At 40.0% G+C, this 215,713-nt stretch overlaps 27 protein-coding genes and 2 long non-coding RNA genes across 35 annotated transcripts; 15 read left to right on the plus strand and 14 right to left on the minus strand.

Annotated features, from left to right (window-relative positions):
- Positions 1–3,744: 3,744 nt before the first annotated feature.
- On the minus strand, positions 3,745–11,200 carry LOC108116190. The gene is given in 15 exon segments (XM_041819416.1): positions 3,745–4,368; positions 4,482–4,894; positions 5,097–5,412; positions 5,414–5,450; positions 6,679–6,809; positions 6,883–6,994; positions 7,048–7,165; positions 7,224–7,317; positions 8,189–8,374; positions 8,426–8,838; positions 8,950–9,284; positions 9,475–9,605; positions 9,669–9,780; positions 9,870–9,987; positions 10,047–11,200. Coding segments are annotated over 15 exon segments (2,766 nt in total). The 5' UTR covers positions 10,099–11,200; the 3' UTR covers positions 3,745–4,170.
- A 4,162-nt stretch (positions 11,201–15,362) lies between these two features.
- LOC108116238 (mucin-5AC) lies at positions 15,363–32,524 on the plus strand. The gene is given in 6 exon segments (XM_017228030.2): positions 15,363–16,243; positions 26,760–26,807; positions 28,668–28,714; positions 28,783–29,049; positions 29,107–30,624; positions 30,626–32,524. Coding segments are annotated over 6 exon segments (3,417 nt in total). The 5' UTR covers positions 15,363–16,221; the 3' UTR covers positions 32,141–32,524.
- A 745-nt stretch (positions 32,525–33,269) lies between these two features.
- On the plus strand, positions 33,270–35,775 carry LOC108116234. Its single transcript, XM_017228025.2, has 3 exons — positions 33,270–33,382; positions 34,164–34,210; positions 34,273–35,775. Exons 1-3 carry the CDS (start codon positions 33,340–33,342, stop codon positions 35,404–35,406), a joined length of 1,224 nt encoding a protein of 407 aa, XP_017083514.2. The 5' UTR covers positions 33,270–33,339; the 3' UTR covers positions 35,407–35,775.
- A 3-nt stretch (positions 35,776–35,778) lies between these two features.
- LOC108116233 (nucleolar complex protein 3 homolog) lies at positions 35,779–38,525 on the minus strand. Its single transcript, XM_017228023.2, has 4 exons — positions 38,430–38,525; positions 36,756–38,377; positions 36,078–36,701; positions 35,779–36,023 (listed from the first exon to the last, which is right to left on the minus strand). Exons 1-4 carry the CDS (start codon positions 38,436–38,438, stop codon positions 35,798–35,800), a joined length of 2,481 nt encoding a protein of 826 aa, XP_017083512.2. The 5' UTR covers positions 38,439–38,525; the 3' UTR covers positions 35,779–35,797.
- A 280-nt stretch (positions 38,526–38,805) lies between these two features.
- LOC108116208 (G patch domain-containing protein 11) lies at positions 38,806–39,826 on the plus strand. The gene is made up of 2 exons (XM_017227992.2): positions 38,806–38,911; positions 38,978–39,826. The coding sequence occupies exons 1-2, from the start codon at positions 38,865–38,867 to the stop codon at positions 39,726–39,728; spliced, it is 798 nt and encodes a 265-aa protein (XP_017083481.2). The 5' UTR covers positions 38,806–38,864; the 3' UTR covers positions 39,729–39,826.
- Positions 39,751–41,133, minus strand: LOC108116207 (serine/threonine-protein kinase 16). The gene is made up of 4 exons (XM_017227991.2): positions 40,912–41,133; positions 40,255–40,849; positions 40,058–40,192; positions 39,751–40,005 (listed from the first exon to the last, which is right to left on the minus strand). The coding sequence occupies exons 1-4, from the start codon at positions 41,019–41,021 to the stop codon at positions 39,889–39,891; spliced, it is 957 nt and encodes a 318-aa protein (XP_017083480.2). The 5' UTR covers positions 41,022–41,133; the 3' UTR covers positions 39,751–39,888.
- Positions 41,134–41,406: 273 nt separating this feature from the next.
- LOC108116209 (tRNA-uridine aminocarboxypropyltransferase 2) lies at positions 41,407–42,437 on the plus strand. The gene is given in 3 exon segments (XM_017227993.2): positions 41,407–41,576; positions 41,640–41,877; positions 41,879–42,437. Coding segments are annotated over 3 exon segments (753 nt in total). The 5' UTR covers positions 41,407–41,496; the 3' UTR covers positions 42,314–42,437.
- Positions 42,348–43,675, minus strand: LOC108116210 (general odorant-binding protein 84a). Of its 2 annotated transcripts, XM_017227995.2 has the most exons (5): positions 43,442–43,675; positions 42,934–43,174; positions 42,799–42,863; positions 42,619–42,745; positions 42,348–42,557 (listed from the first exon to the last, which is right to left on the minus strand). In XM_017227995.2, exons 1-5 carry the CDS (start codon positions 43,604–43,606, stop codon positions 42,463–42,465), a joined length of 693 nt encoding a protein of 230 aa, XP_017083484.2. In that variant the 5' UTR covers positions 43,607–43,675; the 3' UTR covers positions 42,348–42,462. The 2 variants fall into 2 exon arrangements, with proteins under 2 accessions (XP_017083484.2, XP_017083483.1); XM_017227994.1 differs by lacking the exon at positions 42,934–43,174 and having other exon boundaries at positions 43,453–43,675.
- A 33-nt stretch (positions 43,676–43,708) lies between these two features.
- LOC108116206 (glucose dehydrogenase [FAD, quinone]) lies at positions 43,709–57,700 on the minus strand. Of its 4 annotated transcripts, none has more exons than XM_017227988.2 (4): positions 57,360–57,700; positions 49,007–49,183; positions 48,820–48,940; positions 43,709–45,969 (listed from the first exon to the last, which is right to left on the minus strand). In XM_017227988.2, the coding sequence occupies exons 2-4, from the start codon at positions 49,172–49,174 to the stop codon at positions 44,381–44,383; spliced, it is 1,878 nt and encodes a 625-aa protein (XP_017083477.1). In that variant the 5' UTR covers positions 49,175–49,183; positions 57,360–57,700; the 3' UTR covers positions 43,709–44,380. The 4 variants fall into 4 exon arrangements, with proteins under 4 accessions (XP_017083477.1, XP_017083475.1, XP_017083476.1 ...); XM_017227986.2 differs by lacking the exon at positions 57,360–57,700 and adding an exon at positions 53,565–53,800; XM_017227987.2 differs by lacking the exon at positions 57,360–57,700 and adding an exon at positions 53,692–53,762.
- Positions 57,701–58,053: 353 nt separating this feature from the next.
- On the plus strand, positions 58,054–63,199 carry LOC108116232 (synaptotagmin-4). The gene is made up of 5 exons (XM_017228022.2): positions 58,054–58,199; positions 58,807–58,908; positions 59,742–60,931; positions 61,383–61,457; positions 61,524–63,199. The coding sequence occupies exons 2-5, from the start codon at positions 58,866–58,868 to the stop codon at positions 61,641–61,643; spliced, it is 1,428 nt and encodes a 475-aa protein (XP_017083511.1). The 5' UTR covers positions 58,054–58,199; positions 58,807–58,865; the 3' UTR covers positions 61,644–63,199.
- Positions 62,812–66,133, plus strand: LOC108116220 (modular serine protease). Its single transcript, XM_041819417.1, is given in 6 exon segments — positions 62,812–62,848; positions 63,848–64,157; positions 64,558–65,217; positions 65,323–65,389; positions 65,391–65,545; positions 65,579–66,133. Coding segments are annotated over 6 exon segments (1,569 nt in total). The 3' UTR covers positions 65,919–66,133.
- Positions 66,134–66,342: 209 nt separating this feature from the next.
- On the minus strand, positions 66,343–106,966 carry LOC108115046 (zinc finger protein rotund). The gene is given in 11 exon segments (XM_041819425.1): positions 66,343–67,431; positions 67,434–67,694; positions 68,396–69,416; positions 87,335–87,615; positions 88,175–88,225; positions 90,038–90,077; positions 91,211–91,312; positions 97,115–97,240; positions 97,242–97,670; positions 105,299–105,914; positions 106,568–106,966. Coding segments are annotated over 10 exon segments (2,832 nt in total). The 5' UTR covers positions 105,767–105,914; positions 106,568–106,966; the 3' UTR covers positions 66,343–67,378.
- On the plus strand, positions 80,616–82,739 carry LOC108116222 (GTPase-activating protein RacGAP84C). Its single transcript, XM_017228011.2, is given in 4 exon segments — positions 80,616–81,051; positions 81,654–82,350; positions 82,352–82,465; positions 82,651–82,739. Coding segments are annotated over 4 exon segments (1,101 nt in total). The 5' UTR covers positions 80,616–80,788; the 3' UTR covers positions 82,678–82,739.
- LOC108115078 lies at positions 101,663–102,051 on the plus strand. The gene is given in 4 exon segments (XM_017226327.2): positions 101,663–101,767; positions 101,770–101,942; positions 101,944–102,010; positions 102,013–102,051. Coding segments are annotated over 4 exon segments (384 nt in total).
- Positions 106,967–114,481: 7,515 nt separating the features above from the next.
- On the minus strand, positions 114,482–115,791 carry LOC108115121 (endoplasmic reticulum resident protein 44). Its single transcript, XM_017226373.2, has 2 exons — positions 115,232–115,791; positions 114,482–115,151 (listed from the first exon to the last, which is right to left on the minus strand). Exons 1-2 carry the CDS (start codon positions 115,789–115,791, stop codon positions 114,482–114,484), a joined length of 1,230 nt encoding a protein of 409 aa, XP_017081862.1.
- Positions 115,792–116,690: 899 nt separating this feature from the next.
- On the plus strand, positions 116,691–116,938 carry LOC108115122. Its single transcript, XR_001772781.1, has 3 exons — positions 116,691–116,718; positions 116,772–116,798; positions 116,864–116,938. It is a non-coding gene; the product is annotated as an uncharacterized LOC108115122 (long non-coding RNA).
- Positions 116,939–123,530: 6,592 nt separating this feature from the next.
- On the plus strand, positions 123,531–123,886 carry LOC108115123. The gene is given in 3 exon segments (XM_017226374.1): positions 123,531–123,638; positions 123,640–123,798; positions 123,800–123,886. Coding segments are annotated over 3 exon segments (354 nt in total).
- Positions 123,887–143,166: 19,280 nt separating this feature from the next.
- On the plus strand, positions 143,167–144,559 carry LOC108115097 (transcription initiation factor TFIID subunit 4). The gene is made up of 2 exons (XM_017226345.2): positions 143,167–143,323; positions 143,748–144,559. Exons 1-2 carry the CDS (start codon positions 143,215–143,217, stop codon positions 144,452–144,454), a joined length of 816 nt encoding a protein of 271 aa, XP_017081834.2. The 5' UTR covers positions 143,167–143,214; the 3' UTR covers positions 144,455–144,559.
- Positions 144,560–145,294: 735 nt separating this feature from the next.
- On the minus strand, positions 145,295–145,924 carry LOC108115105. The gene is made up of 2 exons (XM_017226352.1): positions 145,700–145,924; positions 145,295–145,618 (listed from the first exon to the last, which is right to left on the minus strand). Exons 1-2 carry the CDS (start codon positions 145,880–145,882, stop codon positions 145,394–145,396), a joined length of 408 nt encoding a protein of 135 aa, XP_017081841.1. The 5' UTR covers positions 145,883–145,924; the 3' UTR covers positions 145,295–145,393.
- Positions 145,925–146,443: 519 nt separating this feature from the next.
- Positions 146,444–147,192, minus strand: LOC108115102. Its single transcript, XR_001772780.2, has 2 exons — positions 146,796–147,192; positions 146,444–146,737 (listed from the first exon to the last, which is right to left on the minus strand). It is a non-coding gene; the product is annotated as an uncharacterized LOC108115102 (long non-coding RNA).
- Positions 147,193–147,419: 227 nt separating this feature from the next.
- LOC108115047 (nuclear RNA export factor 1) lies at positions 147,420–148,485 on the plus strand. The gene has a single exon (XM_017226295.2). It carries the CDS (start codon positions 147,420–147,422, stop codon positions 148,398–148,400), a length of 981 nt encoding a protein of 326 aa, XP_017081784.1. The 3' UTR covers positions 148,401–148,485.
- A 726-nt stretch (positions 148,486–149,211) lies between these two features.
- LOC108115093 lies at positions 149,212–150,452 on the minus strand. Of its 2 annotated transcripts, XR_001772779.2 has the most exons (3): positions 150,224–150,452; positions 149,684–150,128; positions 149,212–149,626 (listed from the first exon to the last, which is right to left on the minus strand). XR_001772779.2 is itself a non-coding variant. In XM_017226342.2 (2 exons), exons 1-2 carry the CDS (start codon positions 150,386–150,388, stop codon positions 149,922–149,924), a joined length of 372 nt encoding a protein of 123 aa, XP_017081831.2. In that variant the 5' UTR covers positions 150,389–150,452; the 3' UTR covers positions 149,212–149,921. The 2 variants fall into 2 exon arrangements, 1 of the variants encoding a protein (XP_017081831.2); XM_017226342.2 differs by having other exon boundaries at positions 149,212–150,128.
- Positions 150,453–157,893: 7,441 nt separating this feature from the next.
- On the minus strand, positions 157,894–158,643 carry LOC108115101. The gene has a single exon (XM_017226348.1). It carries the CDS (start codon positions 158,586–158,588, stop codon positions 157,941–157,943), a length of 648 nt encoding a protein of 215 aa, XP_017081837.1. The 5' UTR covers positions 158,589–158,643; the 3' UTR covers positions 157,894–157,940.
- A 1,431-nt stretch (positions 158,644–160,074) lies between these two features.
- On the minus strand, positions 160,075–160,539 carry LOC108115106 (male-specific sperm protein Mst84Dd-like). 2 transcript variants are annotated; one of them, XM_017226354.2, is made up of 2 exons: positions 160,452–160,539; positions 160,075–160,384 (listed from the first exon to the last, which is right to left on the minus strand). In XM_017226354.2, the coding sequence occupies exon 2, from the start codon at positions 160,368–160,370 to the stop codon at positions 160,164–160,166; it is 207 nt and encodes a 68-aa protein (XP_017081843.2). In that variant the 5' UTR covers positions 160,371–160,384; positions 160,452–160,539; the 3' UTR covers positions 160,075–160,163. The 2 variants fall into 2 exon arrangements, with proteins under 2 accessions (XP_017081843.2, XP_017081842.2); XM_017226353.2 differs by having other exon boundaries at positions 160,075–160,387; positions 160,452–160,523.
- Positions 160,540–163,678: 3,139 nt separating this feature from the next.
- On the minus strand, positions 163,679–164,198 carry LOC108115048 (the record flags this gene model as incomplete). Its single annotated transcript, XM_017226296.2, has 2 exons — positions 163,679–164,055; positions 164,115–164,198. Coding segments are annotated over 2 exons (390 nt in total), but the record flags the coding sequence as incomplete, so codon positions are not given.
- A 161-nt stretch (positions 164,199–164,359) lies between these two features.
- Positions 164,360–164,824, plus strand: LOC108115082 (male-specific sperm protein Mst84Da). The gene is made up of 2 exons (XM_017226331.2): positions 164,360–164,523; positions 164,592–164,824. The coding sequence occupies exons 1-2, from the start codon at positions 164,485–164,487 to the stop codon at positions 164,742–164,744; spliced, it is 192 nt and encodes a 63-aa protein (XP_017081820.1). The 5' UTR covers positions 164,360–164,484; the 3' UTR covers positions 164,745–164,824.
- A 106-nt stretch (positions 164,825–164,930) lies between these two features.
- LOC108115049 (toll-like receptor 4) lies at positions 164,931–167,924 on the minus strand. The gene is given in 3 exon segments (XM_017226297.2): positions 164,931–165,086; positions 165,088–167,182; positions 167,239–167,924. Coding segments are annotated over 3 exon segments (2,937 nt in total).
- Positions 167,925–188,159: 20,235 nt separating this feature from the next.
- On the plus strand, positions 188,160–191,950 carry LOC108115050. Its single transcript, XM_041819418.1, is given in 4 exon segments — positions 188,160–188,389; positions 191,323–191,557; positions 191,635–191,759; positions 191,812–191,950. Coding segments are annotated over 4 exon segments (729 nt in total).
- Positions 191,951–206,953: 15,003 nt separating this feature from the next.
- On the plus strand, positions 206,954–209,364 carry LOC108115103 (glutamate [NMDA] receptor subunit 1). Its single transcript, XM_017226349.2, is given in 6 exon segments — positions 206,954–207,462; positions 207,594–207,774; positions 207,839–207,969; positions 208,190–208,360; positions 208,423–208,892; positions 208,895–209,364. Coding segments are annotated over 6 exon segments (1,932 nt in total).
- The last annotated feature ends 6,349 nt before the right edge of the window (positions 209,365–215,713 follow it).

The raw sequence follows: 215,713 nt of genomic DNA on the forward strand, positions 1-215,713 counted from the left end.
GCTCGGCAAACTTGCCCGTCCTGCCTTCGTGCGAATAATGTCATTTGTGTTTGTTTTATAACCAAATTTACAACAACTTGCCACTGTCAACGACAGCAGCATTCACAACGTCATTGGGCCACTCAACATAATTGCCGCAATCCATGTCAGCGTTGTCAATGGGCAATCTACAAGAACCTTTCTTGTGACTTTCAAGGATTATCACGACTTTTCAGTCTGTAACTACTTTCAGGCAAATGAGTATTAAAGTGGGAGTAAGCTAAAATTAGCTGTTTTTCAGGCAAAAGTTGAACAATTTCTTACCCCAAATACTTTTCAGTTAGTTACTACTTCATTTTTGCTATTAAATTTAACAACTGTGGGGATTCCTTGAAGATTTATCATTATTTTTCAGTCTTTAGTGGACTAACTATAAGCAAATTGTGTGTAGGTTTGCCTTTAACAGGGTGTTGCTGAAGGCGTCTTGCTTTTATGGCTATTATCAGTTATATCAGTTTTAACGTTATTTTTGGTATTTAGCTTCGATTTTATGCCACTATTACTTACTTTTATGACGTTTCCTGAAAAAATAAATATGTGTTACTTTAACTAAAAATACACTTTTGAACACCCAATATTACTTTGCTAAGCTCGCCAACCTGTCTTAAATCCAACCATTTACATAATCAATTTAAATTTAGGTTTCATTCTTACTTAATCTCACTTTCTTTTAACTCTTCCCTCATACTTTCACCATAGACTTTCCAAATATGTTCTAATCAATCATCTAAAGTAAAGAATACTTTTACTTAACTTTTACCTTACCAACAAGAATAACCGAAAATCCAAGTCCACAGCTTCAGGGTCAGATGTTATGTAATCTCTTCGAGAAAAGAGACCCAACATTGCGTCATTTTGCGATCTTTTTTTAGTTAATTCCTAATTAATAGGTTTTCTTCTTTTGCTACGTAGATGGTGGCTGCACGATCTAACATAATAATTATAGAAATAAAGCTGTCGTGGATAACATAAATTAGCATTATAGAAAATAGAAAGGTTTCGCCTTCTTTGTCGGGCCCAAATGGTGGCCAAATGGTGTTTTTGCCCTCGCATCCGATCCTCACACTTGACCATTCTTTTAGATGCTGATGATGATCGTGGCTAATTTTATGCCCAGGTCTCGTTGGATTTCATAAATCTTTGATGTGGCGAAATTTCGTCCAAGTGGCGGAGGCATTAAATTAATGTTCTAACATAAATTTATAATTCATGTTTAAAGGCCAGGCCAAAAAGCAGTGGTGTAAAAAATGATGGCTTTGTCTCGGCAATCAGCCAGTTGAGGTTGATTTAATGACCTTTTTAAGATGCTCAAGCCGATGCTGGCTCAGACACAGGTACTCTTATTAATTATTTTATTGGCAGACGTTTTATAAATGCTTCACTGACAGGAAGCGCTAATTAAAGTTGTTTTTTTCCTAAGAAACTTCTGAGGCGGTTAATTAATTTTGTCAAGTGGAAACAAATTGTTGTTTTCAATTCTAGATCCTTTTGGCAATTACTTTTGCCCTACAAGGTCACTTTAATTTTTGGTTATATTCTTAAGACATTAACTACCACACTTCGAATGCAGCTGCCTAGCATTGATGTCTTGATATCTGAATATATTTATCTCTACTTGGCTTCACGCACTTCACTCGCCACTTGACCTTTCAATTAATCATGGCTGAAATATGAGTGTGAGTTTTTCAGCCATTTTCAGGTAGCTTCTGCTGTCAGCCACCCTATCAGACATGTTTTTCATCTGCCGCCTTATTTACCATAAAGTTTTCACACCAAGAGTCAGGTTTTTTCTTGTTTTTATTTGGAAGTAAGCCAATGTGTATGAATATTTAAGTAATTTTGTTGAAGTCAAGTCTCAGAAATGCAAATGCTGTTTGTGCATATATTAAGGTTTTATTTTGGCCAAAGTTCAATCAACTTTAGGCCAAACTATTTTAGTTTGCATAAAGGCAAAGAGCAGCAGAAGAAGCTATTATGCAAACGGATGGAAAAAGAACCAAATCATTCAATACTGATATCATACCCTTCACCCATCCGATTGTATAATATTCGTGACCAAAGGAAATGCGGAATTCGGTAAGCCCGACTTCCCACCATTCACAAAATTAGAGCATATAAACATTTAAACCAATTTTTCACAATTACTGAAATCGACTGCCAACGAGCACAATAGGAACTCAACAACCAAACAATAATGAATTCAATATTTGCAATGACACAATCAAATAAATCGCGGAATAATTTCTCTCGCAATTGCGCCGTTGTCATCCCAAAAAAAGTATACCTATGGTTATCAATGGAGATCAGTGGGTGAGTGGCACACTCGGCGGCGCTAATTGTGAATTATGGAAGTTGAATTCGGAGTTGCTACCGTGGGGCAACAACAAGGAATGACATATCGGTCAAATGGAAAATTGCGTGTTAATAGTCATGCAGGCCAGACAATGGCTTTCTTTCTTTTTGGCCGATCAAAACCAAACAATTGGCAGCCGTGTAGCCACAAATCAAATGCTCGTAAGAGCAACAATAAGCAATTGCTGGCATTAGCCGCGATTGTTTGCCCAACTTTTCGGCCTCTTTTCTTTATATACATTTTTTTGTTGATCTGAATTTGGGAGTGGTTGCAACAGTGGCAGGGCCCACACACCGACTTCCGACAAGTCATCCACGGGCTGACCCATCAGCCCGGTTGATTATCAACTTAATCAGCAGCGGCTAATTGCAGGCTGCCGACACATTTGCACTTAGCTTAAATGTACAATAAGTGCAGCTAAGTCGGAGGAGGAGTTGTTACAAATTTCCGCCTGTCAGCTGGGCGACTAGATCCCATTTCCAGTGAGTGACAGAAAAACGTGTGAAAATTATGAAACTGCATTTTGATGCAATGTCTGGCGATGGGTAAGTGGATGTGGATGAGGATGGACTCCCGAAATAAGTAACTCCCCCACTCAAAATGTGAGCATTTGACTGTGCCTCTGTGGGTTTTGCCACTCCAACTTCAGCTCCATCTACATCTACGTTTCGACTTGGCTTTGTTTGGGCTGGCATCGTCTCTGGAGATCTGAGCGAGATTTGTGTGTCCTGTCATAGAGATCAAATTTTCTTTTCTCCTCGCTCACATTGCGCCGCTTAATTTGCCCAGAAACTGCATTTGCCAGAGCTCAAAAAGTGCCCGTCGTAGCAGCTAAATAAATAATTTTTATTGTGTTGAATTTATGAGTCATTGTTTGGCTCTTTGGATCTTCTGCTGCTGCCTGCCGCTGGCTTTATCTTTCCGATTTTGCGAGTTCATTAATTCTGCATCGCAACGTAATCACAGGGAAAACGGCTGGGCAAAAGAGTTTTCTTGTTGCATCGCCGGCTTATCACGGTGAAAAATAATCTACTTAGGTGTCTAAGAAAACTCAAAGGAGGTAGAAACGTAGGTGGCGTAAAAAGATAAGGGGGAAGAAACTTAGGTGAAAAATAACTTATAGGGGTAGAAAGAAAGTTTGACAAATATAAAGAAATGGATACAAGCTTATCTTTGACAACGATTTTATTCAAGAAAAAATGAAATGAAATTAAATAAACTTAAGCTTAAAATAAAAATGAAATGATCTGAAAAATAAGGCCTAACGCTAACGTCACTTTATGTTAATTTTAAACCCCTGAAAACAATCATTACGTCTTCATTCTCCAAATAAAAATTGTAGAAAATTATCATAAAATTCAAGTTATTATATTTTCTTCAATCATTTTTTCTTATTCGCAGACTTATATATTTAAGTAAATAATGGCTATTTGGCATTATACCATTAATAATAGCTATAAGTAACTTAAACCTATTCATTTACAATTTTCGCGCTTATCAATCACAAGATCACAGCCCCAAGACTTTCTCCCAGCGAAATTAATTTAAATTTCTATGTATAGAAATCCGCAAGGAAAACCGCAATGCTCGAAAATTGAATTAGGTTCAAGAGTTCAGGATGAGCCGTTGCCGCTATTGTGCCACAAATTATTAAGTGAGTACTCTTGACATGGAAGCATTTTGGATCCCGCGTCTTATGCAATGGGCTCTCATCGCATCGCCAAACACAACAAAAGCAACCAACTTTGGCGTGGCCGCTGGGCCCGAGGTTGATGTCATCAGTGCGTCATCAGCTTTCCTTTGGTCTCCGGCAGAAAGAGTCCCAAGACAATGAATCCAAAGAGGCACATGCCCGCTGACATGAACATAGTGGCAGCCAGGCCCTGATCGTAGATCATGGTGGGGTAGATCTTCAGAGCCACAAAGATAAAACCACTGAATGTGGCCATGCTCAAGGAGGTGCCAATGGAGCGAATCTGTAATTATTAAGAAAGGGTTACATGCTATTTTATCTGGCGAAACATATGGCTAACTTTATGGTCTGTTCTTTCGGTTTTTAATTCATCACTGATCTTCTCTTCCAACTCACCTTAGCTGGCAACAGTTCAATGATAATAATGAAGATCAGGGCTATCACTCCCAAAGATGCAATGCAGGCCACAAAGCACATGATGAGCAATGGCAGCCAACCATTCTGGTCCAGAAACTCTGCCGAGGCAAAGCTCTTTAGCAAAGCAATGGTCAGCTCACCCAAGCCCATGCCACCCATTGAGGTGAGCAGGAGGACACGTCGTCCCAGTCGATCCACCAAAGCCACAGCACTGAAGATGCCCACCAGCTGCGCAGCTCCCACAACAATGGTACTGGTATTTGGATCCATTTTGTTGCCCAGCTCCGCGAAAATGTGCGAGGTGTAGTTAAAGATGGCAAAGCTTCCTGACAGCTGATTGCAGACGATCAGCACAAAGATCAGACCGAATATTTTCAGAGTAGGTAAGTTGACTGAAAAGGTAAATAATGAATTTTATAAATTATAAATATGTTTATAAATTAAACAAACATGCAGCAACGTGGCAGCAATAAGAAAAGTAGTACGGGAGTTACACGCTACACTTCTGTGATCAGTTTGATCTTTGATATAACTTTTTTGTTTGCCCTCTTAATCACTAGTTATAATCTTAATATAACATCTTATCTCACTCACAGAAATCTCGCCAAGAAATACTCTCGGTGACGCCACCGCTAAGAACCTGAAGACGAAATGTGTCAAACTCGATTTTCGCTGCGTCATGCTTAGGAGCCTCCTTGTCGTAGGAACTGGGTGCCTTTAGATTCTTGTAGAAGTAGAAAGACTTCTCGGCCTGCTCATCGTGACCACGCCTAAGCAGATATTGCGGTGTCTCCGATAGTCCAATGATTGCCAGTAAAAACACCACAGGTAGAGCCACGATGATACAGGGCATCAGATAATACGAGAGATACGAGGCCAGTGTAAAGCCCACCATCATGCCGATGCTTAACGTACATCATAGCCATGGACGATAAGGCTCCTCGAATGCTGAAATCATTTAGTTTATTTCTTATTAATTGAGGAAACAAATGGTTTTATATCCTAAAAATTATTTTATAATTATTTTTTAAAAAAAAAAGCATCTTTTCTATAAGAAATTTGTGGTGCTGGGGGAGGAACGCCCTAAAAAAAAAAAAAAAAAAAAAAAAAAAAAAAAAAAAAATTAAAAAAAAAAAAAGCAATGAGTTACATCCAAATATGTGGAATTTGTATTAGTTATTTTTTTTTTTTTAATAAAAAATAAAAAAAAAAGGGCTGCTTCCTGCTCCTGTGTTTTTTTTTCTGTAGGAATTTTTTATAAATATAATTTTTTTAATCTCCTGGCAGTTTGCGTAACCACGCCTTGAACTCACTACTTTGGAGCCAAGCATCGCGAAAAATTTGTTTATATTGGACTTTCGGCATTTTACCATTTCGGCACTATCGATTAGAAATATATGTATTCTCGATCATATGAAACGCACATAACCATCGGCAAAAAAGAACAGCTCCGATATTTTCATGCCATAAAGCATATTTTTCTTACGTAGCAACGCGTTAATGACGTTAATACATTTAAAGCTAGAATATGCTAGATGAATTTAAAAATAAGCTATATTTCAAGCTAAAAGCTAGATCGATATTTTTCAAGCTTTTCCAGTTCAAAATATGCTAGAACTAGCTTATAATAAGCTAAACTGGAAACACTGAACATAAAGTGGTCCAAAGTCAGTCCAATGATCAGTCAGCATGACTTTTCAAATATAATCTTTGTTTATAAAAATAATTTATGTACTAACCCTTACGTACTTAACTTTTACTTAACCTGGATTACCAAGAATAAGTTGTGACTAAAAGAAAGATTTTAAAAGAAAGAAAGAAGTGTGAATGTGACTAAAAGTAAGATTTTAAAAGAAAGCATGAAGAAAGTAAGACAGTCCACCTTTAGCAGACCTTCCTCAATAACACTTTAGTAATATTTAAAAACCAAATTAGCATTTCATTGATAAGGAACCTAGTCCTAACCAAACAAATAATCAAATTTTAGACACTGTCTAATTCCAGTTAATTCTAATTATACAATATTTCCACGACCTCTATCTAATCGTTCCAAGGCAGACAAACGCGGGCCGATATCGTTGACTATCAGCTGCACGTAAAACTTGAAATAATCAATAGCCAATAGATTACATTTAATCCGAAAGGTTATTCCTCTAACGAAAATGACGCCACTTACCTATTATCGGCTATTTCCGCTATAAATATGGGCAAGACGACATAGCAGCCGCCTCCGGACATCCCCGCTAGGAATCGTCCAGCATAAAGATACGTGACGTCTTGCGCGGAATAGATAAGGATCCAATACATCTGTCGAATTCGAAACAACAATATGGTGAGGTGACTCAGGCACTCGGGAAACCCCTTCAAAATCTTTATCTACCATATTGGGTATGGCCAGGAAATACATGCACAGTTTGCGGCCCAAACGATCGAGTAGCAGTCCGAAGATTATATTCCCAGTCAGTGAACCAAGGCCGATAAGTGATCCAACCCTGATGACATTGAATTTAGTTCCCTCCTTCTCAATCCTTGGAGATCAACTTACCAGGATGCCTGTGTGATGGTCAGTGGATCTCCGAGAGGGCTATCACCGGAACCAAGAAGTCTCAGCGAGGGTGACAACCAGCCCACGGCAATTCCATGGGTCAGAGTCATTATGTGCACTGGGATTAGTTTATTTAGATTAAATTTGATTCTTTAACCCACTGAATTCTCACCCACCCGTCATGGTGGCAATAAATTGCCATCGGTAGCGCGCATTGAAAACACTCAACTTTTTTGGTGGACTTGAATCGAAAGTCATATTGGCTAATTCCTTTTCTTAACGCTACCAAAAATATTCCGCTTTTTGGATAGGAACTAACCGCTGGGCGGTCGTGTGCCTACTGAAAGTTCTCAGTTTTGGTGGCAAATGCTTTTGTAGTGGAAATCACGTCGAGATACGCTCACTTCACTAACTTCTTGGGATTGTAAACAATTATGACGACTATAAAATTGTTGCAGATTAGATAAGTGTTAAGTAGTCGCTGATTAATGCACTACGTTACCCTTTAAAGAGGTCTGGCCAAAGAAGTCTATAAATTTTGTTGCACCAAAAAAATGCCCATCAAAAACAAAGCCTTTGACAGTCAGGTTAATCCCAATCTTGAACTTGACAATATAATTATGTAAATTTGAAGAACTTTGCGTGAGTAAGGTGATAATATTTGACATAGATTAGCAAAGTCATTGTACACAAAACAATTGTAAACAATAAAACATTTTTATTGAAATAATCTTTATTTACCCATTTTATGACATTTTTATTTTCACTTTTCACGTAGTTTGTGGGCTGATCACGAAAATTATGGAAATATGTTTTTGTTCAGGGGCACACAGTAAAGAACATAAAAGTTATTTTTATCCAAAAAAACTGGCAACCGGAGGAAAATAAATATGACATCCATTAAGCTAAAGGCAGATTTCACCAGGCCTTGAAGTTCACACCCCTTTTAATTCGCTATCTTGGATAAAAGTAATTTCTCGTTATCACAACAACTTGTCACTAAGGACCGATTTAAACAAAAATAACCAGTTTATCACGTAAATAAACCTTGTGAAATCGATGTATTATTGTTTAAAGTAAACGCTTAGCTGAAATTTTATTATTAAAATTAAACTTTTAACCATAACCATTAGTGCGTTAAACTCTTTCCTCTGGTCTCAGGTAGAAATAAGCCCAGTACTATTACGCCCAAAAAGCAAAAACATGCCGACATGTACATTGTAACATCCACTCCGTAGTTGTGGAGCATGACGGGATAGATCAAGAGTGCCATAAATACTGTGGAACTGAGAGCGCACATGCTGATGGAGGTTCCGGGTGCTCGGATCTGCAGGATAAAGTTATCTTACTCAGGTTCTTGGATAGTCAAAGAACATACCTTGAATGGCAGTAGTTCAACGATGATGACGAAGGTTAGGGCCACTACTCCAGCTGATGAACTAAAAGCCACAATGCACATTAGGGTTAGACCAACCCAGCCATGGTGTTCCAGATAGTATTGCGAGCCAAAGGACCTTAACAGACCGACACTAAGCTCAGCCAGACCCATCCCAGCCAGCGAGGGAATCAACAGCCACCGACGACCCACTCGATCCACCAGAAGAACAGCGCTGGTTAAGCCACAAAGCTGTGCAGCGCCCAGCACAATGGCACACATATTCGGCTCGAGATGGCTGCCCAGTTCCGAGAAGATCGCTGAGGCATAGTTGAAGATGGCAAAGGTTCCTGACATCTGGTTACACAGCAGTAGTATTCCGATTAGACCAAAAGCCTTCGCCGTATCGCGATTAACTAAGTAAAGTATGATATAAAATAATTTAAAATTTTTAAAAGCAATCGCCATTCGGAAAATGTTATCAAAAGTCAATTATATCAGAATAAATTATAACTAATCAAACTTACAGAAGTCATCAGAGTTAAGCTTTTCTTTAAGTCCGCCGCCGAGTACTTTATCTCGAAAAATGTCGACCTCAGCTTTTACTTCGTTGATCTTGGCCGGATCCTTCGACAAATTCTTGTAGAAGCAAAAAGACTTTTCCGCCTTTTCATCATGCCCTCGTTTCAGTAAATCTTGAGGAGGCTCGGGGTAAGGAAGTATGAGAATGAAGAAGAGGATTGGCAGGACAATGACGACGCAAGGTAGCACATGGTAGGATAGGTAAAAAGCAAGAATAAAGCCCACTGTGATGCCGCCACAGAGGGTCAACATAAAAAATGATGTTAGAGTTCCACGAATGCTTGAGGAAAAAAAGGGTAAAAACTTTTAAAATATCCAAAATTTACTGCGAAAAAAGGTTCTAAGTATTCTAAGCTTGCAGTATAAATTTCTATATTATATTTACTCATCATTGAGCATATAAAGTATTTTTCCTATTTCTATTCAATCGATTAAAAGCATCACCTATTGAATTATTTATATTGACAAACCTGTTATCGGATATTTCTGCGATAAATATCGGAAAGCAAACCGTCATAGTGCCGCCAGATATTCCCAGCAGAAAACGGGCTATATAAAGGTAAACTGGGTTGTTAGCGAAGTAGATTAAAATCCAGTTTACCTGTAAGGAAAACGGCCTTTGGGGTTTATATTTGTGGACATTAGAATTTAAAATTTTAGTTACCATATTGGGAACGGGCACGAAATACATGCACTTCTTAATTCCAAAAAATGAAATCGGAATGCAGATAAGAGAATTACAGAGAAAGGACCCACAGCCAAACGTAGCTCCGATCCTGTTATTGTATCATTAAAATCATTAAATCATTAATCGTTAAATCATTAAATGTATAATAATAAAAGTTTATAATATTAGTTTACTTACCACATCACCTCGTGCAAGTCAATTGGTCTGCCAAGTGGACTTTCATCGGACAGGAGCAACGGCAGAGTAGGAGAGAACCAGCCCAGAGATATTCCATGGGCTAACGACATAATGCACACTAAAATCAAATGCCATATATCAGCTGTTGAATGAATGGTCCTCAAGATTCTCACCTACATGTCAACGTGAAAAGCACTTGCCAACGGGTGCGCTTGCTGCAAATTCCCATGTTCTTCGATTGACTGAGCCCAAAAGTCACATAATTCTACATATTCTGTAGAATTCATTCCCAGTTTGCCAGTCAACCAAGAGTCTGTGGAATAGAAATAATCCTGAACATGATTTCATTAACTAGATGATCTTTGAATTACCAATAAAAGTTTATTTAGCTTGAGTGTTGTAGCAAAGTAAATGTGATGATGATTCTCATGAGAATTCATGTAATGGTATTAGAATTTTTAAAAAGACGTTTGATGTAAGAAAGCCTTTGAATTTGTTTGACATTCTTTTGAGTTATGACAAAGTACTTCAAGACATTTAATTTAAGCCACTTTTTTAACTGTTTTTGGTCCGTCAGGGTGGTGAAACCCCTTCACAGATGTATTTTGTTACGAATACAAATGAAAAGCACTTTTATCTTATGTTTACTCATAACACAAATGGCAACAAAGTGGATGAGGAAATGCTCTACTCATGGAGATTATGATGTCCAAGTGCTTGTGGATACACAAATAAAAAAATCATGAAATTCGCGGAACAGTGAGTTTTTATCCTCAAACAATTAGGTCTCACAAAGATATTATCAAAAAAAAACAAAAGGGGGAAAAGCAATCAAACAGCATGACAACAAGTTAATGTCGAGTGGGGGAGAATCTCTTCCCGAGACAAGTATCGGTTTATCGGATCGAAATCGACGATCGTGTCACAATAAATGATTTTCCTGTGATCAAGTTATTATCTGCAGTTCCTGGCCCCACTCAGGCAGTCAGACCGACTTGGTCTCTCATCGACTGTCTGCTCTGGCCGCTTATATCGATCGATAATGAGGGGTTCCTGTGCTACTAGCTAGCCAAGTTTTTGGCCGCGGATTACATAAATCTCAGTTGCATTTTAATGCTCAAAAAAAAAAAAACAAAAAACGGCCCCATCGTGATTCCTTTTGGAAGACTCCGTCGTCGGGTTTCGTGGCTGGAGCTCTGCACGGTCGGAGGTCATGCCCTGCGGTTTGTTGTGCCGTTTGTAAAATGCTCAATAAAAAAATATCAAATTTTTTCTGTGTCATTTGCATCTGCCTAATGCTGCAATCCACGGCAAGCCGTGACCATATTATAACCCACTCCGGCACTTTGACACAGCCAAGGCGATCAGTACCAGTGCCCAGGCTCCGGCTTCTTTGGTGGCCCACCCGCTTGTCTTTCATCATTAGCACACAATTGTTCACCAACTTCGAATGCTAAGATATCACTTTCGTTTGTTCAACTGTCACTGAGGATAAATTGCTAACAAAAAGCGGAGACAAGCTCGGGATTTTAGATTTCAGACATTACTTTTCACTTGCTCATCTGGTTTAACTATCATTCCCAATGGATGATGCACTTTATCCGGGTATACTAAGTAGAGTTCTATTCTCTCATCAACAGGTTGGTTAACTAACCTTATTGTATCCGCCGATTCACCTTTAATTTATTTGTGGTTCAAGCAACAGATTACGTCTTTAAAGTGGTTTGAGAGTAACATAAATTGATGTCATGCATTGCTTTCGAATTTGGTGATCTCGCGGCTGCTGTCGATTATTTTGATGTCACATCATTTATGTCACAGAAAATCATTTATTTAATTAAGAATATTTATCAAGATTTTTTGGGTTTTTATTGAGTTAATTAAATTAAATAACAAGCGACGAAAATGTATATTCGTTCTTGTCGATCAAGAAGCTGTTGTACGCTGTTAATATTTTTTAGTAAAGATTCTTTCTTGAAAGGTACTTGTATTTGCTTGATACATTCAATAAAAATATTATATATGTATGTAAAATTATATTCATATTACTTTCCGATCTCTCAGAGGCCGAGGGTAAATCTTAAACATTAACAAACTAAGAAAGTCTGAGAACCTTTCAAGGACTTCGATCCGAGGAAATTATGTTCAAAAAATGTTAAATAAATTCTGCTAAAAAATAGAAACATTTATCAAAGCTAACCGAAAGTATAACCTGCGAGCATTAATCATGGGGTTATCTCCACCATTGATCTTGACAAATGTGGGTCGTGTCCGAGAAACTTAAAAGCTCTGCCTCGGCAAAAAGCAAATTTAGGCACCTGAATACTCGCATGGAAAAGTGCCAAGAATGTGAGCAAATTAAACAAAGAAAAAAAAATAGATGCCGCGCCTAGAAATTAAACCAGAGATTCCCAAAAACTGAAAAAAAGTTAACAATTAAATCAACAAATTGTGGCTGCTGCTGCTTAGGTGCAAGAACGAAAAAAAGGCTTTGGCCAAATGCTGAATGAATGACGGCATGAATGGATGAGTAATTGAAGGCAGCGAGTATTGTTCTCAGGGTACAGACGAGCACACAGTTGACACTGTGCCATGTGTGGGTGTATCACCCGAAGTATCTGGCAGATACCTTTGGTGGCCCAGCTTGACTGAGACCGAGACGAAGATGGGAGCCCCTAGTCATGGCGAAAATCGCACGTTTCTATGCAAATCTTCTTCGCTTTTCAATCATCTACACGACTAGGCCACGGTGGCTTCTGTTTTTTCTATTTAATTTTTTTGGTAGTTTGTCCGGAGACGTTTTTGGGGGCCTGTAGGCAATAATTATCGCTTGCATTACGTATTTCGGCTGCTTCTCGCTTTTGTTTTCGGCTCGGCGACTGTCTGTGTGACAATCTAACTGGGTTGGCATAGAAAACGGGCGTTAAAATTAAAGGGAGTTAAATGGTTTTTCAATTCACAAAAGGCAAAGGCAACGCCGCTGCGATTGCATGAGGGCCCACCACCAGCTAACCAACACTATCCAACACCATCCATGCTTCTGTGATGGATAGTTTGGGGTTAAATATAGGCTAGATGGCTTCTTAGATGCTTCTACAATGATTTGACACTTTGCCTGGTCTCTTTTTCGGCTTTACCCACCGAATTTACTGAATTACTTTTCAACAAAATGGAAAAACGACCTTTTAAGGTTGTTGCCCAATGCCCACAGCGGCAGTTAAGGGAGTGTTAGGACTTGTAAAAGTTATCATGGTGACTGTTTATTTGGCAAGTGTAGTTGCTTGGCTTAAAATGTTATTAAAATTAATTGGTTGTGGCAATGAGTTTGTTTTAAGTATTTTCTTTTAAAGATTAGGTCCCATACTTATTGCAAGATGTCTTTAATAATAATTAACTTTTTTATGTTTAGAAAATATATCTATTTTAGTGGTTTTTAGATTTTCATGTACTATTTTTTAAAGAAAATTAGGATTTACGGTCCCTAACTTAAACATCAATAAACATTTTCATTTAAATAAATTAAGTTAAAAGATTATCTTCTATTTTTATTCACTATTTGTCCTTCAAAGAAGCTTCATTAGGTACCTCAAATAATGTTTTTAGTGCCTAAAGATCGCTTGTAAGTTATCAGTTGGGCAATTCATTATGATTGCATGCAGAACGCTCCACCATTCTTAATGAGAAAAGCCGCAAGTCTCAATGTCATTTCTGCTCGAGGGAAACAACAAAAACATTGTCAATATCTTTTAATGAAAGGAACTAATACACCAAGCCAGCTAAGAGCCAGAACCAACTCGCTATTAAAGTCACGTTAAGCAGGCAGAAGCGCCAACTGGCTGGTGATTACGACCATCACTTCTGATTTTGAATAGAATCCAATGTTAATTTTACATGAACCGCCGACAATTGGAGGTGATCCAATGCTGGATAGCCAGAGCTACTGGCTGGCCTGGCCTGGCTGGGCTGCGATGCCCCATGGCTGGAGATTCGTGGGAATCTTTGCGGCTGCCATTATTTGAGCATTTTCGCTACACCGAATCCATAATCGCAGGCGCAATGAATCGGCATCTGCATCTGGCTTCGTGTGCAGAAGGAAGAAGTTGCTGGCACTGCTGCTGCCGCGACGCCATAGAGACGCAGATAGAGCTAGCGAAAATCAAACAACGGTATTATGCAACCAGGAGTTGCTGGGCCCCCAAAGAAACGCTGCCCCAAAATCATAATAAAAACTGTCCACTGTCAACTCTTCAGCTGTCTTCCCTTTTTGCTCCATAGAAGCCGAGAAACAAGCCAAGAAACAAGAAACGCCTCAAGTCAAAAAGTCGTCACTGCGAGCATTTCGAATCTTTAATTTGCGATTTTGTTTGTTATGCCTTCCACGAGCGATCGACCCATCGACCAGCTCATCGCCGATCACCAAGCCACCGACCCACTCTGGATCTCTGCTGTTGGTCCAAAGACCCTACAAGTGCTTCCCCTTCCTCATTAAAGGCTGATGGATTTCCAAACTGTCATCTTGCTGATTGATTGAAATCAATTTCAATTCCATGTGCTCGGCATTTAATGCAATTTACGGTACATAATGCAAAGGAGGTTAATCCCTTTAGCTGTCAACCGATTAGAGGGCGTGCGAACATTGCGTATACGTAATAATTATGAAGACATCAGCGTGGAAAGAGAAAATAATAATTAATAAAACGGATATGTGCTTCGTAGAGAAGTGGTCTTTTATACTAAGAACTATGTTTTCTCTGGGTATGAAAATATAGAAAATAAATGAAAATCTTTGAAAAATAAATACATAACTTTGACTTTAAATCACATATGAAAAAAACTGAACTTATTCTTTTACATTCAAGGAATTTGTAAAAATAATCAAACACAATATTTTACTTGATAAGTTGGTGAATTTTCTATATTTAAATAAGAAATCGACCTAATTTAAATTTTATAATCATAATATAAAATTAAAATAAACATTAAAATGTTTAAATATTTATTTAAAGCCAAAAATGAAATACCAACGTTAAAGTCTCACACCAAAAATTCCCTGATTAAATTCCAAAGATGGTTATTACGAGCATAACAGCAACACTAACATAACAGCAATGTTACGCTTTTCTCCGGCGATGTGGCTCTGTTAAGATCTTCGTAGCCCGAAGATTTGTGCTCTTGTCTTCGGTTTTTGCCGCCCCTCTCTGGATGGCTGTGATCAGCTGATCGCTGGACCGGTTGCAAAGACACTCTGCCTTTGTTTGGCTTTGCCGCTGCTTTTGGATTTTGGCCAGACTTCGGGCTTCTTTGGGAATTGAGGAAGATGTGGCAGCGATCTTCGGTTGGCGGTAAGCTCGTCCAGATCGACGACGAAGACTGGCTTTGATTTTCGCTGCGTTTGCGGTGGCTTTGCGAGCGTTTTCGCTAAACAGAGTTTCGAGTCTGCGGCCCGCTCAACTACTAAAGTTGGACGCCGCATTTGCCAATTGAAACATTCAAATGTGAATATCGTACGGGTGAAGACGTCTTCTGTTCGTCTGGCTCTGGCTCTTACTGTATTTTCATACCAATCTCAAGTGATACATTTAAGAATAACAAAGTGCTCTTAGTGATACTTCAAACTCTTGTGATTTGATATAAAAAATATTTTTGATTTTCTAAGGATCAAAACTGTTTTTCAAAGGATGTTTGTGAACACTAAACAAAATATCAATTTTATAGGAACAATTGTGAATCAAGGATTTAAAACAATACTATAAGATCACTTCAAGTTTCAGTCTTCAGAGATATATATTTTTTTAGTTTTGATGAATTTACTTTTTGTTTCCTCCCATTCATATGAACTTGGCCTGAATCTTTGGTCAAAACTGTTACTAATTAACTTATTTCCTTTGAGATTACCAAACTTTAGTTTTGCCTTAATGACGTCTTCATAATGCAGACATGAAAAACTTGAAGTGATTTTGAGCCACTACCGAAAACATCAACTAAATCGTGATATCTGTGCATTACAACCTGATCCCTCTCTAGCCCATAACAAATAATAAACCAAATAATCGAGCATAGTGAGACAACATAAATAACAATAACGAATAATATGCAACAATCTAAGTAATATTTACAAGAAACAAAAACAAAAAACAAAAATAACGAAAATCAACAAAACGCTACGAATAACCCAGTCGGAGAGCGGAAAACTTTGTCATAAATAAAGTTACGGCGAAAACCTCCATATTACTTCAATCACGAAACTGAAAGCAAGAAAAGGAAGCTGTGGAAGATTGAGTTGCTGCCACAGTTACTTAGCTGACTTGCCTGAGTGTTGCTGCTCCACAAACTGACATTCAGAGTAGTGCCAATGATGTTGATGCCGCTTAAAGGTGAGTGAGCTGAGAAGATCGCAAAATACTTAGCCAAGAATTTCGACAACTTGGCAGATCGACAGCTGAATGGCTTCGAGGCTTCTAATAAAATGCCAAACGCATTTCGTACGCATCAATGGATAAAAAATATGGTTTTGAGTGTGCTCAAATTGTTGCCTTTCACAAAGCATCATCTTAGTTAGATTTATTGCATGTATTTCCTACATAATTTTTTATTACTTCGTTTGGCCAGCTAACTGAAGATGCTGGCAAAATGTCAATGCGTTGGCTGCATAATGGAGAGGCCATTTTATGGTGGCTTTTGTAAGTTATGCAATATATAAATGAGTAAGATAAATGAATAAAAAAATACTTGTCAAGGACTTAAAAAATAACTAAACTGTCAAGTTCGTTATTATTTTTAATGACAACTAGAAAATATTTTCGAATAAAAGGCAGGATAAAGTACCTCCTGAAATTGTTCATATTCATAATAGAAATGTTTAAGCAGAATTTTTTAAAGAGTTCTTTGCCATTAATAAATCAATAAATTTAAGTTGTATCCTTGGAAGTCTGTTCTTCATTTAGTATTTGTTAGCCTCTAACTACCTAGACTAATGAACAGCCTCCATATGCATCCGATTATTAATCCATTAAATATAATAACATAATCAAGATGGCTCACTGGTAGATTCAAAGTCATGAGTAGTAGCTTGGCTTCTTGTATTTTTAGTGATCAATGTAAAATCTAATTGGTTCTAGCCAATTTCCATAAATCTTCAATATGCCTGAGGTGACTTTTCGCTGATGATTAATTTGCAAATTGTTGGCTTGCTTTAGGTGAATAGATACAGCAATTAAAAGCCTCAAAACTGCCGGCGTGCATTTCAAATTTAAGTTTTTTTTTCAGATTTTCTAATTTTTACTGCATAAATTTAGTGTTGCAAAATTTGCAACCGCAATTGTTGCCTCGACTTGGCATTGTTATTAACGAATCTAAGATAATGCTGGCGGCTCTCTGAGCACACAGTTCAAGGATAAACATCGACGGTAGCTGCTTAACTTAGAACAAACCCTTGGGAGGGGGCTGGGCCAAAATTCAGAAAAAAAAAAACGCAAAACCAAAGCCATTTGCAGCTGCAACATTTTTGTGTTAGATAATTTGAATTGGTGCTCAGCCCGTGATTACTGGGTGAGCAACTCGGCCAGAGGGCCGCAGAAAGTAGTGCAGAAATTGGGAAATGCGCCTTAAATGTCAAGAGGTGCCACAGTTTTGTTTTCTTCTACAGTACAGCCTCGTGGCGCAAATGAACAAAGGAAAGAGCTGGCTGGCTAAGAGAAAAGACAAATTTAGGCCAAATGTGTGACTTAACGTCTTTCACATCGCACACACACCCACACCGAGGAGGAGAAAGGGGGGTGCCTGCTTTTGTTTTATGTGGCAGGAGGTTAAAGTTGACTAGGGAGACGAGCCGAAGGCAGGCAGGCGGCCGAAGAAGAAAAAAAAATAAAAGAAAACCAAGCCGGGCTGCCTCAAATGTAACAAAATGCTACAATATAATTTTGCCCGTTGTTGTCTGCAGATGGCCAGATAAAAGTTCAAAATGCGAGTCTTAACCGGGGTCTAGTCTGGCCAAGTTGGTCTGGTCTGGCCTGGGCCGGTCTGCTCTGCTCTCTGGTCTGGTCTGCTCATTAACGTTTCCAGCTAAAGAAATGGCAAATAAATTAAAAAGTCATTCAAGCAACAATACCCAAATGGAGGATTCCCCTCCAGCAACTAAGGTAGTGTTGTGTCTCAAATCGCCGCAGTCGTGTAGCCTGTAACCCATTCAAGTGTTGATGCGTTAACTGGCGCTGCGTGCGCATCGCTGAAAAGCCAATGAGCCGCATCTGAAAGATACGAGTAAAAGTATCTAACAACGATTCCTTGTAGACAAAACAAACAACCTTACAATTGCTGTTTTTGTGGCCCGTCTTTAGTGATTAATGAAGTGTAAATAATGTAAATGTTTTCTATTTTTTCTCCATTTTATTTTTTTTACAAGATTTCAACATATTCTAGGCGGATTCAGTGGCGTTTTTTCATCGAGTTATCATCACGATTCATCATTTTGTTTTCGCTTTTTACTGCGTTTATCAGAGGGCTTATTTTGGCAGACGCTGAAAAGAAAAAAAAAACGAAAGACTTTGACAACGAACTTGCAACGAGCCAAAACTCCAAGCAAAAAAGTCCACTTTTTTTAGTGGTTATTGTCAGCTGGCAAAATGTCAGTAGAGTGCACTTGAGCCATAAATAAGCCATTTGTCAATTTTTTTTTTGGTTTGGTGAACAAATAGAAGACAAAAACCAACGAACTTGAACTTTTCAAAGGAACTGTGTGAATTTGGCAACGGTACTTGGCCGAGAGTGCTGAAGTGTTGAAATCAAATGATGTCTTTAACTCAGTCACTTAACTATAATTTATCAAATTCATGCTGCATCAAGCTTTTCCATAATAATAGTTATTTAGTCGCATGCGTAAAACGTTCAATTACATCACGATTTCAAAAATATGATCATTATATCAACTCAGCAACTAAATGCCAGCATTCTGCTCGTTCATCAAGACACACGTGCGTTGCGAATTGCGTAGCGTTTGCCAGTGTTTTTATGGATCCCTCGCCATCCACATCTATGTGTGTATCCCCTTCAGATATAGCCATAGCCGTTTCTAGCTTAAAATATATGGCCATTCAATCGGCAGGCTAAATGTCAGGCCAAGATGCTGACCTCCATGGCCTGACATGCTACGTTTAGGCCATTTTAGGGCTGCCACCTAAATGGCATTTTGATCTGCATGGTCTAAGGTGAACTTCATGGAGAAGAAGTTACCAACTTGGCCAGTAGTTGCACATAAACATTTTATAGCATTGGCTTAATTTTGGAAGCTTAACAAATCAGATCGTATAGCAACTTTTTTCGTTACGAGTTTTTGGACACAAAAGCGGTCAAAATAAAATTTGGCTTTAATACCTAATAGTCTTAATTATCAGTCTTCCCCCATTCATTGAGTAAACAATGAAAAATGAGCAAATCATAAAGCCAAAGAACAAGTTTCGCTAAGCGCTTTCTTTCTACGCATATTTGTTTTTATCTTAGTTTTGATATCTAGATAATTAATTCGCTGTTTTACAGTTGCTGGAGAACCTGATTCCAGATTATTTGAATCATTTCTGTGTTTGTTTACTTCTCAGACTCTAAGACAGGATCTAATTCGGGAGAGTGACATCATTTGGCTTGCGCTAAGGATGCGCATTTGTTGGCTAAAACGATCAAAGAACAGGTCTCTGGGTGGCTTCATGAATCATAAAAATAGCATATAAAATATGAAGACACTAATGGGTTTTCTTATAAAAGGTGTCGGCCAAGGCTAGAATCTAAAAGTGCCGTTCTCACTGCGAGTCATTAAAAGTGTCGGGCGATAAATTCAAAACCGAAAATAGTTCCCACTGACATTTTGCCATTAGAAGCACTACGGCGGTGCCTTTAAGCCATCATTATGAACACAAATAAACAAGAATAAAGCGTCAATAATCGTCTATTAGGTACTACTTAAGTAGGCAGCACTCACAAATTGGTATCAATATCAGACACCGGTTCAATTCCAAGAGCTGACAGCCAATTAGAGACGCCTACCTCACATGTTTACCATTTAAAAATCAAATCAATAAATCATAGAAGTCAGTATTAAATTCCGCATTTAATTCGACGATATTGTTGGATATTTTCAAGCACAATCAAGCGCGCGAAGGCAACCAAATGACAAGAGCTTTCAACAGTCATAATCATGTTTGCTACACAAAACACTTTGATATTTCGGTAACTTGTTGTCGCTTACAGACGCGCGCGCTTCAAAAAATGGCAAACAAAAAAAAAAAACAAAAACATTTTCTTGTCGTGCCAAAGTCAAGTTCGTTACTTAAGTCTTTTGTTTGGTGTTCGAAGTGGGGACTCTAGAATCGTGTTTTGAGCTTTGAACTTATCCTAATTCATCTGCGGATTACGTTTTCTAACTGAAAAGCAAACAAAAATGTAATTTTCGCTATCATTTCCGCTTACATTTTTTTCGTTTTCCGTCACTGACACGCTAAACGAACAGCGAAATCATAACAAAATCCGAAATCCAAATCAAAAGTGACTTTCATTTACGCGGCAACTGGCAAACAAGAAACAATTACTACGAACAATAAGCAACTAATTCGCATCTCTCAGTGGCTGTACGGGTATGTGGCCATATGTACATATCTCTATAAGATGTGAGTGCACGAAGATGGGTGCAAGTTGAAGCAATCACAAAAAGGCCATCTCGACGAGGAAAAGCAGGCGGCAAAGAAAAGCCGCAAAGCCCCACTGACTTAGAGCCGATGTTGGCCATTGTTACTGGCTGTAATTAAGCCAAGAGTTGATTATTTAACCAGGTGACATAAATACACCGCGACCTGATAACAAACACTGACCCAAATATGCGTAATCTGGAATCGAGACAAACAAAAGAACGAATCCGAGGTGCAACAGTTTCTTTGGCAACTACCTCAATTACTTATTAATTGCCGCTCGACTCGACTTGACTTGGTTGGCTGTTGTTGTCGTTGTTATTGTTGGTAGTTAGCTGTTGGCAGTTGGCAGTTGGTGCTACTGGTTTTCTGCTGCAATTGTTACCGGCGTGTCTTGATGCCGCCCGGGCTGTCATAAATTGCGCTTGCCAGCTCGAATCTTGCAGATTGCCTCATATCAATTGAAACTGGCTGTGCGGCGTTTTCAATTGTTATCTTTTGATATTTTTTCGGCTATTAGTGAAAACTTGGCACATCCTACAGAAAGTTATATATCTTCTCGTTGACAACTCAATTGTTATGTGAGCACCATCGGGGGATTAATTTCCGCATGTGCGCCTTCGATGGGTGACACAGCGAGTTGGCGGATTCGAGGTGGCAATACAGGAATTGGGAGATTGGCAACATAGATGTACCGAACCGGATTGAGCCCAGTTCATCTTCAGTCGAACGTAATTTATATATTTTTCAGTAATACTTTCACAAAGTCAAAGCCAAATAGGTTTTTAATTGCAACCTGTTTGTTTTTTAATTTCAAGTATCAATTTAATTTTAAGGCAATCATTTAGCCAGGTTCTTATACATTTTGTTTGTTTTTCCTTTCAAGTAAAATATATTTTGTAATATTTTCTTAAATATTTCAAAAAACAATTTGACAACGTAATTTTAAACTGCTTAAGTACCTGTTTTGTTGCATTTATCATTTGACGTTTGAGTTTTGTTCAATAACCCACATTTATTTAACAGTTATTGTTGGTATATGAGTCAGTCCTGTTTACTCCACTTGAAATCAAGTTTTTTGCTTCAGTCTTTTGTTTAAATCAATGCCAAATCAAGTTGACATTTTTGCAATATTCTTTTTTAATGTCTAAGATTAAAGACATTAAACAGCTGACAATATAATATATTCCCGAGTTAGATTAAAGATTTTAATGGACCATTATTGCTCGATTTGCCCATTAAAACTAGAATAAATTGGCTAGAAGATATTTGATATGCATAAAAGACCCGAATCATAAATTCCATTTTCAATTCTCAGAGACCCAAATTCGGATTAAGTGGCTATAGCTTCCGGTTAAGGGCCCCAGCTCCTCGTTATGGCATTGTAACCCGAAGCTTTGCAATTACCTTGGCGGCTTTAATGGTATAATGCCAGTTAACTATAGTGTGAGCGGTACTCTCGTTATTACAACAGCACTTTATGATCTGGCAGGCTGTTGAACAAACAACCCAAAATATGTTTAACCCATAATTAAGTAGCATCAAATACTGCCCACTGGAAGTCTGGGGGCTGCTTCCAAGGCATGGGGCTACGAAATGGGCCAGGTTCCAACATCGGCGGGATGCCAATGGCAGATCCCGCCCTGCGGCAGCTCTTGCATGAAGAATTGCTGGGGCGCAACGCAAATAGCTAAAAAAACAACAACAAGAACTACAACAAAAAAATGGAAATCATCTTCACATTTGGCGCTAAATGTTTTTCGCTGCCTTACAAATCGCCAGCAATTTGCTTGGCCCAAACAAATTGAGTTCCCCTTAAAGCCTAGGCACATGAATGCGCTCGAAGCTCCGACTCGCTCTCGATGGGCCAAGTGTGAAGCAGTTGACAGGCGGCTGCCACGAAGCGTCAAAGTGACTTCAGCTATGCCTCCGACCGCCAGGTTATTTTGGTTTTTGCCATTCTCGCCCAACAGCCACACAAATTGCAAATGAGTGGCCGACACAAAAACGCTGCACGGAAATGAACAAGAATTCTTGAGCAAAAAGCGGCCGAAAATTGTATCAAAGGCGGAAAAAATAGCCAGAAGCAGCAGAAGCGGCAGTAGCAGCAGTGCCCAAAAACGATTGCATTTGACCTCAAAATCTATTAGCACGTCGAACTCTGGCGGCTATGAAATGCAATGCAATTGCTGCGGCGCCCCCTCGGGCGACTCGGGGCCCGAAAAACTGTGAAGTTGCCGCAAGAATAACAACAGCAGTGGCAGTAATTGCTACCACACTCATGTCTGGGTGCATCAGCGACACGTAGGTCAATGCATCAGCATCGGGCGGCCAGCACATCTCAGACATGTGCTGCTGGCATCTTTTATCTCCGGGGATTTTTCAAAAATGTTCAAAAGTCTCGTTGTTTGAATGATCTTTAATTCAGTTCTGAATATGTTTGAAGGATTTTAATCAGTAAAGGAAATAGTTGGTGATTAATTGTTGGCCAAACAAAATGTCACAAAGTACATGTTGAGTCATAAATTCATTTTAGCCTCTGTGATTGATGAATTGTTTACCCTAAAAAATGTCTCAAAATCCTCTTTCTTTTAAATCAAGTCGTAAAGTGTTCAGTTCAGCTGGCTGAGATCTGCTTGATATATGTTCAACTACTCGGGTCCCGACCCATTTCTCAGCTCTCAAAACATCTGTCATTCAAAGCGGAGATGCAGGTACCTGAACAGACAGCAGCAAATATTTGTTCAGTAATCCAATTATGAGTATTTGTACTGCCCCGAAACATTATGCAAATATGCAAAACGCACATCATTCGGATGATTTATGGGTCGGGAAGGTCCGAGAAAGGAGGGAAATAAATCACAATGGGCTGTCCCGGAAAGTGATCTTTATCGCTGGGATGTGCCAATATAAAATTCAGATTTAATTGCCCGCCTAGCAAGACTTTTAGGAACAACAAAGACTAGCAAATGGTGCTTGCCAAATCTGCTGTAAAATAAATAAACAAAATGCACAATGGAGCTGGAGCTAGAGTGGGCACTTTCAAAACATTCGCCTGGGAATCGCAGTCGGAGTCAAGTGATTTGCTCGGCTTAGACTTTTATGCATTTATAATGACATTTTTCACACAGTTTATTTCCAAAAGCTTAAGCAAAAACCACTGTGCGTTGCCATTTAAAATGTTTAACATTTTAATTTGGATTTTTGTTTTAGTTTGGCTTCGGGTTTCGGTAAAATACTTTGACAGTGTCTATTCAGATGTATAGCAGAATGTATAGGTAGCATTTCGGTGATTAATTATTAGGAATTTGCATAACATTTGCTCGAGTCAAAGATTAACACCAAAAAACAAATGAGTCAGGCAGGAAACTGGAATATTTGGCATGTAGATATTATCAAGAAAAAGTTAGTTTGGAATTACCAGAACATTAAAGTTCCTCCTCCAGATCGTGACGGTGACTAGTTAGTTATTATTCCCAAGGATGCCAATGGCCTTTTGCGTCGGCAGACAATTTCTCTCCCACCATTAGCCAAATGACCAGCATATCCATCCGCACCTGCATGGCACTCCCAATCGAGCTGAGCAAAAAAAAAAAAACGGCAATCAAGTCTCTGATTTTCCTTAGTCCGCTGTGTTAATCGTGGGGGCTTTCGATTGAAGATGCGCTGACTTTATGCAATTTTTCGCAACAGGAATGGCCGGCAAGGCGAGTCAGCCGTTTCATAATGAGTATCGGTAAAGGTGAAATTTTTCCTATTATTTCACTTGCACACGAGTTACAAATAAAATGAAATAAAAACTATTCGAGGAGGAGGAGAAGGCCACACAAGAGTTAGTGCAAGGCAGCGGAATAGATAAGCTGCCACAATCCAGCAACACGAACAGCCAAAACAAATAAATCAAATCTTCAAATAACACGTATACGACATGTGGTCGACGGAGAAGAAGGCAGCTGAAGCAGCAGCAATAGCAGAGCACCAGTCGCAGCGGCAAGCAGCAGCTTGGCGTTGCCTTAGTTTCTATGCTCTGTGTTTCAACACTTTGCCACAACACAATGCGGCAAAAAGCGCAAAAAACAACAAGAAAAGCTGCGGAAAAAAACAAATGCTTCCTTCATGTCAGCTCAGCAACCGTAAAGGTTAAGCGGCAACTTGACAAAAAGGTTAAAACGATTTAACAGACATTTGGCTGCAATGCGAGGAGTGTGCCCCGTCCAAAAACTCCTCACACTTGAGTCTGTAAAACCGACCCGGGCAATCGCTGGATGCATCGATCCTTGGCAGATCCATCTTGAAGTCCCAGTCACAGTCCCATTCCCCTTTCAAATCTCCCGAGCTCCTCGAAGCTCTGAGCATGTGTTGAAGGCGGAACCAAATTTTGATTGCAGAGACCCTCGGCATAGCGCGGAAAATGCAACCTCAGTCTTAAACAGTTAACTGGCGCTAGCTTATTATTTTTTTTTTCGACTTTTTTTCTTTTTGGTGTTGGCACAACACCTGCTCTTGCCATCGCGTTGACATTTTTTGTTGCCCCGATAATAATGATTCGGCGGCGGGGAAACTTCCTTATTTGTCATTGTTGTCGTTGAACACTTTTCAGCCACATTTTACCGTCTCTTGAATTTCTCGCCTCGCTTTCTTATGAATTATTGGGCAAATAATTTGATTAATTTACTGAGGAAGTGCCCAGCCACAGAATATAATTTATTGATGAAGCTAATTCATTAATAGCAATTTATAAATACGATCATTATATAAATTCTCGAATGAACCAATCCGATTTGACCTTCGCAAGACTAATAGCCATTTAAGGCAATTCGATTCGTTTTGGCAAAGCCTTGACAATGACAAACTCTTGATTCGTGTAATTGCAAATCGAGAATCGTGAATTGAAATTAAAATCTGCACAGACGAGAGAGCCCAGTGCAACTCTTGAACTTTAACAGATCGCTTGGCCAATCGACTTAATTTACAATTTTTTATTAAATTTTAATGTCAAGCCTTGTACATGCCTATTACCAAAGTGGCGGCAGTAATTTAATTTTGTCTACCTAAATTACGTTATTTTGACGAAATTAAATTTAGGTGTGAGAATATTTTTTATGCAAACAGCCACCGAGACGAGAACCCCGCCAAGGCAATCTACAAATTTAAATACAAAAAGTAATTTCGGCAACCGAAGAATCCAACAGACAATGCATAAAAGCAGAATCTTCGTCGTCTTCGTCTTAAAACAACTGCAGCTAATTTCAATTTAAATTTATGTTCGCATCGAATGAAATTTTTCGAGAATCTGTTCGATTTTGCATTGTTATTGAAAATAGCCGCGTTACGTAAAGACAATAAATCTATTGTCTTGTCGACGGTTTTGGTTAATTATCCAAACCATTGAAAATGATTTAATTGAAAGAGTGTCGCCGGGCAAGCCGGTTGGTGTTGATCTCTCTGGTTTTTTGCTCGTGTCTCCCCAAGTTTTGATATTGTTTGCTGTTGTGCAAATTAAAACAATTATTTGAAATTATGCAAAGTACGCAGAAACTACAGAAACTAAAGAAACTACAGAAACTACGGGAACAGCAGCAGCGACAACAGCTGCAAAAACGAGCTGACGGAAGCGAGCGATACGATACTTGTGGCAAAGTGAATGTCTTGGGGGATTGACTGACTGCCTCACTGACTGAATGACTGACTAACTCCTGGCCGGCGCCTGCCATCTGTTCCTGGGCAGACCATTCGCTTTTTGCTTGGGCCAGCCTAAAATGTAATAATTTATTGCGCATACACCCTGTGGTACATGGAACTAGCTTCCAAATACATACTGCCCATCTGCATATCTGACTATCTGCTCTTCTGAATATCTCTATATGGCAATCAGATATAAGCAAAGATCTGCCGTAAATTTCTGCATGCGTTTGTGGGCGTCTACCAGTTATGCAATCGCTGAGAGCCTTTGTCTTCTTCGGCACATTGACATCTCTTCTACGCTGATTTGTGCAAGCCCAGAGAGTACATTTATTTGTATTTCTGCCGTTGTTTTCTGTATAATTTCTATTACCCAATAAGGCGCCTTGTGGTGTGTACGTGTTTTCGACAATAATTATTTTTCCGTTTCTTTCTTTCAAACATATATCTCGGCTTCTCCCACGATCTTGTGCAATAAATATTCATAATTTTGTTAACTAGCTAAACATTTGTCTCTCTGCTTCCCTCTGTCTTCCAGGCAACTCCAAATACAAAATGCGGTCTACGCAGCTCAGCTTGTTGTGCGGTAAGTCTATAAGTTCAAAAGGTTATTAATAAAAATCAAGAAAATCCAAAATTAGATTCAATCGGAAGACCAAAGTGATTAGGTTTATTCCAAAGAAAGGTTTTGAATGGGTATTGAGTGTATTGATTGGTATTCAGAACTATTTCTATAATCATGTTTTAGTATTGAATAAAATATCTACTTAAATATCACAAAAGCTTAACTCTCCAAAATAATAATGCCATTACTCAGCTTGAAATAATAACCATGTAAAACCACTTCTTATACGCATTTTTAGGCACAATTATATTTAAATATCTGAAGAGGAATTTCAAAGAAATATTATTGCAAATAAAAAGCATTCTTCGACTTGGCAACATCCTTGACCTTGTCAACTCATAATTTTCCCATCATAGATCACCGGCTAACGGTTGATGGCTGTGCGTGTGCCGCAAAGCGTGGGCGGCAAGCTGGCCAAGATTGCGTTAATGCGCCTTTGTCTTAGCCGGTTGCGTGAGCCGTCTTCGTTTTTGTTTTAAGTCCGACTTGGCGTGCGACAAAAAATATAAAAAAAAAATGAGGGGCCAAGACGTAGTACAGATTCGGATTCAGATTAAATATGACTTTGATTTGAATTAATGGATTGGCCAGAGCGGACGAATGCCTGGGAAATGCAATTTTTAACGGCTCATTAGGACGGGCGTGTTGGTGCTGGCCGAGACCCAGATGCCAAGTGGGCATAAGTGACAGCTCATCTCGCGAGCGAATAAAACCAACAATGGCCGGCAATCTTCTTTGGGCCTTTGGCTCTTTGGGGCTTTTGGTGCTGCTTTTGGTCTTTGAGTAATTACGCGCCCATCGACAGCACCTCTCAATTAAGTTGGCGTGGCATCCCGCTGTGAGGGGCACGAACTCAATCGAAAAGGCAAACGTAATGAAACGACAGATCGGAAAGATCCGAAATTGATGCGAGTACAACGTGGCGTATGGTTGATGAAGCGGCCGTTCGAATTTGAGCTCGCTTGCCAATCAGCGGGCACAAATTATGGGCAATTGTTTAATTTGAATAAGGCAGCAAACAGCATCGGCAATATAGCAACACCCGCGACCAAATCATCAGCGGGTCTTCTTCGATGATTCACTTAATCGCAGTGATTATGCTGCAAGTGGGCCTTGAATCTTGTGGCTATTTTGGTTATTTTGGTTATTCAATAACCCTCTGCGGCTGACATCTTCCTCTGCCGGCGGACACTTAAGACGCAGCTCATCATGACTTTTTTATTTCTGTTTCTTTCTTTAATTGTTTTTATGCCTTTAAAATTTAATTATTGCATTTCGAGGGGGCCTGAGGTCACTCACTTCCAGCCAGTCCCAGTAGTCACTGGTCGGGTCTTGCGTAATTTGGCAATGTCTGCCATCCAAGTTGAATGTGGAAAAGTCAAGGTCCGTGGGCTCACCGTCAAGAAGACATTCTAAACGGCAAAGGAGAATCCAAACCTGAAAAGTTGATGAACCAGACTTTGCTAGAGAATGCCCAAAAAAATGGCTAAGCAAATCTATTCACAAAGGAAATAATTGCGGTGTAGCACGAGAAGATCCATTAAAAGAATTCCTTTTAAATTTTTAACAAGCGTTGAAATTTTAGCTTAAATTTCTACACAAAATAATTAAGAATAGGTATAGTTTTAAAGATGTTTTTTCTTTAATGAATTTGGGAGTTTTTTATAAATGGTCTTTCAATAATAATACCCATGAAAAAATGATTACTACTTAATTATATACATTTAAGTTAAGTTAGTATATAAAGATATTAAAACAGTTAAATGCCAAAAACTATAATTTAGTTTTAATATTTCTAAACCATTCCATTAATCACTGCAGCTTTGCTCGTACTGGTGTTCCTTGACTACACAAGCGCAGAATCAAAGGTATGTTTAAGATTATTCTCAACTTAATATATATTTAATGTATCTTATATTATATTTATACTATATAGTATCGCACTCCTGCCCGGATATTGGCTAAGCAAACTGGTGCCACCCAATTTGAGGAGGAGCGCTATGAGGCGCATACTAACTGCAACGAACATAAACATCATCTGAAGAAGCGCGCTTCTGATGAAGATGTAGACTACGAGGTGTACCAGGGTGTAGTTGGCCGTCCAGGCATAGACTTTCCCATCTACCCAAGAATTCCCAAGACCTCGTTTAGCTGTCGTTCCTATGGCAATGGCTACTTTGCGGATATGGAAACGGATTGCCAGGTAAATTGATTTCTTAATTCAAATAAAATCAAATTAATACTATATAATTTTTCATAGGTCTTTCACATTTGCGAGGAGGGCCGTAAGATCTCCTTCCTCTGTCCTAATGGCACGATCTTCCAGCAGAGCGAGCTCACCTGCGACTGGTGGTTCAAGGTTAACTGTCTGGGCTCCTCGGGTTACTACGCAGAGAGTGCAGAGATCCTCAACAAGCAGCGCGTCCATCGTGTGCGTCCTTCTGTTCCCGTTCAAGGCTTCAATATTGTGGGTGGTGGGCTAAACATCAAGCCAAAGGTCACTCCAGTTGTTGGTCAGGCAAGGTCTGGTCCTCGAGCTAATCCCGACAGGCGTATTGATTCCACGGAGGACGTTCCCTCTTCAGTGGAGAGTGTGGACTTTGATGATGTGTCTGGCGAGAAGCAGCGAAAGGTTCTTCCCAGCATTGATAGCAATAGCAATGACCACGAGACCCAGATTACTGCGGAGAGCTCCTCGTTTGTCAGCGGTTCCGGCAAAAGAAGAACCAATAAGGATAGCAACCCGAATCGCAACGAGGACATTACAGTCTTGAAACCAGCTCGTATTAGGGCACCAGTGGCATCCCAAGAACGAGGAGTCTCCACCGAAAGAGCACGTAATGGCCAGAGGGGACAGCATCGCTATAGTGGAAGTGAGGAACACAGCAAGGAAAAGGAGAAGTCAGCTCCTAGCCAATCAAAGGAAAAGCCTGAGTTCTTCGAGGCTCATTCCACACGAACTGTACCTCAGACCACGCCCCATTACTCTACCGGAAGCCACTCCACTGTGCGACGTCTCGAACCAAGCAAGACCACGCCTTTCTACACGCCCACTGTACCCAGTCTGGTCAAGACCAAGACCACCGAGACAAAGCTCAATTACATCAAGGGCGGTCATGTGGCCACAACACCCAATCCCCATAGGTTCGGAGGTGCTAGTTCCGGTATTTTCCTTGAATCCTCTGTGGCACCGAAGGTTAAACCCACCGCCAGTGCCAGTATTGAACTAGACAGCACTTTCAAGCCAGTGATTATTGGTATGAGGCATCACTACGATGTGGCTAGCTCCGGAGAATTCCGACCCCCAGCAAAGTCAACAGAAAGTCGGGATTACTTGCCAACTACTCCGTCACCATCGGCAACCAGCAGCGGACCAACTTATTTACCCAAGAATGGAAAGTCTCCAAGGGGACACGCAGCAGGCGCAGCTGGAGAGGATGTTCTACTGTTCGCTCCCAATCCTGTCAAGGATGAGTCTGTCTTCCGCAACGTTCAGGAAATGCTCAAGACAATGAACCTGTTGAAGGATCAGTTTGAGGACGTGGAGCTGAATGCAGCTGCTGCAGCTCCAGCAAGAGTTGGTCTAGAGATTCCACCTTCCTCTGGTCCAGATGCCCTTGTATCCTTTGCCAAGTACTTTGCACAGGAACATAATGAAACCACAAATGCTCTTGCTAAGCCAGATAAGACGGAAAAATCTGACAAAACTGGAGGAAAACCAAAATTATCTGTAAAGCCGCCACCATTGCCCACCATTAAGCCATCGGACACTACTGCCCTTACTGACCACTTCGGAGAATCCTCCAGCCATAAGCGAAAATGCGGACGACATCAAGAAGAGCCTGCTAAGTGACACCACGGTGAAGAAGTACAGTAATCTGTTTGGCTTGAAGGCTGCCCAGGGTCGCGGTGCTGGAGAGGCTGATATCAGCACGGGATTACTCTCTAACCAGCCCAACGGAACTCAATCTGAATCAGGTTCCAAGTACCAGCAGTTCCCACAGATTGGTAGCACCGGTTCCACTATTGGTGCTTTGGCCGAGAAACCGGAGACTCGTAAGATTGCCCAAATCTTCTCCAATGCTCTGTCCAGTTACCTTGATAACCCAGCCACTTTCCGTGCCGAACTCGCTGCCCGAGCCCGCCCTACGGAGCCACCAAGTACTCCCAACTTCAAGCCCGTGACAACCACGGATCCCTCGCTCTTTAGTGATGGAACAGCCAAATACTATCTGCCCACCAAGGGACTGCCTATTGCCACTACGCCCACTCCCAATAGCATTGCAGCGGAAATTAACCACAAATTCGATTCGACCCCAGCTCCGGAATACTCCACAACCACTGAGCTGTATGAAGGTAGTACCAGTCGCGCCCAGGAACTGGAGTTCTCAGGGGAGCTATCGCCTCCAAGTCAGGATTCCGGCGAAGAGTTCCTCCAGCAACAGCAAACGCAATCGTTTGTAAAGTCTCGCAACGATCTGCTTAAGGATGCTAGGCCCCAGAAACTTGTGACCACCCACAAACCCACTGAGCACCCGTGGGCGCTTAAATCGCAGACCGACTTCCTGGATCCCCTGACCATCAACGATGGTCTGATGAAGGAGCAAAGGACTTCTACTACCAGCAGTACGACCTCGCCGTCCACAACACCTTCTCCGTTTGCCTACAGGGTGACCACACCCACACCATCTCGTTACGAGTGGGACGACATTTTCCGAAGCTACGATATTCCCAGAGACGCACTGCCATCCAGTAGTGGTCTTCAGCGGATTGCAAACAAATTGTTCGGCGGTCTCAATGAACAAGAGGCACTGCACCTACGCAACGTAATGGCAAAGGCGGAGCACGACCGTCAGGTGCTTAGTCTGTTGCTGCTGCTCATCCAGACCTGCGATGACCACAACGGAAAGGCACTTGAGAGGAGCAGGAAGCATCTGCTGAACGCACTCATCGATATTGACAGCAAGACAGTCGGAGGTAAGACCTCAAGGCAGAGACTGACCACCACTACCAACCGCATCCCAGTAACCACATTCCGACGTGGTGGTTCTGCCGGAGGCGAGTACTTCACCAGTACCACGCCGGGCTATACGACAACCACGGATCTGCCCACCACAACAGGATTGGGTGCGGGCAGCTACGAGGAGACCACTAAGTTTGAGATACGCGTCGAGGACCTTGAGGAAACCACGACGACGACAGCACCGCTGCTGGAGGTCAACTCGGACCGGAGGGCCCTGGAGCTGCTCAAGTCATTATATTCGCTGGCGTCCAAGTTCAGCAGCAGGCGATAGAGCGAGGGCGGTGGCGGTTCCTAGACCTTGCGAGTTAATGCCTAACTTTAGTCAACTCAACTCTACCCCCCCCTCAGATCAGTTTTATTTTCTTTAATTTAAACCCGTCCTAAACTTATGATTTTGATTCTGAACCAGTTACTTGTTAACCGACTTCGTTTAGCCAATGCAATTGCGCAATTAGTTTGTAAATATGTAATCGAAATACTCGACGATGAGAGGCCCTGAAATACTCCCGCGCCCGAAACAGGCATAGACTTGGTTGTTCCTGATGCCCAGCCAAGCAGTTTCCGTTTAAGTTTAATCGAGAGTTGTATTAAATTAGTTTCTTACTGCTTAGTCTTAACGAACGAGAACACTTTCCATCCAGTATCCAGTAACCAGTACCAATAGGAGCTATCTATTTGAACAATCTTTACGTCTTGCTGTCTGTTTGTAAATATTTATTTAAACTTAATAAAGTACATATAAAAATAAATCAAAAGATTAATTGAAAAAATGCTTTTGGACGGGGAACTAATGGAAGATGAACGACTAGACAGCTGATTAAATCATTTATATCAGCATTAGATGGGCTCTCAAATAAGTCAACCGGGCTAGTCCCCAGCGCCCATCAAAGACTCCGCGAAAGCCTTGACACAAATCCAATGACTTTTGCGTTTTCCAGCTCTAATATATAAATCTTATGTGAGGTCAAATCGGCCATGTAATCAGGCGAAATTTAAATATTTTTGTCATTGCTACTGAATGCATTTGCAAGAAAATCTAATTTGCCGCTCTCAAGGACAAAGTCGAATCAGATTAAAATTACATTGCACTTGAAATGGCCATAATATTGAATTGATTGTTCGTATACGTAACTTATATTACGTGTACGTCATGTAGGGTCTCGCTGATATATGAATTCTGATAACTGGCCGCAGACCCCAAACAATGGATAATCCAGGGTCGTAAATCTCCTAAAGCGCAAGCTCAAACAAACTGACGAACTGTCGTCGGTCTTCGGGGCAGCTGCCACATAAATATGGCAAAGATGCCGCATCCAAGTTGAGTTTACAAATTGGTATAAATTTCTAACAGCGTTCTAGGTTGGCTTGCAGTTGCTTCTCAAGTTTACGACAGTTAACAGGTCTTCAATCGAAAAGGATTACCAGGATAAATAACTAGGATAACGTTACCAATTGGGAATTTTCTCCGGCATGATGCAAGTGCCTATGCAACGCTGCGCGTGCTTCTTGACAGGTGAGTTGGCCAACATCACATCGGCTGACCCAGACCCAACCCACTGCGGCGCGTAACTCAACAGTGACGACCGATCGGCTGTCCGCCCCATCATCCTCATCACTATTAGTACTTCCTTTGGAGGGGCGTCTGTCTGTCTAAGTTTTTGCTGCCTTGCATATTTACGAGGCATGCGTCTTGCCTTTGGCCCAGCGGCTGCCGCAATTCTTGGCAGCCAATTGATGTTGCGGTGCGTTATTTCAGCAATTGGCACAGTGGTTTCTTAGATATTTAATGGGTCCAACAAGGTAGGAAGGGTACAAAAGTTGATTTTCGGAAACACAAAAAATATAATTCCAAAACTTTAAATATAAAGGAAAAATACGCTTAGTAAAGTTTTTAAACACCATTCTTAGAATTGTTTATTATAATTATATTAATAAAATGTGCTTTAAAGTGCTAAATTCAAATAAATTTCGGATTAAAACAAAATTAAATATTTAATAATCAGATCGCCTTATATCAGACTTGCAACCACTGTGCACCTAGGGTAGGAGTAGGAAGCTGATAAATAAAGATCGCAGTGCAGAACCGTCTAAGTCGCGCTATCAGCGCCCAGAATCGCGGCGTACTTGGCCTTAATATGGACTGCGAAACTCTTTGCTGCCATCGCCATCGATGGCTGCCAGGGCGGCGTTCATTTCCATTTGGTGCGTCGGCGGTTCCACAGCTCGGAGAAGATCTTCGCCAGATTCCACAAACGATTAGAAAGCGTTAATGTTGGCCCGTCTATTTATTCCAGTTCTGGTGCTGCTCTGGAGCGGCGGCTTGGCACAGTTGCAGGTCCAGGTGAGCTCCAAGGATACTCCCGAAGTTATCCGTTCAGATATTTTAATAACAATCCTTGACAGGCCCAGAGTGGGTATAACTATGGTCGCCCCGAAGTGGCAAATGTTGGAGGTGCCACCGCTGGAGGTCGCCTGACTCCTGGTCCATATCCCACTGCTGCTGCCATTCCGCTGACCCCAGCTCCAGCCACCACTGCTTATGGCGCGGGTTTATTTCCTTCTCCCGCCGTTGGATTCACGCCCAGTGGACAGGCTACAACCGCTTTTGGGGCTCCTGCTGTTGTGGGAGCCAGTAACGCCGTTAGCCAGTCGCGAAGACCTTCATCTGGGGCATTACCCACTCCATCATCTCGCAGTGGACCGTATGGACCGCAAACTTCACAGTACGGCAATAATCCCAGTGGCTCTCCAATCCGAGTTCCCAGTGGAACTGGAGACAACGGGGACTACAACGAAGGCGACGGCGATTACTCGGCAATTCCGGGTGTGCCTGGAGTGGATTACCCCATTTACGCCCAAGTGCCACGAACCAACTTCGACTGCTCGCAACAGCCCCTGCCGGGATACTATGCCGACATCGAGGCCCAGTGTCAGGTGTTTCATATCTGTGCCCTCAATCGGACCTACTCATTCCTCTGTCCAAATGGCACAGTATTCAGCCAGGAGACGCTGGTCTGCGTGTGGTGGAATCAATACGATTGTGTCTCGGCTCCCAGCTTATATGCTAATAATGCTTATATCTACGATTATTCTGGAGCAAGTGGCTCTAATCTGGGAACGTCCAATGCTAATAATGCATATCGTCCGGCTGCTGCTAGCACAACTGCTTTCGGGGCACCAGTTGCCACAACCGGAACGCTTCGGGCTACCGGAGTACCCCAGGTGGCTGGATATAATTCCGGACGAGGGTCCTATCCTTCGGCCACGCCCACACCAGCTGCCCAGGCTCAGAGTCCGTACGGTTCAGGAGCCGTGCTTCGAACCGCCATCGTCCCAAGTGCCGGAGTCAATCGATTACCGCCCAGCGGAGCTGCTGTCGGTCTCCTGGCCACCGCCGCTGGAGCTCTTCCCGATAACTCGGTGGCTGGCTTCGGCCAACAGCCGCAGTCTCAGTTGGTAGCAAGCGGCAATCGGGAGTATCTGCCACCAGCCGGTGTTGGACAGCAACAACGGCAGCGCGGAGGCACCACTCCATAAGTATCAGAACACTGGTGAACCCCTGGCACTCGTACCCGGTTAAATGGCATTAGACTTAGCGACCCTAGACATAGCATCTTTTTAGAATGTTAGGAGCTCCAAACATAGAAATTAGTAGTTAGTTTTTAAAAATATTCATTCAAATACACTAAAAAGAAACTCTAAGCAAACAAAATTGTCCTTTAAACATATTCTAAGAATCGAAGCCTTTCGAGGAATACAAATTGTATCTGTATCTGATGGGAAAATAAATTCTACCATAAGGTAGTAATATTTAGAAAGTTTATATTTGAAAGTTATTTTTTATAAAAAATATATAACATTTTTGTAATTGCTACCAACCTAAAGCAGAATGAAAATTTCTATTAAAGATTTATCTCCAATATGTCCTTTATTGAAGTGCACTAAAGAAATCAATATTTAATGTACGCTTATCCTTGGATTTTGAAAGTTTTGACTCTCGAAGTAGTTTTCCGTACTCATCTTTGAAGTCCGAACGGATATACAAAAGTTTGCCCTTTTTCAGTTTCGGTTGACCAGCCTTTGGGAGTGGTGGTATCGTCGGATTAAAAGCCATCTGTGTGCTGTCGTATTGCGTGAATAGCTCGTGGGAGGTGCTAAAAGAAAACATGAATTAGATTCACATATGACGCGGTCATATGACCACTTACAGTTTGCCGATTTCCGTAGGCAACGCTCCTTCGCCCGAAGCTGGCACTCCGTGGGCAATGTGAGTAGCCATGCGTCGCACTGTGGGATGATAGTGCCGTGCCAAAAGGGAGAGCTCATACAACGACGTGCTGGCTGCATTACAGTATTCGGGGTCGTCCAATTCAGGATCATAACGGCCTGAACCTATAGTAGTATCCGTATCCAGTAGATTGTCGAGCACAGAAGTGAGCTGGAAGGTCTGTTTTATGGTTCCAAGCGTGGCCAGGGTGCCGTTATGGAGCAAATGCAGGCTACCCGTAAGCAACCGCTTTACGAAGGCCATTAGACGCTGTTGGCTCATATTTCGACGACGTTTCACCAGCACTTCATCAAGAGTACGCAGAATGATGGTAAAATCATCGTGATTTTTTCCCGCCTGTACGGCCAGCATATTTTTGTAAAAGTGCTGATAGAATCTGATTGGATCGATGTTGAGCACTTCACCCTGGCCAGAAAGAATAACAAATATAGTTTGGACGCAGTGCAAACGCTCTCGGTAGCCCAGCTCTTCTTGATCTTCCAAAATGCGGTTCAGCACATCAATCAGGTCGGAGAAAAACTCCAGATTAATGACATGCGCAAATCTAAAATTTAAACAATTACAATTTAGAAGAATAAGGTGTACAAATAAAGCTTACTCTGCCAAACCCTCTAGAATGGCGCTCAATACGCGCGATGTTGGATCGTTCTTTAGCACGCGAAAATATATGGTAAACACCATTTTGATGATCTCGGTGAGCTTCTGGTGCTTGGCCTGCTTGTTTTCCTCGGCACGGGTCTCCTCCAGTTCCCTGTTAACCTCTGTTAGCTTCTTCCGCCTCTTCCTTTCTTTTTTAGACAAACTTAGCAATCGCTGACGATGAGACTCCAGCTTCTTTTGCTTCAGCTCATTTTCTTTCTCTGCGTCTAGGTTCACGCCCTTAATATTTAGACCCATCAAACAGGTAATGCACTCGACATGAACATTATTCTGCTTCGTTTTAATCAGATGATTAATGCGTCGCACTATGAAAAGTGTCATTTCCAATCGCTTGTCGTTGGTGAATACTGTTCGGAAGCACTGATTAACCGCCGTTCGCATCTCCAAATAATTACAGTTTAGCATATAGACCAGCAACTGGGCAATGTTTTGCACGTAGTTGAAGTAGGGATGTGCAACCAGCAAATCACACATGCACTGCACGGCCACCGTAGCGAGCTTTACGGTCTGGGGCGTCCTAAGTCCTCCTCTCCTGTTTACCTGCGCCGTGATCTGTTCCAGCTTCTGCAGGAATTTCTTGAACTGCTGAAGCAGTGCGTTTTCATAGGTAACTCGATCCAGGGTGGCCTTGCGCAGCGTCTGCATCTTGGTGTCTACCTGACCCACACGATACTCCGGTAAGATATCTTTGAAAATTTCCGTTACAGAGATTATGGCCAGTTTTCTCACAGCCATAAGATTGGCCTGCCGACTTGCTGGATTGATTTCATCCATGAGTTCGTACAGTGCGTAAAAGTTGCGCATCTTGTCCTCTGGTTTTTCGAGCAGTCCGGAGCAAATAATTCCAATGCGATACTTTTGGCGCTCGATCTCTTGCTGGCGGGCAATCAGCAGATCCGTGGTTGATATGAGTTTTTGGACGGGAACAGCTGACGCTGCCTCGACATCGTTGACAACGTCGTCGTCGCTGTCTTCATACTCCGTTTCCCCATCTTCCTCGTCTTCTTCGGAATCTTCCTCCTGCTCCTCATCCTTCTTCTTTTTCTGCTTGGGCTTCGGCAGGTAATCAACCTCTGTGGTGCGTGTGATGATCTGACCATCTCTGGACTTGATGGGCAGTAGATCCAGCTTGATTTTCTTTGCCTCCTGTTCCTTTTTGGTGTCCGAAGCGTATGCCTTTTCCAAGCCAATGGATTGCCCCTGGTTAGGGTCCTCCTCACCGGACGCTTTGGCCTTGCGCTTGCGTTTGTTGGCCTGTAGTAGGGCAAGATCATCGCCATCCAGCATGTCTGCAACGTTATCGAGCATATCATCATCGCCATCCTCGTTGTCGTCTTCTAGTGGATCAAGTCCCAGGGAGGCCAGTTTATTGTGCTTCTTGCGCTGCGCCAAATTGTCGCGCTTCCTCGCCTTTTGGGAGAATATATTCTGGCCCTGTTCCCGCTTGGAGATCAGTTGATCGCGTTTCTGCTTCTGCTTTTGTTGTTGCTGCTTTGAGAGCGGTGTTTTCTTCGATCTCAAGTGAGCGGACCGCTTCACTGAGCTGATTTTCACCTTTTTCTAAAGTTAAGTGGATTAATTTATGTTTGACACAGTTATTTTGATTACTTACCGCTCCCATTGCTCTTGTTTTAACTTATTTTTTTATGTTTTAAAAATGTTGACTTCTGAATCTGCCGAGCACATGGGAAACTAAAAGAACTGTCCACTTGCCTTTGCAGAGAAACAGCTGGAAAAGTGCTGCCAGCTTTGTTTTTACTTACCAGTATTTTTCCGGTATTTAATAAATACTGCAGATATAGAAAAAAGTAAAATAAAATAAAATTTCAGAAATTAATTTGTCCGTAAAACAAATAACTAAGTTCAAATTAAATTTAATTTTAAAACAATTAAATTAAAAAAGCATAAAAAGGCCTTTATATATACATACTTAAATATGTAATGAGATGATAAACAAGACGATATTTAGAGTAAGAAGATATGTCTATTTTTGCCACATGCACAACGGTCAAACTAAAAATCGCTGTTGGAAAAAGTAAATAAACAAATGTCTGATGAAGAGGAGCATTATATGTCGGACAAGTTCCTGTCTGGGTGAGATTGCACAGAAAAATTAAGGCGTCTTTCCTATGTAACAAAGATCCTTGCTGTTCAAATTAGCCTGCAGGATGTGCGTCCCAGCTTGGTCCATAATCGCGGCAAGAAGCGACAGATTGAAATGGAAAGCAAAAAAGAGGAGCTGAAAAAGCGGCAACGGGAAGCGACCGCTTCTTTTGGAAATATGGACAATGTTCGCCTACAACAGTCGCTCAATAAACCGATATCTTCCGACAACAAGGGTTTTCAGCTGCTGGCCAAAATGGGCTATAAAGCTGGTTCTGGATTGGGAAAACAACAAGATGCCCGGACGGAACCTGTTGGTATTACTATCAAGAATGACCGAGGGGGCCTAGGACGAGAGGCAGCCGTGGCCGAGTTAACCCTTAAGCGGCAGGAACTGCGAAGGGCCCATCTCCTTAGCAAAGCCGGCATCGAATCCCACGAGGAAATCACCACCGAAGCTTATAGGAGGCGTGCCACACACAAGGCTGAAGAGCGCAAGCTACAGTTTGACATTAAAAGGTGTCAGCAGACCTGCGAGTCATTAGACCTTAAATCTGGTATCAGTGAACCCGATATGGAGTTCTTTTGGCCACCTAAACCCAAAGAGGATGATGAAATAGAAAGCGAAGATGAACCTGAAGTCGAGGAGCCACAAAAGGAGGAATCGTACACTCCATCGGAGCAACTAGAACTCCTCACTGGCTATCTGCGCACCGCCTATTCATTCTGTTACTGGTGTGGAACACATTACGAGGACGCTGAAGATCTGGCCACCAACTGCCCAGGACTCACACGCGACGATCACTAGCTCCAGTAAAAAAGGCATAAACTAGATTAATTACACATAATTTCACAAAATCTCTGCAGGTTAAAATTTGTTTTACAATAATACGTAGTCAAAAAACAGCTAGCGGTGTATCTGGTTCGGTGAAATGCGTATAAACGAGTTGGAATCCAGTGAGTCGGAGCTACAAGCGACCCTCTAGTTTCTGTATCAGATCGTGGGTCCTTTCAATGACACTAAAAATGAATGGTCGCTCCATTGGGTCGGTTCTAAGCATGTAGTTGATCAATTCGTGCATGTCCTGGAAGAGTATTTATTATTAAATTGCATTTAGATATATAGATTTCTTTTACCTCTGTGTAGATGGAATCCTCTGGAATGTTTAAGTTACCGCTGAGCACAGCTAAAGCTACGCTGTCGCCTCGCTCGTAGATGGGATCGTAGGGTGAGTTGAAGTAGCACATTGCATATAGCACACAACCAAGACTCTTAAAAAGGAAAAACAGCATTGCAAAACAATAAGACTAAAGTATGTGAAATTTTGTGTTACCCATATATCCGTCCGCTCGTCAATAGTGCAGTACGTTTTGACCGTAAATAGTTCCGGAGCCCGATAGACAATGGAGCTCCTTTCCTCGGCTTCGTCTTGCAATCGCTGAGCATCTGTCTGGCCTACAATCTGCAGCCGGGCTTCCGTCATGGAGCCGAGGTCCACAATTATGGGCTCAAACGAGTCCGATAAACAGATATTAGCTGTTTTTAGATCACGGTGAGCCAAAGGAACCGGTTTCGCCTCATGGATGGCCTTCAGTCCCTCGCAGACGCCCAGGAAGATCTGCAGAATCTGAGCCTCAGGCATGTGATCCTGTTTCCGTGATCGAAGCTGCAGGTGGTCAGCCAAAGAGCCGTGCTTGTAATAGGGCAGCACAATGTACAAGGTGCTCGTTGTATTAATGACGATATCCGCTTGGCCCTTTAGCTCGTAGTCCACTACCCTGATGACGTTTTCCGAGTTGATTTTTCGACAGTTTTCGATTTCCCGCAGCGCTATATTCTGGTCATCGATGCTGTGGCAGGTGATGCGCTTTATCGCGTAGCTACGTCTCGTGGAGGCGTTTTCCCCAAGGTCGATCAGACTGAAGCCCCTGCACAGAGACCAACAGATTAGATATTCCCGATGAGATAGTGGTGTCTTTGTTGTACAAACCCTGTCGCCAGCCTGTCGCGAATTGTGTACCGGGATCCGTTGATATTCAGAGTCTCCTTCCGGCAAAAGCAGCCGCGTTTCATTATCAGTGTCCAGCCTATACTCTGCATTTTGCTTAAATTATTCTACGGACTTTAAATCTTTAAGCCTAAAAACTAGTTTAATTCATGTACAAAATCTAAATAGAAAACTGAAAGCTGTAGTGCAATGTTTATGCGACAAAGATATTAAGATGTTCCGTGTTTGCAAATTAGCTGCGGAATGTCAATGCATTACCAAAGTTTAATTTTACGAATAATAAAATTATTTTACTCTCTTTTCTAGGATTTCTTTACATTTTTAATTGGAATACAAACTAACTATTCAAAGATTATATATTTTATTCAAAAATAAATCAATTCGCAAATGAGCCACCGTACAAACACAGATGTTCCTGCGCGCCAAACAGCTGAGCAAGAGACAGGTACGTTATGCCAGCCATGTGGCTTTTGGCGTTGCCACCTAGCTACAAATGGTTATTGTATTGCGAATTTCTTCATAGGAAGAAGAGATATTTGCATTTATTTATTATAATCAATTACAAAGATGGAGGAAGAAGCCTGGTTGGATCTCGTGGGCATAAGCGCCGATCCGCCGAACAGACGCGACAAGTGCGAGAAGTGCAAGTGAGTGGTAAAACAGGAAATCGCCCACTAAAATCTCAGGTCTTATTAAAAAATCTTTCACAGACGGCCAGTGGTTGTTTGCTGGTGTCCAGCTTTGCCGCATCCACCAGAGGCGGTGTCCTCGCAGATTGTGATCCTGCAACATCCCGCCGAAGAGAAACGATCGCTGCGCACAGCACTTATGCTTCAGTTGGGCCTAGAACCGGGAAAATGTGTGGTGTACAAAGGCAAGCGTTTCCCCAACAAAAACCACGGTGAACTGCAGGGCATTCTGGACTCCCCACAGACGCTACTCTTGTATCCCGAGCAGAGACTCAGTGCCGCTGGAGGAGGTGGACCACAGCGCGGGTCCCTACACTCTGGTGCTTATAGATGGCACCTGGCCGCAAGCCAAGGCAATCTACGCCAGCAGCCCAGCTCTGCACCGTCTGCGACAGGTTAAACTAATCGCCGTAGGCATCAGCGACTACATTATCCGAACTCAGCCCACCGAGGGCTGCCTCAGCACCTTAGAAACTGCTGCCCAGTGCCTGGCCGTGCTCGAAGCCCGACCAGAGCTGCGGAACACGCTAGTGCGACCTCTGCACACACTTTGCAAGTTCCAACTAGAAAACGGAGCCGTGGAGCACCAGTCCAAGGAATTCCTGCTAAAAAACAATCAATATCCAAAACCCATTGGCAAACGGTTGAGCCGCTTGCTTCGAAACACCACATGCGATGGCAATGAGGATACGTGATAATAGGATAAGGAGGACGAAAACACCGGAAAAGTTGCTTGTGCGTGTGGTTTATAGCCAAATAGGTGTTCTTCGTAGTAATATTTTGTTTTGTAATAGTAATATTATAATTTCCTATTAATTAGTCCTAATATGGATTTTGCTGATATTCAAACGGTGGGCTTGTTCCTTGCATCTGTCAGAGCTCTGATAAAGACGCACTTGACAATGGCATAGCCACGCATGCATGCATTCGTCTCATCCTCTGGGGATAACAAATGAAGGATTTCTTATGTACTTCAACATGTCCTGTTTAAAACACTTACTGCCTTCGGTCTCGCAAGCTTCGATGGAATCGCCGGTAGCTGGCCAAACATATTTGCGAATCAAATCCGTATTTAGCTTATAGTCCGTCATTAAGCCAGACTTTTCGAAAAAACAGTTGAAATAACACTGCAAGGAATCTGTGAGATTCAGGAAGTTAAGGATCTATAAACCCCACCTACCATGCTGGTTACTTTGTCCTTGTCCTCTGGCAAATCACCTGTGCTATTAAACTGCAATACATTGGCTGAAAGAGATGATCCACAAAGTATAAAATTAAGTTTTGTAATGCTTAATATTATTCCCTAAAAACTCACAGGTAGTCGTTATAAAACTAGAATTGCAGTTCCGATTAACCTCTTCAAAATCTACATAGTCAGCTTCTCTTGGAGCTGGAGTGGTCGTAGATATGTCATCGACATCACCATCAAAGCTATCATAGTTTATAATGAAAATATCGCCATTATCCTTGGCTTGATCCTGCAATGCCTTGGCAAAGATCGGGCTCATAAGCGCAAAGATAACACAAGTTTTAGCCAACACGGAAAACATTTTGATCTAACGGAATGATTAAAGGGCCTTACTTGCTCCCCTTTTATATTAAAACTTTGGTGATATTCTCCCATATTATATGGCACTGATCGTGCCATGCACAGTTAGAATAATTTGATGTAATATATCCGGAAATTGAGTACCAATAAATTGGGCTTTGAATAAACTTTACACAAAAGTAACTAATGAACTCAGTGATTGATCAATTAACTATAATTCTTTGGCAAATAGTTGTAGTATATATGGAGTTATATGTAGATGATATGATATTACAGTCAGCTCACCATATGGAATCATATTTTCCCCCGCACAGGCAACACGAGCCGTGTAGAACATGGAATGCATTTGCATCTGCACTTCCGGATCATCGGGAACGATATCCTGAGCAGCCACCCAAAGCACAGTCAGAAATCCGATTAGATATAAAGAACGTAACATTTTCGAGAAACTGTATGGCAAATGGTCATTGTATCCTCTATATATACTAATTTTTGATGATCGAGCGCTAAATGTTGTCAAATTCACGAGATCGTTTGATAGTTAAACTAAATTGTTGCACTTTAATCGAACAATAAATACATGCAATATACGCGTATACAGAAATATAGGACAACATTCATCCAATAAATTGCTAAATGAACGTTAATCGAAATTTACATTGTCAATGGGTCACAAGAGTTATATAGTTAAAATATAGTTGTTTAGAACGGACACGCAAAATTGACATCAATTACGTGGTATAAGTGTATTTTTTAATTGGCCAACTTAATGGTCAATATTACAAAGCGAACGTTAAACAAAATCTATATAGCCGAACTTCTCTAACTCGAAGTGTATTAACAATTTTGAAGCTTTCAATAAAATAGATAAAATGAAAAGTTTTAATTAAATTTAAAACGTAAAAAAATATCAAACCGAACATAAATTTTATTATTTTTTATTGGCTTTTAATTGATTTTGATGTAGTTAAAAGTTAAGTTAAAGAAGTTCGACTGCATATTCAGTGGGTCACAGTAGTTAACTTATAGAGAACATTAATGGAGCTCGCGCAACGCGGTGTGCCTAGAGTGAGAAACCTTCGGATGGGATTGGATCGGATTAAATTAGATTATACCAAGATAGTACATAGAATGGATTAGTTTTCGATTTAAGAGGCCTTAAGTGTAATTTCGCTTAAAATTTTAATCGCAGTAATTTTTGCTTGGATTCTGATTAAATTACTCTATGCAACGTCCACGTCGCATCCACGCGTCAGACCTTGGCGCCCCAGGCCCTCTTCAGCAGGTAGGCGCCCTTTTCGGCGATCATCACGGCAGGAGCGTGGGTATTACCAGAGGTGACCTGCGGCATTATACTGGTGTCCATGACGCGGAGTCCACGAATGCCATGGACCCTTAATTCGTGGTTGACGACGGCCATTGGATCGCTGCTGGGACCCATTTTGCAGGAGCCCGCCTGGTGATTTTCCGGACCCGTGTTCTGCCTAATAGCGCACTCCCAGTAGGCATCACTGCCAAAGGTGAGCTTCTCGCATCCTTTGACCACCGTCTTGTCCATTCGCATGCCATACTGTCTCATCGGCGATGTCTGGGATATGCGAATAGCGAACTTGACACCCTCCACTAAGGTCTTCACATCCCGTTCGTCGGTCAAGTAATTGGCCACAATACGCGGCGCCTCTAGAGGATCTGCGGAGCGTAGTCCAATGAATCCTCGAGATCGGGGATTCAAAACAGCCGGGAAGATCTGTATGGCCCGGGAGTTATTGGAGAGCAATTCGCCAACCTGTCCTGTACGAGCACAATTGGCCAGATATCCACCAAAGTAAATCTGGAGATCTGGAAGATCCGGACTATCGGCCCATCGTGTGGCTATTTTTCCTGTCACATCCGAGACGCCAGTGCCAGACATGAGACCATCTCGGAACAACAAGTACTCCATAGCTGTAGCCCAGTTCAATGGTGATGTATCCGCATCGTCAATGAAGAAGCTCGTAAAGAAGGCCACATGGTTGTGGAGGTTTTTGCCGACACCTGGAAGATGGTGCACGGTTCTCACATTCACCTGCGCCAGTTCATCCTTGGGACCCACACCACTCAACAGTAGGAGTTGAGGAGAGTTGACGGCTCCACCACTTACGACTACTTCCTTCTTCACCAGGATTTTTCGCGTGCTGCCAAATTGGTCGCTAACTTCCACACCCAAGACATTCTTGGTGTGGGGATGGATGAGGATCTTGGTTGCCGTGGTGTTCAGCAGAATATGCAGGTTGTTACGCATGCGAGCCGGTCGCAGGAAAGCCCTAGCTGAGCTATACCTGATGCCATTACGGGCAGTCATCTGAGCAATCATGAAACCGGTGGAGTTCTTTCCATTGAGATCGTGCACAGAGAAACCCATTTCCTCGGCGGCCTTGAGAATGGCATAAGATAGAGGTGGATTGTACGGGAACTTGCCCACTGGCAACAGACCTCCCTTGGCATGATATTCCGTGCCGACTTCATCTAGGTTCAGGTTATCCTCTGACTTCTTAAAGAACGGCAGGACGTCGTCGTAGGACCATCCAGGATTTCCCTGGGCTGCCCAGTTGTCGTAGTCCTCGCGATTGCCGCGAACATACATCATGCCGTTCAGTACCGAGGTTCCACCTAGGACCTTGCCACGTGGCCAATAGCAGCGCTGCTCCATCGAGGACAGACAGGCCATTCGCTCCGGTTCCGTGGAGTATCGATAGTCGATGTCGCTGCCAATAAAGTTGAGGAACATGGAGGGAATCTGGGCACCTACAGGTTCATCGCCACCTAAAAAAAAAGCGAGACAAAGGAAGCATATTTTAGTTATATTTTAAACCTTTTAATATTTAATTTAATTTATACTATGGTATGCTGATCTCTAACTAAAAATCTTAATTAAAAACTGAACTCCATGGGTTATGATTAGTTATCATAAAAACTTATTCATTAGATTTCGTTTCATAATAATAATTCAGATATTTTTTATAACTTTATATAATTATTACCCAGTCGGAAGCTTTAAAATTTGCAAATCTTAAATGCTAAATTCCTACCGGGTTTGGTAATAGATATGCACCTTTGCAACCCCCACAAACCGAAAGATACTTCGAATAACTGGTCGTGAGTCTTGATTAATAGACCCTAACTGCCCATTAAGAAGCAGTACAAACAAACTTCGATTCAACCTTCAGCTCTTGGGTGGGCAGAAACCCATTTGGGTTTTGGGACATTTGAGGCACGCTTTTGCTTAACCCATGGCAATCCATTATAATTAGTATATTGGCTCAATCAGCGTTCTAGAATTTCCGCTGAGCCCACGACTCCAGCTTAATTAAATCGATTGAAATGGAATCTTTGATTGCTAACCATAGCGTGGGAGCGAAAGAAAAAAGCATTTACCGCAAAATCCTGAAGTAATAATTTAACTTGGAATTTTAACAAAAGGAAAATTAAACAAAATAGCCAAAATTAAGAAAGAGCCACAAATACTGGCTGTGATTCATTGAGTACAAGCGTTATATATGTTCCCGAAATTCTTCTTAATAACTTGTTCTGCGGCAACACTTAACATATGTCGGTGTCGGGCAAATAAAAACAAATGCGTTTCTTGGTGTTTACGCTACGGGATTAAAGAAAACAATTAACACCGGGAATACGCATTCTAATTAGCTTCGAATAAAGGCAAAAGCAAATAAACAGGCTGCAGTCTGAACGAACTCGAACATCTTCTCATAAATACTAACCTCATAACTCTGCCAAGAGCTTGAATGCTAAAAGTATTCGTATATTTCAAATTTGAAAACTAAATTATATTTTCAAGAATGTGTTTAGGTAATGTGATTAAATTTATATTAATTTAAGAAATACATTTTGAAACCAATGTCTTTTAAGTTAATTTACAGCTTGAAATTTACTTAAATTATTATTTCACCAAATGTGACCAATGATTTGCAGCATCATTAAGTAAATAATTTGTATATAGTTTTAAGTAACCGGGTTGAATCTCCGATTTAAAACACGTGCTTGGCGAAATGTTAAGCCATTACCCTGCGGCGAGGTCATTCCAGAGGTCAGTGTGCCAGGCACCGGGCTGACTTCTTCAATCAAAGAAACCTTTTAAACTTTTTTCCGGCATGCTTTTGGCATTGACTTGAATCTGACAAGTTGCATGTCTAATGTCAGGCCAGTTAGAATTAAGCTTAGCCAACGAAACAAAAGCCACTTTAGCTAGTAGCTATCGCTGTTCATATTCTGATATAGTCGTATAATAAGCCAGGTTATAATGGCCACGGCTAATTGCACTTCGGGCCCAAGCATCAGGCATTGTTGTATAATTAACGCCGACGCATTGACGACAACTTCGAATGTGTTTCCCTTTCGCGTTTTTCGGCCCGTAATTAGTGTAATTAGTGACGAGGCGTAAAAAGTGTCGCTATAAACAATTACTTTGCGCAAAAAAAATGGGAAAACTTAGGGAAAACACACAAAGTAAGCCAAGCCGATCCGAGAATGCTGATGGGGCAGTTTTAATGAAGCCATTAGAACGCTTTCCCACGCCTGAAGATAGCTTAAGTGATTTTCCAGGCACTTTGCTGACTTATTAAGACATTAGCGATGGAGTTATGATTAATGACGGTTTTTAGGTCAAGAAAAAAATGGGAGATACTACTTAACATGCGGCTTATATTGGTCTTAAGAATAAATAAAATAATTTTTTTTTTTAAAAAAAAACAGCTGATGCAAAATTTGAAATAAGTAATTATAACTATAAGACACAGTTATCTTAAGTTATTTATTTCACTTGGCAATTTAAATATATTTGGTATGTGAACTCAGAGTTCCTAACTGATACTTGGCATTATATAAACTCATAAGAAAGTGAATGAACTGCGATGAATATTGACACAGATAAGCAGAATGAAGTCCCATTGTGCCAGATATTTTATTTTATATACTTTATATTGATCAATTTAAATATATTTAGTATGTGAACTCAGGTCTAATTCATATTTGCAATTACTTTAACTGGGCCGTAAACTTACAAGTTAACTCATAACTCGTGCCACACAGCGTATGTACGATAAAATAAAAATTATGCAGTGCTAAAAAGCCTCTTAAGCTGAGTTTGCCGCATGTTTGCGTTTAATTAAGGCAAAGTGAATGCACTGCATTGAATATCGACACCGATAAGTAGAATTCAATACCACCACACACACACACTCACAGAGATTCGCGATGATTCGTTATTCATTCATAAAATGGCCTGTGAGGAACAACAACAATTATTGAATGCAAAAAAACCAAGTCAAGCGAAACGAAATGGAACACCTTTTCAGCTCGAAGCGAAGCTAAATCCTCTGTAGAGAGAAGATATTTGCATGGCATGAGATTGCCTTCGGGCTGAGGTGGCAGCTCGTTTAGTTTACATAATGCTCGTGGCAGTTGTGGTTGCTTCTTTGCCGCAAAACTCTTGCCCAAGTGGCACGTTAGTGTTGCTGCCATTGTTGCAGTTGTTGCTGCTGTTAAGCTTCAATTACTTCTAAACAAATGCCACATAACGCGCCTTTAATTGCCCGTGAGCAACGTGATTTTATGTTGCTAGAAATGTATACATGTTGCTGGGGCAACTTCCCTTACCGGCTTCGATCAATAACACCTTCCATTGGGGCACCTCGGAGAGTCGAGAGGCCACCACAGAGCCCGCTGAGCCACCGCCAATGACAATGAAATCGTACTCATAGTCCGGCTCCGATCGAAACTGTAATAATATATAATAATATAGTTTTGAGCTTTGGTTAGCCACTTTTTGGGGCCATTAACTTACCCGTGAACTGGCCCGACCACAGGGATCCTCAAGATCACACTGAGAGCGGATAAATACCTCCAGGAGGCCCATGAAAAGCATGAAGGCACTGCCACCACATGTCGAGGCGAGGGTGGGTCCAGTGGGCACGCTCACCAAGCAATCGCAGGCAGAGTGGCTGGCGGACATGGTGATGGACTGCAATAAGAGGGATTAGTTTAAGAAGTTAGTAAAAAATTATTTTTTTGATGAACCATAAAAAAATATAACTACCAATAAACTTAACTTAACTTAAACTACAACATAAAAATATATTGGATAATAATTACACTTATTTGTTGGTAGCTTAAACATCTATTAAGTCAATAATATCCATTAAGTCAATCTACGTTTGTGTTCTAAGTCTTTTGTTTTCCTTACAACTTAACCCCCGTTTTTAGTCAGCAAACTATGAACTATCGATAAATGAGTTGGCTTACAAAAAGCTCTTTAATATATTTAATAATTTAATCTGAAAATAATTTTTCAATCTGTATATAATGGCTTAAATTGTTTATTTGCTTGTTTAATTTTTTAATTTCCAGTTGATTAAACGCCAAGCCATGGGGCAAAGTCATAAAATTTTGAAAACCACAACTTGAACTTCTGTTTAACCTTGCCGACTAAGACAAAGACTAAAAGTTATCAAAGTAATGCTCCAGCAGCAGTACTGTAATTAATAAGAGTACCCACCGAAACAATGGGCGTCGTCGTCTGTCCCAATGCACACCAAAAAGCGGCAAAGTAACAGAAAAAAAGTAAAACACAAAAGACCAAATGAAATTGAAATCAAAAAATACACTTTTTATATCTTGGCCATTTGGCAAACAAATGGAAACTGCCGCCAGCATTGGCAATTACCGAAAGGCCAAAACCAGACAGCCAGACGGACAGAAGTCATAGCTCATCATCCGAGCTTGGCTTTTGTTAAGTTGGCTGATACTTTGGCTGCTTCTGCTGCATAGTTTCACATGACCTTAGCCCCGAGCCCGGCCAAAAATGTCTGGTTGGCCACTCTTTTCTTTCCTATTTGAAATTTCGAAATTGCCGCTTGCTCTGTGCCTAAAACAGAAGCAATGAGCCTGCCTGGGATTACGGTAGCCAACGACGGTTGAGTAATGTGCAATATAATTATGTCATTTGTTCGTCTCGTTGGTGGTCGATTGCTCGATTATTGACCGCCGGCTGAACGGATTGACTCCAAAGCCAATCTGAATGTAGTGAAACGTGATCCGTTCTTAGCTCCTTTTATGTGTTGCAAATATCTTAACTGTTTGCCTCCAACACTGGTCTTCACACTCCCTTTTTGGGTGATTAATTAGCGTCCAAAAAAGAAATTAGCAACCGAATTCAAACCGATCCCTGAAATCAGTGCATTTTTGGAAGATGCTGACAACGCTTTTGACCTCAATTAACTCGAACAGCTTGAAGCAATCAAATTGCAATTTGTATCCATCCAAAAACAGAAAACCAAAAAAGCGAAAAAACAAAAAGAGAATCACCTAAGCGGAGATCGAGAAGATCATGCAATTGCTACAGTTCGTCTGTTTTTGGGTGCCACAATGGAGTTCGCATCTGACATTTGGAACACGATTTTTCATTCATTTCAATTGCATTTTGGTGTCTTTCGCTTTTAAAGTTGAAGGATGCCACGAAAGTGAATCGGAGCTGTGGCACAGCCGAAGCAGAAATAAAAACAAAAACATTCGGAGAACATACGCAACTCACGCGAGCGTGGAAAATCGAAAAGAGAGGCAGTTGACCTCGCAGCCAGTTTTCCAGCAGGCTCCGAAATAGCCAGGTAACCTGGCTAAGTTGCAACAGGCGAACTTCAAACGCCAAGAAAAACGCGTGCAAAAGTCGTGCAGCAGAAAATCAAAAAATCAAAAGTTGTTCGGATCAAGTTTTGCGTTGCGAATCGCTTTTTGGTCCACTTCTGCGTGGCGTTTAATGGTAATTTGTGGGAAAATCCTAGGGATACGAGTTTGGGACTACCACAATTTGTAAGATAATTTACTTATGTGAATTATTTATAACAAGAAAGTAAGCAGTTAGTTACAGAATTAAGTCAATAGTAAAATAAAAAATTTATAGTTTAATAAAATCTAGAAAATAGTAAAGCGTTTCTGCTACTCAAAATCTAACAACACTTTCTCTCTTCACAAAAAAGTTGCTTAATACTTGTAAGTACGATGACAAAGACTATAAAACTTTCATTCATAAAGTCAGAGATTACAGCCCCAATGACCTGATAAACCACAGTGACATAATTTTGTACAAAATCATTAGTTGGCTTGTTGTTTAATGGTGAGAATATGATGAAAATTACTTAATAAGACAACGACAATTTTTCTTGTTATCATCTGATTATTCACACTTCCTGCGTAAATAATCTGGCAAGATTATCAATAGAGCTGCCATAATTATGACTTGTTTTTTATTTACAACTTTATCGGATGTAAGGCATGCTGCACAATATCTTGGGCACTGAGGCGGACCGAGTGTCGATTAAAACCAACTCGAGTTGCAGTTGTCTTCTTGTGGTTTTTTGCTGTACTCGCACGATAGCTTCATTGATATTGCTTGGCATTGTCTTCATTGCTGCGTTTGAAGGTTTCTTTGAGCTGTCAGTCAGCCAGTCAATCAGTCACTTAGTCAGTCAGTCAGTCAGTCAGCCAGTCAATCAGGCAGCCCCAGTCAGTGTGAACAATACCGCAGATAGAGGCTTGGTTTTTGGGCCTTGTTATACAGTTATCTCGCTGCTGCTTCTGCCATTTGTTTAGGCTTGGTTTTTTCGGGTGCTTATTAATGTGGGAACTGTGCATTTATTAGAATAATAATCATAAAGTAATGCAATTTATGCGTGCCACTACAAAGACGCCAGATATAGCCATGTGAGTTCGGGTGAATTGTGTAAGGTCCACCTTTGGATGGGGTGGGATCTGATCTGGTCTTTGTCAGAAGCTTCGAGAATGGGCATTTAACTTAACTAATAGGCTATTTTATATTCTTTAAAAAAGATTTAAATTGTATGTCAAACAGTTTAGCAAAAATGTATATTTAGGAAACTTTTAAATAACATTTTTCGACTTTACGGTTTTTCGGAAGTGAAAACATATAAACATTTTTCCATATTTTTTTGCTAAATGATTTTTGTAATCTTTATGATCGCATATTAAATAAACTCAACTAAGTGACTAAAATGTCTCAAAGCTTTTAAAGAATGTCATTAGTCGTATTAACCACTTCATCAAATTACACCTTGAAAGCCAATAAGCCATTTGAGAAATTTTCAAAAATTTCACATCGATTTTAAGTTAATTTGAGTCGCCAATTTCCAACTTCCCTGGCTTGTAAAAAAAACCAGCATGATAAGCGACTAAAAACTATAACAAATTTAATGCTCAACACATTGCGGCAAATTGGAGTCATTAATTTGGCCAATGGACCTCCAACTTCGAATGGGAACGGGTTTGCTATGATTTCGCGGTTTCGGTTTAACTTCTTTGCTCGAAATAAAACAAAAATAACGGTAAACGCGCTAAAGAGATGGCAAACTAAAAACAAAATAAAAAAAAAACGGATAAAATAAAAACGAACCATAAAGTTTTTCACGTTCGGGCGTCAAATTGACAAGCGGCACCAAGCTGGCAAGGTGTATGAATAATTTAAAGAAAAGCCCGGTAAACGCAAAAATCAAACATACAGTTGAAATAGATTTGGTAAAAAAGTTAATAAATAAAACTGGCTAGGAACGGAATGGTGGAGAGGTGAAGGGAGGGGGGATCTGGCCAAGAGCGAGGCCATAAATTAACACTGAGGATAACGAGCCGGCAAAAGCAAACATTGGCCTCCCGGCATCCCCCATCGATATTACGCAGCCATCTCCGGGAGGTTTTGGCCATTAGAAATCGGCCAAGAAATCAACGAGTGTGGCAAAGTAAAGCAACTGGAACTGTAGCTAAAGCTGGAAACTGCTGCAACCTGCAACCTGCAACCTGCCACTGCAATGGCAACTGGCTGCTAGCAACTGGCGGCTTGCAACAGACAATCGCATTCGTATTCGCAGCGAAACTGGAGGAAACTGCCGCGCAATATCTGGCCAACTTGGCCAATGTCTGACACAAAGTTGCCGGTCTCATGGCTCTTTGGCCATCTCTTGACTTCCTATTTTCACTTTCATTCGTCATGCGCGTGGCACCACTTTGCTCTTTTCTTGCCACTTATTTCGATACCCTAGCTAGGGTCAATCTAAGTTAATCTACAGGATGATCAATGTTTTCGAAGACATTATCAGTTATCTAAACTATTTCTTACTTTTTCTTAAAATTTTTATAAGACTTTTGGCTTTTAGAATTTTCTTTCTTCTTAGCTTTTTTAATTAATGAAAAAAGTAAGAAATATGGGTTTTAAAACTAATGTTTTGTAATAAAAATATGTGTAAAGAAAGCAAAACAAATTAATGGTTTAGATTTTCAACTTAAATTTTTGCTTTAGTACCTGATAATTACAGTTTTGCTATTCGAACATTTTTATTTACCTTACTTAAGTATTTTTAAGAATTCCTATCATTAAGAAAGCCCAGTTAGGGTATCTTAAAAGTCGATTTTACTTATTTAAAATTGCAATTGTTTTTTATTCACTTGTTTCTTGTTACTTTTGCGTACTTCACGTTGGATTTCTTTGCCTTCGCCTCAGTCAGTTGTCAACGCGGCATCAACAATGTGCGAATGTTTTGTGTGAGAATTCGCTGCATTCGATGCTATTTTTGTTGGCAGCTTGTGATGCCCCATCACGTAATTGTTAAATGTTAGTAGGCAATATTTAGTTAATGCACTTCTGCTGAAGCCGGTCAAGGCTAACGGTTTGCCGTTCATTCGCTATGAATACAGATTCCAGGAACTTGTTGGATAACTAACTACTTAAAGATTCTTTTATGGCTAGCAGTTCCCTTTAGAGAATTAAGCAGCTTGTATATTGGTTGCTAAGCCTCTCGACAGAATTGATTACGATCGATAGGGACTTGGCGAAAAACAATAAAATCGCAACTCGTTTACATCTGCATGATGGATAATTGCACTTTTATTTGTTTGCTGTTGCTATTATTATTTCCAGAGAATTGCCCAGTATAATTTATTGAGATGGCATTGACCGGCACGACTGACAATGGATTTTTCCACCAGAAACCGAAACGGAAATACCAAACAAAAACCTATAAATTTCCCATTTTTCTTCAAAGTTTGGTGGAAAGTTGAACAAAAAAAAAAGCAGAAGAGATTTACATAATTTATTTAAATTTTGTGTTTTTTTTTGGCTTGGTCTGACTTTGGCTGTTGTTGCACGAACGAAACGTGATTGAATATTTACAACATTTTTTTTGCATTTCGCTGGGCAAAATGTTGCAGCAACTGCATGTAATACCCTTGGCGTTGCCAATTACGTGGCACTCGTACTGTACGTACTCGTACAATTAGGCTTCGAGTGAAATTCTGCAATTGCGCGGCGCATCATTCCGGCGCGATTGTCAAAGACCCCAGATGAGAGTTGGCCGGGCCAAGACTCTTGATTGATCGCTGGTTACGTGCTGGATAAGGCAAAAAGCAGCAGCCACATCAACATCTATTCGGTGGCCCCAGAGGCGGATGCAAAAAAAAAAAAAAAAACAGAAAAAATAAAAATATAAGGTGGCCAGCCAGCTTCGGTGGCTACGAACAACATCGTTTCAGGAGCTGCCTGTCAACTGGGTTGCCATTTCATGAGTTCGGCTCTGTGGCCCGCAGACAGTAACAACACTTTTAGTTTCATTGCTAAATGAGTGAATTTGTTAACAGGGTTGTGCTGTAATTGATGTTTTGCCGGGATTTCTCACGCTTGTCGCTAGGATAAGATTTTCTGATCCGCCCAGGGGCCTAGCGAATGTCGATAATGAGCTGATGACCGGGTTAAGTAATCCCCCAAAAAGAGATGAATCTGTATTATTACTTGGCCATTATAACAGATCACAAAGCTATGAAAGTGGAAAATTTCGCAAATTCATGAATGTCCCAAGGGATGCTACAAAGTTTTAAAAAGAAATACCTTGTTTCTTCCATAAAAAGATTGTTAGAAAATTAGATGAATAGATAATAAAAGTATATAGTGTATATAGTTTTAAAAAAGTATTAAGAGATATCAATTCAATAGATACATTTCTTCTAGTGTATATTCAATCATTTTACACAATATGCTAATATTCCGCTACTCAGGAAACTTCCCCGAAAAGCATTCAAAAATTTGTCCCATTTTGAGATTTATGTCGGCTCACGTTTGTGGCTGATCTGTCTTCTAAAGCCTGACCTGGCAATGTGCCATAACGAATTGTAAACAAATAAAGCCAAGCCCGAGCCCATTTAAATGGCAAAAGGCAGAGTCTTCAGAAAAGGGGGGCCACATGGTGCAGATACATTGAATGCCCGGAATGAATGGACGAATGCCAAAATGCCCGAAAAGGGAGCAGACCAAACAATCGCCTGGCGAACAACAAACAACAAAAGTCAATCGATGTCTTTGGAGAGGAGTAACAACAATGGCCAAGCAACAGGCTTTGGCCAACTTTAAAACTTTAAACTGTTTTTCGAATTTTCTCTCACTTTGCGTTTTTTTGTGGGCCCACCAAAATGTTGGCAGCAGATAAAGCTGCGCGACAGCACGCTCCCAAAACATGGAGACATACAAATTTTTATCTGCCGCTGACATTTGAACATGACTTTAAAAAATCTTCAAGACTTGTGTGTGTTTGCACTTTTTTTTTGTGTGTGTCTGCTGGGGTCTTTGAAGTTTTTTTTTTGGCCAACAACTACAGAAAAGAAAGCTAAGCGTGGGTGTCATTCGGTCAAAGCACCCTGCTCCCTGTTCACTTGCCCCCAACCTCCCTCCACCCCAGTCAGCGATACCTATTATTTTTTGAGACTCGCCGGCCACCGTTTGCCCTCAATAAAATTTGATGGATCATCGCGGTCTTCTTTAATTTGCTCTTGCAATAAAAAGAAGTGCTGAAGAAAACAAGCGAAATTAAAGGCCTTAAATCGAACATCGATTCCGATATGCAAATCAAGAAATTATCTTGCCAGGCATTCGGCGGCTCGAACTCTTTTTTAATGGGTTCAGGCTTAAGTGTGTGAGCACGCTTAATTTGGAAATATCAGTAATTTGTTGAATTGCTTGGGAGAAATGTTGATGATGTTCGGATTTCAAGCTTCAAGCTTTTGGCGAATATTTGTCATAACTTTGAAATTTTTTGGAAATCACTTTTGGATGCCATATTTTTGCGGCCTCAATAAGATTTAATAAGATTACTTTAGTGATTAGATTGCAGAAGGGGGAAGTTTTATTTTATTAACAGATTTCACGGAAATTTTGCTTTTTTTTTTTAATATTTCGTTTTTTGCCATGACTTAAAAGTTACTTATTTTTGGGGAATTTAGTCTTTGCTATGACTAATCCGTTGAAATGTTAATTTTTTCAATGATTGTTATAAAATGGGAAGTTCTGTGATTATTGGGAATCACTTTTATGTTAACTAATACAAAGAGTAAATTCACACAAAATTTAAAGGTATTATCTTTGATTTTAAGAATATGAAATCTAATGATTTCCTATTCTTTGTGATAAACCAATCTGGAGCATAGGTATTTCCTTTCAATTCAAATCAAAAGACGAAATGTGCTAACCATAAATAAGACCAAGTAGTTTGTCTTTTACAACACCAACCGTTTCCGTTAAAACGAGATGGCGGCTAATAAGCAACCGAATTGAGGGAGAAACCGGGTTAATTTCCTATTACTGTAATGGACGTTTAATGAACTGGCATCGTAGTATAACACCTTAATGTGAGTATTTTTTAAGACGAAAAATACACTATGTAATTGAGTCCAACATCGAACATATTAGTGGTCAAATGGCAGACAATGGGTGACCGTTTTGATGTGTGTGGAAAAAGAAATATAAACCAGTCAGTGTCAGTGGTAACTTAAATTAGAAACGTGTCTAGAGCAAAAATCGTGAGGCATACATTGTTGGTGGACCAGAAAAACAAACGAATCGAATCGAAACGGAGCTATTGCAAAAAAAGTGCAGTACACTTTATCGCCGTGAGCCATCAGAAGACCAAACAAAGTTCCGTTTCTTGGTCTTATGACAATGGCAAATTTTCCAGCTGTCTTCAGGCCCCAAAAGCTGGCCAAAATCTGTTGAGCTTCCTCAATGCCAGAAACGGACATAACGGATTTTTTGATTGTGAAAAACCGAAAAAAAAATCCACAAAATAATAGAAATAAAAGCGATTGCATCAACTTACGATCGTTGAGTCCAGTGGTTTGGTGTCTGGTTTCCTTTTATGCTTTAAATATTGAATTAATTGTTTATTCCTTTTCGAAAATGCCTCGAGGAAAATTGCTCAATGGTCCGAAGAAGATATAAAAAAACTTGTGGTGCTATTAACTTATCAGCTTTTATTGAACACAACACACTAACGGCGGCCAACAATGGGTTTTAGTCACTGCCTTCTAGGGCTTTTTTTTTTAATTTTATTTGCTAGTTACCCTCTTGAGCACTGCACTGAAATGGGGTTTCTTCTGGTGGGTCTCCTTAACTTGTTTCAACTGCGCGCAGACGCAGAGCGTTACCGACTCAGTTTCTGGCCAAGAGGCGCGAGTCTTTTTAAACTGGCTAAAAGCTTGGACTTAACGAAAGGCAGCTTTAAGCTGGCCGAAAAGCTGGCGCTCTCTGAAACGTGGCCTAAGCTTCCAGCTTTTGGGTGTTAGAAATGAGTAATTGGTCTAAATTTTAACGAAAGTTAATTTTACAGCAATTAGGATTCGTTTTATTTATTAATTTAAGGTTAACTATTCCTTTATTTTCCAGTGTTGTAAAATTTTTTAAAACCACCCTTGTTCTTGGCTAAGACGTCACAGGTTTCTTCAACCACCTCTACAAGCCAAACAGCCCACACAAAAAGCTGTTAACTTCGATCTGCGCCTGCGCAGGTTTAACGATTTCCAAGTCAAGCGAAGAAGCCACTGGCAAAATAAAGTCAATCGGCTGCTGAACTGCGTTGTTGAATTCATTTCCACAAATCGTGGTTATTGCAAGGTTTTTAATTAACGGAAATTAATTGTGAAGGTCTAGATACAAAAAAGTAAGAGCCTTAAACATTCAAAAACTGTAATCTAAGCTGGGAAATTGGCAAGTGAAAAATCTAAAGTACTAACAAGAAATATTACAAAGTAATAAAGCTCAGATGCTGCAAAAAAAAGAACAGTAAATAAAAAAATTGAAAGTGCTGTTTAAAGAGTTAATTTTAGATAAATTATACTAAGAAATTTGAGATAGTAAAAGAAAAACACTGTTGTTTTTCCATTGGACTTGGCCTCTGGAAGTGGAAAAACCTGCCAACTCCGTGTGCGTGTGTGCGGGGGCTGTGATGATTCATGCGACCCCAGACGAGCACCCTCAGCTCATGTGTATGTGTGACTCTCCCGCGCTCTTTCCCTAGAAAGTGTGCTTGTGTGTGTAAATGTGTCCTCAAGTAATGCAAATAACAACAAAAGCAAACCGTCAGCATAACCTGAGCAGAACACGGGCAGCAGCTGCCCACGGAAAAAAGCCTCTAGCATACATTTGTGCGCAAAATCGATGTACGAAATTTTTCACGTGCCACCGAAAGTTGCAAACAACAACTAAAGACACCCAGCAAAACTTTTCCTCCTCACTTACAAATTGTGACTAATTGTTATTCCACACAGCTACAAGGAACATCGCGAGTGGGAACGTGCTGAGAGCGGCGAAGCCAAATCCATTAAAAATGGCTGAAGAGTATATACCAGATGTCAGCGTCATGGACACCAGTAAGTAACATATTGCAGCGCCAAATGTGACTTTTGTGGCTGATCTGTCCAATTTGCTCATTACGAACTTGCCCCAAGTGTTGCCGAAAAGTTTTTTCCAAACTTTTTCCTTGCCAATGAATAATTAATTCGGGTCTTTGTGACGGGGTATATGATTCGTTTTGATTGGGGTTTCGTTTGACATTTTTATGGTTACTCAAACTTTATGTGGGCTTATTATGTGGGATGTACATAAGTCTTAACGTAATAAGCGATTTGTCAGGGTTCTAGTGGGTTACATTTAATAACAAGACAAGTTTACCAACAACTCACAGCTGTTGGCGGAGAGTCGTCACTCCTTCTTTATCCACTTTGATGACTAATCGCAGTTGAGTTTTTTGTTAGGTTTTACTCATGAATAGTGAAAACTGGCAGACGGCATCGTTCTCTTTTCTAATTTAGTATTTATTATATATTTTATGTATTATTAAAAGTTACCTTTTACCTTTGACCTTTTTTAAAGTCCCTCAAGTTTTAAAAACTATTACTAAGCATTTTAAAGATGAAAGTTGTAAAATACTCCTGTGAGTTAAAAAAGTTAGAGCTGTTAAAATACAATTTTTGTTGTAGACGATAAATTTGAATCAGTTTTTATTTATTTATATTCTGGCAACTTAATATTACCTCCGAACGGAAGTTTATTTAAAAGTTTAATATTAAATCAATTATTTTGGTAGAAATAAGATCACTTTATGGACTTACAAGGACTTAAAGAAACTATTTTAGTAAATAAGCAAAATCTATTAGTATACTAAAAATACATTCTCTAACCAAATTCCAATTGTCCCTTCCAGTTGTGCCCGCCATCCTGGGACTGACTGCTGCTGCTGTTCTCTCGTCGGTGGCCTGCATCTGCGCCCGGCAGATGCGCCTCCGTAACAAGAAGCAGAGCCAGCACGATGCCTCGTTCCCCTTCCAGCCGACCCGGCGACCGACCGCCGTTCGATCGCCCAGCGGCCAGCCGCCGCACTACTTGAAGAAGTCCCCCTCGCCGACGGGTGGCAAGCAGATGGGTCTTCTGTCGCCGATGCAGGATCAGTCCACCTCCCCGATCGCCCAGCCGAATGTGAAGTACAGCGATGAGGACGATGGCCCACCCCAGCATGCGGAACAGCAGAATGGCAATCAATTGACCGTAGTGGATGGCAACGGATTAAAGCACTCGCTTCACAACAGCCTCCATCATTCGCCGGTGGAGACAATCGCTAATGGAAGTGTGACCATTACCTTGGACGACCAGGTTCTGACCAACGGAGGAAAGGAGCTGACCGTGACTGATCAGTATGGAAAACTGGGTACCATCTACTTCAAGCTGCGCTATTTGGCCGAACGGAATGCCCTGATGGTCTCCATCATTCGGTGCCGCGGATTGCCCAGCAAGGGAGGCTCGGGAGGAACAGGAGACATCCCCACTGGCATGAACGGACGCACTCAGGCGGCCACGGATCCGTATGTGAAGCTCCAACTGCTGCCGGACAAGCAGCACAAGGTCAAGACCCGTGTGGTTAGGAACACCCGGAACCCGGTTTACGACGAGGACTTCACCTTCTACGGCCTGAACATGAACGACCTCCAGAACATGTCGTTGCACTTCGTCATCCTCAGCTTCGATCGGTATTCGCGCGACGATGTTATTGGCGAGGTGGTTTGCCCATTGACCTCCATCGAGATCGGTGATATTTCTAAGGAGGCTCTGTCTATTAGCAAGGAGATCCAGCCAAGGAGTTTGAAGATTCGTGCCCAGGGCCGGGGTGAACTGCTCATTTCTCTTTGCTGGCAACCAGCTGCCGGTCGTCTTACTGTCGTCCTGCTTAAGGCCCGAAATTTGCCTCGAATGGATGTCACTGGTCTGGCTGATCCGTATGTTAAGATCTATCTCCTTTATAATGGCCAACGCATCGCCAAGAAGAAAACGCACGTGAAGAAGCGCACTCTGAGTCCCGTTTTCAATGAGAGCTTCGCCTTCGATATTCCCGCCGCCGAGGTTAGTAATAATATTTTAACTTATGTAAGATGTTCTGAGTTGTATTTCTCAAAGTTTTTTCATACTACTTATTATCCAGGCACCAACTCTGCTGGAAAACTTAATTTAGTAAACAAAAACTAAAAATGCTTAAAGGCATTAATAAGTTATTTCTAAAATTGATTTCATAGAATTAGCTTTGGCTTTATATAAACGAGGGTTATACCTCTTTTGGAAACAGTTTTTGATCTATGAAAACTAAAAAGACAGCTTTCATTTAGGACAGAAATTTAAAGATTCTTCTGGTGTTTTTTATTATCTGCGAGTTACAAATTCTCTACACTGAAGTCAAATAATCACTTCACATTTATACATATAAAATTATTCAAGAAAACTAGAAATCATATCACTGCCACCTTCATAACTACAAACATGCAAATAACAAAGAAAACTTCTCTAATATAAATTGCAGGGCACTGGCGCCAGTCTTGAGGGTGTGTCTTTGGAGCTGATGCTGCTCGACTGGGATCGCGTGACCAAGAATGAGGTAAGTTAAATTGGATGACCTAATGCTAATAAGCTGATGATTGTACGTTTGACATTTTTTCCGCAGGTCATTGGTCGGTTGGAGCTGGGCGGACCGAACTCGAGCAGCACAGCCTTGAACCACTGGAACGAGGTGTGCAACTCGCCACGCCGCCAGATCGCCGAGTGGCACAAGCTGAATGAGTAGGGAAGGGGGAGGAACCACCTGGGCGCTGGCGCCCCTTAATGAGAAGGAAAGAAGCAGGAAAAGGCATCTAAAAGCGAGAGTCTTGCGGTTCATCAGCATGAGCTCGTTGCCACTTTGAATTTATGTCTTATTTAAGATATATTTTTATAATTTTTTTAATGATTCTTTTTTACTTTTTATTAAGTTATGAGTTCTTGAAGATCACTAACGATTTTTGCTTTAAGTTTAAAGCAACATTTGTGCGAGATATATGGCAGCTTAAGCCACAAGCAGAGAAAAATATTTAACAAACAACCACTAACTAAATTAAATGTATTAGAAAATGTTTAGGACCCTAAAAATGCATGTAACTGTAAGATAATTCAGAAAAATCTTAATATAAACAAGTTGGCGAATGTGAAAATGTAATGAAGCTGAAAAAAATCACAAATTTCTTATATAGACACCGATTTTGTTGCTGTATAGAACTTTTCTTCAACGCTTTATGTAACTTATATCTAAATATGATTTTCATATCAAACGATTATAGTCCCATTTAATATGCCCACCATGAAGTTGATTTCCGAAGAAAACGATGAACATTATTAACCTTGCATATGTATAAAAATATTTATGATGATACCTAACTCTTAAGCATAATGTCTGTGTAAAATTTGAGTTTTATTGTTTAGAAAGAGTTTTGTTTAATTGTAAAGTATTAAACTATACCATGGATTTAAATGGATACCAAAACACCAACGCTGCACACTCCGAAAGCTGTTGAAGTGTGTCCAGATGGAAGCGACGTAAACCAATGCTTACTGCTTAACACTTTATACGTACTCTTAAAAAATAACTAAAACTACAAATAAAACTAAACCAAATTGAATCTAGAGAGAACACGCAGCAGAATGCTTAGCACCAAGAAGCTACAAAACCACACACAAAAATCGATCGAAAAAGTCAGAAAAACATTGATTCGGAGAAGAAATCAAACACAATACAATAATGTAAGCAGCATAGTACATGTAGGAATCAAATACCAATACTCTAGAGTATAACCACTCACGAATAGCTCAAACCGAACGCAATAAGCACTCCAAGGTGGATCTAGCGGCACTACTTATAAATCGAACAGATAATGGATAATGGATAATAAAACCGATGAAAGCATAGCTTCAATATACCAATGACACCGAGTCATTATCCACTTACTGATACTGAGTGTACTGAATACAATTATAAACTATAACAGATCTATATGGACATCAGCCCGCTTCTACGTATATTTTGTAAACTGAATGTTAGAGCATTAAACTTCATTGATAATTACATACATACATAAAACCATACATAAGGATATATACAAGCATACAAATACAACTTCAATTCGTGTCCAATCAAAACTTCAATTCGTCTAATGGAAAAACAATAATTACCAATACAGCATATGCGATGAGTTTTTGCAAAGGAACCCAAATTATATGAGATGTGTATAATTCTACATTATATGTAATAGTAATTGTAAGCTACATCAAATGGTTAATTTCAGTAATAAAACGTATTATATAAAACAATATGATGTGTGCATTTTAATCTGAGTCTTATCTGGCTCTCTGCTACTTATATATGATATAGTATTTATTCGATTCTTTACTTGAGTTCAATATTTAATGCAGTGATAAGAGGTGTTTCCTTTCATTTGCTTTCAGTGCAAGAACAGCTCTCCTCGGGAAAAGTTAAACACATTCCGGTTCTGAAAACGATTTATTCCTACTTAAAGTTTCGATAAAGTAATCAGATCGTCTTAGTCATGAATCGTGATAGATCGGTATTTTAATTTTTCGTTTTTTTTGTTATTAACATGTATTCTAGGTAAGGAATCTTCTTTGTTTCTTCTTCTTAATACGGAGGTTATCTCTTAGTATAACTTTTCGCAATCGTTAAACCTTGTTAATTTTCTTAACAAAAAAGTATAATAATTATCAGTCAAACAAGGGGAATAGCCTTATATGTTGAGACCCGTAAATAAATATTATTCATAAATAAGTTATCAGAAAAAAACTTTTAAATATTTTTCATTACTTCTGAAGAACTTCCAGCTTGAACTTTACTTGATATACAAAATCAAACAACTGAAAAGTGACTTTCAGACCTTCAGATCTTATGTTCAATATCAAGTAATCTAAATCTTGTCTTCATATATTATGACACCGTAATTCTAGATTCGACTTTTGCCTTAAACTGTACCACTAAAAACAATAAGACTCTTCAGGATAGTCAGATATGTGACGGAGTGGTCGACTGCCAGGCTGAGAAAGATTCTAATCAGCTAGATGAGAAGTTTGAGTTGTGTTTTAAAAAAGTCTGTGAAGGCGAGAACTTCTTTCGCTGCACCTATGGAGGATGTCTGAATGGAACTTTGAAGTGCGATGGAAAGATCGATTGTTGGGATGGAAGTGATGAGAATAAGTTCTTGTGCTTGGAAGATGCAAATCTGCTGAATGAGTACGAAGACCTCAAAGGGGATTGCGTGTAAGTTGGCCGTTTTACAATCACCAATTTAATTAATTATAACTCAAACCGTTTTTAATTTATACATATTTATAGATAGATTTTCACATGTGTCAAAAATGTTTTCTTGTTTTCAAGACCTATTTTTCTTTTCTGATCCCTGAAGTCTATATATACTTTGTACCTTATATGAGGTAACTTGATGTTACTTTGTGATTTATATTAATATTTATTTCATGAAATCGGCTAGGGTCTTAAAACTCTTCTCGTGTTACTGTTGATTTTAAAAATACTTACTTAAAGTACTTACCAGAATTAGATTTACCCAATCTAAATTTTATTTTTATGAAAAAAATACATACATACATACAAACATACATTATACATGGGCATATTTAATGGTCATTCTAACCGTTTTCAGAGATGAGGAGCTGTTCGATTGCAAGGGATCGTGCCTTAACTGGAGTCAGGTGTGCGATGGACAGGCTGATTGCAAGGACGGCAGCGATGAGGATGGGACACTTTGTGCGGCCTTCGAGTGTCCGCCGCCGTCGTTCAGATGTCTCTATGGAGCCTGCGTTAGCCCGAATGCATTGTGTAATCATATTCCCGATTGCGTTGATGGATCCGATGAAATGGCCGAGATTTGCCTGACCGAAAAGCCAGGTCACTCAGTTGATAATCAAATCGCCACCTGGAAAGTGAGGCACTGCAAGCTAGACGACCCATCCAAATCTCTTGTGGTTGAGAACTATGTAGGTGGCACCACATTCCAGCGGAATGCCAATGTGCCTGACAAGACCGTAGTCCATCTAAGTTGCCTCAATGGACATGGTCTTATTGGCCAGGAAAAGAACATTTGCGATGGCGACAAGTGGCGATATCCGTTGGCCAAGTGTGTTCCCCAGTGCAAGCACACTGGCAGTATAATCCACACAAGCCAGTGCATCCTGGATGGTCACCTAATCGATTGTGATCAGCCGGAGCTGCCAATGGGCACTCAAATGGTGGTCAGATGCTCCTCAGACTATAAGCAAACAGGCGATGATGGCCTGCAGTTTTGCCACGGTAACGGAAGCTGGGTAATCCCAAAAGTGCTGCCATCTTGTGAGCCCATCTGTGGCGAGTGGCAATTAAAGGATGCCCAATCGAATTCTTCTCCTCCTTGGTTGGTAAACGTCTTCATGCGTGGTCACAAGCCAGAGTTTACGGTAGTCTGCAAGGCTACCATCTTGTCACCATACGTCGTGATTAACCAATAATCTCTGTTTCCAAAAAGTGTCTATTAAGAGTGTGGCGTCTACAGAACCGGTGCTCTATACAGTGGCCGAGGGTGGAAGGTACAATAATACCTTTCGGCCCCACGAGCCTCATCCCTACAAACTGCACAATGTTTCCTATATTCACATGTTGAGGTTCGGATTTGTTTTTTAAAAACTGTTACTCCAATTGAAGTCCAATTTTCAAACCAAATTTCCTTGCAGTGTATCGGATGGAATGCTCGAAGGTTCTTTGTCCCTGATCCATTTGATACAGCCCCTGGAGTTTGGTGTGAAGCTTAGGCCTGTCTGCCTGACCGAGGATGTGACCTCCGATTGGGTTACCAAAGGGGATTTCAATGGCACCTATATAGGGGATGCCACCATAGATGATTCAAGGATATCAGGACGATACGAGCTGAAGGAAGTAATTGGGAATGCCTATGAGAAGTACCACATCAGTGCCTTTATGAAGGCCATCCAAAATGACATTGCTGAGACACAGGCGAAGGGGAACATTTAATTCACTTTATTACGGGTTGAGTTTTGTGGTTAATCGGAAATCAATTTACATCAACTGAGAGGAACACACATCTACTATTGACAATTATATAAGTATGTATGTATATTCAGCTGGATATCCGATCGGGAACTATATCTTAGCCATTCAAATCGTACTGTAATCTGCTGTAATCGTTAGACGGTAAAACAAATAATCATTTAGCTCAGCTATCTGAATACCCAAATGTTTCTATTTAATATGTGTGTATTTGTGTGATGGTGTGTGGCTCAGAGTTCAGAGTTCAGAGTTCATTTTGCTATTCACTTAACGGTAGGTATTTTGTATTGTGTTCCATTTTCGGTTTTTGTCTTTACATTGAGATTGCATTCTGGAGTTAAACACTAGCTATGGGTTAGTTTAAATTTAATTTAAGTTTACTTTTAGATTTAGATTAAAATTAGAATTACTTTATTTAATAATACATTACATTTGATGTTGTCATACTCGTAATTACGTTTAGGTTTAGTTTCTGCCATTTAGTACGAAATTTTTATAGGACACATTCAGTTTTTGCTTAGTAACTGCGGTAAAAACGCTCTTTAAAATGTTTGATTTTTCACTTTTTTTTCGCCATCTGGTTCGTTAATTTTGATCACTTCAGTCTTTCCAAAAAGTAATACAACATCTCTCTATGGTTTTGTTTTTCGTTTTTGTTTTTTGTTTTTTTTTTGTTTTTGCAACTGCCAACATATACTTAGAAAAGGTTCTTTCAAAATAGTTTTCAATCTATCGCATAGTTTCATCTATAGTCGTAAACACGTTTGATTTCTTGAATTCTTGTAGCTTTTTGTGTTTTGTTTCTCGAGAAGATTCCCCCAGAAATGTCTGTATTGAATACGATACACCTAAACAAATATATATATATATATGAAGATTTGTATTTTAATGTAAATTACGTTTTGCCGGTTTTAGTTCCTTTAGGTTGATGTATATCTATGTACATGCATCGGCGTAGTTTGCAGCTTTCAACTTCTGCCCTTTCTGCGATTCAAGACTGCGAGATCCTTTTGTGCATCGAAAACAAATTCATTTTCATATTTACAGGCGTTAGATAGACGAGGTCTAGGAAATCAAAACACTTGATAGGGAAACTTTTGCTGGACAGAATATTAGTAGACTTGTAGAACGCAGGCTTACTCGCCAGTTAATCGCGATTCTGGTGTTCGTGTTCCAAGACATCGTATAAACATAGGTTCTGGACGGTGTTGGTCAAATTAGAGTACGTATCGTTGGCCATTTACAGTTTGCTTATCGAGTGCCCGAGGACACCCTTAACTTAACCGAAATAAGATCTACCAAAATTACAAACTGTCCGTTACGGGCTACGACTAACTACAAATTAATACTGTACAGGAATGCACGCCTCGTCTCTGCTTGGAGAAATAAATGGATGAACTAGCAACTTAGAAGTAGGCCCCTAGCTATCCCTTGTCTTTCCCAGGACCCACACTAACGCCCAGCAGATGTTCCCCGCCATCAGACCCGCCGGCTGGTGGGCATAGTTCCGGATCTGGTGCAGCGAGATCAGCTGGTTGGGGAACGCGTTGGCGTTGTTCTGGTTGACGTTCTTGTTCGGAAAGCTGATGGCATCATAGAGATAGGGCCGCTGGGCCATTGGGTGGTGGCTCAGAGAGTTCAAGTGCGGCGGCATCGAGTTTATCGGCGTGAAGGCCGAGTTGCTGGTGGTTTTCGTTATGGATGCGGCATCGTAGGGACCCACGGCACTGGGAGTCGAAACTGTTGAGGAAAATTAAAAGTAATCGGGAATAGAATTAAAACGTATTCTGTCTTTAACATTTCCTATAATTTTTCTTCATCGTTTGAACGGTAATATTTGGTGTAGTCCACTAGCTTATATATATTTTTTAATTTATAGCAAAATCCTTTTTTATTAATCCGTTTTCTAAGCCGATTTAGAAATACTTTTAATTTTCGCAGGTCAGTGTGTTCTTATGTTAATTATAAGATTTTATGGAAGCGATAGTAAAAGGTAGATTCGATATACGTGCATGGGACTTAGACCCAAGTTTTGCCTATTATTTCTCTTATTTTGCAATCTTTTAAATGCCAGATTTCATTTGCCAGATACAAATGTTCCTCGATTATTCCTTTCTAAGTCTTACAGTATATAAAATAAAAGGTTTTATTAAGGAGTTGATAGCTTTAACACTGATAAACAAGGTCATAGGGAAATGGACATGAGTCGGATCAATGCTGATCAAGAACGTATGTATTTTTTAGCTTCAGATAATATATTCTTTACTGCGTTTTAAAACTTTTTAATAAAATTATTATAACCCGAACAAAAACGGAAAATAGATTAAAAGCCCTAAAAAACATTTCATGCTAAGATCCTTTAAATTTTACTTAAAAATAGTTTTATTTTACTTTTTAAAAAATATTTCTTAAGATTTTTCTCCCAAAACAATTAGTCTTACCTATATCCTCCCTGACGGGATCGGGCATGCGATGATGGGGCTGCAGCTCCGGTCCGTGGCCGTTGCTCTGGGCCCCATTAGGCGCCGTCGGCTGTGCGTAGTGGGCCTCCATGCTGTGCTGCGGGGGAGGTTGCTGTTGCGGATGGTGGTGTTGCTGTTGTTGTTGTTGCTGCTGTTGCTGCTGGGGCGGGACATGTTGCTGCGGAGGGACTCCATGCTGCGGATGGTGGTGATGCGCTTGCTGCTGTTGCTGCTGCTGTTGTTGTTGCTGCTGCTGTTGTTGCTGCTGGTGCATCACCTCCATGGCATTGGCTGCAGCGGCTGAGTCCGGACTTACCTTCGGCCAATAGCCATTGTCGCTGGGGGCAATCGAGACAGGAGGCAGGCCGAGATTGTTGCGCTGATGCTGGGTGGGATTGGGCGGTGGCGGCGGACCATTGGCTGCGTTTCCCGATCCGCCAGCGGCAGCAGCGGCCGCCGCTGCAATTGCCGCCGCACTGCCCGGCGCAATCGGAGGCCTCTTGTCCGTCCGCTCTGCGTGCTTCTGCATGTGCTTGGTCAGGTATGTCTCCTGGGTGTACGACTTGCCGCAGTACTGGCAGATGTGCGTCTTCAGGTGCTTCGACTCCTTGTGCTTCGGGATGTGCTCCAGAAGCGAGGGCTCGTCCGAGAAACACTTGTAGCAGGAGTTGCACTTGAACGGCTTGTCCGTCTGGTGGCATCGCGAGTGCGACTGTAGATTGGAGAGCTGCGAGAAGGCCTTCTGGCAGCCGGGATGCCGGCACTTGTACGGCTTATCGCCCGTATGCGTCCGGATGTGCTGCTGCAGGTGCGAGAGCTGCGTGAATTTCCTCTGGCAGATCTCACAGCGATACGGCTTGATGCCCAGGTGGATCCTCGTGTGCTGCGACAGATACGAGGAGTTGGCGAACGCCTTCGAGCACTGGGTGCACTTGTAGGGCTTAGCCTCTCGCATATGGATCTGCGTGTGCAGCTGCAGATCTGCCTTTGAGCTGAAGATCTGAGAATGGAAAATTGGATATTGAGGAATGGCATAAACATATATATATATATATGGTGTGAATTGGCTTCTGGTGGGACTGTCTGCAAGGATTGCAGCTCGCTCTTTAAACTTCATTTAAAAAAACAGTATCTAGACATTTTTCGTATTTTTAAATTAATAATCTTCAATATTCTATATTGAGTTTACTAATAAATTTTGTTTGTTGGATTAATTTTTTTTATTATATTGAATGCTATTAGATTGAAGTAATCAAAAAGCCTTTGGAAAACAGCAAAGCGCATTTGATATTTTCTTTTCGGTTATCTTCTTTTTAGGGTCGTCCAAATGTTTTTACTAAAACACTCACCCACGATTTGACTTTTTGTAAAATTTTGAATGTTTGAATGTTTTTAAAGATTTTTAATTATATTTCGTGTTTAGTACCATCAAAAGTAAGGAGGTTAAGAGATAAAATTTGTACATAGTTTAGCCCTCTTGAAATATTTTTATCCACATTCCTATTAGCAATCAAAAGTCTCTACGATGTGGGTTGGAATTTAACTGATGATATTTACAATTAGTTAACTTTTGTTAATAAAAATGCAATTTTTCAATAAATATGACTAATACTTAAAAATGGCTCAAATGTGTGTCGAAAAAAAGCTAGACGACGAATAAAACTTAAAAATGTAACAAAATATTTCTATTTTCCTTACAGGCAGACATAAGTTTAAAAAATATATAAGAAATGTATTTCCATTCCTTCCTTTTATATATTTTTTTAAGGATTTTCTTAATTACGCCTTTCATTTTCGAATAAATATTTTTATTAACCCTATTTCCATCATAATTATTTATTATCTCCTATTTTAGCGCCTTATTATGTACAACTTTTACAATCGCAAACATCTTTTGACCCATAACTTAGCGAAAAAAGATTTAACTTGACCCCTTAAACCGAATTGTAAAATTTCATAAACATTGTTTAAAAGTCCCTTCGTCACCTTGGTGTCCTTTACGTCCAGCTGGGTCATGTGGTGCGGCGAGCTGGTGGAGGATGAGATGCCATTCCCCGATCCCGCAGCCGTGGTCACGCCACCCACAACAGTTGCTCCTGCGGAGGCATTCTGCGGATTCCTTTCGTTCAGCGTGGCATTCTGCATCCGGATGCCGCCGTTGTCCACGCTGTTGCTGGTCACTATGATGTGCTGGTTGGGGTTGGGATAGATGCGGGACTTGCGGCCCCGTGTTGATCCAGTGGGAGCTGTTCCCGCGGTGGTGCTGCTCCCACTGCTGCTGCTGACCACCGCATCATTTACGTGCTTCTGACTACTGGCCACCGATCCACTGACTGCCGAAGAGGCCACACTGCTCTCCAGATTAGTGATACTTGGCTTTGGTTCTGGAACCAGCTGATACTGATGTTGCTGCTGCTGCTGCTGAAGTTGCTGCTGCTGCTGTTGCTGCTGCTGCTGCTGCGGTGGCTGAGTTTGCTGATGGGGCTGCTGGCTGTAGCTGAGAACCGAGTTTCTGAGATCAGCGGTGTTGGAGAAAACACTCAGTGGACCCAGAGCCACCCGTTCGTTGAGGCTGTTCCGCAGGTGATCGATGGACCGATGGACGGCATGGGAGTAATCCCCTCCAGCTGGCGGAATCTCCCCGATTAGTGGTGAATTATGATGGTAATCGAGGCCACCGCCTATCGGCCGATACTCGATAAGCCGGCCTTCCATTTGGCTGCTTATTAAATCTATTTTGGTTTAATTTTAGTTCACTGGTCTAAGCACAATTCTTGATCCAACTTGGATTTGCAGGTATCTTAGGGATTTCACTTTCACTTCGTTTTGTTTTAGTTTTTATCTATTAAGTTGAGGAGATTTTTATAGACTGCTATTTAGTTGTTTATTAATTGTTTAATTTTCTATTGAGAAATACGAGCAGAAAGATATTCGTATTAACCGATATTTAAAAATTTCTACAATATATTTTTATTGACACCTATGGCTTGACGACTCCCCATTGGGGGAACCAGAAAACGAAAAATAAGAAATTGTGAAGTTGCGGGGATTTTAAATATGTGTTTTTTATGAACATGTGGATAGAAAAAAGATAAAAAATAAATAAAAATGAAAATCTATCCCGACTACTGCCTCTTCTGTTTCAAAACACTCCCTCTTAACATTCCATCATCTTAGCTTTCTCACAATTTAGCTTCTAATGAATGCGAATGCAACAATTTGCGGAATAGAATAAATTTGTTGGTGCTGTGTTAGCGCTTTGTTGACATTCTGCCACAACTGCCAAAGCCAATATTAAATAAAGGGGGAAAAAGAAAAGAAAAAGAAGCTCAGCCAAAAACCTGCGAGACGCGACCGCAAAAACGCTTTGGTCTCGACTGGGTGCACCGCGGAGCCGGAAAAGCGACTTTTTGTCTTTGCTTTTGTTGTCCTAAATCTAACGCCAGTTTTTCCACAGCTCACTTTTTATTTTGCATTTTCAATTGCTACGCCTGTTCACATTTTTTTCCCTTATCCCCCTATATCCCCCCTTAACGTTTTTACGCGACAGAAATATTTTTTCCACACGATTTTGGCTTTTTCGGCTTGTGTTCGACTTTTTGCGGCGCTTTTCCGCTTTTCCATTTTGTATGCATTTCTCTTTTTGGACTGCCTTCGATTAGATTTTTTCTATATATTTGTATAAATGCTTGGCTGTGCTTTTTTGTGCCACCTCCCCCAGGTTTTGGTGATTTCTTTTTTCTATGTGGAATAGCTAGTCATTCAGGCGCAGACATGCCGCAGACATCCTGTGGAATTTTCCAGGTGAAAGTCCTCGATGGTATTTTTTCTGGTTTTCTGCTCGGCTTTTTATTGAAATGCTCCAATTTGATACCTTCTAGTTCTAAACGCGACAAATTATTCATTCATGAGTTGAGCGTTTGTTTGCTTTGTTGTCCTGTCAATGCTGCCGGCTTTTCTATTTTTTCCATCTTTAGTTTTTTTATTAGTTTGTTTAGATATAAATGAAAGCAGGTTTTTTGTGTTCATACCATTGACCTTGACTAGTATTTTGTGGGTTAGAATTTTTTGAACAGGCAATCAAAAAAGAGAGAGTTGGAAATAGATTTGTCAACACTTTTGGCTGTTGACACGGGAATACAAACGAATTTTCTGCGGCTTTGGTTCAATTATTGCAAGTGTTAATGCATGATTAACAAATTATTTATGGAATTGAAATGTAAGAGTTGAGAGGTTCTCCGAGATTTAATTGACATGACAATGGGCTGTGGAATGCCTGGTGGCAAATATGAAATGCGAAATGAATTTAAATGACTTTTTGGCTTCAAACGGACACCACATCATATAACTTTTTTAGTTTTTCAGAATTGTTTTTAATTAAATTGATTTTAATCTTTCGAAACGATTCACTCTGTGTTAAGATGGCCGTAACTTCTAGCGAAATGATCCATGTTCATTATGAAATAGATTTTTCATTTCCTCACCACAAGGTATATAAATCTGTGCCCACACCTTGTGCCTTCGTCAGTCAGGTGGTGTGATTTCTTTTTTCTTTTATTGGTTAGCTAAATATTGACTTTTTTGACATAACCATTTAATTTTATATAGAAAGCCGAACAAACATTCAGCATAGGCATAGTACATAAGGGGACTGACTGACTGTACATAATGCAAAGGCAAAACAAAAAATGCAAAAATCGCATTTCAAACATAAAAAAAGGCGTAAAATTAAAAGTGGGGAAAATATGATGCTCTGTCTGTGTTTGCATTTACACTGAGTTTGGGTTTGTTTGGGCCAGGGTTTGGGGGCTGGAGCCTGAGGGGGCTTTCCGATTGTGTTAATGCGTAGTTTGGGCTTTTAACTAATTAACATTTAGCGGTTTGGCAATATTCTCGGCCGGCTCTCTGCTCGCATTCCCTCACAGATTGCGGGGGATGTTATTAATTGAAAAATGTGTAAAAAGTTTTGCGCGCTCTTTTATTATTCATAATTTGTTGCTGTGTTTTTTATTCTTATTTTTTTTTTTTTTTTGTTTAATTCTGATTAATGCATTTTTCACACCGCTCTTTAGGTTTTTGTATTAACTTGTTCAGAATCACAAAAATATTTCCGCTTTTTTCACAGTTTCTTTTTTTTTGTTAGTCAGTTGATGAAAAATGCATTGCCCGATGTTATGCGATACAGTTTTTTACTTTGTTTTCACCTTTTTTACATGGCTAGTTTCTTATGCATTTTAATGATATTTAATTTCACATTTTGCCATAGCAGTTTGTTTTGTCTGCCTGTTTGCACTAATCATTAATTAATTTCACATCACTTAAAATATGCAATTAATATTATGTGTGTTTCTCATAATTAAAAATAATGCGTTCATCTTATTAGAAGCCAACGCCCGAGGCTCTCTTGTAAACGATGTTAGCGCCGCGCTAGTCTTTGATTAACTGATCGCTCTGACCAGGATTCTGGTCAAATTTACCTCATAGCGGAACATCTGCCGACTAACGGCTGGCTATGCCTATAATGTCTCCTAAATCTCACTCTGGCGCTGGCCCAGCGATCTTCTCAGCCTATCGAATTTCCAGGACCCGAAAAACCATGATGGACCAGCTACGAATCAGGTGTTTTTCGGTGCCCAATTAGTTTCAGCTTGATTGGACCAGATCAACTCAAGGCTCGAGTCGGTGAAGTCGAGTAGAAAAATGTTCGCTCATCGAGCTTTTGAAATTGCGAGGAATTGAGCTGGGAACCCTCGAGAAAGCAGACTTGACAGGCCAGCGGGTCTCATGATTTCAATTAGGACCACATAATAAAACATATTTTGACAATCAAAAGACTTCGAAAGGCAACAAATATAATAAAATGTACAAGGGTTTCACGTGAACTTCGAAAATTATGCTATATTTTAGATATTTCTGATTATAATAACCAAATTTTTTAGAAATTTTGAATTATTATATGTACATTTTTTCACTAATTTTGGAGGTCAACTTATATCGTTGAACAAAATAACTGTATGAAACTCTAATTGTTTAAAGATCAAAGATTAGTTTCAGATGTTAAGAACATTTTGTAATTTGATTGACTTATTGAAAGGCCTTTAGAAACGGATTTTTTGTTTAATGATTATTATATTGAAAATTTATCAATTTTTTCAGAACTGTTTAGAAAATAATGAACAAACGAGGTCAGTTTTGAATTTTTAATACAATCTATTAAGAAAATTTAAGAATTTTGTTCATTTGCATAGGGTTCTAAAAAGAAAAATTATACTTGGGAAACTTAATTGTTAAAGAAATTAAAAACATTGGCTAGAACATTTATTAGACTCAGTTTAATTATTTTAAATAACGTTCTAGATTTAAACAAATTTTAAAATTTAGTATTCAAATCTCCATTAACTCAAAACTTTAAGAAACAGGGAGAGAATATGAATCTGCTTTGCCTAAAAATGTGCATTTTGAGGATTAGATAAATCTTAGTTAAAATGGTACATTTATTAAACTAAATGGTTCAAATCTGCTGCATCTGCATCTTTCTCAGTTTTCTATTAACCTTTTAACTAAACAACAAGCCGAGAAGTAATTGAAGTTTGCCAATAAGTAATTCACCAGCGATCGGAAATAACCCTTTGGAGATTCCTATTTCCTCTTTAGTACCTAAACTAAGTTTTGGCCATTATATTTGATTTGGAAATCAACTGCTCACACGCACGCCCAAGTTGCAAGTGTTTTGTTTTGACCTTGATATTGAACACAAGAAACAGCTGATACGCTGTGCAGGCACACCAACACATGCACGGCGACCGGCGAAGAACATTTATTATTTATATGTAAAGCCCGCCATACACACAAACACACACACTCTCACTCCAGGACATGCTCGCAAGCAAAACAAAGCCAGCTGTGGCTTGTGCTTGGCTGGCTTTCTTCTGGGTTTTCTCTGCACGTGACCAAGACAAGGACGCGTTGCGTTAGAAACTCGCGTATCCTTAAGATACCACCCACACACAAACACGGGCACACCTACACACGCCCGATATTTTTTCTTGGCCAACAATAAATAAAAACACACACTGGCGAGCGGGGAAGCCGGAAAACGTCTAAAAGCGCGCACACGTAGCACCGGAAACGGAAACGGCAACGGAGACCAAGTCAAGAAAAAACCAACTTCTCTGTGTGTGTGTGAGAGTTTTCCGCCTTTTTTTTCAATATTTTCTTTTTTTTTGTGGCCTTTTCCTTGCGGCTGAGATACTTTTTCTTAACGCTGCCGCGACGACGAGCAGGAGGCGAAGGAGTTTCCCCGAAGACGTTTCTCGTGATGTTGTCGTGGTGTTGTTATTTCGCTGTCTGCACTAGTATTGGTGTTGGCATCTACAGCCAGAGCCACATCCGTATCCGTATCGGTATAGGTATCGTTATCCTTATCCTTGGCCTTTGTTGATATCGTCGTCGGCGGTACGGACTCAAGGAACATGTTGCGCACGGAGAAAAAACACGGAGCAGACTGAACGGACTTGGCGAGCGTGCCGGAGCCGAGAGCACGATCCGTCACCAATGTAAAAACTCAACTAAAGCGATGATGAAAAAATCTGAAACAATATATTTTTGGGGGGCGAACCGCACACACAGATACTCTCCACGACACACACAAGCACACAGATGCAGAGGCGACGCAGCATCGACAGGCAGACAGACAAAACGCGCACTAACACCAATGCGCCGCTTCAAAACGCAGCGGCAGCAGAGTCTCTCTGTGTGTGTGTGAGTGGGTGTTAGTGGGTGGTGTGGGTGTGGGCCTGGCTGACTAAAGGCCGCCGCCGGCCGACACTCACACATACACTCACACAGCCAAGCGGTAACTTCGAAAAAAAGCAGCGGCCGCAGCAGCAGCAGCGCCAACAACTAAGCGAGCAAAAAAAAAGCAAAAAAAAGGAAAAATACAACAAAAAAGGACATGGCAAAAAAACCGAAAAAATATTCAAACGCACACAGAGAAAAAAGTTTTTGGTTGCATAGGCGGCGGGCGGCGACGTCGCAGTCGACGTCTCTGTTGGCGCTATTCAAATGCTGCGACGCCGGCAGCGCTGCCACCTGCCAGCAACAACAACAAGAACAGCAACAGAAATAACAAAAACAACAGGAGCAGCGCCAACATTGACCCAAACTCAAAGGAGGAGCAGAAAGGGGGTGGGTGCGGGTGGCGAGCAAGGGGGGAAGGGGCTCTAAAAAACGCGGAAAAAAATTGTGTAAAAAAATAAAGGGGAATTTTGCGCCGGCGACAAACCCACGCACACAAGCACACACATAGCCATGCCAATACACTCACACAGACGCACTGGAATTTTTTTCGCCGTTAGCCTTTGCCGCCCCAAATATCCTGTCTGCCGCCCCACCTCCCATTTTTTTTTAACCCAAACCCCCCTCTTCCCCCTGATTTTTTTGCATTTTGTTTTGTTCGACTTTGATGCGAACGTACTTCTTTTTTTACCATTGCGCAAAAGAGAGGGGAATGCCGGAGGAGAAAGAGAGAGATAGAGAGCGAGAGACTTTGCAGGCTGTGTTTGTGCTTTTGAATTTTTGCTTTTTGTTTTCATTTGGCACTGGTCAACAATTAACAAAAGTCATTATTGTGGCTTGTGTTTTTCCCGGCGATATTTCAGCTAAAATACAGTGAATTGGCAGATTAATCAATAGCGCCGGGAAGTAGGCATCAGTTTTTGGTTTTCGGTTCTTGCTGGCTGCCTCATTTCTGTGGTTGCGCTTTCTAGCACTCAATCAGCCTGACATGGGTAGCTATGAAAAAAAATCCCCAAAAATGTGGCAGCAATAGAGGATGGGGATTTTCCCTCCCAAAGGGGGTGGTCGATAGCAGCACACACCTCGGGCAGCGGAAAAAGCAGCAGAAAAAGAAGCAGGAAAGGCAGCAGCCTCCGCCCTGACCTAAGCCACCGCGCTGGCTTAACTGCCAACAGCAACCACCTCACATGCAACCACCCACTGGAGCAACCACCTCTAACCCCCTGCCACCCCATGCCACCCAACATCCCCCACCACAGCCCTCTGCTGCCGTCGACGTTTGTCTGCTGCTGCCATCGTTCTGCTGATATTTCTAAGTTCTTTTTTTCGCATTGCAACCTTGCCTCAACTTCTTCGCCCATCACCTCCCCCTTCCAGTCCCCCTCTCTTTCGATCCCCAGCAGTTTGCACATTTTTTCCCAGCATTTTTTCCATTTCCATTCGCTGTGCATTTTTTCTCTCAGCCGCCCCTCCTTTTTTCCAATTCTTTTTTTTTCTTGCCACAGGAAATAATTTTTTTCCTTTCTATCGCCCCGTCTCGCTTGCACCTTGTGCATTTTGACCCCCCGTTTGCAAAACACATTCATTTCTTTTTTTTACAGCCATTTCCCCATCGCTTTAGTGATGTTGCTGTTGGTGTTGCATTTGCTTTTGTGTTTTCGCTTTTAGATTTGGTTTTTTAGGATGCCTTTTTTTTGCATCCTGACTGCAGGGAGAGAGAGTGGGACAGGGAGAGCCTTAAAAAATAGCAGAGTTGCCATTGAAAAATACAATTTATTATAAATTGTTGTTTTTAGTGTCCAACTAGAATTGGGTTAGGCAAAGCGACGATTGCGGCGGAATTCTTTAACAGGTTGTTTTGCGTTTTATAGTTCAGTTCACAAGAGGTCAATTGATAAGTTGATCTTTCTATTACAAAAAAGATAATACAAGGACATAAAGAGTTTAATTTAACTCCTCTATAACACTTACAAATATTCATTATTTTTCTACATTGATTAGCTGACAACGCACACAAAAAGGATTATATAATAACATATTTTTCCCTCAAGTTAATTTGACTTAATTAGGGATTAATTTTCAAATGACGGCTTCTTGCTTATAACGAAAGTAAGTCAATAGGATTTGTAATATCAAAGGATCCCCCTGCTTTTAACAATAATGCTAATAATATAGGTTAGCTTGTGAATAGTTTTGCCACTTTTTAGCGTAAAAAGTTATCAATATTTTGTGAACTTGCCTGCCACAAAGTGTTTCCGAATATTTTCCTTGCAACTGGTAAAAACATTCTGATCAACTTTTGTGTGTGAAAAATTAATTATCACCACGTGGCAACACTGTCAACGTGCTTTGATGCCATTTTTTCGCACTCGTTTTTTCCCAGAACTCGCAGTTCAGCTCCCCTCTCTTTTTTGCCTGTTTTGTTGGATGTCCAAACATTTTTTATGCTGTTTTGTTGTGTTTTTTGTTTATTTTTTATGTTGTTTTGTGAGTACGCAACGGGCAGTCTCACATATAGAGCCGCACACGTATATTAATACTCACACACACACACACACATGGGCAGAGGCGTATCAGAAAAAGTACAAAAAAGCATTTTGGGAAAAGGGGCTGAGGCTGGGGGGATTGCATGGGCTTATTGCGATGCGTGACTCGTATTTGTGGACTTTGAATACAAACAAAACAGTCGGACACAGATAGAAACCCACACAAGTGCAATTATGAATACTACACACAAACACACACACACACACACGGCACACACATAATCACAGAGAGAGACACTCTCACTCACATCAATGTGTGCATTTCAATACGCATTAATAACTACGAATTCAATGTGGCAACCATCCTCAGCTTCTCAACCCAGTTCCCACCCAAACCCTCAAAACTCACACACACAAACGCAGACACACACCGGCGTCATTGCAGCTGACGCCTAAAAAACGACTACAAAAAAGCATAAAAATCAAATTCGCCGCCCTGTTCGTTAATTTTGCTGCCGCTGCTCTTCAATTCGCGCCGAAATTGAAAAGTGCGACGATAATTTTTAATTTTCAAGCAATCCCTACTTTAAAAATCTAGTAAAGTCAAATCAAAGATTGGCTAAATAATTACCCATTCACCTAACAAAACGATTATTGTTTTATTTCCTACTAAAAAAACAAATAAAAAAACACCCAAGCGAACTCTCTAAATTCTAATTTCTGGTGTTTTTTTAGCTCCACGTAGTGGATTCAACATTTTCGCTTTCTGATGCGCTCGCTTCACATGAACTGCAGCACTTTTTTTGGTACTACATTTTTGCTGGTTGCATTCTACGTCTGGTGGCCGCAAAACGTTTTTCCATGAATTTTTCATCCATTTAGCGTCGCCATCGAGCCATTTTCAGGGCGCTTAGAATTCATTGATACTTTAGCAAATTGTTTTTTCAGTTTGATTTTCTACATTCTTTTCGTTTTTTTTTTGGGACTTTTGGGCTTGTATCGTGACATTGAATCTCGGTGGGACATCAAATTCTTTAGCGACAGGGCTTTAAGGGGACTTTGCTTGTTTATAAAAGGTTTGTTGACATCGAAAAAAGCCGATATCTATATGAAAGTATTCAGACATCGAAAGGAGCTGTAAGCATTCTTTTATTGCCCATTTGATATCATAATCGTTTTAATCTGAATTACAAGTGGTGTCAATTGATTATTTTTCCGTAAGCTACTGATTCCTTTAGTTTCAGTTTTGCTTAAATTTAATTTCAATTCATGTCTTGGATATATTCTGAATAGTTTTCTTTTAAGACACTCAATTATCAAGTCATTGCAAAATTGTGGTTTATAGTAAAAGTCACTTCTTAAACGTATTTAACGTTTCAAAGAAAATTAAATAAAAATTCAGCTAGGCTAATGTTATTTAAATCTTTTAATAAGAAAGACAAATTATTCTTTTTCTTACTAGGGACCTTAAGCTCACTGTTTAAGACATGTTAATTTAATGGCCTAATGTTTCTTCTAAAAATTAAATAAAAATGCCCTATTTTTACTCTTGTTAAGGGTTATACTTGACAGACTAATTTACAAAATAAATAAAATAAACAGGTATTTAACTTTCTTTAGAAAATAGGTAAAAATTGTCAATTTGGAAAAAAAAAACTAATTCTTATAAGCATGTATAACCGAAAGTTTCATATAATTCTTTTTTAATCTATTCTTTTCAATTCTTGTATAAATCAACGAATATGAATTTGAAACGTTTGGGTTTTTATCTTTTATATAAGCATAAAGCAAACAAATCCCAGCAGGCGTTACAAAGGGCTAATGCCATTTATATACAAGCAAAGCAACTTCAAGTCGTCAGCTTACAACCGATTCCGAATAAGTCAGTCGTCTTAATAAACATTTCGATTGAATGTTCGGAGAAACGAGCCTACAACATCTGCGTAGCTGACTCAATCTGAAGCTGCCTCTCTTCGGAAATTGCCAACTGACCAGAACAGCTGAATCAATCGTCAGCATTTAGCGATTAGAGGGTCTGCAACGTAAAAGCCTTCATTTCGATTTTATTTTCCCTGGCGATCGCTCGGCAATGCTGAACAAACGGAGGCTTTTGCGGGAGTACCAGTCCTACGATGATCTCAACGAGCACTTCAGGATGTTCGGATCGCAGTCCTTCGATTCTTTACAAGATCGCGTGGATATGAACCCCAGTACCAGCGATGGATTATCCACAGATGGTCTCGACTACTATCAAAACTGCACGCAATCCCATGCGGGGCTGCTGAGGGAGCACAATTTTAAGGTTAAGTCTTATAACTACAACGTGGGTAAATGCGTGCATTGCATGAAAAAGTGAGTGCTTTGTTTTATTTATCTAAGAATTATCCATACAATCAAAGTTAATTTAAGATTAATACAAATACAGTTGCTTGTTCTAACAATCAAAGTTTCACAGCTTGTATCATCTGATCATACTAAGAAAGAAAAGAGAAGACTTTACTTAGACTTGCTCTATATTATCACTCATCTCATGTAAAGAGAGTTCGAAAAGTTTCAGCTATTTCGACTGTATTTATACATTTGGAAAATACGAATCACTTTTAATGAGACTTGAAAGTACGAGTATAGTGCAATCTAGACTACTTTATAATAAGTTCATTTTAACTTAATTTTATCTTACTTTGTTCTAGGAAATTTCGGAATAGAAAATATTATGTTAACTCTTTATTGGTTGACAAAAATATTTAATAAAAAAGATTTAAGATTGCCTTCATTAAAAACTTCCAATGTAGACAAGCAGAATTTTATTCAAAAACTAAATTATTTTGCAGTATGTATATATTTTCACTATGGAAAAATTGTTTTTTCAAAATATTTTCCTAATTTAAAACTGTTAAATTAAACCAATTAAAAAGTATAATCCACTCCCCTCGCTATCTCTATTTTCCCTTCAGAATCCGCTTCGCTACGGCCAGCCTGCGGTGTCGGGCGTGTCCGCTACGTTGTCACATCGACTGCTGCCGCCAGCTGACGGTGAACTGCATACCCCAGCCCCCAATGACCACGATGCGTGGCAATCTCAGCGATTATGCACCTCCGGTGGCACCCATGGTGCCGGCCTTAATTGTCCATTGTGCCACGGAGATTGAGGCGAGGGGATTGCAACAGGAGGGTCTCTATCGAGTGTCCTCGACCCGCAAGAAATGCCAGCGGTTGCGGCGGAAGCTGCTGCGTGGCAAGTCCACGCCGCATTTGGGCAACAAGGACACCCACACACTGTGCTGTTGTGTGAAGGACTTCCTTCGCCAGTTAGCTCACCCCCTGATACCCATTTACCACCGTAGGAATTTCCACGAAGCCACGCTGCAGGCTGATCCCATGGCCATCGAAATGGCTGTCTATATGGCGGTTCAGGAGCTGCAGCAGCCTCATAGGGACACTTTGGCCTTCCTGATGCTCCACTGGCAAAGGGTGGCCGAGAGTCCTGCCGTCCGCATGACGGTGAACAATCTAGCCGTGATCTTTGCTCCCACTCTCTTTGGAGATCTGGATTTGACCCTTGAAAATGTGATCATTTGGCAACATGTGCTGAAGGTGTTGCTCGAGCTGCCACCAGGATTCTGGTCTCAGTTCCTAGAGGTGCATCCGCTTCCCCACACCTATGGGTAGTACTTTTACTTTCGATGAGCGGTACTCTGAAGATAGGCACTGGGATCACTCATCTAATCTGGGCTGGACTTCGTTTAAGACCTACTTTAGATCTATGGTAAGACTTGGGATTTCTGCGTTTTTAATTAAATTTAATTAATATCGAATTAATCCCGTTAAAACTAATATTCCTTATAATGATCTTTGTAAGGAAACAGTTTTATGTTTTAATCAAGTTAAATATAATTCCCTTAAAGTTAAAGCAACTTTTTAAAGTCTTCTAATAATTTTTTTCCGTTTTAGGTCAACCTCAGCAATACTAATCTGTAGTGTAAATTGGATATATATAATGGTCCCATGAAGTGCATTCGTTTGGCTTGATAGGAGCAAAGGAAAAACTTGCCTAGAAGAAGGTTCCTAATCCCAAAAGCTTTCGTTTTATTTTTTATTACTTTTTTTCCTTTACTGTAAATAATTAATAAAAACGATCTCTAAAAAATGTATTTGATTTAAATGTTTTTCAGATACTTAGAAGTTCTTTTATATTATGTTAGTAGATGAAAATAAATCTAAGTCTGGAAAGAACATGTTTAGAATTTGGCATTAGGTTATAGTCTTAAGCAGGGTTATTTAAGCTTTTCAGTATTAATATTATCAAAAAAAAATAATGTTTAATAAGTAATATTTTGAAATGTTGAAAACAAATTCTATCAAAAGTCCAAACAATAATTTTCAGTTTTCATTACCCCTAAATCTTATTTGCGATCCCAGATTTTTTAAACAAGAAATATTATCATCATTAATAGCCAAATTTGTTTACAGAATTCAATATGAAATTCGGCTAATGAAATAAAGAAACCGGGCTAAAATCTTTTTCGCACCACATAAATATTATAGCACGGCCCAAAGCGACATAATCGTATAACTATATATTTCGAATATTGAAACATTAATAAACATTTTTAATTGAATTTGCTGTTTTTTCTCCCAACGTTGATTAATTCCCAACCGTGGAAAAACATGTAAAAAATTAATAATTTCCATTTGCCATATTTATGTTTCTTTGAAGCGTAAACCAAAGCACAAAGTAAAATATTTTGCCACGTATACATCACATATAAATAAGTTAAAGCGCCAAGAAAAAAGTTAGCATTTTAAAAACAATTTGGTGAGTGCTGGGCAAAAAAGTGCGGCCATTAAATGCAAAAAACAAGCAAAGCAAAACAAAGCTCTCGACGAGTGCATAAATAGACCCATGCCATACCAACGCCAATATAGCCAGTCGATCCAGTCCGATCCCAAGCCAATATATATGTGCGAGTACGGATGGAATAATGTATAATACAATCAAAAATAAACAAGGAGCGAGACGGCATCTGTGTGCGAGGAGAGCGGCAGAGCATTCGCGATGCGCTTCTGTTGCTAACCGCTAAAAATGGCAAATGGGCTGGCAATTGTTGCCGTGGTCGCCCGTTAACGTTAACCAAATGCTAATGCCAAAGGCCACAAAACGCACACTCTTGCACACACACACTTTTAGGGGCAGTTCGCACCAATACCGTGACAGAAAAATGCAGCGAAAAAATGCAGCAAAAATAAATAGGCAAAACAAAAATAAAAATAGTTTACATAATTCATGTATTATATCGGATCAAATTTTAATGCCCGCCGCCGCTCTGCCTGGGTGTGTGTTTGTATGAGCGTGTGCGAAAAACATTGCCTACTTGGGGGCGCGAGTTAAAATTGTTTAACAAATGGCATGACTGCAATGTATGTGAGTGTGCGTGGCGCGTCTGTGTGCGCCTGCATAATTCGCATGCAGTTTTTGCTTTTTTAAAACTTTTTAGCCTATTTTTATTGTTAATTAAATGAGGGGAATAACAGACACAGTCCACTGCCATTGAGCATGTAAGTGTGCGTCGTGTGTGTGTCCCAGAATGTATGCCTATGTTTGTGTGTGTGTGTTTGTTTTGATGTGCGCAACAAATTTTTGCAATTTTTCTATTTTTGTCGGCAGTTTTTCACCCGCTCGGGCATTTTCCGCTCGTTGTTCGCATGTAATTCACTAATTGATAGTGTGAGCGTGCCCCATGCTGCCACGCCCGCTCTTACGCCCCCCGCTGACCACTTGTGTAATTGTGTTAGTGCCTGCCCACACATGAACACACACAAAGTTGAAAGCGCAGCAAAGAAGAATGCAAAAAAGTAAATGCAAATGTCAAATAAAACTAAAAAGATTGCAGTTAAAAATAGTAGAAACGTTTTATGCGTGGGGAGGTTTTAAACACAAAAAAAAAAAAAAAAAAAATACAAAAACGCTCACCAATACTAGCACAGCGTGGTGCTAATAATAACATAGGGTAAAAATCGCAGCTCATTTTTATGTTTATTTCAGTTATTTCTGCACTTTTTTGCCCCTTTGCTAGGCGTGTTCTATAATTTTATGTAAGCTTTGTGTCGGTCGCCCCAAACAAGTGGGCGCGGCATGTAGTCCATAAAAAGTGCCCTTTTTTCCAGTGTACCTGCTTTCGGTGTTTTTTGCGGATAAGACAAATATTTTGTTGAAGTGAAAAAAACTTCAAAAAATATACATGTCCGTGATTAATTTTGTTTTTAAAGGATTTCAATTACAATAAGGACTTTCCTTGGGAAAACAAATATTTGCGTTGAGTTTGGAATGTTATTTGTGGAGTATTTTTAAGGCTTAAAAATATGCAGGGAATTCACAATGGTGGGAAATTATTAAATAAAGTATGCATTTGAATATATACAGCTTAAAATATTATTAAATTATTATTCTCCATAAAATTGGCCAAAGCATTTAATGATTTCCGTCAGAAGGCCTGTATTCAATCAAGGTGTTATTTACTTATTTTAAAAATAATTTAAAAATAATGTGTATTTTTCGTTCTCCTCTTTGGGTGGAAAAAAGAAAAAAGAACCCGAATGAAGCTCCTGACATGCGCCCCAAAATGGTGAACATAATTTTTGGTCAGCTGAAAAAACCGGTTGGAAATAGCAGTACCGTGCCACCACCCCACCGACCCACACCAACCAAAAAGGATGCAAAGAAAGTGGCAGAGCAGAGCACACTAACATGATAGGCTGGCCGAAACATCCACACACACACACACACTCACATACGAGAAATGTGGCCAGTTTCAGTTCAAAAGGTAAAAAAAAAAATGGGAGAGAGAGGAGCTGCTGCAGGACTTTTTTTGTTCCTACATATGAAAGTGCCAAGTGTAGTAATTCCAATTGAAGCTGGGCTGGGCAACAACAAACCGACTGCCAAAGTCCAGCTGCAGGAGCGGGATCGCCGAAAAAAAGTATGGAAAGTGTGGGTAATTAAAAAAGTAGCAGCAGCCGCTTTTGAGCGTAGAAACGCACTAATTTTCAGTAGTGCAGTTTCCACACACAAGCACACACACAGGAGCAGGGAGTATGTGCATGTGCCAAAAAGACATACAAAATTGACACACTCACACAAGGATATAGTTCACACAAACACAAGCACACACACGCATGTAGAGGGGCAAGAAAAAATGGAGAGTGTAGCATACTTTTAGGCATGCTGCTATTTCACTTTGTCCCGCACAAATGAACACCTCCGCCCATGTCGGTCTTCCATCGACTCCGCGTTCTCACCCCCTTCCTGGGAGTGTGTAGGTGTGTGTATGTGCGTGCTCATCAGCGCTGGAAATGTTGTTAGCCCCTCGCCGCAATTTGTGGGCATTGTGGGTGTGGCATATCAGCCGGACACATCATTCGTCCAAAAATGTTCGCTGTCAATACTGTTGTTCTTTCAGAATAAACAAAAAATAGAACAAAAATTGTTTACTTAGTATAAGAATAGCTCGAAAAGAAATTTCATATAGTTCAACATTGATCCATAGATGGCTTAAGGCCAAGGACATTGCCCAATGTTTTTGATATAATAATTATAGGGAAACTACCAAAAATGTGTTAAGTAAGAATAACTTCTTTAAGGCTTAAGGGTTTATCTAAACACCCGACGAATCATCAGTAATTTTATGATAAATATTAGATAGCGAGTGATTTTATAATAACAATCTACAAAATATTCATTCTCAAGATCGCTCATCACATCTTTGGCCCACCAGTATTGGATCTCACGCATATCGATGACCCATAAGGATTCTTGGACAGCAGCTCTCTGTTGACAGCTGGCACCTGCCCCGGTTCAGGCCACAAATAACCGTTAAAAAACAATAAGCTCAATTAGCAGCAATCAACGCAGGCCGTGGACGCTGCATAATTGACATTTTACGAGCAACTGCAGCTGTTGGCTCTGGGCTTTTTGGTCCTGGCTTTCAGCCACGGCTTGAGTGTCAATGCAAGTGCGTGGGGAGCCGCGAATAAATGTGCGAAAACGAGGCAACATGATACGAAAAGGGGTTAAGTACACTGAGCAATAACTCATGATCAGTTTGCATATTGATCCAAATATCTATATAAACGTTTGCAATGACCAGAGGATCTAATATTTATAATACGCCATTAAGAAACACTTTTATATTTGACTTGCAAACAATTTAAGCTCTGTTTACACCTTATCTTTGGATAATTATCATGCTTTCCTTAGATTTTAGCATTTAAAGTCATGTTTTTGATTTTAATCAATTAGAGTCTTGAAACCTTTTTAAAGTAAGTAAATCTACATCTTAAGATAAGAATCGACTACTTTTTCCCCAGTGCCATGTGAAATCCGAAACTTTTGTTGAGCTTAATCAACTGGAAAATTGTAAACAAGAGCCGATGCCTTGCACGGTCCTCTCAGGGCTTCGAATCCGATTGGACTCGATCCCCTTGGTCACCCAATCTTTCGGTCAACTGGTTCATGCAACGCCAGGGGCGTCGGCATAATTCAACAGTGGCCACCCTTAGCCTTGAGTTGCACTGCCACCAGCAGCCAAATGCATATGTAGGTATGAGAATCGCAATACGCGACTGTCGATGCACTCACCTGGGGGCACATTTTGCACTGATACTTGCGTCCACTGCCACCGCCAGTGGCATGTCCACCGGCCACGGAGGCGACACCACCGGGTCCGCCCATTTTGCTGGCATTTATCGGCTGTGGCACCACCAGCAAGGCTGCCGCCGATGCAGCAGCAACTGCCTGGTTGTGATGATGGGCGGCGGCGGCCGCATGGTGCGAACTGGCGCCAAGGCTGGGGTTGCCACCCACAGAGGCAGCACCGCCTCCTCCGGCAACTCCGTTGGATGCACCTAGACCCAGGCCACCTGCAAGGGGAGGAAATGTACGAGAGTGAGACATAGGAACCATAGGCTTTAGTTTGTAGAGACAATAATTGAATTCTTTATTAAGAATTTAACATAACATAAATAATAAACATTTTCATCTGTGCCTAAAAGTATTTTTCACAAAATGAAACAAAAAGGAATGTTTAAGATGATTTTAAAATGAGTTTGTAAAAGTGTTTTTTTACTTCAGGAGGCCAAAATTATATGACTGATTAATAAATCGTAAATCTGAGATAGAACATCTTCTTCTATTAGCAGTCTAATCTGACTATAGCCCATATAAGTAAAATCTATTTAAAATTATGCTAATAAATAATATATAAACCCTTTAAAGTTGTACCTCAGATTTTGTTTTTCAAAATAACAAAACAAGTTAAAACTTTCCGGAATATGTCAAAAGATGCATTTAAATTTAAAATTTTTAACATTTTTAATATTTTTAATAGGCAATAAAAAAAATCAGAATCGTGGTTTACCATTACGTTTTGTTAATACTTTTCCCATTGCCCGTGAGTCATCGTGTCACCCATCAACTCACCTTGTCCAGCAACCGCATGATGCTCCAGGCGATTGTCATCCAGAAAGTGACCTGCAAAGGCAATTGAGTTGTTGCATTTAGTTGTTGTGTGTCAGCGTTGTGGCGCCACGGCTTCGAGCGGCATTAGTGCTGCCCCACGGTTGTCCATCAAGTTCTGGTTCGTTCGCTCAGTCGTTCGGTGGCCGTTGAAGTTGCCGCCACTGACGTTCACTCACGTTGGCCATGTCGCCACCTGACCACCTGAGCAACTCGACCAACCCAGCTCCTGGCTGCCTGCTCTTTTTTTTTCTAATTAAACTGAGACATTAGTTGGCCCCGCTGATTGCCGCTGGGAAATCGCTGGAGGAGTTATGTGAAAATAGTTTCGCATTTTCCTGGGTTTTAGAATTTTTTCATCTGGCCCATTTGCGTGCAAAAATTGTGTGAATCCGTTAATGAGTTTCAGTCTGCTTGGCTACTACTGGTTAGATGTGGTTATGAAGGGTTGGCCAGGATTTCGGGCTAATCATCAAGTTATGAACAATAAGCACAATAAGCGCTGCTGAAAATTCCTTGGTAAGCCGGCTTAGCCGAACAAACTGAAACAAACCAAACCAAACCATAGCCAACTCGGTTTCTGGGCGCCCCGCAGCTATGTCAAAAACATTTCTCTAATAAAGCATTTGCAGATAATTGCTGGGCCCCATCCTCCGTCATTTCTGTGTTAATTACAACAGAGCTGGCCAGTGGCGCCAGCCAGAAAGTTCAGCTAATGAACAGTGGCAACTACGAGTGGCTTTCCAGCGGCATTTCAAATGGAGTACCCGGCAATATGAGCCGGGGACACCAGCAGTACACCAGTAAAAGTTGCCTTATTGTTAATTTGTACAAGGAGAGTATCCGATCCGAGTACATCTACATCGAAGCTAACAATGTGGACGATCGCTATCGCAGCACAAAGCCAACAGCATCAGCAGCAGCAGCAACAACAACAACCTTATTGGCCAATTGCCTAGCGTTGACATTATCGGCTGGCGATCATTGCCGCCAACGTCAACGCCAACAAGCTCTGGGGGATCTGTGGAGCCCAAGTCGAGGTCCAGGCAAAGGTAAAGCAACTCCAAACAGGAGCGTGTTGCTGTCAATGTTGCTTGTTGCAAGTACGTAGTTGGTAGCCCGGTAGTTGGAGCGGCAACAATGCTGCTACCAACGAGCCCAGCTAAAATGTTGTTTGCATTTTAGGAATTTATGTAAACATCTTGTAAGCATCTGGCGACTGTTGTTGCTGTTGCGGCTGTTAAAGGTCAATTTTTCGGCTTATTTAGCTGCACTGAGGAAAGTTATTACTAACCTTTGAGTTTAAAATGTATATAAATACTATGATTAGAGACTTTTAGTCTACAAGTAGTTAAAGATCATTTTGTATCTTTTTACTCCAACTAAAAAGTATCTTTCTATTGAGTATTTCACACAAGACCAACTACCTTATTGATTTCTCCGTTTTCTTGGCAACTTATAAGGACTTAGTGTCATGGTAAATGGATATTAAATGGAAAATAAGATCATCCCATTGATAATACAATTATTTTCCGTGTGATACTCCGTGGGAGTATGAGACCAGAGCACATTGTCTTGCCGGCTTTTGTTCGCGGCCCGCACGCGTTTTCCAATTTAGCTTTTGCATTCTTGGCCAAGTGGGTTTAGATCGGTATCTGGGAGATCTGCGGTTCGCGCGCCGCGATCTGAATCTTGGAAATTCGTGATTATCGGTCGGGTTGTTTTTGTGAGCAATTAATTAACAAGAGCATTGTTGTCAGTCAGGTTCTGGGTAGGTCAAGTGAGCTGGTTGGGATAGGTCCGAGAGGTCCGCAAAAGCTGACTCACCTTTTTGCAGATTGTTGTGGTGGTGATCGTTCATTTTGGCCTGAAAGGGAAAGGAGAACACAGATTGACATTAAGTTAATTCGTCACTAATCGGTAGCATGGTGGGTCCGCCTGGTGGAAAAGCCAAAAGCAATTCAGTTAATTCGATTTACAATTGTCGCTTCTAATCTGGCCAATCCCTGATAATTGCTTGTTGTCTAATGTCAATTCATAATTATTCCACACGCATTTAATTAACCTCATCAACTTAAAATTATTATCAAATATTCATTCGCAAATGTGCAACTTTGACCCCACATCAAATGGCCATAAAACAATTTGTGAGCGCTGTCAAAATATTTAAACAAATTTTCTAATGGCTCTCAGCCCTGCAAATCGCATTAGAATCAGATGGACAGTGGAAGAATGAAAAAAAAATAGAAGCAGAGAAAAAAACGAATGCAATTTTCACAGTGAAAATCACAAATAACAAATGTTTTCGCCAGCTGTCAGGGCGAGTCAAAGCTAAACAAGCGATAAATGAATTGAAAAGCAAATCGAATGCGTGACAAAACCAACAGTCCAGACACATCAAATCGGCTGACGGACGGGGGGCAAATATAAATAAAAATTCTTGCTCCGAATGTGGGTTAAAGTCCTCCAGCCAGACACATGACCTAGGACGACATCATCGATGCGATGCCAACAAAATGGAAATCGAATAAAATAAACTTTTGCCATCAGCCGTTGGCTGTGTCAAAAAATAAATGCCAGCCGGCTTTTTTCTAAACAATTTCCATATGCTTAGGACGGGCGGGAAAATGCGGGGAAAACCCCCGCCGAAATGCAACAAGAAAATATAAATACAAATATTGCAGCGGCGAAACAAAAGCAAAATCTCTGGTCTGGCTTTTGCCAGACACACTGGGCTATGAAAGTAAATAAGCGTGTTGGGTGGCTGGTTAGGTGGGCGGTTAGGTGGGTTGGTTTAGTGTATAGATGGGTGGTGCGGAAGCCAGAGAGAAAAACAAATCCAAAGCCATGGCGGCACGCGAGCTTAGAATTTGTGTTTTTTTTTTTTTCGCTTTGCAACATTTTGCCAGCCATAAAGTTATGCCAGTTTGTTTTAGCAACGTTACGGATACGGATCTATAGATAAACATCCTATAGCCAGCATTTACCCGGGCCACTTACCTCGTACTCCTGCTTCAGGGACATCGGATGATGCTCGCTGGCATGCTGATGACTGCGCGGCGTTGGTGGCCAAAGATTGTAATCGCTTATGTCTTTGGCATGCTGTTGTTGTTGGTGGTTTGTTGATTGTTGGTTGTTGGTTGTTTATTGTTGGTTTTACGGTTTTAGATGTGCGGTTGTGTGTTTATCGCCCACCGATTTGTTGGTCAATTAGCAGGGAAATAGTACATGAAATAGACAAAATTAGATCGCATTTAAGTTGAAATTTGAAAAGGTGCATAGCAGTTTCAAGGTCACAAAGTTTGTTTCAACCTATTGTCGGCTTTTCGTATTGCTAATATCTATGAAATATAAGTTAAGAGATTAGGTATTTCATTCTATTTTTAATTTTTTAAAAGAGTATTATGAAATACACAAAGGTTTACTGTTCTGAAGGTAGTATAATTCTTTGAGGCTTTACAATCCTAAAGTAACTTTAACCAAGCCAATGGCTACAAATGATTTCCATTTTTCTGGTTTTTAAGCCATGCTGAAAAATGTATTTCTTATGTATTAACTAACAATTTATTCAAAATAAAAACCATTGACAAGAGCAAAAGGAAATGATGTGTCTTAATCGAAGTGACATCTCTCATTGACTTCTCATTTGACATCTCTCATTTGCATATTTCAAAAAGTTATACAAGCGTAAGGGAATTTCATAAAAAACTTTTCATTTATTTAAAAGCAATTATTGGGAAAATGTTTTGTGAAGCTGAAAGCAACTCGAAGAAAAATTTATTAAAAATACTTTTTAAACTGTTTACTAACTAAGTCGTTATTAAGCATATTTTAATATCTTAGATTTCTTTTTTTTTACTGAGGAATATAGTGATATAATTTCAGTAAAGGAGAAAAAATTTAAAAAAATTGTATTATTATTATTTTTACCACAAAGTAGACTTACGCTTACATCTGCCGCAATGGCCAATTAAACAAAAAATTAATAAACTAACTAAAAAGTGTAAGTGGCAATTTTTTAGTGAAAAGAGGGAGTCGAATGCCTATTACAAGTAAGCACACTGAAATATAAATCCATAAGTGCTCTTATTGATTTGTTTAAGCGTTTTTAAAGTCTATTTTTCTTATTCATTTTTTACCTTTCATTTTTTTTATATTTGCTAAATACATAGATTGGTATTGGTATTGGTAAATACAAATATGGCCCATAAAGAACCCTCTTAGAGATGACTGTTTGTATCATTTGAAATGCAAAACTACTTAATCGTTTTACGTTTTTTGATACAATTACTAAAAAACAACCTCTCGAAACATAGTTAGAAGCCACACTCCCCCAATGCATTCCGTTTGTTCTTGATCTATTGTAACAAGATCTGCATTTGCTCTGTGTTTAGCAGCAAAAAAAATTGTTGGGAAAAAGGGCATGCATGAATTGGAGACCGCCAAGAAAAGTCTGGTAAAAAAGTGCTGGCCAACGGCTCGAAATACTAATACAAATAAATGTGAGTGTCAATTGAAATAGAAAACCGCGCGCCGCACACAATCGAGGTGTCAAAGCGACGGCGATGGTGAATGTCCACAAGAGCGACAAAAGTGCGGCGGCTTTTGGTGTTGGCCCAATGCAAAAACGCATCAACGCAAAAAAACGGAGCAAAACAAAGCAGGCCAAAACACGACTAAAAAAAACAGTTGCATAGCGCAAGGGGAGTTGGCCACTGTGTGATAGGCTCACACATATGCGGGCCTGCGTGTGTGCGTTGGCTCGCCTGTGTGGGTGTGAACCGCTGCTCGGCGCTAGTCTTGTTGTTTTAGTTGTAGCCTCTCTCTATCTCTATCTCTCTTGCGCTTCTTTTAACTCCAGATAGCCACCACCTACACCCTGCCCCTGCAGCCTGCAGACTAGTTAGTAGGTGGGCTAAAAAGAAAATAAGAGCGGGCAAAAAACGCACAGAGACAGACACACGCACAGACGCAGCTGCTGATGAAGATGACCAGAGCCATGGACATGGCTGTGGACATGGACGGAAGTCCTCTCTAACCAACAGCCCAGCACCAAATACAAGTCCAGCAACAGCAGCAACAACAACAACAGGAAGGCGTCGCTTGGCCCACTCCCATTTTCCATTTCCGCCAAGTTCGGTTTGCAGCACGCAGCAAAAATGGACAGGGATAAAAAAAGGAAGACATTTGCGAAACGCAAAAAATGGCACAGCGCGCAGCGGCAGCTTTCTCTTTCTCCTTCGCTATCTCGCTCTGAAGCTCCAAAAACAAAAACAAAAAAAAAAGACAGAAAAGCCAAAGAGTTTCTAGAGGAAAAAAATCAAAAACAAATTTTTTAACCCCTTCGCTGGGCAGCTGGCAGCGGCGTCGACGTCGAGGGTCCTGTGGGTGGGGCAGATTGGGTGGCTTAGCCGCCTCTATGCAGCGTTAAAAAGTGCAAAAAATTAGGCGGAAAACGTTAAAACATTTTTTCCCTTTGCAATTGCACGACCTGACCATCCGACAGGACTCGCCAGGACCTCCACCCCCCTGCAATCCCAGTCCTACCGAAAGCGTGTTTTGCACAATGTAGCAACCTTTGCCGGGGTTTTCGGTCCGGTCTGGCTCAACTCCCAAGCCCATCCTCGCAAGACGCTTCACTCCTGCCCCCTTTCACCTTGGTTTAGCTTGCTCCTGTTCCTGTTCCAGCACCAGCACCAGCTCCAGCTCCTTCTCCTGCTCTCCCTTTTTTCTTGTGCATTCCATTTTTTATTTTATTTCCTTGGGCTTCACATCTTTTTAGTCATGTTGCCACTGTCTGCTTCTATTGATTTTTTTCGCATTTAGCCGAAAAGAAAAAATAAACTAAACTTCTGCTTTTTTTCATGTTCAAATGTTTGACCATCCGCACTTTTGTCTCATTTCTGGAATACCCTTTCAAAGGGCTAAGACAGCTTGACGATTAATAGCCTCTATTAAGATTCCTTTAAGGTAACATTCAAGACGTTGGCTAAAATATTATTATTTAGATGTCTATTTATTTTAAAAATTATATAAATAAATAACTCAAATATAGTAGGATTTAAAGAAATAATATTGACTTTTAAAATATTTTACCTTTTTATATCTTTAAAATTAAAAAAATAAACAACCAGAAATTGTTTTAAATTTGTAAAAAATATATGAAAACCCAGTAGACTAGCTGTGTAAGCATTTTATTTAAGAATCAAGGAAATAGACAATAATTACTCTTTACAAAATGCCATTAAGTTTGAAAGGGAATTGAAATCTTCGGTTATCCTTCGCCAACCTTCACCTCATGCTCAGCTCTCTTTTGCTGTCGCCAAAGTACAGCGCCGAGGTCTGAGGTTAGAATAGGTTAGTCTCTGGTTCTTGTTGATTTTGTTGCTACACAAAAATTGTGTCCAACTTTGTTGCAATTACTTTAAAAAATTGAAGTTGCTTGCGGTTTTGGCGGTTCTGCCTTCCGCTTTTTCCGCTATTTTTTTTCGCTTTCAGACCAACTCCGTTACCAATTCGACGTGCCGTGACTGGCCCCATTAGTCAGTTTTAGCCTCGGATACAGAGAATCGTACTCGATTCGACTGGAAGTCGAAGGTAGAGTGGAGTGTGGCTGGTTTTGTTTCGCTTCGCATTTCAATTTTCAATTTTCACTTTTACGTTGACGGTTTTTCACCCTAATTGAAGCGTAAGTATTAATTGCAAAGCTTTGTATCGCAACGTGCCGTGGTCAGTGGTTTCCTTTGACCAGAATATGTCTAAAGGATATATAATTCATTTACTACCAACTAATCTACTTTAGATTCGTGCTCGGGCTAAAATTAAGTGCAAAATTCATTAATGAGCTCCTTCAGCAACTTTGCTCTGCCTGTCTCGGCCAACTAATTTCGCTAATGCAAGTGACAACGGCAGCAAAAAATACTATGATTGTTGACGCAGCGAGTTGGTAAGGGTCAGAGGGATGGCTAAGAGGAGAAAGAGCATTGTTCAACTTTAAAAATTAATTAACTACGAATATCCTTTAAGAATCATGCGGGTGTAGCAAAGTTTTAAATGGGTTTCGCCAGGACTCGCTAACGAGTCCATTCAGTGGAGATTCTGCCCTGGTCGGGGTGGAAATACGAGGTGAACCTTTCTGCCTGGACACGTCGCCGTCGTCCTTGGAGACAATCACTCTCCATTCAAAACAATAATTTCGCTGCTCCTTAAAAAAAACTGTTGGGAAACTTGCTGAAGCTCAATGAAAAGCAAAAGGAAAAAAGGCAAAAAACAAAGAAAGTCGGAGCAAAAAAAAGTGGGAGGGTGAAAAACAAGACCGACAAAACAATGTTTAACGCGTCGCGCAAAGAAAAACTTGTTTACATCTTGGAAAAACGCACAAAAAACGCAAAGAAAAAATCGTAGGATTTTTCCTTTTTTTATTTCTTACACACCGTGGCACGCGAGCAGAGAGCAAAGCGTTTTGCTGGAAACTCGCAGAAGGAGCAGTGGATAAAAAACAAAACAAAAAAGGTAAAAAAAGGAACGTAATGATGGAGGGATGAGGAAGCTCAAAAGGATTTTTTTCAGCGTCGCGTCTGCTTGGGGAAATGGAGAGGGTTAAAGGTTTAGAGAACAGACGGCGATGGGGTTGAGTTGGCCGAAACAGTTGTTGGCCCGAAGTTTTGCCCAGTGAAAGTGCAGGCCAAGAGAATGAGGTTTGGGTGCTGGGAGTCACGATGGAGTGGGTGGCCCACTCCCTACCATAAGAATCGCCGCAGATGAGCTGCTGGAATTGAAAAGGGGTTGCTGGCAAGTCACTGAAATCGCGAAATGGGTATTCTACGGCTAAAGACTTGACCTGGAGCACGACTTGAGGGTTAAGGCCGTTGTCTTTAGTATTAAGTTAAATTTTTTCCAGGAGCTAGAACAATTATCTGCCTTTGCAAGTCTAGTATAGAAGGGAAAATATATAGCATAGAAAATCTCAGAATTATATCTAACTAGACTGGTATCCAATTAGGACTCCCGTTTAATTTTTGCAGGCAGCTATCACTCATTTAATTCACTTAGCTGGCCAAGTTTGCTTGCATATTAATTATGGCCCAGCTTCATTGGCCTCTTGGAACCACTATCATCTAGGGGCTGTCTGTGGCACCCGACAGCAGTGTCAAGTTGAAAAGTTTTCCTTGCTCGACTTTCAGCCCAGTCTCTCTACTATCGCAGTCTCACTGGCTTCATCTCTGGAAAGTTAGTCCATGAAGAGGAAAAACTGCAAGACAAACTTTAGCGACAAGTCGAAAGTTAATACACTGCTGCAAATTAATTTACTTTATATTTTTGAATAAATATCTATATATTTTTAGGATTTGGTCTTATTCCTTATTTAACTAAAAGGATTTGCCAACATGATTTACTTATTTATTCTCGTTTTAAGCCCCACACCATCTCTATTGGTACAGTACTAAACATTCTATAAGTTTTAACATTTATCCCAAAATCTATTTTAGATCTCAACATTAGAAGACTTCCCTGACTAAGAAGTCTTAAGCATGTTGTACACTACTTTTGGTTAACTTCAGAGAAATTTCCTAGTATAATAACAGAATAAATGCTATTAAGCGAATATTACAAAAGAAGACTAACTCAACCATTGAACTAATCATAAATTCTCAGTTATAATTTGACATATTAATATGTAAACACTAACGATGGTGGTTGAAAACCCTAAAAAACTTTGATAGCCTTTGGAGAACTTACATAAAAATATTCTCAAATTCCTCAAATAATATTTAAGGTTATAAAGTTATATCCTGACTGAAGAACTATAATTGATATTTTTTCTAGTGTCTCTGAAATTAACAAGTGACACGCCCGCCGAATTTATCCCGCCCCTCCCACCGATTCCAAATCCATAGTACTTACGTCAACATTGCCGTTCCACATGTAATGCATGCCCACGGCGCCCGGATCGTGGTGCGTCTGGCCGGTCATGTGCTCGGCCATCACGGCGCTCATCCAGTGGACCAGACCCTGGGTGGGATTCTGGCTCCTGGACGCTGCCGATCGGCATGTTGGCAGCGGCGGCGGCGGCGGCAGCAGCGGCCACGGCAGCGGCCGTTGAATTTGAATTGGGGCTTTCAACCGGGTTGGGATCGGAGTTGGAGTTGGGGTTGGTGTTCTGATGCTGATTCTGATTTTGACTGGAGTTATTCTCCTGACTTTTGCACGTGGCAACGGTGACCGCGTCCGGTTCTGATGGTGGTGACTTTATGGAGCTGCCAAAGTTTGGACGCGTCTGTGATGCGGGTTGGGCTTGATTCAAATTAATTGCGGACACTGAAGTCGCTTGGGTGGCGCTCGCCTCGATGGGCGGAGTGGGTGGTGTTGTTGGTTGGTTGTTGTTATTGTTGTTATTACCGACAAGCTCGTTGCTGTTGCCGGTGGACCAGGAGTAGCCGTTGTTGTTGTTGAGCGGCTTCTGCAATGAAAAATGGTTTGTTGTCTGTGTGAAAAAGGGTTTCGTCAAACATTTAACAATTTTGTGGGCTAATGTATTGAGCATAAAAAAAGAAATGATTTTTTAATGGCATTCATACGGCGTACCTGCACAGTATGAGGTATTTTATAAACGTATATTTTGGTTTAATATATGCCGAATGATTTTTCAGACTATACTCTTCTTGTAAACTCACCAAATATGTTAGGAAAGGCGGAAAATCAATCAATGATTGGATAAGAAATACAAGCTAGAAAACCATAATTAACAGTCTAATTCGTTTTCATCTCTATATTATAAAGCTTAATCTCGAAAACGTCATCTAATAAAGCCATCTTTAAGTCCTTTATTACCACCCAAATATTTGACCTATCGTGTTCACTTAATTAGTACAGAAGGAAGAAGTTTATGTCAAGTGACAATTAGGTTTTAATTGTAGGGCAAATAATCTAATTTAAGGGTTGCTTGATATATGTAATACAAACTTAAGTTGGCAAATGCGAAAGGGTAGACACCGGAAAGCCTTGTTTTATTTGTACTTATCTGCATCCCAAAATAATCAAAACGAAAACCCTTGAAATCCCATTTATGACCCCTCATTTACTTCTACTCATTTACCCATAGACAATACTAACACTCTGAACGGGGCACTTTTCGCTGATGGGTTTTTGCTCCTCATGTCCGGCATCATTTTCGTGGGTCTCCTGATCCGGCTCTTCCAGCTCTGTCTTCACGTGACCATTCTCCGGGATTGCCCCAGCGACCACCGCAGCTGCCGTGGAGAATAACAAATTGTTAGGTGGATGAGAGCGATTCGAGGATGGTGATAAGCTGGGCGCTGGGCTGGGCGAAGGTGTTCCGGCGTAGAATTTGTGTTGCTGTTGTTGTTGCAGAACGGCGCTGGCGAACAGACTCTTGTAGAATTCGGCGGGCATTAGGAAGGGCGAGGGTGCTGAAGCGCCCGGGGTGGGCGGTCCAAGGGCGCCCATGTAGCTGCCACGCTTCAGCTGATCCTTCAGCATGTCCATGTCCGGATGGCTGTATTTGCCAATGAGTTCGTGCATGACAACCAACTCTTTCGAGCCCAAATGTAGGCAACACTTTTTTCCTGCTCGACAATTTCACTTTCGAAAAGGCGGTGAAAAACCACCCCCCTCGCTTACAGCAATTTATCTAACTGAAGCACAGTTTGTTTGATTTTCCACATATACATTCCATTCCACGTTGAGTAAAGAAAAAACACATCGGAACGGAAAGCGAACAAAAAGTTTGCAACCAAATTTGATGTCTTTTTATTTGGGCTTAACTTTTATTTCATTTTAGATGACGTGGGCGGGACCGGGGTCGGAGTGCACTTCAAAACTTTTACCCCCACGCTGGTTTTTTTAGTTCACACACCAAATTGAAACAAATAGAAATGATTTGCCACCAAAAACTTGCCAGCAACGAACGACCTTGAAAAAGTTTTCCTGGCTGGCAGTTTCCTATTTTTATGAGTTTTATGGTTATCCTCGCGATGGACATGTGTAGAATTCCTTTTTACTTGCATATGTTGACCAATCTGAATATTATTTTTTTGGTTATTTTTTGGCTTGATGTTTTGTTTATTGTTTAGCAAACACTTTGTCGGTGCTCGTCTCTCTCGTTTTTTTTTCTGCGTTTTGATTTATTTGCTCAGCTGGTTGGGTTTTGTTTACTTTTCATCTATGATTGTTTCATTTTGTGGCTGGCGCTTAGGTTTTTATTTTCGGTTGGTTGGGATTTCCGTTTTTCCATTTCCACTTGGCGGGTGAGCAGAGTGTTAAGTTAGTCGTCAAATGCTGTGTGTTGATTTGGTTATTCCAGCGTATTTGCCATGCATTCAATTATATTTTGAATTGGCATTGTTGTTATTATTATTTAAAAGATTATTTGGTTCGATAAATATTTCAGTTATTTGTTTAAAATACTAAGTTGATTATTTTATTAGTTATTAAAGAAATATATTTATATGTATTTTGCACTGGGTAATAGGAACTTTGCGTTACAATGCTGATTTTAGTTTCTTTTTTAGTTTACATGGCTATATTCTTATCTTTGCACTTTTGTGAGGAACTTTAGTAGTAAAATCTTAACTTTAAGTTTTCATGTTCTATATCATTCTTTTTGCACTTTTGTAAGGAATTTCATTTAATCGTCGTTATAGTTGGCACTGCTTTGCTATTGCGTATACGCCGCGTTGAACCGTGTTGATATCACGTATCCGCCACTTAAAGACGCAGCTAACCATTTTCCGCATTTCCTTTATTTAAGGATGATAAGAGAGGGTTAGCTAGTTGGTCTCTCGGGTGTGCTTTCGTGGGTTTTTGCTTGTCCGGATGTCTTGTCCGTGAGTCCGTCTACGTCTCCGTCCGTCAGCGAGCGTGGGATAACCTGCAACAACTGAGGAGCCCAACTGGAAGCCAAAGTGCAGCAGCTCAAGGCAAAGGAAAATGGCGAGCGCGCGCGAAAGCTTCATACATACGAAACACATACACACACACACACCATACATTTACAAACATAAAGAAAAACGGTGTATATGTGTGTGTTAACTGAGACTCTTGTGTGTTGTGAATGTTTTGTTGCTCCTCGCAACCTTCCTGCTGCTGCAGTTTTTGTTATTTCTGCCCTTTTTATTTTATAATTCCTCCCCCTTGCCACCGCCAACCACTCTTTTATATGCACACTGCCCGTTATAAAGACATACATTTGCAGTTTCAGCGCGCACTGCAGCATTTTCTTGTAAGAAAAGCGAAAAATGGGGGGAAAATAGAAAATAAAGCTGAATTTGCGCGACATGGTGGAAGGGCGGCGGGTTGGGTGGTGCGGTGCTGCAGATTGATTTTATTTTATACGGTTTGCCCATGTTTGTGATTTTTATTATTTTGATTTTTCCTCGCCGTCTTCGAGCTACGTTTGTGTGAGAGCTGCACACTCTACAAGACGTCTTGTGTGCCTGTTTTTCCTTCAAAGAACTCTGCCTGCCGTAGGCGTAGACAAGAATAACAGTGTTTGGCATTTTCTTGCTTATTTGACGGGACTTGAATGGGAGCCAAGACCAAAAGTGTCTTATAAAAGTATCTGGGAATGCTCCAAGACTATTTTTTGAACTTAATTCTATCTATTTGGCTTACTAATGTATCGGAATTTTCTAATATATTATAAATAAATCAATGTCTTGATAAGATAATAAAATGTCAAAATGAAAGCTAATTTGTTATACTTCCTTTCTTCCTTTTGACATACAAGACCTTAAATAATCTTTCTACAACTTTTTAAACTCATTACTGTTACATGAAAGTTCGATTTTAGTGCAAGCAGCATCTATTCTAGAAAGCCAATGGCCTGAACTCTAAATTCCTTTTATGTAGGCCTTTAGGGTATACATTTTTCATTTTAAAGGCAAATCTTTATAATTATTTCCAGCATTGCCATGTTTATCAGTGTCCTATAATCCTTAACTGCAACCAGTTTAGCCCTAACCTAACCCAAACCTAATCCAAACGTAACTTCCCCTCATCTAACCATAAAAATATTCCATGTTATCTCCAAAATGGAAATATTTGAAAGTTAAAGCTACTTAAACTTTGTGTATTATAGAAATGAGAAAAAATAAACTAAAGATCAATATCTATACATTTTACACATTTCTTGGATTTACTAGTATTGCTTGCTTAGAAGTTTTGTTTATCAGGAAGTGAGGTTCATTGGGATACCAAGAGTTATTGGTACTATTAACCCATTGGGTGGTTCTAGTTTACAGAAAGAAACGTTCTCTTCATTTATATTTGTTTAGCCTCAACCGAAATGTAGTTCTAGCCATTTCTGTGTGTTCGTCCGAGTGCTTGTCCCTCAAAAAAAACCCAGATCTCAATAGACTTCTATGAATTACCAAACCACCCTCAAGAACCGGCCCGCTTAATCCTAATTGCAGTTTGTCAGCCCTGGTCACGATGAAGCGCCATCTGGCGTGTAGAGGCCATAGCTGTTGACCGCTTAAGGACACGGACACGGTTACGGATGCGGATGCGGATGCGGATGCGGATACGGATGTAGATGCGTCACGGACGCGGATGTGGGCACGGACACGGACGCGAACGCGGCACCGCGACCAATAGATTTGGCCAAGCCCAAGTGAACTGAAGACAACGAGAGTTGCAGCCCGCCAAAGGCAACAAACCCCGGACCACATGCAACAATCGCAGTAACTGCGACGCCGACCGAGACTGCGACGCTGGACTGAGACTGCGGCAGAGACAGCGACTGGTGGAAAAAGGAAAACAGACAGAGCGGAAGTGAGCTCCGCTCCGGCGACTTATGGCCATGTTTGTTGTACGGGTAAGTAGCAGCAGCAGCAGGAGCTGTGGGAAAGCAGCAGCGAAATGGCGCGCGCGAAAAGGAAACTCAAGAAGTAGAGCTCGGAAAAGCAGCAGTAACAAACACGCACACACACACACACACTGGGACATAAAAAAGCCAAGTAAAATTGTATTTTTTCTTGCACATGAAGCAAAAAACGCCAGCAAACTGAAAGAAATACATTGCAGGCGTCGAGCAAAAAACGAAATAATAACAAAAAGTTGTAAAAGAAAAGCGAAACCGTGTGATGTCCTGGTACAAACACACTGGCACACTCGCATACACACACACACATACAGATAGGAGCAGAGGAAAATGCCGCGACGACACATCGAAGAAAGGATAAAAACATTCAGCGCTGTTGGCTTCTCAGTCCGCTTCGCTGCCTCTGTCGGCGTCGCTGCCCTAGGATAGCTGCAAATGTATATCCCTCTGCCGCTGCCGTTGCTTCAGCTCCTGCTTCTCAACTCAGCGCCCTCCTGGCCCCGTTAACATTTCACGAGCGCCAATTTCTTTTCCTTCATTTTGTTTATATTATTTCCCTTTTTCTTACTATTTTTTCCGCAGCTCAGCTGAAAGCTCGTTGTTTTGTTTGTTGCCGCTTGCTGTGCAATTTCTCTGAATGTTTTTCTATTATCCGTTGCAATTTTTCCCCTTTAAATGGAGCTGTGTCTGTGCGGCAGGGAAAATCATTCAAGAATATTCCCCAAGTCCCAACAAGATCGAGGTAATTTTGGTGACTGAACGGAAATTAGGAAATATTCATGGAAAGAATTCAATGAAGTCAGAAATCGAATTTGTCTTGGGAAATTCATGAAGTTGAAGTATTGAAAGACTTTTACCCCATGTTGGGGTTTATTAAAGTATATTTATAAGATATAATACCTATAATATAAAATCTTGTTCAATAAAAAGAGAATCTCATATACAATATCTTATCAAAGATTCGAATTTTAATTTGCTAAAAGAATTAAAATAAGAATTTTCAATATTTATAAGAATATTACGTTAACTCATGAAGTTTTTTTTAGTTCCCCGATCGCTCTCTTGACCCCACCCCCTCCCCATATTATATATCTTTCCGGGTAGATTTCAAAACCATATTAAGATTACTTTCTTGCAACGTTCTCCTAAGCCGATTTTCTTAAAATAAGTAGGAGAGACCAGCGTCAAGACCCTTAACAAGCATACAAGAAAGGAAAAAACCGAGTGCAGTAGTTGCACTTGCAGCGCAGCTGGCGTCGCTGTCGACGTCGTGAGAAACTGCTAGTCGGCGGATGGGGTCCCCAAACTAAATCCCGTCCAGGAGCATATGTTTTTATGTGTATGTGCTGGCTGCGTTCTTGTTTTCCTTTTATGCTCAAGGATTTTCAGCTGCCCTTTGCTGGCAGTCCATACATACTTAGTTGTTACACGCACACACATACACTTCTTTGGCTATGTGGGTGAAATGTCCTGATAAGCGTAAGGAACGTGCAACCATTTTGCATTGCCAACAACAGAGCAAAATCGTATTGGCCTTTAAGATGCATTAAAAGCTCAGAAAAAATGGTTTTTAGCGCGATAATTGAAATGCATGACAACGAATTTGTGGCGTTAGGAATCCCATGGGGGTTACTAACCATTATTTGTTTGATTTCTATTTAAGTTTGATTCTAAAATATTAATAAAATAATATAATATTAATTCATTTTTAACGATTTTAAAAAGTTTTCATTAATATATAAGCTAAAAAACGCAAGGGAGCTAATTCTTTTCGATGGCAAATTCAACAGGTTAAAAGCTACATCTAATATTTCTAAGCCATGCGAACATGACGTTCTTCCCATGGCAACCTGTTGAATTTACATTAATTTTCCTTCGACCACTTGAAGCCATCCAGTCGATTGCCATTAGTCTGCGAAAAGCTTTGAAAGCCAGGCCAATTATGGGATATCCTGTGCACGAACCATGCTAGCAAAAACATATCCTTTAAGCCTCCAGAAAAAGCCAAGCAGAAGCTTGAGCATTTCCCCCCCAAAAAACACTCGAAAGCACGGACTCTCTTACTTTCCCCCAAAAGAGAAATGGGAGATGCTCTTCGAGGCGCTCTTCGAATTGGGGGCGTGTTTGTTTTCGTGTTTTTTTACTCGTCTGCCACTTGTGTCGGTCGGTTTTTTGCCCTTCTTGGCTTTTAAGTGTTATTGGATGATTTTATGGAAATTGATTTGGAGCACGCCCACTTTTTGATGGTGGGAGGGGAGGGAAAACAAGTGCACCAGCTGCTCCGTTGGGGATGCCAACCAATAATTTGACATAATAACATTATCCATACACTGCCATCAAATTAGCAGCAGTTAACAGCAGTCTAAATAGTTTATGATCAGAAACCAATATTGGAAAGATTTCGATAATGTAAAATTTAAAAGATAAAAGACTGTTAGGAAAATTTTTGGGTAAAAAAATGTAAATGGTATTGAAAAAATCATCTTTAATGATTGTAAGTGCGGGAATTTGTATAATTTGATAGAAATTAACTATTACTAAAAACTGAAATAATCGTTGGGTGTACACATCAGTTATTTGTCATATTTAAAAAGGGTAATTTGTCGTTAAATAAATAATTCAAAAAATAATCAGTTTACTTCCTAGTCGTTTGCTGACAAGTTTTTGGTAGAGAAATATTATAATATACACAGGATATCCTTTTTCATTTCCTAAAGATGAAGAAACCTTTTAAGCTGACACTAACAATCTTTTGATATTAAGGTTATTATTAATAACCGAAGCATAAAGGGTTAGTCATTGCTAAATATAAATATAATTAAAGAAATATTTTTAAAAATAGATTCTTTAACGAATATTTAAGTCATTTTAAAGGGCGAAAGAAGTTCGTGGGCTTTAAGAATGCGCTTTGTTAAAATAAATATACCCTATAGTATAGTCACACAAATTAAATGTCAATGCTGTCAATTTCAGAAACACGTTGATTAGGGGAATCGGTTTCTAATAACCATAATAGCATAATTTTATTTTATATATGTTTATTATACCAAGGGACTAAAAGCTCAAATATATAACTTTGCAGTATTTGGGAAAATTTTAGAGAGTTAAATTCTGGATATCTCTGTTAAATAATTCATTAATATGTTTTTAAACTTTCATACTCTTGCCACCTTAATATACATAACATTTCCCTTATAAAGTTCTGATAAATACATACAAAACATCCGATTTCGCAGTGTACTTACCCGAAACGTGTGCTCCACGGGACAGTCGAGTCCCAGGGCGTAATCCTCGACGACGGCTCCCAGCGAAGAGGGCTCCCCAAAGACCTGCTCGATCTTGATGGGTGGACTGGGCAACAAAGGCGTGGCACTGGAGGCGGCTGCAGCAGCGGCAGCAGCAGCAGCGGCGGCGGCTGCGGCGGCAAAGGACCCCTCGACGATTACTGGCGATCCCTGGCCGCCGGTCTGGCAGACGGGAACCGAAACTGGAACTGAAACTGGAACTGGACCGTTGCAGGGCGTTGGCGGGGCCGGGCAGGGAGTGGGCGTGGCCGGACCCTGGACATGGCCATCGTGGTAGGGGGTCACAACAAACGAGGGGTACGAGCGGAACTGATGGTAGTCACTATGTCCGTGCGAGCTGTTGTGCGGATTCGAGTGAGGATGGTGAGCCAACTGAGGTCCCTTGTACCAGGTACCATGCATAATCATTTAAGCACCTTCGATTGGCCGTCCTGGGAAGCGTTTTCCTAATTAAACTCCACTTGGGTGGTCTCTCAGAGAATCTATTTTCCGTTGCATTTACTTTTTAACTTTTATTGTTGTTACTTTTGATTGTTTTATTCACTTTTTGGGGGAGCTAGTAAAGAAAGCCAAATGGTTAACCAGCCATCATATAAACAAGAAAAAGCGTCTTAAAAACGTTAATATATATGAAGTACATAACCCAAAAAGTTGACTTTTAACAACTAAAATCTATAACATCTCATTTTTCCTGGCAGTTTTTCGCTTAATGAGTTAGGAAAATTATTTGGAATTTTTCCTTATTATTTGACAAACTGATATGAAAAACGAATGACTTAAATTCATAAATATTTTTGAAAATAAAAAAGCGTTTGAAAGGAATTATTAGGAATTATTACTAAGTTTTATTTAAGTTTTCTAGTGGTTAGAATATAGAATCTAATATTCCGACAATAATGCTTAGAAAATCATACAATTTGTGGTAAAAGATTATAACTCTGTAATGAAGAAGTATTAATAAATTAAATTTAACTTGAACTTTTCTCACCCTAGTTAAATTTATAGATATGGCTGTAGTTTTTCTATTCCCTAAAATATTTTAGCTTGAACACTAATGAGTCTACATATGTATAGTACAGAAATTCCATGTTTCTATTACGGAATAACATAAATTTCATTCCCTACTTGAAATCATCATCAAAAATAATATAAAGACAAATACTTAAGATCTGCGATAGCTTCTTTACTAGTTAACCATTCGGCATTTACTCTTTAGATCAGCTCTGTAGATTATCTCTCGTATTTAACACTGATAAAACTTTTATATTCCTCAATATTCATTCACTTGCATTCACTCAGCTGATCAGCTATTCAGAAACGCACCGGAACACGTTTATTACGGCCTCGAATGTATTGACACTTGACCAATTTGCGACCCTTTCCGAGGGCTTGGCTCCTTTTTTCTGTATTTTTGTTTTAAACCAACTAAGAAGACGACGACGATGACGACGACGTGTGGTGATAACAATTTGCGACTTCACTCGACTCGATTTTTAATTGTGATACCGGTGGCAAGCTGGGGGAGCAGCTGCACTTGCGGAATGGCGAAAATGCATTGCACTTTGCGACAGAATTCTTCGCGGATTGGGACACGCGGGCAAAAAAGACTACAAACTGGAGACTGCAGACTGGAGAAGAGTGCACTTGGCTGGAACGCGCGCGAAAGTGGCCAACTGGTGGACAGTGGCCAAGTGGCCATCCGTTTGGGCCAGGTTTAATTTGGCTTAGCACTTGGCTTTGGCTGTAGCTGTGGCTATGGCTCAGCAGAAGCGGCAGCACCGAGCAGCGGCAAAAAGTAGCTGCCAGCTCGCAAGAATTCCGAACTCGAATGCTGAGTGCGGCCACGAAAAAAACATTCAAATGCCTCGCACTCGCCGCCAAATCGCAGCTTATCTAGCCCTCTCTTTCACACTGAGTATTCCCCTCTCTGTTGTACTGATGGCGGTTATAGCTTTGGGGCAGACGGCGACGCCTGCGCAACAGCTTTTTACTCCTTTTGCTCCAATGCAAGAGGCAAAAAACAAGTTCGCTCGCTCTCTCATTGTGGGCCTCTCTCCCTCTCTTCTGGCTGAGGCAAAAAAAATTGTTTGTGGTTTTTCCTACTGCTCAGTTTTTGTTGCAGTGTCTCTTGAGCAACTTTGATTTGATTTCGTGCTTTTTGCCTGAGTGGCTTTTCTTTTCTCTTGATTTTGAGCATGAATGAGCATATTGCATGTTGCACGTTGCACGTTGTTCGCTGCTCGTTCAACGGTGTGTGCTGCGCTCTGTTTTTATGGCTCAATCTTTATGGTAAAACACGGGGGCGTTATGATCGCGAAAAATGAAAGTTCAAGTCCATCAATGGAGACGAGATTATGAATCAAAATGGGTAAAAGGAAATTATAGTCTGAGACACTCTAAAAAACATTAAAAGTTTCAAGATATAGGAATTTGAAAGCCATTGGCAATTAAGAACAAAGTTTTATTCGAATGCTTAATTATTTTATACTTATGGATTATATACTCTTTATTTATTAATATTTAATCACTATTACGAAATGGGTTAGTAAGGGGAACAAAGATTTAAAAGAATATTAATATTACCACTTTTTCCATAATTTAGTTTTACTGTAGCTGTCAGCTGTTACGTTTTAGTTAAATGAATCTTTTCATCACATTTAAGGAGAATGTACTAAAAAATGTGTAAGACTTTAAGAGAAGTTAAGATTTTCCTATGATCTTTATTAATCGACTTTCCCAAAACGATGCTTTTAAGTAAGTAAGTAAGTGTTCTTCGCTCATATTTAATTCTATGCTAATTCCACAGCCAAAATAAGGATAAAACCAAATATTTAATGCATTTGTTCCGCTCGCAAATGCATAATTTTCTGCCAAAGACGAACGGGACGGGAACACAAAAAAATCGCATCCGACGACCATTAGCCCATTGACCAACTTCGATGGCGAACCACGCGTAGTAATGAGTTTTTAATACATGTAATATTCAAATTAAAAATCCGCAAAAACTACCAAAGTCGGTGGCAAAAAGCGAAACACTCTTTTTTGTGGCTAATAATCGCACATATTCATTTCAAGCGTTGCCACTGAAAAAATTTCACTCATACGCAATGTAAGCCAAGCTCAAGAGCAAGTTGGGGAAAAAGCGGCGATGCGCTCTTAAAAAAAAACAATAAATGCTGAAACAAAAAAGAGAGAGGGAGAGTGCGAGAGAGAAAGAGACGGGGTGATTATGTGCGAGCAGGTCGGCATGCGGGCGAAGGCGGTGGAATTTTTATTGGAGCACTTGGTTTATTTCTTTTTGCCCTGCTCGCCTCTGGATTCGCATCTTTTTTGATTGTCTTTTCTTTTTATATGTATTTTTGTTTATTTTTTGTCATTTTTTTTCCTTTTTTTAATCTTCTGACAAGGCGTTTTTTATGGGCACGGACATGTGTCGCCGGCGGGTGGGAATAAGGCAGCAGATTTTGGCTGTGACAACTGCAACTGCAACTGCAACTGGAAGTGGCATTCCTCGGGGAAAAAGGTCGAAATAAATGAAATTAAAATGCAAGTGCTGCAGGGGGAAGGCCGTTTATTTAGTTAATCAATGCAATTGGCCCGTCCACCTGGGGACTCAGAACTTAATGCACGGCTAGCAGAATGCCAGGTATGTTTGTTCCCATTGCCAGCAATGTGCCTGACTTTTCCATATTCGAATCACTGGGAAATTGCTTCATTTAGCGATTGTTGTTTTTTACCGCCCGTCGGTGAACTTAATGTCCAGCAGTTTCCCTTTCGATTTATCAGCTAATTTGATTATTTCACCTAATTGCCCACCCGCAGCAATTACACATTTTTTACGGCCTTGCTGCCATTTTATGCGCTTTTCGTGCTGTAATTCATTTATTTGAGTGCAGCAAAAGTTTCGTTATCGGCTCATGACTGTCGCCGCCCTTGTTTGCACTGTCATCAATGCCATTTTGTATTTGCATACGACCATACGGCCATTCGACCAGCCATTTTGAATGATGGCACTGAGATAAAGCTAAGCTAGCGGACTTTTTAAATCATTTATCAAAAAGGCAAAATGGTGTTTTTACTCTCTCGGTCCCCAACACAAAAAAACGTTTTTTTTGACTTGGAAAGACATTTTATACACTAGTATTAACAAAAATATGCATACTATTGATCGGTTTAAAGAAAAATGTTTTCTATCTATCTTTATCTTTATCTATCACAAAAAAGATTGTTCATTAAAAAGAAAAATTAATTTATAAAGTTTTTGTGTCAATTGACTTAAATTTGAACCCAAAGCTAAGGCACGATAAATATGCCAAACCTATAAATATTACCTATGTTATTATGGTAAATAAATGGTATTGTAATCTGTGTGGGGACCGGGACATGAACTTTACAATAATGTTGACTATTCAAAGGAGTTATTATACCCGTTACTTGTAGATAAAAAGGGTATGTTAGAAGAAAGAGTTTTTTACCCTATAAAGTACATATATTATTGATCAGTATCAATAGCGAAGTCAATTCAACCATGTCCGTCCGTCTGTCTGTCTGTCCGTCTGTCTGTCTGCCATATGAACGCTAAGATCTCAGGAAATATAAGTGATACAGAGTTGAGATTAAGCAGGCAGATTCTTGCGGTCCATACGCAGCAGCATCCTGCCATTTTTTTATTTCAGCATCCAGCCACGCCCCACAATAACGCCCACAAGCCGTGGAAAAATGTGCCGTACATAATATTAAAGTGTATGTCGTCGTTTGACATTGTAAAATCTGAACAATATTTCGCTATTTATGAATAAATATAGGTTATAAGGCCTCACATGGAGAATGACCACTACCATAATAAATATTTTAAAATTGTGTAAAGCAGTAACGGGTATCTTATACTCGCGGGGCTCCTCTATAGCGTTTCTTCTTGTGTTGAAGTAAATTTAAACACAGAAATGTCTTTAAATGTATATGGATATATTCTATTAATATATATTTACAAATTCCATAACAGAAAGTCTCCGTACACATAAAGTATACATATTTCAGATCATTATTAACACCCTAGTCGATTTTTTCATGTCTGTCTAGCAGTATATGATATCAAACTTTCTCTATAACATACATATATAAAATTGGAACTAAGAATTAAAAATTGGCATTTTGTCATCAATATTGTTAAACATTTAGTAGCATAACTATTTAACTATAAGCTTTAAATATTAAAGTTAAAATTGTTTTAAAGGATTTCCGTTTATTATTAATTATGACTGATTAAATATGACTGAATAGAATGTAGACCAAAGATAAAATCAATTGGCCATAGAATTTTATCGGGGTTCTTATTTGTTCCATTATTTGTAAAAAATAGTAATTCAATTTAAAATATAGTTTGTTAAGGAATATCTTATAGCTTTTTTTAAATTAAAGATAAATATTTACCACTCTTTAATGAATTACAATAATTATTTGTAAACTTAAACTTATAAAATTTGAATTGAAATGTTTTTTAATTCTAAAATTCTTGACAATATTTCAACGACAGGACTATATCTTTCACTTAAGTTTTGATTGGCAATAACAAAAAAGAATATAGAGTTCTTATTCATTTAAATAAATTTATGCCAGGTACAAATTTTGGTTTATTTCCGATCTTTCTCGTCGACAAAGGGTTATAATTTTTGGTCAATTTTTTCGGGTTACACAGTTGCACGAAGTGGAAACAGCAGCAGCCGCAAAGCGGTACCGCAATGCAAAGTCCGCATCCAGTTGCATGATGGCGCACATTTATCGCCGTAAACCGCAGCGGGACAGATAACTGATGTGGCTGCAGATGTTGCAGATGCTGCAGTGCGGCGCCACCGACTCCAGAAGCCTCGGAGCGAGATGTCAAAATGCCAGCCAGAAAGCCAGCAGAAAGCAGAGCCGCCAGAAACAGGGGCCAGATAGCCGTCATGCTTGGTCATGGACGCCAAATGGTTGACAGACTCTTCAGACAGCTGCAATGGCGCAGGGGCAGGGTTTTGGTTTTGGTTTATGGGCCTTTGGCCAGAGTTTAGGGCTCCCGGCCAGGTTGCATTGAGGGTCCGTTCGGGGAGGCTCCGCCTGGTTTTCGACCGCTTTTTGTTGATTGGCCAGAACGGGTTGGCCGAATGCCGCAGAGCGAGACAACAGGGCGCATGAGCTATAGTCGCATGGAGAGCGAGTGAGTGGCCACCAACGGAATGGTGTCTCGAGTGAGATGGAGTCACTTGGGCAGTAAGTGCAAGTGAGACACAAAAGCCTTAAGAGCAGGCTTTAAGTTAGACTCTCTCTCTCTCTCTCGCTCGTCTCTTTTGGCCAACTTGGCTCTCTGGGCCAATTCTGCAACACGTGTTGGCGTGCTGGCCTGCGTGCAAAATAACCGAGTTTTTTAGCCGCTCATCCGACGCGTATTTTGTTAATTTAATTAAACAAAAACGTTTTGTTTGTGTTTTTTTTCCATTTGTTGTTGGCCAAATGGTTTTTGCCCTGTCGCCGAGCACAAAATGAAATTGGAATCGCAATCGCAATCGCGCTCGTGCACAACTTTGAATATGTTGAGCTCTCTCAAATGCTGGCTGCCGCCGATATTTCTGCTTTTGTTGTCGATTTTTCCCCGTCTGCTGCGACATTTGCACTTTTTGCGGCATCTTGTTTTCCCTCCGATTGCTGTACATGTTGTATCTGCCGTTTAATGACTTGCGCCGTTAAGTTTTAATTGAAATATCACACATTTGACCACTGCAAATTGCCATTGTAATTGCCAGCAGGTCTGTAGTTTATCGTTATTTTTTAAGGTTTTAAGAAGGTAGAATTAGTGGAAAATTCAACTTGACTTTTTGGGAAATTTCTGAGAAATATGTGTCAATTGATCTATATATTCTAATTCTTAAATATATGTTTTTGAACTTTCCTAATGTGTTAGCCAAAAGTATATTTGTGAATTTCAAAATTTAAAAGAATTTTGTCAAAATAAGTAGATTAAAATATTGATATCTGATATTGCTTTTGATAGATTGATATGAATAAAATTTAAGAAACTTTTAAGGTTGAGTTTTATTCAAAACGAATGTAAAAAAGTGCACTTTTAATGAAACATTTTTTTAATATTTAAATTTTTTAATGGAACGTTTTGGGAGTCTTGAAAGAGGAATTAGACAATTTTTTATGTATTTCTTTGAATATTTTTGGTTGGTTTCTTTTTGCTTTTAGTCATATTACCTTCCCCATAACGGTACATGAAATCTAACTAAAATCACCTTAAACTAAACTAGGTTAATTTCCAAAAAAAGATAGCACCCAAACGGAAGTTTTTCCAGCTTTAATCTAGAACTCGCATGCTTGTCGGCCAACACTGTAACTGAGAAAGTTTTAAAACTTCCGCACGTGACTTCCGCAGCTATTGTCGATCGGCCTGATGAGCCCAGTGGCAATTGAGGAGCTAGCTCTTGGCCAACTTGGCCAAGCCTGACAGCCTGAAGAGTTAACGATTGCAGCGGTAATTGGAGCCCAAGTCAGCCCGTCGAGGCGTAGGCGATTAAAAGGCGATTATTTCAATTGTGGCCCAAGAAATAATGATGCCAGTGGATGGATTGATGGCTGGCTGGATGGAAGATGCTGCCCAGTCAAGGCAGTAAGAAAAAGCAGTCACCTGTCAACGAATTCGGCTTAGCTGTTATGTTAATGCGCCAAAACCGTTGACATTTATTGGCAGTTATTTATGGCGGACACTTCGCGCGGACTCTTGGCGGGCGACCATTTTGGGACCTGGCCATTTTGGTGGCCACCACTGCCCGACTATGGAAAATTCTATAATTGTGCAGGTGACAACGCGAGTGGCACGCGCTCCTGACGCTGATTAGAGGCAGTTGCACCTGCAGCTGCACCGCAGTTGAAGTTGCAGATACCCCATCTCGCTACTTCACGCTCGTTCGTCCGCTGGCATATGACCATAAAGATATTATTAATTATGACAATATTGGAGTAAGAGTGTAAGTTTCAAGGCAAGATCTTAAAAAGGAGTGTAGAGACACTCCCTCGAGAATATTACATTGTCTTCAGGGCAGATCTTTGAATAAAGGTTGATCTAAAGTCGTTTACTGTGGTAAGCAAACTAAGAAAATGATTTTCTTTATCTTCTAAAATCATTTTTTAACTTTTTGCAATAATAATCTTCTTAGATATATGGGTTATAATCATAGTTATTTTGCATAAAAATAATGTAATTATGTGAAATTTGTTTTAATCAAGCTTCATAAAGGATACATTTCTTACAAGAGCATGAGTATAAACTCCCTGAGATAAGACATTTAAAAACAATTTTGTGTTGGACTTTAATTTTATGACAAATTAAACTCTTTATTAATAACCACAGATACCTCAGAGAACTTTCAATATTAGGTTGTTATAAAATTATATCAATTTCATCTGCATTTCTAAACTCTAAGCACACTGTACTGGTATTTTGCACCTGTGAGATTTGTTTGTGAGATGCTTCACTAATGAGTTTATTAGTATTTATATGGTCTTCTCTGGAGCAGTCGGCAAGGCGTATTCAAATGAAATCGGGTTGCCTGTTCTGGAGACAGAGACGATCTTCCAAGAAATATCGATATCGAGGCACGTGTCATCTCTTGGATTCTCTGATGCGATGTCCATATCCGATGGGTGTTCGATTTGTCACAGCATCCCAAATTGGGCATTCAATGCTGGACTAGTCGGTAATGGGCTTGTGAAAATATTTAACGTCATATCTAGGAAAGATTCTGACTTGAATGGGAAATTACCATTTTTATTATCTACAAATGAAAAAGCTATTTGTATTAGCCTAGAAAAGTATTCTAACTTTTAGGTAGCCAATTCATAAAGTTCATAGCTGGTGAGTTTTATTAGTATTAAACAAATTTAAGTTGAATATTAAGTTTAATTGATAAGAAAAGAATCTTTATACCCCACCTTACAGACCATGTACCTTGTAATTAGTATCATTGAATAAGCTAAATCGAATTCAAATTTAATTTTAATTTTTAAATCGTGACAGAATTAATAATTTATTAAAATCAAGTGAAAATGAAAGTTGAACATGTAAAAGTAAAGTATTATCATTAACTGCTCTTACAACTCATCTCTAGTACGGTTGACCAAGGTATAGCGGTGCTTGGAGGGCATAAGCTCCTTAAACTTCGACTCGCGGACGACCGGCGGGATTTCAGCTGGATCGATTGTGGACTCAGATTTTTCTTGAGCATCGAGTGCCAAGTGGAAATTATAATGGTGTGTGCCGCTGAAGAGATCATCGATGAACTTCTTAAGGACACCGGGACGGTGAATATCCTTGAATTCCGGAAACAGGTACATGTGGACAAAGGAATCGATGGCGATTAGTGGCAGATCATCCATGGACTTGCCCAAATGGAAGAGTGGGTGCTTGAAGAGTTCCCCGTCTGCAGTCAGGAAATTAACCCTCGTCTCATTTTCCAGTTGGGCATGAATCGCATTCTTGAACTCCTGTATGGGACTCAGATCTTTTTTGTTGTAGAACAGCAAAACGAAAGGCAGTCCCTCCTCGGATAGCTCCTCGGCATTGTTGAAGGTTACTTCTCGCACCATTGCCAGACAAACCTTATCGACCCAAGCGGTTAACTCCTTAAAGCTGGTCATGTTGCCCGAGTACTCCGCGTAGGGGTGCTTTTGGTTTCGAATGGAGGGATCTCCGCGAAAGATGAGGACATTCTTTCCGGGTGGACGAAGATTTTTAGTTAAGTCACCAAAACCCACAAGAAATCTTATACGGGATAGGTAAACATTAATCAATTAATACGTATATAATTTTTTAAAATGTTCATTAAAGTATCATAAACTCACCTACAATCATCTCGTAGAAGACTCGCTACCCTGCGATAGTTATCATATTCCACATGATCCTTGGATGCAAAATAACCAATAACCATGCCATCGCCCACTTCGGCATTTGTAAGCTCATCGATCCGGTGGAACTCTTTAATGGGATCCGAAAGCTCTTTCTCCACAAACTGCACGAAGGCCTCCACAGATCTCTGGCCGCGGTACTCCTGATTGCTAATCAATCCGTTTCTAATGATCTTCAGAGTGGGATACTTTAGTATATCAAACTGGTCGGACAATAGCTCTTCAACATCGCAATTCACTTTTCCCAGGATCACACGGCCAGGTTCAGGGAATTTCTGATGAACCTTCGCCGCCGCCTCCTCAAAAATGGGTTCCAAAATCTGGCTAAAACGGCACCAATCCGTATAAAAGCTGAGCAACAGCAACTCATTGGAATTCAGAATTTCTTGAAAGTTTTCTTTCGTCACTACCACTGCAGAATTTGCAGTTATAAGAGAAGGTATAGAAACTAGAATTGCCAGCAAAATGAGAATATCCAAACTGCCGGTTAGCTTCATCTTCAGGCGTATGATGACGTTGTTGGGTTACTTTTAAGGAACAAAACTGAATTCGATATGGGCAATTAATAAATAAAGGGCTTGCCTAATGGATTAGTTGCATTAACATTGAAATTTTCGAACTTTTCTGACTGTTTCTGGTTTTATTCTAATTTTCAGAATCATGAAAGTGGTGTGTTTGCTGGTCATCGGTCTTCTTGGTTTGAAAAACATTTTGCAATCCAGGACAAAGCTCGGAGATGAGTTGCCAATAATTGATTGAAAAGTTCCCCAAAACTTGAGATCTTTATTCAAGAAAAATGTATTATACTTTTAAATGTATATTCTTTGCTGCAATGTACTAATAAATTAACAAATGTCAGCCATTGGCTTTGGGTTTATCTATGAACTTTTTAAATAACATTCTAGTCCTAAAAAAAAGATGACAAAAACAAGCCTTTCTTTCAAACTTCTCTCCTAATTAAAGCTCTTAAGAAGTTTATTAATTCAGATCTGTAAGTAGGTTAATAAATATGAAAGATAGTAGAGGTCCCAACATCGCCAACTGAATGAGAATATGAAAATTACACAGCAACTGAAGGGAAACAAACCGTTCGAGTCGTAAAATTTGCATATTCGAATGCTGCTTAAAGATTAGTTTCGCTCTTGTAAACAGTTTACAAATTTTAAGATTTAATTTGTTTGTTCTTCATAATATAAGGTTAATAAGTGTTTTTTATTAAAAACTTTCAAATCTTAGTCAAGGTACTAAGTTGAAATCGAAGAACATGTATTTCCTCCAATTTATTATTCTCGGCTTGCTAAGCATCGCACATTCTCTTATGATACCCCCATTTTGTGAGTTTAACACAATATTTTAATTGCTTTGTCAACTTGTAATATAAAAATCAACTCCAGGCGACCTTCTTGTATTAGATGTTCCAGAAGGTAAGACCTTTCCTCTAAAAAAATCATTTATAATATATTTCCTTCTTTTTCAGAATGCTACGTGGCCACAGACTGTGAACGTAAGTATTTTTTCATACTATTTACTAATACTTAACTAAATCTTCTTTATCGATATAACTTCTAGTGTTTAGACAGTGCCTAGGTCCGGAATATTCCTTAAAACCACAGCTATTATAAATCGTAGAAAACTAAAATAAAATCCGTTGTCAGCAAAACATTCAGTTTAGATAAGATACTGGAAGACTTGGATGCTAATGATGCGTCATGGTCATGGGACGATGTCTGCAGCTTGAGAAGAATTTTCGGCAGACAATTTGGCAAGCTGTCAACGCCACTCACAGTTGAAGGGGGGCGTGGCAGCTTGAAGATACCAAAAGGGCGGAGGAGAATCGACAACTCGCAGCTAATGATTGTCTGCGAAAGGACATCAATCAATCCGAAGTTAAAGCAAAACCACCCTCAGGGGAGGAATCTCCCTTCGTTTATGTGGTTCTCACATTAAATAAATAAACAAACTTATAAACTCATTCAAATCATATTTAAAAATCATCGCTGAACAGCGGCACAGCAGCAACAGCTGTCCGTTCATGAATTATTAGTTCAAGCTTATCAAACGTGACCAAAATCGAAACGAAAAAGTTAATAATAAAAAAGAGGCAACAGCAGTGGGCCAGCTGTTGCTGCGCTGAAGGGCCAAGCAAGTGTGAAAAATCAGCAAAACGAAGGTCCAGGGAAATGTTGGGATATATCCCAACCCCAGAAGGAGAGTGGAAAGTCCTCACATGTGCTTTGCCATTATCTTTGGCCTGACCACAAGACGTGTCAACTTGCGGTTCCATCCAGAGCCCAAAATATTTCACATATAAATCAGGCTAAGAAAAACCCTCCAGACACGTGAGCTTCCAAACTTTCTTTATTCAGACTTTCCTGGCAAGCCGCTTATAAATTTTGGAGCAATATTTATTATTCGGTGCTTGCAGTGAACAAAAATAGTTTGAATATTTCTTAGTTTAGAGATAATTGCGATTATTTCATTAGAGAAAGATGAAAAGTCTCATTCCCTTTTTTATTGCTAATAAAATTGAAAATATTATTATAACATTTGAAAGTTTTAATTAAATATCATACCCTTTATCTTTAAAATAAATCTCCTTTCTGTGTATACAATCAGCTTATTGGCGGAACTTGTGGGTAGCTCGTTTGTCCTTAGTTGTGGTCAATATTGCAGGACTTGTCCCTGGCCAACAGACGTCTTAAAGGCGAGGTCTTAAAGGTTTTCACCAGTTCGGGGCACCGCCCAAGTTCCTGGCCCATGACTGCCACGGCAAGGTGACGTAATTATAGATGTACTGCTACGTCGCCTGCCTTCGAGCCAAAGTGCAATGGACGCGAGACAAAGCAACCCTCGAATGCACTGGATGGCCAGCAAGCAAATTCGCCACAGGAGTCGATGTAGCTGCGAAATGCTAAATGTTGAAAGCTAAATGGCAAATGGAAAATGGCAAGGAAAACAAAGTCAAGGTACGAGAGCCACAAAAGGGTTGACAAGGGCCAAAAAACTGAGCAGCCAAGTGGGCGTGGACAAACGCCGTGCGGTTGTCCTGTAATTGATAATGGGAAGGGTCCTTTGCAGTGCTGAAAACTCAAGACTATCGAAAAGCTTCAAAAATTTGGAATATAATGAAAACTTTAGCCATTTTATTCAGCTAAAAACAACAATATACATAAATAGCCAACTTGGCAGCTCTGCTGGAGTGTATCTAAGGGATACGCGTTCGAGTTGGCAAGAGTTGAGTTGTCGCAGTTCGGTATCTTGTAATCTGGCAGCTACAAGACGCTGCGACACATTAGCATAAAATCATGATTAAGATACGAAACTTCGCCCGGCAGTGCGTATCGTCCGTATCTATGCTTTAATGAGCATAAGTATCTTATGGGTAATTAACGCATACAAGACAAACGTAAATCAAGGTTATCTTCCATTCGAGGTTGAGATTTAAGAAACAGTAAATCCTTTTCTGAAAAATTGCAGTGTGGACATAAATCCGCTTAAAATGCAATTTGCAGAATGGTAGCATGGACATCCTTTTTATATTTCCCTTTTCTTCTGGGCTAGACATTTCCGTTTGTCGCAGTTTCTGGGTGGCTGCAGCTCAGTGGGAAAGTGTCATTAGCATTGATTAATTCGTCCAGCGATTTACATGGGAAAACAATCAATCAACACGTCCTGCTCGTCCTCCATTAGTCAATCTCGAGATTGAGATTGAGATGCACAGCGCGCCACTTGAACTCCAAGCGAGTGTCAACCGGGCAAAGCCATTCCAAGCTGTCCATCTCCCTCCTGGCTTCCCTGGATTCCATCTATCCATCTATCCACCCATTTCAGGGACATTAGCAATCACAATCGTCTGCCATGGGGCACATCATTAACGGCTTTCTGGGCCAGCTCATCATCAAGGCCGAAATGTTTATGGAACTGTTCTTGCCAGTTTGGGTTTTAATGAATTACCACGCGGATACCTCGTGTGAGACCTAAAGTTTCGACTCCGTTTCAATGGGCAAAAATTAAAGAAGTCTTTGTGGTTCAAATGGGCGAAGGCAGGGGCGTAGCTTGAGGGTATTTATCAGAACTGTATTTTATTTAAAAAAAATTGTTGTATTTAAAACAACAAATTTTGAAAAACTATTACACCGAGAACATTTTTGATGTTCCAAAAATGATTAAATAAAATTTAACTTCATTCTAGATAAGTTTAACCCTCCCACATTTTTTTTTTCCCATGCCGACCCCTTGGGATCTGTCTCCATGCTTCACCTAGATCATCGTGGGCATAATTAAGCCACATCAATGTCGTGTTAAGTAGCCGGCCGACTAATGATAGCAACATTTGCAACAAAAGCCAATTGCTGAGGGGAAGGAACTTGGGTGTAAGTGAGGGTTCTCAACTTGTGGCTAAACCCATACAGACAAAGCAGGCATTGGGACTTTAATTTTTATGCGTGAAAACACAGGCCAACAAAGACCCATAAAACCAAAAAAAAAAAAACAAACAAACAAGCAGCGACCACAGGCGGCACTTAAAATGCGAGACATTCATTTTTCTAGGACGGAAACAAGCAGAAGGACGTGGGGTGGTGGCAGGCGGAAGGACACGAGGAAATTCAATTAGCCTGAGAACTTTCGGGTTGGTTTCACCGTTTTGGGCAACGTTTGCTTAGGTAATGTTTCAATTAATTCGCTTCCCCGGACCTCAGATGTCTGGCCGGCCAGTCCGGTGGCTGGCTAATGATGCTGGGAGTCCTGGGTGGTCCTTACAGCGGCGATAACATTAGATGATCTTTAAGGATGATGCATGGGATTTCCATCTCCCTCAGAACAAATCAAATCAATTGCCCGCAATTAATAACACCAATTCGGGCCCATTGATCCAGACTGCGACAGCATTTCATTATTTGTTATATATTTCAAAGATATTTATTTGATAAACGCCGCCGACGTCGCCGTCAGACGCCAAAAATCTCATCGCTTTAAGTGGCTCATTTCGGTACGAGAGTCGTATGGGTATGGGTACGGATCCTTTGCAGCCATAACCGCAGGCTACAAACCAACACCAAGATGAGGGAAAAAAAGGCGAGCAGGGCTCCACGGCTACCGGGTAACATATCAAAACGCCGCAAATGGGCAGGAAAAAATAAAATCATATGAACACAAAGTGCCAAAAAAAGGCAAACATGCGACGTCGTCTAAAGGATTTGCCCCATGGCAGGCAACGGCAAAGACAAAGTAGCTGTGGACCCAACAAAAAGGCGAAAAAAAATACTGAAAAGACCCAAAAATGTGCTGAGCCAAGACCATGCTGTGGATATATTTGGGAATTTATGCCGCGATTTTGAAATGAAAAAAGTACGGGAAAAAAACGGAAAAATAAAAGTGAAATAAAGGCAAGGAGGAGTCGCATTCGCGGCGGCAGAAGTCAGAGGAGGATCGCGTATTCGGTAGCCCGCAAATGTCAACCAAATAAATTTGAAGACCGAATTTTGGTTTTGCATTGGCGAATAAGGGATACCCTATTCGGGATAGAGCCCTTATGTGGGGAGTATTTGTAAGTTATATTGAAAATATTTTTCATATTTTATTATTAACTAGAATATTCGGATAGTAAATACATTTTATTAAGAAGTTCATAATAAACCTACAATTTTGCATTAATTAATATTTTACAACTATAATCTCATTACAGCGTTAAAAATATTGATATTACATTTTTTAAATATTAAATTGTATGGTGCTTCCTATCTACCATTTGTATTTCACGACAATATCCCTTTAAAAGCCCAGAAGAAGGGCATCCCTCATTTCCAAAGATGCCTTCCCTGTAAGTGACTCACTTGTGGAAGCAACATAAAGCTGCAGTTGAAGCTCACACTAGGCAGCGTTAATCCAATATGTGATTACGGGTGTTCTGACTTTAAGCATCTGTTAAATTGGCTTAATCTCCGACTCCCTGTGTCTGTGTATGTGTGTTGGCCCAGCGTCTGAGTCGGCCCTTCTCGAAGTATTGGTATCTCCCGCTGCCACTTTGTAACTGTTGTCATTTTTATTGCCCTGGGAATGTTTTTTGTCCACTGGCTCAGCGCACACGCCCCGCAAAAAAAGTTATTTTTTCTGATTCCAGCTCCTTGCCTTTGCGACTGGGTGTCCTTTGTACTCTTGGCTAAACAAAAGTTTTCTCGATGATTTTATTGACCAATTTTTGGGTGCGTAAGTTCTCTGTATTTTTTTCCGTATTTTGTATTTCTTTTGGCAGCAAAGTTTTTTGCATGCCTTCATCGAAGGACAGACAATCTGGAATCGAGTTCGTTTATTTTGGATTTTCTTTTCTTGGAGTTTTTTTTATGTTTTTATTGCTTTATCTGCGGGGATTTAAAGTTTTATTGTGATTTAAACACTTGTTAATAGTGTGTGCATATGTCAATTCGCTGTCGCCTTGTTTGTATATGTTCGTGGGGGTCAGATTGTGTTTTTTCGAGACTACGAGATTAAGTTGTTATGGGATATTATGACGTTTCAGAGGAATGGGGAAGTAAAGCGGGCGTAGGCGAACATTTATATGAAGGTTTCATCTTGATCTTTTGTAAAGACATTTGCCAAAAAAATATTGTAATATTGGTAATGTTTTTCCCTTACATAAAATTTATTATTAAAACTCCTTAAATAATATTTTAGATAACATTCTTCAAATTCTGAAATATAAATAACCTTTTATTATATAACATCTGAAAGGGGACATAAATATTAGAAGTTATTTTTTATTTCATTATTTTTCCTTTTAATAACTTCAATAAAACTTACCACCCAAAGTAGGAATAGATATACTGAAATTAACTGTATCTCTTAATTAAAATCGCCTTTCATCCAACTTGGCTTCCAATGTTGTGTATCTAACTCAGAATTTACATTCGCGTAATTCATGTCACCACCAGCGCCGCAGAGCTCGCATCTGCAATCCATCGTTCCATTGATAAATTGTCCCAGTCCGAGGAGATCTGGGCCAGTTTTGTGGACAGGTTCAAACGTCTGAGCCTGCCTGGCGGAGGCAATCACTTCGCTTCAATCTGCGGGTGAAGAGCTTCTGGCCAACTCCGCGGCCACATCTGCTCCAGTCAACTTCAGCCGGACGAACGATTGTAATCAAAATACAACAAATTAAGGGGAGAGGAGCGAGGAGAGAGAGTGCGTGAGAGCGGGCCGGGTACCTTTTTTAAAATATTTATTTATGCAATTATTTTGCAAGTAGCTCAAAATAAATAAATGAAATGAAATAAAATAGCAGACCGGGCCAACAGCGTACCTGGCGGGACGGGTTCCAAGTGCCCGGGCACGACTTCAATTGACGAGGCAGTAAATTAAAATTTAAATTTATGCCATTTGCTATGCCAGAAAGGCTCGGCTCTGAGGCCAAGTTGGTGTCCCGAAAACGGAGAGACAGGGCACAATTAGGTGCAGCTAAAGGTGCTCCCCAGCCGACTTTCCAGGTGGTGGTGGTGGTGGTGGTGAGTAGAGCTGGTCAAATGGCCAGTGTCCACGGCAAGAGGAAGGGGCACTTTGGTATTGGCCATGTCATCACTTCTATTGTCATCATCTCGCGTCATCTTTCTGTCAAAAATGTATTTATTTATTTGTGCATTGCAAATGCAGTGCCCTCAGACCTGAGTGAAACGTCATCGCGGTCACTTCCAGCGATCACCTGCCAACAGGTGTTGGCTGGGCCCTCGCGGATGCTTTTTGACCCAATTAGTTGTAGTTGTTGTGGCCTGGTTACAATGTAAGCGCAGAGTTTATGGCTCGTAAATGTCGTGGCCGGCCAGTTTTCATCATGTTGTATTTAAAAGCGGGCATACGTAATGTATTGGGTTACATAATTAACATATTTTTGGGACGCTGGAAATCTAACACAGTGCATGAACTTGGCTGTAGTTTTGGTCAACGTTTTTCGTTCACAAACCTTATGATTTCTCACTGTGTAATATCCGCTAAGTGTGTGAATCTGCAACTCGTTTCACACAATTATGACCGCAAATTACTGGCCGATCTGCCTGCACAATTTGAGATATAGCCTTTCTGGACTCATTAGTCCAATCATAACTGTGAAGTTGTTAAACCGCCAAAAACAGGAAAACCAACGAAAACCACCCAGATCCATTTGCTACACAAAGACATCTTCGACCGCCGAAAGGGGGCCATAAATGGCAATCAACAGGCAATCAATGGGTTAAACCCTTTTTGCTTTATGATCCGAAAACAATTTAAGCTTTTATTTGTTTTTGATGCCACCACAACAAGTAATCAGGAGCCGCCAACTTGTCTTCCAAATGGTAGCAAATCAAATTGGCCAACAAAGAACAGAGCAGAGCAGAAAAGACCACATCTCCTCCACTTCGCTCCTCGTGGAGCGAGCTGGGTGCAATGAGCATACATCATGGCCAGAAGTTGCATTCGGACACTGCCCGAGTACGAGTCCAATTGATGGATCACCGAAAACCGACTGCCAGACTGCTGCAATGGTTGCTCTTGCTGCAGCAGTTGCTGTTGCTGCTGCGGCTGCTGCTGCTGCAGTTGCAGTGGGACCAACGCCAAATGAGTTGAGAAGCAGTTGCGTAAAACGAAACCAGCGATAATGATCATGCCAAGCGCAGAACGCGTTAAAGATTTCAACGTCGTCATCAGCAGAAAACAGAAGCGGGCAGCTACGGTGGGTACTGGCTTCAACAGAAATTTCCTAATGTTAGAGAAATATTTTTAAAAAATGGTAGCTGTTATTAATTTATTAAGTTTCTTTGTCGAAAAAGCAAGAAAAGGTCCATTGTCTTTGAATAACAAATGAAAATTATATGTCCTTGTCCTTGTCCTTTTCTTTGCATTTGTATTTGTCTATTTATTTTACCAACTCTATTTATTTTATTTAAAGTTATCTTTAAAATTGTTTTTGAAATATTTTAGCATTTCATTTTGGAACTCAATTTTAAAAACAACCGATTTGTTATCCCATATATCCAACATCCACTGTAGCTAACATCTGCAGTCTTCCTCAGCTTCTGACCCATCGACGACCGGACGTAGTCGCTGGCCAAGTGCGATTGCAAATGCACGGAATTCTCATTGAGCCCCCATCCATGGGCAGGCCTCCCCCCAGTTAGCTGGCCCCTCTTCCTCAATTGGCCTGGCCATTAACGCGGCTTGCTAGCACTTGGCATCGGCGATCGGCTACCGTTGCTACCGGTTACTTCTTGGCCATCTTCATCTCTATCGGTCGGTTCTTCCTCTGACTACCCCTTCCATCGCTTCCTCCGCTGATGAGTTTAGTGCCGCTGACTCGTCAATGATTTGTACTTTTTACCCGGTGCACGGTGCCCGCCGCCTGACGAAAATCATAATAATCATAATAAAATGCAGCTATATCCATTTTAACACCAAAAATACGAGTATGTCTGGCTCCTGCCGCTGAGCCGTGTCTGTGGGAGATTGGCGGGCGGCAGGAAGGAGCAGAGAACCATTGAAGTATTGCCGTTGTCATGTCAATTTCGGACCTGCGGTCCTAGCCAGAAAGGCCTGTCGCATTAAAGTCGGTGATTTGTGTTAGGCATCGACGGTAGCCACTTCTGGGTGGTTCTGGTAATTAAGTGTGCTTAACGTGCTGAAATTGTATGGTCAACGTCGGTGTAAATGCTAATGGAGAGCTTCCTATTCGGTGTGAGTTGTAAGCTCAGTGTAAAGTTTAATTTTTGGTTCCAAATAAGTTTCCTTATTTGCATATCCTTACCTTTGCTTATGATAAAAATCAATCAAATCAAAACAATTTTTATATTATTAATATTTTAAAAAATATATTAGCTTAGCTTGCCAAGCAAGTTAAATAAACCAACAAACAAACACTTGTTTTACCGCAAAACAAAAATAAAGTTACAACAATGACAATCGATACGGCAGAAACGGTTGAGTATCTGCATCTGCATCTGAACTTGTATCTGTATCTGCATCTGCATATTGATCTTGCAACGTTTTGCTGGTCCATTGCAGCGATTGATGTTGTCAATCAGAGCAGATTTAAACGAAGGTTAAGAGTTGCATACGTTTAATCGGCCGGCAGACCGGGCCTACCAGTGAAATCCGAACTGGAACTGGGAACGAGAGAGGCCCAGACCACAAGCAAATCATTGAAGCGCGTAAAACGCGGCAAGTCCAGGATGCTGCAACAAACGAACGTACCCCAATCCGAGTCATCGGTAATGATGCAAGTTGCTGCGCCAGATGCCATGTGATAGAGATGCGGCGCCGCTGATTGCGATCGCCGAGCGTTTACTGTTGGCTGTTTGCATTTGTGTTGCAAATTTACAGCTCCATCAGCAGGTTGCGGCTGCATCATTAGCCCCACCGAACCAAGGTCACGGCGGATCGATGAGGCAATCAGTTCGCGGGACCAACGGCAAATGGCAACAAATTAGCCAAAGTGATGATGCGTTAAGTGGCAAAATGGCGCAACCGCCAATGAGGAAATTAGTTTTGGCGGTTTACGGAGCAGACAGCCCATAGGGTTCCAAGGGCTCTGAGACTCGTCACATTGCTATGACAGCTGCCCACACTCTGGCACTTTGTCTTTGGCCAATTAAAATCAAATTTCAAATTTCGGAAATGTTCAAAATTTTGTGCAACTGATGACAGTTTAATTGCCATCCTGACAGCTGCTTTCACTTAGGCACGAGTATCATCATCCCAGATCTGGAGCGAGTTGATATGGGGATGAGCGGCGATAGATGTCCCCGTCGATAAGGTGGCACTCTGCAAATTCTGACATTAATTACTCATCAAATTGAGGCAACTTTAAAAGTGCTGCCATTTTTTCGAAAGTCATTCCCATTTGGGTTATAAAAGGGTTGTCGTTAAAGGCTCTCCAATTATGTTTAATGGATAAAGTGAGCACATAAGTGAGAGTATTTATGATAAGTAATAAAGTTTCCTGTAATTATAAAGGCTCATCTGCTGTTTGAAAATAAAATTGATGAAATTTAAGAATGATTTCAATGTGCAAAAACTAATCATAAACCAACATAGGCATTCAAAACTATCCTATTTTAAACAGACTAGCAAGAAACCAGCATAATGACCATAAACTTGTATCAAACTACCCGGTCAACGATTAGCCTTGAGAACGTCTTCGCGATTTCATGTCCAGTCTCGCCAATTTATATGTGGCATATGCAAATGGGCCAGACAGATAAACACACACATTTCCAGCTACCAGCGAGCAGACTCAGTGAACTTGGCCCAAAACGCATTACCGTTAGAAGCGCCAAATTGCCACGAAAGCGAAAAAAAGGAGATCAATTTGCATGTGAGGCCGCCGCGGGCAAAAGCCAGAAGCCAGTAGCTCCTATAACTTCAAATTACAAATCATAATGCGGCAGCGAAAGGGGAATTAGAATATCAAAATTTTTTGTCTGGCGATCGTCGGCTACTGCAATTTCGTTGCCGATAATCGAAATTGGCTTTAATCACGAAGGGCCCCGAAATTGCCGCCGATCGTCGCGACTTCGGGAAACTAACTGTTCATCTTCGATTTTGCATAATCGCTGCGAGTTGTGCTTGCAGATTCTCATGCAGATTCAAGCGATGGCATTAAATGGCAATTAACCTTAATTGATTCCACGATTATCGCCAAAAACACAGACTTCTCCCCTCCTCACGGAAATTTCACTTTCAGACTGTTTGTGCAATTGTACGACTTCCGAATTGGATTACAGCCAGCGCATAGAACTTGTGGCCCGGTTGTCTATCATTAGCATCAAAAAGCTATCATCATCATTACCCAAGCACGAGCTCACACTTTGCACGCGATGAGGCTGCCGGTGGTTATTCGTTGGTGTTGCTCCGGTGCTGTAGGTGTTGCTGCGGTGCTGTAAGTGTTGCTGCCGTGCTGTGCTCTGGCTGCTGCTGTTAGATACACACGCAGGCAATAATCATAGGCCAATCACAGAGGTACGAAGGTGTTGCTTTGCAAAGTGCGGCATAATCAGTGAGCAGCATGCAACAACTATTTAGATTTCTTGGGGGAGAGGTGAATATTTCTATCATCTTACACTCAATGTAATTTCTTGTAATTGATGGGCTGATGAAACCATTAAGAGTACGCAGAAACTATACTTTAAACTTGGTAGCAAAGCTTGCCTTGAAATAAAAATAAATATTATTTTTTATAAATATCTAGTTTATATAATTTGATCTTTAAAAATAAATTTTAATATTATACTTTGAGTAAGGCCAAAAAGTAGATTAAAAACAGTTTAGTTAAGGGAACTCATTCCCACTCGATAGCAATAACCATAAAGGGACTAAAGGGACTGTATTCACATTAAGCTGAAGAAAAATAGAAGTTCCATCTAAGTACATTACAGGTATTTAATCCCCTTTCCGATTGAAGGCTTTCAGCCGGCTGACATAAGTTGACAAACTTTGCCAGCCAGGGCAACTTGGAATCGCTCAATCGAGCGACAACAATGTTGGGCTCTAAATAGATATATCAGTAGCTTTAAATATAAATCAATAAGCGGGCAAATGGCAAACGCTGCATGTAAGCACTAAATCAAAGTGTCAATACGGGTAACTGATACACTGGAGCGGAGTGGAGTCGAGTTCAGCAGCGGAAATTGAATTATGCCCCGTTGGACTGCCAGACTTCAGGCTGGCCATGCATGAATGAGCGTTTGACTGAATGGTTACTGCTTTTGCTGTTGGTGCTGCTGCTGAAAATGTTGCTGCTGAAACCGCTGGCGACTTGAGTGACAGACGGCGGACAAGTAGTGCTCGAATCGGGTGCAACCACTTTCGTTGGCCAACGGACATCGGCGACTGTGTGAATCTGTGGCATGAACTGGAGTCGGGCAAATCTAATGTCCACGTCTGAGCGATTTCCTTTGCAAACCCGTTTCAGCGGGCATTAGAAACGATACGCATATGCGATACTATAGTTTATGGTCTACAATTAAAATTGTGCGACTTGAGTGCACAGTCAGAGACTGAGACTGAGAAGGGGTAGGTTTCATTTTCATGGAAAAAGTTAAGCAAGTTAAGTTTTTTAGCCGAGGAAAATGAATATAATTTTTCTATGATTTGGCCAAAATAAACCCCCTTCTGACTAAGCCTCTGCGCCTTAGTGCACGACAAACGCATTAAACGAAAATTAGTTGCAATAACATGAAAATTCATAGCTTAATATAAGGCAAACACACACGGCAACGAGCAGCAGTTGCTGGCTGACAAAAAACTTTTACTTATACATTCGCCGATTGTGGCAGATTGACATGGGAAAATGCTTATAAAAGGACTGTGCGAAGTGTTGAGTTATGATCTGGCTTTTTGTGCAGTTCGGAACAATAAATAAGCTGATTGATTGTCCAAGCAATTTAATTGAGATGATACGTGGGCCCGATGTTGACGAGTCCAATTAACGGCACCGAATCGATTCCCATGATCTAATGTCGCAATATCGGATGAAAGCGAAAGTGTCGCTCATTTGAATATCTGGCTGTCTATCCGCTAGACTGACCACTTTCAATTAACTGTAACTCTGTTAGAAAAAAGTGTTTTCCGAAACGGAAGTGGAAAGTGTTGCAATTACGCAGCCCAAGCGTTTGGGGGAGGGGTGAAAAAGTTAGCCAACCAGCAATACCTTAACAATATGCCAGCATTCGTTTGATTTGTTTTAATAAATCATAATGCGTTTAGCCCGATCTAAAAAGGTCCAATTAGAGGCAAATAGGGCAAATCCAAGGGCTGTTATTAGAATTCAGATGCCAAACATTTTTGTTCGTCCGCAGCCAGACAAATATTTGCCCCAAAGATTAGCACAGGTTTGCCGTTGCTAACGGCGTTTTGGGGCCAAAAATCCAAAAAGAAATCCATCAAGGGATCATCAAATTCGAAGTGACGTATTACGCTTTCGGAGGCCCAGACTACCGAACCCTGGAATGTGCCGGCCCAGACCCAAAAAATAATGCCTAACTAAGAGCAAGAAAAAGAAATGGTTGAGAAAAAAGCCAATAAAACATCAACACGAGCAGAATGATAACAACTAAGTAAACGTCTGTCACTCAGTCGACCTGGCCAGAATTTTGATCAGCCGAAAAGACAAGATCAAAGGAGATGCACAGGGAGAAAAAACTGAAGCTTGTGTTTGGAAATATTGCTTATGTAAAGAGTTTTGAACATAATTGTTTAAAAAATTTAAATAAATAAGTTCTTAGTTGCCTGATCTTAGCTTTTTCAAAATGTAAGAAAAGTCAGTAGAAGTCGACAAAGATAGGTCCAAGCTTAGAGTCCTTTAAAATCTTAGTTAGTTCAAGTTATCTTAGTTTCTCTCTGTGCAGTCTCAAGGATCGAGAATCTGCGCTTGATGCCAACGGCAGCTGATCAAAGGCCCCCAAACTTGATTGAAGGCTGAGGGACACTGAAGATTGCAGTGCAAATGATAATTTATTAGATTGCGATCTTTGGCAGGGCACAAAAATGTGCAAGTTGCGAATAGAAGCTCCTCCGGCTTCCTTTGGCATTTTTATTGAATTAATTTAACTCGTCATTGTCTGCATTTCTAATTAAGCCGAATTAATCATGAGCATCCCAGCCCAGTCGCAGTGCACTAATTATGCGTAGACCAAACTGGGCTAACCGATCTGGATAGAGTTCCTCCATCTTGAGTTGGTTTTAGTGGGCCTCGGGAGCAGCAGCTGCTCTGGCGGCGGCAGTTATGAAAGCGCTTTGCCCGGCCGGCGATGATCGTGATGATGTGGCCCACGATTATGATCAAACACTTGATACCGCAATAGCAATCGCAATGGGAACTGGATCTGAAACTGAGCCAGCACATTGTCGAGCTTTGAACCGAACTCGATCGGGCTTTGATGTCTTCCGACACGCACGACACTCTTAATGTCATTGTTTACCCTTTGGACCCTGAAACAGACCAGACGACGGCCTTGATGGGGACCCCGTCAGAGGTATTTGACCAAAAATGCCAAAACAGTTAGTAATCATTCGAGTCCTTTGGAAAGTTTTTTGTGACGAAACGAAGAACTAATAAAACCGTAGGGAGGGGTACACAGAACATCTTTTACTTATATTTCCTTATTATTAATATTATTTCTTTAATATTTTTAAAGTGATAAAGAAATAAACAAAAAACTATTACATAAATAATAATCCCCATGTAATCCAACGTTCATATGGGACATTTTAAAAAAATTTGTTTAATGCTCCACAAAATATACAATTTAATTCCCTTCTAATCCAGTCGGAAAAGTTCCGACCAACAAAAGCAGATCGCATATTTGGCTTAGAGGACTCCCTGGCAGACTCATGTCAAGTTTCCTTGCCTCTCAGTGTTTGTGTGTGTGTGTGTAACCTGCCCCTTTTTAAACCGCTTAATAAAGTCACTTAAGTCGACCTTTTGACTACGTTACAATTGACACCCAGGACAAACACACTCACACACACACGCAGGCAGGCAGGGTGTTTGTGTGTTGACAAAAGTTGTTTTTGGACCCCGGGGTGCTGCCATTGTTGTTCCTTTTACAAGATATATGCGGCCAAGTGAGGGTGAGGTGAAGGGGCGGAGGACAGCGTGACAGGCTGTCTTTTGTTGCGGTCAACCGGAAAACTGCAAAACATGTCGCCTGGGCCGCTTCCTCCCTTGTCCTTGTCATAACAACAGCCAGCTAGCAGCTAAAAAAAAGGATCAGAAACAAGTCTGTCAAGTTTTCAGCTTACAAAATACCTGTCGCCGTTGGATGTTTTCCATGTGTGTGTGTGAGTGTCTGTTTGTAACCTACTCAAATGTGATAAATACGTGCAACATAAAATTGTGAATCATTAATAAAAACGGGGGTTGCAACCCCTCATTCTCCTTGGGCCTAAGCAAACAGGATAAGTTCGTCCTGGAAGTCCATTCCCAGTTCTGGCGAAAACATTTCGCCGTAGTTGCGGTTGAAGTAATTTGTACAATTTTTCAGCCACATCATGTGTCGCCCCAGCTCTTCGTTTCGGGCAATCTGCGCATCATCATCATCATCAGCAGCAGCAGTATCATCAGCAGAGGAGTCCTGCGATGTCCTGGCCCACATCATGGTCTTCTTGTTGGTCATTATGGTCATTAAGCCCCCTTGCTACACGCATCTTAATCCTTGGCACAGACAACCGTACCCGAAGTCCTTTATGACGGATTGCCGGAATTGTTACCTTTAATTTGATCAGATTTTGTGAGTTGGAAAAATGACTAAAGCATTAATCCAACGATAACGCATAGATACTCGTATGTAGGTCAAAGTTAAAGAGGTGAAGCTGAAAGTCCTTTGAATTCTGTAAGCTTCAACCTCTTTGGCACTAATTAAAATGTAAATGCCACGTACCCAAGCCTCTCAACCTCATTTACGGAAAGTTAATTCCACATTTATTTTTTAGGCTTGGCCTAAAAATGTTCCCACTCTCTGTTCTTTATAATTTATGAGGCATATGTTACCAGGCAAAAGTTACTATGACACAAGGTGGATGTAATCTGAATAAAAACGCCGTGAATCCCAACAATGCCGTGCGAATTCTTTTGCTACCTTTTACGAGCCAAAGAATTTTACGCTGATTTATATGCTTTCAAATGTTTGACAAATGTTCGGATGCAAGAAGAAAGAATTCAGATTAAATGGCGATTTATAACCTCGAAGTAGAGTTACAGAATTAGACCTTAAAGATGAACCTCTCTATTCGAGTTCATTGACATTCCGCACCGATGATTCACAGAGCACTTGACAAATGAATTAGCTCAACTCACTCACAATGCGATACAATGCATGTCTTACAATGGCAAAGTCAAAGTGTCAGGCCAAAGTCAAAATAACAGTAGACAGAAGCCCACACAAATATATAGAGAAGTCCGCCGACTGGCAAACAAGTCACACAAACAATCAAGGACTTCCTGTTGAAACATTGCAAACTTCCGACAGGCCAAGGAACATGGAAACATATGCCGGCAGTGTGGGCAGCGACCCCACCATCGACCCCGTCATCAATACTCCAATCCACAGAGCAAGCTAGAAACACTGAAAATAAATCTGTAAGAAATGTTTTAGGAGAAGATCCATCCAATTTAAGTTAGTGTGTCCTCAAAATTGGAACTTATCCTGGAAACCTTTCTGTTTCTGTTCTGAATGTTTTGTAGGAATTATTTCCAGATAAGGTTAAAACTTTCAGTACAGAGATTTATATATTTTGTGTTTATAATAATATATAATAATTTATAATAATAAACAATAATATTCGTATATAATATATATATATAAATAAATATATATCATATTTAATACAGCTATTTTATATCACACTTTACCCATATATACACAGTCAATAAAATAGTTATTTGCATTATTTTTTTAAAACTTTAAAAGGACAAGTTCTTTTTCCAGTGCCATTTCTAAGAAACGAGTGTAGTTGAAATATTTTTGGTGATTTATTTGCAGCGCGTAGTTTGTGGCATGTTCGCTGCCGACAAAAGACGAGCCAGCGCCAATAAACAAATTGCCGACGCATTTTGTCAGCCCTTACGGGGCCAGGGTTATGTTAAACAGTTTGCCAGGGTCCCAAGCACCCATCCGACCGCCAGTCTGTCTGTGGAGACCCTCGATTCCGACTCCTTGGGGGTTCTTATTGTGAGCGAGGAGGACGAGTTCGCCAAGTGATTTAAATGAGCTTCTTTGGAGCGCCACATAATGTGTCATTGAATTTAAATCAATTGGCAGTCATGTGGGATGCTTAACATTTTTTGGAGAACTATTAACTGCTGTTGGAATTTTTCATTTTGTTTTTATATGCCTTAACATTCCACAGATATTTAAATTTATTTATGAGAAACTAAATACTAATAGGGCATGGTATTAAAGAGTTATATTAAATATTTAAAATTATATTATTGGATTTAACAATGACCTTTATATATAGGATACCCAAAAAGGATTTGATTTGTATCCCAATTTACGAGGAATAACAGTGCTAGAAATTCTTCAGTCATTTCTTAGGTCACTGAAAGGGTTAAAATATTTCTGGCTGCGAGCGACTTCGTTGACATCTTCTTCATCGAAGATCACACATACGCCCCATGTGTTTATTGAACGCATATTCCGCTACAAAGATTACCAGCCGAAGGAATCGTAGACAAGGCAATCCATTCACATTAATGCCGCCCCTCCTGGTCCAACTTTCCGACGACAGTAGCGCCTCCAGTGAAATAAATCACAGAAATATGTCTTTCATCTCGGCGCCTGCAGTTTGCAGCTTTGCAGTTGCAAGCTGGCCGTTGGAAGTTCCAGACTGCCTCACTTGGTAGCAATCACCGCCGAAGCGCCTAAATGCAGGCCATACATCATCGCACATGCCAGATGGCCAGCCACGCCCCATCTGAGTGTTTGTCGCCTTAATTACTAGCCAGCACCTCACAATATTTGTACAGCAAATGCAGTGAAAAAAATTATTGGTATTAAATATTAAGTAATAAAGATTAACTAATTATTTACTGTTTAGCATGTTTTAATTTTTGATTAGTTTGACATTTAGCAAGTTATAGTTTAAAATAAATTAAAATAAACAAAAACCATTACACATTATCGGAAACCTAAGTTATCTAGTAGTCACCCCTTTGCTATTTTAAAATTTATAACTTATTATCATAATTATCAGCACTAATTTATATTATTTTAACGAACTTAAATTTGTTTTCTGAGTACAGTGTAAATCTTACATTTCGCCCGTGATTCTTGATGAATGAAAGGCGCCCGAGATTTCAAGTGGACTTGGAGGGGACTTTTGTAGTGGATTCTGGACCCCTTTGATTGGTAGCTAGATCATTTGTCAAGGAACTGCATAGAATGTGAGCGCCCTGAGGTCGCAGCGGAAGCTGTAATGAGTTATTCGAGGCAATTAAGTGGCCAACTCTTCACCAGGTCCTCAGATCTCTACATCTTCCTCCCTATGAATACCCTATAAACATTGCGGCATCTTCTCCCACATAAGTTTTGGATAACCGCTTTCACAGACACAATGTACCTTGACTTGATAAACCACTAAAAATAATTTACGACTTTCTTAGGAATTTAAATTTCAACGCCATTGCCCGCTCTCTCTCTATCGCTCTTTCTCTTTCCCTCAATCTGTCCTGCTCTTTCTTGCCGACCCTTGTTGGTGCTCAAATACTTGAGATACTTTTTTAACCGCAGCGCGAAAATTTATGCGCTGCATGTGTGTTTGAGTAGGGCTCACAACAACCTGTTCCGAACGCCTCACCCACTCGGCAGAAGTTTAACACTTGAAGAAAAATATGACATCAAGCGAACAAAGCATCAATATTAAAAATGTATGTTAAGCTGGCAAAGCAATAATATTAAATAGTTTTTCAGAATTGAAAACCAAATGGTTTAGAAGTTTGTTAAAGGAAATTTCTTTCAGATTTATGTTCTAGAAAATTAAAAACTTTTACTATTTTTGGAATAGGCCAACCCGACATATACAATGTTAAATATTAAGATTATTATGATCTTCTATCAGACAAGAATGTGTAAATGTACTCTCAATAATAAATAAGACCTAGATCAACTTTCCTAGTTAGACCTAAATGAACTTCCTTTTCGTGGACTTTGCTATCGTTTACTCAAATATACAAGCTATATACTAAAAATATTTTTAAAGTGCATTCAAAAATACACTGTTAGCGTTTTTATTTCCGCTTAGATAAGTTTACTTCATAAGCGACACTAAATTATATGCCAAGAATGTGTTCGCTGGTCGCCGTTTCTGGTAGACATCTTGTTCATTGTTGTTCCTCTTGTTCTGCCGCTGTTATTGTAATTTATGCAAAAATATTTTCGTCTGAAAAATACTCGTACTCGAACTCGTACTTTTGCGGTGTTCTTGGTCTCTATTGCCACCAGGCAGCCTTGGCTCCTTCTCCATACGTCAGGGTGGATGCCACCGCCTTATCCACATCCGAATCTGCTGAGAGCAGGGCACGTACACGGAGTAGTTTTGATAAATGTTTAACTTGGCCAAAAGCAGAGAAAGAGGAAAGGGGTGCTGCGAGATAATAAAATACACGTATCCAGGTCTTGGCTTTTTGGGTATTGGAAGTCTGTTTGTGAAGGTTTGTTTTAAGTTGAAGTGTAAGAAACCCATATTTGAAGATTAAATCGTACTAAACTTAAACTATCTGGAATAAAATTGATAAAAGTCTTAGAGCTTAAATTTAACCTAATTGAAGTAAGTTGAGTTTAAACATCTGGTTAATCAACCCAATCACGCTTGGCAAAACAAATGAAAATCGCCCAATTTTCTGGCGAACGAAAAGCCAAAGCCAACTAAATAAAAACCCTCCATCAGCCAGTGCAATGTCAGAAATGCAATTTCCCAAATAAATCGCAATTCAACCCCCAAAAAGCAGAGAAACACGAACAATTTGTGTCCCAGTGGGCGTTGCCCAGAGCGAAAATTTCGATGACGAGCGTCCTTGCAGCGTCTGCAAAATCTGCATAGACGTCACCTCCCTGAATGGAGGAGAAATTTTCGGGCTGCGCAAGTCTTGAAAAAGGGGAGCCACGCCCCCTAGCATGTGTTGCAACAAAAACAGCAAGTTCAAGTTGAACGGGGTGATTTAATAAGCGAACCAGAAGAAAAACCACGGACTCGGAAAAAGTGCAATGTAAATGGCAAACAACAAAGTTGACATTGATATCGCCCGGCGTGAGTGGGGAAAAAATGCATCGTAGTAAGCGAGAAAGTTGCTAAATATTATAATTGGTGAGATACTTTGTAATCACTGCCATTTATTATTTTGCAGTTATGGCCTTGATCCTTTTTCGTCGCATTCTAATAAGTGTCAAAGGAATGTACACCTGGATCGGTAATTTTTCTAAGAATCGAGCTTAGCCAATCCAAAGGAGAGTTCTGACTATAAACGAGATCAAGCCAAGCCAAATTTTGCAGACTTTGTAATGATTGCATTACCAAGCTGCTTTTAAATACCCTTACGGAGAGTATCTTGGGACTTCCAACGATTTTAACTCTTTTGGTAAATGGGATTTCCAATATCTTTTAAGAATGTTTTCTCAAGTCTATAAACTGGACGGACAATAAAAAAAAATATAAAACGTATAGCAACAATCTTTTAAATATAACAATAGCCGAGAAAATGAGAAAAGTTAAAAGATTTAATTCAAAAAAAGAGTATTGATTATCTTAATAGGTAGATATTTATCAAACATTATATGGTGATATCTTTAATGTAGTGTTAAGACTTTTATAACTTACTAAAACTGCTTTCAAAACCCTACCTGAACTTAGCCCACGTTAACAGGATATCCCAAGATTCGGCTTCTGAATTTTTACCTAGAATCTTGGCAACTAATCCCCTACCATATAGGTTCTCCCTGGTCTTTCCTACCAGCTGAGCAGAGCAGAGCAGCCCACCTAGACATCGGTGGCCGTTCCGCTGCTGTGACTAATATGGCACCGACCGATGGCCGAGTTTGCCAAGACTGGTGGTACTCCTACTGGCCAGCAAGCACTATAATCAAGCCTTGCACTTTGCAGCTATTAAGCCATAAAGTCAGAGGGGAGCGAGGTGGCAGCAGTGTCTCTGCATGCGGCACTGGCTGCAGAGGCTTCTCTCCAGCTTGGCTTTTAATTATTGTTTACATTAAATGGTCATGAGTCCAGCAAGCCAAGGCATTGGGCGTAATTCGCGTTTAAGCCGCGACCACTACCGTGTACTTAAACTGCGATTAGGCCTGGCCAGACTCTCTTCTCGTAATTAAGCGTGCAGCGGGGGGTCGAGGGCGATCAGTGGGAATTACTGTGAGAACTTCTTCGGTTTCTGGGCCAACAGGTCAAAACGGAGATTTGCCAAAAAAAAGACAAGAAAACCAACTAGCAACTTCCTGTCCTCCTTTAATTCGTTTTTAAAAGTGGCAAAGTTTTTAATTAAGCACTTGAAGTGAAGGGTTATTTGCCCCATCATCATTCTGTGAAATTTTGCACACGTCATTTCCCGCTCGGCATGAATTTGCATTTTTCCGAGCCACCAGCTCATTTCAATATCCTTTCGCTTGTTTTCCCTGGGTAAACGATGTTGGGGGGCAGTTGGTCTTCCACTGCCAAGGCCAAGACCCAGAGCCAGAGCCAGAGCTAGAGCGAGAGCTAGACGAACGGAAGTCATTTGTTTAATATGCGCCGACATTATCCTTTATTACGGCGGTTTTGCATTTCTGTGGCTTATGAACTGGCACGGCATTGGGAAAACTGAGGAAAACAGGGAGTGGTCGGAGGCGATTGGGTCTGTGCTGTGCAAATTCAAATTCGGTAATGGTCCTGCCTCTTTTTGCCAAAGTCTGTAAAATCAATTAAGTGCTTAAAGTGGTTGGGAATTTAAAAATTTTTAGCGAGAAATTTGGTTAAAGAAAGAAATTTCTTTATGTCCTGGGAAAACTTTAAAATATTTTAAATATCTTTGGTAAATTGGAACAATAATAGTAATTTTATGGGAATTGGTGTCATCTTAACATTTGTTATATGTAATATTATTAAGAGTGGTGATAGCTACCTTAACCGAAAATAACATCTTTAAGTCTTTAACTCTTAAAGTCTATATGCCTTTACTCCTTCCCTTACTCTTCTGAAAAAAACTTCGTTCATACAAATTGTAGCTTCCTTTAAGGGTCAATATCTGTAAATCGTTTTATGGCAATCGTTATTGCCAATTTCACACCAGTAGAAGAAAACTTTTCCTAACTTGCCAAAAAGTTTGCTCGGACTCTAAATACTCGTGAGAAAATTGACTGCAGAAAGTGACCTCCTGAAAAAGAATTTTTCTGTTAGTTGCAAATCATAATGTTTTGATTACAACTAAGTAAATTATTATTTACCAAGATTTATGACTTTAATCCAGTTAAATAATTAAAGAAATAAGAATCTCAGCAATGGAAGAAATATTGTGTTATTTGTCCTGCTGTCTTGCAAATTATACTCGCATTTGTCGCGCTTTTCCAACTCCAACGACACGCTTTAGCATATCTCCACAATCCCGATTCATATGTCTTGGATGTGCCCATTCCTTAGATGTCATCCCCGAAAAATGCTCGAATCCTTGGCTTCCTTTCACAGAACCAGGATCTTCCTTCGACTCGGCGCACATAAATCATTATTGTCGCTGCGTTTATTTTTGACTTTGACAGGACTACCACTTATGTGTTTATGTTGGCCATGAGAAGGAGAAACTGAGAAAGGAAAATGGGATGAGACTTAGATGGGACGCTGTGGGAGATGTCCGCCAAATTGTTTCCCTACATTGAAGCCCTTTTATTTAATTCCTTAAATTATTTTAATATGTTATGGATTTTTTGGTGCTAAAATTATATAATAAAAAACTGTAAAAAACAAAATAACTTATACTGAATCATTTTTCTATTTCAGATTTTATATGACAACATTTAAGGTAATAAGTTTTAAAAAATAAATGAACGAAGGCCATACTCATTTTTTAAATTATTCTAATTACTTTTTAAAGACTCTGACAACTGGAAAATTCTAGTAGATTTTCTTCTTATATTCACAGTCCATTTAACTCAGCCTTACCTCGCAGGACTCTCACACCAATTTCTGCAATCTCGACTTGGGACAGTTTAATTAATACATTTTATAAATCACAAGCAAAACACCCATCTTCATCCCCGATAAGGGGCTCTGGGAGCCCCAACCCCACTGGGACACATACAAATTTGCATGCCGGACATCGTTGGACATTTGCTAAATGACCACAACACTTAGGCCAAGATTTATTTGCAGCAAGCCAGCTTGGGCTTGGGTTTCATTGTAGCCAAGTTGGTGCTTACTTTTCAGTGAGCACACACAAAAATAGAGATATAATTGAAAGGGGTCTACGCTTGAATTTTACACACTTCATTTAGCCGCTGGCTGTATTGCCCCATCTCAGAAGCGACCTCCCGATTGCTAACTGTGGGCGTTGATTAGTTTGCTTAGCCAAAAAAATTAACCCAACGTCGAGCATAAAGTGACTCTTCTGAAAAAAGTTATGAGGGGAAAGAGTTATTTGCAATAAATTTAAGTGCTGGGTGGACTGGCGGCAAAAAGCGAGCACTGGAAGTTACAGTTTCTAATTTATGACAAATGCACATGCCCGTCTTGAAGTTTTTGGCCTGACCAGGAACTCGGGCTAAAATCGAGACTGGACCAGGCCCCACCCACCTACATTTGTGTATCGTTACGTTATGTTGTTTCGAACAAACTTATTGGGCGATGGGTTTTGTGGTCTCGCAATGCGGCAACTCGATTTCCAATTTACTAAATTTGCATGCTCAAGTGTTGCGTAAAGCGTTGGTTATAGTTTCTGAACCAAAAATTTGCGAGCATTTGTTATGATAAATTGCACAGCAGGCGGTGCCACAAAAAGGGGCAGAGACAGAAACTGAAACTTGAAAATTTAATTTAAGGAATTTAAACATAAATAATAATCCATAACTTCCCTTACAAATTATTTAAAATACCTTAATATACATAGACTAAAAGTTAATTTGAAAAATTCTGATAATAATATAGACAATGTTATTTGTATTGAGAAAACTTTCGTCCTTTTAACTCGGAAATTCTAATCATCAATTGCAATCTAAGTCACGCCTCCTGACAAAGTTCTGCACTCCCTTGAGTGCCAAAAACTATTTTCAATTACAAAACAAGCTCCTGGAGAAGTGACCTGAGGGGCAGAAGGACCTAGCTGGCATCCACAATTTAATCACAGCATGTGGTCGGAATATCAAATTTTCGTATCGAAATCGAATAACTCAGAAGCCGAAATGCTAGAAGTCAGCAATTATCTAAAAAGCGAGCAGCGGCAACATCCTGCGAAAAGGATAATAGTGCTGAGCCAGCAATTTGCACGGACCAATTTGGAATGTGTCCCGCTGCTGGCATATTTACACAGAAACATTTCCAAACAGGCAGAAAGAAGAGCAGCCATAAATCACTCCACTGGGCACAAAGGCCACATACCAAAAGGATCTGAATTATATACAAATGATTTGACATGGCCAAAAGCTAGGGGGTTGCATGGCCAGAACATATTTCAGTGGCGGCCGCGGAGACGATGCCAAAGTTCAAGATAAGCGGAGCTGGCAAATAGAAAAATCTGTAATTGCCAAGGAGCCTTCGAAATCTATTTGGTTTTAAAATAAAATGTTTAAGCTTTACAGTTTCTTTGAAAAATCAAACCCAGTATCAGTTAAACTTATTTAACTTGCGATGCAAAACGTTTCATATTCGAAAGTAAAATAGGAAGCCGATAAACTAACATGACCACAGGAACGCTCTAAATCACCCCTAGTAAGCTGAATTAGACAACTTTTAGTGAGACGATTTAAGTTCAATTTTTCTTCTTGTTAAGTTTATTTTAAAGAGCGCTCCAAATTATTCAGCCATATTCGATGAGAATCAGTTTTAATTACCATTAACATTCTGGGCCGGGCAGCATCTGAATTTCCAATCCGGCCTCGAACAAGCTTTCTTTGTTCGCATTTTAATTGCCTGGCGGCGGACTCCTTGGGCCCCTGACATCGGCTATTAATGAAATGCTTTTTAAATTATGTCATTAACATTGCAGCCAGTGCCATCTAGGACTGGTTTATCTTGGCCAGAGCCAGAGGTTCTGGATAATTATGGCATATTTTTATTGGCTGGCCATCGAATCGGAATTAGATGCTTGTAAATAGCTCACAACAATTATTTCATTAGGTTTTGAGCCTGCCGAAGAAGAAGGTTTTCAATGGCCAACAGAATGGGATTCTCCAAGTACATCCCCGGATCTCAAGCTCTGCCAGGTGATAAACTACCGATGGGGCAAGGGGACAAGCCCGTCCACATGCGGTCGCGGTCATATTGGCCCTATTATAAATGACTGGATGTGAACCGCCTGTCATGTTTTATCTTTATTCCCGTGCATTTTCGGTGGCCAGGCGGAGTGTCTGCACATTTTCCGATTCATATTTTTTCCCCAGCTAGCCTGCCAGCCATCCAGCCAGCACGATGACGATAATGGCGCTTGCAGGCCCACTGACGTTTCTAGCAAAGTGACTCGCATTAAGGATAATAGAGGCAACTAAAAGCAAGCCACCACAACATGAAACAAAGCAGACCACAACGGTTTAGATTCGGAGGATGAGCCATGGCGATGACTGCCAGCGATTTGCGCATCATTATCCTTGGAAAGGAAGGGAAGACTTTCGGCAGAGGTCCCTGGCCCCAAGATGTCCATCAGCGGCCAGAAAGAAAAGCTGCACTGCCTCCTGGCCGCATATCCTGGTACTTCCTGCCTCTGACGTTTCCGTCGTCATCCTGCACGGAGAGAAACAGGATAGAGTTGGGATATGAATTTGAAACAAAGTTGGATCTATTTTTTATTATATTTTCATACGTAAATAATATTGAAAAAAACTTAGTAAATAGTTATCTCAAGAAGTAAAGCCAATCTAGCCTTGTTTCTTCCAGTGTGACGTTCATGGAATGATTTATCGTCGCCTTGAGGACTCAAGTGTCGCACCCCCAAAAGCCATGGAATGTCCTGCAATTGACAATTGTCCATTGTGCTTAAGGAGAAGATCTCGCCGCCCTCGTCCCAGTTTCTTACCTCCACTAACCAAACCTGAGCTGGCCAAGACAAACTAAGCAAATATTTATTAAGCGAATTAAAGTCGCGTCTCACAAATTGCCGGCAAATCCCCCGGAATACAAATGACTGGAGATTTCTCATGGCTGAACATTTGATGCAGGTCATTTCGACACCGAAACAGTTGCCCCATGACTCGGCAGCTTCCACTAAGGAATTATGCGCTCTAGCGCCTCATGCTATCCAGCCAAATATTCTGTCATCATTAGTCAAAGCTTTAAGCCGATTTAATCAATAGCAATTTCCAGCCAAAATAGGGAACATCTCCTCTTTCCGGAGTGCTAACAACACAAACCCAATTGCGTGTCCTCCGAGGCTGGCCGAAAAATTATGGAAAATTAAATGGAGCCTCACGTGCCATATGCCTGAATTAACCACCATGTTGCCAGCTGGTCCTCTCTCGCCACATTTTTGGCCAACATACTGATGAAATGGAATTCAAAAGGGCTACCGATTGACTGGCACTCATTAAACAATTACCGTTTGGGGTTTCTTTTGCCAATTCCATTTTAGTTTGTGTTTTTGATAGCCAAGTGTTGGCCTTAAATCACACCACTTTAAGACGGGATAATAAGAACGCTCTTATAAGGACACCATTATGTGTTTTATGTCTTCCCTCTTTTCTTAAGACAAATGGCCGAACAAAAAGCGAGCTAATCGGGGCGAAAGTTGCAACAATGTAACCGAAAATACATGTGGTTAGATAATATAGAAAGCCTGTCGTATATTTAAAAACATTTTTTAATGCATTACATTTATTAATATTTCCAATATTTTTCTATATATTTATATATTATTTTTAAACAAACTTTTGGGTGTAACTGTATTTTTTGGGCATTAACCTTAACCTTGCTTCACCCTTACTTCGCTCTTATATACTCCTCTGTTTTTCTTTTAAGTACTTCATAGTATAAGACGAAAGGCGTGTTAATGAGCGTTTCATATGCCGCAGAAATTGAAATTAAAGCGAGTAATAAACATACGCCATACGACAAATTTCGTTAACTTTCGAAAAGCAACTGTTTAAATATTTGCAAAGTCGAATCAACATTCTTCGCCGGCGATCAAGTGAGTCAAGCGAGGCAAGACTACGATCAGTTAACGTCTGAACGCCGATTTAGCCAAATATATATATTTTACGATTCCAGTTTTCCGTTATCTAACCATGTCTAATCGCAATCTGGTTAAAGTTTTTCTTCTGGTGTCTTTACTCACCTTGAGCCTGGTGCCTTTTAGTCAAGCAAATCCTAAACGTGGTCGTAAGCGGGCTTTTGGTAAGTGATTAAATATATTTAGTATCCTAAAAAATCGATAAGTAACCTGCCTTAATAGTATAAGGAAAGTAATAAGTAATAAGGAAAATACTTTTGTTTTTGTTGGGTATATAACTTACAAGATTTTTGAGAAGTCAAAATTATATAAAACTTTTTCCTGAAATTAAATCATTGAGAAAATAACCTATTGGAAGTTAATTTTTCATTTTATGGAAATTTGAAATAAGAAATTTTTTTAATCTTAATTTCATTTCATTTTAAATGTTTAAATGTTAAAGTTATATTAAAGTTAAACTTATATTAAATATTTCAAAAGAAAAAGATTATGACTTATAAGAGACTTTTTAAGAGACATAAGACTTTTAAGAGAAAAACGTAGAAATTATTACAACTTTTAATATATTCTCTCTGCGATTATCCATAGGGGTTGGTCTTTTGGGTGGAGCACTTGCCGGAGGTGTTATAGGCAATGTCTTGGCCAGGTCCCATCAGGCTCCTGCTGCTGCACCCGCTGCTCCGGTGGCAGTGGTCCATCATCACTATCCGGCTGGAGCTCCTGTAATCGCTTCCCCCGTTGCATTGGCAGGACCAGCCAATCCAGAACCGAAGAAGATGACCGTCATCGAAACCGGCACTCCCGATGCCAATGGATGCTACAAACAAACCATCCGGGAACCCAATCCCAACAATCCCAAATCATATACGGAAACCCAACACCTGATTTGTCCCACGCTGCAGCAAGCCAACCAGCCCGCTCCTGCAATTGCTCCAAGTGTTGTCCAGGTGCCTGTCATGCCGCAGCCCTCGCCAGTGTTCCCTCCACCTGCGGCAGGACATCCAGCTCCAGCTGCTCCTGTTGCTTCTCCAGTTGCTGCTCCTATTGCTCATGTAGTTCCTGCTGCCCCTGTCGCTTCTTCAGCTCCTGTAGTTCCTGTTGCCGTGGCTATTCCAGCTCCCGCTCCGGCTGCCCCCGCTGTACAACCCAATGCTGGCCAACCCCAGGTCATCCTGCTCTCCAAGAAAACCGTATACTACCCCAAAAAGCGATCCTCTGCACCTTCACTCATCGTTCCGCAGGGAGTGCTGTTCTTGCTAGTGATTTTCCACTCCATCAAGGCTTTTATCTTTTAAATCAAGAAATAGTTTTACAAATTTATTAATTTCAAATCAGATAGACACTTTCTTAATCTTCCTTTTTGATTATTTTGTATTAATAAAACCCAATAAAATAATAGGAATCCCTCAACAAAAGCTTTTGTTTTTTAATTGTCATTTTTGGACATTTTAAGGAGAAATTTATAAATTTTTCTATTTATTTTTTTGTATAAAAATTATTATTTTGAATTTTTTAAGGAAATTTCTTAATACAGTATTTAAATTAAAATCCGAGGTATACTAATACTAATTATTTTATACTAAATAATTTCGGATTTTGAGAATTAACTTCTAAGTCAACCGATTAGATTCTCACTTCCACAAGTCACTTACAGTAAATTTATTTTGGCAATAATATTTTTACCATTAGGACTTTAAAAACAAAGTAGGTTAAGGCAAAAATAATCAGTGTCCTCATATATGGGTTTCAAAAGTCATCAATTGGTGTCGCATCTTTAGTTTCTTACTATTTTCAGCAAAAGGTGGATTACGACCTCTTTATTTTATACGAAACTTTACACGCCACTTACACTTTTGGCGCTTTTGGCGTCCCTCTTGCGGCAGGTAGTGTTAGTAGTTCGAGTATTAGCAAACGCAGCAATCCAGCAATCTGGCAGCATCATTTAAATGTAGAGTGTTGATAGATGGCGGCTTTATCTTCTCCATTTGAAAAATGTAGAATTGCTTTGTAGAAAACATGTTAGTTTATTTAATATTTCCTATTCTTTTTAATTAAAGTATTCAATATTTAATTTTAATCTTGTATTGATATGTGAAAAGAGTTTGACAAACTGCCAGTGGCTTTTAGCCAGCGATTTACTGCCTGAATAGCTACAATTTATTTTGCAATAATCCATTAAAATGGTCCATTAAACGACCTCATACTCCTCTTACACTGAAGAAGCAATTATGTTTTTAGGAGGGGGAAGACTGTTCCGCAATTTTTAAGTCTTCCAAATTACTCAGCATTTCCTCTGTATCAGCGTTCAGTAAATTTTCTTCCATAGCGGTATTCTCCTCAATAAGTTTAGTTGCCAACTGGAAACCCATGGTATCCTTAAGTTCTGAATTCAGTTCTTGAAATTTCTGAATGGTGGACTGCATTTTCTTCATCTTTCGCTGGGTTTCCTTCAATAGGTTCTGAAAATTATCAGTTTGAAATATTAGTTTATATAAATATTGTATGTATTGTTTGTATATACAATTATTTTTCCTACCTACCTTATAGTCCGATATTTTTCCCAAGTGATCAATCTTTTTGTGGTTCATTTCCTTATTGACCACACTTTGATATAGGCACATGTTTTCATACTTGATCTGCCGAATATGGAACATTTTTGTTTCCTTTAAGTAAAGAAAAGAAGTAATCAACTTATCCAGTTCTCGTTTGCGAGGGTCTTCCATTTTAATTAAAATATTAAGAATAAAATTTGGACTTTTTTTAAATGTGACAAGTTAGATGTCTTTGACTGAATGATTTTAAAAGCAAAGGTTGCCGGCATATATTTAGAAAGCCTACTAACACTAATCAAACTAAACTTCTAATTTCCACTTCTTGTGATATAATAATTACGACACATAAATAATAATTTGTTTGTAAAATGTATAATTTATTTAATTTAATTTGCTATTTTTCTGGATTTAAAAGTATTAAATTTCAAGCTTTATATTTTCACAAATACATTTTTATTCGTATAAAGTTGCTTACTACTTAACCAGATGAATTTATTTAGGAAAAGCGTCAAAATATTATTTCATTTCCACTTCAGAAAAGCTTCACGTTGAAAAAATATATAAAATTAATTTCTGATTTTCCGAAACTATAAGAACAAATTAGTTTAGCACGACTTACAAATCGCTTACTTATTTTGGAAAATATTGTTTTTATTATTTAATAAATAATTTAGGATTTATAAAGAAACAAGATTATTACATATTATACATTACATTAGTAGCAACAGAAAGTGGAGTATGGCTTATTTATTTTACAAGATTGTTACACACAATTTACATTTTGCTTCTGGCTCCATCTAGTGGTAAGTAGCTGCACGAGTATTTTCCATTGCTTCAAGCAATCTTCCTGTATCGGTGAAATGGGTAGAATTTGTAGATTGCGCTCTACAGTTTCCCATTTGAAAAACATAAAATAAATTTGTAGGGAAATGCTTTGTTTATTAATTTAATGCATTCTTTTTAATTAATTAAAAAATTAATTTAGAACTTGTATTGAATTGTAAAAGATTGAGAAACTTCAAGCGGCTGAGATTTAAGAATAATCCATTAAAATAACGACCATTAACTAACTCTTCTTACTTACATATATTTTTTGGAGGGGAGAAGACTATTCCGATATTTTCAAGTCTTCAAAATCAATATGCATTTCGTCGGCATCAGCGTTAAACAAATTCTCATCCATAGCCGCATTTTCCTTAATAATTTCAGTCGCATACTGAAATGTCGTGGTATACATTAGGTCGGCATTCTGTTCTTGAAATTTCTGGACCCTGGACAGCAATTCCTTCATCTTTCGTTGGGTTCCATTCAATAGTATCTGAATAGGATATAGACTCCTATATTCAGAATTGATCGTCTGCAAATTGAAGTTCTGGGTATCCTTCACGTAAAGAAATGCATTAACCAACTTCATCAGTTTTCGTTCACGCTGATCTTCCATTTTATTTTTAAAATTTTTAGAAAAATTGAGACTGGTTTGAACGTTACAAGGTACAAGATTGAATGATTTTAAAAGGAAATGTTGCTGACATATGTTTCAAAAGCCTACTAAGGAATTTTAAATACTTAACAAAACAAATTCCTATGAGGTCTAAGTTACCGTTTAAGTTAATGTCAGAATAATATTTCATGTGAAGGTAAAGTATTATTTCAAATAAAAGCCAGTTGTTCAATAGACCAGTTAGCTTGTTAAATAAAGGAAAAAAATATGTTTTTTATTCGTCGTCGAAACTCAAACGATGGACCTTTGTGCCACTCCACTCCGGAACCCGAGAGAGCTCGTTCCAATCTTCCCGTGAGCGTCTTTGGCTGGTATCGTGTATTGATATTTAGTTGGAATCGTCGGCAATCCATTAACAAAGTGTTTCTGCGTCTCCGGCGAATTTTGAGTCCGTTGCGGCTAGAACCTCTTTATCAACACTACGGCGGGGAATATGATGTGGCTGAGGATTCCGGCGCTTTCTTCACATTCTACGTAAACAGTTACAACACTGCAAGCGCTTTGTTTCGCATTGAAAGACTGGATAATCAAGTTTGGTTAAGGGTCAGCCATGGGTTTCCCACGATCCGCATTAATTCTGCTTTCAGAAGGCGGTTGGAACTGGTGCTCCGTGGCAGATATGATCCTGACCAGCAGCGCAGCCTGGATCTCACACTCTTTCAACAAGATGAGGCATTGCGTGGGGTGTTCTGTGTCCTGGCTGAACGTCACTTCATGACCGCGTTGGTCGAAATAATGGAGGAAGTTATGCCGGAGTTGGAGCGTCTGATATTGGACCAGAATCACATTAGCAACCTATGGGGCTTCTTTTATATGGAGAGGCGCTTTCCCTGCCTTCACAGTATCTCTCTCAAAAACAACGACATCAAGAGTATTCTTGTATTGCAAGTTTTCCAAAATCTTCCTCTAATCGACCTGAACCTTAAGTGGAATCCACTGCCCAATGGTTATGACCAAGATGTCATTAATATTTGGCCAAGTCTCCGGGTTCTGAATAACATTCAACTGACCCCTAAACTGGGAATTCCTGATTTCGTGGAAAAACTTTGGCAGCTCACAGATATGAATAGATTATGGTGCTGGAACCTGCTAAGGCAATACAATGGAGACTATAATCAGGCAGTTTTAGCTCTCATGGATATGCAACAACGTGGCCTTATGTCCTTTGCTAGAATGCTTTACTTGTAAAAACGATGAAGGAACGGGTGATTAAATAAATAATAAATTCAATAAATGCTTCTACAAATATCATCGACTACAGATTAGTAAAAGAAGCCAGCAAATATACTTAATTGTTTTCCTTTATTGATAATGCCAGTTTTGTCTAAAGAGTAGATTATAAAACTAGTTTATAGGCAAAGCTTTACATAAAGACACCCCTATAGTTAATCCTCACAAGACATGATATATTCTTATATTTACCAAAGATCTTTGAAGGTAAAAGCACACAACAGTAAACTCTGTTCGGGGTCTTGGCTTTTTCACACACTTAGATCGTTAGTTTCTTAGGCCACTTCAATTACGTAATTTGCCTGTTAACCCAAATGTAATGTCCTTACTCAGAAACCAAGAAAAGTTTCCTTTTTCGGCGACTTTTTGGCATAGAACTTTTTACTTTTTACTTTTTTACTTTTCACTTTGTGTATTTCTCCATGGCCGAAGAGAAAAGCTCAAAAGGTGAACCGTTTGCCACTACCACTACCACTCTGCCACACTACCGCTGCCACTGCCACTGCAGTTGTTGTCGTTATTTTGTTTCCCGAGTGCAAAATGAGTTACAAATTATTAAAAGAGACGTGGACACAACGCCTACGCACTGGCAACAGTTTTCCACGCCGACCGCAGGCAGCGATTACACTGAGCCAAAGAACGGGAGATTCAAGCAATGTAATATGATGACTGACATCTTTGCAGAGGCCCATTAAATAGTAGTACGAGATAATTATTCTGGATAAGTGCCAGGTAATTTTTAAGAATTTGTATAAAGACAACGATCGAATTTGATCACAAGATTGTATTTATTTTTATCATTAATTTTTATTGTGTATTTGTAAGAGCGAGAATGAGAATGGAAAAAGTAATGGAAACAAGAAGTGGTTGCTGCGGTGCGATGTTGGCCCAAACGGAAGTTGGCGCTGATGGCCGGGCTTTGGCTTTGGCCAACTTCAAGATGCTGTTCCCAGGGCATGGGCCACTCGCTTTTCACTTTCTTGGCACTTTATTTTAATTTCTGAGGCGTTCCAAAGTTTCCTCTCTCCGTTTTTTCCAACACTTCCATCGCTGCCCGTAGTTAGTTGCGGCTAAGTAGAAATTACTCCTACTTGCGGCTTGGCCGCTCACTTTTTTTTAGGTCAAACGGGTAGGCAGCTCTCGGTGGCAGCAGCCTAATGTAGAATGCCACGAGCCTTCTACCACTGTAAAGGTTAAAGTCCATATCTCTGAACAATAAATTGATATATCTGCATTCTTACTAGGTTTTACATTTATCGCGTCAGTTACAGAAGTCTTTGGGATAAACAGTGCCTTAGAATAGTTTTCAATAAGTCATTTCACTTCATTCCACTTTGAAAAATACTTTTTGAATTGAAGTGTGAAAAGATTCTGATCAACTTTAAGCGCCTAAGTAACTAGAATCAATTTAGTAAGTTAACGTTTTTGATTTAAGGTATTAAGTTAACATCCCTTAAAATAATGCTTAACGACCTTCTTTTAAGCTCCATAAGAGTTAAAAGAGTATCCCGAAGATCTCAGTTCTGCTTCGGTATCAGCGCTTAGTTTATTCTGTTCGACTGACACGTTTTCCTCCACAAGTTCGGTTGCATCCAGGAAAGCCCTTGTAACCTTGAGATCCCCGTTCCGTTCTTGAATTGTGGACTGCAATTTCTTCATCTTGTGCTTAGTTTTCTTCAATTTGATCTGCAAATAATAATTATTTTTGTATACAACATAATATTTTCGCCAACACACATTCATAACGTTTTAGAAATAAAATATTTTTTTATTTTATTCACCTTACAATCCTGTATTTTTCCGGAGTTGTCCTGTTTTTTGTGGGCCACTTTTGCATTTACTAGATTTTCATACTTGATCTGCTGCCTGAAGAACCTATAGCTTTCCTGCGCATAGCAAATCAAATTCAACAACTCCGTCAGCTTCAGTATGCGACCGTCTTCCATACTAATTAAATTTTTTTAAATTTTTGGACTGAATGTTTTGATATGCTAAAGTTTCTGGGTTATGGTTTTGTTTGTTTGTCAAAAATTCTAAGCACAACTGATCAAACTCAATTTGTAGTTACTCAAAACTACGATATAAAAACTTTGGCACATTCGGGAAACTCTAACAAAATAAAGTTTTAAGAAACCTCACCTGAATGTCCTTTTGGTCGAAGGAAGTTAAGTTGAACTTTAATCATACATAAACGATAAAACTTCCAACAGTCAAAGCTGATGGACATTTGTGCTTGTTATTTGTATTTTAAACCAACTGATAGGATTCATTTAAGTAAAACTACCTTTAGTTGCAGCCGTAAACATGAAGAAAGTAAAGAGGTAAGGTGTGATATTCCCAGGGATCTATTTTAAGTATTTTTCAAGTTTCCTATACAAGTCAAACATGTTCATTTTCAACCCTTGAGTATTAACAAAATAAGATATCGTATATGAACACATTTTTTAAGTAGATACTCTCTTAGATACTGCAAGTTCAATCAGATTGTCTACAATTTTTATGTCAACACATGCTCTTTAAAAATTTAAGTAAGGTTTCCAGAACTAAACAAGCAAATGAAATCCCTGAAATCCTAAAAGGTATTAAGAATTTAATTTGTCTACAAATCCCACAATGTTACTATTCAGCATCCTCGCCTCTTAAGGGGAAAGCGTGTGCATTGTATTGATTTTTAGCATTCTTCTTGCTTTCTTTGAGAGCCACATAAAAAGGATGAAATCAGGAAATGACAGAGTGCTGAGTGCGGAGTGCATAAATACAATTTATGTATGCATGTTTTGTGTTTTCCCCTCTCAGTTTCTTTTACTTTTTCCCGATCAGCCGTTTTTCGGGGGTTTTGGGGACGACAACTGGGGGCGTGGCATGAGCCATAAAGCTAACAAATTGCTGACACAACATATGAATGACAATATATCTGCTGTGGAACCAGCCAGCTGAGTGGCTGCTGCTGAATAACGTATGATTTAAGGATGACACAAATGGGGGACGGTTGTATAAAACCTAACTTAACTATTAAATAAAAAGGTTAATTTTAAGTGCAAAAACTTTAAAAATCACCCCTTGCGATGAGACACTTCATTCGAAATACAACACCTCCAACACCTTTCCCGTTTTAAGAATAAATTATCTCTTAACTTTGAAGAGCACAATCAATTGAGATACAACAATTGAGATACGAAAAAATCAGGGAGACTTAAAGCTTAAATAAACACAAACATCGGAATAAATAAGTATATGTAAACGAATTGGGTCAAGCGGAAAAATTCATTTCCATTTTAGCCAATCCGAATAAAGGGTGTCCCCAAAAGAAATGGGGAAAATTATGCAACATTTTTATTGAATTTTTGCGCCAAGGTCATCGTCACTGCTAGGAAGGCATATGTATTCTTTATTGTTAGGAATATATTCTGAATCTGGACTAGCAGCGGGAACTTCCCAGCTGGCAGTTCAATTAATCAAATTGACACTTTTTCGACGACAGATCAAGGCCATCTTAATACTTTGGGGTATAGAATGGCTTTTGGCATTTGACATCCGTTTCTGGTGTGTATAACATTGCCAATGAATCAGGAATCCCTGGGAGGTGCCTGGATCTATATGTGGATGACTGAGGGGGAAGCCAGAACCTCTATAGTTTCGATTTGCCGCCGGACTTCTGACAGACAAATGTTGTTCAATATACGACGTTTGACTTTGTGGCCCATGGAAACAAAAAACCGGAAGTGCGAGTGGCTTTGTGGTTGCGAAATTGGGTTGGGTGGCCCAACTGTGTGCGTGTTGCCGGTGTTTGTTGGGTGGGGTTCAAGTCCCTCTGCTGTTGACAGGTTAGTTCCCATTTCCAGGCGGGGGCCTATCCTATTCCTATCCCATAACCTAAGGCGAATATTATCTGTAACTAAGAATCTGATACGCAGTAGAAGATCAAGCTGATTTTCTGCATATCAACGAAACCAAAATTCGAATCTATGATATCATTTTACCAATTGGTTAAAAATAATTGCTAGAAAAACAAATGCATATGTGTTAAGATAGATAAGATAGGAAACATCTGAAAGCAAAAGAATATAAAAAACAAAAGTATTTTTCATATAATTTTTACAAGATGATTGCAGGTCATCAACAACTCAACCTTAAAGGCAAGAAAGATTTATTTAAGTTAAATGATTGGAGAACAATATTTTGCTGCTGCTATTATAACCCAAACAATATTAATAGCAGTTGGCTGACCAGCTGACCAAATAATAATCAACAACGATTACAGCGATTTGTCAAAAGGGCTCTTAAATGGCGTGAAAGTGGGCCAAAGAGAAAGTTTAAAGAAACTAAACTTACTAACAACTTTTGTAATTGATTGCAACGAACTTGTTTTGCGCTTATGGGATTCTTTCAGAAAATAAAATAAATAGTGTTTAATATAGGAAATTATCAGATATTAAGACACCACATGTGGGGAATCGAGAACATTGATTGGGAATTTAGTAAAAAGATTTTCTTAAAAATGTTTTTTGTCAAACTGGAATGGCATTTCATGTATTCAGCTTTAAGCTGTTTCTTCATCTTCAAAAAAAGAAGAAAAATCGACAACATTTTCATTTCTATTTACACATTTTCAGCATAAAAGGTTCGGATAGGAAATGCAAACACAGTCATAATCAGCCTACAGACACCTACACAAGTGCGTAAGCGTAATACGCCAGTCCATGTGAGCTTATGACAAGGATTGCTTAAAAAATTGTTTCCTTCTATGCGGAGAAGAAGAATGGAAATGAATTACATCAAGCGTTTAAAATAGACACGCTGTCGATGGATGGAAATGAAATTTGTAAATAAATCAAAACATACAATAAGATGGAAATGTGAAAAGGTATCAACCGCTTTGAAGATCGAAAATACTTTAAAACTGATGCTTTAATACTAATTACTTTGAATTGAATTTTTTCCGAGGGCTTTGAGAGGGTCGATGAAAAAATGATTCTTTGTTATTCTTTTGCAGATGATTCTCACCTGTCCGTCTGCCTGCCTAGCAACTGCAAATGAGTGCCATAAGCTTACACCTATGAAAAGCCGAAGAAAACCTTGGAAAAAAGGCAGGCAAAGCGTTAAACCGTTAGCAGCTAGATTGAGCCGAGCAGCTGCCGGCGACACCTTGCAACAGTTGCCTGAAGAAAAAACCGCACTGCTAATACCATCATCCTGTGCACTGAGCAAACAAATCTCTACAACTTGTAGGAATATTTTATACGACATTCGATGGAAAGTAAATCCACTTTCTCCCATGGCATAAGAAATTTTAAATAAACTAAAACTTAATATTGCTCTAGATGATATAGTAATTAATCCAGATCTATCTTGTCTAACCTGCATGACCAGGTGGTAGAAATCCATACTATAATCGAGATTTAACTAGATTTTTTTCTCTCAGTGTAGAATACGCGTCACTGCTTTGCATACATATGCATTGTGGTTAAGCAATTTGCAGCAAACGGAATGAAAGTGCTAAGCGCATTGGCCGTCAGTTTTTGCCTTGCCTTCGGTAGTGTGTGGAGTGTGTGTGTGTGTGGGTGTGCGGCAGGTGCGATATGGTAAAGCTGTCACATAGCTGGAAGTCTCGTTGTGTGGGTGAGCCCCATGAACATGTATGGGTTATTTTTTTCTGCAACTCCAGCTCTGCGGCTTGCGCTAAATTTCATAATTTTTGCGAGCGTCTGGCGCTGCCGGTGCTTGTCTGGTGTCTCCCAGTCACGTGTCATCCGTATCGCGCCATAAACAAACCCAACTTGCGTATTTCAGCATATGTATCTATGTATATGTGTCTATGTATATGGATGGCCCACTCCGTTGGCATGGAGCACCGTTTGTTATCCCGTTTGTCCCGCTCCCGTCGCCTCAATTCGATTTATTTTTATGGGGCTTCCTTGTGCACTTCTGCATTGGGGATACTTTTTGCGGCGCTCCGCTCACCCTCGCACTTGTTAACTGAAAATACTTTCTCATGCGTAAAATGCATGACAAGCGAAGCAGACACAGACGTTGACGCATTGAAATGAGGTTGGAGGATAAGCCTCTTTCCCTCCTCAAAGGTTATCAACTTTAGGCAAAATCATCGGGCTACAGAAAAAAATCAAACATATATTTGTGGACTTCTGAAACTTGTGCTTTAGCCATGAGAATGAATTTTTTTTATTATATTAAACTAATATTTGTTCATTTCTTATTAATAACTTAGCTCATAACATTAGGTTTACTTTCTCCAAAGAAAGTTAAAGTTGAGTTAAGATCAAGCTAAAAATATAATAAATCGATATTGAGAAGTTTATCCCTTCCTTACTTTCCCCTCCACTTAAGCTTCTAAACTTACAGATACCCAGAATCAATTTTTCACACTTGAAGTAATTGAGGATATCGGCCGAAAAAGAAATCATTCAATTAAATATGCAATCGAAAAACGGCATAAAAATGCGAAAACAAAGACCGATTGCCGGGGCAATATCAATTGGGTAAATATTCAGCGAAAAACTGCAAACACAATCGAAACTTTACCGCAGCTGAAATATTTAAATGGCTCAGGAAAAGGCAAAAAATATGCATAAAATAAACAAGATAAAGTTGCATCCGCCAGTTACGAACAATAATTAAAAGGATCCCTTGTTCGGCGGTCACAGCCTTTCGGCTGAGTCGGTCCTCTTTGGGGTAATCACTCCCCTTGGTCGGGCAATTACGGCTGGAATTCATTAACCCATCATCCCTGTGGACGGTGATAAGGCTGTTGAAAACTTTTTTTATGGGAATTACATTTTCTGCTGAAAAAGTGAGTGTAAAAATAAGGTGTGTATATTTAAGCTGACAGATTGAACACCACAATCATGCTTAGGAAATAGTAGAGAGGTGGGCTTTTAGTATTCAGTATTTTCGTATTTTCGGTTTAAATATTGAATTATCCAAAACAAAGATGCTTCAATGTTCACTAGTAAAAGAGTACTTGTGTTACAACAAGAAGGTACGCGGAGTTTTAAAATGTTGGAAAAGAAGGTTTAAAAACAACAGAAACTCGTTTTATGTTGAGAATAAGCATTTCCTCGTACATATTTTCTGGAAAGAAAAGGGGAATCTTGTTAATATGGATATATATTTGAAAACTCTTCTTGTAATTTGGTTCTTCTTCTTGGGAGTACCCTGTTCAAAATCAGCAACTTGAAAATAGGACAACACTCGTCGAGCCTGTAAGTAGCCACTGGAGAGCCTGGTAGAAGAAATTTGAAATTTTCAAATTCAGGGCAAGCAAAGGGAAATGGAAAAGGCGTTGAATATGCAGCAGGATCTGTCCTGGTCTGGCTCAAAAATGGCCCAGCAACTGGCCCAGAGCCGAGAGCCTGGCTAACAAATGTTCGGCTGGACAATGTCCTGGGCGGGCCAAGAGTTTATCGCTGCACAAGTTTTATGTTAACACTGACCACAACAAGACCAATGGCAGTAGCAGTCGTAGCAGCAGCAGTAGCAGTAGCAATGGCAATGGCGAAGAGGCAACAGCTGCTTGACTTCTTTTTCGGGCACTTTTTGCCTGCTTAGCTCCCAAATGTGCCACAAATACAAAGGCAAAGTGTGCGGACTCTGCAGGAGCCAACTCCCTCGCTGGCCTGATAAGTAAATGAATGCTGGATACTTTGGGGCGCGGGCGCAGTTTGCTGGATTTTCAATCATCAAGTAAGAGAAAGCCAGCCATGAGGGTGTTATTAATGTTGCGTTATCAGCAGGCCATCCCCACTACGCCGTAAAATTCATCGTACTTTCTATGCACTGTAAAAAACTTGGAAGATATTCTGTAAAATATCTTTTAAATTCAAAATTGAATAATAAATGGTAAAGACTATGTAACTGATTTAAATATTTTTTCCAGCAATTAAACATGATTTTAAATTCTGTCGTCGATTTCTATGACAGATTTTTCTTTTTTTCTGCCAGTGCTTTTACCGCAAAATGCACAGTTGGAGTAGCAAGAGCCAACAAGCAACAACCGGCGACCGACAACCAACAACCGACACCCAACACGCAGCAGCTGGAGGAGCTGGAGGAGATTCGGCCATGAGGATGCAGATTCCCGCTGCTGCTCCATGTTGGCTGCATAAAAACCCAGAAATTAGCATAATTTCAGGCACTCGGGCTGCGATGGCGCAACACTTGCGACCGCAGATAAGGCGCAAAATGAACGTAGCGCGTCTTCTGTGCATGTGTTTTTGGAAGCCAGTGTGTGGCGGTCGTGAGTGTGTGTGCAAGAGGGTGGTGAGTGCGTGGCATCCACATACATGCGTGTTGGGCGCGCTGTTCATCGCTTGTTATTTCGGGAGCGTTCTGTAAAACTTGCGGCATATGTGGATGCCAAGACAATCAGCAGTGAATTTTAAACTCTCTACTTTATAAAATATCTAAAACCTGAAAATATTTAAAATTTACAGCTAAATTTTAATTAAATTTCTGTATTATAATGACATTTACGAGGTGTGTTCAAAAAGTAAGGTGACTCTTCAAATTTCGCGAATTTCAAATTTTTCGATTATCGAAACCTTTTAGAAGTTATACGAGTTGTGTTCAAAAAGTAAGGTGACTTTTCAAATTTCAAATTTTTTAAATTTTTCGATTATCTTCAGTTTTGGGAACAAGAAAAAGTCACATGGGGCCAAATCCGGTGAATATGGTGGCTGAGGCATTATTGTGGTGTTGTTTTTGGCCAAAAAATCCAAATCCTTTGATCCATATTTTTCGATAGCAAAAAATCGCCGAGCTCGCAAAATAACTTGTAACTTTACGCCTCTCACAACCAAACAAAAGAGGATGTTCCATTGAAACTTGGTACAGATGTTAGGGAAGAGTGTACCAATATAACAAAACAAAAAAATCGATAATCGAAAAATTTGAAATTCGCGAAATTTGAAGAGTCACCTTACTTTTTGAACACACCTCGTATATATATTTCTTACACCACATCAAATTAGTTCTGAGCGCCAAACTTATCATTTCGAAATATTTGATTCCCTCGCTTGTTATTGTTCCTTTTGATATATTTATAGGAATATTTAGGAACACTGTAAAAGAATCTGTATAGAATCCAAATACGAGGATATCTCGCACTCTTGTTCCCAAAGAATAAAACGAATATACCAAAAAGGAAATTATTATTAAAGCCCCTTGAAGTGCATTAAGAATTCGCCTACTTAACTGTTGTTTTGACTAGGGAACCCCACTACTTCCCCACTCTTTGTTCTGTCTCATACACAGCGGCATACGATTTCCATAAATGCACAACAACGGCGAATTGCAATGCAGAAGATCTCGGACAAGAAAAGTAACCCGCGGCACAGAGTGATTTCCCAAAGAGAGTTTCCTAGTGGGACAACTTCTTATTCATGAATCTGTCGTTGATGAGGGAGCTCCTTCTCTAGATTAGAAAGTTTGGCAATGGTCTTTATTATCGAAAGTTGGAATAGCCAAAAACTCCCAAAAAAACTAATGGACGTGGATCACCTCGTTGAAGACCAGCTTCAAGGCAGCCATCATACCTACTCCATACAATATGTTGGAAATGTTTTTAAGATTAACAGAGCTTAGATCAACTTTAACAGAGAATGATCTTGGAATGTGAGGACTACAGTGTCGTTGGACCAGATACTGCTGGAAGTATAGTTGAGCCCGTTGCCAGTGGCGTCGTTCCGGAAAGAATCTTCTAACATGGATATTTTCGTCCTCAATCGCCTCTTCTTCAGTCTCGATGGGGAACCCATGCCAGCTTCCAAACATTCCTGCATAGGAATTCCATCCTAATTGACGTCTCATGCTGAGATCCGAATTGAAAAAGTAACCAAATCCGGACGCAGCTCCTCCGAATGTGCATCTTAACTGATTGTAAAAGGCCAGGCTTCGTTGAAGACTTATTTTTCGAAGAAGGCTGTTGCGGGTGTCCACTGGTGTTTGCGGCCGTTGTTCCCCTGCTGTCAAAATATTCTGGTTGGATGGTCGATGTGGACGGTTCAAGTCGGGACGTCGCACATGGGGGCCATCACCAATGATAACTGGTTCCACCACACGGGAGACTCTCTGAGTGCTCCAAATCCTCGGAGCGGTAATTCTGATTCCTTCACTGGTGGTTGAGGACATAGCTGATGGTAAAAGTCCGATGGCCTTGCAACAATTTAAAACCGATAAATTTTGTTTGGCGTTGATTCGACTTACCACCAAAGGCCAACTGAGTTCAGGCAACTTCTTGGGGCAGTTTTAAAGTTATGGCAGATGTAGATTTTAAATTAAATTAAAAATTTTAGAAATATTTGTAAGGAAATCGTATTCTTGAGAATTTATTAAAACTCTTAGAAAGTCGAATAATCATCTGTGCTGAATTTGTAAACCAAATCTGAAGAAAAGTTTTGAGTTATTGTATCATCCATTTTAAAAAGTATGTTCCCCACATTTATTTGCGATTTCTACAAGACATCGTATCTTTGATTGCCATATTTTTGCGGTTATTGAGCGAAAATTCCCCTGGCGCTGCAATTAATGACTGCGGCATATGTGAGTTCTAGGGTTACTTGCTCATATTGAAATACAAATATGTAGTCCTGATTAAGCGTTTCGACTGCGATTCCAGCAGGCAGCTCTAATTCGACCCCTTCCGGATACTGATGCTGCTGCTCGTCTGCTACTCAAATTGCAGGATGAGCAATCCATTTGCATGCCGCCTGAATGTCAGAAGCCCATTCTCAGGGTCCCTGCCATATCCGAGAATTCCCTGAACTGCGTCATCGGGTGAGCCACTGCTGCCTCTTGCACTTACACACTTGAAATGGCTGCCTTCATAATTCAGCGTGGAAAGTGGAAAAGTGGAAAAGTCGACTGGCAAAATGAATGATGAAAATCAGTTCCCCAGATATTCCTCTGGCATTCTATTGCTTGCATACAATAAACAATTTGCCTGCTGATTTCCAGCATGAATTGAGATGTCAGCAGTCTGCACTCGAGCCGAGCTACTGCCATTAATAATTGACTTGGCCCAGCCACACGGAGCGTATGGGTAACATTGCTGGCAAAATCACTTTGATTGGCCACGGCCACGCCCCTTTTGGCACCATTTATTTCTAGGCACTTGACACTAATTAAAATCCCCTAGTTGGCTAATTTAAATGCTGCGAGGCCAGGGCTACTTTTATTTTGCAACGGCATTGCCTTAATTACCTTGGGATGTTGGCATAAATTAACTCCTCCCTTTTATCCCCATGGCAATGCAACACTTCCAAGTGCGTATATATGTATGCAGTCACTGCCATATTAACCTGGTCTATTGTCGTTAGGAGACTACTTTATCCATCCTCCTTTTTTGAGTTCCAATGGCATGTGTTGTCAGTTTGGGTAGTATCTAACCAAAGGAGACTTGGTAGCCTAATATTCTCGACTCCAGTTCACTTTTATTTTTCAAACATAGTTTGGAAACTTGGTACTAAAATAAATAAAACCTACTGGACATACCATGACAAGCAGATAAAATATTACGTTCATTATTGGAAGAAAATAAATGCCAATTTGAGATTGGGAAGTTTCTTCTCGATAACAATAAATACTATAAAATAAAACATTCAAAGCCAGGGCTTCATTTGTTTTCATTTTTCTGCTTTATTTCCTAGGAAGGTGTAATATAATCCAGTTTTACTCCATTTTTCAGCTACGTTTTTAGGAGGTCATCTAGCAAAAACAGCATTTCTGAAGACCGTTCCGCTTTTCGCAACATGACGGCCCACAAGGTCCACAGGGACCACAGCGCGGTCCACAGGGGCCACAGCGCGGTCCGCAAGGCCCACAACAGGGACCACAAGGTCCACATGGCCCGCAACATGGCCCGCAACATGGTCCGCAAGATCCGCAACAAGGTCCACCCGGAGCACAACCCATGATTTTGATATAAGCTTCGAAATAAAATGTGATTCCTATAAAAATTCTTACACAAATTTAGGTTCTTAAAAAGTTACTTACAAAAGCACTGATCTAGAAAAATTGGAGTAAAAATTTAGATGTTTTCGCAGTGAAGGAAAAATGAAAACTGAAATGTCTTACTGGAAACAGGTCCTAGTTATTTAGAATTTAATTTCAAAGCCAACTAGATGTTCACTTCGCACAAATTTGGTTCTTTTATAACTCAATTGGTGGGCATGACCACCGAAACACATTTATGTGAGATCAAAGCAACCCAATGAGCCATCCAAGAACCTTATGAAATATTTAAACATTGTTTTTTTTCGACCTGATCGGGTTTTTGTAACCAACGACTTGGGAGTAAGTTTAGTGGAAAGATATTTTTGCGAATAACTATACTTTTAAAAAGAAATGAAAGTATTTCTGCATGTTCTTAAAAATGTTTTATAGAAAAAATTGTATTATCTTAATAGTAAAATGCGATTCAGGAAGCTATTTAGAAGACCCAAAAAATGATGTAAGGGAGCAAGTTGGCCCAAATCCATTTTTTCATATGCATATTTTGTATGTCCCCAATAAACCCAATATTTTTTATCAAAAAAAAATATATATCATGGTTTGTTTTCATTTTCCTACTTTATTTCCTAAGAAGATGTTATAAAATCCAATTTTACTCCATATTCCAGCTTTGTCTCCGGGCCAACAGCTAGCAAAAGCAGCATTTTTGAAGGCCGTTTCGCTTTTCGCAACATGGTCCACATGGTCCGCAGGGCCCACAGGGTCCGCAACATGGTCCACAAGGCCCACAGCACGGTCCACAAGGTCCACAACAGGGACCACAAGGTCCACAAGGCCCGCAGCATGGTCCACATGGTCCGCAACCCATGATTTTTATGCAAGCTTCTAAGGGAAATGTGACTTAAAAAAATGTAGATTTTTAAATTAAAAAGTTACTAACAAAAGCAGTGATATAGAAAATTTGGAGTACAAATTTAGATGTATTCGCAGTGGAGGAAAGATGAAAACTAAAATCCCTTACTGAACACAGGGTCTAGTAGCGTAGAAATTAGTTTCATAGCTAACTAGATGTTTAATTTGTACAAATTTGTTTGTCACGGCCCACCAGCGCTTTGCCACCAAAAGTTAACAACTATTTTTTCATTTTGATTTTGTTTCTGAGACCTTATTCGCTTTATTTTCCAACTACTTGGGAGTAAGTTTTATCAAAAAGATCACACTTTCTAAAACATTACCAGTAAGGAACAATATACATTTATAAGAGTAATGCAAGTATCAGATAGCAGTGCACCGGAAATGGAGCATTCCGTAACTCGATTCTTAGCATGAAGATAATGTCCATGTAGCTGTTCTTGGAGATGTATCCCATAATATTTGTTGTTCTGAGGTTATCTACCCAATTTGACTATTCAACACCTATTAATATTTTATACATATCATGTAAAAAAAAAGGAAGGAAAATATATTTCGAATGCATGGAAATAGGACTTACAGGGACATTGACGTAAATGTGTATACGGATAATCAATAATCTTCCTGAATGGGGGCCATGATAAGCATGCATTTGGAGCGTTTGGGCGGTAAATATGTACTTTCCAAATAAAATTATTTTTCTTTCATGGATGCAGCAGATAATTCGGTTTCGATTGCTGGAATGTAAGATCAGGGCAAGCTCAACGAGATCTCCAAGAAACTTCTGAAATATTTGCCAGGCGTAAAAGAATTTTTTTATAATTCCGATGCAATCCGAATGATCGCCTTCGCCGATTACCGACAAGATAGGAAAAACGCATTTGAGGAAAAGTTTTGTTTAATACCTGGAAAAGTAGAACTTATCCGAAAATTTAAAAAAAACAGCCTGTAAATTAAATTAAGGATAATCTACTGATAGTTGACGCAAATAATAAACTCGACACCAATCATGAACCCCATCATAACCATTAACCAATCCCATTAACTTTGAAGGCCATTTTTTTTCCATCCCAATTTATTATTTGCAGTTTTTTTTAGTATGTGGTGTTATTTTAACAATAGAGTTTGTGTGAAACAGAGGTCTATTTAGCACCAACAGCCTCCACAACAAGTGCCAAATGGACCGCAACAAGGGCCACAAGGTCCGCAGCAGGGTCTGCAAGGCTTGCAACACGGACCACAAGGCCCGCAGCAGGGCCCACAGGGTCCACAGCAAGGTCCACAGGGCCCGCAGCACGATCCACAGCACGGTCCACAACACATGATTTTGTGTTACGTCTATAAAAAAACAACAATGAAACTGATATTTCGAATTTAAAAATGTAAATCTCTTACAAAGGTTTGCACAGACCAAACAAAAAGTAATTTGAGACTAAACAACAAAGTTAGATGTAGCCGGAACAAAAGTCGGAATGAGAATGGTATTAGCTGGAAATTTGTACGGTACATAGGCTTGACAGGTCTAGGAAAAATTTTAAGGCCTGCTTTTCATGTAAAATTTAATAATAGTTTCTAAAGGGTTGTAATAAGTATAAGAATTTTTTAAAACTTTTTAATATATATTTTTGATGAATAGTCGAGTCGATTTAGCGCTGTCCGTCTTTGTGCATGAACGCTTAGGTGTTGGTAACTATAAGAGCTATATAGTATAGACATAAATGTATAAGATTGGGACTTAGCAATTTATTAAGCGGGGACATTGTATTAAACCTTTTATTGGTAACGCATTTTAGTAATTTGGGAATGGTTTTGATTCTAAACTTTAGAAGAGCAGATGAAGTCCCTAGACAACAAAGCAGAAACCAAATAAACGATTGACCATCTGGCGAAGGCAAGACGACTGCGAGAAGAACGAACGAAGCTAACGACGAGTGAAGCGAAATGAGGATCGCGGAGTTTGAGAGAAAGAGTCGACGACGAAAAGACATGCTCATGAGGAGCAAATTCGACGCGACAACGATTGAGTTTAAAAGGTAATCATAAGTTAATTAAAAATATATATATAAAAATGAATTAATTGAGAAATATAATATAAATTAAACCCCACAGTAATGCCTGTAAACCAGTAAACTGTGTCCTCTTTTTGAGAAAGACGCATTCTAGTCCTAAACTTCCCTTTGCAACGTGTTTTTTAGTCTTTTATAAAATAAGTAATAATAAAATCAAAAGGAAATATAAAGTAGCAACCGGTAAAACCCACTTATTTTAAGACCCCGCCTGACCCCATGATTTCCTTCTGCAAAATTTCTGTGTCAAAATAAGCCCACAAGAACTTCCAAATAAAATTAATTTTAAAATTCGCTCAATTTTTTATTGTGTTGGTCCACGCTTAGAGATGAGTTTGCCCTGCGTCTGTCTTAAGTTACTCTTAGTGGTTCACAGGAAGTAGATGTTGTACATGTTGGAGTTCAACTCCCTCAGCATGGTCCACAGGGACCGCAGCAAGGGCCGCACGGTCCACAAGGCCCGCAACATGGTCCACAGGGACCGCAGCAAGGACCGCACGGTCCACAAGGCCCACAACAAGGTCCACAGGGTCCGCAGCAAGGTCCACAAGGGGCGCAGCACGACCCGCAAGGTCCGCAAGGTCCACAGGGACCGCAAGGGCCACCACACGGGCTACAGGGTCCACAGAATCCGAGGGGTCCACAACACATGATGCTTCCGTAAAGTTCTAAGAGGAAAGTTAAATTTTAAAAGATCAAGCTGTCTAATACTATAGAAAAATCTTACTTTGAACCGAACAAAGAAATAACTCAAGACGACCAACAAATTTCGATGTTTACAGGCCGAAAATCCAAACAAGAATGATGAAAATCCGAATCACAGTTGGGATATGAATTTGACAACTGAACAAAATTTTACACCGCCAACTATATTTTAAATTCTTTTGCAGATTATATGTAATACATAAATGATATTTCGACGACAAAGTAGCCTTGCCAATTCAAATATCTAATGTCAAAAGTAGTTACGACTTTCTCAGGCTGATTTCAGTCAGTTTTCCGTTCCATCCTCGGCAGTGAACACCTAAATTTAAGGCAGTTTCAAGTTTCCTTTGGACTCCATTTGTAAAAAGTTCAACAAAAATAAAAACAAAATCATGTACATGTACGTCAACCCGAACTATGTTCTAGTAGGGGTATGTATTTCTGTCAAATCGGTTTTGTAGATCTTCCAAGCCATCTTTTAATAACCATTTTTTTTAAGGGACCCTGCTGCGGTCCTTGCGGTGGATGTGGTCCCTGCTGTGGTCCTTGCGGTGGATGTGGCCCCTGTGGTGGGTGTGGCCCCTGTTGCGGACCCTGTGGACCTTGCTGCGGCGGCACAAGCTCTTTCTGCGGTTGCGGCCCTTGCTGCTGAACCAACTGAACGGAAAACCCATGGGAATACTTGAGGCTGCCATGTGAAATACGAAAATTAAACTATGTGGGAGACAACAATCCAGAAGTATTATTTATTTGAATTAAGGGGAAAAATGTTAGGTTACTGGGCTTATTTATATTCTGATCCTAAAGATGGGTTAGCAGAAATAAGGGCGTCTAGTACTTAATCGTAACGCAGTTTTGCATGCGGCATCGAATAGATCAGCTTGTTCCAGAAATTTGGATTGCTCCTCTCCAGATAGGTGTTGAAGACCATATACGTCCTCAGCTCGCTGTCCAGGCTTTCGAAGTTCTTAACATCCGGGTAAAGAACAACAATTCAGGCGCTTGCATCGATCTTTTGACGTGGCATGGAGAGCAAGTCGGAACTCGAGGCGACCCCAAGTGGATTTCATGAAGTTATCCGTCATTAGGATAATGATACGCCGAGAGTCTCTGACAGAATTTCCGATGCAATCGGCAATGGATTCCCCCGCTAACCAATCTCGCAAGTAGAAGCAGAGTCGGAACCTGGGTCTCCCGTGTTCCAGCTTCTCCACGAACTCCTCCACCAGGGCCTCGTCCTTGTGGGTAAAGGCCAGAAAGGCATCAAACTTCTTCGACTCATCCAGTTCTCGTCGTGCGGCCAGGCTCAAACACACATCGTGCTCGTAGAACCAAACTAAAAGCGGCTGCCTGAAGCATATCATAAAGTTAATGGCAATGATCATGGCTAAAAGGGAGATCGCCAATGCCAAGTAATAGGCGAAAGCAGAAGGACATATGAAATCCTGATCTATCGAGACGAGTTTTTCACCACTGCTACAGAATATATCCGTAAAGTCCACAATACTTGAAGATATGCTTTTCATGAAGTTTAGATTTTCTATGTCCTTGCAAGAACAAGACCAAGGATTGTCAAGCATCCGCAATATTAAGGGAGATGTCTGCGTTCTATTCTCGATAAAAAGACGATCCCTTGGATGTAGTTCCGTAATATTGTTTTTCCTTAAATCCACATAGGTCACCTTGCCGGATAGCTTTGGCATCTTTTGGAGCTTTTCTCCTCGGCAATCGACTATAAAGGAGGAACTTGTTGAGTTATCCAGGCAACAAACACATTTATCAGGACAATCCTCTTGAGATATATTGCAACGGTTTAGGGTTATATTATATTCTAGTGATTCGTGGTCTCTCAAAAAAGACAGTAAAGATCTTGATTCACAGCCACAATTCCAAAGATTCCCTGACAGCTTAATTTCGATGGAGTCGTTAAAATGAATTAGAAAGTTAACTACCTTATTATCAAGGGCTTTCAAGCTGTTGTTACGCAGGTCTAGTAACCCAAGGTTCTCTGGTAGCATGTCTAGGGTTACTGTTGTTATATTATTTCCTGATAAATGCAGTTCAAGCAGGTGTGATATATGTTCCTTTTGATTTAAGGAAAGATTTTTAGGGACCACGTCCGGGAAATTATGTAAAAATGTGTTCCTGCAATCAATTCCTAAATTACTAGTGCGGCGATTATGACAACATTCGCATTTATATGGGCAGGCCACTGACATATTCTGATAATAATAAAGCTCATATTCGGAGTTATCAGAGCGGAGTTTTTGATGCAACCATTCCATGGACTTATAGATGCTCATGATTATATCAACGTCTTTAATTTTCTGAACCATACTTGGCACCAATAGGCCTTCATTGATCATGAAGTATTCATTCTTTCTTTCGCCAAGTCTAATCAAGTGTTGGCCTAAATATTTAATAAACCCTTCTGGTGAAACAGGTAGTAACTTTTTAAATACAGGTCGCATTTCAGCTTCTCTCATTAGAATATTCATTTTAAGATGCTTAAATAAGCCCAATAAAGGCTCATCATCGCAATAAACAATCCATGCATTGCCCGTCTGCTTAAATATGGCTATGGATTTTATATATTTTATCATTTCTCTGTTTATCTTAGTTATTTGATTAAAGCTGATATCAAAATAATCCAATTTTATAGGAAGTTGGTTGACATGGAAACCGGTTAACTTGTTTCTCGAAACATCTAACTTTTTAAGCATTTTATAACCACCTAAGTGGCTAGTTGGTAAATGGCTTAGATTGTTATCTTTGAATATTAGGCTTACACTTCCGATATGGGGAATGGGTATAGGCGGAATTTCTGATAGACCTCTACCGCTGCAGTTTATATTGAGTTCCAAAGTCTTGTAAATGTAATGGCAAAGGCATTTTTCGGGGCATTTTACGCCATAGATTCCCTGCAAAAAATTACAACTATTTTGCTGGCATATTAAACCTGTGTAGTTCTCATCGGCAATGTAATGAATGACCTTGATTAATTTGAGATTGGAAAAATTTGCAAAGTATTTTATATCAACCACCTCGTTGGTTTCCAGTACCAAGTGCTGAAGACTTTTTTGAAGGTTGCTGGAAATATACATTTAAAAATAATATATAAAAAATATGTCAAACTTAATACAAACCTTAAAAAGGTCAAATCACCAATTGTACATTTTGATATCACCAGTTTTTGCAAATTAACCAAAGGAGTAAATACTTTGGTGGATAAGTTCACAATATTAAATCCAGTTAAGGTTAATGATGTTATATTTGGCTTTCCTTTAAAAACATCTTCCTCAAGCCTAAGATCTTCAGTAGTTTCAATATTTCCATTAATTTCTAATTCCTTTATGTCATTACTGGTCTCTTTTATATAGTCAATTATTTCCTTCAAGTTAACCGTACTTTGAAAATTCAATTTAAGAGATTTTGGTCCATGGAGGAAATGAACATTTCTCTCTATTGCTTTAAAGGTATTCAATTGCTTTTCAAAGCGAGTTACCGTCTCAACACCAAGTTGTTTTAAATAATCCCTTCCTCGTATAGCAGGGTTAGTGTCTGATACTATCAGATCTTTTAATTTCAAGTTTCTCTCTTCGCTGATCGGGGTTAGGTTGGTTATATTTGGATCGACTCTGCTCCATTTGATTTCTAGAAATCCATCTGTCAGAATCAACTGATATTCGTTGGTGACTATAAAATTTGTATCCGAGTCATCGCACGTCCTTAATCTGATTGTTTCGTTGTAGATGCCCTTGCAATATCTTTCACAATAGTCATCTGGCACTATGTGCAGGAGCCTTCTCTGCTTGAACTCACATATAAGCATATTCAAAAATATCAAAAGGAACACAAATATTAACCGGAATGCTCCCATTTTTCACAAAGGTTGGACTTGAACTGCGGTTGCCAACTTGAGTCTTGAATGTTGCATCCACATTAAAGTTTAATGGGTCCCAATACTTCAATTATGCTTTCCGAAAAATTAAACAAAAACAATAATAATTTGGGCGGAATTCGAATTTGGAATACCCACTGCTCACAGCTTTGGTAGATCAAACCAAAAACGAGAGTTAATATTTTTATTATATATTTTGATAATCTAAGCTTTGATTAATAAAAGTCTCCCTGCTAAAAAAGTAAAACTCTCCCTGTCTTGCTTTTTAAGTTATGGTTTTTTGTAAATGACTTATACAAAATTTACATATTTATTTTTTAATCCTTAATACTAAATATTAATATGAATCTAAAGGAAAAATAGTATATGTTTTGGCAACGGCAATTTCGAAGATATTTTTAAAGTAATTGGGAACCGAGAAGAGTAACTGACCTTCTATAAATAACAATTTAACAATTTTGTGTACAATATAATTGAGATTTCAAATGAAAGGCATTTTGGTACTCTGATAAGGGTGTTATTCACCGAAACAGGATTGCCAGTTTGATAACGAATGCTTGGTCGAATCGAATAAAGACCTACATATATATGTCATGCACCTAACTTTATGTTGTATCGCCCAATCGGTTATATCAGAGAAACGTTCTTTTCTACACTACACATTTCTACTTCCCCAGTTCAATGAAACGTTTTTTAACGCTATCAAATCCACAACACAGTTCTAATTGCTTCTGACTCTCTATTGAAGTTGAAGGGAAAAGCACCGTGCCATTATCTGGCGTGAATAATAAAATGCATTACCATGCTAGCCATGCTTAAAACTTGTTAAGTTAAAAACAAAAGTCAAATAAAGCTGTTAAATAAAGTCCGTATACGAACAAAACCCTCAAAATTCAGTGAAATAAAAACCATTATTCGCAGTTTAGCCTTGGAAGAACCGTAGAAAGCAATCAATTTAGAGGTTGCCGACTTACACGATCAAATGAAATGAGTTGTAAGCTTTGTGGGTATTTTGCTGGTGCTGCAATTTAAATAATGCATCAAATGAATTAAGTTGCCAGCCAAATGAAGACGACAGCATTTTCCGGCGTCTGGAGGTGCTGGATGCGAAGGCATTGAAGGTAAATGGAGCAAATCTTTCAGCAGCTGCAATAAAAATCGAATCATGTTAACAAAGGAGTGAAATGAAGCGCAGACAAAAAGCCAACTGGCTAAGATGGCGACCGATTGTGAGTTTTATGTGACAAAAAGTGAATACAATCCGGCCAGGCAATAGTTCTTAGAAATATTTTGTAGAAAACTGAACTGTTGAATAGGCGGAGGAGGAGGGGTATATCTACGAGTATGTTCTTGGGACTCTTGTGTGTGTCATTGATATATCGTTCGAGCCATCGATACAGGAAACACGCAGACACACAGGATGGCAATAAAAGTGGTAATGATGTGGCACAAAAACGGGAGGAAAAGTACAGTCATTCGAGAGCGCCGGATATGAGTCTGGGTATTAGTGCTGGATGGAGACACCTGCTTAGCAACTTAAAGCTCAAAGTAAACTTAAAAATAGTTATTGCAGTAAATAAATTAACAAAAACCAAAGAAATATGTTCTCATTTACCCATATTCCTGCCTCATCCATCTGGCTTTAGTCAATGACCCCTTCAACATGCCACGAATATTATTTAACACACCACATTTAAATGCGGCAGCTTAATTTTCACCTGCACGGATATGACTCGAACACAAATCACGTTGCAAAAAGAACAGGTTTTGTGGGATTGGTGGGTGGCCGTACGGAGCTCTAAATAAAACATAATAGGGGTATGTCATCTAATTAAATATATCCGTGTGTAATTCTGTAGTTTAATTTCAACAAATGTGGAGAACTAAAATACGAAACATGCCAGCACATGTGGTTGCCAACAGTGGCTGCCAAAAGTATTTATTCCTGTTGGTTAATCCGTAACGAAGTAAAGGCTTAACTTTGGAACTTTCATCGAATGATTGTGGGTCGCTGAGCGAGCCTTCTTTTTTCTGAAACCAAATGGTGCCTGACTTACCAGGAGCACTGTGTATGCCACCAACAAATAAGCACAAACGGCAGACGTGCTCCGTTGAGGGTGAATACACACGGCTCGGCTTCCGGCGGAATATTTCAGTTGAAAATTTTTAATGAGCTCGAAATTGTCGCAGTAGATTCCGTAACATACCATGAAAAATCGGTGCAAAAATGTAAAGAGGGAAATAACATGAAATCAAATAAATAGGGGGCGGGTCATTTGGTCCAGCGTACTTAGGCTGTCACTCTTAATGAAACTAAAGGGGCAAGGGAATTTGTATTAAATACAAAAAAGTCGCCAAATTGCATTCATCAAATTACAATATATAATATATAGATACAATCCTTTCTGCTACCCTGCAGTCATGTGTTCTTGGGCTTTTGGTGTCAATACCATTCATACATACCCTACGGATAAATCTCAGACGTATTACACGAGTCGGTAACATTAACAGGATATGTTTTGTATGCATATATTACGTACGGTTGAGTGTGTGTAAGCCATATTCAAGTGGAAGTCTGGCGGATATCATCCTCGGCAAAGGATGGGATTTTGCGGTGGCTGCGGCAGGCCCGAAAACAACCACTGTAAAACAAACGCAAAACGAGCTTCTTTCTGTCCTGTACACATTTCGGTTGACATTTCGTTTTAATTTCACAGATTTACTTGTTACGTTCTGCCTGATGAACAGGGTGATAATGACATCGGTAAAGCCTTGATGCAAAAATAAATCATATTTGTTTTTCAAGGATGAAGTATTTTTATCGGAGCAGCTTTTAAAAACGATATTTTGATATTTTATAAACATTCCAATTGCAGCTATATCGAAATCAAGTATAGATTATATTATAAAGTTCTTCTTAAAAAAGTTCACAAATATTATACGACATTAAAAAATATTATTCTATACTTAAAGCATATCAGTTCTAGCCTATCTAACTTTAAGCTCTTCCAAGTTACAATTCATATAGTATATTTTCTTAAACTCGTATCTTTTTGTGATGAATATTGAATCCCTATAGATATCTCAGCCATTAAAAAGGCCGACATTCAATGGAGTGTCTTTAACGAACAATTTCCCGTTTCCTATTTCTTAGGCTTAAAGTGAGAGCAATGGGGCCCTTCCTGCACAACGCTAAATTGATCTTTTTCCGACTCACGTATTATAATCAAACCCAACCAACCGATAGATAATTAAAAAAGAAACGGAAATTAATTTGTCAAAGCGATGTTGATGCAAGAGGGTCTGTCTTGGAAACGAGCTAATTAAAATTATTGACAGATTCAAAAGTAAAATGCTGAAAGTAAAAAGAGCCCAGACTGAGAAGTCTGTCGGCTTAAGCAGAGCAATAATCCTTTCCAACAGCTGGATGGAAGTTAAAAAATCTACTGCACTGAAAGGTGTAGATACAATCACTCCCTGCAACTCTGGTTGGCCACACGCTGCGTATACGCAACCTAAGCGAGGAATGAAATATGAAAACAATTTTTCAAATACTGCCAGCTATCGGCACAATCCCCACAGCAGTGTGCGTATTATCTCAGCTCCCATCGCCAGCTAGCCTGGGCAAGTTTCGCTTCTACGATTGCAATTGCAATGTCGAAAAACTGGGAGCGGACTCAAAGGCGTGCGTGCGAGTATTATTCCGCTGAGCTAAAATCCACAATGGTTCGGTTATGAGCCGTGTTCTCTGTGCCCTTGGCAGCTGCTTCATCAACATCCAGTTGGATTTTCCCCTTCCTATATATTCCTGCAATATCGCTGTTGTATTTCGTGCTTTGATGCCGTGTATTGTTCAATGAGCCCGCGGGCAAGGGACGGCGATCTATTGTCAACGCTGCGTATACGTTATCTGTTTTTCATTCACCACCCATTCACCATCCCATCCGTTGCTTTCTCAAACGGTGCTTTTGTGTTTCGCTGTTTAATTGACTGTAGGAAATCAAACAGGTTTCGTTATCAAAAATGTAAAAGTCAATTTTGAAATAGAAATGATGAATCTAAAAATAAATTCAACATTCTTTTGCTTACTCTTTAGATATTGTTATCCTATGGAATTGCTAGAGAAAATCATATTAGGTAAATTAAGGAATATTTTTATAATTGGTTTAAGACAATTGTTGACCTTCTGATAAACATTTTTGTGTGCTAAAATTATACTTTGATTTTCTTCTAAAGGAGTACAACTTTATAGTTTTTTTTAAGCCATTTTTATAGCCATTTTAAGAAGTTCTCATTCACGGACTATTTTCCTTTCAAAGTTGTCAGTAATATACAAGATTTTATTCTTTTAAAAAAAAATCATTTTCTTTTAGCTCTTCCTCATTTTACATTCGCAGCACTTTTGCTTTTTGTCATGATTTTTCTTCTCATCCTGGCCAGATGAACTACATCGTTTGCCAATTACGCACACTATCTTGCGTCTTTCAGAATCAATAGACTTGGCAGAGAAGAATCTGCAAAAAATGGCAGCTCGACGTCAGCTTAACACCTTGAGGTTAAACCCAAAAGTACAAAACCATCAGAGGCAGCAGCAAAAACGCACGGCAACATGTGCAATTTAACCTTAGACACGCACGTCGGACGGATGGCTTTGAACAAAAGATACAAAAGGGATCAGGAACGGGAATGGGACTGGGACTGGGAATGGGAATGGGAGTGGGAATGGGACTGGGGTATTCAGGTGGGGAAACAAAAACCAGTTGGGCCAAAGGTAAGCAACGAAAGAATGAAACAATTTAGCCAGCACTTAACCGTTTAAACCCCAACTGAACCGAATGCACACGTTTGACCCAGGAGCGACACAACGAGGACATGTGGGAATTGAACAAGGCTGCAGCTCAAGATTCCATTGGGGGTGTTGTAAGAACAAACAGAAAACGAGAACTGCAACTGCAACAGCGAACGGGAATAAGAACTGGGATGGGAACGGGAGCGAAACCTACCGAAAAAAATTAAAACCACGCAGGGCTTAAATTTATAACCAGCGCGATGCTGCGGCAGAAAAAGGCGTTAGGAGGAATTCGGTTTTCGGGGGCGGCACGACCAGTGTGGCATTGTGGGCGTGTCCAACAAGCACGAAAATGAAAGCCGCAGTGAAATGCATTTTGGAAGTTGCCTTGACGCTGACCAAAAAAAAACAGAAAGAAAGCGCATTCGCATGCACTCTGAAAAAAGTTCATTTAAATTAAAAGATATTAACACTGTCCTTAATTCTGTATAGAAATCTTATTTTATACTAATAAAAAGAAAAACTTTGAAGTGGAATATATAAATTTTAAAACTTTAGTAACGTTCATAGATTAATAAAACTTCATTAAGATTTTATTTTTTAAATTTTGTTCTTACAGTTTCTTATTTAAAGCTTCAACTTTTACTAACTAACCGAGTTTCAAAAAGTGCTATTATATTAAGGAAAAGTTCATGACTAGTTTCCTTTTATTTATTATTTATATCAACGGTTTCTTTCAGTGGGGTGCGTGAAAAAAGTTTGGCTGGTTTTGTGTGACGGCGACGATTTGAAGCCGTGACCCCGCGCAGTATGCAATGCAATTTTTTGTTACGAGTCTGAGCCCCTTCGCCCTTCGTCGTTGGTTGCTCCGCCAACCCTCTGCTGTGCCAGTTTGATATACAAACTTTAAAATGGCAGTTCACCTTAACTGGAAACTCAACTGAACTAAACTCAAACCAGCTGAACTGTTTTTGCCGCTTTCGACGACAACATCACACACAAAAACTTGTCACATGTGCAACGCAACATTTCCGCTTCCCTCGCTCCAACTTTCGCCCCATCTCCTCTGAGTCCCTCTTTTTGTATGCTTTTAGTCGAATTTCAAATGTTGCTTACTCTGCTGGACATCTGAAGTTGGACGTGCAGGCATACAATCCCGCCACCCCATCCTTTTGCCAAAGTATTCCCTAGAAAAAGTCACTTAAAAGGGTGGACTGCTGCTTCTGCTCGTCCATTATTAAACTGATAAATTTGCAAGTCGCACAACGTGTCGTATCAGTTATATTCAACACCCCCTCACCAAAAATTGAGTGCCAGCAGTTTACATCGCGGATTTCATCCATGCAGCATCATCTGTTCACGTTAAGTATACGCTAAGCAGTTGCCGCTCTCGTTTATTACTTACGAGTATTGCGATGCCAGCGGATTACTAGCTTATCCACTGACATGTTCCATTCCCTTAAATAACTGCCTTTTACACTATCATCAACTGCGGTAGTTTGAAGACAATGTCGCTCTACATTTTTATGATCCAAAACATGCAGCTTCAACAGTTTTACCTAGTAATATAGAATGATCCCCAAATTTAATAATAAATAGCTCTTAATTTGCATTTAACAGTTGGACATGTTAGTTTAAGCCTTCCCAGTTATCACATACTAACCAACTAGTTAATAAACCCAATGTGTTAAGGTAGTTTTTGTTTTTTTAGCCATGCCTTTGCACCATCCACAAACTCATATTAATTCCTGTTGTAGGGTGTGCGTGTTTTTTGGGATTTTGTTTTAGTTGAGCTGACAAAAAGCACGTGATTTGCTTATTTGAGGAGCTCAAACTTTGGCGAGAACGAGGGGAACCGAAAGGGAAGGGACACACAGGTGTGCGACAACCTGATTTGTTTCGCTGGTTAGGGAGCGTTAGTTTTGCAGATTGCATAACTCGCTGGGATTTTATGGCAGCTGTTGAAAATTATAGCTTAAGCACATTGAAATGTGGGACAACGTTAGCTGAATTTTCATGCAGTAATTGGGGTTAGTAGTTAGTAGAGGTAATATTTAAAATTTGGCCAAGTACTTGATCTTAAATCACTGAGTTTAAGCGAATATCGCCTTGCAATCCCAACTATTTGAGGGCTAGGATTGCGTGAAGGATTCCCAAGTTTGATTCCCTGACAACTGTCAGCTAAAGCAGAACTAAAAGCCAGATAAAATTACAGGACCCCCGGTTCGAGATACAAAAGCACGAACTACAAATGCGAAACTGCAAACTAGAATTCGATATCAAAAGCTTTAATTTCTCCCATCCTCAACCCTCCGTCTTGCATGGCCCGTTGGCTACTTATTGGCACAGAGAAATTCTCAACTCTGCGAGGCAGCCCGAACTGCTTCTGCCAGTTGTTGTGGCATGTTTCACGTTGGCCCAAACGAGCACAGAACGCAATGTAAGACAGGCCAATAGACAGCCAGACAGGGACCACTCTCACACGAATCGGAGTTTATGTGTTAGCCAGGGATTTTTTTTCGTTCTTCTTATCGGAAACAAGCTTATTCCGTTCAATGAACTGAAAAATATTGTTTACCTCTGTGTTTCCTGCAACTTGCTCAAATTGCGTATGCGATTCGGTCTTTTTTCCATCTTCACCCTCGCTCCTATTGCATTTTGATTTATTTTCATGGCAAGACCATAATTGTCATTAGGGGGAGAAAAAAACAGACTGAACACAGTAGTGAAGTGAAGTGCAGACAGGTGAACGGGGGTCAAGATTTTTATAATTCTTCGGGAGTTATGTTTTCAATGTATTTAATGTGTGGGTTGAGAACGCGATTCCGCACAAGTTTTAAGTCCTCGGACACTTGAACATTTTTATGCCATTTGGCGCGGACACGGAAAGGGTTAAACCGAAACTAGAAAAAAGTTTGTCCCCTTTTAAACATGACATTTGACATATTTCAGCAAAAAAGTTGTGCTGCCGCCGCACTTTCAACCCTTGTCAATTAGGCTGACGCGGCGTATGCGTAATGCGTGTGTGTTTGTCTCTTTGTGTTTTTTGGTCAGTGCAGGGCGGGGCAGTGAAATATACGCAAAAAATCGGGTTGCCAGCAAAAAGTTTTGCGTTTGAGCTTAAACTTTGTTTCCGCAAACGAAAAATGCGTGTTGCGGAAATTCGAGAGTCCTTTGTCAAAATCTGAGACAATTTGCCAAATGCACGAATCCCCAAAACGATATCTTTTATTTTTTGGTTGGCCTAATGGATTTCAGGGAAAATTAATGAGATGAATAATAAAACTGATGTGGATGGATACCTTTGTTGGGATTTATTATGAATTTTTGTGGAATTTGTTTTGATTAAATTAACAATCCTCATCTTAATTATTAAATATCATATTCGAAGCCATTTAAACGGCCAGAGAATGAAAAATTTTTGACTAATTGACTGAGAAATGCATAACTCAAATATTGAAGCCAGAAATCTCAACCAACGAGACGAGATTCCCGAATTCAAAACTGCCTTCGGTTTATTGAAATTAACATTGTTATTTCTTGAGCTATTCGATATGTAAGGAGTTAGTGGCATGAGTAGAAGCAATCAACACTTGTCATAAAATTGCACCATTTCCGCAACCTAAGTATCCTGTGTGTTCATACAGATGTCGGGTGCTTTGTTTTTGCTGAACAGCTTTATCTGAAACGATAATTTTATTGGACATTAAAAACATTTACGTGCCACGACATCAACGCCAGTCACATGATATTAAAAAGCCATGCCAAAAAATATGACATAAGGCATAAAACAAAGGCATGAAACAGGACGACAAATTCTCTGGTGCGTGTGTCGGTAATGACGGCAAAAGAAAAGCGTCGGGAAAAACTTGGTCAATGGAGGCCAAGTATCGCATATCAGGGGCCCATCAGTCATAAACTACCCAAGGAAACGTGGGACCCCAACTCGGCCCCAGACATTGCTTTGTGCCAAACATGACGTAAAACGTAAATGATATAAAAAGCTATAATGTTCTGTTACTTCCACGATAAACAATAACAAGTATTTCTGGCTAAACACAGACAGTGCCGAAAACGACGCTAAGTAATAACTCAGCCAAGGGCGTGCCACATGCAAGGACCCCTGGCAGGACATGTGAGGACTTCTTGACTTGGCCAATTGCTGCACGAGAGTCCTGCAGATGCGAGAGAAGCCGCTGTTTCCTTCGTGTGCCCGCACATCATGAGGAGGCTACGTGACATTGCGGCGAGTTGCTCTCTGAAAGGGAAGAGTTTGTCCCGACTCCTTAGTATGGTGAAGTAATGAAATGAATTTAATTAAATGTTATTTTCAAAATCTAAATAGATATCCACTTATGACACATGGACCATCTAGAGCGAAAGAATTAGTTTAACTATTTAAATTTCACGTTTCCTATTTCCAATTCCGTAAAAACAATAATTTTGGTTTAACATATTCTATTAAAAGTCAAGAAGCTACCAACACCTAAACCTTTCCATGCTTCTTTATCTGCCTGAACATGATGTTGTCGAATATAAAACTTAACGACTATTGGTTTTCCAAAGCGATTTTTATATTGCTGTTAATTTTCCCCCAGTGCCAGCCAGCCATTTGTTTATGGTCTATTCGCTTTCTTACACACTCTATCGCGAATTTGAATATTTTTGGATACCCCTTTCCCCTAGCTCTTTTTTCAAAACAAGTGGAAACTCAATGGCAGGACGCCTTTAACTTTATGGGTAAAAGTTTGCGAATGGCAAGTCAAGCGTGACTTTTGGACACAGACGGCACGTAACGAAACAAAATAATGTATACGCACTGTGGGCTGGGTAATCATCATCATGATGACGATGATGATGGGAATGGTGACGACAGCCGATGGCTGCTCAGGCGTGCAATTTATTTCAGTTGGGCAAACAACCAAAACAGCAAAAACTGTCAATAGAATTTCATACATGTCCATTCGAATTGCTTTGGTAAATTTTTAAAGTTTCATCAATATGAATAAATAAATCAATTAAAGTTGCCAAAAAATTTCACCGATATTGAATTTTTCTATGAATTTCACACGAGGATTCCGGTCAGTTTATTGGCTTTATATAGCCATTATCGCGTTGGCATATTTTTTCAGGAACAAAAAATCTTCTCATACAGTTGGAGATGATGTTGCATGGTAATGGAAATGAACAAACAGATTTATGTTGCTGCCATGTGTTTGGTCGGCTGCGGTTGTTTATTTATGCGATAGTCGCGGCATTATTGAAATATAATAGATTCCTGCCGCAGGTGTGACAATGGGCCATCTCCCTATTGTTTATGCCCCCTGCCGACCGCATTTACAAGTTGTTGGGCCCACAGAACAGGCGTACGATAACTTAACACGCCCATTCCCGCCGCAAAACACGGCATCTGCCGAGGGCCAAGGCAAGGGGCAGACCGTTCCATTCCGGCATCATTTCGCCAGCGCGTGTGGTTATTGACAAATGTATTTCCAATTGGTTGCCAGCTCTCTTTTTGTGTCTGATCCACCTGATACGCTGCCCTTATTACAACTTTATTTCGTTCGGTTGCTCGACCCAGTACTTTATTGAGCTGCAATAATTTCCGCTCAGCTTTTGAAATTTTTTGTCATTTTTTCGGGGAAACCCTAACACTTCATTGAGGTCGGCCGACATGTGCGTATTGGTTAACCTATATTTTGCCCTTTGCATGTGTAAATAAATGTGTAATGCAGCCCGTGGAAATGAGTCAGCCAAGCAATGCCATTGGATTTGTCAGAGAGAGATTTTTCTATCATTTCTAGCGGCATTTCGTATTTTCCTGAAAACTTTGCAATTCCAGAGGAAAATTGCTTTTATTCCATTTTGTCGCTAACAAGTTTGTTCAATTTTTGATTTCGCTGGCAATAAAAACAATCAAATATTCACAATAAATGCTGAGTTATAGTTCGAAAGTTTAATATATCAAATGCAGGGCTGGCGCACGGTGCATGCAGATGTCTGTGGAATCGCTGGAATCGCGGCTGCCAACGCGCGTATACGTAATGCCAATGTTTGTATGAATTGCGGAACGGCAAACTACGAGAGCTAGTTACGGAATTGTGCTCTTTTATTTTTCACATTTTTATTGCACATGTTTTGTCTCCCTTTTGTTTGCTCGCCGTGTGTCCTATTGGCGCTGCAAAAAATTACAAATAAATAAAACCAGGCCCAATATTGAAAACTATGCGATGGGAGACAAAAAAAGGGAAAGAGTCTCGCAACTAAAATGCAAATAAAATTGTATTAAATTTTAATGAAATATGTGAAGATTTATTTACCTTTGTTTGTGCAATGTAACTGATAGTAAATGCATATTTAAATTAGTTGATAACGAAAATAAATCAGTTGACAGGAGAGAGGTAGTTTTAAAGTCCATGAAAATCGCAATTCTCGTTGGCCAATCGGGCATGCCTTTTTTCCTGTGGCTTCAGCCTGACATAGACAACACGTTGCGTCAATTTTCGCCACCCACCGAGATGAAACATTTTCCAAATTGATCCGTATAGGTGGAGAAGAAAAAAGGCTCGGCAATTAAATCGTTTCAACAGACGCATATTTTTGGGCGGTGTCAATCACAACGTCGTAGCCTTAATTAAACGTCACACCCAGATTCAGATCCAGATGATACGTATGCATATCTTAAATCAAGGTTGAATGGCATAGCTATTGGTCGAGAATTTGCATAACAATTCAATTGAATTTGAATTTTACTTTCTTGGCCCACATAAACTCCAGAGGCACTATTAGTAAGTAAATGCGTAAGCAACAATTTGGGGTTAAATTACTGGCCAAGGAGTCGGTCCATGATTTAAAGTCCTGCTGCAGCCACTGCAAGTGGCCATAAATCAAACCAGAGCTTCTTTTTCTGGGGGCGGACGGAACTCTTTGGAGCTGTTTCAAGGAGGAGTGTGGACTCCGAGGACCCATGACTGCCGGGTAGTTCCTTGTGGCCGACAATAACTTAATTGCAAAGTCATGTTTGCATTGTGGCCAGGATGGGGCAGCAGGATAGCTAGATGCAGGATCCTACCTGATTCAGTTGTTGTTCTTCTCATTGCGGTTAACACAGCACCATCACCGGGCCACCTTGTATACGCCTTGTACACAGGACAAGCCCGGATATGGGTCACTGCATTATTTCCCCACTTCGGGTAATACTCCAGATTTATGATTAGGGCTTGGGTGCTCATGTGTCAGTTGGGGAAAATGTGTGTTATTAAATCTGATCAATGGGATGGCATCGCACATATCATTACTACAGCCCAGAGCAACAAATTGACGTCTGCTGTCGTATAGATTAGAAATATGCTATTGTCAAATTAAATAAAACACTTTACAGCCATAAAAGAATGGCCTACGAAAGCTTTTGTTAAGTACACATGTTAGGAAATGCTTTAAATTACATGCTGCTCACAGTGACAGGTGTTTGTGTATTTATAATCTAATGCAATTGCAGTTAATCAAAGAGTCAATAAAGCTTTAAATTGTTTGAATTGCTTTTAAAATGTGGCAAAAGATGTATTCTTCTTAGGAGTATTGACAAAAGTTAAACTTAATTTGTAGTTTGAGTACATTAAGACTTGCTGTATATCCATTTTGTTGGATACAAGGGCCTACTCAGTGTAATTAAAATGCTTAACAAATTAAAAGTTTATTTAAATGTGAACCCATAAGTTATGAAAAATGTATATAGTTAATTAAATGAACAACTAACAAAGTATACTTAGTTAAATAAGGTAAAAATTTCATAAAAATAAGCTACTAAACGAATCCTCCTCTAACTAACATATCAAAATCTTGAATTCACATTTAGAATGAACTACATTCCTTTTTGGCTAAACTGTAGAGGCTTAAAAAGGTCTAAAAATCAGAATGAGTACAAACAGCTATTAGCAGCACGTTTAAACCAAATGCATGCGAGATCTGAAAAAAAGAGTGCGAATAAATATAAAATAAAATAAACATTTGGCCAACATTCGCAGGGCGTTGTTGCTGCACATGCTGGCCGTCAGGCCATAAACTTTAAAATTGAGCCAGCACAAAAACGAAGTAGCAGCGTTCCAGGCAAGTTTTAGTTTTATTGTCATTTCAATGTATTTCCGCACTTTTAACCGCAGTCGGATTTGGATTTGGAGATGGAGATGGAGTCAGAGTCAGAGTCGCTCTTACAGGCTCTGACCCGGGCATAAAAAAGAGGAAAAGGAAAAAGAATTATTTCAAGCAGTTTCGAAGCCATAAAAAACTGCATTTGGCAGCCGTTGCCAAAAACTATATACGAATATATACATATTTATATATATATATACATAGATGTGTGTATGTAGAGACCGATTCTCGATTTCTGCTCTCCACATTTTCATCTATGCTGCATTTTCATATTTTTTGCCTTGCGGATGGACATTTCTAACATTTGCTGCACAGATTTGCGTGCCAGCGACATATTTAAAATGTTGAAAATTATTTATAATTAAAAGTTGGAGGCCAAAAACTTTTTGCTGTCCCCATCAGGCCCGGGGCGAGACTGGTCCTGGTCCTGGTCGGCATTTGGAGAACATTGCCATAGTCATAACCATTTGAACGGGCTCGGCTGCATTTCGCTCTCGGCGGCGAATAGAATTTTTTAATAAAAATACCTAAGGAGTGGCCGAGCGACCCTCGGGCCGTCCGGTTCAGTCAGCCGGACAGGAATGATTGTTATTTACGCAATGGCAATAATAATTCGCATTTTTACACCGCACACAAGACCTTGTGCAAAATTGAATATCTCTTTTTGCATTTCAATCCAAAAAATTCCGAAGACCGAATCACAGGCGAATTTGAGTCTTTAAATTATTGCTTAAACTGTGGCACTTTGAGATGCCTTCCGGGCAAGTTCATGCATTTAATTTCCATGCAATTGACTGCCCCACCCAATTGAAAAGTGACTTATGCTAAGCATTTCTACGTACCACTCCACACCCCTTTGGCTGTCCAATAAAAGTCAATAAGCATCTCGGAGATATGTGCATTTTTCAATTACGTATTTGTATGCAATGCCAGCATCCACAACACAGCACCATCAGCATCAGCATCAGCAGCAGCAGTAACAGCAACAAAGAGCACAAATTCAAATGACATGGGGACAGAAAACTACGTATGTAGTACGTCGTACAAGGACGAACGGTCGGTCCGCTGGGTGGGAAAAATGGGGTGGTGGGAAAAGCAGGAGCTATCGCTACACGAAAACCGTGTCTTTCATTATGTACGACAAACTGGCTGACACGGGCGGCTAATAACGACCACGATGCACACAACAGTCGGTTGGGGACACGACTAACTGGCTAACTGACTAACTGGATAACAGAGTAACTGACTTACTGACAGACCGACTGAACTGACTGAATATCTGAGGGAACTACTATCACACAACAATAAAGAACACCAACTTACGGTCTGACCCGATCGTAATGGCCAAGCCAATGCAAATTGGCAGTCCACGAAACTAAAAAGCAGACTCGATGGAAGCAACAAAAAAGTAAAAGCTAAATTGGTGCGGGTCAATAAGCTTAGTGTTACACAAAGAGAAAATTAAATATTAAATTTGTATATGGTAAATTTAAACTATAAATAAAGAAGAGATTCCAATAACATTTATAAAAAAGCTCAATACATTACATATTACAACAATCATAGTCTAAAAACTTTATTATTAAATAAAGTACAATCTTAGTTTGGATTATACCTTGATTTTTTGTTTTCTGTACTACTGCTGCCGCTGCTTCTGCTTACAGCGAAATCGAATTAGTATTAGTCGAAAACAAAATTAAGAAATAAAATGCTCTCGTTGGCCCTGACACAAACTGCAGAGCGGCAGCTTCAGCAGCTTCCTCCGGCACAACCCAATGGCCTTTTCCTCGTACACTTCTACTTCCTGCAAGACTTCCATTACCATTACCACTTGCACTGGCTGCTCCTTCAATTCGCCTCCGTACACATGACTGGCCAACAAAACTTTAAATAAGAACCCAGCTGCCGTAAGCCGAGTCTCGAACTTCACTTCACCAGCTGCAAAGGCCAAGTCAATGGACTCGGCCAGGCCAAATCCAACTCCCACCCCTGGACCCTTTCGGGTCTATTTTTGAGCGCGTTTAGTGAAGCGTGCACCTTTTGGTTTGGGCCAAAAGTATTTATTAAGTGCGGAATCTGGGTCGCAGTACAGGCCACGCAGAGATGCTGATCAGAAAGTCGATTGCAGAAGTCCGGATCCGGGTGACAGGCGGCACTGTCAATGCAATAAACTTGTCCTGTGGATATCCGTGTCGTTAAATTTATAAACCGTATGCAGGAAGCTGCATATTTTATTTATTAATATGAATTACTAGCAAAAATAAAGCATAAATCATGCGGCACACACGGAAGAGGAAAGCCTTTGTGCCATGAACATGTCAACGTGCTTTTTTGTCTTACTGAATGTGAATGTAATTAAAAACAAGTGATAGCCCTGTAATAAAATTAACATTTTAATTAAATACAATACGAAACTATTTAATATTTCTTTGTCTTATTAGTTTTGTTTGAAGTTCTTTAAGTAAGCAACCTATATTAAAGAATTTCACTTTCTATTAATTTGAATTTTAAAAAACATTAATAAAATTTGATAAATAAGTTGAGCTATGGCTTTCACTTCTCTTTAAAATAAATGTATTAATGCAAGAGAATCCCAAGAGAGCTTCTTTTCCAAAAAGTGTCAGCAACTTATTAGCCATACAAATAATAAGTCTTTCCTGAACTGACAAGCCCACCCACGGAAATTTGGGTAAAGTTCCAGTGCTCCTGATGCCTAATCGTCCTCGTTAGTCCTTGGATGTAACTGGGATTTGAGACCAGTTCATGGCTATTACTGGCTCATTGTGTTATTGTTGTTTTAAATGCGTTATTGTTGGCCGAGGGAGCAAACAGGCGCATTAATAACCAGCGCCATTGAAAGGCCATGTCATCAAATGAGCCAGGACAAAACCTCATCCTCATCCTCCTCGTCCTCCGGCTTCGTTCTCCTCCTTGTGCTCCTCGTGGTGCGGATGATGATGATTGTTTATTTGTGCACAATGACGTTGAAACATCATTAAATGGCCAAAAGTCACGCATTTACAGTTACGACTGACAAAAGCCGACCTGCACGACTCATTTGGTGCTCCTACTGCCGATGCCTCTATATCAGACGAATGATGGCATTTTGGCTTATTTGTAGCCAAGAGAGGTAATATTGAGTATAGTACTTTTAAAAGTATTTCACTGCTTTGCTTTTCTTATATTATATCTTATCTATACAAATATTATTAATATTATGTTCCCAATATCTTTTTATTTCTTCTTAACTTTTACTTCTCGCTAATATTGCCACATCTTCTCGGCGAGAAGTTCTCGCTCCCTTCAATCGCAGTGTGACTGTTCTCCGATCTTCAACATAATCCTGCGCTTTCTTCAACTTAATTTTGCATTGTATTGAAACAGCGGAAATAGAAACAAAATGGAACAATTTTTACTTAAACTAAATTACTTAAAAATACATAGTTATAGCTAGTTATTTATAAATAGTTAGTTCTTTTTGAAATATTTTAAAAATATTAGATGTCATCTCTGTCAAACTACATCTCATCCGAATAGCCAAATAGCGATTTTAATGACGGCCACCCCGGCAATTGCAGACTCCCGTCTCATGTCCTCAACCCTCGACGTTCTGGCAATGTAACTGTCGAGTGTTGAAAGTTTAGCTGTCATTACGTGTCAGTAAACCATGATCAGGCCTTAGCTCATTATCGTCATCATCATCTGCGGATGACAACTGGCCCAGTTGATTGCCCCGGGTCCGATGACCAAAGCTCACTACTCGGCGACCAGTGACCAGTGACCGGTTCCCATACAGAGGACAAAGTTGTTGCCAGAAGTTTAATATTAAAAGATGTATGTAATATTCTCTTAGATAATAAAAAAAAAACTTAGAAGACTTAAAATTACCCAAAATTATTAACTATTAAGGAAAGATAGGCCATCTTGTATTCCTTTTTATAATTCTTTTTCTTACTGTGCAACGTCATAGCTCCCCAGTTAACAGCAGCGCTGTTGTGCCAACAATGCAAGGACGTCGTCCTGCTGGTGGACTCCTCCCAAAAGCTAACAATCAACACATCCGTTTCCGTGGAGCATTCAAATTCACAGGCGAACAAAGCAATGCAGCTAGAGGAAGGCCAGCTGTATGGACTACAACTGGGCCAAGTTGTTGACCAATTGCCTCCACTTAGATTGAAAATTTCACTTACGCGAGGGCAGATTACTAAGTTTTGGCTACGGATTTGGATTTGATTGACAGATGCCTTTTTATCATTTTGAGTTTCATATTTCATTTTGAACTTTCATTTTTGACAAACATTTCCAAATTACGTTTCAGCAGAGTTATCCCTGAAGTCGAAAACATTTATTATTACCTGTAAAGTGTACGCAATAATATTCTCTTTGGGTTATTTTAGGAAAACTTTCAACTTTGAACCGCTTTTATTGAATTAAAATGCACACTCAACCTTTCAAGGGAAATTCAAATTAATTGAATTAAGCTTGCCCTCAAAGTTACCAAATATTTTGGCATTCGGCATCAGTTTTGATGGGCACTCCTAATTGTTGTGGATCTCCTTCCCCGGCCATTTCCCAGTCCGGTGGCAGTTTTGTGCCCCCCATTGACAGTTGGCTATGGAAATGACAAAACCCAAACAAGCGGCTGGACTGACAGGGAGCAACTAGCAACTAGGAACTGGAGGAGCAGTCGGTAGAACAATTGGCTAACAGGTAACAGAATACAACAACTGCTGGCGGATGGGTGGATGGGGGAATGATGTTCAGGGGGGGAAGTTACCGCAGCGGCGGTTGGCTTCCGTTTCACTAACTTTCGCATTGCGCTTTTGTTGTTGTTTAGTAGTGTTGTTGCCTTGGCCAATTGCTTTTGTTGTTGTAATCCTATTAAAACGCCAGCAAGCTAGCTTTTGTTGGCACCGCCGGCTGCTACTTTTCCAGCCTGTCAGCCGGCTTTGTTTGCTGTTTCATTTCGATTCGACTCGATTCGTTTCGATTCGGCGAAACAAAGACTTAAAGTGCTCATTCACCTGATTTTGCTGGTTTTAGTGCCGACGCTTTGGCCCTTTATGTTCAGTTCGCATGTTTATTTAAACCAGACCCGGAACGCCGGGCTTTGTGTTGGTAGTTCGTCCCGCCGTTGGAATTGTTCGGCCTAAATGGGCCTCAGTTTAGCCGGCCTTTGATTCGGCGGGCACGGTATGTGCATGGCACACTTTCCGTCAGAGTACTTAGCCCTTAAATAAGCTCACTGATTGATGAGGGCCTGAAGTTTACTTCAAAATTACAGCTGACTTGGTTCTTGTACTAGCAAGGGTGTTTAAGTAAGTACACTTACACTTTCAGTGTTACTGATTTCGAAGTCGGCTAAATATAGTTATTGTTAGATTATTAAGAATTAAATTTTTTTTCCAAAGTATCTTTAAAAATATCATTAATATGTTCATTAATTTATAATGTCTTATAATAAAACAAAAAATTATAAAACATTTATATAGAAACCTGACTTTAAATGTATTTAGTTTTTCATCATACTTTTCTCTCATAATGTACAACGAACCAGAAAGTTATGATTTCCCGCCAATACCAGGATAATGGATTTTTCAACCTTATTTGGAATGAAAAGTCCTCAAACAAAACTTGCTAGACCTCCAGACATCCTGAGGAGTCTGATCCCTCGGAATGGGAATAGCCGCCCCGAACCCATTCACCTTGCTGCCTGCACATAAAAATCTCAAATATTTTATGGCAACGGCAATAAATTCAAGCATAGCTCACACAACGTTACTTCCGCTATTTATTGCCGTTTGCAGCAACAGTTTCCATATGCTGGTATATCCCTGATCACCCGATATCAGAGGGAGTTGCCTCCAATATCCCTTTCAAAATCCGCCTTATTTATTGAAATATTCGCTGCTTTATTTCGCGCAGCTTCTGGAAAAGTTTTAAGCCATTTCGATTGTGTCCTTGAGGGTCTTTTACATTGTTGCCTTTTGGGACGGGCGGCGGCAGGGCAAGGCAATGCCGAGTCCTTGACCTCCGAAGGCGGGCGGAGGAATATCCCCATTTAGATGCGGGCACATCCAGACAAATTGTCGTAAAAATCAGCCGTAATCGTCAGCATCAACCCAGTCGATTGGGCACCTAAGCCCAGGCAGTCAGAATGTGAGTACGAGTGAGTACTCCAACCGAGAAAAATTGGACTCACTTGGCCTAATAGAGAAATCGCAGTAAATTCTGGTGCCACTCATTGTGCAGATGGCACGTCTGTATTAGCCTGAAAGATTCTGCTGCGGCTAGGAAAAAATCACGTCTTTGTTTTCGGTCAGAACACATACGTTGTTTGATTTTGGCATTAAACTCTTTAAACCATAAATAGTCTGGGCGGCTTTCTCATTTGCCATTGGGCAATGGTGGAAAATAGATGGAAGCACACACCGTCAAACCGCCGTTAATGGATTGTAGTTATCTATTGCCGAATTTCTTGCACGTCCTCAGGTGAAGTGCCTGGCTCTGCCCAGTTTGCTGTGTACACTATGCATTAAGGGTAGGGAATGAGAGCACTACACAGATTAGGAATTCAAATTGGTTATAACAATAAAAAGCTTCCTAAGTAAATTAAAGACATTTAATAGATTTAATTATAAATTTCTTAATTTATTCAAAAATATTTAAACATCTTTAACTAACTTATTTCTTATTTGGACTCAGAAATAGCATTGACTAACTGAGTTAAGTAACAAAAGCCTTCCGTTAAAATTAAAAGAAAATAATTATTATGGAATACCAGTAAAATTTCCCACTTTGGTGTCAAGTGTAATTGAAATGGGGCGTCGTTCGCGACACGAATTCAATTGGAAAGGTAAACAAATCAGAAAACGGCAACAACGCGACATTAGCGCAGCCCCATCGCCAAAAGCTGTCCAAATGGCATGAAACTATGTCGACGGCTTGGTTCCTGTCGATGATGTCGTTCCTCCTGGCTCCTGCTAGCTCCTAGCTGGTTTTCGAGTCCTACGAGTAGAGCTGCGGCTGAGTCCTGCCGGAAGCCAAACGCAAAACATTTCTAATTTCAGCTCTGATGTTGATGAATGGCGATGGACAAGAGCAGGTGGCAACGGCAGCGGAAGCGGCCAAAACGCGACAACAAGCCACCCTGATCTACATCCTCACTCCCAATCACCCAATGGCCCACCCACTAAAGCACCCATTCACCCACGCAAATGGATGGGGAAATGGCAGCGAAGGCGACTGCGATGGGTGGCCAAATGTCAATTGTCGGGGCCAAAGCCTCGTCTGTTGGGACTTCGAATGGGAATGGGAATGGGAATGGGATTGGCATCGAGAATGGGACAGTGGATACGCCGAATGGGGAAGACCATTTGTCCAGGAGGCTTCCCGATGACATGTCGCAGCAACTTTTGCTTAAGGAGTGCACAGGGAAAAAGGAGGATATCAAGGGCAAGTATTTGAAAATATATATTTTTTAATTTTATAATTATAAAAGTCTTCATTAAGATAAACTATCAAACTCATATACCAAATATGTCCTCTTTCTAATGAAACAAATTGTTTAATCTTCTTTTCAACAATTTCATTTAAAAAGCTTGATGAAAAAGCTTATTGAAAGTTAACAAAAGTGCATTTACCAGACATTTTGGAAAAGTCGTCGAAAGGAAAAAAGAAAAAATAAGAATTTTTTTTTAACATGTACCCCTAGAAGCGGATGTTGGTCGGATGTCTTGAAATGTTCGCATGGCTTTGGCACGCATTGTTGGTGGCTATGTTATGGATTTTGGCTTGGACTTGTGCTGGTACTGGGATTCGGATTCAGATTCGCTGGCGGCGGCGCGTGTTCCTTCTTTGCGACCTTCGGCCTCCCATGGATGCTGGTGCTTGTATCGCAGATAGATGCGAGTTTGTCGGCAGCAATTACCGTTGATCTGGAGTGTTTTTTATCGTCACGGCTGTTATGACAACGGTTGGCACGTATTCCCACGTCCAACTCATCGCATTCAATTTGCTTGATTTCATTTCCGTTTTGCCTTGGTTCGGCCTTGCTTCTAGCTGCTTTTCCTCCTTCCCCGGGCTGAGCAGGTTGGGAAGTCCTACAAAAAAGAAAAGAAAAGAAAAACTGGTCATTCGATGGTCGGGCCAAACTATTTCCATTTTGATTGGGCGCCCTGTGCTGGCAGCGGACTTTGATTTCTCTCGATACCGCTGCAATTGCAGCTTAAGTGTGCAATTTGATTTGATTTTTGCCCATTTTTTGACAGGTCCTTGAGGCCCGCTGCACTCGGGCTTCCCAGCCCCAAAATTGTAGCACCAAATTGACATTTTGTTTAATATTCTCGAGTGGGTTTTGCGCTGTGTTTTCTGCCCGCCGGGGCAGCTCGTTGTCGTTGTTGCAGGCAGGATGTGTGTGTGTGTGGTGCCGATTGCGATTGTGTTTGTGTTTGTGCTGGGCCAGGATATGAATTGCCGGGCGATTGGCGGAGAATTGCACTGGATGTGGGCCACGTGGCTGATCGGGCCGTGTGTTTGTCCGGGCGGTGCATTTGGCCCTCTTCTGGCACCATTTAAGGATAAGTGCTGGCGAAAAAGGCATGTTATCGTGTTAAATACGGTGCATGCCACTGCATTAACTTTAAGGCCAATACTTGAATATATCAATCATATTTAGCCTAAAAATGTCAATTAAAAGAATTTTTAGTCATGAACTAAAGGTGTAACATATTTTTTCTTTTTAATTCATATATATACTTTGGATATCTTAAATCTATTTCCCAACAAAAAAATAAATGAACTTGGAGAAATGTCAACGATTTTAGATATAACGAACGATATTTATAGGATATGGGTTTATACCCATCAGCTCGGGAACATATATAAGGGAAGAATAAACATTTAGAGAAGTGGCAGCTGAATTCCTCTTTCAGCTCCCCCAAATCCTCAACTATTTTATTTCATTTAATTTGATTTATTTACTGTGTTTTTTTCTGTTTTGCTTTTTGCCAGCATGTTGCCCCATTCCGTTTTTGGCTAAAAGGAATGCAGCTTAGTGGCCGCCCACTTTCGGGAGCAGACCTCCTTCGAGCTCATAATGAAAACACAAATCCAAATTCAGTCCTTGAAGCGCCACGTCCTTGAGCCATAAAGCCTACTCTGAATAGAGGGGGAAAAAAGTGCGAGTATAATTCCCAGCCAAAAGATTAAAGCCATAAATTCGGATTGGGGCATGGGACAGGGTCGTAGATTCTATGAAAGCGGAATAGAAATTGGAACTGCGAGCAGTGAGTGCTATTTTAGTAAAAGCTTAATTAAATTATAATTTAACAGAGTCAATGAGAGGATAAGTTAAGTTGGGACAAATAATTTGTGGTAAATAGTCAGAGAACGACAAAATCAAACGGTTGTGTTGAAAGGGAAAAAAACCTGTAATTACAGGCTATCAACATTATTTGCGCTTGCATAAATACTTGCTCATAATAATTATGTTTTTTTAATAATATGAAATCATAAAAGTACGGTTGCCATGCGTTGCTGAAACGGTGTCTTTCCATTTCATACCCACTCCAAATAAATTAACCTTAAATTGCACGCAAACTTGCCTCCACAGCGGGAAACTTTCAATGCTTTCTTTGTGGGCTTTCTTCGAAATTATTGGGAGTAAAATCAATGCTATCGAGCCGACTCACAGACACTGCCACCCACCCACACACATACAACTGACTTTTGGGCCGCTTAATATCATCACGCATACGCCAAGTATGCACACACGAACAGCTCCGCCAGCTCTGCAATCTTTTGAAAAGGTTTTCGGTTAAAATATTTTACATATTTTTAACGCACAAAGTATGTTGAATGTTGAGCCTGGAGGCTTCTCCTCTTCCTTCTTCAAGGATTCTTTATAGTGGGTTGGAGGAGGTTGCTACTGGGTGTTGAGGGGGTGGCAAGCCAGGCGCCATTGGATAAATCGCGAGAAAATGGCGGCAGGGTTATATGCCTTATAGTTGATAATTTCATTATGGTTCCCATAAGATTATTGATTTTGTAACATATACATTGATATATACATAAGATTGAATACGTTTGGTATATCGTAGAGTTTTGTTTAGATTGTAGTAAAGGAAAGGGAATGCAATTCATGGTAGGAAATGGGTTTTTGTTAGTAAAAAGACACCGATAATATCTTAGAAATTAATTTTCAGAATACCTTCCATTTGACATCAACACAACCTTTTCTTGACATCACTTAGTAGCAACACAGCACAGATTACACACTTTCAAGTTTTGTTTCTAATAACTTAGTTTGGTTTTCTTTGATTTTTGCAATGGTAACCATTCGTCAGACGTTTTTCCGACGATCAAAATAACGATGAGAAATCGTCTTTAAAGTTATAAAAATGCATTTTCCACGCGCTATTCAACAACCATTGGAATGGCATTTGGGAGACAGACTCAGATGTATACCATTCAACTATACGACAAACGATCTCTTTAGGAAAAGAATGTAAAACGTCACGAGGTCGATAAGAAGTTTATTGGGGGATTTGATGAAAAGAAAAATGCAAAGTACTTCAAATACCTACCGAACGATGGCCATGTCTCGATGTCCGTCTCGCAGACCCCAGCTAAACCAAACGCAAGATTCCATGTAAATACTTTATTGCTTACCTCATAGATTACTTCATTATTAACTAATGGCAGAGGGACATCACCTGCAAGGCCTGCTTCAAGGAAGATACTGTACGAAACAATAATCAGATGAACAATGAAATCGCCAAACTAATCAAAAATCAAAGTACACCTCAGGAAGCAGCATATTTTGTTAGGTAATATAAGCGTATTAAAATTGATTTCAGAATAAAATTATTTACTTTAAAGAGTGATGTCTTATACTACCTTGTGGCCCCCTTACTATAAAGATAAAATACAAAAACAAATTTCACAGACAAAGATTTGCAACCTGAAACATTTATTGCAATGCGAAAATGTCGCAAAGTTCGCCCAGACTGCAAAGTAAACGGAATAATTTTGCAATTTTAATTTATAGAATAGTTGGTAGTTTATTTTGCACAGTCAAAGTCAAGAAGCAAAAGGAGCAGGCCAAAAACAGAAACATAAATCGAGGGACAGAAATATTCCGAGTGTTCTTTGGGTACATTCGATCTGCATAAACAGTTTCCGCTTCCGTTTCCCGGCGCCTCATTTACATTGCAAGTTTTGGGCACTCCTTTTTGGGATGTTATGCAAAGCGTAAAGAGTAACTTTTTGGACGGTCTGAGAGTCTGAGTTCCAGGATCCAGGCAGGATCCACATCCGTATCCGGATCTCCCGTGTCCGAGGCTTCATCAACGCAGCCGCACTGTGGTCGGTCTGTCATTTACATTAAATATTAACCCAAAATGCTGATAACCCGCACACATTACAAAACGCGACGATGAGGAAGGGAGGGAGGGAAGGGAAGCGGAACAAACGGAAGTGGCTGCTGAAAAAAGAGTTTATTTTTTCTAAAGCTATGGAGACGTGGCGAAGAAACCCCAAATTTTTCACTTCACTGAATTATTCATGAATGCAATTTTTAGCCACAAATAAAATATAAGCAAGCTCAGACGACTCCGCGGAGGCGTTGGGTGTGGGAGTGGCCGGGGGCGTGGCAGTGCGGAACTGCATCTGCGCCCCTGTTGTGCTCCTGTCGACTCAGACGTCGTTGCAATATTTAGTGTAAATTAAAAAAATATTTATAATAAAAGAGTAAGCAGTTGCGCCTGAACTTTTGCGTAAATTATGAATCCCATTGTCGCAAATATTTCCTGGCTCTGTTGTGTTTAATTTTGTGGAAAAATATCTTGAAAGATTGTTGAACATTTTTAGTTTTGCGGTGAAGAAAATGAATTTAATATATTTTTAACTACAAGATATATTTATTAACTGCTCAAAACGATTCCAATGTTCCTCGACTTGTACCGATTTCGCAGTGAAAATATATCAATTGCATGACGTAAAGTATTTTTCCATTGAAACTTTAGTTCGGCAACTTTCGCATCGAGCACTTAGATGGGACTTGGCAAACTTTTCGATTTTGGTGCAACTTAAAAATTTGAATTTCAAATCGCTGTGCCCAATGAAACCAACTTGTACTCCATAGAAGAGGCTAACAAATGACTCGACTGCAGGAAATGCACCATGAATGACTTTTTCGAAGGCGAAACTTTTGCAGGTGTTAAATACATCTGCATTGGCAGCTCCACAAAAACAGAGAAATCATGCACAGCATAAGTACGTTAAGTTCTGTGGCATCAAACAACCGAGAAGAGCCATTAAAATAATCGCTGCAATAACCGCATTTGGTGCGATTTGGTTGCTTTTGTCTTTCACCTTTTTCGGAAGGCGGGCGAAATGGGTGAAATGGGTGAAATTTGCATGCATAAGTTATGCGAAGTTTGGCTGTGGGACGAGCAGCAAACGTAACATATTGACACAGTAAACTGCTTAGATTGTCAAAGTTCGAGGGGAGCTTTGGGCTTGAATCCGCCTTTCCTCTTTCGTCTTCCGTCTGCCATCTTCCGCATTTCCCCCACATTTTCCGCATTTAAGGTGCATTCAAGTTTTTGAGAGTGCGCGCAAACAGTTGGCCAAATCCTAAAGGGATTGCGTTGCATATTTCTGTTTCTGGCCCGGCTGTATGCCCGTGTATTTGTGTGCCAAGCATATGCATTGGAGTCCTGGCCAAGTCGGTGGCATATGTGCTAGAGAGTGGGTTCCGAAGGGCTGTATCGCTGGCAAGAAAGTCCTTTTAGTTCCGTTGCTTTTGTATGATTTTTCTCTCAGGTTTGTTTTTACTTTCATGCCACACCAAACGGGAGATGTTAGGTGATTTGAGAAAAAGCAAAGAGAGTGGCACCATTTCTCCAGCAAAAGCGACATTCTAGCCACTGATTTGAGGTTGCTCGTTTTTTGAATTCATGAGAGAGGAGTCCGACATGCGCAGAAATAAGAGAGAAACATTATTTGTGAGGATTTGCAAAATACTGGGACTTTCTCTCTTGGGATGGGATTTATTTATCTGGTTCTCAGAGGAGAAATACTTGTTTTTGCCATCTCGGATGTATTTAAAGTAAAGTATTGTTTGATTCTAAGTTCGGTGATGACTGAAAGGCTATGTTGAAAGTTTGTAAGTATGATATTGTGAAATATGGTAAGTGTTTTTAAGGAGAAACCACACTAACTTACTACTATACAGAAAGTGTTTCTCTATTAAATGCCTATACAGTCAAATTCCTAATAAGTCAGACATTTTTGGTAACCTTTCTTAAATTAGGCTTAGAGGAAAAAATCAGGAAACTTGGTTTCTATATCTTATTTTGAAAGATGTACTAAAAGCAGAAGCCTTTGCCCTTCACCAAGTTTTCGTTTTTTTTAAATTCGAGCTACATTTCCCGATATAAATTTTTTCCGAGGCCACAAAGTCGGGGAATTTTCCACCCCTGAAAGTGGTCGAGTTGTAACAAGTGCCGTGCCCCAAAAACATCCCCTCGACCAGCCGCAAATGAGAGCCCTCAGCTGAACTCTCTTGGCGTAGGTCGTAAACAGCTGCAGCTGATGTGGTCGCCAGGATGTTGGTCCTTCGGCTGCAACACCAGCAACATCAGCAACTCTTGCTCCATCAGGGCTGTCCAGTTTAACGAGCGTCCTGACCAACTGCAGCTTATGTGTTCAGGTTACTTTTCTGAACATCCACACCATACACACACACATATATGGTACACTCAGCAAAGTGGAGGCAAAGATTTATATTTTGTCACACTTACTTGAAACGACTTTGGCTGCCACTTGTTCTGTGGTCTATTGCAGGTAGACGATGGAGCAGGGGGCTCTCCTGGATTTCCTTCATTGGTTCCATCGCCCTGCCATCATCATCGTCAAGTATATCGTTCTGCTTGCCGTCGAGGGACTGTAGTCAGCAGCATTTACTTGCCGGCATTAATTTTCTTGCCATTACAGCTCTGGAATGGGTATGGCAACGTGAGACGGCACTGCCCATCCATACTTACTTAAATGTACAAAAGATAATAATAAACTTTTATATATTTATTTGCATCAGCAAGGAACAATCGATTTGAATAATTAATAACATAGCTAAACTGTCTAAAGTATGATGTTATTGTATTGTAGGTAAAAGTACCTAACTTTTATAAAACTGAAATGACACTTTTTCGATTTACTTTATGGGTTTTGGAAAAACTTCTAGATGGGGAATAGTAAAACATACAGTTTATCTACAGCAAAAAGAAAAGAAGTTCTTCGTTTTCAATTCGTTTGCATCAGACAATCCCCTCAAATGTCTCGTGAGTCACTGGGGCATCGCTGGCGCATTTGAACAGCAGGCAATGTAATCTGAATTTCGCCTTGGCCACTGCACCTGAGTGACTTTAAGCTGCGGCTGTCGCGACGTATGGCGCTGGTAATGATGGCTGGTACAGTATACGACCGGAAAGTGCATTGATACCCGTAACATGGCGACCCCGCACACGCGTTTCACTCTGCCACTTTTTATTTGCAGCTGCCACTTTTCACGTTTCCCTTTGCCGGGACACACTTATATTTTTTTTTGTGGGTGGGACAGGCAGCACATGACTCAATTATGTTGGATTGACATTTCGCAAAGGTTTTTCATCAATCAAGTGTGCTTTTTCCGATGCTGCTGTTACACTGCTGCTGCTTGTTTTGGTGCAGCGCGGCGGATACGTAATGGCTAACAGCAATTGCTAACATTGCACTAGCAATTTATCGTTTTACGAAGCTGGTTGGTGTGCCGGTGTGTGTATGAACGACCTGAGGAAATAATTTCAGCATTCCATTTTGTTAAATTTATTTACTCTTCGTTGTGGGTTTAATTTCGATTGCATCTGTGGGCCAAGGCAATATATTTGTGGAATGGAGTAAGCCAAGGTGATGTATGGCTAACTTTAACACAGCCATTTGATGTGGGAGTTTACCAGAGGAGCCGAGGTAACAAGCAGATTGATTTTACAAAACGAGAGAAAGGCAACTTAGCACGAAAGGCCCTTGAAATGTGCACTCGATATCTGTGAATAAATTTCGAACCTAATGGAAGCAAATATATTTGATTCGAGAATAGATAATATATTTTAAATAAAAGATAAATTATATATCCGCCAACAACTACTTTTAAGAATAATTTTGTTATTCAACTGAAATATAAACTGTTCATTAAAATAAATACGATTTTGATTAAGCCAATGCCTCAGTTTTCTCCAAAAATCACCAAGTGGTGGCCGCAAACTGGTTGTTAAATTCATCACGTAAACCATTAAATTTTCATATTTCCTACAAATATTTGTCAGCCAAATCCGCGTAACCCTTTCCGCTGAAAACTTCGCACTGACTTTTCCTTTTTGCCCGCCCCTCGAGTAAGCCCCAACCCGTTTCCCCATTTCTTGGCCTCAGCAAGCCAATATATTGTAACCTAAACAAACAGAGGAGGGAAGCAAACGGAAAGCAAATGCAATCACCTGTAACACAAAACTGAATACACAAACAAAACAAAAGGCGAAGGGAAATATTTATGCCAGACTTTGATGTTGCCAATTGGGGAGGCAATCGTGGGGAAAGTGGGAAAAAAATTTGGGAAAAGGATAAATGGTGTAAGCGTTTCTTTTAATGCCTTGATTATGCAACAATTGAGCAGAAATATGTAAAAATTAAATGGCAACTCAAGCGATTTCGGTGTCTGCCCTTAGAAACTTTTTCACCCCCTCAGTTTATTGCCAAATTTCGCTTTTTGTGTTGCTTATTTATGCGTTTTTCTATTTCACTTCACTTGGTTTGGTGGGAAAAGGTATAAAGAGTTAGGCTAACTTTATTGTGGCCCTCTTCGAAATGAAAACTCCCAGGAAATCTTAGGACAATGTGTGAGTGTGATATTGCGAGTACCGCCCCCCAAAATGGTTGGCTAAATTTGTTGGCCCATATTTTCCCAATCCGGAGATTTTTTCTTGTTTTGGTTGTAGTGAAAAATGTTTAACACTGCGAACTAACTACTTATGAAAAAAATGTTTATATTTTTCGTTACATATCTGTTATAGAGTACTTTTTTATGCCAGATTGACATTTTCAGAGGATATTATAATAGAAAAATATGGTTTTAAGCTCAAATTTTTACTCTGACTTTACAATTTAAGGTAATTTCTCTCTGTGTAGCTTATTCTTGTTCTAGTCAGGACACCCAGTTGCAGTGCGATTGCCTGAATGGGGAGAGTAAATTCTGCGCACAATATGCAAATAATGCTGACAACAATGACGGAAGTTCGGCGACGGGGGGCGGGCTACAGACCATTAGCATGGACTGCACTGATATAGGCAAGGCGGAAGATATTCAGCGAAAATATTGGCCATTGTGTGGGAGTTTGTGGGGGAGTAATCAGATATGCTCGCGGAATGGGATGTAAATATGAGCACATAATGCAGCCAACGCAAAATGGCAACAATTATGATATTGAGTTAGAATAATGGAGACATGTTTTTTTATTTCTGTCTAAAGTACTCCGAATCTTTTGTGTGTTTTAGCAGGAGTTTGTGTTTGTTATATTCAAATGTCTAAAGCTGGAGAAGAGCTTAGTGTCTGGCTTTTGTGGGTTTTCTGCATTTCAGCATTCTAAAAATAACCGCAGTCGAGACAAAGATATCCAATCTTCGCTACCTGCCATCAACGCAGAACAAGTATATCCAACTTAATCGCTTTTCAATTACTTTAACTTAACCACTTAATTTATTCATCGCATTACAGGTGTCCAAACTGGCAGCTCGCCCAATCAGCGTGCAAAATCCCAGTGAGTCCATTTGGCTAAAAAATAAAAGTAAAGAAAAGTATTTTTCAGCACCCCTGCTGGCAAAATCTGTCACACTGGGAAAAGTTCTTTTTAAGCAATACATTTTTATAAAATTAAATATTTATTGGATTTTGGTAAAAGTTAAAGATGACTTAATAAAATAAAATCATTTCAAGTCTCCATATAAATAACTGTTGTAGTTGTTGGAACTATAAAGAATACCTTTACATTATATTACAGTTTAAAATTATTTTCTGCTTCTATAGCGAATAACTTAAATCAGCGTTAAGCTTTTGTAATCAAATTTCTCAGCCAAGTCTTTAGATTTCTGTACCGTAAATTTGTTATTTTGCCAGGTGTAAAACGCTGGAACCCACCACTTAGCCGTCAACACTCTGCCATTGTGTGCGCCGGAGACTCATCGCTCGCCTCGGCGCCATTAATCCAGGTGAAATGAAAGGTGAGCGATTTTTCCCAAATCCAATTTGTTATAAAAAGCGAGAGGAAAACTGTAAAAGAGAGAGAGAGAGGATAAAACTGAATACTGCGGACCGGGGACGTGAGCGCAGGCCATTCTTGATGCTGATTTCGGTGTGTAACGTAGCGGGAAAAAGCGTTTTAAGAGTTGAAACAGCTTCTCGCTCTTCGGTCCTCGCTACTGGCTCCTCGACCTCGCAGCTGTCAATCGTGTTGACGTTAAGTGCAGTTTCATTCCATTTATTTGCCGAGCTTATCGCCGAGCGTCTAATGTGTCAGTTCCTCGGAGCGATCCATTGATTCTGCATAACTCATTGCCAATTATGCAGATGCAAGTCCCAGTCGCTCGTCAGTTTTCCCGTTTCCCAGCTGGAAAATCAATAAGCCCCCTTTGCAGAACGGCCACTCATCAACAAAGGTCGTTAGTTTGATAAACCCTCGGGGCCTCCCATTTTGCACCCAAGAAGAAAGTTGCCAAAGTGTCTCGAGTGCTTTAAACTTCTTCAAACTTCTGGCCGGGCCAAGACGGCGATGATGCTCAGTGCCATTTCCGCGTTTCCTGGTCGACTGACTCTCAAGTGGCCAAGTCGCCCCGGCTCCAAACGGCATTAGGCCAGAAGCAGGTGGAAGTTGCCACCTTGTTGAGTCGAGTGTGCGGTTTGTGTGCGCCAAAAAAGGGCAAGGTGGGCCGTGGCGGTGGAGTGCACTCGAAAAAAACTTTACTCAAATAAGATACCCAAAACTTTACACAATTTTTCCCAAAAAACATGCATCAAATTTCTTAAACTTTTTCATTAAAATTATAAATGGCAGATTGCTTTCCGGACAAAAGTAAATGGATTTATTATGTCATAATTATTCTTTTGCAACAATAATATAAATAAACAAAATTTTTTAATATTTTTTAACTCAATTGTAAAAATAAAATAGTTTTTGTGACTGAGAAATGTTAAATGTACTATAATAAATTAATATTTTAACATTAAAAAAGTGATATTAATTCATTTAAATTCTAAAACTTAGTCATTTTTTTCGTTTCGAGCCCTAAACTGCTCAACGATTATGATTTCAAGTGTGCGGGAGAGGCCTGCAGCCACATTTCAAGTACGACCTCTTCGAACGTTCTTCGATAAACTTAATGGCCATTGAGAGTGGCCCTGAACCGCCTGACCGCGCCCCCATTTTCCAGCCGCGAAACCGTTAAATGATTATGAAAATTGTTGGCAGCCAGTGACCTCAGGGAGAGTGGGAAAATTGAATGGTCTGCAGTCGGGCTTTGGCAGCTGCCGCAGGTCACGCCCAAACAGTTTTCGAGTGTTTTTCTTTACGGGTAAATTCGAGAACTGCCTGGAGTGCGCCTTTGAAAGGCTGCAATGAAAAACTGCGGAATTACGGCTGCACCATTCAATTACATTTAACAATGCAATTTACATACGTAGATATATATAACAATTAATCAGGCAGTAATTTAATGATTAAATTATTTATTAATACGAAAACGCATCACAAGTCATTCGGCGAAAAAATACGATTGAGTGCCCTTTTTTATTGCATTTATACTAATTCATAACGGTGAAAATGAAGTGCATTAAAATCAAATTGATGTGAATAAGAGAGTAGTTCAAATTGCTTTAAAACAGGTAAGCCGATAAAAAAGTTAAAGGGAAATGCTGTAAATCAAACTTTAAGCAATATTTAAAAACAGAAAAATGTATTTTTAAATTTAACATATTCTTCTTAAAAATATTTATACACACATGTACATATTATAAGCATGTTTATTTTAAATTTAATTTTTCATTTAACAAAGTTCGTTTTGCAGGAGATTGACTGTCAAATCCCACCAAAAATGAAAATTACAAAATGAATATATAATTAACTCCAAATTGGTTTTAAGCGCTTAGTAAACTTAATCAAGTACTTAAATTAAGCTGGTTAAAATCAAAATATTTCTGCTGACACACACACACTCTAGCACAGAAAATTGCAATCAATTTTTATCTCCAGTTTTTCCATTAACTTCCATTCGAAATCTATACACGAAAAAAGAAGCAATTTAAAATTCGTCATTGCTTTGGCTCTTCCTGTTGTTGTTCGTTACCAACAGTCATCAATTATGGCCAGCAAAAGGATAGCAGGATGGCCGGGGATAGGCCGACCCGCCTCCGGGTTACATACCACGCCCACGCCCTTTAACCCACCGCTGTTGGCCCCGCTGAAAAAGTGTCACAGGCGGAAGCGTCCAACTAACTAAACTATGCAAATTGGTTATTTTATGGCCGAAACCCTTTTGTTGTTGGCAGCAGGATAACACGACAACGCGGCAGACAATGCAGCAACAAAAAAAGGCGGCGGCGCAATAGAATAGAATAGAATGCACTGAAAGAAATGTATTTGAAAGTGCTAAAATAAAAACTTACCTTAATTTTTTAACTGTTTACCATCTGAAATAAATTTTATTTATATTTTAATATAGGGAATGGAATATATTAAAGGATGTACATAATTCATGTTTTTTAATAAATATTAAACAAAGTTTAAAGTTTAAAATCTATGATTAGATAAATATAAAAGTCTCTTTGGAGCTCCCTTTATCATTCGTTTTCAAACTACTTACGTTCACTTTTCTATTTTTCAAATGGATAATGAGATCCTACATCCTGGCCAGGTTTAGTGCAATGTAGAGTTATTTTTGTAAGTGTAAAGTAATAACAAAAAGGAAACGCAAGGACAACGCCAACTAATGGCACAATTTCGCCAACTAGCTGGATGCGAGTGCGGATGCGGATATGTGAGAATTCAATGAAATGGAAACTAACAAAATCAAATTGATGGAAAAGGCAGAGCACGGATGGGGCTTTAAAGGACAGTGGCATGAAAAGAAATCGGCGCAAATCAAACTGAGTAGCGCAGCAGGAAAAATTGGGCCGACAGAAGAAAAAAAAAACCGAATCGGAGAACAAAAAAAGGTTAGCGGAAGCGCAGCGACAAAAGGGCGGCACCGGAGCTTTTCCACCGCCCATCCCCTCCGGAGGACAACAAAAGAAGCCGGGAAAGCCGAAGGAGTCACGACATGGAACAATGCCTCCGCCTCGGCCTTGGACAGGAGATGAGCAGTGGGCGGTGGTGTGTGGTGGGTGATGGTTAGTGGGCGTGGAACGTAGGAAGTGGGCGGAGGCAGGGCGGCCAACTAGCGGGGCATAACTCGTGGCCAGCTTCCGTTCAATTTGAAGCCTGTTTGCTGCCCAAGTAGAAGAAAAGCCCGGACGAAAAACAAAAGCGGAAACGAACAGTTGGCGGCCGATTGGAACAATTGCAGCAAAGGCATCAGCCATCAGCGGAGGTAGCAAAAAAAATTAAGCAAAATATGAAGAATCCTATTGAGCCGAAATATTAACACACTAGGAAACACAGTCATTCGGATCAGATGTTATTTTTAAGGAAATGTTTTACTTTTCTTGAGAGTAGGATTAATCTTCTTTGAAGTTAAGTTTAATTTCTTATAATATTATATATTTTAATTTAGCATCATCGATAAACCTTGCAATTCATACTTAAAGTCATGAGCTAAAAAGGTAATGTGTTAAGGTGATAAATTAAAAAAGGAAGCAAGGGTAAATGTTATAAATCCATTTTATGAGTTTTTTATTTTTACATTAACATAAATCAAATTATTTTTTAGGAACACGATTAAGTAGAAAAGACAATGCAAAAAATATAAAGATAATACTTTCTTTTAGGTCGAGCCATTTAAAACACTCTGAGACTTCTAACCAAAAATATAACTACCCTGCAAAAAGTGTAAAAATAAAGGGAATCAAGGCGCAGCGGTGGCAAAAATTAAACAAACATGGCCGACTGCGGAACCGGCAAGAACAAAAAAGAAAAAATAGCCGGGTAAAGGGGAAACTACTTGGCCAGCCATTGTTTGAAGTTATTATTGGTGCAGTCAATCGAGTCGGAGTCCGGTAGCGGACCCAATCATCGGACCGACTTGTTATTGCCTTTTTCTCCAAGGATACCGCCCGACTTCTTCCTTTTTGCCACGCTCTTTTTATATAATTTTTTGCCTCCTCGATTTCTGTTTGTCTTTCCTTTCGCAGTTGGCATGTGAGCGTATAATTTGTAAAAATTATTTGCCCTGCTGTCGTCCTGGCGGCTCGTCCTGCTCCTGCTACTGCTACTCCAGCCTCCGCAGCCGGAAGAGTAAAAAAAATATTTTTTTCATCAGTGCATCCTGGGTTGGGACTGAGTACTGGGACAGGAAACGTTGCGGTCGCCGCCTCCAGCAAAAAGGGTTTAAATTTTAAATTAAGCTCCTTTATTGTCAGGTCCGAGAGGCCGGGACGAATCCACCTCTTGCGGTGATTGTCAAGCCCTTTAATTGCGTCAAGTGACCCAACGACCTGGCTTTAATTGGAGCAAAGATGATTTGCAGATCGATGCCACGAGAGGACCATTGAGCTGGAGATATGCCAGCATACAGCAGCCACTGCCCAACCACTTGGCTTGAAATTTACCCCCGTTGAGAAATGATTAATAAATATTTGTATTCGTTGGTAAGCTGAAATGCAAGAACAACCACTTCCACGAAGGAGTAGTGTTTAAAATCAAATGAAACTTAGTAAAAATAAAATTAATTCATCTAAAAACCAAAATGATAAATTTCATAAAGAAAATAATTTGTTTTTATATCAAGTTCCCAATAATCAAATTCGCTTTCCAAGGACTTGATTAACATGTAAATAAACTTGTTTTCTATTTTAATTACACTTTAGAGATTAGATTGGTAATTCAGATTCTAAAGGCTTGAAGAATGTTTATTTTACTTTGTAAACTTTTGAAAGCACGGTAACTATGTTTTTGCACAGTTTTTCCTTTGATGTTGATGAAAAACCAACTGGAAAAGTTGAAGATGTTGTCTTCATATACAGGGGCGCAGTCATATTCAAGAAATATTATGAATTATAAGGTACAGAAGCCCTCATTACTACATGGTCACATTTGCAACATGAAAACCCAATGTTTTTCACAGACCTTTATATGTTAATCAGGGAAAAATCTTGGGAAGATTTAAGGATTTTTGAGCTAACTGATCCAACCAGAAGAACCAAGGCCGGTCCGCACCCAATTCATTACGGCACCAGCAGTGACAACATGCTCCCGGCCATTAAGCCAAATCGAACAAACCCGGGACGCACAAAAAGAATATCCGGACATCCGACAAGGGGAATCGGGAATGAGAATCGGTAATGGCGCGAACTGAGAGGGACGCCGATTTTAATGCAGCCCACGAAGTAGGAGGGGGAGGCGGAGGATGACAGTCGGGCAAATGGGAGTTGGCGGCTAAGCCCGCCAAAGGCCGCAGGAGTGGCCGTAATGAGAGCTGGCACATCGATGACCCTGACCAGCCAAAGGGACTGGCACTGATGAGGGGAGAACCAAAAATCATCAGCGGCCATTCTTGGTGAAAGACAGCCACTAAGCCGTCTGCATTGAGGCCTCGTAATTGGAAATGATGTTCAAGTCCTACTCGAGTGACGAGCGGACCATTAATGGCCTCGATTGCAGTAATACACAGAAAATAAATGCCAAAGAAATTCGATTTTTAATGTAACTGAGAAAAGTTTGATATATTTTGCGGTGTAATCGTTAACGCATTGCCGGGAAATTAAATGAAATTTACTACATATCCCAGAGACCTTGTAAGTCAGCTAGAAAATGTGGCGAAGATCTTCACTTTTGCGTGCATTTTCCTGCTCTGAAATGGCATTTCATCTTTTTAATTGAATTTTAATTTGTTTAGAATGCGCTTAGAGTCGACAAGTGGGCAAGTGCTACTCGTTGGCCGTCTGCTTCTGCTTCTGAGTCCAATACCAGCAGTCCGGAGTCCAGAGCAGTCCGCAGTCTGGAGTACGGACACGCCCTCACTTAATTTACCATGCAACCCATCCGGATCTGGCACTTCACTTTTCCAGCCTGCACTACGTAGCTGCTGTTGTTGCCTGCCAGCTTTTCACAAATCGATTAAATTTAATTTGTTTTCCTTGCCGCCTTTCTCCGCTGCCAGTCATCCTCGTCTCCGTCTTTCTTTCCTTTTCGGGGAGCTTAGTTTCTAGCAGTAATTTCATAATGAGTTGACTTTATGCGGCCCAGTCCCAGCTGCCCGGAGAGTTTTCACCCATTGCTGTTGGCAAATAAAACTGTTCGCGCCAACATTAAACGGCTATGAAGAGTGGAAACTAACAATGGCAGGAACTTTCAGTCGGAAAAAATAAAAAAGTCAAGAAAATTTTAAAATTAAGGCATAAATTATTAACAAACTCTATAAGCTTGTTGCCATCTTTATTCCAAAGAACTTAAATCAACTTTGAAAAATATTATTTTGAATAGGAAATCCAACTTATTATTAAAAGAATCGAGGCAAACAACATTCCTAATTTAAAAGTTAAAGAAATTAAAGGATTTACCCAAATGGTATTCAGCATTCTACCGCTGCAGGCCGAAAAGTATGAGTCGCATATTGTTGTCGTCATTTCGAGGGACTTATTCCGAGCTTCGTCCCATGGCTGCTGGGGATTTTCCGCTTCCTTTTTTGTTGGCTGCTTTTATTTGGCCCATGGACAAGTTTTTCCGGTTGCCAGCATACTTACCTACAATTAAATCCCCCGCAGTTGAAACGTAAAAATAATTATCAACAAAAATAAGACGCAGAAAGAAGAATTTGTAAATTTCTTTTTAAAGAAATCACATTTAATAATAATAATAATATCCCCAGTTTGAGAGCAGAATTAATTAAAATGTTTTTTTTTGTTTATTTTGAGTTGCTCCTTCACATTTGTAATAAAATGGGACTGGGCATTAATATAATTGAAAAATATGAAGTACACGCTTAGAATTTAAAGGGAAGCGTGTTTTCGTGAATAAGGTACTACATAAAAATTTCTAGAAAAATATATTACAAGAGCCGAACTTGACTATAATTTTATTTATCTTGTTCAACACTATTTAATTTGTTAACTATCTTATAAAAATGAAGTTTATTTAGGCTTCTGTCGTAAAGAAATTAAACCAAAATATACCTACGGGCTTTAATATAGAATTTGTAGAGCAACAGCAACATATTTTCAGATGAAATATTAAATGAAATTTTTCCACGTAGACTGGCGCATTTTACAAATGCGAAAACGTCTGCCATGTGTGAGAAAATGTCAGGGCAGAGGAGACAGTGGAACATATAAGCAGCAAATTTAAAAAGAAGGAATTTTTAAACGTTTCGCTGGCTTGCAACAGGGCGTATGCGCACTTGTTTTTGTCATTCCCCGCATGTGTGAAGACAGCATTTTCCGTGCTCTCGAGATTTTGTCTTTTTTGGCAGGCAACTCGCGTATTCGATGGAAATCTTGCGATAAAATGCCAGCGAATTTCCCCTGCTCGCAATGAATACATTTGAATGGCCTTGCTCTTCCTGCCGCTGTTTCAGTTTTCAGTTTTTCTGCTGCTGCTGCTGCTGCTGCTGCTCATTTGCATGTGGCCTTGCACAAAATGTTTTTTGTCATTACCGGCGAAAGTCAGCTAAGCAGCACACAAAAGGATACCAAAAGACAAAAGGGGGATGCATCCGCGTCCGCGAGCATCCGCAAAAATGTCAACAAATTGAATGTAATTCCTTTTAATTTCGGAACAGTCTTAAAGTCCTTGCAGGACTCTATCTCGCCTCCATTTCGGCCATCTTATCTCCGCCCTTCCCTATTTTTGGCACGTGGCAAGCTGTCGTGAAGCAAATTGCCCGAATGAAGTTGCCTGCGAGTTGCATGCCGCGTGCCATGAAATTAAGTTGCAAGCTGCAGGATTTGCTTTCAAGTTTCGCAACATTTTCTGTGCCATGCCACACTGCCACACTGCCTCACTGCCCCAACCCCCAACTCCACAATCCATTCCATTCCAAGACCCTTCTCTGGGGACACACGCTAAGGTCCTTGGCTCCGTTTTCGTGGATGCTAACACGCGTTTTTGTCGTTTCTCGTAGCTTCTTGGCTGCAGTCGGATAATGTCACGCTAATGCCACCAGCTTTGTCCTGCTTAATGTTGCGTCTAGTTATTGGATTTTTGGTATATGATGGCAGGAGCCCACTTTTTGTTAGGTGCAACTCGAAATGGGGCCATTATAGAGTCGATGGAGCTGTGATCGATGTGGCGACGGCGTCCGGACAATGCCCGCTAATTTGGTAAGGAACACCATTTAAAACTTTGCATAAAAGAAGGGGATTGTCGGGCTAACCTTATTAGTTTGCAAGACTTAAAATTCTTTTTTCTCTGTTATACAGTCGGATTAATCTTTGAAGAACAGTCTCCATTATATTTAAAATATCTTATTTATATTTAAGTTGCATATAAATCAGAAAACATCTTGTTCTAGACATCTACTTTAATTACTCTTAATTATTTCTTGCCACATTCGCACACTACAAACTACACTAACATTCCTTTTAAAGTAATCACCGCATTATGGCATCCTCACAATAATTTTCTTGTCAGTTGTACAATGTGCATGAGCCCAGAACACCAATGTGATTAATGTGAATAAATTATGCACATGCAGAGGAAAATGAAACCCTATAAAAACGGCAGAGGCTTCGCACAAAGCAAACACAAGTTCCACGGGGTAAAAGTCGGTGCTAAAGTGGCCATATAAAATGATTAAGTTGCAAGTGAAAGTTATTTCTTGGCCTTTTATAATTTTAACAGCATTTTTACGCGTGCTGCAAATTGAAAGCATAAATACCAATTTCCTTGAGCTGGCAGCCTTCGAGGACTTTTTGCGTTCGGAGCACTTGAGCCAGGTTCTCGTGGTCCGAGGCGGTGATGCAGATGGCGACTGGCAAATTGAATGCCACCAGAAATTGTTGGCCAACTATCGTGTGCAATTTTACCGGCCAGGAATGTCGGCGAATTTCGAGGATCTCATGTTCTACGGGTCTCCGCGCATCGCAGCCCTGGTGCTGAATTTCGAGCATGTCCTTGTGAGGCGCTTCGTGCTCGGGGTGGCCTCTGAGGCCGGATACTTTAACAACTCGCTGGCGTGGTTTATGCTCGGTTCTTGCCGGGAATCTCTGCCAGATGAGCAGCTGATTGAGCAGCACTTGAGTGGCTACAGCATGGGCATTGATGCGGATATCACTGTGGCCTTGAGGGGTCAAGATAAGTAAGGCAGAGTAGTTAATGTTAAAGCACTTTGCCACTATAGTAAAAATAATTTAATTTAATTCAATATATAAATATGTGATTATTTGGACTGGTAACTAGCTTATTATGAACTTAAAATAATATTTCCAGTACAACTTGGCTGGCTTATGATGTATATAGGATCAGTCAGAAGGTGCAAACTCCTCTGATAATTGAAAAGAAGGGAGAATGGTCTTCTTCTGGAGGTTACCAACTCTTGGAGAAGTATAAGAACACTTGGGTCATTCGGCGGCGCAACTTCCTCAATGTCACTCTCTTAGGCAGTACTGTGGTGGGTAGGATTCGTCCTTGTTCCAAACACTACTCTACTTTCACTTAACAACCATTCCCCCTAGTTGACAGAGAAACCTCCTGGATTGGATGACATGGAGTACCTGGCGGACGATAAGCAGCTCCAGCAATTGGATCCCATGCAGCGGAAGACCTATCAGTTGTTTCAACTCGTTGAGCGCATGTTCAATCTCAGGTGGGTCCGTGAAACTAGCATCGGAGTAGGCCCTAATTAACCACTATTCACTCGAAAGAAAGAATGGGTTCAAAAATACGTTTAGCACGGAAAACCCTCTTTCAAATATTCTTTTATATAGTTTAAGGATATAGCACAACATTAGGGAAATATTATTGTCACCTAAATTACAATAAATTTACAAACTTTTGCATAATCATACATATATTTTCTCGTGCAGCTTGGCCATCAGATTCACGGATAAGTGGGGCGAGTTGCTGGAGAATGGCAGTTGGTCCGGAGTGATGGGTCAGGTGACGAGTCGCGCGGCGGACTTTGCCGTGTGTCCCGTCCGCTTTGTGCTGGACAGACAGCCCTATGTCCAGTATTCAGCGGTCCTGCACACCCAATAGTGAGTAAATCACAGTGAACTTGACTTGGATTGAATCTCAGGAAGGTTTCTCCTACCCACAGCATCCACTTTATCTTCCGCCATCCACGTCGCAGTCATATCAGGAACATATTCTTCGAGCCGTTAAGCAACCAGGTGTGGTGGTGTGTCCTGGTTTTGGTCACTGGAAGTACTCTCCTTTTGCTGCTGCATGTGAGGCAGGAGAGACGACTAACCCATATGGAGAATCGCTCGTCATTCGTTTGGTTCACAATGCTGGAAACCTATCTGCAACAGGGGCCCGCCACTGAGATCTTTCGCTTGTTTTCAACTCGATTACTGATCAGCCTTAGTTGTATATTCAGTTTCATGTTGATGCAGTTCTACGGCGCCTTTATAGTGGGTTCCCTGCTCTCTGAAAGTTCGAGGAGCATCGTGAGTCTGCAGGAACTATACGATAGTAACCTGGCTATCGGGATGGAAAACATATCCTACAACTTTCCGATATTCACCAACACAAGTAATAAGTTGGTAAAGGATGTGTATGTTAAAAAATCTGCAGATCTGGGGAGCACAATATCCTAACCTTACAGCAAGGGGCTGAGAGGATAATTCAAGGACGCTTTGCCTTCCATACGGCTATCGATCGTATCTATAGGTTGCTCCTAGATCTTCAGATGGATGAGGGAGAGTTTTGTGAGCTGCAGGAAATCATGTTCAATCCTCCGTATGACTCAGGATCTGTAATGCCCAAGGGTTCGCCATGGAGGGAGCACCTGGCCCATGCCCTGCTCCACCTTCGAGCTAGCGGCCTAATGCAATATAACGACAAGAAGTGGATGGTGACTCGTCCGGATTGCAGCCTGTTTAAGGCATCGCAAGTCGAAGTAGATTTGGAGCACTTTGCCCCGGCACTTTTTGCCTTAGTACTGGCCATGATGGCCAGTGCCTTGGCCTTTCTAGTGGAACTCTTTCTGCACTGGCTACCGGACTTTCAACGGAGGTTGGGGGCCATGTCCACTTAAGTAATCATCTTGCCCCCTCTGCAGTTCCAGCTGCCCTGGCACGACTTTCGGCTACAAATTTGTGTCGCTTTTAATGTTTTCTGCATTTTTAATAATAGTAAAAAATTTGTAATAATGTCAGCTATTCCCAGCGCAGAAGCTCCAGCGCGGGTCAGAAATTAAAAATTCCATTAAACTGCAAACACTTGCATGTACTCAACTGGACTCCGCCCAGCCACCATTCCACCATTCCGCTCATTTTGGCCAGTTTCTTGGTTGGGGTCCTTGTGTGGGCTTCCTGCATCGAGCTCGCTGTTCATTTAGACTTAATTATGAAGCTGGCTGGAGGCGGTGTCACTTGTTTTCTATTAACTGACAAGCTTTTAAGGGGCGGAAAACTGTTAGTTTCGCAAAAGGGGAATTCATTTAGCCAGCAAGAAGTAAAGCTTTCGTGGGGAGCACAACAATTTCCATGACAAATCATAAGGTCTGCAGGGGTAGGGTGATTTTTCTATCAATTTATAATGAGGAAAATCCTGTGTTAATAGCTGCTCCTTGAAATTGAAAGACATCTAAGTAGAATGCGTTTTTTTAATCCTTAGAATCAGTCATTTCCCGGTCTGTAACTTCTTATTAAAAGTCTAACATAGCAAATTGTTACAGTAAACTGGCCATCTAATTGCGTAATCACATTTGATGCAATTGGATGCGTGATCAGTGTCCTGCATTAAGCTTTGTGTCGGTGACCACCCATGTCCTGCCATCGGACTGTGGTCACGCATAACCTTCAATTAAGTTGTCATAATGTCTGACAGACACGACTGCGAAAAAAGGGCATGACGGCGAGGACTCGGTGGGTCGATATAATCACATTTATATGACAGTTTGGAATGAGATTGTGCAATGGAATGGCACGACTGCAAGTCCGTGCAAGTGCGGAAAAAGTTGCTAATCCAACTTGCTTAAATCTGTTATTTATAAGAAGTGTCAACAGGGAAAAGCTAAAGCTGTTTCAAGCTCGGCTAATTACCACAATTAAAAGATAAAGTAAAAGTATCCAATGATATCCTGGAAGTTTTTTGTTACTCTATAACTATTTGTGTTTCGACATGCTATATCTGTTTTGCCATTTAAACTCTGCTTTGTATATTAAGTAAAAAGTCTATGGGGTCGATTTAAACCATTTGGATTTTCCACTAATCACAACATCTAACAAAATAAATTAAAGTCTACTTAATAGTTTAAGACAACAGATTTTAATCACAATTTACGACTCATTCAGTTTTCGTATCAATAAATATATTGCACGCCATCTTGCTCACGGTTTTCCATTTAGATTAACTTAGAGTTCCTCGACGAATTGGACTCCTGGAACTTTGGACAGTCGCTTAGCCACATGATCCACAATCTCCCTGGCACTTATGGCACTTATATGTCCAACTGGACAATCAAGGGTCCAGCACCTTCGCCATTCAGTTTATTGTAGATGCCCACGACACACACTGCCTGCACTTCCTCTAACTCTGATATCACATTTTCAACCTCTCCGGACAGTATGCAATTAGTTATCGAGTATAAGAGTATTTTTGCAACGGTCGACAATATGAAGAAGATTCTGGACATCAAAGTAGCCCAAAAGAAGTGTGCTGACGACAAGTGCCCATCAGGCAGAGATTCAGCTAAGTCTACCCATGCCTAACATCACCGCCTCGCTTCTTAGCATCGGTTTTACTATTAGCCTTGTGTTAGAAATGCGGACAGATTTCCGGTTGTTTTGGATAAGCCACGGTTTGTTCGCCTCCCGCCTCATTTATTTTCCACTGTAATTTCTGATCAACTCAGTGGTAAAACCTTTCAGTCTCTTTGATCTAAAAGGGGTTCCGGTAAAAATAAATATCTCTGCATTCCAATCTTTGGTGGCGTCACGAACTTTCTCATACACATTGTCATCCCAGAAAATCACGGTGGGCTTAGTCGTCGAACAAACTTGCTTTTTGATCGGTATTATATAAATTTAATTTTTTAGCTGGAGTTATACATATACCTTATACCTACCTTATATACCTTCATCCAGTACCGGATTGGGTGTTCGGAAAGGTGTTCCATTTTGCCATCAGGTTGGGTAACTGTTTGGTTGCAATGTCAATAAAGTCCCTATGGTTTAGACCTTTGCTCTCGAAGAAATGCGCTAGCCGAATAGCTTAAAAGTAAGAATGGTTCCGTCACTATCACATATCTGAAAAGCAATAATAGTGGCTTCAAATATTCTCATATTGTGCCTAAGTCTCACCAGGTACACGTTCTTAGGCCAAGTTTTCATAGTTTTAAAAATTATTTCACCATTAGAAACACCATTACCAAATATGATAGTGGTTGTATTTCCAAATATTAGTGCACATTATTTTGGGCCTATAATGGTTTCCCAGACAATTAAATTTCAATTTACGCACAGACACTAGATTAATTTCATAGGCCTTTCTTTTAGTAAGAAAATAGTATTTTGTGGGGCTCGGAATTTCAAGACATTTAGAGAAAGGTGCATTATAAGAGTATATCTGGCTGTCTTCTCTGGGACATCGATGCTCCTTACGAGTCGCACACATTCACGTCAAATTATGCAAATTTACAACATGATTAAGCTCGTTTAGCTGGACTCCCGTCCAACAGCTATATATGTATATATATATATATATATATTTATATAGTAGTATAGCCCAGTGTCGTCAACGCTCTCGTGTTTGTTTTGCAATTCAAATGAATTTGCTGAGGTTGGGCTTGGAACTGGGCCTAAAACTGGATATATTATGATGCTGGTCACAGTGATGACCAGTTTTCCATTCTGAAATTGTTTAAAGGTACAAATATAAGAACAATAGCAGAGATGTGAAATAACTTTTTAGAACAATATCTAAGAAAATGTATTATATAAGCCTCCTAAATAAAATCAATTTTAAGAGTTAAATATACATAACAATTTTTGAATTTTTAAAAGAAAATAGAAAAGTGTTTCAAGTTTGTTTTTATTTTTTGCGAAATCCAACACTTTGTCTTGCTAAATGCGATAGATTGGTGACAGCACTGACTAGCGATAGCCTCTCCAACTCCCCCGGATATTTCGGCATGTTTGTTTCAATGTTTAGCTGTGCGTTGTCTGGGCCAAAATCCTCCTCGCCCGCCTCCACCACCCATCACCACATATAAATTCGTACAAATTGTTCAATGGCCGTTCGCTCTGTTCCTTCGGCCAAAGTATCAATTGTTTGGCATTGGTCTTTATTTATGCATTGTTGTTGGCATTGTTGTCGGCATTGTTGGCCTGGCCTATCCGATGTCTGTGTGTTTTATTGCTTATGGTTATAGTGGGGATATGGCCTACCGTGCTCTGAATGAATTTATATTGTTTTTGAAGTGTTTAAATGTTTGTCCGTGTTTGCCGCAGGGCGCTGGCACACTGGGCGTATGCGTAATGCGAATTTATGCAGGCTTAATGTTATGGCAAGTGCCCTAGAATGGAAATTTCGTCGCCTCAGCGACGGGAGATTGAAGTTTATGCAAATAGGGCTTTAATCGAGATCTGGCTCTGGAGTGCTAATTAAATAAGACAAAGCCAACTTTAATTTGCAGCTAATAGACTGAAGGGGAGCTATTTAAACGTGAATTTCCTTTTGGCAAGGCTTTGTGTTATTCGGGGTTTCCGTTACTTCGCTGTTTATCTAAGAGTCCTTATTCGGGACTTGTTTATTTTATTCCCTTTTTCGCTTGCCTGGTTCAGTCTTGGCCCTGACCAAAAACCATAACCGTAACCAAAAGCTGACTAAAGAGCCGCAACAACTTTTGCAAATCAATATTAATTGCTCAGATTCACTCAGCCATAAACTCATTTAAAAAAGCAAAGCTGCAGACTTGCTGGAAAAGCGTGCAGAAAGAAAACAACAATCTGTTATATTTTCACTATTTATGCTTGAGGTTTTCACCGCCCCACCGGCGATTTACCTCTTTCCATTCCTTTGACCGATTGTCGAGTGGAGAAAAACTTTTGCAACTTTGCGCTGCATTTCTGAGGCATCCTCTCGTCCTTTCCGCCGTCGTCCTGCAGTCGTGCTAATACGTCTGCACCTCTCCCCTCTTTGGCGTCATGTGCTTATTATAAAATAATTAAGTCCTTTAGGAAATTATAGTTCTTGTTGCCGTTGCCTTGCTCTCTGTTGTCCTACTCGCATTTTCCCAACTCATGCAATCTGTGCCCGTTTTTATTTCGTCCTTCGTTCTTTTCTTTGCACTGTGATTTCTGAGCTGTTGCCTCAATTCATTTCTATTTTTTTATTTACTTCTGTGTCTTTTTACTACACATGGAGAATTACGGATTGAATTTCAACTCAAAAAGGTTTCAAAATAAATTTTGGTGACAAAATCTGAAGCTATTCATGCAAAAACTAAAAACAATTTCCTAACTATTTTGATTTTCCAATTCTTGAGTCTTTGCTATGTAAAAACTCAAAGATAATCTAATAATATTTTGGTTAAGGATATTTTTCTCCGTCTACTTAAACAAATTACCATCTTGAAGCCCTGGCATTGCTTGATTACTCCTGTGAGTGTCTGCCATGAATAACCTGGGTGGAATACCCAAAGGTTGAAAATTCTACATAAGTTGTTTCCAAGTTCTGCGACTCCTACATGTTCCATCATTTCCAGCCTTTGTGAAAAAATAGACTCGTTCTGTCTCTCCTCTCTTGTGGGCTGCCACTGGCATATGAGTAATTTATTGTGTATCTAATTAATTATTGCTGCCAACGTATTTTTCCACACCGAAACGAATGTGGTTCATATCTGTATCTGTATCTGCTTCTGTATGGGGAATCTGGCTAGTTGTCTGTGTGGGCGTCTGGGTCGGCATCGTTAACATAGACTTAATTGCCAAACCACAGAATGACTCTTTTAGGAGCTGGGAGAGTGAGCCTAGAAAAGCCAGCAGTGGTGACTTGAACCCACATGCAGGTCGGACATCATGATCTATGTGTGGGACATGACACTTTGCATTCGAATTTATGTATCGTCTGGCCCATCCTCCTTGAAAAGGCAATGCCCCCTGTGCCTGTTCGGAGAGGAGTCATCCATTTTAACATGCCACGGAGTATGACAAGTGTCGGTCAACTATAAACAGGAAGGAGCGTCGCACCACTAGGACCCTTGACGAACACATGGACAACCGGGATGGCTGGATGCGAGGATGTCAGGACAGTGGCAGGACTTCAATGGCCCTTTGGCCATGGCATAAAAGCCGCTTGAGTGCGATGTTTTCGCGGAGCCTGTCGATGGTCACACATATACACGTTTATAATAAAGAGGTAGTAGCATCTGGATATATACCACCGAAAAAAGAGACTATATCAGCAACTCACAAGCGAACTTATAAAAAACTTACTATAAATCGATTAAGAACCTAAGAGTATTCTTGCTTAAAGATACCGATGTCAAGACAATGATATTCATTGGTCAAACGAATAAGGAGCTTAATGACACAAAAAGTTGATTACTCAAAATTTGCAATTTCGCCATTAGCATTAGGGGCAAGTTAACGACTGGTAACCCAACTGCAGTATTGACCAGCTAAACAGTATGGAAATTAATTACCGCATAAGTTGGCAAAACTTTTGGCCCCAAAAAGTTTCGGGAATATCAAGCCAACCAATCAATTCTCGTCTCTGCGACAAATGCGCAGCCAAAAGTTGGCCAACAAATCGTTTATCAAATTTAAATTTATTCCCAATCTCTGGCTAAAATGCAGTGCGGAAAATTCATCATGGACGCCAGTGCAAAATCCCGCAGATGTGTCAATGTATCTGCATTAAATGTGTCCGTATATGCGTATGTATCTGCATAATTTTGATGGTTCGTTTTTGGGTGTTCGAAGAGGTTTGGGTTTTTTGGTCATTTTCGGTCTGTTTTTTGACCAGGCGGTGCATAAATTTGCATCTCAATTCGCTGCCGCTGTCCTGTTGCTTGTTGTTGTTTGTGTTACTGGGCGACGACGAGTGTTGCCAAAGTCCCTGTTTGTGGCTGACGATTTGCCATTTTAATTAGGCAATGTCCTGTCACAAGCAGGCGGCCACTGGATACGGTTGCAAGTTAACAGAGAGTCTCTGGTTTGACACGTCCACTTGAAAAAACAACAAACAGGAAACCACAAGGGTATTTGTAATATTCTATTAGGACAAGGTACAATAGTAGTAGATATTTTATTACTTTCAGAAAGTTTTCTCCATTTAAATAAATATAATAATGTTTTTAATATTATTTATACCAAACTGAGGAACCTTTTAATTTCCAGTGTTGCTGGACAAATGTTTGTCCAGTCGAACAAAGAGCA

Source organism: Drosophila eugracilis, unplaced genomic scaffold, assembly GCF_018153835.1.
Source record: "Drosophila eugracilis isolate 14026-0451.02 unplaced genomic scaffold, ASM1815383v1 contig_722, whole genome shotgun sequence".
Lineage (NCBI taxonomy): Eukaryota > Metazoa > Arthropoda > Insecta > Diptera > Drosophilidae > Drosophila > Drosophila eugracilis.

Bases quoted from the DNA above. Each gene is read 5' to 3' on its own strand.
- LOC108116234 (XM_017228025.2), top strand. From the start codon at position 33,340: ATGATGCAAGTGCCTATGCAACGCTGCGCGTGCTTCTTGACAG. The intron at 33,383-34,163 runs GTGAGTTGGCCA...TATTTATTCCAG, and splicing joins CTGCGCGTGCTTCTTGACAG to TTCTGGTGCTGCTCTGGAGC. The intron at 34,211-34,272 runs GTGAGCTCCAAG...AATCCTTGACAG, and splicing joins TGGCACAGTTGCAGGTCCAG to GCCCAGAGTGGGTATAACTA.
- LOC108116233 (XM_017228023.2), bottom strand. The intron at 36,702-36,755 runs GTAAGCTTTATT...TTTAAATTTTAG, and splicing joins ATTCTAGAGGGTTTGGCAGA to ATTTGCGCATGTCATTAATC. The intron at 36,024-36,077 runs GTAAGTGGTCAT...GTTTTCTTTTAG, and splicing joins CCTACGGAAATCGGCAAACT to CACCTCCCACGAGCTATTCA.
- LOC108116208 (XM_017227992.2), top strand. From the start codon at position 38,865: ATGTCTGATGAAGAGGAGCATTATATGTCGGACAAGTTCCTGTCTGG. The intron at 38,912-38,977 runs GTGAGATTGCAC...TGTTCAAATTAG, and splicing joins TCGGACAAGTTCCTGTCTGG to CCTGCAGGATGTGCGTCCCA.
- LOC108116207 (XM_017227991.2), bottom strand. From the start codon at position 41,021: ATGCAGAGTATAGGCTGGACACTGATAATGAAACGCGGCTGCTTTTGC. The intron at 40,850-40,911 runs GTTTGTACAACA...GTCTCTGTGCAG, and splicing joins CGCGACAGGCTGGCGACAGG to GGGCTTCAGTCTGATCGACC. The intron at 40,006-40,057 runs GTAAAAGAAATC...ATACTCTTCCAG, and splicing joins AGGATTCCATCTACACAGAG to GACATGCACGAATTGATCAA.
- LOC108116210 (XM_017227995.2), bottom strand. From the start codon at position 43,606: ATGTTACGTTCTTTATATCTAATCGGATTTCTGACTGTGCTTTGGGTG. The intron at 43,175-43,441 runs GTAATATCATAT...TCATTCCGTTAG, and splicing joins TTCCATATGGTGAGCTGACT to ATCAAAATGTTTTCCGTGTT. The intron at 42,558-42,618 runs GTAAGTGTTTTA...TGTTATCCCCAG, and splicing joins AGCTTGCGAGACCGAAGGCA to AGGATGAGACGAATGCATGC.
- LOC108116206 (XM_017227989.2), bottom strand. From the start codon at position 49,174: ATGTCCGCCAGCCACTCTGCCTGCGATTGCTTGGTGAGCGTGCCCACT. The intron at 48,941-49,006 runs GTAAGTTAATGG...ATATTATTACAG, and splicing joins GTGGTCGGGCCAGTTCACGG to TTTCGATCGGAGCCGGACTA. The intron at 45,970-48,819 runs GTAAGGGAAGTT...CTTTTTTTTTAG, and splicing joins GGTGTTATTGATCGAAGCCG to GTGGCGATGAACCTGTAGGT.
- LOC108116232 (XM_017228022.2), top strand. From the start codon at position 58,866: ATGGCTGAAGAGTATATACCAGATGTCAGCGTCATGGACACCA. The intron at 60,932-61,382 runs GTTAGTAATAAT...TATAAATTGCAG, and splicing joins TCGATATTCCCGCCGCCGAG to GGCACTGGCGCCAGTCTTGA. The intron at 61,458-61,523 runs GTAAGTTAAATT...TTTTTTCCGCAG, and splicing joins ATCGCGTGACCAAGAATGAG to GTCATTGGTCGGTTGGAGCT.
- LOC108115121 (XM_017226373.2), bottom strand. From the start codon at position 115,791: ATGAAGCTAACCGGCAGTTTGGATATTCTCATTTTGCTGGCAATTCTA. The intron at 115,152-115,231 runs GTGAGTTTATGA...ATCCCGTATAAG, and splicing joins CTTCTACGAGATGATTGTAG to ATTTCTTGTGGGTTTTGGTG.
- LOC108115097 (XM_017226345.2), top strand. From the start codon at position 143,215: ATGTCTAATCGCAATCTGGTTAAAGTTTTTCTTCTGGTGTCTTTACTC. The intron at 143,324-143,747 runs GTAAGTGATTAA...GATTATCCATAG, and splicing joins TGGTCGTAAGCGGGCTTTTG to GGGTTGGTCTTTTGGGTGGA.
- LOC108115105 (XM_017226352.1), bottom strand. From the start codon at position 145,882: ATGGAAGACCCTCGCAAACGAGAACTGGATAAGTTGATTACTTCTTTT. The intron at 145,619-145,699 runs GTAGGTAGGAAA...GATAATTTTCAG, and splicing joins GAAAAATATCGGACTATAAG to AACCTATTGAAGGAAACCCA.
- LOC108115047 (XM_017226295.2), top strand. From the start codon at position 147,420: ATGTTTTTTATTCGTCGTCGAAACTCAAACGATGGACCTTTGTGCCAC.
- LOC108115093 (XM_017226342.2), bottom strand. From the start codon at position 150,388: ATGGAAGACGGTCGCATACTGAAGCTGACGGAGTTGTTGAATTTGATT. The intron at 150,129-150,223 runs GTGAATAAAATA...TATTATTTGCAG, and splicing joins GAAAAATACAGGATTGTAAG to ATCAAATTGAAGAAAACTAA.
- LOC108115101 (XM_017226348.1), bottom strand. From the start codon at position 158,588: ATGTCCTCAACCACCAGTGAAGGAATCAGAATTACCGCTCCGAGGATT.
- LOC108115106 (XM_017226354.2), bottom strand. From the start codon at position 160,370: ATGGGTTGTGCTCCGGGTGGACCTTGTTGCGGATCTTGCGGACCATGT.
- LOC108115082 (XM_017226331.2), top strand. From the start codon at position 164,485: ATGTACATGTACGTCAACCCGAACTATGTTCTAGTAGGG. The intron at 164,524-164,591 runs GTATGTATTTCT...ATTTTTTTTAAG, and splicing joins CGAACTATGTTCTAGTAGGG to GGACCCTGCTGCGGTCCTTG.